The 288,358-nt window shown below is 25.8% G+C and overlaps 6 protein-coding genes, 1 long non-coding RNA gene and 3 pseudogenes across 17 annotated transcripts; 6 read left to right on the top strand and 4 right to left on the bottom strand.

Moving 5' to 3' along the window:
• The first annotated feature begins 7,074 nt into the window (after positions 1 to 7,074).
• LOC113558491 (UDP-glucuronosyltransferase 1-7-like) lies at positions 7,075 to 13,076 on the top strand. Of its 2 annotated transcripts, none has more exons than XM_026963971.1 (6): positions 7,075 to 7,367; positions 9,381 to 9,661; positions 10,063 to 10,661; positions 10,759 to 10,981; positions 11,038 to 11,257; positions 12,750 to 13,076. In XM_026963971.1, the coding sequence occupies exons 2-6, from the start codon at positions 9,421 to 9,423 to the stop codon at positions 13,024 to 13,026; spliced, it is 1,560 nt and encodes a 519-aa protein (XP_026819772.1). In that variant the 5' UTR covers positions 7,075 to 7,367; positions 9,381 to 9,420; the 3' UTR covers positions 13,027 to 13,076. The 2 variants fall into 2 exon arrangements, with proteins under 2 accessions (XP_026819772.1, XP_026819764.1); XM_026963963.1 differs by lacking the exon at positions 7,075 to 7,367 and adding an exon at positions 8,368 to 8,595.
• Positions 13,077 to 23,772: 10,696 nt separating this feature from the next.
• Positions 23,773 to 36,987, top strand: LOC113558472 (UDP-glucuronosyltransferase 2B7-like). 3 transcript variants are annotated; one of them, XM_026963951.1, is made up of 7 exons: positions 23,773 to 23,802; positions 32,986 to 33,307; positions 33,693 to 34,031; positions 34,104 to 34,291; positions 34,364 to 34,586; positions 34,659 to 34,878; positions 36,679 to 36,987. In XM_026963951.1, exons 2-7 carry the CDS (start codon positions 33,067 to 33,069, stop codon positions 36,956 to 36,958), a joined length of 1,491 nt encoding a protein of 496 aa, XP_026819752.1. In that variant the 5' UTR covers positions 23,773 to 23,802; positions 32,986 to 33,066; the 3' UTR covers positions 36,959 to 36,987. The 3 variants fall into 3 exon arrangements, with proteins under 3 accessions (XP_026819752.1, XP_026819736.1, XP_026819744.1); XM_026963935.1 differs by having other exon boundaries at positions 23,774 to 23,802; positions 33,693 to 34,291; positions 36,679 to 36,986; XM_026963943.1 differs by lacking the exon at positions 23,773 to 23,802 and having other exon boundaries at positions 32,968 to 33,307; positions 33,693 to 34,291; positions 36,679 to 36,986.
• LOC113549083 lies at positions 24,672 to 27,879 on the bottom strand (annotated as a pseudogene).
• Positions 36,988 to 44,941: 7,954 nt separating the features above from the next.
• LOC113549074 lies at positions 44,942 to 46,264 on the top strand (annotated as a pseudogene).
• A 433-nt stretch (positions 46,265 to 46,697) lies between these two features.
• LOC113549066 lies at positions 46,698 to 47,636 on the top strand (annotated as a pseudogene).
• A 4,806-nt stretch (positions 47,637 to 52,442) lies between these two features.
• LOC113560383 (nose resistant to fluoxetine protein 6-like) lies at positions 52,443 to 63,242 on the bottom strand. Its single transcript, XM_026966220.1, has 14 exons — positions 63,097 to 63,242; positions 59,899 to 60,984; positions 57,135 to 57,373; positions 56,426 to 56,643; positions 56,261 to 56,358; positions 55,984 to 56,165; positions 55,752 to 55,909; positions 55,485 to 55,653; positions 55,218 to 55,411; positions 54,463 to 54,604; positions 54,102 to 54,291; positions 53,894 to 54,039; positions 53,613 to 53,730; positions 52,443 to 52,836 (listed from the first exon to the last, which is right to left on the bottom strand). The coding sequence occupies exons 2-14, from the start codon at positions 60,650 to 60,652 to the stop codon at positions 52,763 to 52,765; spliced, it is 2,682 nt and encodes an 893-aa protein (XP_026822021.1). The 5' UTR covers positions 60,653 to 60,984; positions 63,097 to 63,242; the 3' UTR covers positions 52,443 to 52,762.
• Positions 63,243 to 66,805: 3,563 nt separating this feature from the next.
• LOC113548074 (nose resistant to fluoxetine protein 6-like) lies at positions 66,806 to 90,055 on the bottom strand. Of its 3 annotated transcripts, none has more exons than XM_026948738.1 (14): positions 89,806 to 90,055; positions 83,235 to 83,585; positions 77,708 to 77,925; positions 77,412 to 77,623; positions 76,840 to 76,934; positions 76,554 to 76,735; positions 76,320 to 76,477; positions 75,202 to 75,370; positions 71,045 to 71,238; positions 70,502 to 70,643; positions 70,237 to 70,426; positions 67,752 to 67,894; positions 67,547 to 67,664; positions 66,806 to 67,468 (listed from the first exon to the last, which is right to left on the bottom strand). In XM_026948738.1, exons 2-14 carry the CDS (start codon positions 83,572 to 83,574, stop codon positions 67,437 to 67,439), a joined length of 2,193 nt encoding a protein of 730 aa, XP_026804539.1. In that variant the 5' UTR covers positions 83,575 to 83,585; positions 89,806 to 90,055; the 3' UTR covers positions 66,806 to 67,436. The 3 variants fall into 3 exon arrangements, with proteins under 3 accessions (XP_026804539.1, XP_026804541.1, XP_026804540.1); XM_026948740.1 differs by having other exon boundaries at positions 89,937 to 90,014; XM_026948739.1 differs by lacking the exon at positions 89,806 to 90,055 and adding an exon at positions 85,222 to 85,532.
• An 8,951-nt stretch (positions 90,056 to 99,006) lies between these two features.
• LOC113549056 lies at positions 99,007 to 99,537 on the top strand. The gene is made up of 2 exons (XM_026950207.1): positions 99,007 to 99,262; positions 99,323 to 99,537. Exons 1-2 carry the CDS (start codon positions 99,160 to 99,162, stop codon positions 99,535 to 99,537), a joined length of 318 nt encoding a protein of 105 aa, XP_026806008.1. The 5' UTR covers positions 99,007 to 99,159.
• Positions 99,538 to 135,952: 36,415 nt separating this feature from the next.
• LOC113561294 lies at positions 135,953 to 287,645 on the top strand. Of its 6 annotated transcripts, XM_026967629.1 has the most exons (9): positions 135,953 to 136,148; positions 175,771 to 175,881; positions 197,408 to 197,537; positions 223,721 to 223,893; positions 257,587 to 257,882; positions 275,253 to 275,354; positions 281,926 to 282,034; positions 283,667 to 283,951; positions 287,428 to 287,645. In XM_026967629.1, exons 4-9 carry the CDS (start codon positions 223,773 to 223,775, stop codon positions 287,541 to 287,543), a joined length of 1,029 nt encoding a protein of 342 aa, XP_026823430.1. In that variant the 5' UTR covers positions 135,953 to 136,148; positions 175,771 to 175,881; positions 197,408 to 197,537; positions 223,721 to 223,772; the 3' UTR covers positions 287,544 to 287,645. The 6 variants fall into 6 exon arrangements, with proteins under 6 accessions (XP_026823430.1, XP_026823432.1, XP_026823431.1 ...); XM_026967631.1 differs by lacking the exon at positions 175,771 to 175,881; XM_026967630.1 differs by lacking the exon at positions 197,408 to 197,537.
• On the bottom strand, positions 257,760 to 266,378 carry LOC113561298. Its single transcript, XR_003406154.1, has 3 exons — positions 266,108 to 266,378; positions 258,513 to 258,578; positions 257,760 to 257,889 (listed from the first exon to the last, which is right to left on the bottom strand). It is a non-coding gene; the product is annotated as an uncharacterized LOC113561298 (long non-coding RNA).
• Positions 287,646 to 288,358: the final 713 nt, after the last annotated feature.

Below are 288,358 nucleotides of genomic sequence, written 5' to 3'. Positions count from 1 at the left end.
AACACGGTATATCTATATATGTATAAGATTACCAAAATAGCCTATTAGTATATATCTTAATTATAGTTATTACGCATGTAAAAACATTTAAAATAAAGAGTTTATTGATTTTAACATTAGCAAAAAAAACTTAAAAACCAAATTTTCCGAAATTGTCTTGCAGAAAAGATAATACGTTCGCAATCGCGTTTCATTCTCACGAGACTGCACCTTTAATTATCACAATATACGTACCTAACTCGTATTATGTATGGAAAGTTTGAAATTCCACCGTCATATTAATAACCGCAGTGATGTGAATGCACATGATGGCATATGCGATGACATGGGAGTGGTGCTGCAATCGTTATATGGATTCGATTTAATTCAATCAACGATCGATTTAATATAATTTATTATTATTATATTATTATCACCGGTGTTATAGCTGATCGTCGCTCGCACCGCCACGACTATACAAAATATTACGTGTGGAGTTTATAAAGTTTTTCGATTCGCGTTGTACTTATACGTACATGTATTTCGGCGAGACGATGAGTGAGACGAGCGTGACGGAAGTGGTCGGAAAAGTGCGGTAAGGGATCGCATATCCATATGTATACGTCGACGATGGGCGATATCGGGCAAAGAAGTGACGTATCGTGGGGAAGGTTTTCGGCCGAGAGAGGTGTGCTTTTCGATGAATGGGAGAGGGCCTACCGCGCGTGTTGTGACTCTGAGCAATTAAACACCATCGTCAACACCACGCATGGCTTTCCGGGTGGCTGTGAAACTTCCGCTAATAACACAATGGATATAATATAATGCGCATAACGCGGGGAGTTCACCTATATAGTATACTTTATAGCGACTACATGGAGTAGCGTTTGGGAAGGGAAACCGTGTAAGTTATGATATGACGCGTGCTCGTGAAATCGCGACGCCACAGAAAATGTTTGACTTTGAAACTTCATTAGACGTGACTTTTAATATATATATACGCTTCAGTCTAACCTGCTAACGCGTGCTGTTTGCATAATTTCGTAGAAGTCCAAACATCATTTGCATTTTTATTGAAGCGACTAGAGTCACCCACAAGATTGACATAAAAAAAAAAATCAATCTGTACTCCTATGTTGAATTTATGTAACATAACGATTAGATTAGCAGGATAGACTTTTTGAGGAGTTCTTTTTTGATGAATAAGAACATTATATTATTTTAAAAATAGTAAATATGACATTTTGTTTTTTTGTTTATCTAACTGTTTAAGTATTATTGACCAATAAAATTAATTAATTAAAAATACATTACTATAATATTATATTACATATAGATACATATTGTGTATATTATATACATTGTTTAATAATTGTTTTGAATTACAATTGTAGAGTCTATACTATAGGCCCTATAGGTTAGATGTAAATAGAGATATGTCTACTGACACGTCTTTATTTCATGAAATATATATTTAAAATTTTGTTTTAGAGTAGTTACAAAAATTAAAGTATAGCATATTGGTTAGGTTATTAATTTTTAATGATTTTTTTCGGATTGCACAAATAATATTTTTCCCACTCTTCTGAAATTTAGTAAGGAATTAAACTGAAAAAAATATCGCCCATGATACAACAAAGTAACAATTACATGATACAACAACCTACACAATTATTTTTCTCATTGCACAAAATGTGTCTCACTGCGCACTAAAAAAAAGCTTGACTTGAAAAATATAAAGTTATAGTTTTATTCTACATTTTTATGACATACAATTTACTAATTTCAGTATTTAATCTAAAAATAGTGAATAATGTTCAAAATGTATTTTACATTCACAGTCTACACTCTATTTTCAAGTTTCAGTATACTATTTTTTAATTAATAATCACTGAACAGTGAACATTGAACATCTGTAATTTCTAATTTCTTATGAAACAAATACCACTTTATTCACGTGACAGGTGTGAAGTATATAGTTTATATAGTAGTACACGAATTTCATAGTAGTGAAAATACCACAAACCCAGACTTGTGTTTAAGACCACAGTACGTACTTGACATATTTTGTGTAGGTACCTATACCTTCTTCAAAATCGATTATTTTCTAGTGAAAATTATCTTTGATTGTGTCGTGAGTAGTAAGGAAGAAAAATACCATAACATATTTTGTCTTTGATTTGATGCAATCCTTTATCAGAGAACCATTCAATTATTCAGAGAATAAGATTCAATTTTATCGAGTTTCGAGAATAATAATAGCCAAAAGTCATCACCGAAAATCATTACTCTATGTATTGACAGTTTAAATACGAATTTAAGTTAGCAAGTTTTGTTCGATCAATAATTTGAATAATTTGATTAGTATACATTATCGTAACTTTCAATACTATCATATTAAAAACAGAATAGGAAATGACAAAGTAAGTTGATTGTTTTATTATCTTATACTAATAAGTAATAGCTAATAAATAGCAATTAATATCACAAATTCACAATGAAATAAATGTCTAATAATGATATTGTCATTATAAAGTTTGATTTATTATTGTTGTCAGCGTATCCATATTCTATCATAATATAGGTATAATAGTTTGGATAACATTCCTCGAAAAATACACCAATTTTAATTGTAGGCACACAATGTGAATCTAAAAATAAAATCTAAAAAGTAATTCTTCGCAGGTAGTAGGTAATAGAGAAAATATCACACCAGGCAACCAACAACGGGTTAGTTCACCTAACATTCATCCTAAATATTAATAAATAATAACTGACAATATGAATTATTTTAAATTGAATAATGTTCGTCAATATTACGTTTGTTCTTAGTGCTATTAATAAAATTAATTTAGCTGTGTTAGATTAGGACAACAATCAAATAAATTTAGATAGTATAATATTATACACGGATATTTTTATTTTTCGTTGATAATATAAAATTCAAAAAATTATACCATTCAACATTCATTACAGCTTATATTACAAATAAGCTTTGTACTAATTTGTAATATAGACATTTTTCAAAAATACTTTTATAAAAATGATTTATTAAGAATACATATTTGTAGAAAATACACTTAAAGCTGTTAAAACCTCAACCGACCTTAATTCACTTAGATAATAAGCACTGGTAATGAATAATTAAAGTATTCAGTATTATGGAAGATACATTATATTCAATTTTAAATATAGGAATATTTGTAATTTAGTTTATTTTTAACTTTTACATAAAATTAAAATTAAATTGAATATTTTCGTAGTTTTCAATATATTGTTTATATAAAACACACCTGTTTTTAACGGATCAAAATAAATAATTCAATTCTATTTAAAACTCAAATATTAGTTTCAAGATCCTACTAAACTTTTGATCAAAAACCATTTGGGTTTTTTTTATAGACCTTGGAACTGAACTATTTATTTTGAATGCTGTGCAAAAATTCAGTCGTATTGGCCTGAAAACATTTTCGTTAAGGTGAGTAGAAACTCATAAACAGAATCGACTTTTTAGTTTTTTGTTAACAAAACCAAAACTCTATTTCATTTGACCAATAACTCGTTTCGTTTTTAAGAATGACTTTTATCTCGCTTTTTTATCTTTAAATTTCCATAGGTATAGTTCAATTTTATTTTTATCAGTTTTAACTTTTAGATACCTATTGTAAGACATCATAAAAAAGCCAAACTTTGATATTGAATTTATTTATAATACATATACCTACTATATTGTATATTATTTTTCTTTACACATCAATATAATAACACAGATTATATTTAAATTAATAAATTAACATTTAAATTTATATATATATCTGTGTGTGTGTAAATTTATAATAGAAAAAAGGATAAATTGGGTATAGGTGTACTCGTATGGCTGGTACTTTAAAAACGTATTTTTAGAAAATAATGATTAAATATTAAAATGCTGCAACAGTCATATTTACACACTTGTTTCGAACAATAATGATTTTGGTTATTTTGTTGTTTACTTTTGTATTTTTAATCGTTCTATGGACTTTTAGCATTATAAAAAAACTAATTAATAACTATTTAATGAATAGAAAAATCATAGGTACGCTTATAGTTTGTATCCATTTGATAAAAATGTAATTCGAGGAATTAATATTCAAATCTAATAAATTGTAATATTCTTATCAATTTAAGCTATAGGTACATGTGATTAGTTAGAAAATATAATATTAATATGTACATGGTTTTCAGAAACATGGTTATTTATCAGTAATTATTAACGTGTGATTGAAATTTTCTCAACCTTTTAAGTTCGATTGACAAAATTATAAAAATATTTGAATGTTCTAAATCATAATTTGTTGTGTCTTGTATAATTAATATTTTATTATACCAATAGAATTAAAAAATCCATTATGAATATAATGTTAAACGTTTACGTGTGGAATTTTTAAACAAGGTCATTACATATGTAATAGTTAGGTATATAAATATTATTATATATGATGTATTATGTAAACTATGTACGGCCTGAAAAGTCAGATAATCTATTAATATTTTCTTCTGCTTTCTTAGTTTCTTGTATACACCATCATAATATAAAACACAGTGTATAAATACTTAACCTATAAATACCTTAACTACTTAAGAACATAATAGTTTAAATACGCAATAGAAATAGTAATTTAATTCTTAGATATTTGTATGAATTATTTCAAGATTTTATAAACACGCAAACAAACATTAAATAAAATTTTATTTGATTTAACTTAATATACTATATATTACCTTTAATTGTGTTACTTTATCTTATGGTAATAAACTTCAAAAAAATAAATTTAGAAATAGTTATTGGCGTAAACAAATATAATAAGAAACTATTGAATATTCATAATTATATTGATAAAAAAAATTATTATTATATTTACTATAATAGGAACAAGACAATGCAAAATGAATTTACAATGTCATAATGTGTAATTACTCTATTTTTAAATGAAAATAATTTCTAATTAAAAATGGTAAACAATTTAAATTTACAACTATGTTATAATAGTTCTCATGAGATGTAAGAAAAAAAAACTAAAATTAAAAATACATTATTAAAGTTTGATTTATTGTTCTCTGATTACAGTTTCAATAAAATGTCTTTTACTATTTAAAGTTTTTGTTGCATTGATATTAATATCAACAGTCAAAAATCTGGTGAGAGATAGAAAATTGTATTAATTCAAAAACTATACTTACGTATATCCTTACGATAAATATTTTTTGAATTTTAAAAAAAAAATTAAAACATTGAATGTGTTATTTTTGGTTCAAACATTCAATTTTTTCAAAATTTCAATTTAAGTTATTACAAAAAAAAAAATGTTATAATGATGTATTTTTGATATTCTTTAATTAATTTAAAGAAGTAATTATGAAGAAGGTTGTATTAAATGTTCATGCATTTTAACTTGCAAGTTATAATTGTATTGTGCATAAATCGAAAAAAACAAAAATTCAAATTGTCTATTGTAGAACGGTATTGATATTAAAATAAATTGTCCAATATCGATATTTAAATAAGTATATCGATGTTGATATGAATACATTAACATTTTTTATTTTAAATTTAAATTTTGATAGAAAATACATTTTACGATTTAATACCCGGGGTGGCCAACATGAATATGTACGCGATCCACATTATATCAAGAGCCAAATTATCTAATCTGTACTTTTATACCACAAAATTAATGAAGTTAGCTAAAATCTAATAAACATATCAAATTACGAAATATGAAATTATAAAATAATAATAATAATATTAAAAATCTTTTTTTTACATAAATGTATGCAAAAAAAATTAAAATTTTGGTTTTTGTAAATAAGACCGCGAGCCACATATGTCGATGAAGAGAGCCGCAATTTGGCCACCCCTGTAATATACCATCAAACAACACATTAGTTTCAGATTAATAATTTGACAGATTATGTATATCATTGTAACAATAGTTTTACAGTTTATTCTTGTTTTTAAATTGCTGTAGTTTTTTTATGTAATTATATATAAAAAAAGATTGTTATGATTTTAAAGAGTGTAAATAAATACTTTTATCAATTTATTTTTGATATTACGATATTGATATACATAGATAATAAAAAATATCGTTGTAGAATGTTTTTAATTAATAAATAGCACAAAAATAGGTGAAATACTTCAAAAATGATACCATATTATCTAGAAAATTTTATATAAACATTTGACAACAATTTAAAATCTCTATAGTAATTCATTTTTGAATTACTACTAGAAAACATTGTGAAAACAATGAACACTGGTTTTACGTGGATATTACCGTTTTTCCGTTTTTTTTCTTTTCACTTTCTCCGATTATGCTGAAAAATACTATAGGAACTATTTATCTCCCAAAGTACATTATTGATCCAATTTTCTACCAGTAACCACTCGCTAATCTGAAGATTGAAAACCCATGGAAATCGCTGCTTATTTAATAATTATAAATCACTATAGTAAATGATAATAATAATAATTATTATTATTTACTGTTATAACTATTGTCACCGGTAAAGGTCAATGCTCTTTAAACATTTAAAGTTAAATTGTCTCCTACCATAATAGCATAGAACAATATAGAAGCGACACTCAACCAGCTCGGTTTACTGTATCCCTACGGTATGAAGTATTGGACTCTAAAAGCTAAAACCGTATCCGTAATCTGACTAGAAGTTGGTAATGTGTATCCCTATTTGTTACGATATTATAAAAACGGAAACAAATTATTTATTATGTTTATTATTATTATACTATTATTTATTATGTATTTTAATAAATCTTAGTAAAATGAATAAGTGCTACTGTTATATAGTTATTTGACAATAAACCAGTGTCAAAAAATTATAACAAAATATATTTCTTTGTGATAATATTGATATTATTTATTAAATGATAACGTATGTCACGTCCGCTGGAGACCGTGTTCAAGGCCAGAGACACCCGATTTGGCCAATATCAGACAGTGTCTATAGCCTGATAATAGTCACCTGTTACCAATTTTACATTGATATAATAAAAACATATACACACTGATCACACACACACACAGTTTGCTTCCATCTGGTTTTGTCGGTAGTTGTTATATTCCTTTATTTTAACACTCGTTAATATTGAAAATATAAGTTCGTTAATGATACATTTGTTAACAATGAACATAATATTATGTTTTTTTTTACCGAAGTATAAAGTGCGACTCGATTTTTAATGGCTTGATTTTTTATTAAAAAGGTATTGGGGGGCACAATACAAAAAAAAAAAAATTGAAATGATGACACAATGTGTGCTTTAAATAATTACATAATCTCACTATTCTAAAGAAAATTTGATTTCCTTTTTTTCCAAAGTACCTATTGTAAGTATTCTTTAGGGTTAGATTTATTATAGTTATTTTTAGGGTTTTTACAACATTTTTTCTAATTTTTTATACTTTATATTATATTATACTAGTTAGGTTAGATTGAATAATACAAGTTAATTAGTGTAACCTTGCGTTAGGGTAAATATATTATATAATATAATGTATAATAATTTAATATTTTTAATTTTTTCGGTTCCTTTTTGTATTTAATGGCTTTAGACAATTTAAAACATAATTTATTTTGATTTATTAAATCAATATAATATTATGAAACTACTAAATTTTAAACAATTATGTATCTATTAGATTTTATTAGATAACTGTTATTAGATGATTAAAATGATTAGATGTAATTTAAATGAATCTCAAGGTAATCATATTTGCTGTTGTACACGTCTTGTATTCTTAAAATATTTAAGCTATACTGTATTATACGAGTATAATATATACCGTCTACGTTTAACTAAAAATGTATACTTCAACATTAAATACCATCATTTGTATACAATTTTTTATTAAATAATATTTCATTATATTTATTCTACTTATAATATCTGTTATTGCTTGATATTAAATTAAAAATATATAACTATTTATTTAAATTTAATAATGTTATTTTTTTATCTTATTCAATCAACATGAAACAAAATAATTTACTATTGAATACCTACTACAAGTAGGTAAAATACATTAATAATATTTTATTCGTTTTATATGCATGGAATTAAGTTTCAGAATATAGTTAATTAGTATCCATGTAATGTAAATAAATAATTTGAATTAATTTTATACATTTTAGCCAATACGGGTTTTACAAAAGCAAACTAATTGCGTTAAATTGAAACTTTTTTTTTTACATTTGGTAATGCTTATCGTTGATACACGCGTATGTACTTAACGGGATTGTAGATTTTTAACCTTGAATACAGTATCATGACTATATAGATATACTAGTGTATATCATCACATAGAACTATTCAGAAGTGTTCATTATACGATCAGTAACTATAGTTCCATAACCAAGTGATTTAGTGTGTGTGCGCGAGCGTGTTTTTTTAGTTCTTTTTGTTAACATTTAATATAATATATGACTAACTAACAAAATACTGCAATAGTTTGTATGTTTTAAAAGCGTGTGTGGTATAATATCTAGTATGGTTGAAGTGTACTAAATATAAACCTAATATAATAGTGTGTACAAAAAATATATAGAATCGTAAAAGTAATTTTCTATTTATATACCTATATTCTATAATATTACAAAAAATAATTATACATAAGCATTATTAGATGTCGCAATATCAATTTTTATTTTATGTTAGTATATACTAATAACACGAGAACATTTTATTTCTAGTTATTATTATCTGAGAATAATACTGTTATTCTAGTTTTCAAACTACTATTCATTAGAGCGTTAGTGGTTAAATATGATTACTTAAATTACTTCAAAAAATGTTCAGAAAAATATGTTCTTTTAAAAATATGAAATACAAAATAAAGTTTGCCGTTAAAATAAGTAAATTTAATGTAGGTACAATATTAATTTATTTAGAGAATATAATTATAATCCCAATAAATTTTATAAATTGAAAATATTACCAAAATTGAAATGTATTAAAGCATTTTTAAATCATTAAGGTTTTTGATAAAAAAAAAAAAAAAAATACAGATTTGTTGATTGTACAAAACGGTTATTAGATATTAATATTATTCATTAAAAATAATAGTTTTAATTCAATGGTAACAATGATTCATTAATGCATTCAAATTTATAATTTTTCTAATAAACTATCATCTTACGCTGAAAAGAGTAAAATTAGCTCGCGTGTAAACATCCTGTAAACATAAAATATTTTCCTTACTTTTGTTATTGACAAATAGTATTGTTAGACATTGTATTTTAAAATAGGTACTAGTAGCTAATATTCCTTGTGGGGTACCATCTAGGTATATACTAATAACATTAATAAATGTACATATTACATGTGGTTATAATGCTTTCAGGTTGCACATGAAAACTAAGAACATAAAATAAAATACAATTATGAAATACATTACGATATTGGCAATTTTATTAAATTTTTATGTTAACGCGATTAAAAGCTCGAATATACTTGTTTTTGTGCCATCGCCATGGAAAAGTCACATCGTTTCTTTCCAACCATTATTTTTGGAATTAGCAAATCGTGGCCATAATGTTACAGTAGTATCAAAGTTTATAGTTAAAGATCCACCACCGACATATACACAATTGATTCCTTCTTACGTTTTTGATATTGACGGAAGTAAGTTAAATTTATTTTCTAGGATGTCTATTATTATTATGATTTATTGGCTGTTAAATTTTAAAATATCATTGATAAATATTTAAAAATATAAAATATAATTAATATATTTAATATATTAATAATTAATATAATTAATATTAATAAATAATATAAAACATAACTCCGTCAACATTTTTAAATTTTTCAAAAAAATAGATTTAGATAAAAAACTGTAAATATTACAAATTTTTCATTGTACCCCTACAATAATAAGACAATGTCTCCTTTTATATTGTAAAACTATAACTTTTTGTAATTATAGGCTAATAATCTTTGTAATTGAAGCCTTTTAGTTAATAAAATATATTTATATATATAATTAAATTATGGTTTTACATGTTTATATAATTGATTTTTAGGGTCAGATTTCTTAATGCGTGAACGGAGTATAGATTACTCGTTTATCGAAGACCCAATAACACGTAGCACGATACTTGTTGACACAACATTTATGTTTATATCAGATCCAGAAGTACAGAAATTTATTAAGTATGATCAATCAAATTTTGATTTAGTCATTATTGAATCATTCTTTCAAGAGTGTACTGTAGCATTGGGACATAAATACCGAGCGCCAATAATTTCAATCGTACCAGTACCTCCTTGGACAAGTGTATCTCAATGGGCAAAAAATCCTTCAGATTTTTCATACATTAAGGACTTTATGCTCGATGGTGGAAAGTCCCTGACTTTCTGGGAACGATTCACTAATAGCTATATTGGGTTTTACTCTTTATTTGTCGAACTCATTACATATCTTCCAAAATTGGAAAATATGATGGATACCTATTTCCAATACCCGGGATACGAAAACAGACCTACGATGGCGGAGATGCTAAAAAACATATCGCTTAGTCTAATTGACTCTGATGTAACAATTTTTAGTCCTCGACCCTATGTTCCGAATTTTATTGAAGTACCAGGTATCCACGTTCAACCGTTTAAGAAAATGCATAAGGTATTGATTCATATTTTATTTTAGTATAATTATTTTTTGACTACCTATCAATTGTTATTTATAGTTTTATACAACATACGGTATTTTACGTATATAGAGACTACAAGAATTTATGGAAAAAGCTAACACGGGTGTTGTTTATTTCAATTTTGGCACTATATTGAATGTGACAAGTATACCTAAACAGTCTTTGCGCAGTTTGATCAATGTATTGGGTCGATTAGAACAGAAGATTGTATTTAAATGGATTAATAATGACACTCAACAATTTCCAAACAACTTTTATGTCAACTCTTGGCTCCCACAAAGAGAAATCCTAAGTAACACTTTATTTGAGAATAATAATCATTTATGTTTTGAATTTCCATTATTATAGATCATCCAAATTGTAAAGTATTTATTACTCATGGAGGAGTCCACAGTATTATCGAAACGGTAGATGCTGGGGTTCCAATTATTGGATTTCCTGTTTTTGGAGATCAGTTTCAAAATGTAAAAATCAGCCAAGAAAATGGGATTGGTATTATGAGTAATATTTTTACAATAACTGAAGAGATATTTGAAAAAGATATTAAGCATATAATCAATGATAAGAAGTGAGTAATTGTGAATACAACTCAAATTAATTATTAAATATAATATTTGTTTTTTAATTAAACTAAGTTAAACTTAAAACGTATCAATTAACATAAATCATTTAAAAAAAAAAATGAAAAATAATGTTTTTAGATTAATTATGTTGGCGCCGCAAAATAGCGGCATAATCATATTATTTAGTGGAATAGGTGGTAACTGAGCTTGATGGACGTTCGTAGCTGCGAATGAAGCATTGACGGCTGTTGAATTATGAGGCCTTTTCAAGCTAGTTAGTTCTTGAATCTGAGATCTGATCGCAAAGTAATCTTGTTCAAAATTATCCCTTTCTAGCTCAGTATCCTCTTCCTCCCCAACAAGCAACTTTATCTGTAATTGTATTTCATCAAATTTTCGGTTGATTTGTGGTAGCTTCTCTTGCCTGAATTCAAGTAACGATACGGCCTGCTACGTTGGATCAAACTTGGATACAAACGTACGAACACGTGTGAGAGAGGCCTTTATTACACCCCTTTTTCTCTTTAAATTTGTCAGAGCCTTCTGCTCACTATCATCCAGCACCATATTGCTTGGAATAATAAATAATTGTATGCTCACGCCTAATAGGGAGTAAACTAATGAAGCCTTTCAATATTAAAAAATATGTATTTATATAGGTGTGTATATAACTTATAATTGCATAAATATTAATTGCCACTCCTAAAATAATTTAAGCAATATAACATAGAAACAGCTTGAATAATATATAAAAATTACGGTTCAGTGATGCAACACTAAATATATACAATATTATACTAATTTAGACTTGAAGAACTGCGGAACATACAATAACCTATATATTAATATATACGATTCGCAATAATAAAAATAATAATAATAATACACAATATACTACGATAGCCGTAACAGAATAATTTTACTATCAAATCAAATGTTTGCTAAATAAAATAAAATAATAAGAGTTTACAATAATAGCAAGTGACTGAAGTTCAGAAAATTATTATTATATGCCAAATAAGCCACACACAAATATTAATACTTCAATGCTTATAATAATTATAATCGTTCCATTACTCTAAGATAATACGATATAACTTATATTAAAATATTATGCATAATCACGTCGAGGTCACCAAATGTTGGGGCTGGGAACGGACAATAATAGGCCTTCTATTAAAATTAATAATTATATGTATGTATATAATATATAATATATACATATATATATAGCTGAGTTCCTGGGTTGTATAATAATACAAATAACTAAATAATGACTTGCTAAATAACATATATACAAAGTATAAATAAATAAATAAATTAATATTTTAACTATTACAATAGAATAATACTCGTGTTTTAAAATATTTAACTGGATAATACTACAGGTATAATATTAAAAAGCGTGGGTGTTTTATTTATAAATATATTATGACGTCTACTTTAAAAACATCAAATGTATTGTAAAATTGTTATTATTGTGGAATGTTATTAAAGATTTTCGGAAAATGTTAAAAGAATGTCTTCCATTTTTCGTGATCGGCCCATGTCAGCTCTCGATACAGCGGTATACTGGGTGGAATACGTAATCAGACATAAAGGTGCTCATCATTTACGTTCTGCAGCAGTTGATTTAACGTGGTACCAATATTATTTATTAGACGTTATTGTATTTCTTATTATAATCGTATTATTTTTTATATGTATTTTATATTTTATAACTAAACGAATTATGCGATTACTGTTTAATTTGTTCAAACAGAAAACTGATTAACATTTTGTGAAATTTTAAGATATACTTGTTTTACATTTCTACGTATAATATTATATTGTTATTTGCTTTCAATGTTAAAGATGTCATAAAATATAATAGTCACAACTTATATGGGTATACCTAACGAAATATTTTTGAGAACCAAATATATTTAATTCTATTCGATAAATTCAACAAATCTATGACTTTTTGTTGTTGTCTGTGAGACTTCGTAGTAAAAAAGTTTTACTACTAAATTGTTTATCGTGCATGCGATCCACAGTCACTTGGAAAAAGTGCATCACCATACAGGTAAAGAGAAATAGCTAGATTTCTGTTATAATTCTTATAATTTTTTTTTATTTATTAATTGTTATTATTACTAAAATATTTTTATTTTGTGCGTTATACATGTATATTAAATCGTTATTATTATTAATAATATTTTTCGGCGTGGGATTGTACAGTTGTACACCCATACAAAAAATATGAGATATATAAGTCAAAATCGTATTTCAAAAATATTCAAATTAAGATGATTGAGCATAATATCATTGATTATAAATACTATAGATCGCTCACGTCAATACAAAATACGCTGCGCGGAAATTATTTCCTATAGAGCACGTTAAGGTATTTTGTCTGCAATAAAATTAAATAATTAAATATTATCGCTGACCACCGTCGTACGTAATCGTATTTCTGTATTTATAAATAACTTATTTATACATCAATATTAAGAAAATGTTTTGTATTTTTATTTCTTTGATTGGAATCAGTAGATTTGAGTACACGGTACGAGTGTACGACGTACATAGATTAATATTTTTAGTATTATATTCATTAATAATTTTTAAAATGTCAGATGATAAATGTGCTTTTTATAATTGTAAAATGAATAGAAGGAATTCTAAAAATGTAATTTTCCATGCTATTCCGAAAAATACTGAACTTCCTAAAAAATGGATTTTAAACTCTGGTAGGAATAAATTAATATTAATTACAACATTTTGTATTTATTCTTCGTATAATTTTGTTTTTCAATATTTTATTTCATATTATAAAGGAAATATTAAGCTAGAAACATTAAGTCCAAAAAAGCTGAGAAAACGGTATATTTGTTCTCATCATTTTGATGCATCTATGTATATGAACTCCAATGCCTCAAATTGTAGACTTACACAAAACGCTGTGCCTACAATGTATTCAATTAGTAATTACTTTAAATAAATTACTCAGCTATAATATATATACCGCAGTACTAGGGCTGGATTTGACGGAAGGTTTTAAGGGCACTTGTCGAGGACAGCAGATGTTTGAGGGGCATCCAGATGCCAAAATACTAGTAAAAAAATTTAAAACATTTTGACCCTCTGTTTAGGAAATTTGTATAAAAATATATCACTTTCAAAAATATAATATATTGATTTGTATTTATATAATTTGGGGTTCAAAATTAATACGTCAAGATATGTCACTTGAGTACAGTGCCGCAACTAGCGGGGGGCGGGGGTTCTCAGCATAATCAAGGGGCCCCAAAATGTACAGAAGTCTTAAGTGTAAACTTGATAGTAGGCAGTAAATAAAAAAAATAATGTAACTAAAATTATTAATGATTTTGCTAATCAAAAGGCTGTAAGAAAAAAATTGTTGTAAGTAAATGTTATTTTGTAAAACATATTTTTAATTTTAACTACATAGATATGTCGTGTTGTAGTAAAGTGAGAAATCAGACTATGCGCGCAATACATGCGTTTACCTTTTCTTTATTAATTAAGACTCGTTATTTGTATATATTGCGCACACAACCACACACCTCAAGTTACTACCTTCTTATATGTATATATATCCACCTTCGTCGATATATATGTATATATAAGGATTTAATTATATGGTAAATTGACTTACCTTAATTTGATTGGAGACCCGCTTGATATTAGATGGACGAAGGAAGAAGAAATGGACTTGATATTGAAATACTTTGGATTTATTTTTAATCAACAACACAACTTATATATTTGAAATATTTATTATTTAAAACGTAAAATATAATTTATTAAGTATGACTGCCACCAAGGGCGAACGCGGAGAGAGTGAAGCTCTAGGGATCTGGCCGGTGGTCAAAGGGTATCATCCGAGCACAGATTATAACGGTTCTTGTAAAAAAGGAGTAAGGACATAACTATAAAAGACCACTGATGTTTATTATAATATAAAAATCTGTGTGACCGTATTATACAATGTTATAATATAATATATTATATTGAGGGACATAATGATGACACTCTTCTTGTATTAGCTAGCTGTGAAGAGTGGCTATCATTACAGTGTGTATAATATTTTTATTATTTTATGAATATTACTTCATTTACTCATATGTCCATACATTTTATAGTTATGTAAGTCTCATAAATTTAAAAAAAAAAATTACGATTTATGTTTTTTTACCGTTCAAAAAGTTGAGCGACCACTTTATTTGTATGTTATTGTACTTTTTTATCAAGGTATTAGATTATAATACAAATCAGGATTTTTATAATGACCGATAAAATGTTTTTTATTTATTATACTTTATTAATAATGTCTAGTTTCTACTTAAACAAAGAATATTGTGTTTGATATAAATTAAAAAATGATTAAATAAGTAAAAGATTATTGATAAAAATTCAAGTACATACCTAATACAATGATATTTATGTAGATTTTCATAATTTAAATCTTAGTTACCAATTAAATATTAATTAATTTATGTATTTAAATAAGGTATAGATACTTAATTTGTATCAAGATTTCACCCAATGACCCAACACTAATAATATAGCGCAGAATTATTCTTTAAATGGTTCTTAAATTTGATTTAAGCATTGATTTTATATTATAAAATTATTGAAACCAATGATTTAACTGATTTAAGAAAAAGCAATACACATGTAGATAAAACACACACGTGGATTATCCATCATTTTTTTTGTAACTTCTTAGATATTGGGTATTTTAAATTGTGTTACTGCTTGGGCATCTGAAAGACTACATCCGGCACTATAGACCATAGTACTAGGTGCAAGAATGGTTATTTTTAAAATTGTAATTGTTTCATTACTAAAACTATAGAACCAGAAACTTCTAATAACGCATCTTCAACTAAGACTTCGGCTAAACGAATGTCACCTGTTTGTAAACAAACAGTATTCATCGAGGAAAATATAACTGAAGGTAGCATTAATTGTAACAAAACCTATGATACTACACCAGTAAAAAAGGCAAAAAAAGGTAAATTAGTTTTTAATGAAATCCGTTTTAATTATTCGATTGAACTTAACTCCAAAAATGATAGCCAACCATACTTAAGTGCAGGCTGTAAAAGAAGTTTTAAATTTTTCTTACTATAATTATAAAAGTAGTCAAGCGTAAGTCAATTAAAAATGTTGTTTTTGTATGGTTATTTACTTATTCAATTTTAATGTTAATTTTGTTATATCAATGTTTGTATTTAAAAAAAGTATTTTAAGTAAACCTAATTTTCATAAACATTTTTTGTATATTTATTAAAAAAAGTTCTACTTTTCAATAACTGATTTTCAAAAATACCCCCCAAAACTTTTTCTGCGTACATCCCTGTTAATTATTATTAATTAGAATAATATATTTATATCATTAAATATATAGGTTTAAGTGTATACATTTTTCGTTATCTATCATTTTATAAAATTTATTTATGAATACAAAATATAAATTGATTAAAATATGAATATTTTTCAATTATAATAAAAACAATAAATAAACATCATTACAGAATCTTATTTGATATTTCCATTAAAAATTTAAAAAATATTTTTGGTGGGTGTATCTCTATCACCACAGTCATTCAAGGTAGTTACACCAGTACGTAAATATAATGGGTGCCAACCATCGAGTAGTACCATTGTTCAGCCCATGTTTGAAAACAGTCCTTGGAATGGTATAACAGGTAATAAATTAAACATAATAATTAAGTTGTACAAAAAAAATTTTGGATATTGGCTTGTTGCCTACTGCTTTAGTATGTGATCAAGGTACTCAAAATAGAAAATTTTTTTCTTTGCTTGGTGGTACAGAAAACTACCCAAAAACTGAAATCCACGGTCAAACACTATTTTTAATATATGATATACCTTATTTATTTAAAAGTATCAGGAATAACTTATTAAACGGAAATATAAAAATTAATGAAAAGACTATTGTATTTCAAGATATTGTAAAAATGTATGACATAGATCAAGAAGTGCCACAGCCCGAGCTATGTGTAAAATTATACCGGCCCGTTTAATTAAATGTCTTGCAAGCTTGCACTACAAATTTTTAGCAACAGTATTGCGTCCGCTATAAAAACGTGTATCCATACAAAAGAAATAAAATTTCAAACCGCCCTTGACACTGCTGATTTTTTGCTGGAATTAAATAATACATTTGATTCGTGTAACAGTTAACAGCTGAATGACAAAAACCCTAATCAAAGGCCGATGAGTGTTCAAAATCGACAAATATTTGAAAATATTAATAAAACAATTTCAACATTCAAACTAGCAAAAAAGATTTGTCACAAAAATAATGTAATATCAGTACCACCCTGTTTTACAGGAATGATATTGTCTTTAACTGCTTTAATACAACTATTCGAAAAAGAAAATATATATTTGAATTATCGGACAGAAAAACATTTTTTTTTATTCACTGGAAGATTAAACCAAGACCCACTTGAAAATATGTTTTCAATAGTAAGACAAAAAAATGGATATAATAAAAATCTGACTGCTTGATTTTTTCGGACCTGTTTTGCCAGCATCTGTTCATTTACATTAATGAAAACATCAGAAAAATGTAACTGTGAAAATGATGATGATAAAAGTTTAACTGTTGACTTATTGTCTGATATTAAAATTGAAAAAAAAATAAATGATCAATTAACAGACAAAAATGAAGATACTCCAATTTTTGAATCACTGAGTGATTGTTCGAACTCTTCATCAAGTTTTTCTATTTTAATTAATAAACTACTACCTGTATCTTTGGAGGAATGCTCTATACTTTACTTTGCTGGTTACTTAGCTAAACACTGTATTGACAACGTTAAATGTCAAACTTGTGAATTATCAATCATTGAGCAAGACATTTTAAATGACCTTAATCAATTATTGATAACCTTTAAAACTTTTGGAAATATAAGTAACCCAAATACTCAAGGCCTGAAGAAACCATCTAATTATCTTGTTTTTCTTTGTAAAATTGGACTTAATACTTTCGCCAGAGTGTTTAATGACATTAAAAGTGAAAAACGGTTACTATATCAGATGTTGCAGATTAAATTGAAAGATATTAATACAAATTTAGAATTTGAACAATCGGAATGTAAAGATCACTACATATTTATGCTTAAATTGCTTCTTGTCACTAGAATATGCAAAAAATGTAAATATTTAAGTAATGATGAAAAAACCTATAAGCAAACTAATAAAATTCCAGCAAAATTAAGAATTTTAACCAATAAGTAAAATTATATGATTTTGTTTATTATATCATTATATAAATATAATATCGTATATTGTTTATTATAATGTGTAACTTTTTAGTTTTAGTATTTATTTTGCGTCTCAATACAAAAAAAATGTACCTAATATTTGGTAATTCATAGGAAAATTAATTTAATGTAAAAAGTGTATAAAATAAAAAAAAAAAAAAGCTTATGTTGTTTTTAATATTGTATTGTATTTAAAATAATGAAATTGGTATATTGGTAGTGTACCAATAAGAATTTCAGTAATAATATTTCAGAAATAACAGTATTTATTTACTATTTGATCATAATTCAAATAGTACTTAATTTATTGCTCTTATTTTTGTACAACGGACTTAATTAACCGATTTTGAAAGAGGATAAGTTCGATTGAAACTCAATTTATCTACGCCAAAGAATTTTAGCCCTCCCAAAAATATACTGTTATTACGTCCATAGTTATCAGTTATCACTGTTAGCAATTGACGATGATTATATATTTTTTTTAAATATTGTTGGATTCGATGGTTGACGAATATGTGCGAATACTGCGAATGTGCGACGGCGGTCGACGTCAATGACAAAGCGGTTACGATACTAGCGCTCGGAGAGAAATCTGCCAGAACTAGGCAGGTAACGATAGCGCTGCATAGCGGCATCCGTCACTTGACGCGCAGCGTATTTTGTATTGCAATGAGCGATCTATAGCATTTATAATTGATGATAATATGTATATCTTAAAATTTCTTATGTAGTGAGTAAAAAGATTTATGACTATAACTGAGTACTAAAGATATTATTATTTGATTTTAAACTACGCATAGTTAATCTCAAAAAAGTTGATTTTAGAAAATGTTCATCAATTGATAAAGTCAACATAAGATTAATCAGTTTGATGGACCAACTGTTGGTTAAAAAAAAAAACAATTTGAAAAGTTGATGATATTTTTTTTGTAATTATTTTAAACTACAATAATCAGTAGCATATACTATTTAATTATTAAAATTATGATCGGTTGACGGTGTGTGTCAATTTAATATGTATTTAATTGAGATTATTGTCTAAATTGCTTTCTTTATGTTATCTGTATTTACTTTATATATCTGTACTCTTTGCCCTAAAGGGCGTTATTATTTATTGTACATTTTCCTCTTAACAATAAAATTATTATTATTATTATTTATTTATGGGGAGCCGTAAAATCTCGGAAAGTATTCCAACGAACTGTATATATTCGGAAAAAAAAAGTATAGTCCCGGACCGTATAAATCCGGAATAAAATATTTTTCGGACCGTATTCTCCCGGAATCCAAATTCTACGTGACACTAACGCTACCAAGCAGTGTAATATTAAATCACTGCAAAAATAAAGCTTTCTAACGGGTTTCAAATATACAATATAAGATATTAGTTATAAATAGGGTTGGAAATGTAATGCCCTATAAATTCTTAAAAAATGATTTGACGTCGTAAAACTTCTAATTAATGCACTAAAAAATGCAAGGTAATTGTTTTTATTTTAATGAATTTAATATGAATTTTAAATAATATTTGATTAAATAAATTAAATTGAAATAAAAGTGATTAAAATAATTTTTCCATAGACTAAACTTCAAATTGTTTCAAATTTCTTTTAATCTGAAAAAACAATTAGGTATTTCCTTTAATTTTTTTAAACTATTTTTTACCTACTTTATTGTTTGTTATACAAAAAATATATATACATTTATATAAAACTCGCATTGGCGTTAAAATCTTAAAATAAAATGTTAAGTTTTAATTTTGGACTCAAAAACTCCAATAATGCCCTAAAAATGAAGAAAATAACGTTCAAAAATTGTCAAAAAATGCAAAATAAATGTTCTTATTCTCATTCAAAAGTACACGTTACGGATTTGTGATCAGGCGAGCATCGTACTGCAACCTCGGGAAAAAAATGTAAAGTGCATCGAAATCCCAGCCGTGGTTGTGAATAATATATTTATATTTGTTATACACGATCTAATGTACCTACCTATTTTGTAATATTATTAAAATATCGCATTCTACATAAATCAATACATATATAACATATATGTATTATTGTTTATTTTCATTATAATAATAATTAATCCCTATTCATGTGCATAGCGTACTTGCCTGCAGATGTTTGACACTTTTGTACATACAGGATGATTCTTTCATCAAATAACACTCATTATTTCAAAAAGTATGAATGTTTTTGAAAAAAAATTTTTTACATAGTTTCAAGTTGTTAAAAAACAACGTTTTTATTGAAAAATCATATTTTTAAATATTTTTTATCCTTATAATTTTTTAAGTTTTTACTTTTTTGAATAACAGCATAGATTTTTACTTTCATATTCCAAAGCAGAATAATTTTCTGAATATTTTGATACATGAAAATCGAATTTAGAGTGAATAGTTTATGAGTTATACTTATTTAAAGTTTAGACAAGCGGAGTAGTAGATAAACATTTTGCGGGGTAACCCCGTACCACTCCACTCCGCGCAATGTTATTGTCACTTCTACGTTTTTCAAAGACTGCCAGTAAATGTAACACAAGGCAAAAGAACCAAAATTATTGTTGAAAAACCAAGGAAAGCTATACTATACTATACCATACTACTTTAAGTAGTATAAAAGATAAATCAGGTTAGAAATATTCAAATATGGTTGGGTGTATTGTAATATTATGTACTAATTAAAGTATAAATAATATTTAGTTATCAAACTTATACTTGTATTTTTTGTAGAACATTTATTTTGTACACATTAAATATATCATGCTATATTTATAATATAAAATGTATTTTATTGATAATATTTCAATAAATTATAATAAAAATATTTTATTCCAAAAATCATTTTAATTTTTGCATAAAATGGTGCGTATAATTTGAGGCAATTAATTATGTGTTTATATTAGATAGGTACCTAATCATTTAAAATTAATATTTTAATGATTTTTATTCACTTTTATTTATGCAAATACTTTTTATAACCATAAAGTAATAGGTACATAGATATAATCAATCAACTCGCCGCAAAAACAACCACAGAAAACCCCCTAAAAAAAAAACCAGAAATCGAACGGATAAAAATCCCAAAAAATAAATACACCCCGTAAAAAAACTAAAATATAACTCAATAAATTGCATTTTTATTACCCAACCATTGGTAACAATTTTGATATTTTCATTTGTTGAACAAAATATATTATATCTTATTTATGTATATTGTTGGGTACTTAGTACTTAAAAATAAAAAACTAAGTAAACTGTACTTTGATTAAACTAGTCAAAATATTTATCAGTGTTTCGGTGATAAAAATGCATTTTATTGAAAAGTATATTATTAGTTTTTTTTCCAGGTTGTATTTATTTTCTAAATATCCTATATTATACCTTTATCCATTGAAATAGGTATTTCAATACTTCAAAATAAGTAGTACTCCTTTAGTGGACATTTAGTAGTTTAGGTAGCAAGTTCTTAAACTAGTTAAACTTTATAGTAAATCCTAAGTTCAAAATTTGTTTTTTTAATTTTTTTATACCTACATGGCTTCATTATTGTATACAGATTATGGAAATTATAATAACAAATACAGGTTGTGATATGGTATGTTACAATGATTATATCTTATATGTACATTGCAAAGCATGTTGGTAAATCTGAAAGAACCTTGAAAATGTTCAAAGAAGTCTGCTATGAAATGTATAGGAGTCATTTCAAGTTTTTGCGGAAGAAATTTTTAAGTTGGACCGTATACTAGACCAGTTAGTATTACAATATTTTTAATTTTTTAAAACTCTAAGTTATTAAACGAATAATAATACAAAAAATAATACGATCCCATTTTTACAAAATTAGATCGATTCAAAATATTTGGCAACATTGAAATTTGAAAATACTTACTGACATTCGGATAACTGATTACCAACAATACCAACGCACACTTAGTTCGCCCTAGGTAGTTAAACTAGTATTATAAAATATAAATACATATTATATAGGTAATACTCTATGATTAAGACTGAATAGTGAGTAGGTAACTCTAACTATTTGCATTTTATCGTATTTCTATTGTTTTGTTGTTCTCGGTAGCTTAACCTTTACATATCTTTAAACATGGGTTGTGCTGTCTATCATAAAAGTGTGTCTCAACGACGTTTGTGTCGTTTGAAACTGTATTTATGTACTTGGGTGTATATTTAATAATACATGTAAATGTATGTGAATAGGATAGGTTAAGTGAATTGGTGAGTTAATAACATTTAATATTTATTATCGAACGATTTTGTTAAGTGTAACCACAGAACCGTTAGAGCCTCAAAAATGACAAAAATAATATGATTAAGAACATCGTTTCGTATTCTGTATAATATCTAAAAATCTCAATTCGTGCCTCGTGGGCAACACTTGGTAACCACGAACTTAGATATTATTAATTCGTTTGTGCTGGCAAAGTGGAAAAATATTATGTTAAGTGTAATGAACACATTCTTTTTTTTTAATGATCGTGAGCGTGACGTTGCTCAATAAACGTTTTAAACAGCAAATACTGAAAATAAGTATGTAATATACAGTGGCGGTTTTGAGAGTGAGGCAGCGCTTCACCCTTCACCTAAAGTTTTGTGGTAAATAATACTCGAAATGTGAACTTCTTGGTAGGTACTCTAATAGCACATATTTCGTTTTTATTTATAATATTCATAATAATATATTTATATTATTTTAATTTTTAACGTATTTATGATTTTATTGAGAAAAAATTCTTCTTCGATTGAAATGAGTTATTAATGTTATTATTGTACCTTTATCATTCTGGGCTTATTATCAAAAAAATATCGATAAACCGATAAGAAATGCACGAAATGATTAGTATATAAACGAACGCCGGTATTTCTAATGACGTCAAAGGCACGGTTTAGGTTTAGACTCATAGAGTTACTCGTATATAAGATTTCTAAAAATTAACATAACCTACTGTTTAAGATTTTTTAACTTTTGAAACTCTAACTTCATAATATGTCATCATCATGTGAACATGACCACTGTGATATTTTTATCAAACAGTAAACTTTGAAAATTGGATATTTAAATTGATATTGAATAGTAAAGTAATCGTCTAAATTATTGTCGCTTATAAAATTTATCGTATTGTTATTGTGTAATGTATCTGTATTGAATTTTTACCATAATTTAGAACAAGGAAAACATAATAAAAATTACTCTGAAGTTATAGAAATACTAAGGTCCAGGGTATGTATTTTATATTGTTATATTTTTAATTTAAAATTTTATTTATAATACTTTATTATAGTTATACATATAGAATAGGTACTAATTTTAAATATTTTACATTTCACACAATTTAATAATAGACTATTGGTTAATTAAATAGTTTGTAATGATTTATCTGTATTAACCTATAAAGTTAATTTTTATAAGTAAAATTTTATCTTTGTTAATATTTTTTATTAACTTATATTTAATCTATAGATGCATACAAAGTTTCTTTAATGTCTTTATAATAATGGTATCATTTCATAAAGGTTCATTCAGAAATATCAACTGTTGTGTAAATATCAGTTTTTTTGAAACAGTTTTGGTCAATAATAGAGTAGAAAATATCTAGTTTATTCACAATCTTAGAGTTCAGCTTGATGTGTTCATATAAATGTTGAACATATTATTCTAACACTTATATGAAACTTGTGGTTTATTTAGATGAATGAACCATTTTGAAGTTACCTTTATGTCACTATTTTGGGATAATTTATTTCAACAATTTAATGTGGTTAGTAAATATCTACAATCAGTCAATGTTGATGTATTATGTATGTACAGTGTGTGATCAATAATCAATATGAAGCATTGATAAAATATGTTATAAATCATCATTCTGATGATATGCTATAACATTATGAATAACTAACAATGAACAACATTATGAAAATTGTTGATATGTATATAAACTACTACAATGCCATTAAAAATAAAATATGTTGAAAAGGGGAACTATGAATGTTGTATAAGCTAAAGAAAATGGAATGTTAGAGATTAAATAAACATCTAGGTCCTGTATTTAAAGTAAATATAAAAAGTTCAACAAAAAAATCAAAAACAATTTAAGAAAAAAAAATACGCTGAAAAGACACCTGATCAGTACGGCACATAGGACAAATAATGTTGTCTCCTGTTGATAACTGAATCATACAGTTGTGACATACCCAAGCATGTCCACAAGGAAGAATGATGTATTTTGTTTTTTTTTGTGTCCCAATGTTGCCTGAATACACACCATACATAAAGATTAACTTCTGCAGTTTGTGGATTATTAACATTTAAAGGCAATTGTGCTACTTCCTTCTCCTGTGTTGTACTGGCATAGGTAGTTTTCCATTGGTTGATGTGGCATTGGATGTGGTATATTGATTTGCGGCTCATCTAAATTTGGTTCCTCTGCATCTGCATTTTCATTATTACGATTATTAAGTTCCCAATTTCTTTGTTTCTGTTCATATGCAGCGCTTACATAAGAACAGCGTTGGAAGAATTGCCAAATAGATATTAAGCCCAAATCTAACTGCTCAGAAGCAGCTTTTATTTTTCAAGAATTAACTTAAAACTTTACTCTTAAATGCCTAGTTGGATTCAAATTATTGTGCAGTTGACTCACAATAATATGATAATTAGTATTTAGTTTAGTTAAATGATCTGAAATAAATGAAACAAATCATTATAATTTATATAATAAATTTCAACAAAATAATTATGAAATTACAATAAGATCATTGTATTGTTTATTAATTTACCTAAAAAAATTCATAAGCTCGTGTGGTTGGTAACAAATTTGAGTCTTAAAGAATTGTGAAAGCTCTCAATATTGTTGTTGGTTCTTCTTGGTAATCCATATACAGAAATAATTTGTGGTCCAACATTTCTTAACCAGTACCTATGTCATAAAATACATTATACTATAAATTATTGTATTTTTGATTTCTAGTGCACAAAATACCTACCTTTAGTAATATTGAAATAGTCGTTCCAAATGAACTCCATGGTTTTGAGCGGGCAATAGAGAAGACACATTAATAGTTTTAACGCTTTTAGAGCATTATCATTATTATTGATATGATTTAAACAATTTAATTTCATCATTTTTCTCCATACAGCCTTTAAAAATTTAAACAAATTTAAATTAAGTACCTAATCTAACTTAGTGAAGTAAAATCATAAAAGAGTACTTCTATGTTATTGTTAAAATATACAATTAATTAAATCCACTCAAACTTCAATTTAAACAGTTATAAATGTTTATGAAAAATGTGTAGGTATTTGTACCTAACATAACTCTTACTTGGTTATAATGAAACCAGCAACCAACAGATTGAGCACATCTCTTAAAATACTTTCATAATCAGTTATGATTATATTTGGCCTTAATGTGGGTAGTAAATTATTTTTTATAAATTGAAATACACATTCATATAATAGTAATATATACAACTTTATATGTCTTACATAATTTTGAATCATGCAATGCAAAACCAATAATTGATATCCCATATTAGCTGGAACTACTTTAAAGGTAGCATTTGCATGGATCTCATTTACATCATTCAGTAACATAGTATGGATAAGTTGTGTGCAAGCAAATATGATGTTTGTTTTATCATCATTGTCTTGTACACAACATTTAAAAAAACTAGCCTCACAACAAATCTTTCCAGTCACCCTTCATCAAACAGCGTGGCTAGTTCCCTTAAAATATTTGGTAGTCTAGGCAATGATTTTCTTCTAGCCAAACGCATAAGCGACTACAGTTGACCAGGGGTATAACGATGCAGCTACCAAATGCCTATATATTATATTTATTATTACACAATGACTAATTTATTATACATGTGATAGTTACCTTCTTGATTCCTCGTCATAAATGTTTTTTAAAAATATATTTCCTGTCGATGACCTGTGTTTTAATATATTTTTAAAATTGTTGATGAGGATGGTATTATTTGCATCCCTCTCGTCACCGCCATGTGGCTTAATTAAAATAATGCTGCCATCTCTAAGTTTTTTAATGGACCCCATACATAAATGTGATGAATTACATTTAAAGTATCTTTAAAAAAAAAGTTTTGTTAAGTTGGTCTTGTATTTATGAAATTTTTTGTTATTTATAATATTATAATAGTATATAAGAAGAAATTAATTACTAAATAAATTTCTTAACATATTTTTTATTAATAAAATGATGATGAATGATGGTGTATCAGTATTATTATTTTTATTGTAATTAAAATTGTTATACTGTATGATTTTCATCTAATTATTTAATTTTAATTGTAATTATTATTATTAAAATAAATATTATTTTTATTTTTATGTCAGAGAAACAATGAAAAATGTATCGAAATCAATGTAATCATAAAATTACTATTTAATAAATATTCATAAAACTACCTATATATTTTAAATAGTCCAAATTTATTGTAGGTGACAAAAGCCCCCACCATAAAAAAAAACTATGAACTCTCTTTGCTATATAGTAAGTGATGAAAAGATTTTGTCATTGAATCTAATTGTGATGAATGTACTAAATATGAATTCAATGATAAATGTTAACGATAAAAAAACAATTCTGAACAGAGACTATTTGTCAGCCTAAGATATTTTATTTTATTTCTTTTACAGTGTGGGTTATTAAGTTTTTATTATTAACAGGTACTGAATTTTGATGTGTTTTATAAAAATTCTAACTTCAAATGCTTATAAGTAAACAAAAAAATATGTATAAATTAAGAAAAAAAATTGAATTACTGTAATGTAATATTATATGTGGAACCTTGTATTACATTTTTAAGTATTTTGTCTCAGCAAAAAAATTCTACTAGCATTCATAAAAAAATACTAAAATAAATTTAAAATTTAAACTGTCTCAATTATCTACCATGTATAGATAATGGTAATAAATTTTAAATATTTACTGTAATTCATTTTTGAGTACGACATTTGTCTCTTTTTGCTTATTATTATTTTCTACCATTATATAGGTGTTAATTTAATTTTTTTTCTACATTTGAATAAAATTAAACGATTATTTTTTAGAAAACTATTCTGTGTTTAATTTGGTGAATAACTGAATTACTATTATTCAATTATTTATTATCTTATAAAAAATCTTAAATTTTTAAGTATTTTGGAGGAATTTTTTTGATTGCTATAGCATTTAAATACCGACTAATATTAATAATTATTTATTCTATTTTTAAATACTTACGAGATTCCATTTTTACATCCGTTGCTTCTGTACATAAAACCATCGTGTTCCATTGTCGAAAAAAAATTATTAATTAAAAATTAAAAATATATGTATTGTGTTTGTAACGAATAATTTGGTCATGAAAATTATAACTGAACGGTTTTTTTCACGTCGTAACTTCAAAAGTTTAAATGAACAGTATACTATGGGTCCAAGGGACAGCTCATTTTAAATTAATTTTATAATTCTGACTGTAACTACATTTTTTAACTATTGTAATTTACTTAATAATTTAATTAAATCGTTGTAACCGGTTCTTTTCTAAGAAAGTCTTAGTTTTTCGCTACCCATTTTTCTCAGAAAAACTATTATATGGTTAGTACATGCTTGAGAACATGTAGACATCGGTCATCGGCGCTCTGCTTTATTTTTATAAATATACATAGGTACATACGACAACAACGTATTGTATAAACCTTCCCTAATCGACGAACATACATTATATTAAAATTAATATAGACTTATAAATTTAATGAAAATAAAAATACCATTGCTTACTTTGTTATTTTCAACGCGTTATAGCATGGTGTAAACATATACCTAGATGTATATAATTGTAGAATCTATAGATATATTTTCTTATGATTCATAAATAATATCTTTAATTAATAACTTAGGTAATATAACAATATTTATTAGACGATAATATGCATTATATATAGGTATAGGTAATAGATACCAATATGTTAATATTAAACTAATATTAATAAAAGCAGCTTCGTCTCTGCATTTCATGAAAAATTGAAATAATATAATATTAATAATGATGTATATATATATGTATATAATATTATTAGGTATATTAATAATATTTTAAACCAGACATAAAGCTAAGCCGGCTAAAGCCACACATAGCGAATTGTACCGTCTAACGGGTGTTGACCAGTTGCTTTCACATAGAGCCGTTTCGAAGCGTGGTATGTGGGTGGACTACTCTCCTAGGTTTTTATGTTCAGAGTAGTCGGCAAAATCATAATATCCAACAAATCTAAAATAGTAGGATAAAAGTAGTTTAAATTTCGTAATAATTTAAAATTACAATAATTTTTCAAATAATTATACATTTTTTTTTATACGTAATCCGACTGTAAAAACTGAATATAGTCAATCCATCATTAATTGCTGTAATTTTTTTTGGAACTCTTATAGTCGTATCTGCTCGCAATAACAGCGATATTTCTGTACATATTGTTAATTTTTATATAATTTATCAAAAACACGTATCTAGCAATACGATTTTTATGTTATTTTGTGAATTATGAAGATATTAAAAAAAAATTATTTTTACTCTAAACAGTTTAAACACATTATATCACATATTTCAAACGCAATAAACCAATAAGTAGGAAAAAATTTCCTAAGGTCCTATAGATTAAAAAAATGTAGTAGGAAAATTGATAAATCTAGCCTCCCTCCCATTAATTGTCTTTCGGGATAGCCCTGCGGCCTTACATATTATATAGGAAGGTATACATGATTATAATACAGATCCGTGAGAATAGAGGAGGTAAATAAGTACATAATAATCATATGATTATACTATATATAGTATATAAAAATAATAAAAATTGTACTAATAATGATAGTTCACCAGGTATAAATAAAGTATTTTATACCAGAGCGCGTAGTTTTAGATGTATCTAAGTATAATTATAATTATAAAGTTTCTTTTTATTCTGTTATAAGATATTAAATGTTGATCGCATACGGTAGTATGATCAGTAGGTAATAAATCTTCTCAATAAATGAGAAATTATTGAATATTTTACAATAGTTTCAGCAAATGCTAACAATTTAAATAGTAAAACACAAACAGGTAAACAATGTTAACATATATTCATGAGCAAGGCTGGATTTAGTGGATTTTGGAAATTTGACCAATTTACCAAAAAAGAAATTAATGAAAATATTATACTTATATAAAATTTACCTATACCTAAAATAAATTTATTCATGGAATTTTGGATATTCACAATTTAATAATTTTTCTAATTGATCAAATTTGTAAAGGTTTATTTCCAGCGTTTTCATTATAAAGCGGATAGTATAGATACCTATTTACAGTATCTGAGCAGATACAGTAAACTTTTGCTATAGCGAATGTAAATGTTTCGATTTGTTCGTATGTTGGACTAAATTCAAATTAGCTTGAAACTATTTTACTTGATTGTTTTCCAAAGATCTACTACTTAAATTATACATACATCTTATATTATACATCTGTACTTGAAAAATAAATGTAGGTATAAGGTAGGAATTTACCTTTTTTTCCATCGGCATTAGTAGATATTATTTTATCTTTAAAATTTAAAACAGCATCAATAATGACTGATGCTGGAAGAGCTGGTTTTTGACCAGCCATTTAGAATTGTAATAAAATCTATAAGCACTCAAAAATAAAAAAATAATTACAAGTTTTTATTATAAAGTATTCGTTTAAATAAGCACTGGTAATGCTTAAATATTCAATAACAGATTCACTCATAACATGTGGCACAGGTACAACAATATCCGGTTCTTCCGAATAAAATGGTAAAATCGTTAACAATAATGTAAACGAAGTAACATATTATAATTTATATAAATAGCAAATGTATAGGTACAGAACTATTACATCTACACATTATTATACCCACTAACCGTAATTGAAAAATGCATGCTTGTCAGCTAAATATCGTAATAAACGTTTAAAATTAGAACAAAAATCCAAAACAAATTAAAATCCAGGACTGCACTTGCGCTGCAACACATAGTGAATTGTACAAGTATATCTATATATATGGTTACAAAATAAATATTAATATCATCATGAGTATAATATTGGTAATTACAATAAACTGTAGGATTTAAATATATAATAATAATACAATAATTTACGCAAGATGTACAGTTCCATTTTAAAATAAAAATATGAATATTACAAATTATCAAGTATACGATAAAAACACATGTTAAAAAAAATCATATTATAACTAGTTATAAATATCTAAAAAATAAAAATAGTGAATATTTAGATATCATATTATATTCTATAGATGTACGGCTCAGTCCAGTCCTACAATTTTTTTTAAAGCCCGGTTGGTCCAGTCCAAAATATATTTATTTAAAAATATTAAAATATTCGTGATCGTGATTATTCCAACATTTTGGTTTTAAATAATAATTACATGTCATACAAAAAAAAAAACAAAAAAATGCCCAGGCGAAATGTAAAGAATTTTTAAATAGCCCTATTCAACAAAGTTATACCAAAAAAAAAGCCCGATCCGGCCCTTTTTATTATTTTAAGGCCCGCCCGGTCCAGTTTCAGACAAGCCGAGTTTTCGGAGGACCGGGTCGGGCAGAAACGATACCAAAATAAACCGAAATATTATCAAACTATGTAAAACTGTATTTTTACTATTTAGAAAGATGCTACAATTTATAAATCATTTTACAAAAAAATTGATAACTAAATACATTTGTAATTATATGCATATTTCCATTTTTTATATTTTGTTTTTCGATTAGGTGGTTTAGGGGGGTTAGAATTACGTTACCCTAGCCCAAAAATGGATTTTTCTCGTAGAACGAGTTGCGTACAAATTTCAAAAATGGTCGTACAAATTCATACTAATTACGTACTAATTATACATAGTGAAATATTAATTATTTTTAGAAGTGGGTGGGTGGGTGTAACGTGCGTCGTTTGGCTGCCCCTGGAGTACGCCTATGCGTGTATTCTGTTAGTTTAGTCGTAGGTAGCGTGTTTTGTGATTATTTTATTACGGTACAGCCAAGTTAGTTACTCCCACCTGTGCAACTCGACTATACACGGATCTAGGCGCCTTTCGGTTTAATCAAACTGCCGATAACATTGTCTTTATCAATTTTCAAACACCCATATAATGTTATCAAAAAGTAAGAATAAAAAATGTATAACTATAATGCAGAAAAAGGGAGTTATAGGGTTTTAACTTGTTTGTTGGCAACTTTCCAGCCTCCTCATTAAACGCAACTATGTACGCGACGAATTTGTTAATTTATAAATTTTGAAACAGCCATTAATATCATACGAGACAACAGAATTTATTTGTTATTTCTTAGTAGAAATGTTAAGTATTTTGATTTATTTGTATTCGATTATGGTATAAACTGGAAAAAAAGCATTTAAATTATATAAAGAAATGTATTTCAAGGTCGTACATATTTTAGATAGTTTCGTGATTCTGACCTACTATTCTGTGACTCATTTTTAAGTTTGTAACAGTCTTCGCGCTACTGTTGTTTTGAAAACATCATTTTTCTCTTTTACACGTAAATATTTACAAGTTTTTATGATTCAATTTTAAATTTATTGAAGTATTTTGAATGGTAGCTTCTTAATAAGAGTTATAATATGTTGCTTTTAATGAAATCAATTAGATTTTAGTTTAAAATAGTGATTTATACTACTGTTTTTATAGCAATCAAATTTACATTTAATTTGATTGAAATATTAAAATTAACAGGTGATATTTTCTAAAAAGATTAGACTACTTTGAGTAAGTGATTATTTATTTATTTATTGACGAAAGATACAAATACATTTTCTAGATAATTAAATATAGGTACATAATTTAATTATTATTTTCAATCGTTTTCATTATTGTATATAATATAAATCGTTATTTTTTAGAAAGAAAAAAGAGGAAGACTACCTAATGATTACCTGGCATATAGATAGATACTATTTTTAGTCTATTGTAAAATTTTGAATTAAGATGAAGTATAGTCACTTGTTATTTTAATATTTGAAAAAAATCTAAAATATTTTGACGTTATGTTTGTTTTTATAATCATTTAACATTCTATATTCATATAGTATGTCGTAATATAAGTTTTAATAAACTATCGTTATAGTAAAAAATATTTTGGATTGTTTAAAAATTGCATTAATTTATCATCTTTATCAATTAAATAAATACCTATCCAATTAGAAACGATTTATATATTAGTCTACCACATATTGAGTTGATATGGTTTAAAAAGATGAGTGTTAAATATATGCGAACAAAAATTATATCACAATACCATTTTGTGTATAGTATAATAATATAAAACATTTTTAAATTATTATTCATTTTATTTCACTATAGGCACATTATAATAACATAAAATATGTTATTTAATTACTAAGTTCAGATTAGCAAAACATAATTTGGAAGCATAAAATAAAAATGAAATTTATTTCGATATTAGTATTTATAGCAATTAATTGTACTCCTGAAATAAAATCTTCAAATATATTGATTTTTGTACCTTCACCTTGGAAGAGTCATATTGTGTCATTTGAACCATTGTTTTTGGAATTGGCACACCGAGGTCACAATGTAACGGTGGTATCAAAATTTGCTGTGAAAAATCCACCGCTTAATTATACACAAATTGTTCCAAAATATAAGATGGATTTTGGATCAGGTAATTAAATAAAAATTAAAACTACTGAAACAAATGTATTTAAAATATAATAATAATACGATATTAGTAAATAGAATAATTATAATTTAGTTTATGAAATATAAAAGATGATATTATGTTTATTTTCAATAAACAATATAGTAACGTTACCGTCGTTACCACTATTGTTCTTTATTTATAATATTATCTTTTATATCATCTATTTTCTTGTATTAAATTATTTAATTGCTGTACATTGATAGCTGATAAGCTGATACACAATCACACCAATTAATACAGCCTTATCCAGTTATCCCTATCACTTTTCAGTAATCACTAATAACATAGTTATTTTATTAATGTAATTAATAGCTTTTAATTTTTATATTTTTATATTTTTTTTTAGTATCGGACATTGTAATGCAAGACAGAAACAAATATTTATTTTTTTTCGATGAAATATATATGCGAAATGTAATTGGTATTAATATAACCAAAAATTATGTATCCGATCCAGTGGTACAAAAGTTTATTAAAGAAGATCAAACCAAGTTTGATTTGGTGATTATAGAATCGTTTTTCCAAGATTGTACCGTAGCGATGGGCCATAAATACGGTGCCCCCGTAATTAGTATCATTCCGGTAGCGCCTTTTTTTACCGTCTCTCGCCATGCTGCCAATCCTTCAGATTTTTCTTATATTAAAGATTTTAAGTTGAACGCTGGCAAATCACTTGACTTCCAAAGTAGATCACTTAATACTTTATTTGGCTTATACAGTTTGTTTATTGAACCAATCACGTATATCCCACTATTAGAACAAATAATGGATACGTATTTTCAATATCCTGGATATGAAAACAGACCAACGATGACAGAGATGCTCGAAAATATATCACTCAGCTTAATCGATTCTGATGTAGCAATTCTTAGTCCACGACCTTACGTTCCAAATTTCATCGAAATTCCTGGTATTCACATACAACCTACAAAAAAAATGTGTGAGGTACTATATTTGATTCGAGTGTTAGTAAAACAAATAAACATTTTATAAAATGTTTTATTTTGTGTGTTGCAGACACTACAGAACTTCATGAATACAGCTACAGCTGGAGTTGTGTACTTAAATTTTGGCACTATATTAGATGTGGCTAGACTACCGAAACCTTCACTAGAAGTTTTGGTAAATGTTTTGGGACGACTGGAACAAAAAGTTTTGTTCAAATGGACTAATAACGATACTCAAGGATTCCCAAATAATTTTTATGTCGACTCTTGGTTTCCACAGTTAAACATTCTGAGTAATAATTTATATAATATTTTAAATCGTTAAGATATTTTTAATTGTCCAGATACCTATTACTAACTTTAAGGGCATCCAAATTGCAAACTTTTTATTACACACGGAGGAGTTCATGGCATAATGGAAACAATAGATGCTGGAATTCCTTTTATCGGATTTCCCATTTTCGGGGATCAATTCCAAAATTTAAAAATTAGCCAAGAAAATGGCTTTGGGATTATTAGCAATATTCATACATTGAGTGAAGAAACTTTTGAAAGAGACGTTAAGCTAATATTGACTGATACGAGGCAAGTATGCTATGTTCATTGTTCTCACTATACAAACGTAAATAATTAGTGTGCGAAATATAATAGTATCGAGTATAATATTATTAGTTATTTTGTGTGGAGTGGACAAGTTAAAATAATTAACTTGAGATAGTTGCATTGGCGATGTTACGCTAAGTTATACATTAGTAATTAATACTACATAATGGAGAAAATTATTAATTTAACTCGATTAAAATATATAGGATTATTTAGATTAATTTTATATTAGTTTGCAAATTACAAAAAAAGTATTAATTTTAATATTTTAATAATAATTAAAAATTTTGTAAGAAATGTATCATTTATTTATAATGCACTTGTTATCTAATTCTTCTAATCAACTTGATTGCTAATAATTATCTAGAAAATTATTTTATAAAATTATTTACAAGACAACTATTGAAAAATGTTTTATTATATTTTTAAGCTTTTAGTCCATTTAGGTACTTATATAGAATAAATAATTTAAAAAAATTTAAAAATTTAAATGTTTATAAATAGCTTAAAATTAGTGTAACTGTGTATCCATTTTGGAAATTGCACTATTAAATAAAATGATATCTATTTTTGCCGATTTTATATAATTTTTTTAAAAAATGAAAAATTTTACAAACTTCAAATACAATTAAAATTAGTGAGAAAAAATATTTTAAAATTCTGTTCCAAGAATATTTAGCACAACTTCTCGTGATTATTTTGATACCAAAACCATGTTTCTACGATCAACGAGGCCTGAGAACTATTGGAAGTACGAAAGCATGTTTAGCGGTCGATTTTTTTCGACTGTGACGGTCTCTTAAGTATTATTGAATTAGCATCACTATGGAAATTGAATCCTATTGTCGTTATTTTTAATGAAGAAACCTTAATCAATTTTTTTAAGGTTATAAGCTATTCCTTATAAACGAAATGTGGGTCGACAAATTGTTGATTAATAATGGTTTTAATATAGGTTATCAAATAATTATACATTCCTATAGAGCTTAGTTTTTGGCGAATTGACTTGGTATTTGGTATATTTTTTCAACATGATTTAAACTATTTTTTTAACTTTTTTGATATCTAAGATCAATTTGGAATTTTTATTATAATTGATCAAGTCATTTTTTTGTGTATAAACTAAAATTGTTTGTTTGATAAATTCATTTTTATATATGTAGATTATAAAAAAATCTCCTTATGTATTCTGTAATAAATGACAATTCTATAAAAATACAAAAAAATATTAGATTTTTGTGTGCCCAAAAGAAATTTATTTGTGAGCCGCCTTATAGCAGCCTACAGGGATGCAAAAACGAAGCTATAAATAGTATAAACACTTCACGAGTCTCAATGAATATGTTTGCAAAATGTGGTGGCAATCGGTTCAATGGTTTCCATTTTTTAAACCTATATTATAAATTATAATATATTATATTTTTTAATATTGTGCGCTGGATAATTTTGTTTTATTATTTATACATATTAGACCGTATTTCATAGCATATGTTTTATATATTAAAATAATATAATTTTAAAATTTCTTGTAAATTTTTTAATCAAATACATAAATGATCTATTGTTGGTTTGGTCGGGGGATTGATGTCCCTTATTCCCCTTATATCAGGGATACGGGTGATCGAAACTCTCAACTTTTTCAGTAATTACAGCACAACATGAAAGTTGTTGTAATTTTTTTTTTTTTGTCGTGATAAGAAAAGAAAACCGATTTGGTAAAAAACTGTCGTTGAGTAAAAATTCCTGTTTTTCTAAAATCGATTTATTTTTAAATTACTTTAGGTTTACAGAAAATGCAAAACGGATGTCCACGATATTTCATGATAGACCGATGTCAGCACTTGATACGGCGGTTTATTGGGTGGAATACGTTATTAGGCATAAAGGAGCTCATCATTTACGTTCTACGGCTGTGAAATTAACATGGTACCAATATTTATTATTAGACGTTATTCTATTTTTTATTATAATTGCATTATTATTAATTTATATTTGTTATTTTATAACTAAATGTATTATGCGGTCAATACTTAAATTGTTCATTAAACAGAAAACAGATTAATATTTAGCAAAATTATACTCGTTTAAATATAGTTTCTCATTTTATTTTCTCATTTACTTAGGTTATCTATAAACAATAAAAGTTTTTTGTTTGATTTTAGTTTCTATATATTTATAATAAACAATTATTATTTAACAACTGTTACATTATTTACAAATAAGTTACTTAAGTAAAAAAAAAAAAACTATTTTCCTAAAGTTATAAACTATAAATTACTTATTAAACGCTTATTGTAACTATATAAAAGTTATAAGGTGATATTAAAAAAAAAGTAAGATAGTTTTATTATTTTTTATTATTGTATTTTGACTGTCTAAAAATATCCGATAACTTATTATGACGTGTTTTGTACATTTTAAGTTTTAAAAAAAATATATAGAATTTATTTTTAAGCACTTTTTTCTTAATTATGTATTTATTACTAAAATAATTGCACTCTGTTATAAATTATAATGTAATATAATGTAATATTATGATTTTATTAATAACATTTCTTTCTTCGACCGTTTTAATGTTGCTATTTAGATTGTTGTGCTGTAGTTTTATAAAGAAATATGAGTAAGCTTAGTTCTAGTTAAATTTTGACATTTTTTTTTTAGTAAGCCAAATTATACTGAAAAATATTTTTTGAACACAGTGTTTTTGTTTCCAGTTATAATGAAATATTTTAATGTTACTAAATACCCAGTTTCATTTGTTATTTTTTAAATTAATTAATTGAATATTCAATTCCACATTGGTAATACTCTGCAATACTCGAAATATAGTCCTATAACCAATATATAAAAATAAAATTCTTTTACATTTGTTTTAAGCTTACCCTACATTATAGATATTTATTATAAATTACGGAAAAAAATATTTGAGTTTTCTTGGTTTTTATGTTATAGTAGAAAATATTGAATGATACTAATAAAAGAACCAATTTTATTATTGGCAACCAAGGCATATTTAAATATTTATAAAAAATCCTTTAGCTTTATTCATTTATTGTCATTATCTTTAAATAAATAAAATAATTAATAATAAATCAGAGAATTTACATTAAAAAATAAATAACTATATATACTTCCTAACTGATAAATAAATAAATATTGACATTGGTAACTACGTTCAGGAATATTGTAAGAACGGGCGGATGGTTGGAAATGACGGTGATATATAAAAATAGTTATAAACTTTTTATATAGACCTAAAACAATAAATTATTGGATAATGGCACTTAAAAAATAATTTATTATTTATAACAATAATAATAAAATCCAATTCAATAACTGAATTTTAGTTTTAAGTCTGACAAAAAAAAAAATAATTACATGCATTTCATTAAAGAAAAATATGAATATTTTTTTAATTTTATATTATAATTATATTGCTGTAAGCATTAACTAATTTTAAGATTTTTTAAATTTAGTTAGAGTAGTAACAGTGAAACCCTCTTAACGTACACCTCTAAATAGTACTTACAGAAAGAGGACATTTTTCGGAAATAGTAATGGGGACGAAAGCATGTTCACTACTTATCAATAGATAATTCTGTAAATAACGGACACTTTTATAACTATATTTTGATAATTTTTACCTAAGTATATTTTATTGCAATATGCATTTTACACATTATTATACTATTATAAATTTATCTCATCCGTCGTTTGAAATAGCTATTTCATTCGGTAACTAATTTCGTTTTAAATAATTTTACATTTAATAGTATATTCATCACACATAATAAATAAGATACTACTAATATAAATTAATGGAGTATTCGGAAAAGGGAACATGTCCAATATTTTGAAATTTTTAAATGTTTACACAAATACGTTATTTGTATCTGAACACACTATATTTGCTGTGAAAACGAAACATCCACATGTTCCTACATAGTAACAGTATATTATTTTTATTTCATTTATTTAGAAATGGGAACATCTACTGGAAACTTATATAAGTTTTTTGTTTCTCCCGTAAAATTTGAATTTCTGGGAGATATTCCTTTTTCCAAATAACTCATTCAAATATACATATTATGTGTTTTATTCTTTCGATATATTTTGATATTGTTTTTCTTTTCATTTACCTTCGTTCCTCCAAATAGCGGACAAAAATATGTCAGCAACTGAGAGGGGGCTGGTATTTACAATAATTTTTAAATTACGTACGATTTTAATAAAATAAGTTCTTATTTATGCATAATATGCATATAAATGTGTAGTAAATAAAATGTAAGGTATATCTATGACGAGACTTGATAAACTCAACTCAGTGGTAGTTTTGATTGTGAGGCAAGTGAATATTTTGTAATAAATAATACTCAAAAAGTGAACTTCTTGGCTCACCAACAGCAAATATTTCACTAATAACGTTTATCATTTTATCGTATTTATGATTTTATTTGAGAAAAAATTCTTCATTATTTCACTTTAATATGAATTATCATTTATTATGTTATACATAATTCCGTGTTTATTACCAACAATAGGTAACGATAAATCTATAAGAAATGCATGAAGTTATTAGTAAGTAAACGAACACCGGTATTTCAGCAAACGACAATGCTCCGATGACGTCTGAGAAGCACCGTTTAACGTCACCTTTGATTTTGTACATGAATATTACACTTACATGGGTATGTACGCGATTATAAATAAGTAGAAATAAGTATGCGCAATATAATCATAATGAGACCTGTTTTTCATCGTTTCTGTGTACTAAAAATAAATGTGACCACCGTTGCGGCATGTTCAATAACAAACCACGTAAGTCGTAATTGTCATTTATATGTACATATTAAAATTATTTTTATGTTTTTTAAATTCTGTTTTTGATTAAAAAATTTATGAAATCGTTTTCATTTTTGATAATTTATTATTTCTTTTAGTCAGTATATACTGATAATATTTTAATTATTTAATGATTTGAGGCGAGTAGAGGTACTCAGAATTCGGTTTCTGAACCCTTATCCTGAATTTTTAATGAATTTAATTGAATGTAGGCAAATGAACAATTTGTGATACGTTCTGTTTAATGTTGCACTAGTTATAAGATTTTATATAGAAAGAGCTGACACGGAAGTTGTGTACTTCAATTTCGGTACTGTACTACCGTGTAATGGTGCACGTGACTAGCTTACTAAAAAAGTTTTGAATATGTATCAAGCCAATTGAAATAGTTGTTCGTGTTCAAATGGATTAACAGCGACACACAGTTAACTTTAAACAAGTATTGTGGTACATTTTTTCGCTTTTTCTCGGTTTTCACATGTTAAAGCGCAACATTGTGAGTATAAAATTGGTCGAAATATTATTAAATACGTTTTGTCAAGTTACTTATTAATAGTTTTCAGATCGGTATTAATTTATTTTACATATTAGAAACATTCAAACTATGCGATCTGTTTTATAACTTGAGAGTCGTGGTCCATGGCGATATTAATTTTATTTATACATTATTGTTTTAGAAATACTTTTAAAACGAATATAGCTAAAAACTAAGATTTCATAGCATACGATTGATAACAAGTACATAATTTCAATGTTGTAATATATGTTTCAACGTTATCATAATATATTACATTCTAAAATGTCTAATAGTTTAAAAATAAAACAAACGACTAGTCCCTTTATAATAACGGATGATTATTATTATGATATTGGTTATTACATATTATTATACACTAAATAATGATTAAACGCGTAACGTGTTCCTGTATTATCGAAGATTATTCTTTAAATAAAATTACAAGCTTACAGAAGAATCTCACATATTATTATGAAATTATTGTGACTATGAAGAAAAAATGACTTGCTACGAGTATAAAGGGTTGAATGGTTATTTCAATAGTTAACGTAGGGGATGATTTGTTTAAAAAAATAAAAAAAAATAGATACACGCGTCTTGCCAAAATGTATGCAGAATGTACAAGTAAATATACGCGTAAAATGATATTCAGTGATCTATGAATGGCACAACTATCATAGCCATATGATGCAATCCGGATATACGAGACGAAGGCATAGAAATTCTGATATGGTAGATAATAATGATAATATAATAATATTATGTAATGAAATGTTGATGAAGATTATTTAGTTAAGCAGTCACATACGCCTACATAATTATGTTACACGAATGATTTTATGTTCGATTTAGAATAAGATACTTTGAAGTTCGATGTATAATGATTAATGGAAAATAATCGATTGAACAAATAAAATATCGATCATCTAGTAGCAATTACCCACATATTATTATTATTAAACTACCAACTACCGGTGCAGTATTTGTTATTGTATAACAACCCATTGATTAACGCTCGGTTTTACAATAAATTGTATTTAATAGGACGCCATAATAAAATATTGTAACTTTAAAATATTCATAACTCTCTTTAAAATAATAATAATATCAATAAAATCATATGTCATTGTCTAGATAATATTCTTACCTTTAAATTTGATAAGAGGTAAATTTACTCTAATATTAAAGTTAATATTACAAAATGTATTCTGCTGAACGAAAATTTGTTATGATGTACGTTAGTAAGACATAGACAACATATGCGGGTATGGCGTTCTCTAAATGTATTTTGACAGTATTCTTTTCAATTGCATTATTTTGAACTCATTAAAACATAATAAATAATTAATTGTTAGTCATAGTTTTTAAAATGAAACATTTTTAACATTATTAAATTATTAATTTCAAGCGTAGTAATTTTTAAAATGTATTACTTTTGCGGTTAATCGATTATCGTTTAAAATTTGATTTTAATATATATAATATGTACATTATATTTGTACTTTGTGTATAAAAAAATAACTAATGATTTGAAAAATTTATTAGATATTTATCTTTGTAAATCAGTCACTTAACTTGTTTTATATTTTCAATCTTGAAAATGTACTACGAAATATAATTTGAGTGTTTTTTTTTTTTTATTTTGTTTTAGCCAAAGTATCTAAACCAATATTATTATAGTTGATGTACCTTGAATATTTATTTAGTTAAAATATATTGCTGAAGGTTGTCATAAATAGGGAAAAAATATTATACCTAGGGTTTGCATGTTGATTTCTGTGCTTATGGTTTTAGCTTTAGCTTTTAGGAAAGACACAAATCATTCAATCGTTATTCGTTTCACAATCACATTCACATCAATTTTTTACTGCATATTTTTCCATATTTCAATAAGTTTATAGAACTTATTATTATATTTCAAATATATTTTAATTTTAATATTATCATATGCATCGCATTCTGTAGAACGGAGTGATTAATGTTTTACAATAAAGTGTGTTTAAAAATAAAAAATGATAACAATTTGTGTGTATTTCACCTTTGGAATACTTGTAAACAATTATTTAAAAAAGTAATTCTAAATATAAAATAAGAGTTGAATATTAAAATGAAAAGTATTTAATTAATTATTTTTTAAACATATTTTTTACTTAGTATTTTAATAAATAATTAAAAACTATTAAACATTCGAATTTTATTGTTTTTCGTAATTCAAAAACCGAAAAGCAATAAACGTAGTTACTTCAAATTTTCACCAAATGTTTATATTTTTCATTTACTGTATTACGATATAATTTTAATTAGATATTTTATCTTTTTGAGAAATTTATAAACATTTAAAACTTTCAAAACAGTTTTTTTCCATGAATGTCAATAGGTTTTTGCTATGATAAAAACCTTGAAAATTTAATACAAGGTTACTTGTAAGTTGAAAAAAAATCTACACTTTTTTATTTCGCGAATATGTTTAACTTACTTTACTACTTTAAATTTTAAGTTATGTAATAAATAGTAAATAATAGAAAAATAAATAACGAGTGTTTACGGCGTATTTTTTGGGTATAAATCGTTTGTTAAAATTAATAATCAAAATATTGTGTGATTTTTGGCTACAACATATTTAAATTTTTTTTTTTTTTTTAATATATTTGACTTTATTTGAAGAATTGCGATCTATACATAGTACAACAAGTAATAATAATAAATTTACAGACAATTAACGGGAATTAGCACATGAGGAGGGAATCACACATTTGTGACACCTCTTACATTTATAAGTTTTAGCTTAAGTTATCAAATCACGGCACCATTTTCTATTGAGGCGTCTGGTTGGGTTACCTGGAAGTGTCAGTGAAGCTAGCTCATTGATTAATTGGTTAGGAATAACTTGAAGTTTGGCGTGGAAGCGTTTGTAGTAGATAGCAGCTGTATCGTCGATGGAAGGTAATTTGAGGTCGGAGTTTAGGGTTTCATTCGAAACGAACCATGGTGCACCAGTGATTAAACGAAGAGTGATGTTTTGGAAAGTTTGTATAGTTCTCTTGTTCGAGTTCTTAGCGGAACCCCAGATTACTATACAGTATGTTCATATTGGTTGAAGAAGAGTTTTATAGAGAATGATTTTGATGGGTAAGGTAAGGTTTGAACGAAGCAGTGGTCTTAGCAGGTGAAGTCCGGAGTTAAGTTTTTTCGCTTGTCTTTAAGATGGGGAGACCAGGTAAGGCGTCTGTCGAATGTAAGACCAAGATATTTTACCTCTGTCGAGTGAGGAATAGTGATGTTGTTGATTGTTACGGTTGGGCAGTTTGAATATTTTAAGTTATCACCTACTTATGCTTGGTAACATTTGGATTTGTGCAATTTAATTTATTTTAGTTTTACTATTATACATTTCTAACATTTCACGATGTTTTATATTATACAACAATTTTGTTACTAATGATTTACGTCAATTCGTCATTGTATGAATTTACGTAATTAATTTGTAAAGTACCTTTAGTAGCTGTAATTCATTACCATTAAAATAATTTCAGCAATAATTTATTTTTCAAGTACCATTATTTACATTAGTTAGTTTACATTTTATTGCTTTTCGGCACAATTTGTGAGATCCATATGAAAAATTATTTCAGTCAACGATACGTGAATTAGTTACTATGTATTTATAATATATTTTAAAGCACACTACTCCATTACAGTACAAACCAAAAATGGTGAATGGTGATAATGGAATGGTACGCCTTAATATTTTCCTTTAAATCGGGAATGTAATTTCATCAAAGAAAAATGTTACAAATTGATCTCACTTTTAATAATTTTAAGTGTTTGAGAGTGAATTAGGTACTTATGTAATTCTGGTAATAGTATGTTATAAATAAAACTGCAAAAAATGTGAAGTCTAATGTTACAAATTATAGAAATGTGTACTTTATTTTTTAGTGCTTACAATAATGTTTGGAATTGAGCAGACCATATTTTTTGGAAAAATCTAATTTTTATGATTAACTAATAAACGATTAAAAAATAATAATTACTATTAAATATTAGTGTATAGGATTGTAATGCTAAATTTAGTTAATTTTATTTTTAAAATATTTAATAATATTTACTTATACGAATTAAAAACAATTATGGTATGTTATGTAGCCGAAAATCATGAACGATTATTTTATAAATTATAATTTAATTTTTTATTAAATAATTATTGTAATAATCATGTAATAATATATCAAAGTAATTGTAAATATTTTCATACGGTTATTGTCATAACGTTATTAAAAGCATACACAAATAATTTTAATTTATTACATATATTCTTAAGTATAGTCATAAATGTTTTGATAAATATATTTAATCATATACATATTAATAATACAATATGAATTTATTATTTTTCTATGAAAACTTATCTAAATCTTAATAAAAACATTTAAAAATAACATAATTCAGACAAGAACATAAGTTGATATTAAACATTTCTATACACTATACACAATATATGCATATAGAAATCGATATTTAAGAAATATAAAATACGAATTTTTTTCTTTTATTTTTCCTATTTACTTTTTTTAATAGTAAAATATTTATTTGATTTCAGTTCCATCCGCTTCAAATCGCAATAGTCTTAAGCGCGGACATCATGTAGAAAATTCAAACGAAGCAGTAAATGCTGAAAAAATACGCATGAGCATCATTAATACCCGTGGTTTTGTTAAGATAGGTACATCGCTCTCAAATAAAATCAACTGGTATTACATGAAAAATACAGATAATTTGACAAACTACAGCAGTTATCTAGAAACATCAAAAAGAGACTTAATACAATTACTCAAATCGCTATCAACTAAACATTCAATTACATATAATCTAAAATTGGAAACTATATACAATAGACCACATGTCGACAATTCAGCAGAGAATAGGGCATTTAAGACCTCGGCCAAAGAAATTTTCATGGATACAGATATCAAAGCCAAGATTGATATAGATTTTGCTAATCTAATGTCCGAGGAAGACGTTTATACTTCGAAAGGAAGTGGATTTACTTTACAATCAATAGATGGCTTGTTGTTAGGCGTATATAAATATACACCTATGAGTGGCTCGTCATACATTCCATTACCAAATGATATAAAAAATAAAAAAGCAGTAATTAACCCACAAAACATAGACCAACAGTGTTTCAAGTGGGTTATATTAGCAAAACACGTTACGGGTTTAAATAAGCAACGAATAGAAAATAATTATTATGAACACGAAGAAAAATACAATTTTTCCGATTTAACGTTCCCAATACCCGTCGCAGAAATAAAAATATTTGAAAAAAATAACTAGAACGTATCTGTTAACGTATACAATTTAAAAAAAGAAAAGAAAAGTGAAAAACATATTATTTTTCCACTTAAAGTTGTGGATGAAGAAGAAAAAGATCAATTCGATATCTTACTAATTACCAACGGAGATAAAAACCACTACAGATATATATCAAATTTCTCACGACTTGTCCGTGCACAAAAAACATCACATGGCGGTCATATAATTTTTGGCAAACGGTGCTTCACATCATTTGACAATCAGCCCCGGAAAAATACGCTAAGCGGACAAAAATCACTAGAACAACACAAAATGATATGTGAAACACACAAACCTATCCTACCTTAGATGCCTGCGCCCGGTACAATATTAGAGTTCGATGGCTGGAAAAATACTCAATGACACCCTATAGTTATATATGCTGATTTTGAGGTACTTCTTGTTAAATGTAAAGAAAGAAAAGGCGAAAAAACAACAGTTTTTCAAAAACATGAACCGATGAGCTACGGGTTTGTCGTAAAGGCTACAGAAAACGTTCCGATTGATCTGCTAGAAATGTTAAATTTACCACAAGAACCCATTATTTTCCGTGGTAATGAGTCTCGTAAAGATGTAGCCAAAAGATTCGTGAATGAAGTGACAGAGATTGCAAGAAGAGCTCAAGATTTGCTTAAACAAATAAACCCATCATAATGACCAAGGAAGAGCAAACAGCACATATGATAACAAATACATCTAATTTATGTAATTGTAATTTTCCCGACATAAACAATAAAGTGGCAGATCACTGTCACTTATCGGAAAATTCGGGCAAACATTGTGTAATACCTGCAACCTTAAGCTTCAAACACCGAATTTCATACCATGTTTTCTACACAATTTATGAAATTATGACGCACATTTTATTGTAACCGAGTTGGGTTACGATTCCAAAACTATTTCGGTTATCCTGAATAGTGAAGAAAAATTCATTTCATTTTCAAAACACGTGACCAATAACTTTTCAATAAGATTTATAGACTCATGCCGTTTTATGGCATCGAAACTATTAACACTTGCAGACAATTTAATAACACTCGGGTTCAAAAAGTTCCGAGAGACAGCAAAACACTTTTTTACCAAAGATATGCAGTTCGTTACTCGTAAAGGTGTATACTCTTACGAATATACTGATAGTTGGAACAAGCTGGAAGAAACGAATTTACCAGAAAAAAGCGATTCTTATAGTACAATAACAGAATCAAGTATAGACTATAATGAATACAAGCACGCCAAGACTATATGGAGTCATTTTAAATGCGAAAGTCTCAGAGAATATAGCGACCTTTATCTTAAAATCGATGTTCTATTATTGGCCGATGTATTTGAAAACTTCAGAGACATGTGCATTTTAACATATAATTTGGACTCTGTTTTCTATTATATACCGCTCCAGGATTCAGTTTCGACTGCATGTTGAAATACACTAACGTCAAACTAGAACTACTCTCTGACTTTGACATGCACTTATTTTTTGAAAACTTAATCCGTGGCGACCTCATACAAGCTAGTATGAGGTACGCTAAAGCCAATAATGAAAAGACTCCATATATATATGACACGACTAAGCCAAAATCGTGTGTGTATATGTGTATGTGTATGTGATTGTGTTTATGATTGCATGTGTGTGATAACGCATTAATGCATATATGTATATGTGACATGTGTTCATGTATGTGTGTGTGTATGTGTGTCTGACTTGTGTTAGAGATTTATATAATATTAGGTAAATGTGTGTATGGGTTAAGTTAAATAGATGGATGTGTGTCGTATGGTGGTGGCGGATCCTAATGTCTACTAATATGTATATTTAATACTATGAGACACTTTTAAGAATAGACCTAACTGGTTGCAATGGTGGATGTGTGTACGTGGTAATGCTTTAATAATTTAGGAATAATATATTATATAATAATTGGAATTGTATTTTTAACAATAATCATTATTCTTGTTGCTGATTTGTTTAGGCGGAGAAGGGACTGGTGGTGAGTCCGGCGACGGCGATTCGGTGTCGGCTGAGGACTAGGGTGTAGAGGCGGGGAGATGAGGATGTAGGTCAGAATATATTATATTATAGTCGTACGTGATTGTTGTCACTAGAAACTCTGAGAACAAAAAAAAAAATTTTGAAATAATATTTATTTGATAACATTATGTGATAGATAACGCTGGGTTTGGCGGCGGCGAGTCATTTGACGAGTTAATGTGTGTTGCAGATTGCCTATATTATTTAATTAATACACATTTCGAAGGTGTTTGGGAGGTGGATGTGTAGTTGTTGCCTAAACAGCATTTGCTATCTTTAGTTTGGGTGGAGGCGGTTCTTGAACTCTCTATTTCTTCCTACTCATATCTATAAATATAAGCAAAAAAGGGGGAACTTAGGGGAGAGATTTCCCCTCCCTATATCTCCCCGGAAATACGCCACTAGCTTACAATAATAATTAATAGTATAAACACATTTAGGGAAGTGTAAATGAAAATAATATACACCTATGTATATTGTACGTGTAACATAAGTCACAAATTTATTTATTAATAATATCTTATTCATTTTTCATAAAATTAATTTTTAAAGTATCGTTTTATCAATTATAAATACCGCTACAACCTTTTACACTGAATCAATATATTATAACTAGAGCGCGGATTTCTATGCAATTGCATATTTTTTCCTTTCAACATTTTTGGATTTTTGTCAGTTATTTCCACGAATCATCATAATTTGAAGCTAATGGTGAAATTTTTTTTTGCATATTTAAAGATTACTGCATATTTTTGCATATTTTGGCAAAATTTAAAATTTATTGCATATTGAAGCAAAAATTTAAAAAAATATATAAAATAATATTTTGTCAAGTAGAAAAATTAAAATTAAATTTCATAGTCACTATTATTTAGTTTATTATTTAATTTATATATATATATTTATTTATAAGATAAATAATCGACAATTACTACGTAAACTTCAAATATGCCCCAATAACTTTGGTTGACGTCAAATGTTGGTTCTCAGTCTTTAAAAATAAATTAATCAATAAACGACACAGCTTCACAGAAGAAAAGCTTGAAATGCATATGATTATTTATTTTAATAATAAATAAAATTTTAAAAATAAATTAAGTTCAGAAAATTCCCTAAATTTTTTTTTATTAAGTTTTTAAGTAGTTAATTATTATAAGTTTTATTGTAAATTTTAAATAAATAAAAAATTCTTGTATATTTTTTACATATTTTTATAATTTTGACTACATAGTTTTTGCATATTTTCATAATTTTTACTACATATTATATGGCATATTTCGATACTTTTAAGTGCATAAAAATCCACGCTCTAGTTATAACTTATAAAAACAGTAATATTATTGATCATATAAGTTTGATAACGAATTCAATAAGCAATAAATAAAGACATCAATAAAAATTAATTATAGAAAATGTTTTTACGCGTGTATAAACTTTTACTAGGTAGTTGAGAAGTTAATTTCTACTTATCGACTTGGTATATATTTTTCTTCTTCGCCCTTTCCCCCAACTAGTTCAGGTCAGCCATATTGTTGTATATAAAAAAATAGTAGACCCATTTTGTACATATTTTTTATAATTTTTATTTTTAGTGATAATATTAGCAGATAGTGATAGTGCTTTAAAATACCATTTATATATTACTATTTATTAATTTAAAATAAGAAATAGCTCGCTATTCGATACGCGCTTATAGAACACGTATACAATTTTGTCATTCTAATGAGTGTAAAATATATTATCCACTGTTTGTAAGTAATATGTAGGATGATGATGGTTTTCCTTGCTTGCACGATACCGGAAATAGTGAAAATAAAATAAAAACGGTTGACTGAAAATGGAAATTCATGGCAAAAACTTTGTATAGGTACATGTGTAGTAGTAAATATGAGTATTTTAAATTTCAATATGTTTGAAACATCTATTAGTATATGATAGTAAATAATAATATTTTATAATAGGTGAAACGTTACAGTTCTTACTGCTAATTTCAAAGGCTTAGTCACGCTAGTAATATTAATAAATATACGTCTGTATTTAAGCAACTATGTATAATTATAAAAATTACTAATTATGGATAATATTAAAACATATTATACTTACATAATCATATTAAACACCTATAATAGACTTTCTTCTTAAACTGTTACAAAAACGATTGAAATATATGTAAAACTCAATTTTATTATTAATTTTCCCAATTTTCTAATCACTTTTTATTTCTCATCGGTAATGTATAATAATAATATTTCGTTTTACTATCATTGTGTGGATTTTGATTAACAAGTGACCACGAGATCAATGAAAAGTTCTATTATCTACATATTGTGTGTTCCTACTATAATAAAATATAGAATAGTTATAGTAATCTGTACTATATATTATGTGTATATATAATTCGTATACACACCCTTATGAAATTAATTTTGATTTTACAAATTAACGAAAATTCCATATTTTATTTTTGATTTTAAAAATACAGTATTTAATAGCTTAAATATCTATTTCATTTTGCATAAGATTACTTTCTATTAAATGATTATCTTAAAAATATTGTACCTAATAAATAAATATTCTATACAGTATTAATAATGATTATATACGAAATGAATTTTTTATTTCGCTAAACTGAGTTCATTTTTTAATTAAAAAAAATTAAATCTGATTTACTGCATTATTAGGTGGTGGTATACTCGTATTTATATTCATGTTATCATCGACACATATTTCAAAAGTAAATAAACATAATTTAAGTATATTATTATTCAACAATTTTATATAATATTAGTTTCTTTTTTTTTATTTCGATTTAAATCGATATGTAGGAACTAGGTTTTTATTAAAGCTACATTGAAATTGATACATTCTTTGATTCAGATAGAATATTATCGTATTAAGCTTAATACAATTTATTCAATTCATTTAACTGTGAACAGATATATCATTTATCATGTTTGAATGCTTATTTTTTATAATATAGTATGAAATATCTGAATTGAGTTCCGAAATATTATAAAATAATAATACTAAGATTTGAAAAATGACACAAAGAGTATATCTATAATAGAATTTAGTCGTAATGTTATGATACATTTATATAGGTATTAAAAATATACTTTTTTAAATAAAATTATAAATAAAATATAGAATTTTATTGAATAAATATGTCCCTTATGTCATGCTTTCGCTCTTTCGAGAAAATAATTATTTTAAACATTTATAGTTCTCAAAAAATTTTTTTTTTTATTTTTCTTTTTTTTTGTCAATCTCTTTGCCATCATTTTATTCAAAGTAATTTTAAATCTCATAAAATATATAGACACATTTTAAATATTTTTTCTTACATAACTTTAAAATCAATACATTAAGTTAATGATTAAATAATCAATGTACTTATTTAATAATATCACTAATATTAGTAAATAAAACAATAAGTACAATGTTTATAACTCAACACTATTAAACTTTTCAAAATTTACGTTTGTATCAAAATCGATTTTAATGAATATTTCGTAATTATAAAAATAAAAATTCTATATAATAATATTTTGTTAATTGTTTATTTTATTAGTATTATTATATATTTTTTAGATATTTTGAGTTAATGTTCAATAATCTTTAATTATTTTTATGAAAATTAAAAAAATTTATTAAACTGGACACTTTGTAAGTCTTGTTATTATTTATTTTTAACTATTTATACTAGACAAGTAATTTTAATAAAAAAATTCTTCTAGCAAATGTTATCACTTTATATATGTTTAAAACGTCTCAACGATATTAACTTACTATGTTTTTATTGATCGTTATAATAAAATTACAAGTACCAACTTACTGTTATTGTTATGTTTTAAATATTTTCACAATATTGTTTTAACATTTTTTTTTTTAGTAGTACAATCTACTAGTTTTAGGTTTTTGAAATTTATTTTAATATTAATATTTAATGCTTTAATTGATAAGTTTTAAAACATTAAATTTGTATTTAAAGCAGTTGATAATTTAATGCAAAATTATAATAAATAAAAATAATAAATTTAAATTTATGGCGATTAGCTCAGTCATATTGATCAATTTCATTATTATAGTTGTATCGTTATTTAATTTTATATGTTTTTGTTCACTGGAAAGGTGTTTATATATTAAAATATCAGATAAATTTTTCTAGTAAAATTAATATTTTATACTTAAGCAGCCTTCTAAGAAATATAATGGCAATAGTTGAGACAAGCAAAGTAGAAACCTTATTTTTATCAGTACCTAAAATATATTCCTTCAATGTGTAAGTGTATAACAATATTAATAAATTATATAGGTAGGTAATTAAATTTATTGTTTAGTATAATTTAAGGAAACCATATTACTAGTCAAATAATCAGGATGATTTACTCTTTTTTCCTTCAATAATGCAGTTATTCAAAATATAATATTTGAAATTTTTAAATCTACCATTAAATATATAGTATTATGGAGATACAAACTTCTGGTTCTAAATAAAAACCCCCTTTTTACTGTAAATTATTTAGTGGTCTATTTTCATTTAAATGTCGAATGTGCCTAATTCAAATTTCTTTTTTCGATTTTTAAGATGCTTATAGGTACTAAGGATAAAAGTTCTTAAAAATAGTTTAAATAATATAAATTAGATTTAATATTGGTTCTAGTGTTTATTATAATTGGACTATTTTTGCAAATTATAAATGTTAAAAGATTAATATTGATTATTTAAGTTGTTAATTAGTCACAATAACCATGTCTTCCAAACACAATATCATAAACAAGGGGCCAGCAGGCTCGGTGAATCAATATACATATTTATCAAAAATTGATTTATTCTACCAAATATAACTTAATAGTACCTCTGTTCAAAGTTCAATTAGAAGTATATTCGACAGTTTAACATTGTTATACAATATTATTGTAGTGTTGACTAGATACAAACATTACACATAATTATAATAATTGATACTTCTCTCAAATATTTATAAATTATATTGAATTGTATCAATTCTAATAAATATAGGTATGATAATTATTTTATAATTTACTACAACTAAATATTTAAAATGAACCATATTTTCATTCAAGAAATAATTTACTAATATAAGTTAATAGATAAATTAAAATTATGCTTGTGCCTCGTAGTTTTCAGGATTGTTTTTATTAATTGATTGTTGTGGTTTCGGCTTTGAAAACGCATCTAGAACAATAATAAAATAACATTATTAAGTAATCATATTCTAAAGATAGGTGAAAATATTAAAATTCTAAGATCGGGGAGTTGTTTTGCGTTTAGTTGGTTTCGATGCCTCTATTGTTTAGTATATTTTATAATATTAACAATAACAATTTATTTTTTTATATTATAAAGCGGTTGGTTCAACAAATGTTTGCTAAAAAAATGTCATTTATTAATTTTTATTAAATAAAATATATTGTTCTAATATGATTCAGTGTATCAATTTAATATAACAATAATAATATAATGTCATAGTACAAATTCGTCTAAATATTTTATAAATTGTATTGTGTATAAAATATAATATATACATTAAGTCAAAAAGTTGCCAAGATAATTATTTTTTAAATTATAACAAAATAATTAAATTCGTTGTAAATACTTATCTAAAATTAATAGGGTAATATTGTTCTGATCTGGTGTAATATTTAAAAATATAATATATTTATATATATAATGCTAAGTTAGAAAGTATAAATAAAAACACCTTTATTAACTATAATTAATATTTATTATTAGTTTGTAAATATTAATGAAATATTTTTTCAATTGATATGTACAATTTTATCTAAATGCAATACTTATATAATTATTAAAATATTATTAAAACAGTACCTACCTAAATATGCCTACCATATTTATTATCTATTTTTGATTTGAGCTGACTAACAAAAAAGACCATGTATGCCATAATATGGTGAAGACCTTAAATTTATTAAATTGTAATATTTTCTTACCTCCAACAAATATTTTCATTACATTTTTCTGGAATCTATCAAATGGTGATTCAATCATAACATTAATGGCAAACGCGTACATGAAGGCCACTGTAGCGTCTCCACAAAATCTCCAAAACTGTAGTAAAACCGAATAAATTAATTTCATTGGAATAAGATTAGTATCTATGTAAAGCATTTAAATATCATTTTTAAAAAAACGAAAAACTAAAAAATGATAAAACACATTCCATTATATGTCTTTTTAGAAGGAAAAAAATTGTTAATTTTATAGTACTTACTATTAGTGTTAAGTTTTGGTATGTTGGTGTCTCGATGGCCCCAATCGTTTGGAGTTGAATTATTTCCTGGTACATGTAGACGCAAAAAACTAATTTTCCAAGAACGTGGAAAACTCTGTGGCCTAAAAAGCCGCTGATACAGACCCCTTTTCATACAGATAACAAAAAATTAAAATAATGTCAGGTTTTTAAAATTTAATTAAAATACCAAATCCGGAGAGTCCGTGACCTATTATTCCATAAGATATAAGAATAGACCACACAAGTCGACCGACTGTAAAGTATATCGCGTGTTCGTAATTTACATATTTGTGTTTTAATGTAAAGAATGTTCCAGAACTCAAATATATAATATTTCCAATCATAAGAACAACTGGAGCCCAGAAAATACGACTTTTCTGTAAATTTATAAATATTAATGTATAATAATAGTTAGAGTAACGTGTTGTAATATAATATTTATTTCAGCAATTATATTTTATTAAACGACAATATATTAATATTTATTTATTTAGTTTTTTTAAATAATATTGATTTTGCGTATTACTAAGAGTTAAACTCTATATTACCAATGACAACTTATAATCAGCTTCCTTCAACCTCATGTACAGGTATCCTGCTAAGAGTCCAACAAAGTAAGTCATTGACCTCATATGGCTTTTTATATACACTTCCGTATAAAATCTTTCTTTGCTGAGATCTTTAAGATTTCTGTAATTCAGACATTTTGTATAATATTTAATTTGATTTATAAATTTAATTTGAATAAAATATTAAAATCTTTACAAATACTGATTGGTTTAAAATAATTGAAATTGAAATCTCTTACTTCTCACTTCAATAAAATAGCTTAAAATAAATATGTCAGTAGAAAATCTTTTACAAATATGTATCAATTAATATAATATGACATTGTATAGATAATTCTTCAAGATATTAAGGCTCATATTTTGAGTTGTATGATATTAAAAAAATATAAATTAATAATTTCTATGAATTATGATAATATATGAAATTTTTCACCTATAAATATTAGCAATAACAACTGTGAAAATATTTTTCAAATCAAAATTTATAGAATTTGTATACAGATTATTTTTTATTATACATTAGAAAACAAATAAGTCTGTTTATGAAATACATTATATTGTCGTAAATTTGGATTAATAAAATTAATTTCCAATTGTAGATTTTAGGTTATATTGATGATGATGCTACACTAGTCGATAGTAATAAGTGTATGATGTTTATACAAGAAACCGAGCAGGTAATTGATTTAAATATAATATAAGATCAGACCATTTTGATTAATATAAATACTTACTGGGGAGTAATATCAGCCGTTCCTCGTTGATTCTCAGTTATTATTATATAAGCAGGAATTACTGTCGATAAAGCCAAACACGTTCCAAGTATCACCAGTCCTTGCTTCCTCCACTTCCAAATCACATAGGTCAGTAGTGTGCCAACTATGAAGAAGTGCATATCACAAGCCAAATACCATGCGGGGATAATACACTATAAACATTAGACTTTTAGATCATATTTATGACAAATAGTGTAAATAAAATAAAATAATAAAATAGCTTACCAATTCGTCCGTGTGCACGTAATTGTTTATAAAAAGTACGTTTGTCCACCAATTGGTTTGACATCTTTCCGATTCCCTGTACACGATCATCCTCCATAAAGGACCACTGTTAAGATACGGAAGTACGAAAATATATGTGACAATAAGTGTTCCGTACACTGGGAATATTCTGAAATCAAAATACTCGTACACTAATAGCATTGATTATATAATCAATGCTAATAGTAATGACACTCGAAAAGTTAAATAATTAAAAGTATCACGTACCTCAACCATCTGTAAATCATAATGGGTATGAAGTTTAAATGTTTTTTTTCTGTAAGTTGTTTTGTAATTAGATAGAACGTGAGGAATCCACTAATTACAAAGAATGTTTCTAAAAATATGGTACATTTAAAGTAGCCCAACCAGAAATTGTGAATCATCTAAACAAAAAACATTTGATATAAATAATTATGGCTTTATCAATGCTTCGTAATACACATTTAATTGAATTTACCCAATGAGTAAAATTAGGATTTGACTGTGGGTTTCCGAGCTCAATAAACCATCTGTGACCGATGATGACCTGTAGAATCGCACATACTTTAAATCCATTTAAAATTGAAAACTCCTCGGTTTCCGACGGTTTCATAAGTCTTTCAATGTTTGAGATAAGTGAAAACGGTTTCATGAGTTTTTCTAATAAAATAGTGAGACATAACGATAGAGTAAAATAAAAATAATATTTAAATAAAAAAAAAAAAATCTTATTACAAAAATTGACTTAAACTTACTCATTGGTCCGTGTTCAGATTTTGGTCGGTATTGCAGATAAATAAAATCGTATAAAGTGCCTACGATTACAAGCAGTCCGATCATCACGTACATTGCACTACAAAAAAATAAAAATCGACATCACATGGCACTGAATAATATAAAAGTATTACTTTTAAACGCACCAGACAAAGAAGAAACCCGCAGTGAATTTATATACATTTTCTTTGGAAGTGTGCAACAATGGGTCGATGGTTACATTGCCTTCCAATCCATGACGGTTCAGCTCTGGTATTAATACGTTGCTCACGATCTTTTGAACGTCCTCCGATTGACAAGTATCTGGTAAACACACGGCCCATTGAAACTTGTGCCTTTGTACATAAGCCTCTTGTACGTTGTGCTAAATAAATAAAACCATTTGAAGGAAAAAATTTTAAGTTAAGTTTGAAAATATTTAGCACGACAAACAACTCGAAGTTGATTATAACTAAACAGTATCAGCCAAACGACAAAAAAATATAGCCATTTATATACCTCGAATTTAAATGAATTTATATTATAATATGAAATTGTTGGGTGATGATTGGTAATCGATAATAATGAACGTAGAAAAAGCTTTTGGAAAAAATGGTCAAAGACAAATAGGTCACAACAATTTATTAGTCCGACAAAAATATGGACAAAAAAAAAATATAATGTTTTTCAAATAAATTATTGAAATACTATATATTCTATTAGTGTTGATCAATATTTTCGTTTGTATTAATATGATTTAATACTTGAAGAATGCAGTCATGTGAGCGATATATTCATCGACAATTTATATTGTATATACGATAAAATCATACCTATTCATAAATATAAAACACTTTATACAACTGTAAATTTTACCTTCAATATTTCCCATGTCGTCTTATCTTGATCAAACGGATCGTAATCTTTCAAGTGATCGTTGTCATAAAATCCTGGATATAATTGATAACTCGGTCGAAAATCAATGTCTACCAATGTGTATCCTCCGGATATACCGAGATTTTTAGATTGTGATTCTAAACATTGGTCGAAATTACCGAAACTGAATGTGTTTGCATCTACAAGCCCTTCGGGACCTTTTGATGTGGCATCTAACACTATATAAAAATGCAATAAACGATAACATAAATATTTACATGTAGTCATATACAATATGCTATACACAATTTATGTGTTTAATAAAAACTAGTTGATTTTAAAAATTAATAATTAAAATAATAAAATATGTATTCTAATATATGTGAATCAATTATTTATTTAAGGGATTTTGTGTATTTTCAAAAAATTTAAATATTTAGGTATTTTTCTATTGCATATGTTTTGATGTGTCATTATGTGAGTTATATCGGGGTTAAATTGATTAAAGTGTACCAAATATGTTTTTTAAAACATATGAGCCTCAAAAATTTCAAATTAAATATGTATAAGTTGTCCCACTATATTATAAACGATAATTTTATGTTATAATAATAATAATAACTTAAAATTAAAAAAGATTACTTTTTTAAATCCTGAACGTATTGATTTTACAATAGTGTTTTTTATTTTTGTTCTATTATCACTTTCTGAAAAAATAAACATGATTCGATTTTAAACTATGATAGTGGTAAAGAATATCTGATTGAGGGGAGGGATTTAGGGATTTTTAACTATTTTTAGCTTTAATAAATATTTTGAAAAATGTCGTCAGAATTTTAATTATTAATAGTAATAAAAATGTACGAATAAAGTTATACGTTTTTACAACATAAAAACAAAATTAATTTTGTAAAATATTAGTTTTGTGTAAAAATTATCGTTTTTTTCTAGATTTTTTATTTTTTTTATTTTCTGTTTATTCAGAAGTTTATTTTACTTTTGACTTCTAAACTACCAACTAGATTCAATTCGTTATCAGAAATCTAAAGTTAAAAAATCGAAGTATTTTTACTGCCCAAAAGGCGATGACTAACAGAAAAAAAACATCATTGTTATAAAATCAATACATTCGTCGCCCTGCTGAGATTCTAAAAACGTATTGTTTCAATAAGTTAAAATTGTAACTTTTTTTATTTTATTGCTTTTGAGAGTTAAGATTTCAGTACATACATTAAAATATTTAAACGCTATTGTGTACTTAATAATAGTATAATTAAACGGGAGTATTGAAATTCAATCAAAAATAAGTCGTACAACGTGATAGTCTTACACATTCTCTCATACGTTATAATTAGTTTGTTCGATATTCAATAACGTATACCAAACAATACAAATTTCATGAAAAGCGTTCTTTTTAAATTTAATTTATGATTTTATCAATTTAAAAACTGTAATAAAATTCAACCGAATAAATTATAAATAAAAAACAAAATATAGCGTAGGCAGATTCTTATTATTAGATACTAACGAATAATATGCTTTGTTTTCATTAAATGTTAATATAAAAATAAAATAAATTATTCGTGATATAATAACAATATTATGTTATTATTAATTTTTTTTTTACCATTTATTTGTGAACTAATTTATTAAATAATCCGGAAATTTAATACAAGGAAAACAGCACTTGGTGCTTTTACACAAATATATTTAATAAATCATTGAAACCGGTCAGATGACAGTGGTTTATTTCGGAGTGACCTAAACTTCTAACCAATGTATGCAAAAGATTATTGCACTGAAAAATATGCATATTTAACGAGGACATCCACTTAGATATTTTGTTATTATCAATGTTTATAAATAGATAAAAATGTATATACGACTATAATTTGTCTAACTAAATTATTAACGATAAAAATATTTCCTTAAAAAATTAAAAATGCTAGTTAAAAATTGTAACAAATTTAATTTGACTAATTGTTTTAACTTCTAATGATAGTATAGCAGCTGCAGCTTGTAATTAATTTGATGTGTAAAATGCGCAATATTATTACTGTTTTAAGTTTGAAACTGATAAAACTACAAAAGAGAAACATACATTGTCTTATAATTTTGTATTGATGTATTAAAATTATAACTTATATAGATTTATTAAATTAATTTTAAATTATATTTATTTACAAAAAAATAGTTGTGAGGTATGTAATGAAGGTGTATGGTTATCAAAAAATAAAAAAAATAAAATAAAAAATAATAATAATAATAATGATAATAATTAATTTATAAAATACTTAAACCAGAAACTACAATATTACATCTGTAATAAGTGCAATACAAATTATGGAACTACATATTACGTGCTACACATGATTTATAAAAAAGTTTACATTTTGGAGAGGGGAGGAGTCACAAGTTACTGCCCTTAAATTTATGTTGTAAAATAAACAAAATATTTAGTGTTAGTAATTCAATTTAATACATTAAATCTTTTGACTGAGGTTCTGAAAATGTGTTTAAAGACATCTTTATTATTTATTAATTATTGATATTTTTATTTTAAATAGTATTCTGTTGTAATATACAATACAATTTTTTTTTTTTTTAAAGAAAAATTGAGATTTTAAATAAATCTATGAATAAGCATTTGCATATTCTTAATATTTCCGTGTTTATTTATTAGCTATTTCAATATATTATACATTTTAATCAACAAATATTTGAATTATTTTGAATAATTATATGTTTAAATAAAGCCACTTACTTTTAAATGCCCACAACGTTAAGTTTTGCAAGTGCATATTGTACAGCATCATGTCTTGTGCACATTTTAAGTTTGTTTGAGGAGCTAACCAAGGAGGACCATATAGGATGTTTGAAATGATTTGACCCAATAAAATCGGTTTTTCAGTTGATATTTCGATAGTGTTATTTTGTTGGGGAAGTGCTAAGCTTCTGGATTTGGCGACTTGTATCTTCTGTATCCATGGATTGCCAGTAACTTTGTTAGCTTTAGATGAAGTCTCGGCTGGCTGTGTAGTTGTTGTGGTTGTGGTTGATTCACTTTTCATGTCGTAAGAAACGTTCAAATCTGGTTTATTGGTGTTCGTCGGATCATTTACATCATACAAAACTTCTGTTTGAGTTAGTTGATCAGATTTAGTTGGGTTTAACGGGTCGTCTGACTGAGAAGGTAATTTTCGAATAGTCAGTTCATCGTCTACCTTCACGGAAACTTCTGCTGTGGGCAGTTTTTCAATTATCGGCTCTTCTCCCAGAACAAATGAAACCTCTGGTTGTGAATCGGTTTTTTTCACTTCGATTTGGTCGAACACGGACGGTAACGTAGTGAATATCATATCATCCGACGAAACTGTTGCCGATAAATCGACATTTATGTTTGGCCCTGCAGAAAGCGTTAACTCCGCTGCCGAAATATTTTCCGTAGAACATGACAGCTGCAGAACCAAAATTATTATACAAGCCGCGGACGGAAACGATGAGACGGAGAAATGCATATTTGATTGATCCCGAGCGTATTTACATCGAATTTATGAAACTATAGTGTATAACACTTGGTCCGACGTTTAACCTTATTGATATACGTGATGTATTAAATGTTGAGATTTGCACGGACCGCAGGACAGGTTTGTGAAGCTGTCACGACTGGTTCGCGTAGTCAACTGCGACTGGTTCGCGTTGCGTAAATACTGCGCATAGGCAAACGGAAATACAAAACAAGTCTAAAGAACACGATAGCCCATTAAACGTGTTTTATTGGTCCAAGTTGTGTTTGTAACTTTTGCTCTCATCCAAACAGGATTATTTTCAAGTTCACGATTCGCATATCCTGGAAAATAATGCATGACATTGATGTTTGTATATTATTACGAAAATAATAATATTGTACAAATCATTACAATATGGGTAAATATGAACTTATTTTCCTTTATGAAATTAGTAAGATTTAATTGATTTAATAATTGATGCGCATAAGATAAATCAAATCGTTGTCATTAAATGAATTCATTTATTTTTAGTAAATATATTATTATTCTGTCATTAGTTATAAGATGATTCAACGGTTTAATAAAAATTAAATTAACAAGTAAAATCATAGTTTAGTTATCTACGATTCTCGAGTATTAATCAGATTTGTGAAAATACAATTGTCTATTATATTATGCATATTGTTTACTTATAATATGATTCACCATTATAATATCATTGGTCCTATATGACGAAAAAAAACAACAAAATATTTTTAAATTATCCAGAGAAAAACACGCTTAATAATATAAATTTATAAAATATAATTTAAAGCAAATGATTTATTCTTAAATATACGTAGCTCAAATAAAAATAAGTTTTTTAGATTTGAAGGTAGCGTTTTAATATTTTGTACAAAACCTAGTGCTTATGCCCTCACGGGAAGGGGAATCGGAAGTAAATATACTCACCGAGTTTTTTAAAAACCTGTTTTTAATAAAAAAAAAAAAAATAATAATAATAATAATAACAAATAAAGTATATAAAAAAGAGAATATGGTAAAGTAGGGGTTGGTAATATTAAGTTTATCCTTAAATCTACTGAATTATTAGTTTGCGGTGTAATAAATATTAAATAGTATTGTATTATAAATTGTAATTTTTAATACTAAATTATAAATATTTGTTGAATTAAATTGAATACATAGGTATAATATTATGATTTATTGAAAAATAAAAAATAATTATTTTTAGCCTATATACATTATTTTACACAATAGAGTGTAAAATATTAATTTAAAATATTATCTTTGTGATAATTATAATAAATAGTTTTTAAGAACTGTTATGTTAAATGTTTTACAACTTAAGTTTTAATAATTAATACAGTTTATGGCCACATAGATCATCTTTTAGATTACCACAATGGTAATGAATCCTTTCATAACTTATACATAACATATGCAGTACTTATTAGATATAATTAGGTTAAAAGTTTGAAATTCTTTTATAACGTTAAAATCAACTTACAATATAAATATGGGTTAAATTGTTACGCACATTTTTGGTAGGTAATATTTTAATTATCAATTATTATCTTAAGTTGCTATAGACTTATTTCGAAAATTTTCAATCAGAAATACACTAAATTAGGTGCCTGTTTAATAATAACCATTGTTTTTGATCAGGAAATTACATTTTTCAAACGATGGTTATCAAAAATGTTATTCGTTTATGGTGAATGATAATATAAGAAACTATATAAATATCGTAAAAATACAATAAAATATTGCAATAAAAACTTCTAGATTGGAATTCATTGTTGTGTCACGAATATACTATGTTATAGACAATATTCATAAATATATGATATGTATTAGAATAGAATTATCAATCATATTTATGAATAAAAAGTATAGTAAAATGTACAATAATAAACAGTCGGACATAATATAGAGACCAGGTGTTCGACACTCGTCACGCGTCCCTCATATAAATCACCGCATCCGAAAAACGATTATGAACGAACATCAATTTATTAAGTTCTTATTGGATATACCTTCAATTTTTAGTGATCATAAAAATAATTCATGAGTTAAATATTTTAAAATCGAATGAATTTAATATAGTAATGATCGCATGATATTATGATTTATGAATAACCATATTTGTATTACAATATTTTTTTATTCTTACTTAAAAATATAAGAGCTATTAGCTTTAATTTATTATATAATTTAATGATGATATTGATACAAAATTTATATTTCCAATTTTATTCATTAAAGATATCTGAATCGTTCAATCGTTGATATTATATATTATGTTTATAAATTATATTAATTGTTCGCATTTATTAATACTATTAATTTAATTTTAACTGTTGCAGGCTATTATTTTATAACGTACTATGCATAAACGATTTAAAAAAAATATTATTGTATTGATATAAAATAAAAACTAATTTACATACCTTTAAATGTTCTATGGAATGTTAAAGTACCAGCTTTAGGGAATACTATAAATTAATTATAAATTAATAAGGAAATGTTATTGTATTGTGTTATAACGTTATGGTTATATTTAAAATAAAATTATAGAGACATGCTGTTTCACGGATCGTTCTCCGTGTTTATAACTGTATAGATTAATAAGTAATACGCGATTTGCTTTTTAAGATGCTGCAGGTCACCAAAACTAACAATTCATAATTACATTTTAGTAACTATATCAGTGCCTCAGGTGAGGGTAATATGATAGAACGTGATTGAAGGTTAAATTAACAAAAAACAGTGAACATTCGATTTTTTTGAAATATAAAAGTAACAAATTTAAGCATAAATTATGTATTTATACATTTTTTATAAACAAAATACTGTCAAAAGATAAGTTGAATCCAAGGCATATATTAGGATAAGCTGTATCAAAGGTTGTATCTAACCTGAGTTGTTATGATAATATTATTATAACTTATAAAGTACTCGAAACATAGACGCCATGTACATGGGTGCCCGGGGGCTAAGACGCCCATTGAAATTATTTTGGGGAGCTGGGCACCCATTAGAATATTGGATATTTATAACGTGTATTTATATTCAAGTTTCAATCATTTTCAAAGAATATCTTTAAGTTTTCAAGGAGCACAATTAAAAATTGAAAACATAATCATATCTTTTTTTGTTTAATTTATTATTATTTATAAAGAAGCTATAAACTTAATATACATTTATTTTGTTGTATGATTATTAATTAATATAATATTTTATAATTAATGATAGAATTGCATTTTTCAGTGTACAGCATGGTTAATATTATTATATTGTATAATTTATATATGTATATACTAATAAAATAGTTAAGTCGTAAAATTATAACACTAATAGACGCAATTTGGAGAGCCAAAATTAAAATATTAGGAAATTGAATTGTAACTAGCCCCCATAGCGATTCCGTGCATTTTTTTAAATTTTACAGGGAATTGTTATTAACCAGGAGCTAAGCCCCATCCCCACATTGTGCATTTATGTCTATGATACCAAGACTGGGCAAGGCACCCATTAAGTTTTTTTAAACTTGGCGCCTATGACTTGAAATAAAGTTTTTTATAACTTATAAATACTGCTACTTATATTATTTTTTATTTAAAAATTAATAGACAGAAATAGGTTTCGTTTGATAAATAATCATTGATTTACTTAAAAAATATTTTGTATTGCATTATAGTATTACTTAATTTTTGAATGATATTTTTTCTCACATATCGTATTGTTTTGATATTAATTTTCTTTTAACAAATAATTATAACTCCCTAATAGAATCTTTTCGAATAAATGTACGTATGCATTTATCCCTTAATTTTTATTTAATTTATTTAAAATATAGTAAACTATGTAAAAAAATTGTTTATGTACATATTTTTATTTTCATAATGCTAATGGAATCAATATTATTTTCTACGAGAAATACGTAGCTTAGGGGTACCATTAAATTTTTAAAATTAATTTATTACAGGTATAAAGATTAAAATTTACTATTTTATAATCAATAGAATTGACACACGCCTTTATCTTAGAATTTAAAATGTCTTAATAGAAGAGCTGTGGTGACTGTTATCCAGCCAATATCATAATCACATTTTAAATTATATTTAATTTGGAGCAAATTTATTCTGTTTACTTTATTTTTTTCAATTTTCTACAAACTAAAATTGATTTTCTAAAATCATCCATTTCACAGAATTATAAAATTCTTTGAGTGCCTAGTTAACGTTTTTCTGGCACCATTATAAGAACATTTTAAGGATTTCAATTAGGACCAAAACTAGGTAGTTTTAAAAGAGTACATATCACAAAAAAACTTTTTTTAGTTTTTAATTACAATCAATTCTAAGTAATATAATGGTACTGTTAGTGCAGTGTGCGTTTTAAATTCATAAGATACGATAGTACCACCATAACCGTCTACTTATTCTATACAAGCAAACGTTGATTCCCTAAAATAATTATTTAACTGCAATCTTTAAATTAAATTGTTCATGTCCTTTATTATTAATTTTATATGGGTATTCTTGAGTCAATGATGAAGTTTTGGCCACTCAAATTGATGAATAATTATAAAAATAATTGCAAACAATTGAAAATTAATATTACATAATTATAAAACGAATATGCAAATTTGTAAACGCTTCTTCAGCCATAAGGGCAGAATTAATATCGGAATCCAAATTCATGTTGCATCCCATGTTCGTCTGTTCAATAAATTTCCAAATTTTTAGATCAAGTTGTAAACAGTTATAGATTTGATTTTAAGACTTATTACATATAAATTATAAATAATTATAGTAATAAATACAATGTTTCCGGAAAAGTTAAATCTATCTACCATAATAATACTTAAATAAAAATAAACATTTTAATAGTAATATCAAAAAAAAAAAAAAACATACATAAGTACATTATATACTTAACGTGTTTACAATGTGACCATAATAATATATCTAAACATTCTAAACATACACACCATACGTGACGCAAGTAAACAATGCACACAAACATTGGTCGCACGTTCACCCGCCGCGGATAATCCAACAGTAGAATAGTGTGAGGTTAGCTATAACTCTTGTCACACAGCCTAAGAAACATAATAGACGATTTTACCCCTCAGGCGCTCCAAAAGATGTTTCCCATCAAAAATCTAGTAAAACTTATATGTGTATTTTCCTCTTTGAAAACCATATTATTATATAAATATAGTGGCGTATTTAGGAGTTTGTCTTGGAAGTGAAAATATGTATTTATCCAGAAATCACTAATACGACGGGGACTGCTCCGTAATTACCACGTAAATTTCTCTCTAACTTCGGTAACTTACATTAAAATTCGCGTAAATTTGTTTCCGAAATTAAATTAACATGTTAACTAAGAGATTAAATGTTTTGCTAAAACGAAATTCAACGTATATTATAAAATATATACATGTGGAATTTAAAAATTTATTTTTTTATTAAACTGAATGATTCACTAAGCATACTCACTCCATTTTTTTTTTAATAATGTATTTAATTAAATTTTGATTTTTGGAATTTTTAAATACACTCTAAATTTTTTAAATATTTGTATTTTTTAGTACTACTAATTGTGTGTTATACGATAGTACAAATTTTTATTTTTTAAATGAGACAATTCCCCTACCTTTTTCCATTGTACATTATTTAGTGAATACATATATATATATATATATATTTAATGTTGGTGTACTTGCCAAATTTAAAATTTAAACAAGTAGTTTCTTAGTTATTAAAATGTTAATACTAATAAGGATAATAGGATAATATACATGTTTGATATCTCCTAGTATTTTATTGTTCTTACTAGTTGTTATTGGTTTATTGTTATCTGAAAGAAAATTAATTATTCCACCCTCACATGATCGATTGATTAGCTTAGGCTAGAGAGAATAGCTATTATAATTATGGAACCCATAATTGTGCATATATGGTTCTATAATATATATATATCTATCTATCTATATTATTTATTATATATTAATAATAGCTCATGTTTATTTTCTCAAAATCAACATTGGGCATTATATAAACATTAATTAGGTATAATTGTTATTGAAATCATCCATCGTAAAAATATTTGTATACTTTAAGTACTACTACAAACAGTGTATTTTGTTCTATATTATAACAGTTGTCATGTATATGAACTTATATTATTGTTATTTTCTTTGAAATACAATATGGTAAAATAAGTCATGAATAGTGGATTCATTCTCCCTGCAAATATGTCACTGTATTATGTATTGAGACTTAAATAACTTACTTGCAACAAAAAATAAAAATAAAATGTAATATTAAATAATTATATAATTTATAATATACATATTTTAACTTGTAATAATTATATTTCTTGTAGTTGACTGCACAGTGAAGAATTAGCTAGTACTACAATACACGGTACAATACAATGTCTACTTATTTGATTTTTTTCTGATTACAATAAAGTAAAAGGTCTATAATATTGCGAAGTAAATTAATTCAACGAATGTAAATCTTCAATGTTAATTAAATAAAATTAATTTGTATATTTGTTTTCCATTAAAACAAACACGCGCTGACTTGTTATTCTAGCATCATATCTAATATGTATAAATAAAATAGATACATTATAATATATTACACATTTTAAATATTCACTATGGTTTTACAGTATAATATTAAAGAGGCATTTAGCTTAATGTTTTTGAGCTTATCTTAAATACGAAGGAGCTACATTTGGTATTTGGACGTTACTCCCATTGTCCACATTATGATTCAGTCGAATCCGATTCTTTCTCGGCTAAAAAATTTCAAATATAAATATTATTGAAAGTGAGCTACATAAAATATTAATAATATGAAAAATAAACATTTGTACCTTTAAGAAATACATTCATAAGTTCCTTAAATATTTTCCTGCACGGTGCTTCCACAATTAGATTAAAAAATATAGAGTACGATAGAGCTGTTATTAAATCGGCGTTGATTTCCCAATACTTATTAGAAAGACAAAATCATAAATTAATTGGTGTTTACTGTTCAGCAATAAATTTTCGAGTATAAACAATATATTTTAAAATTACCAATGTCCAAAAGTTTCCATATTGTGGTTGACGGATTTGACCAATACTTTGCAACTGAACAATAAAATGTGTCAGATACAGAACGTACGATAACCTTGATATGACAGTGAAAAGTTTGCACTCAATAAAACTGCTGATAAAACCTATTGGAAAATAATTTTGTTTTGATCAGTTGTGATGTGTATTGTTCAGGTGTGAATAAATATATTAGTTATTTTTTAATATCAATTTACGATTTATCATAACTGAAGTAAATAAAATGAATTTTTTTCGTTTATTTAATAAAATTTCTTTAAACAACTATCATAGCTAAAAAACTCATGGTAAATACTTATTTCTCTTGCTGCTATGTACGAGTATAAAGTATATTATAATAAGCGAGATAGAAGGTGTCAAGTATGTGATAAAAATAAGTATATAACGATGAAAATAGTAATAAAATTAATGCTGTTTATGCAATTCACGATCGATTAACATAATTAATATAAACCAAATACTTACTAACAATTAATAATTAATATTAATCATGTTCATTAATTATTTTATAATAATTTTATAATAATTCATGCATTATATCATGTCAAATATGACTGATAAGTCATAAGATGACTGATGAGGTATTGATAAAGTTAATATAATTTTATGTTCTCGTACTTAATTGTAAGACTTACTGTACAAGTAGCCAGTAGGTCTTACAATTATGATTTGTATTTTTACTACAAAATTTATCATGAGATTAGAGATACTTATGAAATCTTATCTATTAGTATTATCTTACTTGATTATTCAATATTCATTATAACAGATAAATATTAATTATTTTTCACGAATAATACAATATATATATATATATATATATATTGTATTGCCGACTTATGTATTTATAATAATACAAATATAAAATAAAATTTCAATTATTTTATTCAAAACTCAAAATATAATTTACTATAATAATAATGTATTTTAAAATTTATACGTATCTGATATTATGTTAAAAAAAAAAATACGTAGGACATAATAAATTAATAATATATTGTACGGTACTTAATAATTAATAATTCCTACCCAAATAAACCTAAATAAATAACCGTGTGCCCGAGGAACATTTGTTTTTTTATGGGATACAATGACTTCTTTAATGAATGGTTTGAATATAATATATGTATTTGTAACGAGAAAGGTGGAATGTTCATTTTGTATTTATCTACGACTTCAGGTTAAAATTTAAATCAATACGACGTGACAGCTGAACTCAAAATCTAGAAAAGTTAAATAGGTATAATTCTAAAAAAAAATATGTGTTTTCGGATTAGCGTCAAGCGGCTGACCGCTAAAATAAAGTGTTACCACCCTAAGTTGAAGAATCAGCAAGTCCGTGGGATACTAAGGATTTTTTTTTATTGAGAATGATAATAATAAATAAAATAATAATAATTAATAAAGGGTAAAGAAAAAAAAAACAAATGACGCTATTGTGTTATCGGTATCACTTGATCGTATAAATCTGTACAGTAGTATCCAGTAATAATAATTATAGCTGTCGGCATGACACAACGAGACGTTTACATATTATACAACGTTAAAGCCTGCAGAAACACGAAGCATACTATACGTACTTATCACCGCCGACAGGTACGTCTTGTCATCACATGATGGGAATTGATGCACACAATAATAATATTATTATACGAATTGGGAAATAATAACAAACAGGAACAAGCTTTAATCATATCGATAGAATTGAAATCGGTTACCTATACCTAATGAGCGTTTTATTAACTCGTGGAAAACAGTCATCTCAACATACATTGCCCGGCAGGCGGACACGGCCGCAGAACATAATATAATCGCTGAACTAGTGACCACTCTATGGTGATGTTTAAGAAAACGAAATAATTAAAAAAAAACAAACAATAGCAACAACGAAAATTTTTGTGTTGAATCGTGACATACGCTTCAAACGAAGACAGAGACTATTTAACGGGGTTATGCGTAGATTACGGCCGGTAGATTTTCAGTTGCATAACAAAAATAATTATTTAATACAAATTCGCAAATATGAAACAAACTGAGACAGATATATAAATGATTATCAGATTCATAATATTGGACACATACATAATTCTAAAAATAACGGAAACCAAAATATTGGTCTTCTGTCACGTTGCAATATTATTTAAATATTTTATGAATACGCCTATTTTTGTGTTTTTTGGTAGTTTTATGCAATCGAATTTAATAGTTTTGGTAAATTGATATTTTTTAATTGTATGCATATATTTTTTGACATAATCAAAAATATTAGATGTATACGTTTAGGTAGATGCCTATGAATAAGACGTATTTTAAGTGTTCGTAGTTCCATAAATGTGTAATCGTGTAGGCGCAACAAATGTATTTTATTTTTTTGAACTACTATAAGCTCTTTGTACAATATCCTTAGTTTTTTAAAACGTTAAATCTGATTATATTTATTTATATTTACCAAAATTAGATAAAGAGCTGACGACAAGTAAGTACGATATGGTCAACGAATATACGATTCTCTGGAACGTGAAGTATATTATGTGATTCCATGGATTGTACGTAAGGCCTGGCAAATATAAGTAGCCGGTAACAATGTAACAGGCAATATGCAACAATAAGCATGTCATAAATCCTATTATTCTACTTTCCTAAAAAAAAAGAAAAATTTATTATGCACGTAAACCGAATTAATTAAGACAATGCTATTTTTCTTTATTACTTACTAATGAAAATTTTAATTTAGATTGTTTAATACGCAAGTATATAAAAGCGGCTGCCAGACCAACGAGGTATGTAGTAATCCTGTAATGACTCTTTATGTAAACTTTTTGGAAATGTTCAGTTGTCCTGAGACTTTTAATATTACTAAAATAATTATAATTTAAATAATTATTTTTAATTTTAAACAACCACGTCTATTAAAAATATAATGACAATGCTTTTATTAAAAATTTAAGAATATTATGTTGATCGCCGCAACGTATACTGGAATCGGAAACGAAAGAATACAACGAAATTATTGTCGAGAAACATCGTTTTAACGTATGGAAGTATTTTTTATTTTAATGATTAGTTTTTTTCAGATTAAAATATCTAATTTGCTTAATATTTCTAACTGAAAGAATTTCATAAAAAGTAATGAATTTATACATTTTTTTTTATATAAAATGATTATTACAACATCAAATGCACAAGTTATTAGCTTATATTTAATAATACTAATAGTAATATTTACACAATTTTTCAAGTGAAATTGACATATTTACCCATGGAAGTATGGCATTACTCCCCATTGTTTATTATCATAAATTGATTTTGCAGGTATATAAATAGATATAGCAAAGAGAATGCCATAAATAACAATACCGGCTTTATTCCATCTCCATATAATATAGGTCAAGAAAATTCCAACTATGAAAAAATGCATGTCACATGCCAAGTACCACGCGTGTACCATACACTGAAAATGATATCATTAAATTATTAAAATACACATATCTGTATAGTGCAGACAAAATAACAAAATATAATATATACTTAGAGGAACACGAGTTTAAATATATTAAAGTTACAGTCATTAATTTGTATGTACGCGTAAAACAAATGTGATAATAATACGTCTGTGTAATATGTTCTAAATACTTTATTACTCCTATAAAATTATTTACAATTATGCAAAAACATAATTTTATTTAGTATTAATAATTAATAATTATTATTTTATGATTTAGCTAATGCCGAGTATAGTTGAATACGTATACTTCGAATAAATTGCAGTGTATCGTCTACATCTTGAATAAGTTGACGGTTTCAAGGACAATACGTGTGCATGTAAGATAATATGATATACAATAAATAGGTATATAACACACTGTTGTAGAAACCACTCCAGACGAACTTGAAAAACTAGGTAGCATTTATATATGAAGGGCATTGTTAGATCGAAATGTACACCTACAGTTTCCATTTTTAAACTGTTGAATGCAGAATTCAGTATACGCAATGTGTTGTCAATTCATTTATTATAAATAATTTGTAACAGAAGAAAAAGACCTAAGTATTATATTATTAGGTTAACATCATGTATAGAACTATACCATAGGGTTGAATTAATACTGAATATCGTATCAATTTTTTGGATAATAAAATATTATTTTATTATCATTTAAACATCTTATTTGATACGTACCTATTATTGTATAATATGCAGATATGATTTAACGAAAGCGAATTTAAATATGACAACTGTCTCATAGTGTATTATAACCAAACATATAACGCTAATATATATATATATATCATGTATATCTATAATATTGCACAATATAATGAAAAATATTTAATCAAATTATCAACATAGTACCAATATAATATATTATAAAAGAGACTATATATTTCTGTTATTATTTCTGAATATTTAAAAATCACAGTATCATATATTATGTATTTCAAATTTAAATTTATAATAAAAATAACATGCGAAACTTTTCTTTGTCAGTCGTCGGACTTTAAAAGTCATGAATAGTAAGTAAATAACTTCCGGTGTTTGGTCATCAGTGTATACCGATAAATAATTGTAAATTTACAATATTCATAGAAGCCATTAGGTACGGAGATGACTGGCGACAAAAACTAGTTTTACTTGTTTACAATCTACCATGAAATTCAAATTACAATCATGATTTCGTTTATTAAACAAGGTTTTAATGTTTTGGAATCAAACATGCGTAGTATGTATGATAACCCTTTGGTTCGTAAAAATGACAGGGGCTTTAATTTAATCTTCGACAATAATAAATAAAACATGAAATTAAGTTCACTACATGATGATACCGCAGAAGACGTAGAAAAAATAATTTTCAAATATACATCAAATTATTAAATGTATAAAAAGCAACGAGTATTAAATTCACTACAGACAAGGTTGACATGTATCAAAATAAACCAAAAATGTCTTCATTGTAATTTTAGTAATTTAATGACACGTCTTTATGTAAATTGTACATTATGAAACAAAAAATAAAAATTTGATAGATTATTGATCCGTATAAAACTATAATCTAATCAGAGGTGTAATTTACGGACTGAAAAGGTGTGCATTTGCATTCGATAAAATATAGTTGTTCATTATATTTTACACATTTATTATTGTAAGTGATTAATGGTTTTGTAACACAAGCAATATAATTTTGGTGGTAGGAAATATTTTTATTAAACGTGATAATTTTTTCGAATTTTATTTTATTTTTTTTGTTATGTTTAAACTCATAAATATATTTATTGAAAATTTTAAGTAATTTAATGTAAACCTTCTTAAATATTATACTAGTTATAATTGTATCTGTAGATACTCATTTTTATTTGCGTATTATAGGAAAAAAAGATAAATTATTACAATTTTATAATGTTTAATAATATTTTTTATTTTTTAAATCTGAGTGTACATAAATATTTTGCGTGGATCTAATTACGGTTTGTTATTGATATACTGTTGATGCATTTCACGCAATATTATTCCGAAATTATTTGGAAACAAATTCGGCTACAAATATTATTTCGATCAAGAAAAGTGCATACATTAGACAAAAATATAGTTCCTGTGTTACTTACATATTAAATTTTAGTACATATACAGTATATGAGTGTACTTGGATAAATGCTTCAATATTAATTGGTTTAGTTTTCATGACGTTGTGTGAAAACTCAGATTTCAGCCAATATAACAAAACCTATTCTAACTCCTTAGAAGACTTATTTGTTTATATAAATATTTTTTTACTTTAAACCAGCAGACGTCATTGGCGGGTAATTCAGCTAGTATCTCACTGCTAATGGTAACATCTGGATAATGTTAACATTAGATGGATAATAAAATATAGTGAATTTATCTAACTGACACCCCCGACAGTGAATTTTGGATACCAGCAATGGATTTAATTTGTACTATGTCAGTGCTGAAATATCCTCAATTTTTATCGTTTAAACATCATTCGGTCTTAAAATACAATGTTTTTTATTGAAGTTGCCAACGAAATGATTTATTTTATAATGAGATTTGTTTTAATTTATATCGATGTTTGAGTTGGTTTGGGGTTTCAAAAAATGTGTGGCTACCTCCAATTGTTTACAGAGGTGTTTTAGTGGGGTGTAATGAGGCTGTTATGTAACTTCATCTCAAAATTTATGAAAATGAACTGTTCGTTAGTATTTCAATACTGATTAACTATACTTCTTTTTTCAACGTTAGTACTTGTAGTCTAAATGATAATAATTTCGAAGTTACCCTGGAATTTTAATATGGGTAGAAAAGAGTTTCCAACATCCCTCCATTAAAATGTTTATTCCAAATTCTTTATTTCATCTACTTCAAACAGTTTAATAATTATAATATAAATATTCTTAATTATTCAGATTTGTTGTACTATGTAGGAGTATCTTTTGGAGATAACCATTTTTTTCTACTGTAATTTTAGGGGATATATTTTTTTTTTATTCAAACAAGTAATTTATCAATTGTTAAAATGGTTTTATTTTATACTAAGTATAAAAATCAATAAATATGATTTTACAGAAATATTTAAATATAATAATGGATCTAAAATGTATTATTATTGTATACTATTTTTACAAATGGTAATATTATATGTTGAAAGATTAGTATAAATTACTAAAATATGTAAGTCACTATAACAAATTAATGCATGTCATAGCATGTCAATCTTCCAAACTCATTAATATGGACCTATGAACAAGTTTGGTAAAACACACTGTTCATGTTTTTTGATTTTCGTAAAAATTTTACAAAAATGTATGATAAATTGTAATATTAAGAGGACGCCATACCCGCATATGTTGTCTCTGTCTAATACACGTAACATAGTTTAAAACTGTTTTGCGTGGGACAATTTTACTCTCTGGATATTTGTATCAAAATTACCAAAATTTTAAATCGCATTGAGAAGAACTTTACCTGTGTTGTAGCGTTTTAATTTTTTTTATAATGGTAACTAATAATTTTTAATAATTAAATGAAAAAAACATAAAGTTCTCAAACCGATAATTTTAATTGCATTCATGTTATCAAAAAAAAAAAAATTAAATGCTACGACACAGGTAAAGTTTTTCTCAATGTGATTTAAAATTTTGGTAATTTTGATATAAATATCGAGGGAGTAAAATTGTCCCGCGCAAAATCGTTTTTAACTATGTTAGCGTGTTTAAGACAGAGACAACACATGCGGGTATAGCGTCTTCTTAACCATTTATAACTACACGTGTATCATACCAACCATGATGGATTCACTATAGTTTTATTTAAATAAAATATATTCATATCGTAACTCGTAAACAATACGTATAATTTAAATATATGATAAAAATTAGATAGGAAATTACTTTACAAATAAAAAAATAAAATATTTACCATTTCGTTTGAATGTACATAGTTGTTTATAAACAATAGATTGGTCCACCAGTTTTTCCGGCAAAACTCGGCTTCGGGGTAAACAATAAGTTTCCACAGTGGGCCATCACCCATATAAGGTAAAATAAATGCAAATATTGCAATAACAGTAATATACATTGGGAAAATTCTAAAAATTAAATAAATATACATTTTATTGTATTCTTATTTCTGTAAATATTAAATATATATATTATAAATATAACAATAACATTTTAAATGATAAACAACTTCGTTAAAATCAAACAAGCGTATTGTCTATTGATTCGTAAAATAAAGTTAAACTATTGTAAAAGTTATTGTTTTAAAAATTATCGAAGAACAACCACGTACATTTATAATATTTTAATGCAGGTATATATTACTAATTTAGTCAGACGATTTTGTTAACGTAATCGTTTGAATAATTATTGTTTATTTTTAACATTTAATGATTTATATACTTTTGCGATTCATGCGCTATTAGATCAAAATTATAATTATTAGAATAAATTATGTTTTGAGATTCTCTACAGTCATTTTGATGTTTGTCTTAATGTATGGTATACATATAACCATAGGCAATATAAATAATTATTAAAAAAAAATTCTGTAAATGATTCAAGAAGTTAAGTTTGAATCGAAATTTCAGTACCTACAAATAGTTGGTCTGTGTATTTGAATTGCCTTACAATTTTATTAATCAAAATAATATATACATGTTAAATATTTTGTAAATGTATGTATTACAAAATGAATATTAAAAACGAAATATGTTCAAATTTGACTTAAGGCTTCTAATTGTTCTAAATAGTAGGTAACTATTGATATAATATTGGCTATTAATTTATCATTATGATATAATATTGTGGAAATTATTGAAACCTTATTTTGAACAACATTGGAAATTAACAAATGTGCATTTTATTTTCTGTAGAAATTCTGCTTTTGTTAAATTTCTAAAAAAATATCATATGCAATATACTGGATCTTAAGCTAAAAGCTATTTAAAATTATAAATAAAATTTTATTACAATTTTAGCAAATAACAGTGAATGTAAAATTAAATTTAAAAAAAAAAGGTAAATTTTATTCAATACCTGATTATTCGGTAAATCATTAAGAATATAAACTTTAATGGTTTTCTATTCCTTAAACGCTCTTCGATCACGACGTATGTAAAAAATCCACTTATTACAAAAAATATCTCAACTGCTACCGGAGACTTGAGGAACGACCACCAAAAATCGGTAAAAATCTTTAAAATAAAAACATAGTAAAATGCTAAAATCGTTTGAAATCAATAATAAGAAAAAAAATATTGTTTCTCATACGTGTTCCGAGTATTCTGGATCAGAGGATGGGATTCCTAAGTTTAGCGCTACTCTATGACCGATTATTACGGAGATTATTCCCAAAGTTTTAAGCCCATTGGTTACAGCAAAGTCTTTGGTTTTTGGATCTTCCGTTAAGTTTCTCATATTTGTTATCACCGAGAACGAATTTAAGCACTTACCTAAAACACCAAAGACGTCAATGTAACGATGATAATTGTTATTACATTAACAGTGATTATACAATATTTATACATATTTTAGCTATTCACGTTTCTAAACTTACTGGTAAAAGAACATTTTCCGGGTTTCGAGTGATCTGTAAATATATCGTACAACGTCCCGGCGATCATCAACGCACAGCCCACGATAAATATTCCACTATGACACATGAAACAATGTCAGCCGTTAGTGACCGGTAACAATAATATCTTCAGTCAAATTAACTTCGAAAAAATATCTCAAATACGTAATACTGTTGTATATTAATGATTACGTACAAAATATTTACTACGACCCTCGTAGTAACTTACTATGATATGACGTTTTTGTGGTAAGGATATTACCAAAAGCTTATGAAGACGAATTATATCGATATAAGTATTTATAATATATGAATTATGTATGTTTGTTTTTTTTAAATATATTATATATTTTTTTTTCTAAAACTAATATTCTCGTGGGATATTTCATATTGGAAATTTTATATTTATCGTATCCGTGACTCGTGAGATATCCATCGAGAGTTAATTCAACTGCGGAAACGTATAGACGTTATTATACTATTATTAGCCAATTGTCATGATCGACAGCGCCGCTTATTATACAATTTAGATAATAATGCAGTATTATACTCACTAGATGATCAAAACTGCATTGGTATACTTTAACGTCGTGTTCTTAGAGGTGTACATCAACGGAGACACTGCGACTTTCACGCTGATATTGTGCGCCTGGAAAGCCGGCGCCAACGCGCGATCGACGGATAATCTTATGTCTTCGTTGGTACACGAGTCTGGAAAACACAACCCCCATAATAGGTTTTCCGGTCCTACTTCCAACGGATCCCTCTGAAATTGGTTTAAATTTTAAAATATAATTCCCGACGTCGCCGTTCATTCATCATTGATAACATCACTATCGAAATATCATACTTTCGATCGTTCCCGATCCGCTTTGATTATGTCGAATTGGTCAAGAGGTCCGGGAGGTTCTTCGTCTGCAGCTAAGTGGAAACGTACGTTGGCTATGGCGTACGCTCCGTTAATCCCAAGACGTTTTGATGACACGCGCATGCACTGGTCAAAGTATCCCAATTCGTTGACGTCGCCGGATAAAATTGATCCAGGATATTTAGACGAAGACGTGTACACTATACAAATTCAAAGTGATTACGGTTATTTTTCTTATATTCGATAGTGGTATATGTATATTATTTTTATGATTTCTATTATAAAAAAAAATATACATAGTAATTAAAACGTTTATGCGTACTATCGATATACTTAAGGAGATTCGATACTGTGATTTTCTGTTTTTGTTTAACGCATGCGCGACATAGGATTTTAGACGGATCCTTTGCCAATCATACCAATTGATCCAATGAAGTGATAAGAATTCTAAAAACAGATTTGAATATGTCGTCTAGTCTACTTTAAATTGACTTTCCCAGATTTTTGACTTTTTGATTTTAACTTCTTCAAAAAATGAAATACGCAATTTTTAATTACTCTTTTTTAACACAATTTTTTTTAGGAATTTAGGGAAAAGTATCAAAGCTGTGAGAAAGTCGATTTCATATACACTTGACGACAAATTTAAATCTGTTTTCAGGATTCTTATCGCTAAATCAATTGGTATGTTTGGCAAAAAACATGTCTAAAATACTATACCACGCGTGTGTTAGATAAAGACAGAAAATCACGGGATGGAATCCCCTTAATAAAAAGCGTATTATAAAATACATATCTAACGTATACTTTAATTCAATTTTTTGACTTATTATTATATTATTATAATATTGTTTCTAATAATAAATTTAGAACTATGTATTTTAATTTAGGTTGGATTAATACCTAACTTACTGTCGTAACTAATATTTAACTTTGCTTGGCGGCAATATTCGATTGAGATCATTATATCATGTTATATGAACACATTAAGACTTGAGGAATATATTTTATTGTGACGGCTGTTAAAGTTAAATTATCTTTACGTAATCAAAAATGTTACAAATATTACAAGATATATATGTGTAGTTAATATTACCATTAAATAGTGGACACCGTAATAATTAGACGTAATTGTGACTAAACAATTCTGATATGATAATTATTTTCACAATAGGTACCTTACGAAATAAATATGTATTATGCATACAGTTATTTGCGAAGGAATAATATTTTATATTTCTGAATAATACTAAAACTTATATCGATTATATCTTGCTATAAATATTATCTCGCTTAACTTAATCTCGAATCTATCTTTGATATTCCAAAGTAAATATAAATGTTTTGATTGCAGAACATATTATCGACCATTGAATCTTTGAATGAAATAAAAATATTGTAAAATGTAAAAAAAATATAAATTTAAAATATGGTTTTACCGATACTCAACATATATCTAAGTTTTATTTTTGTTCTTCGTTAAAGATTAAATGTTACTCGTGTTGTTTACAGTAATAATTCCTTTTCAAATTGCGACTGTATAAAATATATTAATTTAGAAATATATATTATGCGAGAACAACTTTAGATACCATTTGAAAAACAAAATAGTATGTTATGAAATTTTGTATAAAATAGAATACATGCATTGAATATTCTTATAATATTGTAGATAGGTAATAATATCGATGATTAATATGTTATTAACCAAGTAAATATTTTTATAAAATAATTATTCCTTGCACATTTATAAATACCAATACTTTATGTATTCAAATATGAAATAATAAATCATATATTGTAATAAACATATTAGGTATTTCATAATACAACGTATAATTTACGTTTGACGGAAAGTGCTGAAGTTTTTAAATTAGATGACATATTATAGTATAGTTAGTATTACGCGCATAATATGTCCATTGCTGCAATATTTTTCTTTTTGGGGAGCTAGTGTGATTTTACTTAAATAATTTACTCGATGTATCATAAACATATTAAAACGATATTTACGACTTCTGAGGTTTGATGAAAAGAACGCTTAGCGTTCAAAATATCTGTATATACGTATATAAACGAATATCTCAATGAATTTTTTTAACTTCATAAGTAAATTTAATTTAACTAATTCGCCTTTAAATTATCATAAATAGTTTTGTTTTTATTACACGCGTATAGTTTGCGAAATGTATTTCTATTATGATATACCTATACACGTTTACAGGAAAATTTTTATAATAACCATTTTAGAATGGTGGGAGAAACGAAAACTCCATTTTCCACCGCTTATAAAATTAGTATATTTTTGTTTACATAATACTTATCATTGCATCCAAGAATCACCTATCGCGACAATTAATGAATACAATAATTAATTGATGTTTTACTCGGATATTCGCCGTAAATATATTTGTATAGATAACACATATAGCTTTAAATTGAACATTTAATTTAATAACAATATACATCAGTGATTAGTTAAAGCAATAATTATTTAACGGTTTTCCCACAAGAAAAATAAATAATTTACGGTTATGTATAAATTATTACGTGGTTACATTTTAAATTCCTGCAAAAGTACAAAAAATAAAATAGTTAACTGTTTTTATAAGTTTTAATTAACATCTAAAAATGTGTGTTAAATTTTTATTTTAGGTTGATTATTATTGTATTACAAAGTAATTTTTAGTTAAAATTCTAAAATAATTCAAGTACTTAATACTTCATATTACTGTAACGACTGTGACTACAGACGTTACACTACTTCAAGAATATTAAAAAAAAAATTATGTATAGAAAATAAAAATAATAAAAACATCGAATTTCAAAGTGTATGTAATCCATTAGTTATTAATCAAATAATTGACCAACATTTGAAGTGTAACTCAGTGTCAATCTACCTCGTTCTAAAAAGCTTAAATACTTATAAATTATAAATTAATTCTATTTTTTTAATGTAAATTTATGTATAAAATAAACAGTAATACAACCAAACAAATCTAATCTAATCTACCCATTCACCATCACCATTGAGATAAAAATTAGTCTCTATCGTCTTTATGGTAAATTCGTAGTTAAATATAGTTGTTAACTTTGATTCATAAAACATATTTAGCAAAGTCCTTAATTTTCGATAAACTTTCAAAATATGCGAAAAAATCTTCAAATATGCTCGTATAATCAAAAATATGTACTTTAAACTTTAAGTACTTGATTACAAACGTTGTGAAATATACTGTGTACGTACTAAGCATATGGTAATGTTAAATAGAAAAAAAATGTATGAAAATCCTTGCTTTACTTATGATTAATTCATTATTCCTTCTAAATTTGATTTTTGTATATTGAAATTATCAACAACAACAAATATATCGTAATATAGAATAAAAAAAGTTTGATATAATTAAAAAAAGTTAATAGCATAAACAACTACAATAAAAAAATTATATAATATAATGATTTTCAAAAAACAAATTTATAGTGTTTTCAAACTATGTCAAAAGAAATATTTCCATAAACACTAATGTTTTTTTTTTTTTTTTAGAAAATGAGTTATTCCCTTATTATAATTATATTAAATATTATGAATATTAATAGGTTATAAACAAGTATAGATAAAAGCTTAAAATAATATGTTACTTAACCGTTTCTTAAATATAAAAATATTATTTTTTTAAACCGATACAATTTTTTCTCCGTTAAGTACTTTTAAAAGGTTTTTATATTAAATAAAATTTAGATAAAATAGGTAACAAGGTCGCTTTGATGTATAGTAGGTTTCGAGTATACATCGTTATTGATTATAGAAACTTAAGGTGTTTTAATGGAAATGTTGAATTTGAATTCATCGATAAATCATAGTCTCAAAAACGATTCTGACCGAAAACTGTAAGTAGAACTTTTTTTAAATATACATATTATTTTTATAATATCATTAATAAAATAGTAATTTGAACTAATATTTTTGATGGAACGATTTCATATACTACAGTGATTGCTAGATAGTTTAGACGCGTAGTCGCAAATATTTTTATGTATTAAATCATATATAATCTTTATTTATTTACAAATGCAAATAGACTTAATATGTCAATATTGATGTAGTATGGTACGTGATGTTAATAGATTCTTTAGTATTAATAGCTTAAAATTATTCTAAATATTTCGAAAATGTCAATATGCATAGTGCATAATACAATAATTGTAATGGTGAAAATTTTCAAGTCTCTAGTATTCAATTTTTGAATTTTTTGAATTAAAATAGAATAACATAAATTTTTCGAAAATAAATCTTTATTTTACCTATGAAGTTTTGATTTCGTCAAAATATGGTAAGGTTAGATTTTACGCTTATAAAAAAACAAAAATAGTGACTGTATTTTAAATATTTTAAATAGTTATAAATTATTGTTAAATTTGTAATATAAACATACATTGTATTTTAATACAAATTTAATACAAATACTGATTACGATTAAAATGTTTGACTATTTCTTAAACATATAATCTTGAGAAATCGCGGTTTTACCGGTTAAATGAATTGTACTCTATATGACGTGATGTTTTAATCTTTTTTTTTTTTTTGTTCAGCATATTGTCACTTAGTTATAAGTTTTGTAAATCTAATACTGCATTTTATTTTGTAAATGGCCTAGGTCCATAGTAAATAAATAAATATTATGTATTTTATAAAAGCTAAATTTTCATTAGATTACATTACAGGTACGTACTACATAATTTACTATATTATATTAAATATTACTTCCTGATTAAACATTTTCAATAATAATAATCAGAAAGTGACTGTTTGACAACAAAATCAACCTGTAGATATGTCATGTATATATTAATCTAAACACTTTATGAATTTTATTAAGAAAGTTAGTATGGAGTCTTGGAGAGCTTATAAATTTATAGTATTTTTCGATTTACACTAACTCAAATCATTGTATCTCAATACCCATTATTTTTAGGTAGATGGGAGTAAACGAAGACAAATACAATGAGTCATATAACACTGTATTATATAATAAATGAAAACTAGTGTGGTTTTAAAATCTAAAAACAAATAAAAATCCAATTACTTATATAACTACGTCTAAAAATATATACCTTTTGTTAAATTAAATATCCTTAAAGTTATACAGCATGTCCTGCAAGGATTTATCCATTGCGATATCTCCTGAATATGCAATATGCTGAACAAAAAAAAAAAAAAAGATTAAAACATCACGTCATACAGAGTACAATTCATTTAACCAGTAAAACCACAATTCTCAAGATTATATGTTTAAGAAATAGTCAAACATTTTAATCGTAATCAGTATTTATTAATGAATATTTAATAAATAAAATTAGTGTACCTAATGATTAAACAGTTATTTTTTGTTTTTATAAAATATTTTATATTATTATATTATTATATAATTAATCCGAATAAACAAATACATTAGTAATACTATATTATTTAGTAATATTATACGTCTAACAGAAAATGTAATTTACTTACTTTTAACAGCCCATAGTGTTTGGTTATTTAAATCATTCACGAAATGTCGACCATCTTTAGTACAATTTTCATTGGCATTAGAAAAAGGTAAAAAGTTGTTCATACTATTCGCAATAATATCTCCAAACAATGTTTTGGTATTAATTTTGTTCTCATTATCTATAATTGGTGTGATGTTTTTTGTATTTAGTGTATCATCGTGTAGTTTCTGAACTACATCATTTCCTAGATGACGCGTTGTTTTAGACTCACTAGCGTTGTGACTCTGAGCATGAGATACACTTTTGTTTGTTATTACAACTGTAGCAGTTAATGCTATCCAAATGTATTCAAGCCACATTGTTCTTAAATCTATTAAAAAAAAATCTATAATTTAAACACATAATACAAAATAATATGATAATATATTGTAAGGATATAATATTATTATAAGGCCGAATATTTGAGTGCAAATAAGTATACAAGACAGATATAGGGTTTCATCATAGTCTTGTAAATATTAATAATATTGCGTATGCTTATTATACGTACTATTATTGGTGTAATTTTTTTTTTTAAATTTTGAGAAATTTGATAACGGGAATTCATTTCATTATATAGCCAATTATTTTTTTTTATTCATCTCAAAACAAATATACTTATATTAAGTAATCGTATTTAACATTCGGACAGAATGTTAGGTATGATCCGTAGTGCAGAACTCAAATACAATTTTGAACTACCGTGTTTAGCAAACACTTCATGAATTATTTAAAATTCTATCACTGTTAATAACAAACGAGAATTTACGATTTTACGTGAGTATACTAAAAACAGTTCGAAAATATTCAAAATTTTAGTACCTACATGTCTATTTAACATATTTTTTTTATTTAATACAACAATTTAGAATAGTTTTGTAAATATTGTATTGAGCTATAAACGGAACAGCCGTACCTACTTATGCAATGAGATAACAAAATAACGCAGTATCATAAAATTATGATAATTGATATTTTTTGATTTAAAGCACAATGTAATTTATACAAAACATAGGTTTACAATTTATTACACGATATATTTTAACAATTTAGTGTAGTGAATGTGGTAAATATGGAAAAATCGTATAGCATCTACATATTATAACCAAATCATCCATGTCTAATAAATAATAATGAAAACATGTTTATACATCCAATAAATTTATGGAGGATTACTTCTGTATATAGTTTTAATAAAAAATATGTTGGTGTAAAATTATGTACAAATACTATAAAGTAATACACTCGTATATATAGTACTGCGTAATACTAAAATATTTTATTAATAATATCAAAATAAGTTTTCGAAATGTGCAATAATTTAGATGTGATGATGTTAAACTATAACATAACATTTTTTGATACTATTATTGTTTACTTACTATCAAAACTGATAGTGTTAAATACTATATTATAGCATGTAGTGTAGTGTAAAAATTACCGGTCAATAATTTTAACATAATGATTTTACGATACATCATTATGATCACAATGTCAAACATAATATTTTTAATATTGTAATATTGTGTCAACATAAACGGTACAGTATAAAACACCATAACAACACATACATATTATCTTTAGACAATACACGATTAATAATTGATACACGAACTCAATATCACATTATATAGCTGACTAGAATAATATATGTGTTATGAAGAAGTCATTTAAAATTGTAATTATTGAAAAATCTACAGTACACGTATTTGATTTTCAAGGTCTCGGGATAATTGTAGTACCTATGTCACAAATGGACTGATGGCGTTAAAGAGTGGAGATTAATACTCATCAGTTAAGTCACAAATCCTGATTGATGAATATAACATTAAAATAAGTAACGGATAGCAGGATATTTGACTATTACAATTATAATTTGATAATAGGAAGTTAATAAGGAAAATAATAATTGGCGAGTAACTTAAAATGTGGGTAGTAAGCATGACAATAGTTCATAAGTGGCATACATGATGTAGTGATCGCTGTGAAGGACACTGACCACGTACTAATTATTATTTAAACGACGTAGCACGGTTCTTGGTTGAATTTGAGTTGGTAGTGAGAAAGGTATGTAGTTATAAATTACAACACTTGACGTTTTAATTGAAATAAAATAGTTACTTTATTACATTAAACAACAAAATCATAAATAAATGAAATAAAAACAAAGTTAAAATAGCTTACTGCTATGCATAATTATAAGGGGAAATGATCGTAAACTCACGGTGTTGTGGCTGTGACAAAGTCCACGACGAGCAATAGTCTTACACCGGAGTTCACTACCTTCTAGAACAACGATTACCTTCTGACTAATTCTAGGTCCTCTACTCGTATTTATATGAGCTCTCAAAGATGTACAGAGGACTAGTATTATTAATACCTATGATCAGGTTTGATTTGGAGTGGGGTGATGCTATTAAAATAATTTACATATTTATGAACATATAACATGTTGTTTCCGCTGAATGCGGAATATAACATGTTACATACGTAACTTGTTGTTAAATTATTTTAAGTAATTGATACCACTGGAATTTTATAGTAAATTTTACGGAGAATCCAAAGACATTGTAAAAAAAAATATCTGATAAATATCCAATTCTATAAAATAACGTGTGGTTATCAATTTAATTGGTTTCCAAAATGTTATCATCAGTGGCGAGTTACCATACAGGCAATATAATCAGGTGATTGGAGCGGCAAATTTGCCGTACTTTAAACAAAAAAATGGATTTATAAAATTATATTATAATTTATGAATATTAGTTATTACTCATTAGGTTATTAGCTTACTGAATAGTGAATACTAAATACTGAAATGGTTTCGGTGGATCAATTCGAATTTTTATTATTAACAAAACTATGTTTTTCCCGGGAACGGTTTATTTTAATACAATCATAGCTATACATTATAGCGATAGCTAATACGGCGATACGACGTTGTTTTTGTCAATAATAACATGTCTGGATGTTACTTAGGATTAAAAACAAGGATACAAAACCTAAATCCATTAGCAATTTATGTACCATATGGAGGATATAGTCTAAACCTTGTTGGATTGTCCGCTGTTGATTCTATCAAAGAGGCGGCATTTTTTTTTGATTATTTAGAAGTTATCTATGATTTTTTTGCAAAATCTACTTATCGGTGGCAATTGATGAAACAGAAATTAAAACCAAATCAGAAGGTAGTGAAAAGAGCTACTGGAACTAGGTGATCTAGTCGTTATTATGCATGTTCTTCTTTCAAAAATAGTTGGAAAGAATTTATGGAAACATTGAATGATATAGAAAATAATAATTCTGAAAAACCCATAAATCGTAGAAAAGCTGCAGGTTTAAAAAACAACTTAAGTACATTTGAGTCGGTCTTTATGGCCGTATTTTGGACTTCTTTGTTAGAACGATTCAATAAAACAAGCACATTTTTACAATCAACATCAGCTAACTCAAACCATGTTGTTGATTTATACAAATCTTTAATTGCTTATGTGAGTGAAATAAGAACTGATGAAATGTTCTAAGTATTCATTGATAAAGCAAAAAAAATTAGAAATGAAGAATATGAATTGGACAAAAAACTTTGTCCTACGCGATCTCTATTATGCGATGAACTAGACAAATGTAGTACTAGAGCAAATAAAGTGGTTTTTGGTGATTAAGACAAATTAAAAACCGTTTATTTTGCTGTATTGGATCAACTCAGAAAACAACTAGAAATGAGACATTCTGAGTATGTAAATATTTACTATAAATTCAAATTTTTGATCAACATAGACAACAAGTCGATTGATACTGATAATATTGTCCAAGGAGCCGAAAAACTACAACAATTTTATGAAACAGACATTGATGAAAACACATTTACACAAGAATGCACACATTTCAAAACTTATATGCAAAATGCAACAGAAAGAAAACAACAAAACCAAAGTTTGTTTACATATTTTAGAAATCAGAATTTAGAAAAACTATTTCCGAATGTTAGCATAGCTTTAAGAATATACTCCTGTATGGCAGTTACTGACTGTTCGACAAAAAGGTCGTTTTCGTGTCTCAAAAGAACTAAAACATATATAAGATCTACTATTGGCGAAAATCGGTTAAATAATTTGGCTCTCCTGTGCATTGAATCAGAATTAGTGTCGGCAATTGACTTTCAAGATCTAATCAATACACTCGCTAACCTCAAAAGCCGAACGAAAAAAATTTAATATTTGACTATTGTATTCAATTTAAAATAATAAAGAATAATTTAACTAACAATGTATTTCTATATGTATTTTGTTTTTTAAAAAAAAAAGTTGAAAATGAAACGGCGGCAAATGTCCTGCTTGTAGGCGGCAAATTGCTTAATCCGCCACTGGTTATCATATAAACTGGCGTCCGCGACCAACTTACTAACCTAACCTAACCGATTCATTTTGTGCTCGAGTGCTTCTCATTCTCGTATCAAATGTACTTATAGTATATTATATTGGTTAAAAACATAATAATTTAATTAATTATTTAAAAAAATAAACGTGTATTGGTGTTAACTAGTTTTGTCATATTTTGAATTGGCTTCAATTTGTTTATTTATTATTATATCATGTAATAAATGTACCTATTATTTAAAAAAAATACAGTATTTAACTGATTTATGTAAATAATTAATATAATTAGGGATTTAAATCACTTATTATTTAGACTATTATAAGCTATCGAGTTATATCATAACTCTTAAATACATTGATTACGTTTGTCATTTTATTCAACAGGCTATTATTTATTCACATGTAACAAAGCAGATTGTAGGTACCTAAGGTGTTTTTTTGTTATATCGATTTAAATATCATAACTTTTTTTTATATGTGGTTCAGCCATAATAAAATTAACTAAATCATCAAATTCTCTTCAAGTTTAAAAAAATAATTATTCAAATCGTACTTTTATTAAACAAATTATAATAATTTTATGATGACGTGGGATATTTAAGAGGCAGTTCTGGTAGCGAAAAATCGACCGTAAAAACATGCTTTCGTACTTCCCGTTTTCCTCAACTCTCGATAGTCGTAGTAACATGATTTATACACCAAAATAAACTTGAGAAGTTCCTCTAGACGTTCTCGTTTCAGATTTTTGAATTTTTTTTTCAAACCGGAGATATTGGCATTTGAAATTTTCAACATTTTTAAAATTTTTAAAAAATATAGCGGCAGCGTTCGAGAACAATGTTCATACCACCACCCCGCGTGCGACTGCAGCCGTACCGCACTGTAGATTAGGTTAGGTTCTCGAATGCTGCCGCTATACTTCGCAGAGCAGCACACGACGACTGTAAATTTATGAGTTTTTTAACCAAAAATATGTTTTTGTACTTCCCATTTTCCTCAGCTCTCGTTAGTCGTAGAAACATGATTTATACACCAAAATAAATTTGAGAAGTTCCTCCAGAGGACTGTGTTCCATTTTTTTTATATCTTTTTTTTCTTTTTTATATGATTTGTTAATTTAATTGATGGTTTTTTTAAATAAGAACTATGTTGTAAAATAGCTTTTATAGTTTAAGTATTTCCATATATATTTAGAGAACAGAAACTTCAATCAATAATAAAATTAGTTTGTGAACAAGCGCTTATCATATTCAAATTTAAATTTACGCAAGTGATATAAATACAAAATAGCTTTGACGCGAAACGTTCTAAACGGCGGTCTGTGAAATAATAATGTGCCGCTCCCGAGACTATTGCGCGTAGCCCCGCTTTGGGGAAAGTGAGCGTGGTTACGGGTGACCGCCGCGGCGGCGATATGAAATTCAACGCCATCTCTTGAGCGTTGTATACGTTTCACTTTTACCAGAACGGCCTCTTAAAACACAATGTGATAATACGAAGTTTGTTAGATATTAATTTATGGCGAATATATGGACTTTGATAGTATGTTATTTTTATTATTAGTTTTAAATAATTTATCATAAAGTAATTTTTATTATTTAATATTAAATTAAATTAAATGTTCTATATTTTCATATTTTTTCACGTTTATCTTACTATTTACTGTTATAAATATTTTTTGAGATTTCTTATGTCCGGAAATAAAATGGTCCGTATTGAATTAAAACTTAAATATATTTAAAAAAAATTATTTCAAACAATTTACTTTTTGATACATTTTGATTATAAAAATGATTTAGTTTAATTAATTTATAAGAATATTATGCATTGATATGGAAATTAACAAAACATAACTATATAAATAAAATAGTAATATGTGTTCATTAGATAATATGATAATAAGAATTAGTTTTATTTAAGATGTTATTTTGACTTTTTTTATGTAAATATATAATATAATGAAAGAAAAAATATGTTCTATATTTTATAAAATGTATCATATTGTCTCAAAATACTGGATTTAAGTATAATACTGCTACTAATAAAAAATGAGTACATACGTAATATTTACAATTTACTTATTTAATAATAATCGCATTTTATTAATAAAAACTAAATATTACAATTAGGTACAAATAAAAATATAATATTAATGATAATTTTGTATAGACTTACAATTAATTTCGTTTGAATTTTATTTATAAAATTAATCCAATTTGATTATCGTTGAACTCAAATATTTTTTACTTCTTTTCGGGTTTAAGTTATTATTATACAAGTTATAATTTATCCAACGATCGAAATACCTTAATAACTTCATAAGTAAACCAAACTGTTTATTTAATTTAACGTCACGTTTTTAAATAAAAATCAATTGAACTGTGCATTATTATATATACATCATAAAAAGTCGATGTGCATAATAGCCATCGTGTCACTACTAAACGTAGGTGCTTGTACAGCTATATAAATTCTCGTAAGAACTGTTTATTCAGAACCCCTCCCTAAAATAATAAACGTAACCATATCATGTATTAAGACTTCAATACAACGAACACAAAATATAATATTATTTTCGATTTTAATGTAAAAAATGGGCGTATTTACCAGGTTAGGTTGCGATAGTTTATGACTAATGTCAATGAGTAGTGAAAATGTTTAAAGCAATTAATAAATACGATGATGTACTTAATATGTGTAATATATTAGGTAAAATCCACTAATATTGTACATATGCCTTTGTGTATGAAATAATGAGGTATAGATAAACAACTGATTTCATATATTTTAAAGTATTATAAATAAATGTTTAATTATTGATGTATTTCGCATTATTTAATGTAAAACGTAATGGTAATTTATAATTGTATAATTTTTCAAGTATACGATTTTGCTAAACTGTTTGTAAAAAATTCTTTTTGTTGGTTAATCTTTTATTATGATTTAGATTGTCATATCTATATATTAATATAACTAACACGTCATACTATCTATCAAGTGATAAGAACATATTTTATTTGTGCACAGATAAAGAAAATATATAATAGCTGTAATGGAATTATAGCAAAAGAATTCAATGTACAGGAATTGGGTGGACCATTAGGAAAAATACCTTAAAATATAAAAGGAATCATTTCACGAGGAAAAAGGAATTTTTATTTCTATATTAATATTAAATATTAATTGAATAATATATATATGTTTATTAAATTTTATGTGAAACGATGAAAAAATTATTCAAATTTCAACTATGAGGTAAGTTTCAGACAAAAAATTGGATTTAGTTTGTATTTTAAAAAGTTCAAAATTAGAGAAAAAAAAATGTCCAATACCTACTTTTCAAAATAATAGGAAAAATATAAAGAAAATAAGGAAAAATGGGGATTTATATTCAAAACCTTTTATCGTTATAATACCGCAAACTTCTGAGTAGTGGACACACTTGGATTACTGAAATTTCGTGCGCTATTTGGAGATGTCCGTTAAGGGAGGTTTTATTGTAACTAAATACTAATAATATAATAAATTCAACGTTCTGAGAAAAATTAAATCAACCTATCTACTAATAGTAAAATTAATTACTTTAATAGCTTTAACAAAAAACATGTCATAAAATATACTTTGTGCAATAGGCAGACAAGCCATCTCCATTCAAAATCATTTTTCATATACCATGATATATTATTAAACTCAAATTTAATAAACCTATTACAGTGACCCATTCGACACTTTTTGTACAGTAGACCCTTTTTTTTTTATTTAACACATTCTTCATCAATAATAAATAGGAATTAAGATGGCACTTTGAATTTGTCAATTTGTCAACATTTTATTTTCTCTAACCATAAAAAAGTCAATGTTGTTCGATTTTTATTAACGTAATTGTGTAATAAATTTCTTATTATGATGAAATTAGGAACCTTAGATTAAAGTTATCTAATTGTAATATATTTCATGTTATAAAATTAAAAATAATAACTCAAACGGGTCAAACCTAGGAATCTTGAACGAACTTATTTCCTTCCTAAAAAAAACCGGACTGGTACAATTCTAATGTATAAAATTAATATTTTACAATGTTGTACCTAAATAATATATTATAAATATATTTAAAAAAGAAATAAGTTTAAACTAATGGCCAAAGATCAAGAATGAAAAAATTGAAATATTTCCAAATTTAAAATATTTGCCAAAGCTATTATAATGTTGTATTTCAAAATTTAAATTAACTCTTTATAAAAAAATGTTAAGTATTATCATGTGTACTTATTGCATATAAATCTCTATACTATATTATGTTTATTTTCATAGATATTACATTATACATTTTTTTTAATGTCATATTTATTCAATTTCAATGATTGATTAAAAATAATAAAATTGTTATATTTCAAATAAAAATTAAATATTTGTATATACAATTATTTTTTTAGTTATAAAAACTATAGATGGGTTTATTACAGATAAATAAAATTGTACTCAATATATTTTGATTTAAATGGTACTTAAAGTTTAATAAAAAAAAAAAAACTGAAAATCAACTATTATAGTGATACTACTAAAACGTTTTAACTTTTTTAATTTACAGTAAGTATTATATTATCTACAAAACAGTAAATTAAATAATTAGTGTCTAGTGAGCAATGTCAAGTCTTAAGATTATTATTTTCCAAATTAAACAAAAACAAACAAAACAATCGATATTGTTGAAAATAGGTGTACTGTAAATTTAAAAATTTTCCTAGATTTTAAGTTTTTGTATATATATATTTTTTTGAATTTCTGAAATCCTAAATACCATCTTTGTTCAATATTTTCAATCAATTAACCACATAAAACTTTAGGACTTCTTCTTGTACCCAGCAGAAGAGTATACTATTATAAAACCAATACATTTCTGAGTCCTTTCAGAATTTAAAACAAAATGTGCAATTTTGCATTTATATTTGTATTTTAATTTATTGTATGGATAAAGTTGTAGACTGTATTAGTGATATTGATTTAAATTTGTAAATATAAAGTATAATTTTGTTTTTAGTTTTATAAAATATGTATATAACCTGTATTTACATTTTACAATTAAGTTATAATATATACATAGTGTAAAATGTAAAACAGTAAGAAAAGTTAATTTTATAATTCAATCCATAGTGATTAGAAAAATAAGTTATAAACACCCTCAGAGTCCCAATTATCCATTAATATAATTTTTATCAAATATAATACGTGATTAATAATAGCTTAAAATTAAACTAAAATATATTTATAAAATTCCATATTTTCTAACTTTATACCAGAAACAGCTTCCAATTAAAAAATCTGAGTATTGTCACTGCTTCCGAATTTTACGTCATATACACTACAACGCAATTAAAACAACACATTCTTTCGTGCAAACGATGTATTAATATGTATAATATTTTATTTATAAACTATACATTTTGTATTAATTATATATTAATATTATGTGTAATATATTATTTATAATACATAGGTACATATTGTGGAATTAATGTTAATATGTATAATATGTAGGGATGGTAGTTTCATAAAAGTTATAGAATAGTAATAATAATATTAGAATTTTATTATAATAGTTCAAGGTTTAATTTTAAACAGGTCATATATGCCTAATTGTTTCGTATTAACATCAGTAAAAATGAATGCATAAAAACGGCTCGGTGATATTCCCATCAAATTTGATGAGGGTACCTATACTCAGTATAATTTTAACAATTTCAATGAAAACGCTTAGGGAGTTACAAATAGAGGTTTTCCATATTCCATTACCTATATTAAGGGGCGATACCCGTTTCCACCAAAAGTGTATCTTTCCCTTTTCCACCAATATCGATGTTTCTACCAAATAAGATATTGACCACGTTTTCACCAAAACAATTTGTATACTACGCTTATATTAAAAGCTATAACACGTTTTATTTTATCACATACACAGTTGTAATGCACAATTTAAACTGTGTTACCTTTCCACTTGTTCATAAAATATTGTCCCGTTAAATATTATCTTAGTTAATCGACATAAAAAGTTTAGTACGATAGCGGTTTAACACATGCGTACAATATACATTAATTATATGTTATATATACGTTTTACATCGATCCGAAAAACTCACGAAAAGTATATTCTACAATTAAAAAAAAACATATTAAATAAACTTATTATTGTATTGAAGGTTTTAATATAAGCATAGGATACAAATTGTTTTGGTAAAAACGTGGTTAAGTTAGGTACACCTCATTTGGGAGAAACGGATACTAGTGGAAAATGGAAAGGTACACTTTTGGTGAAAAACGGGTATTGGTGGGAAAAGAAAAAAAGGTACACTTTTGACGGAAACGTGTTACGCCCATATTGAGTTACAGAATTTTGCAAACAAATTTTTTTTTTATTATTTTCATTTATTATGAAAATAAATGTTTAAGAAATATAATAAATATATTAATTTAAAAATAATATTATGTTTATTATTGTACAATTGTCATTTGTACTACCCTTATACATTCATCGATAAATATTTATTATATAAAGACACTGTTTTATATTTATAATTAATATTCCATAATCCATTAAATAGATAATAATCTATGAATCTTAATTATTTATGAATCAAAAGTTCTATGAGTATTGACGTTATTTTCTAAAATAATAACAATAATTTTGTTTAGTCTTCAGTATAATATCGATGTCACGATAACACACTGGCCATGAATTTTTATAATAATTATTAGCGAGATAATTGCAAATTAATCATATAATATTATGTTTTCGCCATCGACTTGATTCAATGATGAATAACTACATCGCCGTAGTATACAGTTTTTGATTTTCCCCGACTGAAAATAATTTCAGCAAAAAAAAATGATAATGTTATTCGGTTTTCAGTAAAGATATAAATCGCTCATTGTAAATACGACAGCTATAGTTTTCCGCAATTTTATTGAAAAATGAAAAATATTTAAATTTGAGAGTATTTCTATGATTTTCAAAAACATGTTGAGAGCACCTATACGGCTTACATGGAGTATAGTTAGTATACCTATGGGAATATTACTGAATATAATATAATATTGTAAAAAAAAAGAATATTACTATTTTGTTGATATATGCGTTTTACGGTAGCCATATTGAACGTATATGTTTGTATTAAAGAGGATGGTTTAAATTTTAAGGACTATTATTATATAGTCATTGGGAATTTTAGAGCTTGGCTTAAGGGATGAATATAAGCTCTTGACCTTATAAGACCTATTATAATTAAAAACAATACATATATTATATATAATATGTTAGTTCGTATACTGTGAAAAAAAATTGATAAATGTATAAGTTATATCAGTTTCTACACATGTCATTATATGTTAGGATATTCATGATACGAACTCATACAATTATTTTAAACAATTATTACAAATGTATTATTATCAATGTAAAAGTTATTATTCTTATGAATGTTGAATGATTAATAACTTAAAAAAAAATCATATTATATTTTATGTATTAAAATGTTTTCATATTTATATAAAGATCTTAAAAAAAAAAAAAAATTAAGTGTTCAAAAATAATATAATTTTATGATTATTTATTAGAAACATTTTCCAACGTGTAGGAAATAACATGTGTATTTTTTTTTACTATTTAAGAATTCACTCATCTTATATTTAGATTTGTATAGAAAATAACATCTAATTTGAAGGAATTAACGTATGTAATTTTTTGTGGGATACCTACTCTAGTGTAAGAACTTACTATTTCCAGTTTTAAAGCCCTATGCGTCGTGATAGGTGCTACTGTGCTAGTTGATTCTATCAATAGTAAATTCTTATTATCCCAAAATGTATTATGATTATATTGAGATTAAAATTTAAGAATAACGAGTTGATAGTAGTTTCACTATCAAAGATTAATGGAGTATATAAATAAAATAAAATAATATAATAATATTTTAAATATTCAAAACAAATAGAAACGTATCTATACAGTGTTTATTATTTTTAGTATAATATATGTGATCTGTGTTAAAAGATCCTTGGCTTGTATCTATAGATTATTTGGTTTTATCACAGAATATAATAATATTCTGTGGTTATATATTTCCCTCATATATTTGATTTAAAAAGTTTTTTATTTAAATGTACCGAAGATAATCTGACTTGATGGAAGTTGTTGTAATATTCTATTAAGTTCTCTGCAAAAGTATTTAATTGGCCATATTAAAAAAAAAGTTACACCTAGTCGATAAACAATTGTAATAATTAACTATTAATTAAATACAATCATGTATAAATGCATAATTATGTTATCGAATAACATATAATTGCACCTATTGCAGTAACGTCATCATAATGCTCATCGTATATTACTCGTTTTTTATGCGCCAATAAAATAAAAATGTTTTACGTATTTAAATATACTTAAATATAGTTTCATATTAAAACAGGGACTTCTTTCCCGAAAAATAAAATAAAAATAGATTTTAATAGACACCCACTTAACTGATTTCAAGTCGTAACTGATTTATTCTATCTAGAAATTATATATACCTATTTTATCTGCCCGCAATAAAATCTATTTTTTTTTATTCTGAATACAGCATGTGATTGTAATTTATTAGTTTTACAACCATGTATTTTTTTTTTTTGTTAATTTCTTAACACATACTTCACAAATCATAAGTCCAAATTTAGATGGTATTTTGAATTCATAAGCTTTCTATTTTCCGTAATCGTAACTATACATACCTACCAGTTTGAAACATCGTCATTGTTGGGCTTTTATTACAACACTCGTCTGATGTATTTATTATTAGATAGTTTAGGTATTATTATTATAATTATTATTTATGAGATATTAATCTATGAACATTAATAATTTTATAAATATTTATTACTTTGTAGAATTTAAAAGAATTGACGAATAAATGGCCATTTAATGGTAAAAATACCATTATGCCATTTACATGTTAGTGATTTTGTATGACGCGATCTACGTATACACTTTTGACGGATTATTAAACATGTATGAATCATAATGATATTGCACAATTACAGTAAGTATGTTAGTGTATGGTTTTTATTTTTAAACTAATTTAAGTATAACTATTTGGTCGAAAAATTGGAAAAAATGAAAGAATGTTAACAATAATAGTTTTCAAACATATTAATTTTAGGACGTGTCTATATAAAAGTGAAAGTAATATACTAATGTCATAGCCACTACAATTATTTTAGTCGTATTTCTTTATTACTGTTGTTGTTATTCTATTTACCTTTAAAGATTCATTCTCATTATTAATGTACAACATTACTTTATGATAATTCATATATTTTATAAATATGTAGGTCGTTAATCTAGTTTAAAGCAGGAAAAAAACTAATAATGAAATAAAACTAATATTTATCTATAATTATTATAATATTATATATTACCGTTTTCACTTGTGAATACGGATGTCACAGTAGGTAATTTGAAATTATTGAACGTTTTATTAATACTAGTTAAATAAATTGTATGCTTTTATTTTTGTAAAAAAAAAATACTTCAGATTTAAGTTGAACGTTAATGCATTATTTCATGTTATAAAATGTTTGTCGACTACTTTCGTAAAATAATATCAGCTCTGCTTAGTACAGTTTTTAGAATGTGATGATAGTGGCTTTGAAATTGTTTACAATAACCTAACTATTAATATGACCTCTTAAATTGTCCACTTAAAACCATAACTAAGTCATAACCAACGTGTACCTATAAAAGTAGGTCTCAATCTTTTTTTTTTTGTTGTTACAGACGCCATTGGGTATTTTCTAAAGATACCCTATTTTACCACAAGAAAATTATAAAATCGTATTTTCTTTTACCGTAAATTAATAGCTGAGTAATAATATTGTATTTTTACGATAGTTATTGAAACCAGTATCAAAATTTAGGGAGCGGGTTACCAGTTCGAATATGGTCTGTTCGAACGTCATGTGTTCGATCATAAACTGATCGAATGGTTATATGTTGGAAATGTTTTGTGTGCGAAAGATTGAGTGTTCGAACATTTTAAATAACATGTTATAAGGTTTTATCGGTTTTATTATTAAAGATATCAATAATATTCACCGGTATCCCCCATAATCGATTTAATAATTGCTGGTTATCGTAAAATCACTCGACACAGTGAGACCATAGCAGCGTAGTTGATTGCGTAGTTATTTCAATTTATTTAATGTGTTCACTTTTAAAGTTGCTAATTCATTTTAGTTTTATAATTTATTGTAACAAATTAATTTTATATATTTAATATGAGTGTTGAAAGTATTCAAATTATACCTAGTATTCATGGGAGTATAGTTTTAAGTTTAAATAATTTTATATTTATAAAAAATAAAAATATAGTTAGAAAAACCGATTTGAAAAATGTGTTTTATTGGACGTGCAAACTTAAGTGTGGTGCGAAAATTAAAACTATCGAGTCTCGCGATGGCAAAAATACAATTGAAGAGCACTGCTCAATACCTGAACATTGTCAGGGTCCAGGTCCCGTATCTATTGAAATCAAAAAAATAAAAGAAAAAATTAAAATTATTGCACGTAATTCCAATCAAGAAAAAGCTATTCAAATTTACCAAATAGCAATTGCTGGCACTTCAAAAAAAAATATCTACCTCGGTAAGCAAAGAATCAGTTAAACAAATCATTAAACGACAAAGAAAACTTATTTTAGAATATAAAGAACCACAATTTCTCGAAAGAAATTAATCCACCTATATCACTATGTAATACACTATGTGACGATACATTTTTGGTAAAAAAACCACAGATATTTTACTATTTACAACAATTGAAAATTGTAAGATTCTACAAGAATCAAACTGCTGGTTGGGTGATAGTACGTTTAAAGTTTGCCCAAAAATCTTTTATTAAGTATATGTATTACATGCTTTGATTAAAAAAGGTACACATAAAATATTTGTCCCTCGAGTGTTTGCTTTAATGACCGGAAAAGTCAAGAATTATATACTCCATGTTCTCTTTAATTAATGAGTACTGTATAGAAAATAATATAAATGTAACAACGATACAAATTTAGAAATTGTGACCGATTTTGAAAAGGCAGCTATTAATTGTATAAATAAAACATTTCCATTCGCAATCCATTCAACTTGCTTTTTTCACTTTTCTCAAAATATTTATCGAAAAATTCAAGAATTTATCCTTTCGTCAAAATATACAAACGATGTTGAATTTAAATTTACTTGCCAGACATTTACCAGCTATGGAATTTCTTCCTGTTAATATGGTATGTATGAGTAGTAACTAAATATTGTTTATATGTTGTAGATTATTTTATTTTAATCTTTTGGTTCGGTACAAGAAAGTTGGATACTTTTAAAATCACTTTTTAGAGATACTGATGAAGAAAAAAAATTGTTAAAATATTTTGAAGAAACATATACCATAGGAAAAAGTGGAATGCGTTTGAGAAGAAAACCCAAAAGAGACAATTACAACTCACCACTCCAGAAATGTGGTCAGTGTCAGAACGATTAATCCAAGATTTACCTAGAACTAAAATTACGGCAGAGTCATGGCACAGAAAAATAAATAGAATAATATCGCCTCACCCTGGTACAAATATTTAGTAACTTATTTAAATGCATGCAATTTCCTAATTGTTTTTGTTTTTAGGTTTACATAAATTCATACAACAATTACAAAAAGTTCAAAATGAAACTGAAATAACAGTAGAGATGTTAGATTGTGGACGACCAACGAAAAAGACAAAAAAAGTTAATATTGAATCGAATTTAAGATTGAAATCAATTCATGCACGTTTTATTTCAAACGAAAATTACGATAAACTAGAGTATTTACGTGAAATCGCTCATAATTTAAATCTATAAATAGGTATCTAACATTTAATTTTTATGAATGACAAAATATTTAATTTTTAATTTTTTTATAATTAAAGTTAAATTTAGAAATACTTAATATTTAGTTTTTAAGATTGACTAAAATACAAATGTTTTTTTATATTTTAATTTTTTTTTTTCTATTTCCAACACTCGATCTTTCGTACACAAAACATTTCTAACATAACCATTCGATCAGTTTATAATCGAACACATGACGTTCGAACAGACCGTATTCGAACTGGTAACCCTCACCCCAAAATTTAAATGTTATATCGAATAATAAAAAAAAAATTAGTTTATAATACTTACTGATGATATTAACGCGTATTAAACAATTTTTGTAATTTTAACACCTACGGAAAACATGGCGTATAAATAAGTGATTATTATACTCATTAATTTTGTGGTACTTCTAATCTAACCCACACATGCGATTTTTTTTCTTTTATTTTCCAGTGCTTAATAATCTAACTATACCTCTGACGCTAGTTTTTTTTTTTATGTGTTTGTGCATTATATACAGGAATAACATCGATTCAAACATTCTGCAAGACAACACGACATCGGTAAGTAAAAAAATCACGTATGCCGACCATAACTCACGTGTAGTTAATGGCAGTCAGTCATCGGCCACGTAGCGGAAAATATTATGAGACCCGACAGCAGTATTAGTGCATAAAGTACATAACATTTTAAATTTTGTTCGTATCATTATGTTTCTTACGTCGTCACAGTGACTAGAGAGTATTAAAAATCCTGTTACATCGTGCACAGCTATTAAATGAATACAGAAGTGGCCGTCGTTTTTTACAATCACGGAATATTCTCATATTTTGCGCAAAGTTATCGATTACGGTGAGGCAGAGAACCGAGCTCGACTGATATTCCCAGAAAATACATCTTGCGTAATATTATTGTAAACAACGAGTCGAATTTTGATATAAATTTGATAGCAGCTGATGATGTATATTTGGGTAAATGTTTCACGTTTCAGTGTTTGTATAGCGAAATGTACTATAGTGTTGTGATATAGTCTGTCGCTATCATCAAAGATTTAGTTTTTAGTAAAATATTATAATGATTACTTTTTAGACGTAGAAAATTGTGTAAAATCATCAATCAAATTATTAATACACAATATTATTGTCTAAAGAAAATGAATGATTTTAATTTATTTTTTTTTTTTTTTTGTAGAAAAAGTCATAATAAAAACTAATATTATATAAAAATAATATAACCTATATATTATTATCTATTAATATACAAATACTAATAAGCAGGGCTCGGGACTTAATGTGCTTAAAATCTTAAAAATATGCGCATACATATGCACCAAAAAGTATTAAAATATGCGCTTTAATATGCATTTATTTTTAATTAAAAAATACATATATTGTACATATTACTAAAGTTTTATATTTTATACATATTATATTATTAAAAAAAAAAATGTCAAATTGTTGAATTGGAGGTCTTAGGATTTTTTAACACTCAGCATATTCTATATCTAGCAATTACAATTTTTATGTATTAAAAGATAATCATTTTATAATTCTAATTATGTACTTACCTGCGTTAAGTAAGTAAAAATAATATTGTCTCCAGAGTTAAAAATAAAATGGGTTCCCCGTAATCGCCTTATCGGTATTATTGCCGACAAAATCATGTAGATAAAATAGATTAATTAACTAAAAATATGATTTAAAAGTAAATAATCAAAAATTATTTTAAAATAAGCAATAAAAATCAATAAATCTTAAAAATATGCATTTGTAGAAAAAAATTCCAAAATATGCAAATATATGCACAATAAACTTTTAAACTCCAAACACTACAACACAAATTTGTACCGGATCAGATTTATTCTATTTACCTCCCGAACAAATATGCAAATGCATAAAGTCCCGAGCCCTGCTAATAAGCATAATATAATATAAAACACAAATTTTCGTTGCTATTATTAATACTAAACGATCTTAAACTTGCTATTATCTCATGTGGAAATGACGATTTGAACGTTATCGTTTTTCATATTCATTCAGCCAGAAATACAATTTAATTGCATGTATAGGTTTTAAAATTTCAGTGTTGTTCACAACAATAAACATTACTTAATTGCTGTATTGCCAAATTATTGCATTCCGTTAGTAAATAGTTTCAGATTCTGGGCAGAGCGATGAATATTATTGATTTTATCATGATGTATTTTTTTCTGTATGAGTACGCGATAACTTGTTGATAAAACGCTTCGATCAAAAATAGTGTGATTTTGGGTATAAAATTAGATTTGTACGTTAGAAAGGTCATACTTAAATATTCCCAGTTTACGCAAATCCAATTTTCGAAAAAAACGATTTTGTTTTTTTTTTATGTAACTTAAAAACAAAAAGCCATATATTATACTTGCAATTTTCACCAAATGTTTATATTATCGTTTTTTTTTTTAAATATTTGTCATTTTTGAGCTATTTATAAGCATAAGAAATTTTCATAGTTTTTGTTTTTATAAATGTTGATTTAAAATTAGTTTCTGGGTATAAATATTTGAAAATTTAATACGAAAATCTTCATAAATTGTTAGTTGCTCTAGTAAACAATATTAAAAATCAATAGTTAAATTCATAAAAATCGTGAAAATTAGTAAATTATTTAGAAGATTTGTTTAATACACGATTTTCTATGAGTTTTTCAATCGATGTATAAAAAGAACATTCTACTGGAAAGTAAAATTTATTTTTAATAAAAATTTGAAGTGCGACATTGGATATTCAACGTAAAATAATTAATTTTCCTCAAATAATTTTTATTTTTTGTTGTAATTCAAAAAAAAATTATAGTAGACACTTGAAATTTTCATCATAAGTTCAAATTATAATTTGCATTGTATGATAATATTTTAAACATGTTTTAACTCATTTTGAGATATTTATAGATATAACAATTTTTAATTTTTTTATATAATGCCAATAAATAACCATTTTTTTTTTGTTAAAATTCTTAAAAATTTAATACAGGACGCCTACAAAAAATATTCTTATATCTATGTAAAAATATTAAAATTACATAAGCCTTCATTTTTTTTGGAATTAAGTAAAAATTTTGACGAATTCGTCAAAATTGCAAAAAATTATCAACTATTTTGCATTTAAATCACCTATGATAGTGTCCCACTCGATACCTAATGTATAGCAGATCGGTACTCGCTTACTTACCTTCTTTTTTAATAAAGGTTATTTTAATAGCTAATATTTAATACTTTTTTTTATTTATGTACAACTTTAATACGATAAGTACATTTGATTAAAAGAGAAAAACATAACATAATAATCAAATAATTACAGAATATATGTAATTTTAACGTTATAGTTATAGTTGTCTAAATTTGAGTTGAAGTATCGTTTTTTTTTCTATTAATACTTGATGATATTATACGATAAGTCAATTATATACGCTGGCGGCTGCAATCAGAAATGTATCTGTCGGGAGTGGGGGCGAAGACTTATAAAAATTGTGGATGTCAAAAAAAAAAAAATTAGGTTTTATGTAATAGCGTAATTATTTAAAAGCACAAATTACAAAAAGTGGATCATATTCTTCAATGTTACTCTGTGACCTATGTTGAACTATATCTACTTTGTATACGACAAACTACTCGAGTTTGGTTTGTTTGAGGAAGAGTGATGAATTAACAAACATTTTATTTCTATTTCAAGTTAAATACAAAGCAATTACACGTCTGTTTTAACTAAATGATTAAAACTGGGATCATATTTTATTTGTTACTTTGTATTTAAAAGAATTTAAATCATTTTTACAGACTGATTAAAAAACAATAATTAATTAATTTAAATTACATAGTAGATAGGTGCACACATTATTTTAATTTAACGTATTATTTTCCAGATTAAGAAAGATGTTATTCAACTATTTAAGTTATCAAGTTAATTATAAAATTAATATTTTTAACTCAACATTACATTATTAATTAGTTAATGTCAATCTTTGATAATTTTTATTAAAACATATTGAATATTATAAAGTATATACCTATGTATACCTCTGCTACTACTATAGGTCTTTTATTAACAATATAATATAATATAAACATGAACTTTTCGAGTGAATAGAATTTATAATTTTATGTTCAATTTATTGATCTTGGTGAATATATAACAAAGTATTATAATGTGCGAAATATTATTTTGAATATTTTTGCATATTTAACAGGTGAATCCTTATAAATTCGTGATTTCGTTAATTTTCAGTGTGCATGATTTTTTTCTCTTTTTAATAATATTTTTGAAATTTCTTGATTTTTGATCGATATAATTATAAATATATTAAACAATTCTTTATTTTGATTGTAATTTGATGATTCAAATGACTATGGTAGCCAGATTTCTTGTTTTATACAGGAAAATAGCATTTTAAAAATCTGTCTCTGTGTCTTTTATTTTAAAATGATTTTCTATTTTCATACTCAAAAGATATGTAAAAAAAAATTACAACTGCAATATTAGACGTCAAAGACGTCAATCAATATATACCAGCTGTTATAATATTATTATATAAATACTAAAAAAGGTCTTTTTTTTTTTTTGAAGTTACACATTTATTTTAACACAATAATATTGTTTAATGATCTTTTTTAATTAAAGAATGATATGTTATTTTATTAAGAATACAAATTTTATTTTGGTAAATATATATATGTATATATAATTAAACGTAACTGTTTTAGATAAATCGTAATACTATTATTATATAAATAATAATTGTATTATACAGTTTTTTTTGTATAATTTATTTTAAGTGTGTATCTTAAGGTATTTTAATATTTTTTATAGCCTTAATAATATAATTTTGTTTTACTTTATTTTTATGCTATATGCCAACTATATAATATAGAATGAAACTAAAATAAAATGTATCAATTATTTCAAATTTACTCTCATAAATCATAATTGAAATTTAATACACATTCGTATGTAAGAAATTTTCAACTAGTTGAAGAAGTAAATCAATAAAGTGAACAACCTTTATTTAGTAAGCTACCGTGGTCACTATTGCCGTCTATTTATCGAAATCCGTGACGTTGCACCCCAACAACTGGTTTTGCCTGTCGTAGGTCTGGCTTGCAACGGCGGTAATATACAGTGAAAATAACTTACTGTCGTGGTATATATATTAATTTTAATAAACAAAACAAGAGCTATAAAAGTGTTGTTTTGTTATTTGATTTCAATCCAAAAATCGGAACATCTAAGTCCAAATTATGTTAATTTAAATAAATAAATTTTTTAATCATCTATGATGTCAGTTACTTATAAAAAAATTGTTCGCACCATCTCCTAGGGCCACCAAGTTTCACACTAGCCACTGTGGCACTATATATTATAATGAATTATGTTTGATATATTCTCATAAATGATACGATTACATACATACACAATTAACATATATTTATATATTATAACTCGTATATTTATATATTGTATTAGTAATTGCATTGAATTATAAACTAATGACTATAGTGTTATATTGGTATGGAACTTCATTCGTTGTTTTGTAGTTGTAGTAACGGTGTAGAATTAGAAACTTGTTCCAGAAATAGCATATAGAGATGGAATGATTTGAGAACAAATTCATTGTCAGATATAACTAGCTGTGTAGTTCTCATACAAATATGAGTATGTTTATTTAGGCTGAGTTTGTACTTGGTACGAATTACAAATTTATTTAGTTTTGACCGTGATCACAAAATGCTACGGTAGTATCTACCCCTATGGTTTAATTTGCAGTAAACAATTCGCATATTGTTACAGTTCAGTACTGGGTTTGTCTTAAAACATAAAACAAATACAGAATAAAATTTTGAATTAAACACGTTTCCCATCCGGACGAAAGTTGTTATTAAGATTTATTGCAGTGGTTGCAGGTTTTAACTTTTTATTTTATCAAAGTAAAGTGATAAATAAATTATCGTCAAAATAATTTTTTTGTCACAAACGCGGTTGCTTGTTTTAAACTACGTGTACTTTAAAACGTACGTTTATTTATTTTTAAATTAGTTCGTTAAAATGCATTATTATTTGTTAAATATAATTGTATTATTTCGGAAGTCTTATAAATATTATAAGTTTTATAGCATAATATTTTATAATATATTATTAAATTATGCCTGTATTGATAACTTACTGTACAGTCAGTTAATTAGTAAATTATGAGTGCATACCTCATATATCGATGCCTATAAGTGTTGTATTACAATTAGATAATATTAGGCCACTAGGAGGTAGTAAAGTACGCTGTTATTGTATTCCTATTTATCATAAATATTATCAGATTTTCCATTTTTGTGTAAAACATTACATAGGACAAAATATCATACGTGTATAATATTGTTATTTGGGAATTTAATTTATAATTTAATATGCTGACGTGGATAGTTATGATGATGATAAAAACATATGCCTATTACCTATACTGTACTTACATTATACCTATTCTGATATTGTCAATTATTTATATCATATAATTTTATTAGACTAAACATTTTACTTGTACACTGCCAACTTTGGAAATAAATAGTTATTAATACATGTTGTAGAACGAGTTTTGTTATAATATAATATATTATCACGAATTCCTGTTTGATGAAATTAAACGATTTAATCTTAGGAATTGAATAAGTACTGTTGTAATTTAAAGTTAAAATTTATAAACATATTATACCAGAAAACTAATACGTTACAATAAAGTGTAAGCATAATAGTTTATTAGGCATATTATAAAATACCTATCCTATTATTACGCTGTGCACTAAATCGTTGAAAATATATAAAATGAAGTAAATAGAGAATGCTACGGCCATGATACTTTTAAGACATTCTACACAAATGTGTTAGGAACATCAATTTCCAACCCAGTGCATGCAACGAATACGAACAAACTTTGGCAATTAAAGTATTTGTAAAGTGTTTATAGATCACTGTGTTTTAAGTACAAACTATAGGGGAAATTGTAATTTGGGGTTTTCGTCCCAAAGTATATGATTATTTTGTTGAGAGGAATTTCAGGTATAGTCATTTATTGTAAAATGATCTAATTAAATGTATAATCGGAGTGAATTCTTAACAAGTTCTTAACTTGAACTACGCTACAAACTCTAAGCTGATGATATTTAATTTTGTTTAAAGTTAGACATCGATATTTAATGACGATGAAAAATATTCTAAACCTATTCCGATTTCATTAACGAATATAGGTGACTTGACGTATACGATAACTAACTTAACGGATTTTAAACGTATTACGTGTGCTGTAATCATTGCAAGAAATGATTGAGATATTACCGTATTTTGGTTGTTTTTCTCACGGCAAAAATATTATTCTGTTAAAATTAAACACAACTAAACAATTGTAACTTACGTATAATAAAACCACGCTTTTTACGATTTTTTTTATAATGTAATTTTGTTTCATTATTTCACTTTAACTTTTTATTGGCTCAATATCAACTCAAATAGCTTGCATTTTCACTCGGAAAAACTAGATCTAATTTACTGCCAGAGACCACATGAAGAACATTTCTGAGCATGAAGCCATGAAATTACTATATGCCAAATTCGGTGTTAATCGGGCGAAAATTTCAAAACTGCGAAAACTGTTTGTTTGATTTTGTGTTTGACTATTATTTGACTCCTTATAGCCAAATAATTCATCACATAAGAGTTCGGAAAAAGCTTATAATAATTTTGTTTATTTTTTTTAAATCATTTATTTTTTTGAAAACTGAGAAATGAGAACTATCAACATTTCCAGTACTACCGCAACACCCATGGAGGTATTTTGCACCAAAATGTATTGAACCGGTAACGTAATAAAAAAAATGTTCAGATTTACGATTTTCGATATTTAACAGTGCATATCAGTGCCAAAATAGTAACCAATAATAGTCATATAGTTTACACAAAATAACATTCGTCTACTAAAATAACGTTATTTAAGCTTTATTAAGGTGACGGCTTGAACTTGGAACGATTCCGTTAGCAATGTTTTGTTGTCGATTCGGACACAGTACTAGACGCTTTAAGTTGTTTTTGTATTATCGGCACCGCTTCGTCATCAGATATAATGTTAGAAGTTTTGGTGTCGACTCTGAGCGCTAGACGTGGTAGCCGGGGAACTATTTTTCAGGGATCACGAGATTTTTACATTTCCGTGTAACAAAATATTTTTTAGAACCATAACCAAATTAGAAACAGATTTATGTAATTTTATTTCGCAAAAATGTATTTAAATCATGAGTATTTTTGTTTCTTATAACTAATGAGGCTTTGTAATATGAAATTATAAATTCTTCTACAAAGCTATATTTATTTATCACTGAAAAATCCAATAATATTTTCACATTGCATTTTATTTTTTTAGGTATAAAGTAGGAATAAGTCATACCAACAACAAACTTTAAACTTTTATTTGATTTAAATTTTGTTATATGGTAAATGTTGAACAGTGAACATTTTATGTCGACATTTATAAGACCAAAAATATATAAAGTGAGACTATCATAATATTTTGTGTTTATATAGCTATTTTAAACTTAATTCAGGTGAGTGAATTATGAAAGCAGACACATTTTGCATAATTGTCTTCGATTTTTTTTTTTAACATATATTTTATGACTTCACTCGCTTTTTGAGTTATTTCTAAGTTAAAATTGTGTAAATCAAAAAATGTCCGTTACGGTTAATGGTTATATATTTACATGTAAGTATGATGGGCAGGTGATAACTGCACTGTAAGAAAAATATGTTATATATACCACTTTATTAAGCCAATGAGCTAAAGTTTTACCTTTGTTACATTTTCTACTTTAATGTAATAATAATTAATCTTTATTTATTGTAAATAAATTTTAGTATAGCGAAACTATACTCTAAAATAATGTAATATTACGAGGAATACAATAATTGAATAACTTCAGTATTCTGGTATGTTTCAATTATATTTTAAGGTTCATATTTCTGTTAAATATACATATTTCAGTACCTATTTAAAACTTTTAAAGTAATAATTATAGTAGAAATGTATCACTGATACAACATGATAAAACATACACTGTATAATATACAACACTGTGTAGGTATTCAACTTTGTAACCTGTAAGGTCTAAGGTATGTGAAGAGGAAACACTAATAATTATCTTGAAAAGTATAAACATTTCTAAGAAAACGTTAAAATTATAGATTTTAATTCAGTATATTATTAAAATGTTTAATGACTCCATACATTTTTAGTTTTAAATGATATAACCGAATATTACCTTGAGAAAATTTCGCAAACAGATTTAATTTTTGGGGGAGTCCCTAAATATATTTTCATTAAATGTTTTTTCATATGTAATAAAAATAATATTTATATTATTATTTATATATATTATTGTATTATTAATAACTTTTTGTTATTACGTATAGATTAATAAAATAAAAAATAATTTACAAGTAGGTACAACGTTGAATGCTGAGTCTTTATATACCGTTATTAAAACTCTTATTGTATATTAAATATTAATGAATGTATAAATTCATCTATTAAGTGCTTATGAGTGAGATATTTGGGTTTTTTTTTTGCAATATTTTCTAATTTTGGTGTAATATTTTAAATCAGTTTAGTAATTTAAAAAAAAAAATAAAGTATTTTTTAATTTAACAAAACAATTATCACATTAAAACATTAATTGGGTTGATGTGAAATAAATATTGAGTTGTATGAATTAGGTATAGATTTATTTTAATAATATATTATTATAACATACACCAACACCGTCCATTGAGAGAGCACACCGTAAACCTACAAAAATAGTATTTCTATCGGTTCCATTAATCCTATACCTACTATGATAGTTGAACTGGTTTCGATGAAAAAGTGAGCATGGAGATGCACTGCATTGGCGTGTTCCCTTTCTGGATAGACTGTATGGTATATAATATTATTGTTTTGTTATATGAACATATTTAATTTGCCCGAAGAAACTATCTTTAAAAGTTTAAAGTAATTTTAATAATTTCAAATGTCTACTTTAGTAAATAAGTTAAACGAATTTTTGAGTTACAAGTACAACACATTAAATTTAACAAAAAATCGTTTGATGAGAAATCGTAAGTTATTCTACGCGTGAATATTCAATTTTGCTATCATTTAAATTTCAGCAGCTCATAAAATATGATTATGAAATTATGACAAATCTTGGGATTTTTTACCTACTATAAAATAATCGACAAAAAAATAAACGGTTAAACGAAAAAACTGACATAGTGAAATTAATATACTGCAGTCATCGCTCTGCTCAGAACCAAAATATGTTTGTAATATAAAATATATACATTTATCGCGCGTAATGAATGATGTTATATTTGTCGCAATCAATACCCTATCGATTTAGTGCGAAATGTACAAATGTAATAATTTGTTTTCGAAGACTACGTCTCGCCCTGCTCATCTTTATACGTATATATATATATATAGTGTTCGTCGGCAGAGATCATTGTTTTGAAAATCCGCAGTACCGTTTCACCTTAAATCTCATCAATCAATTGTATGGCGTGTTACTTTTTTGTTCATAGCTGAGCACAGACTATACGCACAGGCGTGTATGTCAAAGAATATTGATTCGTAAGACTATAATGGATAGTAGTATGGTAGTGGGGCCTGTCACTAATTCGGCCGCCGGCAAGGTTTTCGCAAAACGCGCACTTCCCTGTCAGAAACAGAACCTCGTGTTGTCCACGTTCTATATACTATTAAGGGGCAGAGAACGCGGGCTTTGCCGGAGCAACGGGACGTTATATAGTCTGAAGACAATGGTTATCTCCTGGTTATCTCCTCAATCACGACGAACAATGTATTATATGGCTGTACAGCCGTGCGAAATGACGTTTGTTTTCTAATGAAGTAAAAATAAACAATATAACGCACACTCCGTGACAGCATTGATGAACTTGCGAGGTACGAGTGGTGTGCGTGTGTGTATACAAGTGCTTCGATATTGACGTGTACAGCGTTTGATTGGCAAATGGTTTTTAATTATTTTAAAATCGACTATGAGAGTATACCGGCCATTTAACGGTACGGAGACGATTCTGGTTTTGAAAATAATTGGCTTTATCTCCACGTCTGTGGTCCGTTCGAACACACGTATACCTATTACACGTGAATATAAAATAATTAATATTTTAAAGTTATGTGTACACAAATCATTAAACATTTCATACTGCACAGCATAGAGTTTATTTATTTTGAAATTAAATATACCTCGCTATAATCCACGATTGCTGTTTTATTCGATTCGATTGACTATTATCAATATATATTGTACATACCATCTTGTTAAACCGATATTATTGCTAAGAAATATGCAATTAATAGTTATTGTTTATAAGTCTTATCAGGCTCATAGATCACGTCATGAAAAAATATTCTTGATTTTACTTTTTCAAATGTGTACACACAACGGCTTAATTAATTTAACCTAAATTTAAAAAAGAAGCCTGCATTTATTTTATTTTAAATGATAAAACAAAAATTATCTTCGAATCCGCCAACTGTATAATCGTAACTATTTGCAATAGGCAAATCATACGTAATTTGAAATTCCCAATGATCATTTGCGTGTATTATCTTAGCGTGTGTAAGTACAATATAGTCGTACTGTCAAGGTCAATACTCCAGTTAAAATAATACTAATTTTGATAAACCGTGCATTATTATACTTCCATTTAGACATGCGGGCACCTATATGTTGAAGATAAATTATTGATAAAATATTTAATAACACTTGCCTAATAAAACAATTATGTGATGTAAAACGTGTTATAAATCGTTATTTCATAATTAAAACTACATTATTTTAATATGTTATTTATTAATTAACAAAATATTTCTTTTATTTTATCCGTTACCTACATTGTTTTATGACTGAAAACAACGAAATTCTTAAAATAATTTGACTACCGATTCTGATTTATTTCATATCGCTCTTTCCAGGCGCAAACATTTAAAACCAATTAGGAATCTTTGCGATTTGATTATGTTACGGTTATTTTTTCCTGTAATAATTGTACGATGTACAGACGCTATTAAAGACCATATTTATACTCAACTATCCAGTAATGATAGTTTTGTTCGACGACTTATTGGAGTATGTTTTCTACCTACAAACCATCATAGTTGTAGTTATAATATAGGTAGTATAAATAACTAATCGATATAATTAATTATACAAAAGTTAGTACTGAGTGAAAAAAAGCGTGTGATAATCTTATAAATATAATGTTTTTAAATTTAATTAATAATATTCATTAATTTTATCAAAAACGAGCTCTTTATTTGTCTACTTCAAAGTAGATCGGTATTTATAAAATACTATTAAACCGCATTACAAAAGAAAAAAATAACTTAATTTCAGTACTTAATACAATATGCATAATGCGTAATATCTATAGGTACTCAATTCTTAACCTCTGTTTTTGCCAAGTCTTATCGTTACATCGTGTCTATGATAGTTGGTGCCTGCATTTTAATGCAAATATTTTATAAGTTATGATTTATTCATACATTTTAAATTAAATATGAATTTTACAATAAGAAATAAAACTATTTCTATAATTATTATGTATTTTATTCTCGGTTTCATGATAATAAATTGCATTTATATTATTATAATATATTTATATAATAAAATATGCACTAATATTACCTTAAGAACTATAATACATATTGTATACTTTAAACAAAATAAATATTTGCTTGGATGTATTTTAATAGCCTATACAAAATACCGTGCGATCATAATTTATTATTTGTAATAGTTATTAAATACCGTACAACTGGACCCATTGTATTGGTATTTATAAAATATGCATTCGCCAATTTGCCACGAAAAAAAAAAATAAAAATAAAAATAACCTTTATTATATTTTTATTATACTCCTTATTTATCAATTATTTACGTTTATAAAGTTTAGAATGTTTAAATACTTTCAAAAATAATAGCAAATAAATAATAATACTTTAATTATTAAATTAACTCTAATTCTACATTCGCATATACAAGTATGTATAATTTTAAATTTGTTGTTTACTTAAACGAGCGTGAATGTATATAATAATATATGATAATATTTATTTATTTTAGTTGCATAAACTATTTTATAGTTGAATAACTGCATTGTAATTGTTACTCAGACATAAAAATAAAAATAAATACATAAACTGAAACTAATATAAAGCTAATAAGTGTAAAAAGCATACTAATTAGTAATTTAATAGTTTATACTTACTCTTGCATCCATAACGAAACATTAAAATAAACCTATAATATGTGGCCTCTACCAGAAACCACCTAGGTAAGAAATGTTGTATTATTTCTTCAAAATTCAATAATCTCCAACAGGCATCCAAAATCTCGAGGGAAAATAAGCCAATTAGTAAAATGCATCAAGTCGACTATGCTAGGTTTGTTCTATCACGAATCCTAACAGGTAAGTGGTTACATATTATTATTTAAGGTTCTTCACGAAAAAAAAATATATTTCAAGTATAAATATAATTTATTATTATATGTAGGTAATTATAATTACATAATATGTTGAGTTCAATTGATGTAGAGATTGAATGGAGATGAACATTTTATTTTCGAAAATAACGAACGATTGAAATAAGATTTAGAATTTTCCTGTGATATTAATATAGAATTTTTGAAAAAGTTTGAAAATAGAAATATAGTATATACGTGTTATATTCTATTAATCTTTTGCTTTTTATCGGATAATGTACCGAAGACACAAAAAAAAAATTTAATCGCTTTAATTTTAAGTTTATTAATCTTAAGTTTGAATAAAATGGTATTTTCGGAGGCAATTTACATTCGGATGTATTTTTTTTATCATATTGGAACTTTATATGACCATCATGCGTCGGAGCGTCGCTAATAAGTAATTTTTACATGCTAATCGTATATCTATTTTAGGAATTTACATTCAGCAGACTAGATAACTATTTTATAAAATATACCTTTATTGTAAATTTTTGATAAAAATGAATGGATTTTCAACTAAATGATGATAAATTATAACTATATTAACTGAGGAATTAGGTAGTAAGTACATATTTACTATTTAGTTGAGGTATGACAAACAACTAATAATTACTAAAATAATTGGGTATGTCGTTATAAAGTGTGTATAATTTATCTAAATAACGTAAGCAATCAATTTAATAGTTTTATAGTTTATCCTTGGTTTTAAATGCAAAATGTAGTCTACATAATAGCTATTAGATGTCATTTTCAAGGATGCGTTTGTAAAATCTAATGAATGTAAAAATGATATTCAAATTTTGTATTCCTTCTGTGTTAAACTATCCTTGTCTAAACATGTATTTTTTTACCAGGCTCACCACTAGTCGGCTTGGAAAACAAGGGTAATGGGAGAGGTTTGCCTCGAGTCAACTATAAGACCAATCAGTATCATGAGAAGGGATAGCTCCACAGTACATTGGACTGGTTTGTCGACTCGAAAGCTGTGCCTACTGAGATTGAAGAGCCTACCTCGGTTGTAACGTAATGGCTATGGAACCAGAGCTAGACGGTAAGAAAAAATCACTGTATCTAATAATGGAGTATATCTCATAGGCATAGCCTACATGAACCGAAAGGTACTGGCCCCGGTGCTGATGGTCCATTCGACAACCTGGTTAACCAACAAATTCTCTATTATAATAGCTCATAGCATGACCTCAGGGTTTAAACAAAATCTATAGCTGTAGCTGTAAAAAAAAAAGTCCGAGAGTACTCACGTCTCAAATATTTATTGCAAATATAATTAAATTCACTTATTTCAACTATAGATACATCAAAATCTGTTACCACGTATTTTTCCAAACTACCAGTCAACAATTTAAAGAACTGTGTGGCTGTTATAATATTAAATCACACAAATCATCGAATATAAATAATTAGTTTAATATTATAAATGATCAGGCAACGAAAAAAACCATCAAAGTATCAGTAATTGATATTTTAAGTGGTTTTAAAAATGTATCAATGGGGTATCAATAGGTATTATGTATTTTTTTATTTATTTTTTATCAACGATCATTGATTGATAAATTAAATCTAGTGTATTGTTACTAATGAATATTAATCTGTTTAGGGATAAAAATGATACTCTAAAACTGTAATTGCCATCACTGGTATTAACGTGACAGATTTTTTAAATCGTCAATTGTATTTTTAATTCGTCTAACTAGTAAATTACTAAAATAATTTCAATATAATAATTACTATAAATTCATGAAAAATAAATTCTCACGAAATACAACAATTTTAAAAACCATTAATGGTATGAAAAATTATCAAAAACTCATATTTGCACTATTTAACATATAATTTCAAAATAAGTTTATAATTTTACCGTTATATTACTTATAATATATTAATAGACAATAATATATTTTCACTCGTGTACAGTCGTATTTAAGGGCTATTATTTTTCTACTTAAATATATTTGATAATTCTAATTCTAATATTAATATATAGGAGCTTTATCATTTACCCCTGACCTCTCGAGGACTTTATGAAATAAACATTCGCTTCACATGGGTTTCGGCGATACCTAACATTTTCTAACCATGTTATACATCCTATATAAATACTTTTGTTGTTTGTAAGTGTTTCGTTAGTTCCTTTTTCAAGTTCAAATTGTATATATCTACTGTTGTTGTAGTAACAATGTAAAATCAACATAACATCATAATATTATAAACGTGACAAGAATTAATTTATTGAATTGAGAGATAATATTTAGATAATAAAATATAATAGTTTAGAACTCTAACATTATAAATTGTGGATTTTTAAATTATTACTACGGATAATTACAAGAAATATTATGTAATAATTTTTAATTTTAACGTGGTAATTTTGTTAATTTTTTTTTAATTGGAGTTAGATTACACGAAAAATGGGAATTTAAATTGATGAAAATGTGTGTTTTTACAAAATTATTCTCAGCTTATTATTTTTGACTTGAATTTAATATTCTTTAGTTTAATAAATATTCATTCTAAATAAACAATTCTTATCAAACTTAAAAAACTATTTAGTTATAAACATAGTTTTTTAGTTGTAACTATATAATACGTGTAAAAAAAAAAAAATTGATAACCAAATGTTAATTTTATTATTTATAGCCAATGTGAGCTAAAAAGGATAAAACATAGATCACGTTTGAAAATTTATCTAAAATTTATTAAAAGAGTCTGATAATGATGAAAGTTATTACGATCTTATTATCTCGTAGGAATATCAAAGTTTATAATCATATTTTAATAGTTGTATGTAATACTGAAGTAAGTTCGGTGAACATTATGTGTTGCAAAAGTTGTATAGCTACACTGACTCATAATCGACCACTACATCAAAATTACACGTATAGTTTCTAAAATTATTATTTTTATAATATTACAGTTGTTTTCTCAATACTTTTATATATTATTTTCAAGCTAAATTTGGAACGAATTCGATATGAAAAATAACTGTGATAGTAAAACTCTGCTTTGTAGTAGGCTTTAAAATATATACCTCGTTGTCGTGTAAGTTATTTTAATAAATGTATTTAAGTTTAAATTTTATGATAAATCATTCTATACAAACAATTATTTTAAGCATAGATGGCGTATCAAATTCTTCTATTAGGGATATCTTATAATTTGATTATGTTAATATCGTTAGTTAATTTTACCACTATTTATTTGATACGAAATTTCGAGAAGATCATTTTGATATATTCTATTATAATAACTAGATGTCATACAGCTAGGGCTACACCCCAATCCTCCTATTACCTTAATCATCAAATAAATTTCTGTATGTGCAACTCATTGATGGCGGTCGGTGGATTGAGCATATGGAATTAGAAGGTGTATTAAGCATAATTTTTCGGACCTAGTTGGTTAATCCACGAATAGTGGATTGAGTACAAGGTCTGTGTAAGTCTATTTGAGAGCAAAACGGTTTGGATGAAATGTCATTTGCGGTTAAATGTGACATTTAGGATTTAGATAAAGAATATATCTGTGGTAGATTTCGTACAATACTCCAGTGCTTATATGGTGTTTTTTTTTTTTATAAGATTATACATTTTTTTTTAAAAGTCAAAAAGCCAATCATGTAATTCAACGTTTAATTATCAATCGTTTTCAGTAAAAATCGATGTCTTTTATTGCAATTTACCTAAAATTTATCGGATATAGTGCAAGTATAGTTCGGTTCTATATAGATATAGTTTGGTTCAGGTGTAATTCGTTTATATTCGTTTAATACTATTTTATATCTTTTTTAATCAATTTTCTTAAATCTATAAAAATATACACATAACGGTCATAATGGTGTACATAATAAATAACTATACTACTCAAACATATATTTTATAAAATAATTAAGCCGTACTTTCGATATACATATATACAGGGAGATTCTTTTATCAAAAAACACTCATTATTTCAAAAAGTATTAATATTTTTGAAAATATTTTTTTATATAGTTTTAAATTGTTAAAAAAACAACGTTTTTATTAAAAATTTATATTATTAAATATTTTTTATCCTTATATTTTTAAGTTTTTTACTTTTTTGAATGACAACATAGATTTTTAATTTCATATTCCAAAGCAGAATAATTTTTTAAGTATTTTGATACATAAAAATCGAATTTAGGTCGAGTAGTTTATGAGTTATACGTATTTAAAGTTTTGTTGCGTGGAATGGAGTGGTACGGGGTTACCCCGCAAAATGTTTGTCCACTACTCTACTTGTCTAAACTTTAAATAAGTATAACTCATAAACTACTCACCCTAAATTCGAATTTTATATATCAAAATACTCAGAAAATTATTCTGCTGTGGAATATGAAATTAAAACACTACGTTATCATTCAAAAAAGTATAAAACTTAAAAAATTATAAGAATAAAAAATATTTAAAAATATAAATTTTTAATAATAACATTGTTTTTTAACAATTTGAAATTATGTAAAAAAATATTTTCAAAAACATTAATACTTTGAAATAATGAGTGTTATTTGATAAAAGAATCATTTTGTTTATATATACACTTTATATTCTATTTCGAATCACTTAATTATTAATACCATAATTATTATTATTTTATTATAAAATTATGTTCTAACTCGTTTAAATCGTACGTTTATAAAGCTAAATTTAATATGTTATGTAATAAGAAACAGATAAAAAATATGATTGAATGTAGTTAAATAGCCTATCTATTACTCCGTGTAATTTTTATTTTATTTATTAGGTAATAAATATATTTATATTTTCTTTTTTTCTTTAATAGTAATTATTAATTAAATACCGAAAAAACACGCCTATTTAATTGAATATACCTAAGATTGTGTTCTTAAGTATAAGCATTTTATTTATATTTTAATACTTTTTAAAAAATACGTTCTTATGTAAATACTAATAGTACCATTCGTTCAAATAGTATTACATTATTTTAGACGTAAAATTATAAAATTAGATATAGTAAAATATTTTTTTAGTAGCAATGACTTTGTTGTAATACTATCAATAATAAATAATTAATTAATTAGAAACAAAATATTTAATTTTTATTTATTAATTGAAAATATAAACGTATTTGTTTTATATTGCACAATAAAAAATTAAACAATAACGATCAAGCAGAGTATAATTAGTGTTCACGTATTGTTTTTTTAAATTACAAATAAGATATGAAAAAACCCTATGGACACAAAGTTTTATGGTTATTTTTTTAAAACATACCTATTTCTTTAATTCTACTTTTTAATTTTTGCAATAGATTTTTAAACTGTAAAAAAATATTTACAAAAGTCAAAAATATTTCAGTAAATACAATTAAATTTGATTGGTATACAAATTTGGGAATGTGGTTTTTAATAAGTTTCAACTATGTTTTTTTTCATAGTAAAATATTTCTTAACATTTATTAGTTAAATATATGATGATGTTTCAATTTTCAAGTAATTTTGCTAAAAATAAGTGATAACACAAGGAGTGTCTATATAATATAACGATTCAGTAGATATTTCTATAAGTAAATTAGTGTAGCTTAAAAACTATAATCATATATAATAATTTAACAAATTTATGAGTATAAAATAAGACGCCTGGTCTTCATAATTATTTTATATCCCATAAAATATTTATTAATTATTCGGGTGATGTTCGAAATTAATAGACTTTAAGTTTTAATTAGAGGTTAATTAAAATAAATCTTAGTTTATTTATAAGTTACACGAAACATTTTAAAAACTAGATTATAATAATATATATTTTCTACATTATATAAACTTGTATTCATTTTTCGTCAAAACTTTAATAAAAATTAGTATTTAAATTATATTATTTTGATACTAGATAGTATAGATTTGTAAATAACGACATTTAAGTTATTGACAATATTATTAAATACCTTATGTTTGTATAGATTCTTTAAATCTAATGAAAAAAATAATATAATCTTTCATTTTTATAAAGGCAACAAAATACAGCCGTATAATCTAATAAATCTATATTAGAAGATTTAAAAATAATTTAGATGATGATATTTATGTTGGATCCCAAAGGATTAAAAACAACTTTTCAACATCTCTTCTTGATAATATGTTTAAATAGGTATTTAAATGTATATACTGGATTTTCATTCTTTTTGACCACGTGGCACACTTCATTTCCTAAAAAATTTTCGCGGCACACCAATTCATATAATATGTGAGCATAGTTTATATATATATCTATATATACATATAAATACATACTAATAAAACTCAACAGATTTTTCGCGGCACACTTCAAGAGCGCTCACGGCACACCAGTGTGCCGGGGTACATCGGTTAAAAACCACTGGATTATACATTGGATTTTTTAATGAATTATTGCTTTATACGGTTATTTACCTCTTATCAATACTAAATGCATTTTAAAACAACTACAACATTTTTTTCAAGATAATAATATTTTTAAAAAAATGAATAAAAATTATTTTCAATACATTAGAAACATTGTGCTTAATATTTTGAAGCATACAATTTAATTTAATCTTTTATGTATTATATCCATAATATGACATATTAAAATTAAAAAAAAAAACATCTTAGAATTTATATTCCTTTATACTATTTTCTAATGTTTATATAGTATAATATAGTCATTACAAAATAAAAGATCATTTTTGGTTCAAAAAACACATTATAATATTATATTTAATGTTATCAGATTTATAAATAGTTGTATGATTGAAATTTAAAAATGTATGGACGTTAAATTATGAATACGTCAACAATATGAAGTATTCAAAAATAAAAGTTGTAAAAATTAGATTTTTTATGCGTAGAATACAAAATTGAAGTATCTATAAAAAGCTTATTTATTTTTTTTATTATTTATGAAGAATTTAAATATAATTCAACTTCAAGAGTTATCTTCTAAGAAATAGATTTTTTTAAGATTTCTACATAAAATATAACCTCAAAAATATCTTATAAAATTAAAATCTTTTATATAGTTTATACATTAAAATTTAAAAAAAATCAAGGATAAAAGATTTTTATAGTTGTAGTTAAATGAGTGATTTATATTTGTAACGTAGGTATTTTAATATATATTATATAATATCATATGGTACATGATGTTTCATCAAATATTCAATAAATTGAATTAAAAAGATCTTGCAGATATTCAAAATCTGATATGGTCTTTAAATTGATTATAGAATTTGGAATTTCAATACATTTAATTAATTATTAAATGAAAAATCGAATCAGCCTGTATTGATTAATGTTGCTCTTAATTATTGTATTGTTTATTGTATATATTTTTTTAACAATAATATTTTTTTTCCGATTATGTTCTCTCTAAAATGTTGATATAGTATTTGGAATAGAATTTTCTGACATAGTCAAAGTCGAATTTAAAAATATATTCATATATATCCATGTTAGACACATTTCGTATATTCGTCGGTATTCACTTATTATAACTCATATCATTATAATATGCAATGTTATGGACATAAATTATTATAACGTAACATATCATTAAGAAAATACTAACAATAATATAAATATAATTTAACATAAACTATTTATAGAAATAATGTTAATAATAAATTAAGCCATTATTCACTCCAAATTATACACTAATCGTGATATCCAATGATGTATAATTGAATATTTCAAGTTAAACACAGATATTACAGATATTACAGTGACTTACTCAAATATTCAATGAAAAAGTTAATACGAATCCAATAATTATACAGCACAGTGTTCCTGGGTTTTTCTATTAATGTGAAACAAAAAAAGAATGCTAAAAAATTTGGTGTATATATACAAGGTGATTTTTTTATCAAACAACACTCATTATTTCAAAAAGTATTGATTTTTTCAATTTTTTTTCTTCAAAATTTTTGGTTTTATGCTGTTCTAAAACTATGTAAAATTTTATTTTTTTCACTCTTATATTTAATACTGAAAACACTATCGAGTTTTGATTTTCAAATGGCAACCTATATTTAAAATGACATAAAATAGTAGGGATATTTTTTTTATGAATTCTAACGTTCAAATTATTATTTTTCGTTAATTCGTTAGCGAGATGTAGCTTTTGAAAGTTGAGCGATTTTTTGAACAATATAATCCTTACATATTATATCATAATTCGATCAATTATACAGCAGCATTCTATTTATAGAATAAAATATTTAAATAATTCAATCTACAACCATCGCCGTAACTAGGGGGGCTTAACCCCCCTGTATTTGTATTTAGCCCCCTTATAAGGTTTTATTTTTTAGCCTAAATAATCCTTCAAATTATTTTAACTTTGGATTTCTAGGACTCAAGCCACTGTAACTATTAAATCTTAGTTACACCCATCTCTACAACCGTGGTCCAGGCAAACTTAGTTTTAAATATTATCGTTATATTTGTTCTGTATTTCTTTAGTGATATTAATTTATATAATTTGTTAAAGTATAATTCTGTGTGATAAAGTAAAAACAATAAAATACTTTTAACAGTTAACATTATAAGTATTAAAGTAATGAAAGATATTAATAATCTTCAAAACGACATAGAATATGTCTTGAAAGAAATTTAATTACAAGATAATTAATACAATGAATTATAATATCGTAATATTATAATGAATTTGATCAATGCGGCAAATGCATTTTGGTCATTGTTTACTGTGCTCATTCTACGTCTAGTTTGCGTGAAACTTCCTAAATCATGCAGATTTTTATACACATATTTCAATATGGAAAGAAAGAAAATGCTGGACAAGAGTGATCTGGATACCAATTTTTATATAACCTATACAATATACATATATTTTAATATAACATTTTATGTATAAGACGATGTTTTCAAAGATTATGGTTCTTATGATATATGTAGAAATATTGTTCAACATAATTTATGTATGTTTTATATACATATATAAAGATTAAAAATAATAATTTATATAAACCTTGATGCTGCTCCACAATTTTTTTTGTACTCAAGACCAAAGCATATTGTTTTTTTGGAATTAGTTAGGATTCATGTAGGTAGATTTCAGTTAATTTTTGGAATAAGGTATATTTATAAATTCAATGATTGGGCAACACAACACATGATTAGTTAAGTACATATAATTAATATTTGTTAAACACATTTATGCTTTAAGCAATAACACCTTATTTTAAGTCATAAGGGCCCGATTTTTTATATAATGTATATTTTTTACACTTAAATAATTCTGATAAAATATAATATGATTAACATTTTCTAATACATAGATTATATTTGTATAGCTAATATAATCTTATTACATTTTTTAGTAAAATTTAATATAAGTTTAAAATCTTATTGATAATTACAATACCTATTGGATATGCTTAATATATTATAAACATTAAATAAAATAGTTTTAACTTAGTTTAGTTATACATTTATAAATTTATAATTCCCTTTATTAATGACATTTCAATTTTTTCATAGTAAATACATCTTTAAATACTTAATATATTTTTTTAAATATTTATACACATTAATATAATATTTACAAACAATATATACATTTTTAATGCATAAAAATGTTTATATTCTACAATTAATTGTTTGCATTTAAAACCGGGCCTTAGACACAAATGAATCCCTACCTAATTTTATTTATATTATTAATGACCACTTTAAAATGTTAATATCATTCATAAGTCTAGGATTATGAAAAATCTATTCCAAATTTGATGATACAGTTTAATCAAAATGTTCGTTAAGCAGTTATGCAAAATATGAGTAATGATAAAAATGTGTTCAAGAAATTCAGAACAAATTCTTCATTAACCTCAGACTTAGAACAATAGTAACGTTTAAAAGTGGCACTAATAATATATAAATTTAATAATAATAACTAATAACTTATAAATAATTACCAATAAATAGGAAACAACATCAACCATTTACAAAAAAAAATGTCAATATTTTGCATATTACTAAGTAATAAATATAATTTTAAAAATATATTTATTATTAAAATTGGGTACACGTATATATAAACAAGTACTTAGTGATAATCATAATATACATGTGATAAGTTCTTTTTTTTATTTTAAATATTAATTTAATTTAGGTACTCTATTTATATGTATTATAATTGTTTTTTTTTTAATTATTATTATTAAAAAATGCATAATAGTTACCTATCATTTAAGTTTTAATGATTAATGTTGCTGCCTCATATTTAATTTAACTACATATGAAGTATTAAAATTACAGTAAATTAGCACTTACAATATTTTTTTATCATTCACAATTTTTGTTTATCATTTTTAATTTTCTTAACATGTTATTTATTAGTAGGTTACAGTTTTACTCAGGAACATAGTTGGGCATGCTTGTTTATTTCACACTTCTTTGAAATTAACTAGATTATCTAAAAAATATCAGTAAAAACCTAATAATTTGCCTGTAAAATAGAGTAATATTACAAGTAAAAAATATTTATACACACCTATAATTGACGCTATTCCATGTTAAAACATTAAAATCCAATATAGTATTTAAGCTGTATTTTTTTTAGTTTGAAAACTAAACTATTATTCTCAATTTTTCTTAATTCAATTGTGTATAATTTGTATATTCTTCAAATCATCTGTCCATTGAATATTCTTAGAATGTTAGTATGCAACAAATATTCTGGATTAATTGGAGCCAATATCTGTATAGTTACAATGCAACTTGATTTTAAAACAAGCTATGCATTATCAACTTATGAATAATGCATAATAGATCTATAATATTGCCAATCAATATACATTTGAACAAAAATTGTATAGAATTGATAAAACTGAAATTAAATTTTTTTTTAATACATTATTATTATTTATTATTATAATTTTTACAGCTTTTTACAAAATTAGTAAAACTTACCAATAAATTATTCCAAGTTCCTGATAGGTCGTCAAGTTGTTTTCACATGCGTAATACCAATTTAAATGAAACTTAGGCTTAAATAAGTAATTAAACAAAATACGTCATAAAAAAACTACTTATGATTACCCATTATAATTATTATAATTTTTACTCATTTAACAATTTTAACATTATATTAGAGATAAATGTTTCAATATTTAATTATATTATGAATGTTGGCGTATGACGTGTTTACTCTATACGTTAGTAATGAAAGTAATAAAATAATTGAATTTTTAATCACAGTAAAGACGATTTAAATTAAACTAAATGTCAAATGAATTTTATATTTTTTAGTTTAAAAGTTATAGGACAATATTTGGTATATTAGCATAGGGTATAGCACTAATAAGTAAACATTTGTATTATCTATTTTTATTGGGAATACCCAACGATTTGGTTCGATGACTGATGAGAGTTTATCTGTGATTAAAGTATTGTCATTTGTCACGTGTAGTGGTTTAGGAGATATTTTTATATTATGATATTGTTATCATAATGAAACCACGATATTAAAAATTTAAGATGATAAGTTCTGTTTCATCCACGATTATAAAGAAGTTCTTTATAATCGTGTTTTCATCTGATTTATTATTAAGACGGACTAAGATATAATGGAATGGTAACGACATGGTCAGTGGGGGTCAGGGAACGGACACCAAAAAGTTCCATTGATAATAACACTAGTGACCCAATGTTTTCAGCGCTACCGGTGGTTTAATTTGGCGTCCAATTTAAATAATAGCGCCAATAGAGGAATAGATAAATATTTAGAAATATTTATTTATTTATTATTAAAACATTTTTTAAAATGAAAAATCGTAAGTGCAGTGTTAAAGGATGCTCTAGTTTTAAAAGAAACACTACTATTTCTTTTTTTAAGCCACCAATAGCCAATTATTCAGCTTGGAAATCAGCAGTAAGTAATGCTAATTGTGAGGAAACAGTTGTAAAATTTGTATGTGCTGAACATTTTCGACCTGATGATATATTAACTAGCTATTTGGTACCACATGATGTTCCCAATGTAAGTATTGCTTTCTTATGTACTTACTTACTTTTATTTAATTTTGTTAATAAATAATTAAGTATATTAACATGTTATGATTTTATTGCTATTAAATATTCAAATTTATTTGTTTAATATCCAGATATCCTCCAATTACTTAGAGTAAGTCTCCTGGGCCCACTGCTCCCCTATAATATTTATTATTTTTAATTTACAACAACTAAAATGATGATTGAACTTAATAGTAAATATTTAGTCAACAGATGGCGTTGTAAACTCTGTAAATCCATTGCGACCCCCTCAGATGCCTCTTGTACATACATTCGCAGCCATGATAAAAGTCTCGTTTCCAGTCCATTTTATCTTAGTCCGTGATTATATTAATCATAATTTGTGATATTATGAATAATATAGTGGCATACATAGACATAATATAGATGGTCTGCGCGTTTAGCCCTTATCATGTCAGTAATAATAAATTTATGTAGAAGGTAAACAATCACGGAATAATGTTTATCTCTACATAGGTATATTTACATTTTACAAATCTTATCTTTTTTTTTAAATCCCAATAATATATGTTTTTTCCATGATATTTTACCTTCTCCGTTCATATTATTATGGCTGCATTTATTGATGGTGGTGGGTAGGAACGCGCAGTCCATCTATATTATGTCTATGGTGGCATAGTCTACAATAGTCCATAGTTCGTATTCCATATTCGTATAGATAGTAAGAGGTACAAATTAAACTAAAAAGATATTAGTACCTTTGGTCGAACGATAACGATTTATAATTTGAACTACTGGTCTTTGTAAATAATAATTGTGTTCTAATCAATGTCTCACAGCCGTACTAATCTTTGGGACTAACACCTGAAAACTTCAAACCACCTAACTTTGAGCAGCTATAACTCGCGAACGGTTAAATGAAAAATAATAATTTGAACATTAGAATTCATAAAAAAAAATATCCCTACTATTTTATAACATTTTAAGTATAGGTAGCCATTTGAAAATCAACAGTTGATAGTGATTTCACTATTAAATATAAAGGTGTAACAAATTAAAATATTATATAGTTTTAGAAAAGTATGAAACTAAATATTTTGAAAAAAAAAAATTGAAAAAAATCAATACTTTTTGAAATAATGAGTGTTTGATAAAAGAACCACCCTGTATATATATATATACATATTAAAAGTAAAACCATTTGATAAACATTAAAAGTTTTAATTTTAACGGTGACCTCAAATACCTTTTGTAGAGTTTTTATGGCGTTTAATGATTCAGTGCTCTACTGGGACTAAAACGATTTTAACGGTGTGTTAAACTTTACCTTATCTATCACAGTTTAATTTGCGATGTAAAATTTCATTACTTTTAATCAATAAATAATTATAATTAATACGTTAGAAATAGATGAAAATAAACTAAATACTGTTCATAGTATTATTATACTACCCTATTCCAAAGAATATGTAATTCTAGTAACACATTTAAAATTAAAATATACGTTAAGAGTTTGCGTTTTTTAAATGTTTAGTGCATTTATTTTTTCCAAAATTGGAATCCTAACCTAAAAATTAACAAATGTAATTAATAAGTACTAACCTAGTTTACAATAACCATATACTTTTAACATGACTTTAATTGTGAAATCTTTAAAATAAGTAAACGTTTATATTATAGTACAACAACAAACTGTTTGTATAAAAACTATTAACGTAGGGTACTTTGTAATAACCGTTTTATTTATTTATTATTCTTTAATTATTACAGTTCTCTATTATTTTCGGGAACTCGGTATTATATTTTTAAATTACTATTTGGTTATATTAAAATACGTTACCCTTTATTCTAAAAATTGTAAATGAAGTATTATGAAAACACTTAAATTACCCTACTATAAATTAACAATTCCATTCCGGACAAGATCGGAGTAACTGTATTTTCACTGAGTATGTGCTTACCGAATTATTAAGCTCATGAAAACATTCAAAGTAAGTACTTATTTAATTAATTTCATTTCTAAAAATATAAAGTATATTATTCTATGTATTTTGCATATTTAAATATTTTATGAACAGACCAGAAGTTATTTGGTGCTTCAAAGTTTGATCGTAATGATAATATATGTGATAACGTACAGATTTTTGCTTAAATTTCGATTATTTTTTTATAAAGTGAACTTGTTATGTCTCTGTAAATAATTATAAAAATATTATTGTTGCCAATAGACCAAATTATTTCACCTTCTTTCTAAATTATATTTTTATGAATATATAGGCAATATTTGTATTAAGTTTTGATAATATTCCTTAGAATGGTTACAAATATTTTTTTTTCAATAAAAACAAGTCAATAATAATCCATAATCAAAAAATGTTTATTTAATAATTAAATTGAAAAAATGAATTTCAACCGTATGGTTTATTTTAATACTGGTTGGTATACAATGTTTTTACTGTTTTTAGTTATTGTATTTGAAGTAAATACAGATTTACATGTTCATCATTTCTTAAACATGCTATATATAATTTTCAATGACAAAAACATGGTGTATCAAGAAAACCCCTGTACTCTTTAACGATTGTTCTTGGGATTTATTAATGGTAAATTCAAAGATAAGTTTCGCTGGAAATTGCAGTCTTTCAAATGTATTTATTAATTAATTAGTTTTCAAATAGTGTATCAATTGGTTTAAAAGGTATTCGTGGAACATAAATATTTTCACATCTTTCAAATTCAGTTAATATTTACTATGGAATTTATTTTTTATTATTAAAAGATTTTTACACAATTGAGTTCTATTAAGTAAATTAGGTAGATTAAGATTTCGTAATATCATTGAATGTATTTCATTGCAACTCCCGAAAAACATGACTCAACATTAATATGTGCTTTTATTATTTTCGAAATAAGTAGATAATAGTATACAATTCTATAAATATTTACTTTTTATATTTACCATTAGTTTTTGTGTTGATAGTAATCTAAAAACTTCCATTTCTTATATATATTTTATTCTTCTGTATAAAGGATATTCATTTGTATCCGATTTTGTGCCATCAAATAAAATTTTAAGATAATTAAATGACGAATCACTAAATGTTAATCACAAGAGAATATAAATGTGCAAAGTGACTAATCCTTACATAATTATTTTACAATGATAGATGTCAAGAAAGCACTAACAGTTGACAGAGAATGGTACCTCGTCCGGCCTGAATTTATTTATGTTTATTGAAGTTATACCTTCTCTCTTACTAAAGTGGTGAAAGATGTGTCTAGCGACTCTAGGAGTTATCCGTTTAAATATGCTTGAATAATTGATAGGAGTGTATTTTTAAATTCTGAATGGAGCGAAAATTTATTGGCTTACAATTATTTGTAGTATGGTTTTTTTTTGTAAGTCATCACCTTTAAGAACAGTAAAAATGCTTCAGTCTTCAACTTTAGTATTTTTTTGATAGCGAAATTTGTTTAATTAGTACTTGCAGTAAAGTGGATCAAAAGTAATAATTTTCCAGTTGTTTTAAAAATAATCGGGAAAAACAAAATAATGAAAAACGATAATTATTAGATTTAAAAACCAGTTTTTGACAAAATTATCCGAGTTTTTTGTTTTAATTCAATAATAAATAATTCTAGATACTTAAAAAATGTATTAAAATAATTTATTATGAAATGAATTACTTTATAATTATTATAGTTTGGTATTTAGGGAGCTGGATTTTTAACTTTTCTGAGATGCTAACTTGTTGGTCATAAACGACAAATGAGTAAATTGTTTATTTACATCGAAATTCAATACCATATTATAATGTAATCCCATTATATAGGTTTATGATATAATCAATATATCAATGAATGATTAGGTATAATTATATAATAAATAATAAAATATAAATATTTGAATATATCTGATATTGATTGATAATGGCGTGAACACAAGTTTTGATAATATATAATTTAATTGGGTATAAGAGCTTTGAAGTGATTTTTTAAGAGTGTAATTTACCTTTATGTTTAGGGTCATTGATTACAAGGTACAGAAGTATTATGTAAAGACATGAATCGACGACTGCGAAGAAAGTATAGGACATAGAGATAATCAGATGAAAAAATATCGAAATGTATACTAAGGATATTATGACGGTTTTATTAGATATACAAAAATTTAAGAATGCCGGGAACTAGAGGAGAACTGTTCAGCATAGAGAAAAATAGAAAGCAGTGAAGCTGGAATACGCGTGGTCATAATATGCAGAGCCCCCACAAGGAGCTCAGCTATTTCAAAGGTCCGTGGGCCCGTTGAAATTTATTTGCAATTCTTATAAAGTATTATAAAGGGCCTGGATAAACATTTAGTACAGGGGCCCAATATTGCACGGGGGGCCCTGATAATATGTATAATTTTATAATATTGTTTAGTTCAAATCATAAATACAATAATCCATAAATTTGTGTGATAGCATCGTTAAAGAATAAACAGGATGAAAAATTCAAAAATATTTCAAAATTTTAATAGTTATATACTTATACAAGGTACATTCAATAAGATACACGTACACTGTAATACACATTTGTATTAGATTGATGTAAAACTAATAAAATTTTATTATGAAATATTTAGTTGCATGCAATACGTTTTTTCTAATAAATTATTTGATCATAATATAAAATTATAACTTAGTGTATACATTTAAGAAATGTTGATATTATTTGAGTCAGATCTTTTTAAAATAAACTATTGGTGAAAATTATTTCTACACAGGCATATTTCAAATATGAAAAGAGTTATTGTATAAATTTCAATTAAAACAATAAATTCTAGGTTTCAAAAAAGGTAATCGAATAATAAAATAATAAGACATTGACGTAGGAAATTTGGTTCAATATATATTTGTTGTAATATATTACAAGTATGATGAAATAAGAAAAAAAGATTAAAGAGAATTGGATATAAAATAATTCAGATAAAAAGGTCTGTACATAATATAAATTTTTTACAATATAAAAGGCAGAAAAAGATAAGATAGAATGTATAAAAAGCTTTAACTTCAAAATGGTAAAAAAATGTCAATTACCTATATAAAGTATTGAAGGTTTCAGAGAAATCGGGTATCAGTAAAATCAATTAAATTAATGACTAATAAATATATTTTATTTATTTTAAAGTAACAATTTGTATAAAATTAAACACAATCAAATTTGTTGAATTTGATTTTTCTCGCAGTACTTATTAATTATTCTAAGTCTGAGTGTAGAACATAAAAACGTGGATAGATAATTATTTATCATATATTATTAGCTAAGATGCAGAAAATACGATAAAATAAATCTATCAAATAGTATGCAGCAGGTTTAAGCATTATACATTTTGACTGTATAAAATAATAATTGAAATTTCGTTGGATAATAAATTTCTTTTAAATCAACAAAGATATTGTATATTATATCGAGTATTGAAAAATTAATAACTGTGTATATACCTACGTGGTTTTGTCAGCCCATCGTAAAGACTGAAGACGTGATTCATCAGTGTTATTTCAGTGCTCAGTCATCCACGTAAATAGGAATTTACATACTTATCTGAAGAACCACTTGGTCAACGCTATATTGATATATTACAAAAGCTATACAAACACATTGTCTTCTTAAGCAATTATTATTCTACCATATATTATATTAAAAATATAACCATAAATTTAAAGCGAAACCCTAAGAAATGTCATCATTGTTTGATAATTCATTAAATAACAATATAAATTTTGTATACCATTTATTATTGTTTAAAATATATAGCTGTACAAACAATTTGTTTTTATCACTCAAGTATTGTAAATTACGTATATAACACGCAGTTTTGTTAAAAACTCAATAGATATTTAAGTTGTATTGCCACATATTATAGAGCGCAATTATTAAAAATAATAACTGTGAAAGTTGCAATTTATTAAAAAAAACCTATTAATAAAAAAGTTAAATTTGTAAACATTAATTTATAGTTCAAGGGATAAATTAAATGCACCAAACTTTCTCTAATTGGCGAAAAATCAAAAATCGCACTAATAAATTGATGTGCTTAAATTGTAATCCAATGGTTAATCTTTCAAATCATTGTACACGAAAAACGATTTTATACTGAGTACTCTAAGTCTGTCTAAAGATAATTCATTATATAAGTAGATTGATATTACTGTGGTATAAATATTACTATAAGTAATTTATTTGTACATTGGTAATGCCATTAGCTATGTAATATTTCGAAGGCAATTGAACTAAATTCTGTCAATAACATAGTAATTGTCAGTTGTTTAACTGACTATAAACCAATACCGATAAACTGTAGAATGATGCGAATAAGTTTATGGTTAGGTTAGGTTAGATATAAACAACTTAAAATACTTTTAATATTTGGATAATTTCATTTTTTTTTTTATTGAAAATTCATCTAAATTTCCGTGTAAATAGTTTGATGAAAGTCAAAATATTTTGAAAATGATTTAATTTATAGAAAATATTATTATAAATATTTTATGAAAATATCTAGTTTTTGTGCTTATTTATAATTTTGACCTGATATGCTAAAATGAAAAATATTTTGTTTACAAAAAATGTATTTTTAGCATAAATATACCTATTTTCCATGAAAAACCCTGAAAATATTCTTTTAAAGTTGATATTCTAAATACTAGTATAGATAATAATTTCTACATAGACTACTTACCATCTTAATGATTTTTACTGTTCTAAAAATTGATGATAAGATAGTGAATACACAAAAAACACACTTCATTGAATAAAATAATTATTATCATTGCTCCACTTAGAATTTAAGAATATGTAAATATTCCATTAAAACAATGAAAATTTGAAGTAATTTACATGATAATTAAATGAAAGATGTATACTATGTGGGTGGGATTCGCCATTAGTTGTTGTTTTTGAACTTAAATATGAAATATTTATTAATAAAATTATTGTTATTAAAACAAGAAACTGGTACTATCTATATAATTTTATTGATGTGCCAACTTATAATAATGATGTTTGAACCTTTTGAATAGATATATATATATAATAATGCATATTATTATGCAAGTACAAAGTTTCTGTTCATATCAAAATTCCATCATGAGAATTTGGTTTTACTAAAATTAGAAATAAATAAATAAACCTATAACATACATAATATAACTTGTAAGAATTACTATAATATTTGTATTACTCATATTCTTTTCGCAAGAGAATAATTTAATGAAATATTTCAAACAATCTTTATTTTTAATTTCGCATTAAAAGCTAGACAGATTGCACAGGTGCATTCATATTTCACCACTTATAGTTTTCTGGTTGCAGTTACATCAGTAGTTTATAACGTAGGTAGGAATGTCTTTCTTAGAAGAATTATTTACAATATTATTATTAAAAATTAGGTAAATATAAATGTTAATCCGATCAATAGTTTCAAAGTCATTACGTTTAAAATTTTTAATTCCAGTCTAATATATATAAATATTATAACGGATAGAACCATTATTCGATAATAAAATATTTCATTTAGACTTATAAATTACATATTATAAAAATCAGAAATTTAGCATTATTGTTGGTTGTGCTAATTTTCGTGTTTATAATAATTTACTAAAATTATAATAATCGTTATAAATAAATCGTATATGCTCAATTTATAAATTAATTTTCCTACAATAAATAAAGATAAAATAATATATTTTTAAGTTAAATAGTTTAGATGAAATATCAATAGCTTAACTTACTCTTTGGTGAAATGAACAACTAACATTTAGTAATTATATTTTACGAGCAGAAAGTTTTCCTTTTTTTCCAAATATTTTAAATTATTTTATAGTAAGATTAGTTTTCGAATAAAATATCGGAACTTTGGCATATCAATAATATAAAATAAACTATAATGATCAATATCATATGATAGCACTAGAAGAAATGATTTGAATTAAAAAAATTATTGCATTTTATCTTATGAATACAAATATTAGTAAAATATTCTAATGCAAAATGCAATATTACCATAAACTGTATTCTTAACTCATAATGGTATTCATATAAAAGTTATTTTAATCATAAAAAAGGTCGAATACAATTTAAATAGCAAACAAATCTATCTGAAAACACAAAGTATATAATAAAACTTTTTAAAAATTCGATCTTATTATTCGTTTTTAAAATAATAAAACTAATTTTATTGACATAATTCACAGATACTACAAAACATAATAATATTCTAATATTCTTACAAATTATAACATAAATAGGTAATAAGATTCCAAAAATTAAATTATTGATTAATAAAAAAAACAAAAATAACTATATTTTACTTTTCATCTACCTACATTAATGCATATATTATATTTAGGTAGGTAGGCATATTAAGTAATTATTTGTATACATGTTTTTGAAAATATTATTTTTTTAGGTATATAATTTCCAACCGGAAATAAACAATGAAAATGTATCTTTTTTTAAATATTTTCAAAATATTTTATTTTATTTTGACTGAAAGTTGAATTAAATTTTTTTTACAAAAATATTAATGAACTTTGAAGTAATGAGTGTTTTTTGATTAAAGAATCACTTTGTTGAATTTGGAAAATATATTACGAACAATTTTAAAAATGATTCGACTAGATTTGATAGACCGTGTACGATGAATATCATCGTCTACTTTTTCAGTCACATTTCACAATTTTATCTCTTGTTGTAAATGAAATACATTTGGTAATTTATCTATATAGTAGTTCAAACCATATATTTTGATACCGGGTTTTACTGAAAACTTAAAAATATTTTTTCTTGTAGAGTTTTGGGTCGATGATATATATATACATTACAGAAAACCCCAGGCAAGTAGGTAATCGATCTGTTGTATATTATATGTCAAAAGTACCACGTTATTGAGAAGGTCACTGTAACGGATTTGTTAAATTTGAATTCGATGATAAATCAATGTATACAATTTAAAACGATCCTTAGCAGAGACGGACGGTCATCATATATTATGTCTACAAAATAATTCTTAATATAAAAAAAAAAAAATACTGAAAATGTAACATCAAAAGATGGATTTTATTTTATTTGGATTAAATAAAATAAAGACATAAGCTCAAAAAAATGTTTTATTTATTATTAAAAAAACATAAACGCTTATCTAAAAAAATGAAACTTTATATTGTATTTTCGATATTTGATAATTTAAAAGCAATCTTATATCATGTTATAAGTTTATTTTATTAAAAATTAGAAATTTTTATCTTGATTCTAATAAAAACCAAAAATTATAGTAAATTTCAAATGTTTATAAAAATCATAAAAATAGCTAACCTTTGCTATATTTTTAAATTGCATATTTAAACAAACTTTGTTGTAAATTTCAAATTTTCTCAATTATTTGATTTTGAGTAATAATCATAAAAGAAAAACAATTTTGTTGATAACTGATTATACATACAATTTTTTAAGCATATATTCTTTTTTATTTTTTAAAGTACTAACAATTTTAAACATAATATAGATAATATTTTTTATTATAATATTGTGTATTTTTTACATCATTTCTACAAAAGAAAGATATGTCAAGCTTTATATAATTCATTTCATATTTATTTTTATTTTTTATGGTATTAAATTATACTTGTTTTAAATACTATGAGTATTTTAAGTATATTATATTTAAGTTATTCTAGCATCTGCTCAGAAAGCTACCGTAAACAAACTTATGTTAATGATTTTGAGAAATTTTACGATATTAGAAAACCATATTAGCAGAAATGTCTGTAGTTCCCACCAAATAAGAAAATATTATGTTGAATCCATTTTGTTATATTTATCAATTATACAAAACCATATTATTAATAACCTAATAATATCTAAAATAATTAATAATACTCAAACATAAAGTGTTTAATAAATTAATAAAAATCGATCGATCTTACAATGTATTTACTATTTATAGATACTTGAAAGCATTCTAAAAATTCTTTTTCTTACTGTTTTGCAGTCCCTTTTTTTTGTTAATTTTGCTACTATACACTTAACCATTTTGTTTTTAGCATATCTAGACAAACATCTTTTAAGGGTTGTAACTATTAAACATAAACTTTTTTGTCTATTTTTCATTTTCAACTACACACGAAAATAGGGACTGCTGTTTTGAGTCCGTGATCTTAATTTTTTAAAACTATAAATAGTTTTTTTAATATATAAATTACTATTTATCGAATGCTTTTTCTATTGGCTTAGTATAAAGATGTACAATTTATTTTTCTAAAATAATATTGCTACAAATATAACAATATTTTATTTTCACGAGTTAGTATATAAAATAAAACAATTTGAAAATATAAAGACATATTACAGTGTTATACCAGATTATCTATTGTTAGACATATCTTATATGTATATATTCCACACAAAGTATTAATGTACTTTGGATAATGAAATGTATTCATTTTTCTTATATTCTGTAGCTGACAGAACAGAAATAAAGAAACATTTTACGGAGTTACCTGTATTGATTTATTATATTTTTTTCGAGTTCTTGACATTTGCGGTAAAATATGATTTCCGATGTGCGTTAATCTAGTCAGTCGAATGTTACAGTTGTCACAGTCGGCTCTAAAATGTTGGATAAAACATTCACGTCCTTCATTGGCGACCACGAAATCCCCCCCGACCGTGGCGGAACGCGTCACATGTGCCGCCGAAGGGTGGCAATACGATCCGCCAGTAGTTGGTGTTGCCATCATAATCAGTCGTTGTTCGGACTCCGTTACGGTTACTTGGATTTCGATACGGTTGCGAATGAATTCTTCGAGTGAGTCGCATATTTACGCGTGTACAATTCGCAAAATGTATTGGTGCCATTCTTAAATACACTTTCGTAAATACAACAATAATAACGTGATATTTAAGTGAAATAATTTGGATTATCGTCGAATTTGTGCCACAATAAAATCACGGGTATGTAAACTCGATAGTACGTTTTAAGATATTATGTATAGCAATGACGTTAGCTACAGCTAAAAGTCGTTTGCTTAAAACAAAACAAAATACAATATCATATGATTATTATAAATCCCTTAGAAATAATAAAAATAATATAGTATTGACTTTATTATTATTTTTAATGCCAAAGTACAATGTTTTGTGTATGAATATTGTTATGTCTTCAAATTAACAATGAAAAGATACAAATCGTGTTTCAATAATTGTTGAAAATGAAATACAAACTATAATAGTTTAAAAGTATAATTTTCTTTAGTAAGTTATACTTTTATCGACCTTGTTGTACATTATGTTTAAATATTGAATAATAATACTGAATTTGCAATGTATATTTAAATTATTTTATGTCACGAGATATCTAAGAATGAAGTCAGAATTTAGTAATATTAAATTGGATATGGCTTACTATAATATAAAATAACAAGATGTTTTTTATTATTATTTTTATTTTATTTATTATTATTTTTTAACTTGTTTTATTATTATATTATTTTCTTCTGTAATTGTCCTATTAATATGTGTACCGAAATATTACAATGTTTTCTTTGAATGATTTGTTAGAAGTTTCTGGACAAATATTGAATTATTAGTAAACTATTTATTGAAAGTTATAAAGATACTTTCAACAAACTTCATTAAACATTCTATTTTTTTTTTTTGTGAAATTATTGTGCCAATTTATTTGTTATAATAATATTATAACTTATATAATATAAAAATAATTATATCAATTTATTATTTGTATAATAAATTATTATTGAAAATTAACTTAATTTTGAAACAGCAGAAGTCAAACGGTGATTTAAATATAATATTAAGGATACCATATAAATTACTCGTTTAATAAGTAATTTTAAATGTTTAAACACTTTTAGAACTACTTATTGTAGTACTTATTTACTACTAATTTATTTTTGATTAACATTAATACGATCATTCTTAAGAAAATTTCTTAAAATTAATCTAAACTGTGAAATTTAATATTAAATTGATATTTGAAACATATTGTATTCATTTAAAATATAATATAAGCTTTAATGAAATATATTCAAACAAAACCAAATTTAAATTAAATTGATTATTTATATTGCTTGATATAATACCTAACCTAACCAAATATAATGTTCAAAAGACATCATTTTTGATATTCTTACCATCGTAAATCGATATTTAATTTAATATTCATATTCAACTAACAAAATTTCATATAATTTTATAAAGAATGGAAGAAAATAGTTTTTTTATTATTTTTTTTCTAAATAATTATTAAATTTAACTTTCTTCTGGTATACATAATTATATTTTATCCAAAAGCAATACAACTATTTTATTTTTTCACTTAAAATCATAATTATGACTTATGTTTGTATTTCTATGTATGGATTACAAGTGATTATGTTTTGTTTATTTCTCTGTAATCGATGATTAAATGTGATTATTATACTTTGTTTTTTTTGTTTGAGTTGTATTAACACATTAAAAAAAAAAAAAAGAATTAATAAAAAATTGCTTTTTGGTCTTAGTTATTATTTATATATATTTAAGAAACTTAATTCTCGGATAGCATTTATTTAACCTATTTTCATTATATATACAAAATGAACAAAAATAGAAAATTAATTTAATTTTAAACGTTAAACTAAATAGCTTTGTACATTTTTTTTTACAAAATTCTGTTTTTTTTTTTTACTTTATTTGTTAAAAAAAAAAATCCACCAAACAAATATTTTTATAGCAAGCATGCTGATTAACTTAACAAGTATAAAAATATGTATGATCTTGGTAAATTAGTAAATCGAATATTTGTTATTGTAGTATTTCAATAGCCTTATAGTCTAATATAATCGAATAAATATAGTAAATACAATACACCGAGTATTATGTCTTTTTCGATACAAATCCAAGTAGCTTATCGGAAAACAACAAAATATCTGAAAACATTTACATACCATTAAGGAAATTCTATGTACTGTTTTTTTTTTTAAATAAACATATTTATTTTTTGTCTATCCTACCAATAAGACTAGTAGTATGATAACTTAAAACATAATATTTGAATTTGTTGTTTTAATATAATTTTTTTTTTTCATCCATCATTATACCTCTACAGTTTTTAATTTAACTTACCCTCTTAAATTCGATTTTAACTTTTAATTTTAAATGATAATATTGAAGAGTGTTTTTAAGCAGTGACCAAAGATAGAATCTAAAAATAAAATTATAACAAACTCAATCAATCTCAAGTAGACTTATTGGAAATGTAAATATTTTTCCATTCTTATCGCATAACCTACCTGTACCGGCGAACGATATGTATAATACATGAGTACATGTTAATAACAAAAAAAATTATTCGTTGATCGCAGATTGATCATTGGTATCATATATAGGTATATTCCAGTATACGCGAGTGCTCCTTAATGCTTATGTAGTTACACACACTCTTTTATAATGATAATTTGTACACACACATTTACACAACTAGCACGCACGACCATAAAAACAATTTATTTATATTAAATTTCTTAAAAACGGTCGGTAATTGAATAACCATAATTAAATATTTCTTTATCGTGGAAAGAAATCACTAATTTATTGCACTTTGGTTGTATTGGTACTAGATATTAAAACGGTTCTTAGCAATCTTGTAGGTACGATAAAAGTTTTATAGCATATATCAAAGGTATATATAAGATTACAAACAAGTTGAATAATTTGTCTACACATCACAGACAACAAGTAATAATTATCTAAAACTGTAGTTAAATTAATCACACTCATATATTTTACAAATTGCTTGAATGTTTAATACAGATTTATATAGTGTTTGTTTCAGTTCCCTGGAATTGGACAATATATTTTAAACTAGGAAACTTAATTATTATTTTCAAAATTAAATTACAAAAATTGTAATTTTTTTCCAATAGCGTTTTCTTAACAATTATCTACCAACATATGAAACAATAAAAATAACAAAATCTATCGCTATTAATTATTATAACTTACATATAATTTACTACAATTTTAAATAGTTGTTATTAACATGCTATTTACATAATCTGTATAAATTTAAAACAATTTATTTCTTGTATCTATTATATTATAATATTAATTAATGTTATTTACTTCTTTTAAGAGTTTTAATTAAGTTTTTAAAAACCGTTCGTTAATTTCTTCGCACAATATTATTAGGTAATTATAATAGGTATGAAATAATTTTTCAATCAAGAAATCTGACAGATATGATTTTAAAAATATGTGAAAATTATACTTTTAACCTTTATAAATAACTATTAATCGTTACTATAAATTTAAAAACAAAAATATTTCACCCCGTTGCGTGCTTCTGTGATAGATATAATCCTCATATTATAAACATTTTGGTAAATTTATTTCTATACTTAATATATATTTTTTCTTAAAAATGATACAACTACCTCACATTATGTACGATAAAAACCATAAACGTATTTTTATGGTAATTTTTTTTTTAACAACGTAACGTCTTGTATGAGGTCCCATCTGAATTTTTTTTTAAATATTCATAAAGAGATGATTCCTTTTAAAACATAAAATCTCCACAAAAATATAAAAAGAAAAAATAGTTGATTGAGTTTGTTAGAACTTAGACGAATAAAATAAAAACAATACTATACACAGGTATATTACTAATAAATTAAAGTATTATTTATATAGCCATTAATTGTATAATTTATTTAATACTAATGAATCATTAATAATTATCAGTGTAATAATTTGATTTCAAATTATTTTGTAAGTTCTCACCTATACATAAATAATGTTTTTTTAAATTTTTATGTACTACATATAATGCTAATTTACTAAATTTTGTATAGCATTTTTTTTTTTTAAAAATACCTGAAAATATAGAATTTACAATGAAAAACAAGGAACATGTTTTATCGCTTTAATAGTAGTTAAAAATAAAAATTTGACATCGTAATTGAATCTTATCAATGTTACTAAAAGTATGGTCTGTAAAAATCTAATTTTAAACATCCAGAAAAAGATAAACGTTTCAAAGTTTTTTTTATACAGGTCAAGTTAAATTATTAATAGGTATAACATAAATAATCTGAAAATATATAGGTATAGTATAAACAATTGAGTAACAATGTGCTATAAAAGTTAAGATCCAAAACTTGTATTACGTTATCCTATTGTATTTGCTTTAATAAACGTATTCAAAATATATTTATTTACAATGACATAAAAATAACTACTCTTTACTGCTATGTAGTAGGTTCTGAGTGCACCTCTTCAGTTAGTATGGATGTTTTAAATATGAATTCAAAGACAAACCATTACAAATGTACGGAAAGCGATTTCGATCCAAGAAGTGTGTCAGCCACTTTTTTAAAGGATATTTTATAATTTATTTATACTATAATTAGTAACTTATTGTTTGTCACGCCTGCGTGAAAAGTTAAATTTTTGATGCTAGTTGAAGCGTTGGGAAATGACCTTTTTCCGTTCGGCGGACACGAAATGTCCGGCAGGCGGAAAGTTACTGTCCAAATCAGATTAATATATACAATGTATTAATACGTTTTATTGAATACAAGGTGATTCACCAAGCACGCTAACCTTGTTTTTTTTTTGCTTCAATAATGCAGAAATTTCAAATTTGATTATTTTAAATTGTAATTATTATACTAAAAGACCATATTACTTAACATTTTTTAAAAAAAATGTGTAGTACTTGATACGTGTTTCTTGGCAATACAAGCATCTGTTTTTCTAACGAAAATCCACTTTTTAAATGTAAATTTTTAATGAATAATTTTTTTGAAAATTTTGATGTACCTTTTTTAAAACTAGTTTCTAAATTAATAAAAAAATTTAAATTCAGGATAAAAGCCCTAAAAAAATGTTTTTACCGAAATTAAAATATAATATGTAACTGTGTATTTAATATAGATTATACTTTTATCGTTTCTACAAATTATAAATGTTGATACATTGATATTAATTACTCAAATATTCAAATCAACATGGCCTTTATAATATTTTATAGACCTATTATTCTTACTACACAAAGTTAAATAATTCAAAATCTACTCATTTGAATTTTGATTGTGATACGTCAAAATTTTCAAAAAGTTAAATAATTTACAGAAAAAATAAGGGAACTTTTATTTGAAAAATATAAGTTAATAAAAAAATCACAAAAATTTTAAAATAATATGATTTTCAAATATATTAAAAATGCTGATTTTGAATAACTTTATTATTGACGAAATACAGCTAAATACTATCTTGTGTGTAGGTGGGGTTTTACTACGAAACATTTACTGTTTGACTAGAGATACCCGCGAGCACAGCGTGAACAGTTCATTATGGATTACAGTAATGTCGTTGGAGGCGGTTTCGGAGGCGGCGGAGGCGTGACAAAAATATAGTTGTGTGGATCACGCGGCAAGGCAATTTCTGGGCGAAACGCAGCAGGCGCCTGCGACTGAAATAGCTCACTTGCCACACAATATTATATTATTTCAATTAGGTAATACGGTAGGTGGAATCGCCTCATTGTTTTCCAACACTCCGCGTGTATTATACGATAATAATTATAATAATATTATATTATCAAACATTATTGTTATTAACTCATAAGTCAATATCGCGTACCCTATTACGTTGCAGTGAATAAGCCCCTTTAATATAAAACAAGACATGAGTTAGGAAAACTCACTCTGCTAACGCGCCGATGCCTAAATCCCACTGTTTCTAAACGTATTTCAATATGTGACGAGATAAATAAATTATAATTTCATATACAATTAAAAAAAAAAAAAAATAGTCACTTTTTTGTTTTGATACCTATTTTTATTAATAGTGCGAATCTATATTAAATACTTATATTGCGGGATAGTGTGAATTTCCTACGATTACAACAGTAATACATTTCTTTATTTGTTCATTTGCAGTGTTAAAATATTTATTTTATATTGATAAGACTCTAGTTAAATGTATTTCAAATATTTTGTTTTAATTTATGAATATTTACATAAAATGATGTATTAGCAACTACAGACAATTTATAATTATCTTCTTATTGACAATCGTAATTAAATATATTAATACAAACAATCGTTACTATATAATATAGTAGTATTATAGACAACAAATACATCTAACGGACGAATGGACACAACAGGGATATAAGGAGCTCTAAACTTGTATTTAAAAATCTTAAAGATTATAGACTTAATACTTTAGAAATTCCAGTGCGTGTAAAAAAATATATATATAACCACCCACATTATTATTTTAGAAAGATTCAAATCTCTTGGAAAAATATGTATTGAATTACAATTTAGTACTTAAAATCGTTATTATTATTATTTTGTTTTTTTGAATGACTAGATTTCCTTAAAATTAAAACCCCAAAATTGTAAAAAACATAAATTGTACTTTTGTATTTTTGATATTTTTATAACACTGAAGCAAAATGTATGAGAAATTAGTATATTTTTAAACATCTGCTGTTGGAAATTATATGAATACTTAGTAAAAATAAATATAATTTACTTATATATACTTAATTTTACTATTTTTTAAAATAGAATATTGTATATTTTTGATACATTTTAATGGTTGTATGAAAAACTTATGCAGTACTTATATTACATTTAATATTAATTATTTAAAAAAAATGTTATAAACATAAACCTAACAAAAGTAGAAATTTAAAATAAATTATAAATACCTTAAAAAAAGTTGAAATATTTTAAAAATGATATTATTTTTTTTCCTGTTTAGAACCGACGACGCCGCGGGATCCGTTTTTGCTATGAAAAAGCAACACCGCCCTCATATCTAGAAAATGTTAACATAAATATAAATATTAAATTAAAATACAATATCTACGGTAATTATTTTTATAATTTTAACTTAAGAAATACCAGTACAATACACACACGCACACGCACGCACACACACATACACACACGCTATTAAACGAATGTATTCATCGATTTGCTAAGAATATATTAAGTTTATACAAATATTAACAGAATATAAAAAAATTCAATAAAATAGTCTCTTAAAAACTTATACAAAAATACCGTTATTTTCAATTGAAATTTTTAAAATATTTACATGTTTTACGGCTATATTGACATGTGATGGAAAAAAAACTAATATTAATAAATACATTTTACAAAATTTGTTTTAGACATTTATTTGGGAAATTTGCATTTTCATAATTATTATATTAATTTATCTGAAATTAAAGCCATTATTCGACATGATAATAATATCATTCTGTCAAATAATATCTAATATTGACTTTGAACATTTTACTATTTTAGAAATTATAGTATTTAATAAATTCTCTGTCAACGTTAATTTGGGTTTCAATGAAGTCCCATAAACACAGAGAACTCAGAGAAGTTGTGGTTTATAATAATCAAAAGTTCAACAGTTGTGTGTGTATTCTATAGCTTGTAATACAATGTAATATTATCTACTATTTAAACTGCGTCTTAGCTTATAGGCACATAGGTATGTGCTTTGGGGCTTATAGGTCATAACCATTACATTATTAAGTGATTACAACGTAAATCATGGTTCGTGTAATTGATGCCGGTACGGATTCTCGTAATAAATTTGGACGTGCTATGTGGCAGCTCAGTCCGCAACCGAAAAACAAGGTCATATTTTAATATTAATCGTTTGTGTAAGGGTGTATGGAGAAGCAGAAAGTCATTGTTAAATGCCAATACACCATTTAAATTTTGAAAGAATTATCGGAGCCCGAGAGTACTTTAATATACGAGTACAGATATATACACGTTGTACCTGGCGTAATTCCTTCGACTGTGCTGCACATTATACATTATGACATGTTAGATCGATAAGCAACCGTCGTTTGTATGCTGTTTTTGAGTGGCATACAATAGTAAACATAACCATAATATAATAATATAATTATCTGCACATAAAAATGTATATGGAAAACAAATCGAATAATATTAATAATAATTATTATTATAATAATATGATATTATAATCTCGATCCACGAATCATAAAAAAAAAATAATAATAATGCTACAAAAAACAAATTCAAGTGATGAAGAGGATGGTACTCGTGTGTGTGTGTTTATATATATATATAGCACGCGAAAATACATTGTGCTCTCGTGGTCTTGTTACTTTTACGACCTACGCTCTTGTGTGAATTTCATTGTATTCGCATAAGCTTTTTCTCTTACACTTCTATCGCATTGTGTGTTGTTTGAGAAAAGGTTTTAAATATGTACGCTATCATATACGATTATATTATATATAGTTATATACCAATGATGACCGTTTGGGGTATACTATACATGTATTATCGATCGACAAGTTAACACGGCGTGCGAAGCTTAAATATTGTTAATATAATAAATAAATGTCGAAGATTAAAAATGTTTCCATGCTGTCACGATATTCTGATGATTTTTTTATTTTTATAATTTATAATATATTAATAGCAAAACCATAAATAGCTTTGAGCTTTGGTTTAAAACTAATTAATTTAATCGTTATTGATATGACTTACAAATAATAGTTTTCTTAAAATGCATAATTTTTATCCTATCCAATTTTAAATATTTATTTTGTAAAATGAATCAAGTCATTAAACCTATGACAAAATGTTGTTCATATTATTATTATTATATTTTATAATTGACATTCGGCTCTAGGGATTTAATATTCCCAGTAAAGAATTATGTAAAACAGTTTACGCTCAGATTATCCTTTTTTTTTACGAGCAAAATATACAAAAATAATATTAACTATCATGCACGTGCCGCCAAATTTAGTCGATTTATTAACCAATATCTCCATAGCGTTACAATAATGATTGATTGACGGATAACTTTTCATGACACATTTGTACATGTTAATGTTCAATAGTGAATTATATTATTAACTACTTTATACGCCTAGTAGACTGTTATTTTTTTACAAGATAGGTACCTGTACAATGATTAAATAATATTGATCATCTAAGTTCAAGTTATTTTAGATTGAATTCGTTATTTATAATTAGGTGATAATTCTTAATGTATTTTAATAAATTTAGAATTATTTAGGAAACATTATCTATAGATTCTGTTACATATAACATATTATAATATTATTTTTATTTAAAAACTAGAACATTTTCTTTAAACTATATTATATTGAGCAATAATTTGTTCATATTTTTGTATCACGGTAATTACTATAATATATATATTAACTGTTAAATATAATTATTTTTATTTATCATAATATAATTTCAGTAAACTTGAAATTTGTTTCATAATAATCGCAAACAATTGATATTTGTTTAAGTAGCTTTACATTATTTTTAAATGAGAATACCCACAAATATTGCAGTTTGCAAATAGATTGGATTTTACATTGTACATTAATTTTAGGAGTTTAATCAGACTGCATGGTTTTTGGTGGCCTAAACATCCTAAAATCAATGGTCTATTGAATACAGTAATCAGAAATTGTTGCACATTCTCAGGTATAACATGCTGGGTTGAAACATTGAACTAAATCAAAATAACTATTATCATCAAATAATTTAAACTATTTATGGAACCATGTTTTACACATTTTATATGATTATGAATCGAAAGTTTTGTATAATTTAAAGTAAAATAAATTAATATTATTTGTATATTTATATATATACTTAAAGAGGTGAAACAAAAGTTATTTAATTTACCAGTGTGATAACTAAATTATTAAAATAACTATACGATTATAAGTTTTGATGTCTATTAATTAAAAACTAATTATTTACTAAATCACACATACAGAAATTTGTTTCAATATCCTAAAATGACTAATTAGAATATTTTCACAAAAAATAACTTAATATCCCATATTATATGGATTATATCCAATCGAGAATAGATCATAAACAATGATAAAATAAATTATAATTTATTTTATATAGTTGATTTACTTATATAATTTATAATCTTCTCACTTAAGCCACAGACTTATGACGACTAAGAGAATAGGTAAGTTCTACTTAATTGTCGAAAACTACGTTTTATTAATTATCAATTTTTTTTAATTGTTATATATTAGTTAGGTAGAAAATTATGCAAATTATGTATGACCATGTTAGATAGCCAATTCGACTTTTTTTTTATTTTAAGTCAAAGAAACAACATTTATCTTATCGATGTATCATACATTAGTTGGACATAATAAATGAATTGGAATAATCAAACAGCTATATTATAATATATACTGATTTAAAATTAACCACCTATTTGAATAATATGAACAGTAATATTAAATACAAATTTTTTATTTATATTATTTTAAGAATTCGAACAATTTTTTTTTACGTTTACCAATATTTTTTTGTATCTAGATTTATTAAAATATTTGACCTTTTATTCGTGTTTTCAGCGATAATAATAAAATTAAAATATATTATATTATATTATTAGTTATTTTTTTAATAATTGCTCGCCCTACTGAATGACATATGAATTAATTAAAATTTCTCGTAAAAAATGCAATGAATTTAATAGTTTCAATATTCAGCAATTTATTTATTTTTTCCGGGGGGATTAAGCCAGTAAAAGCCTACTGTCCTAGAATTGTATAAGGCAACATTTTGATTAATTCATAAGATTCTAATAATATCTATGAAAGTTTTTTCTTTTTTGTTCAAAGTTTGTATTTATTAGAATTTAGAACTTTAATATTCAAGGTCTATACTTCTTTTTTTATACTTCTGTTAGTCGTATAAGCACTAGCCAGTAGCCACAGTTAACACTTACACAAGTACTAATTCAAATTATTGCAAATATTTAAACCTAATATATTATATAAAACTAAGTATAAACAAATGTCCATATAACTACAATTATAATTTACTATGTTATCTTACTGTCATTAAATAATTTAATAATCAAAATGCATCATTAATCATTATCATTCATCAATAAACTGAAATAGTATTGATCTATTTGATCTTACTACACTCGGATAGCTATATTTAATAATCACATAAGCACCATAATAATTTTAAAAAAATACTGTATTATACATGTATAATACACGTAATATAAAAATGAAAAATAAAATACGGTTTTTTTACATCACTGAATATACGTATACAATTCCACAAAATTAAATTGTTGTTTTAAATTCCAATATTTTACTCATTTATACTGACGACATTCTATAATAATCGACAATTTTCGAATAAATGTGTTTGGGTAATTTAAAACAATACACTACTGTATCATAAAATTAAAACCAATTTTATTGAAACAATACAACATGTATAGCAATTAGTATATTATAAACATAACAAACACAATATATGAATTAAATTTTTTAAGTATGAATAAAAATGTTTATATTATTAATAGTAGTTTATTAAATAAGATTGTTTGAAAATACCGAGGACATCTTCAAAATTACCATTTCTAATACTTCCTTTCCAAAATATCAAATGGCTAATATACCTATGGACGGTTTGTTGTAACTATTATAAGCTTATTGATTATAAATATAAACTATATTTTACTATATTATTCAATATGCTATATATAATATATAAATATCGGTTTTTATTAACGCGAAATTATTATTATATTCGATTTTATAATATTAAAAGTTATAAATATCAATGTCATGTTACATTATCGAAAATCGAAGATAAATATTCCACTGGTAAATAAACAAACGGAAAACACCAATGGTATTTGGAATCAGGTGAGTAGTCGCCGCCACCATTGTATACACTTTAATATCTATACTATTGTATTTGTCATTTACACACACACACACATATATATATATATATATGTATATGTTATATATGGCAACTATAGCGATACAATTATACGTACCCGTCGATAAAATACATAACAATAATAGCCCACTATTTGCCAAAATTGCATTGGACTATATGATTATGTAGGTATGCTGAACAAAACCAATAAACCACATTTAGTGTGGAATATAATGTAAGGAAATATACGAGTAATATAGGCAATTGAGAAAGGTAAAATATTTTATTTACTAGTTGTTATTGTCGGAGTTATTTGTATAAATTCTATTGGTTAATGCTTGTCCACTTTAGGTGGATTTCAGTGACTAATAATGATTCACAGAAAATGTTATGTGATTGTGCCAGGAAGTTACCAAACTTTAATTCTGTAAAAATAAAAGTAAAACTACCATCAAATGTTCCTTGGAGTGTCACTATTCAAACGAATTAGGTTTTGAACTAGAGCATTTATGCTTACATTATAAACTTTTTATACTCGATTTTTATAAAATCACAAAACTTTTTTACAGCGTACACTATAGTGGTAATGTAACGAATAGGATCTAAAAAATAATAATTGTTACGGAAAAAACCTCGAGTACCTACTCTCTATTGGTATGTTTCCTCGACCCATTCGCCGGGATTATTTTTTATTTTTATGTGTCTTGTGGTCATTTTGTACACGAACGAATCCCTGTCTGAACTGATGACAATAGGTCATAGGGCGTGTGACACAACCGCGGTTAATTGATGATATAATGCGTCCTTTATACAGCGCATTATATTCGAGTGTTTTATTAATAGTCGGGCGTGTACCCAAACAATACCTGAGCCTGTACGTTCGGAAAATTTGACATCTATTGGCGGCCGGGTGTGGTGGCTAATTAAATTTGATAAAAATAATAAATAAAACGTTTCTTTAAACCATTTATCACGAGCTCCGAACATGGTTGGAGAGATTAAAGAGGGGATGAATGACACAATACACTCATAATAATTTAAAATCAAAATTAGACTTGATCGCAAATCCACAAATTGGATATTGAACACCGAATATCTTAACTTCAGTAATATTTTTAACTTAGTTTCAGTATTCTGTGATCACACTACAATAAACAATGTTTTCGTACTAAAACGGCACAGATCATAATAAAAATAATGATAATAAAAAAAAAACCCAAATCTATGTCTTATTTTGTTTGCCTAATATAATTATTAATAAATAGGTTACCTATGGTGAGTAAATGTCCATAAAAATAAAGTAAAATAACTCCTATTAAAATATAATATATAGCAATAAAAAATTGATTTTTATTTTAGTTTTTAGTGATTATTAGAAGAAAAAAAATGACTAACTTTAAAGTGCTCTGAATAGTCGTTGTATAATACAATAATTTAATAATATTATACTCTTTTGTTCGTTATATAACTACGGAGTACTGTAAATAACTCATACAATTATCATTATCACATGTTGTAAAAAAAAGTCCAAGCAATAGTTATACCCGTAAACAATACAACTTGACATTAGGTTTGGCGGACTGTATAAAATAATATAAATACTTACAGAATTAAATTATTGTCATTTATCATTTCGTGATGGCGTTTAAATTACCAGAAACATTGTTCAAAATATGAAATTGAAAATGTTTTTCTGACTCAAAATCTAGACAGTATATATATATTTAACCCATTGATATAGTAAAAGCCGGTCAAGTACGCATTTTAACAGAAATATATAGTTTTGAAATTTGAACGAGTAAATTGATTACGACAGCTGTCAACTTTTGGCTTTTATTTTTATTAAGTGAACATGTCTCCGTGTTAACCGAATAAATGTAAATGTTGTATATTTTTTGTCAAAGTAAATATTGATCAGAATATCATAACAGGACATCGATAATTAAATAAAAAGCTAAATGTATTAGCGTGTTTTAAGCTTTATAAAAATAAAAAAACTTAAGTGCATTGCAATTAGATATAAAAATGATTGTGTTATCAAAATAAGTCTGTATAATAACGAAATTTAAAAACAATTAAAACAAAAACTAGAGAACTCACTTTGTTCTATAATAGGGAGTAGACTAATGTAATGTACTTTATCATGGCATTAAATAGAAAAGTTCTGAGTAGAGTTTTGATGGATAAATTACTATATTGATGTTATTTATGTACTAAGCGTATATGTATACAACATTTGATCGTATTATTGCAAGCGCGAGAATACAAATTATTTAATGTTAACTTAAGTGTATTATAGAATAATTTATTGAAACATGTAATGGCATAATAGTTTAATACATACACATATATAGCTAGCAGTGTTCAAATTTGATAAAATAATGTTCTCAGCGTATTTTCATTATTTATTAATTAAAATATAAAATATTCAACTTGTTCAATATTATCTAAGGAACTATACGTATCTCAGCAGATAACAACTATACAGATTTAACATAAGAATTGCGGTAAAATAAAAATAAAATTATTTTGAATCATTATTGGTTTTTGATTGAATATCTTTTTTGAAAAATGCGTCTTTGTAATCTATTAATGACATATTTTAAGTTCAAAGCACGTATTTTACAACAATATTTTACTAAAAAGTATATTATCATATAGATGTCCCGTGTATGTTGTCTTTAGTATAAAATCGGTTTAGTTAAAAATAAATCTCGAAGAACAACACCGATAGACAAACACGCGTCATTACGGTCGGGTCCAGAGTACTCGTCAGACCGTAAAATACGACGAAAATCTATATTTTATATATACATATACCAAGATAGATACATTTTATTATATATACACGAATACTATCACCGCTCACTACTCGCCCATCGTTGCGTATCTATATCGTTTGCCATCCTGCAAGGACCACCGGTATATCGACCATCTACCGCTGCCGCTGCCGTACCTTTCGCGAGTCCGTTATTTCAGCCAACATTATATTATCCTGCTGGGTCGCGGCGGTTGTTCTATCTAACGATTACTATATTTTGCCCCGTGGCCCAGTGCACTACGGCCCAAGACACAAGAACTCCTCGTAATGCATAAGTGAGGGTACCTACCTATATCTTTTCTCGAGGACCCCTTTCGGTAGTGCCTATTGGGATTAAACGACAACAACAACAACGACAAGGGTACAATTCGAGTACTTATATAGTCTACCCGCAGATAAATATATCCTGCATTTATCCGACAGAATTACAGGATGTAGCAGAAAAAACTCGAAACATGTAATAACTAACTTTTGTTCTAATATATATTATTTCATTGGTTTTCCTTTTTTATATATGATTATTACAAATTATATAAAAATAAATTATGAATACACATTATATATTCGTACCAAACGTCATTATACACTTAGTTAGGTACAATTGTCAGTGGTTTCTGTTATACACTTAAACGTATACCCTCTATATTCAGTTATTATACTATCCGTGTATTTCGGCTCACAGATGACCTGGATAACGATACACACTATTATACATACACAATATATCATTATGAAACGTCATCGAGGGAATCGCCAATGCTGTTCACGCAAAGTGACTATACACAATAAAATAAATATATTGTTCAAAATCGTAATGGTTGCCTGTAGCATTTATAGCTCATACCGATCTCTTTGACGGTTCATATGAATATTTCAATTGGAAAAAAAACAATCCTTTAAAAGAGTACGCTATCATATCCTTGAATTTTAGTGTAAAAACACACACAGGGAGAACAGTAATAATTACTCCTAGTTGTATAGTGCTTAATATAAAAACAAAAAAAATACCACACAAGTTACATTTCATATTTTAGAGATAATGAAATTTTCCTTTTTATTACACCATAATAATATATATATATATCTGTGTACAAAAAGTGGAACATGAATTTTTCTACCACACAGAACACACCGTAAAACAAGTATAAGAAAAATGGATGTAATTTTCTCTAAAATAGTATGGATTCTTATGAATTTGCAATCGTTTTTTTTTTCCATCTCAAATAAAAGTCCTATAGAAGCAGTAATATTATAATCTTTTAGTTATTTCGTAAGCTCTCAAAAACCAACAACGACGATGTAATGAGATCCGTTATACATTTTTTGAATTATTCCTCAAATATATTTTATTTTTAAATTTAAATTTTCTTTGAATATTATATTATAATATAATCTATATTGTTAAAAGCTCTAGTGAAAAGTTAGTGAAACGTCCACTCAAAAATATATATTTTAATACGAAGTATTCATAGTGTTAATATTCGTCGAAACAATACTACAACACTCATAATATAAACACAAAAATATGGGCATTGCATTTCGATATATTATTAGAAAATATATCTAATATTTTCAATATTTTCATGAGTAGATCGTTTAATTGTATTTAAAATTAAAATGTTATGTTGAAGAATAAAAAAAATCATTTTTAAATTGCACGTTGGTTTTCTTTCAAGTAACACAAGTGTTTTATATTTAATATAATTTAAAAATAAAACCTGATAATATTGGTAACTTATAGTGCTGTAAAATGTTATGTATTGATAGTAAAGTGTATATTTTCAAAAGTTTTAAAAGTAAATTAAGTTTTATCAAATCTAAAGATAAAAATTGTGAATTCTCCACGAGTTCATGTTGTAAATTACATTTAGTTTTCGAGTAATATCTTATATGCCGTGTATTATAATATATATATGATTTTTTTTTAAACAAGATCTATTGATAAGACTTTCTGTGTAAAAAATAGACTAAATTTTTGACACATTATTCTTACCCGTCTGTATATAAACTGAATAATGCTCTCATATACTTATTTTTTGTTTACATGTTTTTTATTACATAAAACCCTTTTTCTTGGCATTAATTTGCGTTTACTCGTTGATAGTACACCCGTGTCATACCACTACTTGCTTTACATAATACAATAATTCATAATACGTGCAAACAAAAATTTTATTATCGTGCAATATATAAAAAAAATGATATATATATATATATTTATTATACATCGTACAATATCTTAAGAGATATTTGTACTTAATTGTTTATTTATTTATTTACTAAAATGCAACTATACAAAACATAATATTTACATTTATATTTATATTTACATTAACAAGTTAATACCTACTCTCATGCCGTACAAGTGTTTTGAAAAAAACTAAAAATCATTGAAAAATAAATTGAACATTTTATATTTTTTATCCTATTTATTTATTAGTTAAAATTGAAATAAATAGATTTACTATTCAACGTAATAATATACATATATCTACTACCATATATTAATTTTTATTATTTAAAGCCTAAGTATATTTTATCTATTTTTCTTAATTTTAGATATTTGTTATTTTATACTCATTGTATAAATTGATCAATTAGTATTTATTTTATTAAGAGTACAAGACATAATTACTTTGTAATGTTGTATATATGTTTAATGTATTATTTTGATATATTATGTATTATATCAACTCATGTTGACTAGTTAAAAGATGGCATACTATTATTGTATTAGTGAACCTATTTTATGTTTATGATGAAAATTACGGTACCGATTATATCAATAAAAAAAAAATTGAGAAAACTTAAATAAAATATAGTTTTATATCACTATTGATATGATTGAATGGTGCCTTCTTTATAATATAGCTTAAGTCCACTTTTCACGTTCAATAGGCATTTTATTTTATGATAAAGTTCACGTCCACCTTTTACGTAAAATGTCAACTATATTCTTACAGAAATGTCCACTGGATTGACCTTTTCTGCGAATATTAAGAAAATAAAATATCGTGCAAATTAGGTATAATGTCTTATTCTGTTTATTATAATAATATAATATATAGCAGCGACATAAAGCTGGTATTCGTTGACCTTCAATGTAATACTTGTTATAAATGTATTCCATAATTTAATATGAATGGCAAAATGTATACTCTATGTACAAAATACAATTTACTCAAATATTAGATTTTATAATTTTTTATGTGGTATAAATCATTGTTTTAACGCGTCATGTATTCAATACACTATGGCAATAAAAAAAAAAAATTGAAGTTTATGTTAGGGTTCACATGACTTTTTATCTCCATTCTTCAGACTCTATAATCTATCATATCATATCACTATGTTATACGTTGTAACACTTTCTTTTATTTCGTTCGTCATACAAGTTAATTACGTTTCGTGTTTAGTTGATTTTAAATCCAACAGAAAATCTACATGTTTACTATAAATAAAAACTAAAATATACATAATAGTATAACAAAATATAAACATGAGACAAAAAAAACAACTAATCGTAATAATAAAAAAATTATTGATTAGTAACTACGTTTATCTTTGTATAATATGTATTAATAAAGCTATTAAGTTATATTTTCGATTATGGAAAGTTAAAATTATTTGTTTTTGTGAAATTGCAGATGAGTAATTTTCATAAATTTTCCATCTATTATCAGACCATGGGGTGTGGTAATAGTTTATATGATTCTAATTTAATTTATTTACTTAATCGTTAACAAAAAACTATTTGTTGATATAGTATCGTACATATTTTATTTATTAAATAAATACGTATTAATAAACGAAAAAATTTTAATAAAAAAAGATACAAAAGAAATAATATTATATATATATATGTATAGTATTAAAAATAAAAATTAAATTAAATCAAATTAATTAATTATGATTTGTATAAATTTATTTATTTAACAAATTTTAGTTTTTCATTATAATCCATTTCTATTTTTATTAAGTAGAGTTTGAGCAGACAGATAAATACCGTATTGATATTACAAAATAAATAAACAACACACTTATAGTCATATTATAACATACTTTATTTCGATTAAATTTTAAAATTAAAGAAAAAAAATTGTTTTCATGTTCCTCGAACAACTTAGATGGTGAATGTAATTAAAACATATGATATGTAACTTTTTTTAAGCATTTAAATGTCAAATAAAATTCTGTAGCTTAGATAAAATACGATTAAAGTAATGTGTTTAAAAGACAGCAAAGGTGTAGGTATTTACAGTGATGATAAATAGTGAAACAGATGCAGTATAGGATACTCTGAATAAAATATTGAAAAATAGCTATGAATAATAATTTTGTAGGTTAGTATGATTATAAAAGTATTTATAAAGCTCAAACAGGGAATGAAGCAAATATTTCTTTCAGTTGAACCTAACATGTTCCCGGATTTGTCGACCATTTCATAATATGAAAAAAAAAAAGTAATAATAAAACATTATAAATTTCATATATTTTAAACTCTTTGCACAGTATCTAAAACGAAAAATGTGTAAAAAGTCAATTTTTAAATGATAAAAAAATCAATCTTTTTTATGTAAATATTTTCTATGGAATATATAGGTATTTAAAAACATATGAATAGCGATAAAATGTATATTTCTACACGTCATAAAAAAATATATTTGTATATTATACGATTTTCACATTTTCACATGGATTCCGTTGAATTAAAGTTTGTATACCGATAAAATTATTATCAAATGTGTGCATATATCGTTATATTATATGAATCATCAATGATTGAATACAGATAAAGATAAATTAGTTTTTCTGTGTCAATACTGTTATTATAACTGTTTGCATAAATAATTGAATTATATTATTAAATATTTTTATAATTGTGAAGGATTGAATTCTATAGCTAGCGAACGTTTAGTGTGAATTTATTATATTGTTCTATTACGATTAAACCTTTAACGTTTGTTTGATTATATTATGTTTGTCATACTCAGTGTATGACAGTTAATTTATACTTATATTCAATTATTTTTTGTGAGTACTTATACAAATATCAATGTAACTATTTATTTGTTTAGTATATAGTAGTGATGGGTCGAACCATGATTTTTTAAATCGAACCGAACTTGAACTGAACTTTAAATTATTTTTTCGAACTCGAACCGAACCGAACCTTCATATTTTCTACCGAACAGAACCGAACCGAACATAGAACCATTTTAAGTCGAACTCGAACTCGAACTTAATACTTTTTATCATTATTATTATAAATGGTATATAAAGTGCCCGTTACAGCTTATAACTTTCTATCGCTAATAGTCTAATTATTTATAAATAATGATTATTAGTTTTTATTTTTTTTAAATAAGTTGTGAAAAATTGTACAAATATTTGGTCTTTGAACTAGAAATATTGTGGCCAGTAAGTCTGGTTTGAAAAATATTTTCAAGTTCAATTTTCAAACAGTAAAAGATGTTTGATAGTTTGGTTCGAATTTTTTCATGCCGAGTTCGAATTTCTAGTTCACATTTATCACAACGATTATCGTTATTAAATTTTCGGAATATTAGAACAAAATAAAAAAACAAACTAAAATTACAAATTTTTTTCAAAAATAATTTTTCAAAATAAATAATAAATACATATTTTACAATTGTTTATGAATGTATAATTTTTATAATATTTTTGTATGTAATATTTACCTATTATATTTTTATAGTTTTTTTTATCAGGATTATTAAATGTATTCAATAATAAGTATGTAATATGTGTTAAAGTATTAAAATTAAAGCAAAATATGCAGCAAAATAAAATTTATAAATACGTAATTAATTTTTTTTTTCCACTTCGCCTATAAGATTCATTCGGTTATAAGACTCGCTTTCTACTGGTCCCTAGTGAGTCTTATAAGCGGCGTCTACTGCATATGTATACTCAAATGATTTCGATATAATTTGATTTTATTGTCTCGAAAATACTTTTTATACGATTTGTTTTGTATTACACTCTTTACAGTCATGCGGTTTTCCATGATAATTATAACTACTTTAGAAAAAAAAATACATTACAAACGCATTATAGTAATTGTATCAATGTTTCCAAAAGTACTTAAAATTAAACAAAATACGTCAAATTTAAAGATTATGTAGGTATACACTTATTTTCGGGATAAAGTACGAGTATTATAATTTATTAAAATATTGAAAAATACAATGATATAATATAATATTATCTGGTTTTAAAGCGTGTGATTTATTTTTAAAATAAAACTTGTGGACGATTTGTAACTCATTATGTTTTTATAATGCTACATTTATTTTAAAAGTTTCTCTTTTTTTTGAACAAATATTGGGCTTAAGTTTTTAAGAATAATAATACTTATTAAAGAAAGAATAAACAATATTATTTATTTATCAGTGTAGTATAGTAGGTTTAAAGCATACTATACTAATTGTAATTCCCTTGTGTACATTTATCTAATGTATTGCTCTTATCCTAATTTATTTCGTCGTTTCATTAAGGTACATTTTTGTTAAAAAATAAAAATCACCGTTTTCATTTTTTAAATACGTATTGGGTTTCAAGTCATTTTTAATGTATTTTAAATTTTAATTGAATATTTGGGTGTATTTAGCAGCTGTTTTAATTCTCACGGTAGTCCGATATTATACATATTAAGTTAAAGTAGTAACGTTTATCAATAAAACTTATTAAAGTCTTAGATGATTCATGAGGTGTATCGATAACGTATATTTTTTTTTTGACCGATTTATTATGTGGGTTACTATAAACAATATTTTTTTTTTTTTACAGATATAGTGTTTTTATAGTTTATACACACTAATAAAATTATTTACATAGTACATTCATCAAATATCTGGATAGTAAATATTTAAGTTTAATACATTTGTATTTTATAACAATTTATACATCTATTTACAATGGATTTTAAGGAACCAAAATAAAATAGGTCATACCCAATAACCAAACTTAAAAATACGCCGATTTTCAATTAATCTAAATTAATTCATATGTTCATAAGCAGTGACTAAGAATAATTGTAATAGTTTTACATAATATACATATTATATATTATTATACATCTTAGTTAAAATTACAGAACAAAATTATATAATATTATGAATGCATAGAATGTAGACAATTATTATTGAAATAGAAACTTAATTTTTCAAGTTTTTAAAGTCAGTAGTACCTAATTCAACACTAAATAACTATTGTGTGTATGTATTGTATTCTATCTGGTATAGAACAATAAAAAATATGACAATTGGCTGAATCATAAATCATTCACGTTTTCTTAAGTTCAAAATAAATCCTAAATTTAAACACGAAAATAATATACTATTGAAATGCATATATCAATATAACATAATAATATGATTAATCCAATTAATTTTTGTTCGCATCCTAGTTATTCGATTAAGTGTATTACATTATTTACATTATTACTTGGATATTATTAGTAGAGAAGATATTCGTTAGTTTAAGGTCTTCTCGTGCCGATAAATCTCGACTCAGACAAAATCATGACAGAACTTTCGCTTATAATAATTAATGTATTGATTATTATAGTTGTTCTTACTTTTATGTGTTATTTTATCGAAAGATTTGCAAATTACTGCCCTTTCTATGATAATTATCCTTTTCGTGGTCTCAGTAACGGCCATGCTGTGAGACGTACAATATACGAGAAGTTGATAATAAACTATGTTAGAGCATACGTCGTTTATTGTTCGTATCTAATGTTTTGGGCGGTCGGCCACGGGCACGGCACGACTATACAACAGCGAAGGTGGTGTTTGGTTTTTGCTTAGCCAATCGCACAGTAAACTTAAAACTGATCGTGTATTCTATTACGAGTTCGCACAACTAACCGACGGCCGACTAGTTAAGGGTGTGCGTACAACAAATTAGTCGGCGTTAAGTGTTAAACCAATTAACCCAACTCTGCAGACGGATGGAGGCGGCGGTGGCGGTAACAAGTTAACGTAATTCCGTTGATGCATTTAGTCCGATTAACCCGGGGAATTGCACAGGAAATATTCTTGGACCGTCATTGCACGGAAACCAATTTTGAAATTCGTTTTAAATATTTAGAACAACCGATGAACTCATTGGTTTTGGGTCACAGAATTTAATTATATGCAGACATACTTTCATATCATGTCAAGTGAAAATGCGTAATAATCGCACTAATGCATTCGACGTTGAAAGACGTTTGTGTCGACTGGCTGTGTTTGTATTATACGAGTCAAACAATATTGTGTAAACAAACGAATGCATTTTTTATTTGATTGTCGAAATTTGAAGCACATATTGGAGGAAAAAAAAACGTGTAGTTGGTTAATTAAATCTTTTTCACAATCAGCCACATACGAACAATAATTCTACTTTTCATTTTAATATGCGTTAATAATTTATACTGAAAACGTTTACTCCTATATTGATTTTTTTAAATCTTAAAAATACGTTGGCACAAGACATTCAAGTATTTATAATATCGGTATCTATATCTGTACCCTTATAATAAACATAACTATAATTTTTTCGATTGAATGATGTACTTACCGTTTAGTGCATTGATACCTGTTAATTATTGTATTATGGCATGTCGTTTATATTATGTTTAGATGACGTAACCTAACCGTATTAAACCGTAATCTTTGTTAATATGTATGTTTTATTAAATTTAATGAAAGTGTTAAATGTAATATTAATGATTCGCAATTTTTAATAAGACTCAAAAACTATGTATAAACTGCTATAGTAATTATGTGCACATAGCAGGCTTTTCAAAAATTATTATTAAGTACTTACTATCAAACTTTAATTCGTAACATGTTAACAAGATCGTAATTCTGATAGTAAATTCTACTTGACATGTATCATGCCGAAGTACCTCGGCAATAAATTGAACTTATTTTTACACGATACACTTACAGATAAGCTTATATTTAATCGTTAAAGTTATGCTTGAAATACGGTTTCCATAATTGCAGTAAATGTGTAATACAAATGTTTTACAGTGACAATAGAGTAAATGGTTAAACCACTATTAGGATAGTCATTATACATGTGAAATAAAATACTATTTAGAAAATTATTATGCGGTCGTTAATTTCATAAATTGAGGTAAAAATATATATATATATATGTTCGGACAAAGCCTACACTTTTCTGTTTGTTGAACACGACTAAGGTTTTAATAACTCTCTTCCGAAATTATTCAATGGGTAATTAATTTTTATTTTAGTTGAATACTTAAATATAATTTATGTAAATAAATACTTTTTTGTTTACTTTCTAATTATCTATAAAACTCAATTTAGTTAATGAATCCAATTTTCATGAAAATATTTGCAAACAAATATGTTTATAATCTATGTTTTGAAAAATCGGTTAACATCAAAAGAGTGGTTAGTTTATATAGTAATATAATATCACTTACTCAGAAATCTTTTAAGTTTATTTTATTTTTAAGAATAATTTAGTAAAATAAAAACAAATTTTATTTACGAAGAAAACCTTTAATTTCATCGAATTAACAATAAGTATTTTGTTTCATAAAAAGAAGCCTTAACGGCAGTATTTTTCGATAAAATATTCCGGTAAGTTGATAATTGTTATGCGATACATATTATTATACTGTCGTAATACATTTCTCGAAATAAATATTCAGAAAGGAAACGTTTTGAAAATAATAATTACAAAACGCTTTAAGAGTTCAAAATCTTTTTTCCATTTCTTGCTGTAAGGTATTATTTTGTTTTCCGAATAATTTCACCAAGTTGGAAAATGAAATACTAAAATATGCACAAAAGCATAATACTGCGTGGATTATAGTAGCTGCTGGGCATTTCTATATGGTTATATACATTTTACAAATTTAATGTACACGGCGGCGTATACGTCTTAATTTAATCACGTACGTCTAACGAAAACCACTCATTTTAATTAATTATATAAAACTTAACAATATATTATACTGATATCATTTTTTTTAATCAGCCGTGTGTGTGAACATCAATACTTGCATATTCCAGAACATAACAATAATATTATTTAATTACTGCGGTCGGTCAGCCAATGTACGGGACAGTTACAGTCCAACGGAGACGGTAATTCGCTTATGATCTATGTAAACGTTTAGCCCGCCCAACAGAAACTATACAGATTTTTTAATTACATTTTTCCGCAACACACCTATGCAATTAAATTTATTACGTATATAAATATTATCATTTATACATACATAACATATTTGTTAGCGTCTATTCTGGAATGTTCGGCGGAGCACCTATCGGGTGTTCGGGATTACCGATTCGATAACGATCTGGTGTTTCCGTCGAATGTTCTGGAATCGACGAAAATGTTATAAATATGACAGTCACGAATATATCGCGAGTCAGTCGACCGGTTGATCTTACGCGGGACCTTGTCGTCCCAGCGCGTAATATATTTTTTGTGTAAGGAAAGAACGTTGTAAATATATAATTTACAATGTATTTCATTTAATTTGTTTTTTTTTTTTATGTTAAGTATTCCAATAAATTATGTATATAAATCGCTCCTAAGTCTGCCAACATATTAATATATTATATTGTGTTATAGCATTATTAAACACGCTGTCGACCCGTAAATATTAATACCCTATATGAACAACAACAGTTACGAAAAAAGAACAAAGAAATAAAACAAATACAAAGTGTTGTATTAGATAAACCGTTCGGCGTTTAACAATAAGTAAATATTATACCCTCTGCATTACAGTAATTTATTTTATTCTTAAGCATAACAATATATTTGTTTTGCCTATACTATACGCCGTGTAACATATTTTAATAAACAAATATTATAAAAAAAAATAATACTGCATATAACTAAATATATCCTACAGAAAGCAGTGTTTCGCCGACCGGTAATTGATGATTTTCCCTTTTACGTCGCTCATATTATATTATCTTCATTGTAGACGAATTTGTGTTCTTATTATATATTTAAATTTATGCATAATCAATGATAATTAATCGTGCCTCCTGTACACCATGATGGTTAGTTATTATCGGAAATAAGTTTTTTATTACGTAAATTTGTTTTATTAGTTGTTTTTATAATGTTAAATTAATCACAAAATAAATGGTATGAATTAATTACGTCTTTACTATAAATAGTATAACAGTGTGTATACACTACTTTTCCAGATAGAAATTGTAAGACCGTTATGCAAAATATAAATTTAAAATAATAATTTTTTTACTCAATTAGGATGTACAATCTTTATTTTTTCTGATCTAAAATAAGTAGTTAACATTTAAAATACAGATAATTGGTGAATGGATAGTGAGTTTTCTTATATTTACACAAAAAATTTAATTAGGTAAGTACATTTAACAATAGGGAAACTAGAGTTTTTAATTTAATTATATATTATAATATTTTATTGTACATTAAAAATTAAAACCAATTGATACTTACAAATACTTACAATTTGAGCATGACATTTCGTCATAGCCAAAGATCAAAATGCTCTATGATGCATGACTGATTTCTTTTTTTTTTAATGTAACTAAATTTCTTATACATTTTAAATTTTAACCTAAAATTTACAAATACTTATAAATTGTACTCAATTTTAGTGCAGTCTAAAAATGGATATAACAATACGGAAATAACGGGCACATTAGCCACAGTAGAAACTTTTGTAAATAACTTAAAAGAGCTGAACTAAAAATGTGTGATGTATGCTAAAAAATAGTTATAAATAAATTATTAGTTATTAAAAAACTTGAATTTAAAATCATTGTTTTATTAAATTTTAATACTTGTCTTTTACATACACTGTACAGACCATCTAGGAAGTTTACAATATTATTTAAATTGATACTCATTTATCAAGGTATACAATTTCAGGAACATAATGCAGTAGGTATACTATGTAATACAAAGGACGTTTCTTATTGTAAATTATTAATTTTATTTGCAACTCACGTAGGAAACTCATTTTTTTTAACTATCTTCAAGTATTATCAGTCATACTCTGAGCACAATATTTTATGACAAAGTTTATTTTTTACATTTATTACATAACCATTACACGGAATTTTCCTTATTATTTTTTTCTTGCATAAACGTTTTTAAACATAAACATTTGAAACTCATTAAAAATAAATTAATTTTATTTACTTAATATGTTAAGAATTAATAATTGGTGTTTTAAATTGAAATAAAATCGATATTAAGTATTAAAATCGTGTTTAATAAAAATATTTACAAAAATATTGAATTTGAAGGTGTTAAATATAACATTTTATGAACGAAATTTTTTTGATGATATTTAGCACATATGGATATGGATTACTACAATATTTTTATTATTTTAAAATATAAAATTTGCAAAATCTTTATTTTTGTAGTCCACATCAAATTTATCCGCCATTATATTTTGTATAGTTATTATTACATACATAGTTTTTAATCGCATTAATTTATATTAAAGGGCTATAGTATGGTGCAGTGAAAAGAGACCAACTAATACATCATAATGATGTTTGGTACTTATCGCAATAGTAACTCCTTTATCTCAAATAAAAGCAGTTATGTAATTGGTTATGCATTATAGTATGGTTAGGTTATAATATAAAACTATAGATTTTAAAAAGTTATTTTGAGTGAAATTTTGTTGAACCATACGGACAGAAATTATTATTTTAAAAATGTCGGTATGGTTTCCATAATATTCCTAGAACAATGGTTCACAGTCAAAACAACTTTAACTAAAATAGATAATGTATGTGTATTTAGCGTGTATTAAGTTCTAAAAAACGTGTATAGAATAAAAATGAATAGAATATTATAATTATTTTTTATAATAATATACCTATTCGAGTAGAATATTTTTTGTTGAACATATCGTAAATATTTGTATTAATTACAAAAAAATACCATTTTATAAAAAATATAATAATAAAAAAATACCAATACTTGAAGACCTCTTCAGAAATGTACAATAGACATTAGTCGCATAATTGAATAGTCATCAGTGCTATCATTTATGAACATGATGCGATGTTCATCCCATTATTTTTTTTTTTTTATTCGAATCAGTTTGGAATATTCACTGTACGTCAAATAATAATAATAATAATAAATCATATAATTAAAGTCAAATTAAATAAATTTAAAATTAATACTCTATGGATGTGGTAGCTCAGATAAAAATGCAATTATTTTGTTAATAAAACAATTTTATTATACGGGAAAATAGCTTTTTTTTACTGCGTATAATAATCATTGTCAATATACCAGTATCATAAAATTTTTATTTTGAGTAATAATAATACTGTGACAGTTTATCGATAAAATCCATTTATTCGATTAACCGGCCTCCACTGAACTTTTCCTCACACACTGAAAATAAAAAAAAATAGTTCTATAATCAATGCTATTATGGGTTAACGATACAAACCTTTTCTTTCCAGTGTTCTAAAACAGGCTTCTGTTAGTATTTTGCGAAAACAGAATTTTTATTTACTTATTACCAAATAAATTACAGTTAAAATTATACACCGACACATGGGAAACCAGTGTATGGTTCACTGGTTGAAAATTGATGACTATTGGCTTAGAGAAACTATTGAGGAGGTGATATATAAAATAAACTTAATCAAAACTCGATTTCTACATAAAAATTATGTAAACAGAAAATAAAAAATACACCGTTAATAACATAGTTTATTATGGTTCATTTTGCTTGATATTATATTAATCGTCACAAAATACGAATATTTTTGTATACTAATTTTTATGACCAATGTTAAGCTTTTGACATGCCGAAGACTTTATGCTTCTAAAGGCTAAAAGACGCGTGGCATTAGTTTAATTGTTTTGTGCGGTCACATGGCGTCCGCTTGCACAACGCTGTCTGTACATGTATATTAAACACACTTTTCAGCGAACAATGATATTATAATTGTCAGTTGTCACTAATTCCGTTCATCCGACCATCTCCGAAAGACCCTCCTTTTCCGAATACGTGACTAAACGGCACATATTATTATAATAAATTATAATTATTATTATACTTGAACCCTTTGTATAATACTCACACCGTAAAGTTGACGGGAAAATTAATTATTCATCGACGAGTATGGCCAGTATGGGATATAATATATACCTATTGACTACTGTTATATCCACCGCACACATTGTGAAAGACCGGCGGTGTGTGCGGCTGTGGAACGTGTTTTTATTAGTCATAAATTAGGACATCAATAATAGTAATAATAACAATATCTGGATCCAACAATATGATGGTATGATAATGTTATTACCGACCGCGTAATTATTACTACTTTATCGATTTTTTGATTAACCCAATATTGTTACGAATCATTGATCATCGTGTACCGGAGATCTTTTTCCCGCCGATGATGGCCCATCGTGTATTGCACTTGATTTATGCATACTTTAATATTCAAATGAAACCAAAGCTATTTTGGGCCCGTGTTAATTTTAAAATCGTTTAGACTTAAATATACATTTTCTATGTATTATGTCACTATATTAAGATGTCCCACAATAGTCATAATATTTTATTCATACAATTATGAAGGTTAGGCAACTGGTCCCTTACTATGATAGTAACAATGTTCTATTTTAATAACGACTATTTGGATATTTTATTTTAGTCACAAAAAGGTTCATATGTGCGTGTTAATAAAATATTAATGTCACTATTTTTGAAATATATTATTATTTTTATTTCTAAACATAAATTAATCAATAACTTATAATTCAGTTCTAAAAATAAAAAAACCTGAGATATTAATATTATATTTTTTAATATTTTCTAACATTGTTGTGTAATATATATATATCTTTTACGTACAACGTAAAAAAAAACCCTCTTCTCTAAATCGTTTAAACGCAACGCCACGTACTTTTTTTTCAATTAATGTATTTTTCAACAGCTCCCCTACCCTTATCCATACCTGGATTTTTTTTATCACCTCCCTTAAATATATATGATTTAATTTTACGCTCGTTAAAACTGTGAACAAACAGTTTGACTCTAGGGTTACCAAATCGACATATTTTGATTTTACAGCGTTTATAAAAATAATATGTAATAATATACAAAATAATATCAAAAGTAAAAAAAAATATACCATTACTTTAAATAATTGGATAAGGATGTAATTAAAGCAATCTGCAAAAATCATCGTATACGTCTTGATGTATTTAAATTAAATATAATATTCACAGGCCCATATGGTTTGAAAATTTAAAATTTTAATTACTTTAACGTATAACAAAGAATACTTCGACGTAGAAACTTGTAAAATTCCACTATCACTTAATATAGTGGTCGCAATGGTCGAGTTTTATACTCAACGCAATATTCCAAATATTTAGAACGATTTTGTACTACGAGCATTTGCAGTGCTCGTATTTAGAAGCATTTAAATGTTTTTCTCGTTGTTGAGCTTCGAGTATTCTGGTTTAATTGGCAATCTTTATCGGTATTTATGTAACGTACGATCGTGTTGACATCGCCACGCAAGCACCGCACTGTGCCAACCAGAACTATTCACTAAGCACGCCCATTGTCTGTGATTAGATCTCACGCGTGACGTTAACCGGTGTCGTCTATTATCGGTGTTTTATACGGTGTAGCGTAGATATATGCGCTGTCACGTGATTGGAACGCCGCCCCATCTCACTATTCATTTTTATTATTATTATATTAGCGCACAAGTGCATAACTCTTATTATTTGATTAGTAATAAAAACACGGTTTGTATCGGTAATCAAATATTTCGCGTGTTTTTTTACATCATAGGCAAACCTTTGATTTCGTTACTCGCCGAACAAAATATATTCAGCAGCGACCGTTTAGCATCGTTATCGCCGATATTGAGTGCCTTCTAACGTTCGAGATGTAATTAAGAAATACGTATTCGATTGAACAAGTTTGTACACAGCGGTGTGCTTTATTGCAACCAGATATTCGGTCGGTCAAACGGCGCTGCCTATTATTTCTACATTATTCCACCACGCGCAACCGTTGGGAGGGCTGAAGCCCTTCCGTACAAATCCCGACATCGACGTGTAACCTTTATGACAGCGCTTTAGCAATCGATCGGTCTCAATACTGACAGTGTTCGCGGTAACTCGTGTATCGATAATAGAACAATGGCCAGGTTAGACCCTAAACGGTACGCAACCTATAGAATAATGGTAATATTAGGTATATAGGTATATATTAGTTTAAAGCAAAAGAAATAATGCGAACGGCGGCGTGGCTTACGTATTATTATTATATAGATTTACCTTCCTGACCTAACACGTGGTTAAGTTATTATCTTCGAACATTAAAGTTTTTAAAAAAAGAATTTTAGAATATAGTAAGTTAGAAGGTTAGAGGCACTTGAAAACTTAAAAAATCATAATTTGGATAAACTAACATTGTATTATTTCGCAAGATGAAGGAGAAGGAATTCTTTCTGAATCGTCTTGCATACTAAGTGATCAGGGTTCAAGACAATAATAATATAATGAATTATAATTTATTTGCTTGAATAATTCTATGACTATCTTATTTTCATGTACTTACTTATATTAGAAGTTTATCTTGAAGTACCTGAGGTCTTAAATGTAATTTCATGGTATTGATGTCCAGATGTTTGAAATGAACATTATTTCAAATCTATCAAAAAAAAAAATGCTAGAAATAATGAATGTATGCGATTGGTGAATTAAAATATAATACACGCGATAAAAATGTAAATTGTACTTTTTCTGATTAAAGTATGCAAATCGGTATTCCTTGTACATGAACTCGTTTATAAAAAGTATTTAGTATGTGAAAAATAATAGTAAAAAACTTTTCATAGATACTCAAATTCAAAATTAGTCAAACAATTTTACCTCTTGGAATTATTAATAAGTTGTTTTTTGATAATTTCTTTCTTTAAATTTATTTTTAATGTACCTACATTACCTATATTACCAATATTTTATGAATGTAAACATTTAGAAATTAAATATATGTTTATACTTTATTATTCAATTATTTGAAACATTTTTCATATAAGATATTATTACGATTATAATATTATTTAGTAAATGCATTCCTATTAATATATTATTATATCTATTAATTTAAAAATTAAATTTCATTTTTAAATTTTAGCCTTTATAGTTTAGTTACCTATTTACGAAAGAAAAAAATACTTTTTAAATTATTATTATTATTATTCATAAATTTCATACTATAAGTTTTTAAAATTAAATTTTAAATAAATATAAATACATGTATTACACCTACAGAAATCAAACGAATAATTTAAAAATAATACGAGAAAAATTAATTGATATACAACTTTTTGTATCTAAAATAGTAATACAATAATTTATTTAGATAGGAATAAATTCTTTCTCAAACGGCCGTGATTGCGAAGTATCTAACCAAATAAAAATATAAATAACCGAATACCAAGATCGTGAAAATTAAAAAAAAAAAACATTACATTTCCTAGAATATCCACACAAAATTCTGAAACCTCAAACAAATCAAATTAAAAAAGTTCTTATTTGTCTATAGGTATACAACTACACTAAAAAACCTTAACACACAGACATTATAAAGTATAGAACAAAAAAAAGTATTCCTAAAATAATTTCGTTTAAAACATAACTTTTATATGGGTTTTGTTAAATTAATCGTAATTTTAAACAGTTTCCGTAAAAATAAATAAATGTGTTTGAAAAATAATATAAATAATTAAAAAACAAATAAAAACTAAAAATAATTCTTGACGTTGGAATTTCTAAACGTTGATAATAATAAAAAAAAAATAATAGATTTAAATAACTATTTATACACAGAGAAATGTATTGCTCGTTAAGATATTAATATATTTTATTTTAAAAAGTTTCTTTTTATATTGAAATTCCAGTACAATACAATTTTTTGTTGATGAAATTTGTATACAGTGATAAAATCTATATAATATAATTCTAAATTCAATAATACCCAATAGTCTGATAAAATAATCTGATATAAATATATCTATTATAATACATTCATAACACTTAATAATATTATTTAATAATAAACAAACATTATATTATGTTTTATTTATAATACAAACAATGTAACGAAGTACAGCATATTATTATGTTGTGCTTCATTGAAACTGAGTTTAAATATAAATAAGTGAATTGGTGTACAAAAAAAAATTAAGTTAACATGAGAGGAGTAAAAACGTATAAATAATTTATTCTTTCAACTCACTACATTTTTGTGTCAGATATCGTCACATCAAAAATGTAAATGGTAGAATGAGTTTTTAAATGTTATGAAATGTTATGAAATACCAAATAAATATAAAATGTATACACTATAGATACTATATCATTAATCATAATTTCATAATATACGTAATATGTTCATTGTTCATCAAAGTAATCAGTATTTTTTCAAGTTATGTTAGTGCATTGTTGTTATATTATTTTACACAAGGTTTTAACAATTTTTTTCGTTCCTATAACGTTTGTAATTTAAAATATATTTTAAATGTATAAGTTCAATTTATAAAATGAACACTGTATAATATTAAGTAGGTATATCGAAAAGTTATTTTTATTAAATATGGATTTATGTATATATTATATTATTATACTACAAAGAAAATTTAAAAAAATAAATACATTTTTCTGCCTATAAAATTAAGCAGAATATTATTCTATTGATAACAGTCAATATTTCCTACTGAAGTAAAATATCATAAAGTTCTCTTTTGTTTAGAACACGTTTTTAAAATACATTTTATAATATATTTGATTAAAAAACGGTTTTATTTTCTAAGTATCTATTCAACCATTATGTAACATTGTATTTTACCACATGAATACATACCTATATAAATTATAAATTGAAACATTTTAAATATTTACTGATATCGAGCATAAAATCTAATAATATCATCAAACAACACCATTTTTCTAGATTCTGTATGTTATGAGTATTGTAAATGGTAATCACAACGTTAAAAATCAATTGATTAAATGGAGTTTTGGCCATCATTAAAGCGTTTACCAATGAAAATCACTGTTAAATACTCACAACAGAATAAATATAATCGTGTGTTCTAGTGATAATGTATGATGTATATATTGTTTAAGTTGCTGTAACCCACACAAATGAATGGCATATTATTATACCCGATTACAGTGGGTCCGCGAGGACATTCTGTAACAAAATAATAGGCCAGTTTGTTGTTTTATGTCTGTAAATCACGGTTTAATCAAATAACGAACGAGCATTATTATTGCTACTGTATACCTACCAATTGTTCGTGTCAGGAATAAAACTAACGAAAACCTAGTAGGACGATTTAATGTACTCTTACCACGGAATGTGATTGTTTAACTCAATATTTACGGAAACAGAAAAAAAATAATTTCTTACCAGTTTTAAGTTATATAATTGTATTGGTGTAAAATAAATGATAATAATATGTTCGATGCGTATACCGCATTTTGTATTAAAAAAAATAAAATTGATATACAAAGACACTATTTTTAGTATATTGAAATAAATCCGATGAAACAAAAATAATGGTAACTTTAATCGTTTCAAGAAAGTATAAAATACCTTATAAAAACATACTTGAAAATTACAATAAAATTGGTGAATCATTTATTTTGTTAACTCCAAAACGATTCACTAGTTCTTTGACAAAATATTATATTAAATTGTAATCGGAAAGTCGGAAGATCATGTTGGAAAGAACATTTTTCAAGTAAAATTATTTTTTTATGTTTGTTACTTACATTTTGTGACAAAAAACATAAAAGTTGAAAACAAACTATATAAATTAGATTTTGACACAGGTCATATAGAATACATGTCTTGGTTTATTATAAATTTAGTCTTCGTCTTAAATTTTTTTTTTTTTTTAGAAGTTTCCCAGATCTTGAGTGCCATCCAATACTCAATGTATTCTTTAGACATTTTAGTGAACGCCAATTCTACTCAGACATAAAACGACAATACTTATTTCATTGTCCTACAATACATTATTTAGTTATTTTTTTTGTAAAAACTGAAAAAATCAATTGAAATGGTTGATTATTTTTTACCAAATGTCAATAATTCTATCATTTGGTTTGTTTGTTAAAATGTACAGAAACTGAACGTTTAAAATTGAGTAGCATTTTCCCGTATAATATAATCTAAAATACACATTAATAGATATTTTAGATTCTGAAGTGATGAAAGTATTGAATTTACAATGATGTGTGTTTTTTTATCACTTTTTGGGTAGTATAGTAAAAATGTATCAATCTTGATCTTTAAGAGAAACTATAAAAAAAAAAACCTTAGATATTTGAAAACACTAAATTTTTATACACACATTTTTTTATGTATAATACAATTTAAAATAAAAATATTTTTTGGGAAAAATATGGTTTTAGTTTTTTTTATTAATATTTAAAAATATTATTTGCAGGTAATAGAAACTTTTAACGTATATTATACCATTTTATGAACACAATTGGATTTTCAAATACAATGTTTTCGACAAAAATTAATCCAATCCACCGAATTACTACTTAATAGTAAAATCGATTACTTTATTACTTTAAAAGCAACATAAATACGTATAATATCATAAAATATACTTGGTAATATAAGCTGACAGAGCGTTTGTTTTCGCATATTTTTTCGTAATTATTATGCAATAATATTTTATCATTTAATTTCAATTTAAACTATATACCTCAGTGACTTACTCCTCAATGATAGGGCACACTTTTAGTTCACTGTACAGCAAAAGGGTTTACTACTTTACTAATTTTTTTAATGTAGATACTATATGTATGAGTTTTACTAAATATAATCATACTTTTTTAATAAAAACTTTCTATAAAATATTTTTTTATCTGTTTAACTTGAATTTAATAAATGGCAGTTGATAGCTTGATGATTCGATGTTCAAAAAATGACGGAGCTAATTTAAAATTCAATTAAAATATTCTATAAATGTAGTCATCAGTTTTGGTATAAGATAATGAAAAAGAAAACCATTATCTTCAAGAAAACGAAAAAGAAAACCATTATCTTCAAGAAAACGAAAATAATTTTGTGCAATCACGTAGAAAAGAATCTTGCTATTACATAGGTAAGGTTTTCATCTACTCTCTTGAGTGAAAATTAATGATCATAAATATAGCCGTAAACTCCAAAGACTAAATGTTATTTTTCAGACTTTTCTCTGGGTCAATTGGTTTTGAGTTAAAAATGTCATGATGACTCAATATTTTAAAGTAGTATTGAGACATGTATCCATGATGTCTTGTAAATTTATAATTTAAAAATATATTACACATTTAATAAATACTTAATTTATTTTCCGTTATATTGTCAATGCATGATTATCAATTATAATCTTGATAAGTATTTCAAGTTTTAATTGATATTAAAATGAATGTATGTATTTGATACATACATACCTTAATATATCATATACTAATGTGTTGAGAATTAAATACAAATAATAAAATGCCAAAGTATTCTACATTTTTGGATTTTTTTTTTTTTTTATTGAATATTACATCACGTGAATATAAACAGTATGTCATAATATTCTTTTAGTAATTAGTTATAACTTAAGTCATTAATATGGATATTAATTCAGGTAAACAATATACTTTTTTATTTTGTACATATCAAAAAATGTAAAAGCTTACAAAGAATATTACTGCTAACGACCTCGGTAAATTGTCAAAAAAAAAAAAAAAACACAACGGAAAATCAATGTAATTGCAATAATATGTATTTTATATATTTATTTACGACTACAAGGTGAACCGTTTTTGTATATTCCTGTGAATTCTATGTTTAAATTATACATTTCGAACCTCGGCGTGTAGTAGATATTATATTAATAAATTTTTATTAAAATCATAAAAAAAAAGTTATATCTACTAAGATACTAAATGTTATTGTTTAGCAATCATCACATTTTGCTTTCTACAAATTAAATTATTTGTTTTTGTATATTAAATTTTCATGGATATAACCTAGTGCCTAATCTACATAATCAAGTTTTTGAAGTAGATTATGTATTGTCATGGCTGTGCCGTGGACATTAACATCACAACATTAAATCAATAAAAACTATAATATTATGAGCTGTTTTAAATATTTAGAAGCATATTTCACTGACGTTTTTTGGCATTAGTTAGGATTCATGTAGATTTCAGTTAATTTTGGAACAAGACATATTTATAAAATCAATGATTAAGCAATACATTACGAGTTAAGTATACAATATAACCTACACCATAAACATTTTAATAATGTTATTATTATTATATAATATGTATTATACAATATATAATCAATGATATTAAAATGATTTTCAACAAAAAAAAAAAAAAAAAAAATAGAAAAAATATGTATATTATACACTATATGCATATACCTACTATAATGCTATCTATATAGTATTTGAATAGGTACAAAAGTTTGTCATCAATTTAGAAATTTGTTGCATAGATTGAAAAATATAAATTTAAATGAAAAGTAAATAAAAAAATAATTGATATAATAATTGTATTTATTTACCAACTATAGTTTAACAATTAATAAGAGAAAAACAAAATTTACATGACAGTAGTTGGTCTCTTCCAAGCCAATGGCTGTGCGGAAGTGACAGTTTTATAACAATATTATATAATTAACTTATTATTATTGAAGAATATTATTACTCACTTGGAGTATTTTAGCATGGTAGATTTTTTTGGAGAGATTTTGTCAGTTTTACGCAAGATTTATATTGAGTTTTTAAAACACTCTTTTCGCTCAAATCCGTGATCAGAAAAATACATTAGTTTAATACCTAGGTATATTATACGCTTAAAACATTTCATTGCTTAAAAAAATGTATTGGTGTTCCACACTTGGTAACTATGCACAATTAGTTTTTAATTATTTTGTTTGAGATGTAACTTTCTAGATTAATTTTTTTATCTAATTTGATAAATGGAAATTATCATGATATCATATTTTCTTAGAGTTTATTAAATTGCTTATGAAAACTTTATGTACTTATTTGAATGAGAAAAATTATCGCTGAACAATTAGCAGGAAATGGAGAATATTAAATTATTAGAAAACAGTATATTTGTTACATTTTTATTTTCATCGGCTTAGATTTTTTTCCAGGGTTTTAAAAACAAAATTCCTGAAATTTTGTTTCCGATAGCAATATTTTAAAGGGTATTGGTTTGAAATTACTACCAAAAATAAATATTATCTATTTTTATTGAGAATATAATATAAAAGTATTCTTATAAATAACGTTAAAAAAAATAAAAATAGAAATCTATAAATAATAATAATTCATATTTATTTTATACAGTACTAAAGAAAATATAGTAATGATTTTTGTTTATTAAAATATATAAATATATTACTCTACTTATAATTCACAGTTTTTTAAGTGATAATATATTGATGATATAAAAATAATTGATAATATGAGATTTTTAAAATCGATATTGTGCTCAATTTTGTGAAATGATATGAAAATTAATTAAACATTAATATCATACACTGTACACTAATATATTATAATATAACCAATAAAATGCGGACCATTCCATCTGACAATGAATAAGTGAGAGTAAAAAAATTACTTGAAAATGAAATATTATATAAAACCATCACTGACGTACAAACGTTCTACTATTCGTATGTAGATAGAACAAAATTGAAAAAACCAGTGGTAACTAAAACACAGCAGTATTCCGATATCGTAAAAAAAAAAATTGAAAACAAAATAACTTCAAGAATTTATATAATTTTAACAGTCATTCAAACCATAGTAAATGTATAATAGGCATTACTGGTACTAGTCATTCTTAGTTTACTTTCATTTATGAATTATAAATTATTTCATCAATACATATCATAAATAATTCTCGAACTATAATATATCAACGGCCTTGTTCCTCTTGAACTACATAATAAATAATGATACATTTGAATATACATATATTATATTATTAGATAGGTACTAAACATGCTTTTCATTTCGATGTTTGAATGCATTTTATTAGTTCTAAATATATATTTAGACCTATTCCCACGGGACGCAAACACTAAAACATTATGTTTCCGTCTTCAACATGAAACTATACGCTTTAAAATGCATAGACCTATTAGACCTACATAAAAACATTTATAAAGATAGAATAATAATTAAATAATATTAATTATAGAAATAAATTAAATTTAATACCATTATCACGCTCAAATCATTAGGTATGTATGATAAATATTGTAGTTTCAAACATAAATTTTACCATTTATAAGTTTGCCAAGTAATTTTATACTATGTAACAACATCTTATAATGGTTATTAGTAATTACTTTAAATTTCTTTTCAATTAATTACAATTTTATTCCTACATCAATATAAATATTTTATTCTTAGTTCATTTTTGGGTTAACGCATAGAATTTATAATTTATAGTTTATTTATTTTTATAAAATAAAGACTGATGTATATTTATTTATTTCGTTAGCAAATGAAATTTCTTCAGTTTCATATTCATCGATAAATTGATTAGGTATACATTATTTATTTAGATGATATAAGTAACAATAAATAATTATAAATTTGCATGGTTTGATATGATATAACGATTAATAATATACTAAATAAACTATATCATTATTTTTTACATATTATAAAATACATTTTATGATAATATGTTATTTCAGTATCGGCCAATGTCCATTTTCTGAGGGTAAAATATCTCAAAATGGATGTACTTATACAAATTAATTATAATATTTATATTTTTTCTAAGCTTTTTGATATGGTTAATTCGTATTGGTAATTACTACATTATTTATTTATTTTTTATTTTTATGTTTCAGTTTCAAAGCAGTAATAACCAAAGACATTTAAACAATATTGACGTATATTCTGATATTCGTATTCATATTCACTTCATAAGACTATTACCATTTACTAATAAAAAATGAGAGGTATGTGTATGTCAAGAATAATTATTTAGATTTACACATTATATTACCCGCAATACTATTATTACTTTACTCCCTTAAAGCCTCAGCCATTGTTACTAGATAAAAAGTGACATGTCGCCAATATGTCGCTACGTGTCCCTTGTACACTGGCGGTTTTTATTATTATATAACGTTATTTGGGCAAAAAAAAAAATAGTAAAAAAAAACAAGAGGTGCGAGAAAAAAAAGTAGCTAACGATCATGTCACTGCCTGCACAACCCATAAACCGGAACAAAAAATAAAAATTATTATTACTACGTCATTTTTGTCAACAGCAACGTATTTATCATGGCACGACCTTTTTAAAAAAACATAATACCTTTACCACATTTATTTATACGGTTTGTATCTACGTATACTTGCCGTGTATACGTATTATATATTAATATATTATAAATGGGAATACTTTAATGCATGTGCACTATGCGAGAGTGTCTGCACTGTCTGCAGTATCATTTTTATAATGTCGACAGCTATTGCATCGGTCTAAGAAGGAAGTGTTAACGCAAACATTACACTATTATCTCGGCTGCTTTGATGGTTCTACGATAAAATATTCCACTTTTAATTGATGTTTGGATTGGCTCTTGGGTTGAAAAATGAAAGTAAAACTAATTTACTTATATTGAAAAAAAAGGAACTTACGTACATTTTAAATCTAGGATAACTCGCCTCCAGACTGACTACCATTAGATCGGTATCGTTGCTTGTCGGATCGTGGTAACTAGATTTCGGTTATATTTGTAGTCTAAAGATAAGTGCACTTAACATCATAAATGAGTGTGTAGTACACCATTAACACCTACATTTTTTTTTCTGAAATAAATTACACACTTAATGTTGTACCTACATTAAGAATGCTTATATGAACGACTACCTATAACAATATTCATTTTATTCGTATGCGTATTTATTATCACACGTTAGTACATAAAATTATACGATTTTATGTGATAATAAATAAACTTTAATTTTCAAATCAATATTTATCATCACTGAATATTCTAATGAATTTTATTGTTTAGTTATTTAATATAATCTTAGTCTAAGGACATACAATCTAAATAAATATTCGTCTTTTAAACCACAACAACTCGAGCGACTCGAGGTCTCAAAAACGATGTTTCTATAACATAACAATTGTCTAGACATTTGTATTTTAAGTTGAATGCACATGATCGTTTTTTGTTTTCATTGATGGCACTTCTTATGTACTCTTTATCTCTCTCTCTCTCTCTCTCTGTTTATATATATAAACTGTTATATTAAATATAACTTAACACACGACGGTTCTACAATATTTGCTATCCAATCGGATGCAATGACACGTAATTTCATCGTGTAAAAGCCATTTATATATACGAACATATAATAATCAAATCAATAGAAACATATAGGTATTTACTTGTCATCATAACGTCGGTAATTATTCCATGGTCCAAATATTCCGAGATATAATATAATATAATATAATTATACAGCACATAGCGTTCGCAATTTTATAGAATATTATATATTTACGAATTTGATTTTTTTTTTTTTTTTTATGACAATATGAGCATGAAATACGAAGCTTATAAAATATAATATCAGGTCAATACAACACTGTTTTATAATGATTTTTCTCGGCAAAACAGGCTTTTTAGAATTATGATATTAAATATAGTATGTAGAAGATGTTATATAAATGCTTCAATTAGTAAACTAGTGACTGGCATAACATTACAAACATGTATTTATATTTTACTGATTGTATATTTTATATCTAACCTTCCAGAAATCTGTTATCACAAACTCCCTAAAAAAAAAGTTTTATTAGCATCTAGGTATATAGATTTAACATATTTATTCATAAAATACCTATTTAAGTAATAGGTTTAAACAATTTTATCCAAAATGATATAATATGTATTTTACATACCATGGAAACTTTAAGTAGGTACATTTAAAAATAATGAATGTTTGGTATTAATTTAAATTACTTGTTGAGGTATTCTGTGTAATATATTTTTATGTTAAATTGTTAATAATAGATTTTTAAATAAATTAAAATCGATAACATTATAAAATGGTATTATTATTATAATTGCCATCCGGCAAAAAAAGCAAGAGACATAAGTACTTGAAACTTGACTTGGACAGTGTGTGCAAATACAGATGTAAATGGTAACCATTTTTATTTTAAACTTGTAGACTTGGACTTACTTAACGTGGATTGAATATTTCACATCAAGTCAAAAAAGTGATCAATTTCTAGAACTAAAAACTAAATATCTACTTGTAATTTGCAAGCACTAACATATAAAATAGTAATAAATTAGTTTTCCACACTTATCTACGATGAGTAGCGTTGTCCAGGAAAACCTTACACTTATAATACTTATATTTAGTGAGGTCGATAAATTAAATTATTTTCAAAATATTTTCCAAAATTTAAATTGTAACTCTTGAAACATTTACTATAATATTTACCTATACGTAAAAAACTTGTCTCAGTGTTTTTACCATACGCTTTACTTTCACTGTTTTTCTCTTTAGATTTTTTTTTAAATAAGTACCCCTGGAAAAACATCAATTTAAAAAAAAAGCTTTTGGTAAGAGAGCTTTTGGTTCAAATACATGTTAAATCGTACATAAACATTAATATAAATTTAAAATCAGTGTTTACTAATATAAATCTCGGTTTAAAAATCAAAACTAAACAAACTGATATTTTGAAAGAATATATTTAAAAAATATTATCATAAAATAATTATCAAAATATTATTATATTCCATTTAAAAAATGGAATATTTGTATGAAAATTAACATTAAAAAAAAATGTGAATGTGGAATAAAACGTATTGGCCGAATGTATACTTTTTAAACTGAACTTTTCTATATTATCAATATTGATGTATACTAATTTACCAAAAAATTGAGGAAAATCAATACAATCAATATTATATTGATTATTGAATTGTCAATATTTTGTTGGTTTGTTAGAAGAAATTTATTTAAAATATATTATATAAATGTACGTTTTTTGGTTATTTTTAGAAAAGTAATGTATTTTATTAAAAATAGTGATTCACTGATAGCTTCAATCTGCATTATTGTAATCATTTGTAATCATTTTTGTATTAGCTACTCAAAATATTTGTATCAACGTAGAATTCAAAATTTTTTCTATAACCATTGAGTTAAAATTATACAAAACAACTATTCATTATTAATACAGTGTTCTAAAAGTTATTTTTACAGCTACCCACACTAATTATAATTTCGCTATTTTTTTTCATCGTTTGAATTTTAAATAATTTAAAGACAAATTATTAATACAAATTATTCACTGTTATCGGGAGGTTTAGGCCATAGTATTTTAAAGTTTTACTATCGTGTTTTATTTTTTATTAGTTAATTTATTTATAATAGTAAATATTGCTATAGTGATTTGGCAACAGTGATCTTTACTATTAAACATAGTTTTTGAAATTATAAAAATCCAATTTTACCGAATAATATTATTGATCACCATGTAAAATTGCACTTGTTTTATAGTTCCTTATTTTTTTTTTTTTTTTTAAATAAATATACAAATTAAATTAGTGTAATAATGTTATTGAATTTAAAACATTATGTGTCTAGATAAATGTCTGTTTGATGATCATTAAAAAAACTGTTTGACGTAACATCGTACTTATATTAATATCTGTTATAAAAAGCTCATTAGTAGATGATATCGATGTAGTGTAGATAAACTCACAGTTTGTCTTTAATTACTTGCATCTCAAGGACATTAATGAAATATGTTTTCATCTATATATTATTTAAAATGAACATTAATTTTATATAATATATGAATGAAAAAACATTTCAACCATTTTTAATAAAATGTATAACAACTATTTTTTTTTATACTAGGTTTGTAAGTTCGTATTTCAACTCATATAAGTCACTGTAGTGTGACTCTCATATACATTTTGTTTCAATTCATGAAAATGGAATATTATTGTTTTTAAATAGATATGTCAATGGTTACAGATAATAAAATAGTTATTAATTATTTTGAATGGATGGATATAACTGTGTATAGGTATTGTATTATATTATTCTGTCATTTAGGTTAATAGATATTCTATATAAATATATATAGAATATATATATATATATATATTGTATATTTCAATTAATCAAAAATCGTATATTATAAATATATAAAATACATATACCATGCATTTTGTTGAAAGCATTAATACTAAATAATATTATTTTAGTTTATATAGTTTTATAAATAATTAAATAAAAAAGAAAAATGAAATAACAAAATACAGCTCCTCCCAAAAAGAATTATTTAAAAAAAGGGATTACGAAGGAAATGCATTTTTAATTTAAGTATTTAAGGATGTAGAGATTAACTGATTATAAAAGAGAGAAGAGAAAAAAATTAAAAGTCTGCTAAACATTATATGAGTATACACGACATATCACAATTAAAAAAATAATAATAATTTTTTTTTCTATATTATAAAAAAAAATAGGTACCTAACTATGAATGTAAAATGTTCTTACGCAATGAATTCAATTATGATAATAACAGTAGGTAATTATAGCATTATAGTATTAATGTTTAACGAGAAATCAAAAAAAAAAAAAATTATACAGTGGACATTTAGAAAAGTGATACCTACCTAAAATAATATTTTTTTGTTATTTTTACATTTTAATAAATAATTTAACAATTTTCGTAACTTGTTATAAAAATAAAATAATATCATAAATTTAGAAATCATATGGATATCAACTCCGAATACCTACAACTGAAAATGGTCATATTGTTTGTGTAAATTATCACACGAATAATATAATATAAACATAACTCTACATTGAAAATTAATGATAAGCATATTAATATCTCTAATGTAAAGGGGCAATGAAAAATTATATTCATATTTATAACGCCTCAAATCAGTTATTAAAGTACATAAAATCAAACTATCAAATAAATATAAACAATTAAGTATCAAATATATATCGTTTTAATTATAAATAAGTTACAATAAAGTAAAATTTGTTTAAAAATATGTTCATCAGAATAATATAATAATGTACTTATAAAAGCTGTAACAATAACTATATAAATTGGTACCTATACGTTAATTTCGATTTCAGACTTACGAAAACTAAATTATCTACTTCGTAAGGTGGAATATACTTTATTGTTATGTTTTAATTGTAATTGGATTAATCAAACCTTTAATAATTCTATTAAGTATCTCCAATAAATATTTCAAAATTTAAATTGTAAATAATTATTGAATTATTTCCCAATTAATATTTGTAACTGTTCTTTTATTCGAGCATAAATATTTATATCATGTTTAAATATTAAATTTAAATACACAAATTTATAATTAATAAAAATAATTTATTATTCATTATATCGCACAATACCCACGTTAGAGTTTAAAAATTTAAAATACTGATGTCTGATAACAATAACAAAAAAGATAAAATATTTCCTCGATTATTGAGTTTGTTATCATCTTTTATATATATACATTATGGTCTTCTATAAGTAAAATGTTATTAAATAGCTGAATAATGTTGGTCGCTGTCATGGCGCTTTTAACAAAAGGATACTCAAACTCAATATGTATGCTCTATAGCCAACAATAATAATATTTATATTTCAGTAATAATAATAATTTGCATGATAAATATTATTACTATGGTATGTTTTTGATGCTTAACTATCAATGGCTTCATTTAGAATTTTAGTGCAATGTATTATTATTTATTTTAACCCAACAATACACTGTTATACGAAGATATTGTTAGTTTCGATTTAATGATAAAAATATATGTTTAAGTTATAACTAAATAATTAAGAAATAATATTAGAGTATAATTTTCTTATTGAAAAATAAACGTACAAATATGATAAGCATTTTCGGATTGGCCATTTAAAGTAAATATTTTTGTTTGAATAAATAGTTTTCTTTTTCTTTAGTAAACATCGAAAATCAACAATATATATCTACCTAGTAATACCTACCTACATTATTCCTTTAAAAGAATATGGTGTATTATAATATTAATGTGTATATACTTTATTATATTTGCATAATATACAGTATTGAATAATATAACTTTATCAAAGTATTTAAAAAATTTAAACAAAAACAAAGAGTAATTAAAAGTAAATTCGTATTTATATTATAATATGTGACAAAAGTATAACGGATAAAAACATAAGTATATGCATAATATAGCTAAAAAATGTTTTTATTGAATTGACTCAAAGTTAATTTTGAAAAATCCCTATAACCGTTAAATTTTAACTTTGAAGTACCTATATTGTTTATGATATTACAATAATCATTAAAAATTAAACACTATTAATATTACATCTGCTGAAGTAATAATAATAAAACTTTTATGTCTTAGGTACTTTTAATGTACTTATTTTTCTTTGTTTGTCTATACAATATGACGTTTATTAAAAGAAAAAATTTACAATTTATAATTTTTTTTTAATTTTTAAAGTTAAATTAGTATGATGTTAATCGTTAATAACTACAAATAATTAATTTTAAAAACTTTTCACAAATATACCTCAAACACATATTCATAAATTGAAAAAAAATAATATGGTTATATTAAATAATGGATTTCAACTATGAAGATGTATATAAATTTTATAAAATTAATTTTTTCCAATATTTTTGCCTATAGGTATACTCGTATTTTTAGGTTTATTCGGAGTTGGTATTTGTATAATATTGTCAAATCATTTTATTTATATTATATACTAATTGCCCTTAAGGGCATTATTTGTTTTATTTAATAATAAATTAAAAGCTATTACTATTATCATGACCCATTTATGAATATTAATGTCACGTTTACGTTATGACCAATTAAAATTTTTAATAAAAACCTACCCGATGTATTATCACTATATTTGACTGCTTAAATACCATAATAAATAAATTAATTAAATCACTCTGTGTCAATTGCATTATAGATACAAACAATATTAATATAATTTAAACTCATCTTATAAAATATTTATTGCTTTTAAATACATTAATTTATATTGCCGATATATAGACAGCCATAATATTGTGATATACTTACAGAAAATTTAACGGTGGGAAGCAACTCTGTGCGTCAATCTAAAGTTTTATGAATAAAAAAAAAGTCTTGAATTTTTTCGTACGCGAATCAAAAATCGATTATAAATTTAAATATTATTGGAATATCGTGAAGAGCATGTTAGCTCTTTGATAACAGTCCATAACGCTGGTTCTACAGTTTTTTTAGTAAGTGTTTGCGTAACTAATTAAAACTGAAATTATTTGTATTTACCGGCACCGTTAATACAAAAAAAACATCCGGTTAATTCCATCTATTCGGAACGAATAAAATATAATAATATGTTTTTTCATTCGACGCTCATGAAGTCTTGTCAAAATTACACGTACGCTGGACCGCGCGCGGCTGACGGATGACCGAAGACCACCCGCGTGAACCGATCGTCTGCGTCGGGGGTGGGTCGATGTGACATATCACGCCAAGTGTAAAGAGCGATAAAACGTTTAGTACGCGAACGACACCTACAGTGTTAAGGGCGGATGTGTATGTATGTGCACGTGATAGGTGGCCCGAAATTAATGCATCACTACAGCAGTATAATAGCCAAGAAAGCGGCGTATAGTATATACGACACATATAATACATCCACACCGCCCGTCCGGAGACTCACTTGTCGACTAATTGACTCCGCGAGCGCTTTTAACGACAAATCCCATCTCGTCCACCCTTCGGGAGGTCGGCGAGAGAGCGATAAAACGTTTGCCATTGTTGGCTGGTCTGCAAGCTGTTGGATGTGACGATATCTCCTGCACCCTACGCGTAATACGCATGTGTAACGAACGACCCCGTCATCTTAGTAGATTAATGAACAAATTGCAAATTTCACAGGCACAGCTATAAATAATACTGCAATAACAGCAGCAGCAGTGTATATTATATACGATGTAGAAGTACACCTGTAGTATATATATATATATATTTTATTACCGCGATCACCGTTATTATTTTAAGAAAAAGTTAATTTTTTAAACAGGTTTTTGTTTTGGAAATTCACATGATATATTCTAATGTAAATCTAAATTGTTATCACTTTTATTTTTATAATTGATTTTTTTACAGTTACCCTGCTATGATTTTGGTTTTAAAATGAAAAATTTATATTTTTAATATTATAAGCTACAGAATAAAAATGTTATTAAAAAAATTAATGGATAATGTTTAGATAAGCATTTGTAGATTAGACGAGTGCAGTTGATGTGCATTTAAATATCATCACTAGTCAATAATATTATCTTACAGTTTGGTTTATATTAACTATAAACTTAAAATATATACTTTCTATAATTTATAATTAATAATATATTAAAAAATATTGGTTATACATTATAATATAAGAAACTATTACAACGAGTGTGCATGTAATATTCCACGTGTATGGAAAATCGGATGAATTATAATATATTTTGTAAAATTATGAACTTTATTAAAACGATAGCGATATTATTATATATCACGTTATTATTTACTATGAATTTAAACGACAGACGTATACTAATTATTACGATCAAATAAATATTCAAATTAATTGCATGTATTATACATCATATAATATATTATAACATGATAATTATCATAGAAAAAATATTATATACATTGTCTAATATGCGTTTCGATTTAATACGACGTTTGTATCTACGAACGGAGTTACACGTGTGAAACATTTCTGCAGTTGAAACGTGTATGATCGTAAAGCTGTAATGTATATTATTAGGATTAGTAAATAATTGTTTAGCTTTGATCTTTGGAGATTCTTATTGAATAATAACGGATTAATTATAATATTTAATAACAATCGTAACAGTATTGTAATTAGCGTGAATATAATATACAAAGAAACCGTTGCAACCGACAAATAATAATCTGTTTGAAAATTTGGAATTGCACCACCTACGTCGGGACGTTGTCTACCGCACGCTCAACAGTTCCTTCGTATGCGCATTTAACACAAAATATGAAAATCGTATTCAAATAGAATATTATTCCGTGCATTATTTCACCGGCATTATGTTTCTCGAATGTAAAACTTTTCAGACGCGTTAATTGTTTCTCTTGATACACGGTAATAAAAAGGTTGATTTTAAAAAAAGTACAATACACAATACGTGCAAATTGAAAAGTCGCAGGTTTTAAATAGTATGTGTATAATCAAAATTATTAACTGTCGATGATTCGGTAATATTTAACTACGTCATCATAATTATCTGTTATTTGGAGTTTAAATTTATATATTAACACGCCGTATATTAGGTAAATTAATTATACACATTATTCATTTACAATTGTATTCACTGTGAACGTGACCAACATATTATTGTAATATTATTTCGCCTTTATCAAAATGTCGTATATTCATTTACAACCTAAAATATATAACATTTTTCGTGGGAAAAGAACAGGAAAATGAAATAAAAACGAGGTAAAGTAAACAACGCTTGAGAATATGAAAAGAATAACTTTATATTCAAGTAGATATATTCCCAGTATTCCTTAATTTAATACATTTATAGATCATATAAATACTGTTTTTACACAAACAGATAAAAATAACTCGATAAAACGATGTCTGACGGTTTTAATGCCATTTAAACGACATGCAAGATAATATATTATACTATTGTAAATGTGTAACTGAGAAAACCAACATTGACCGGTTTCATCTTTAAAACTGTAAATAAAATATTATCATACTATATTATAATAATATTTCCACTAGTTTTCTTACAAAAATTAGAGAAAAATCAAGTATCAAATTTATCGATACAAAGTATCCAGGGTTGGAAAAAAATATTTATTTTTTAATAATTCAAAACAAACGTTTTCTTAATTCAACCCATTTTTTTTTATTTTCAACGTTTATTGTAAGTGTTTTTTTTTGGTAATGTTTAATTATTTAGACATTTTTTTTCTCAATTTATATAACAATGTTTTATTTCAAGCGTGGTATATAGGTAAATTATAAAGATTTTTAATTTGTATATTATCTACAACACGGTTGTTTAATATACCGTGATCTACAAACAAAATGTATATTCCATCGAAAAAAATACAGTATAATTTTAAGTTAACTTTTAAATTTAATACAAGAATTTTTAAGTTTTTTTATCAAGTTTAAATTTTACAGTCTCAAAATTGATTTAAAAAAGTTACGTAATTAAGATTATTAGGGGGTGGCCGGTCGCAATGAGCGACACTTTTTTTTTACAGTAAAGTGAAATAAATACATTAATCGAGCCTCATTATCTATTTTCTTTCCAAATCCTATGAATAATTAAAGTAAATTCTTGTAGTTCTTTTAATTCTTTACGAGATATCAACATTTTACGCATTAAAATACTCATATTAAGTATATAATATATCAATGCTAGAAAACTAGATATAAAAAAGAAATCCTTAATATTTACATTCAAACGAATGCGTTGTTCAAGATATAATATGATTATCGTTTATCGCGATATTTAGAGACCAAGTTTGACGACCTTTGTACGCAATAAGCTCGGCAAGCTCAACCGTCGTCCCCCCCTCTCTTGACTGTACGACAACCGTGGATATCCACCTACGCGCGAAGTACTATCTGTTCTTCCGCGACCGTCATACGAGACGTCGCCTTTGTCGCGTGTGCGTATTTTTTCATTGTGGGCCATTTTGTGCCATTTTGTGCAATTTTGCGTCATTCGGCGTCGTTAACGTATGTTCTGTTGAAAACATTTGCGGACTTTTTAATTATTATTCGATATCTTGTCGCGCGGGATATCGCCGCTGTTGTGCGTGGTGCGTGGGCGCATTTACTCGTTTTTGGCCGTGTGAGCCGTTGATGTTTGATACCGCGTATTAATTAATTGCAAGGTCGTTACGTCGTCTACGCTATTATTATTGGGTCGTTGTGTGGGACGTCATCATTACTTTTCGTTTTGTCCCTTGTCGAATTACAAATCCGTGAAGTACGTAAAAAATATCACACAAATTTGTGTGTCAATGACCTGTCACCTAAAATAGAGTGACATCAGGTCCAATAATTAAGCGTAGCCAGTCTAGTGGTCACGCTGCGAGGGACTCAGCCGTCGGCGGAGATTAGCAGCTTGGTATCGTTATTGTGTTTTCATATACTATCCGTGATAACAGTGATATCGATCACGTCCAATATTATTGTTTCTTACTAAATTGTCAATTATTATAATATTTTACTATTTCTTTTATTTGGATGCCCGTATTTTATTTTTATTATTATTATTATTCATATTGTGTTTGTGTATTTTATACGACGAGTATTATAATATATATACTCGTAGCACGACGGTGCATATAAATTAATTGGTTTGTTCATTATCATATTGGTCACCCGCTCCTTGTACGATAGTTTATTATATACTCTGGGTTTTCTTAGCTTGCCATCCTAAGCCAACCGCCTTACGCAGGAGCCTGGTGGTACATGCGTTGTCACCTAAATTTAGGAAAATGTTTCACATCACCAATTTTATGTATGAAATCAAGTCCGGAATTCCATGTTTAGCAGATTGTAGACAAGTGGTAATAATTGTAATAAATATAATTTTATCATTCAATAAAGAAATGAAGCCTAGTTTATTTAAAATATCATTCTGAAGTTCTAAGGAAATAAGAAATAAGAAGGGTAAAATAACATTAACACTTTCCAACCGTAGCTATTTCGTATGGCACACATTTCGAGAAAATGTGTACAACATTGTATGATAATATTAGATACCTATTCGATATAAAATAAAGAGATTTAAAATAACGATGATACAACGGTCATTTTCCAACTTATTAAACATATAATATCATCGCAAAATATCATAAAATCCTAATGTTGGCTATTTCTTAAAAATAATATAATTTCATAAATTGTTAAATGACCGTTGTTTCATCGCGGCGTCCATTAATTTTCTAAGTATTTATTATGAAATTTATGAAACCTTCGTTATTGATAATAATGAATAATAATAATAATTATTTCTTTGTGTATAGTTGAGTGTATTTTGTTTTGAAACGATTCAATTAAAAAAAATCACTAAAACGCGCGTCAGTTAACACAATAGGCGTTTTAAAACATATTAAGTATACATTTATAGCCTCTCCATTAGTTAGTGAAAGTTATTAATACCCCTTAAAAGAATCACAAAAAACATTTTACTCCTTTTGTGCGTATATTTTATGTATCTAAATCATTCAATTTATTGTACAACACTCCAAAGTCGATTTAATACATTTATTATTTTCACGCTGGGTAATTAAATGCTTAGTTAGGAATACTTAGTGTACTCGAATGTATAACCCTTACCTGGCATACTTACCAATAGGCATCGTAATTGTATTAATAAATCTATACGACTATTAATATAAAATGTAATTCAGTTCGTGTTCACTGCTCGACCGTGCAACACGTCTGTTTCGCATAGTGTCGCATTTATAGTTATCGATAGAAGTAACTACTAGTTTGTTCAGCGTACAAGTAATATGTTTATTATTATTGCATTAATTACACCAATTAAATAGTATCCCAAACCTAAAGGTTGATAAGTCTATGTTATCTATCGATATGAACAATACCAACAGTCCATCCCAACATACTCGTAATAATCAAACATTTGCAGAGATAACTTCAAATACTACCTTACCTAAAATGAACCAAGCAATTGTTTTTAATTCGATCAATAACATGAAACAAATAGAATATGTTACCGCAATCAGTAAAATTATACCCGCTGAGAATATACAATTTTTTATCGTGTATTTTCAATAACCGATTTTGCGTCTTTTTCAACAGCCAAATCGTTATGGAAAGTTTACTTAAAATTCAGTCATCAATTCATGTAGAAGGAATAGAATTCCTATTTGTAGACTGATTAACACTTTTAAGAGAATTGTTCTATCAAATGTCTACCCAACTATTCCTAATCAACTCATATTAAACGCTCTCCATGAACTAGGAATTAAAACCACGTCTCAAATCTTACACATGAAAGCTGGTTTCGCAACAGAGCTATTTTCACACATTTTAAGTTTCAGAAGAAAAAATTAATATTAACCAAGATAGCGCCAAGATGGCCAAACTTCCTAGTTCAATCACTGTAACCATAGAGAACACTACGTTCAGAATATTTATAACCGATGATACCGTAACCTGTTTCCAATGCCACCAAACTGAACACTTCTCAAACCAATGTAAAAATATACCCGATCCAATTAATGTTATCAATGAATCCGTGACTGAAATGGAAACCCTTATAGACTTATCACTAGCCAACAATTCAGATAAAAACATACCTGTCTCGTTACCTATTTTTAATACTCAAAATACTCATACCACCTAGGATAGCTATATTTCATTATTAGACCAATCAGCTGAGAATAACTATATTACTTATCAAGAAAAATCCAAAAACCTTCATTAGTCGATAAACTTAAAATGGTAGCTAACCATAAAACCAAAGTACCGCTTCCTCAGTTAGCTAAACGTCCAGCTCCGTCAACTACATCTACGTCTCGGTCTTCGTCACCTAAATCAGTGCATTTATCCAGCCCACCATCAACTATGAAGCCCTCAGATAAACTCGACGGTCTAATTCAACCATTTAAAAACAAAAAGAAATGTGAACAAAAAACCAAAATTAAAAACTGTTTCTAGTTCCAATGATACAGTACAGTCAAATATCGATGAATATTTGGATTCCACTCAAGATTTGTTTGACACCCACTTGGATTTTTCTTTAACCTTTGACCAATTCAAAGAGTTCTTCGAAAGTGAAAAATGTTGCTTTGATCTTGAAAAGTTATGTATCAAATACAATAGTAGTCCAGATAATATTTTGGAAATTATTTTAAATTTACCCAAATGTAACAGTTAAAAGCGCTAAAAATCGTTTAACTAGTTTATCTAATGCACTAAAAAATTTTTATCCCTCAATGACAGTCAGAATAATAATTTTGACTGTGATGATGACGAAACCTTCTAATCAAACTATCAACTCTTATCTAAATAATTACCATACTATACAAACCAACTCCAACCAACAATGAACAATAAAAGCCTTCAAATCATCCAATAGAATCCTAATGGATTCTATTCCAAAATTGACGAAATAAAACTAATAACTAACAGATTTTCTCCAGTAGCTCTGTGTATACAAGAAACTAACTTTACTAACAATAAATCAGGGTCTTTAAAAAATTATACAACCTTTTTCCAAAACAGAACTAGCCCTATTAGGGCTGGTGGAGGAGTGGCAACTTTTATTGATACTCAATATCCTTCTGAAGAAATCACCCTTATCTCAAATCTAGAAGCAGTTGCCGTAAGAATTTCTTTTAAATATAAACTAACGATTTACAATATGTATATACCAAACCCGTAGATCCTCAGCTCTACAGATATTCAAAACATTATAGACCAACTACTTACTCCTTTTATAATTTTGGGCGACTTTAATAGCCATAATATCATGTGGGGCTGCAACGACACAGATCAAAAGGGTACAATTATAGAAAAAATACTTGATAACAACAACATAAATATTCTCAACAATGGTCAAGCAACACGAATAAGTGCCAGTACCGGAAACCTCTCAGCAATTGATCTATCTCTTGCTTCATCAACCATTACACTTCACTTAGAAATGCAACACTATACCAGAACTTTCAAGTAGCGATCATTTCCCAATCAAATTAACACTAAACTATATCAACCCTGACGAAGAACACACTCGTAGTCTTAAATGGAAACTGAAAAATGCCAACTGGAACACCTACCAAAAAGACATAGAAAAAAATCTAATAAATTATTCCTTCTCTTTCTCAAACAATAGTAATGTGGAGGATAATTTGGAGAAACTCAATAATTTAATTTATAGCACGGCTTCGAACATTTTCGAACAATGTAGTTATTCTGGGAAAAGGCCACCAGTACCGTGGTGGAATAAAACTATCAAACATGCCATAAGGAACAAAAAACAACCTTCAATAAATTTAAACGTACAAAGGATATCAACGATTTCATCGAATTTAAAAAGAATAAAACGTTAGTCCGGTATTAAATAAAAAACGAAAAAATAAATCTTGAAGAAAATTCACGCCAGTCCTTAACAGCAAAGAGTCAACAACAATATATGAAAAAAAATTAAGATCATTAAAGGTATTACCATGGCCCCAATAAAAACCATTCGATCAGAAAATTCCATACTAACAGAACCTCATGAAATAGCTCAAAAAATTGGCTAATATTTGTATTTTAACAGTAGAGACTCTTCATTAACTCCGAACTTTTTAAGTTATAAACAAGATAAAAAAAAAGAAGTTGACAAACCCACAATCTAACGTTAGCCAAGGCAATATTTTAAATGAATCAATTACCTTTCTTGAAATAGAATTATGTCTTCGTGGTAATAAAAGCAAAAGTTGTGTTTCCGATAAAATTCTGTTTATATTTTTACAAAACCTCCCTCCTAGTGGCAAGTTATTTCTACTACATCTCCAAGTAAAAATTAGAAATCAAATATCAAATACATTTATGTTAAAGAACGGAGTGCCGCAAGGTTCTCCCTTCAACATTTTTTCTATTTCAAACAGCAATTAATAATCTTCCTAATATCATCAAAAATCCTGTAAAATCAATCATTTTTGCGGACGGCACCCACATATATATACGAGGAACGCAAATTTATGTAATGACCGGAATTCTTCAAAAATGCCTGAATGACCTTTTTAAATGGTGCTTTAAAGCCGGTTTCATTTTTTCACCTCAAAAGACAAAATGCATTTTATTTTCAAACAAAAATAAACTAACTAAACCAAAACTCTTCCTCGGTTCAAGTTCTTTACCTTTTGTAGAAAACATTTCAATACTAGGTCTCATTTTCGACAAGAAGTTATCATGGAAACCTCATATTATGTCACTCAAAAAAAAATTCATACAAAAGCCTAAATGTTATTAAATCTTTAAGTCAGTACGAATGGGGTGCTGAAGGTACTATATTATTTAAAGTATATAGATCACTTGTAAGATCCAAACTTGACTATGGTTCAATTTGTTATGGAAACTCAGACTCGAAGATTTTAAAAACTTTAGTTACAATTCATAATGCAGGAATGAGATTCTCAACTGGAGCATTCAAAAGCAGCCCGACAGTCAGTTTATTATCTTTGACGAGAGAACCCTCACTTCAGTTCCGATGAACTAAATTATCACTTAATTATATAGCTTGCATCATATCTACACCTGATAATTCAACTATTTACTTTTTAAACGAAAAACGTTTCTCTACTTTAAACGAATACAATTTTAAACTAAGAAAACCATTAGGGCTAAGGCTACAGAAAGAGATGAAGGATATTAATATTGTATATAATGAAATATGTCAACGCGAAAACAGCCAGATACCCACCTGGCATCAACCAAATTACCTAGTTGATACTAGTTTAACAGAACACTCAAAAAAAGAAACACCAAATACTATTTATAATAATCTATTTAATGAACTTATACACAATTCGAATGTCATAACTCAGGTCTACACTGATGCATCGAAAACGGAAATAGGAATAAGACTAGCAGTAGTTCATCTTGATGAAACTAAACTGTTCAAACTTAACAATAAAAGTAGTATTTATACAGCCGAATACCTAGCACTACTTAAAAGAGTCCAATTAGCTCTGGCAATTAATCATACAAAAGTAGATATATGTGCTGACTCACTCAGTGCCTTAACTAACCTGAAATCCAAAATACTGACTGAGCCATTAGCTCTGGCAATTAGTAACCTTCTTTCCAAATCAAACAAAGAAATTAGTTTCATATGGACTCCAGGTCATTGTAACATAAAGGGGAACAAGAAGGCAAACAAAGCTGCCAGAAATGCAATCAATAGTCCCGATAGTGAAATAATTCATATGTCCTCTCTCATAGACATAAAAAGAAATATAAATGAATATTGCTCCAATTTGTGGAACTCACAATGGTACACGACTAAGGAAAACAAGTTAAGGGAAATCAAGTATTCCATTGAACTCTGGCCCAAATACACTGATTTAAACAGGAAAAATGAGGTAATTCTTAATTGACTTCGGATTGGCCACACATGGACACCTCATTGCAAAAGAAGATCCACCCCTATGTCCAACATGCAATACAAACTTATGAACCAAAAACATCCACTGCCCAAACTTCAACGAAGCTAGGAAAGACATGCATTGTGCAGTGAAAATTACAATTAATTATGTAAATAAAAAAATAATAATCCTTAGTCTTATAAACATATTATAATAAAATATTTTTGAAAACGTTATAAGTCAATTAATCTTTCTGCCTACAAATTATATATTTTGTGTTTATTTCTGCTGGAAAATAAAAGAATAAATTAGTTGATAATTAAATTTAATATATACCTGTAACTTGACTGTTGCTAGTTTTGTACAACATATACAGAATGATTCATTAAGTATGCTCACGCAGCAGTGCCGCTAGTATTTTGGGTCCCAGGGTGACGTTTTATGGTCCCAATTTGTTTATACTATTCAAACTCGTGTATAAATGAAGTGGATTTTCACGCCATATTATATTATATTATATTGGGATTTAATAAATTGATGCAAGTAGATTACGCCCATTTTAGATTCTAACCGAGCTTCATTAATGTATTGATCTTACAACGATCGTCGTTTATTATTTTGTATGTGTTTGTCAGTATCTTTTTGAGCATTAAAAATGTTTCAAACTTCAACTTTAAGATAGCTTTTGAAAAACGACAAGTGTTTATTAATAATTGAAGAAAAAATTAATTTTTATACGCAAAATTAGTTTTATTATTTTAATGTATCTCAAAAACGAATAGCCATAAATATTTAAAATTGTATAATTTTTAAAAGACTTAGACTGTTTTTAAGCTATTTATAGACATTGTAATTTTTTGTTTTTCTATAAATATTGAAAAAAAAATGAATTTAGTCAAAAAGCTTAAAAATGTAATATAAGGATATAAGTTGTTTACAATGAAAAAAAAAAGTTAAACGTAATTTATACGAACGTCTATCATTTGAATTTTAATAAAATTGTAAAAATACAAATTATTTTGTGTTTTAAAATTTAAAGTATTTTAGATTTTATTATATCTTTATTTTATTTATTCATATATTATGTCAATTTTAATATGCAAAACTCAGTATATTGCACACTGTACCTATACGATGTATAATTAGTTTGTACTTCATAACTATAATATAAAAAGCATGCTTTGAGACGAAGAAAAAAATGTATTACTTAAATCCTTTGATTAAAAACGTAGTAGGTAATACTAGTATCCGAACAAACTTATGCAAAAGAAGGTAATTATAACAATATTAGTTGTTAAAAATAATATTATCATATCTCTTATTTTATTTTTAATGTGATTCGAAATCTGTTTCAAAAAATTAAACTACCACGATTGATGGACGCTTTCACACCTACCATTACATTTACATATCAATTTCTTAGAGTGTTTCATCCTTACAGAGATAAACAACATCAATAGTTGGTTATTAACTACCATCTAGACCAGTCAGTTAGATCCAAGAGTTGACGGATTAATAATCTTTAATATATGCCAAGTTTTGAGAGAAACAAAGACGTCCTTTTGTTCGAGTATATGCGGTGCCCAAACACAAATGTTTATTATAACCCATTCGTTATAGTAAACACTCAGTAGTCAGTTCTCGAATGACCCTCGCGACTGAAATGTGTACTTAATTTCTCGTACCTACTCAAAATGATAAAATTGCGATATTTTCATTTATCTCGAGATTTTTTTACTTATATTTTTTTTTTCTATTATTTCTTCTTTCGTAAAAGTATTCATTTACAATGGCCAGTGTTTAAATACAATTATTCAGATTGCTTTGGTGGATTAACTTTCAATGGACGAAACACGTACTATATAATGATAAATACATTGAGGTATGTATGTACAGAGATGTACAGCGATATATATATATATTGAGAGTCAACCAATGCTTATATACTGTATGGAAGGATTTAATGTTTTTTTTTCTAAGAACTGAATGTATTCATTTTATGTAGGTACTTTGTTGCTCGTATACCTACTTCATAATAGTGCAAAAATCAAATGTTGTAATATATTATTAAGATATAAAACAGTAAATAAACGTCATATAAATATAATTATATTTTTATTATTTAGGAAATATTTGAAATAAAATAAAATAATAAGTAGGTAAATTCAATAAATTATATGAAATATCATATCTGTATTTATATTTTTAACATCAATTGTTTCTTTATTTTCCTATTAGATTTATAATAGAAACTTTTATGCCACAATAATACTTATAATTTCATAATAAGAAACAACAGTAACATGTGCTAATTTAATTAGCAAAAAACATTATTTATTAAGATTTATATTAAATAATTTAGCATACATATATTAGGTAAGTTTAAAGCCATTTTTTAAAACATTCAAAAGTTTCACTCGACAAAAGGTGAAGATGACATTTAGACATTTATGAAAATTAAAATTAATTTTGAGGTGCTTCAAATATTGTGAGCAAAAAATACAAAAAAAAATCAGTTGACATTTTAAGAAATTATGTATTAAACTCAGTAGGTATACAAGAAACAATCTTTTATGATACAACGTATTATTGATTATTATTAGAAAATAATGTATATAATTGTTCTGAAATATAAATAGGTAGGACTCATATTATATTGTTTATAATATCATATGCAACAATAGACTGTTATTTTAGTTGACTAAATACAAACCGAAATAATTATAATTTAAATTAAATATCTAAGATCTTTTTTTACGGTTTAAAAATGTAAGTTAAAGAAGCTTGACATTATAATTGTATGTCATTTTCACTTTATGGGTGTATTCGTTAGCATATTATTTTTTGACAAATTGATTTTGGCACTTTACCAAAATGACAAAATAATGAAGTTTTGGTTTGGCCAAATCCCCAGTCAAAAATATCGTGACTAATATTAAAATGAATTGCCTGTTTGAAATTGTTTTAATGTAAATAAGGTAAAAGTTTTAGACTTGGTAATATTAAAGAGGCGTGGGACAAAAAATAAAACAGATCTCAGATTTTCTCAACTCTAAAAATTAATACGCCATTTCGCTTTACATAATTTAGACTTTGTCAAGAACATCCTTTTGATGTTCCTTAAAAAATGAAATATACTGCTTATTTTGAGATTGGTGTATTATTATTATACTAATTTGATATAATGAGGAGACAATTCAGTAAAATAATACACAATTTAAATTTTATCAATATAATTTCAAATTTAAGAATCTTACACTTAAAATAATTAGGTAAATTAAAGTAAATAATAAAATTATTTATCAATTCATGTTTTTTTTTTTTTTTAATACAATTGGATAAATTATATTATTAAACTAATTTATTGTTAGTAACGATTTAACAATTAACCTGGTAAGAAATTTTCAAATAGTTATTTAATTATATAAATGAGGATGTACGTAACAATAATTTTAATTACTTTAAATCCATCAAAATTTGATTGAAAAATATCAATAGTCAATAAATAGCAGAAAATATTCTCGATATTTATATTTAGTTAATATTATAACTTGAATAATATATTATTAAAAATATACTTTTGAATTTACAATGTAATAAATATTTACTTAGATATAACACTTTATTAATATTATTGAAAAATACATTTCTAGATAATACAGTTTGTTTTTCCTAATTAGTTTTTCACAAGAAAAAAATGTGATTTAATGGATTTTCCATAAAATTGAAGAAGGATAAAATTAATTTTTTATTGAGCATAATAATAATAATAATTAAAATATTATTATATTATGAGTATGATACTCAAATCTAAATCTAAAGTGTAAAAATGAATTATGAAGATTTTTAATAATTTATAAAAAAAATTATATAAACACAAAAAGAGAAGTGATTAAATTCAAGGTATTAAAATATGATATTTATTCTTTTTTTAATAAAGTAATATTTAAAATACTTGCTTTAGAATAATAAAAAAATACGAATGGTAATTGTTTAACAGATTATGTATATTATTATCAAATAATAAAATATTATCCAATGATAGAAACGGCAACGAGTTTTTTTACGATTATTCATAATATTTTTTTAGTTCAGTAGGTCTCTTAAATATTTTTCTTTTAGTTGATGGATAGGATTAAAATCTGTGTATTTGATGTAATTCGTGATACTGGAGAGTTTGTTCGAGCTTATAGTCTTGACCGTTTTAAATAAACTGCAGTGTACAGTGTTTCATCGTTTATATTGTTTAGCGACTAATTGATTAATAAATTTGATTTTTTTATTTAGGATTGATCGTGAAATGGAATACAAACCGTATTGCATTAATTATCATGCCTAGAGTGATCGATTGAAATGATTGTATGATACTTACGAAATTGAATTTGCAGAGCCCGAAATTTCTATCTCATATGTTCAAGTAAATCTTAACGAGATTTTTATATTATGATTTTAGTGTGCATTTATAGCTTTGATTTTAAAATTAATCGAACTAAATGTAGTCAATGGCAGGAAATTTTCTTTTTTTTTATTTTAAGTTAGGATCAGCATATTACTCTAGTGCAATAACAAGATATTTGAATTCCGAAGAGATTGGGATTAGGATTCCTTGAAAATGAAGAAATAGAGGGTCAGATATTTGCAACTTGAACGGTAGAAAATCTACAGATTTGTCAGGGCTTATTTTGATTCTCTACTTAGATTACAAGACAAGTGCTCAATTAAATTTAAATTAATTTGTGGTAAGCTAAATATTTGAGTTGGATCATTTTCGAAAAAAATATTATGGATATAATTTGCGCAAATGGCTATAATGGTATTAAGGCCTTTGTCGTCGTCTTAGATACATAAGCCATACAAATATTGAATAATTCTAAAGTATAAATGGGTCACACATTTTAAATTATTTCGAAAAAGAATAAATTTGAATATATAAACTTTAAAAATCCAATTTATACATCATATTTCGATTCACAACATATATTTCATTAACAATATTAAAAATATAAATATTTAATTTTTATATGCTGTCATATGCCCACTATGGATATTGAATTATTTATTCTTTTAAAAATATTAGCGGATGATACATCACAGTTTTAACATGAAATAGTTTATACTGTTTTAAGACTTTGCAATTATTAAATATTATTATTATGAATCTAAATTTTTACTTTAAATTTTACTTTATATAATTTATATCTTAAGAGTTCCAAAAAAAAATCCCCGTTTCTTCAATTTGTAACATGGTATTATATTTATGTTTAATATCACAAGAGTAAATACTAAAAATTGAATCTTTTTCAGATTATTTGTTTCATTTCGAATAAGTCAACATTAAAATGGTTAATATAAATTATTCGTATAAATGCTATAAGAGATTTTTAAAATAGAAAACTCCAACCATCTGTATAGGAGCTAATTTAGTTATTACACTTATAATTTATAAAGTTATTTTATAGAGCTATTAAATGAAAAAGGTAATTTAAATACTACTCCAAACACATGAATGGCACTAAGAATGATTACACTATACTTAATTAAGTGTAAACAATGTTCAACTAATAATACTAATAACATACCTATATGTTTTATTTGTTAGTGCTAGTTCTTAATTTATTATTTTACATCAATGTAATGGGCTTCTAATAACAATTCGTCATTACCATTATTTATTGTAACGATTAAAATGATTATATATGTAGCCATATATCTGAGTATATTATTATCTAATTAATTATATTATATTATAATACATATATTATTTCATTATATTATTAGTTTATTCCAAGACAAAAATTATTGAATATTTTTAAGTTGACTAGTTATAGTTATATGAATTATGTCTATTAAAAAAAGAAAGTAAATAAGTCTAGATGTTTGACTCACAAGAAAAATTATACAGACATCATTATTTTAGTAATATTTTTATCATAAAAATATAAAAATATTATAATATGTTCATTTACGAAAAAACGTTTGATGGTAAACGATTATTTTACAAGTAAATATAAAATATCATGATTATTTGAACTTCAAAAGCGCATAAAATTTAATTTAACTATCCGGTTAGGAATTTTTTTATTTTAATGTAGGTAGAAAACCTTATGAAGAAACTTGTATTAAGTTTTAAAATCTTAGATATAAAAAGAAAATTTTTTAGAAATTTATAACTATAAAATACTTAAACAATTTTTTCGAGATTTTATGAATTTTTTTAAAATTCTAAATTGAATCACGTATAAAAAAAATATTGTAACTGTATTTTTAATTTTTTAATATTTTTAAATAACATATGAACAATTTATTAGAAACTTTATATTAAATTGTCAAAAATTTTTATACAGTGAATATTTTTTCATCAAATTTTATAAAAAAAAAAAATGGAAAAGAAAATTTCAAATGCCTTAAAATAACTTAAAAGAAGTCAAAATATTTTGAAAATAATTTTATACATAAAAAATTATCATTGCACACACTTTTTAAACAAAGATGTAGTCGTATAATGTTATGCCTATAAAAATCTTATTACTTTCTAGTAAGAAATTATTTTTGTATTATCACTTAAAAAGCATATAAATATTTATGATAATATTATATTTTCAAATAAAAAAACAAATAACTATTTTACCAACTAATTATTATTTTATTAAGTCATTAAATTTATTTTTCCTCTCCGACCTATTATTGTAGATTTGTAATGGTTATTTGTTTATTAGTAAAGTTTTAATAATATAATTTTACAATCATAATTTCCATTTAACGTTTTAAGAAGCTAGACAAATATAATATAAGCATTGACGACAAATTAGTATACTAATTACTTTAATAGTGTAATGCAAATAAATTGTAATAAATTCTAGAAGTTTGCAGTTTTCATACAAATGATGTAATATATTATTTAAATTATTAACAATTAGAAACTTACAAAATTAACTGTATTGTGCAGTAAATATATTTTATTCCAATTAAAAAATATTTGAAAAAGTAAAATTATTAAAATTTTAATAGGTTTCTTATAGTTTTGCTTTAAACTACAAACTGTACAAACTCAACACTATTACACTAATATAAATTAAAATACGTAAAGTAATTTAAGTGATAGTAATAGTAAAATATTCGTAATGATGATCAATATTTCAAATATTATGTTTTATATTGTTAAATTTAACCATTTCAGATATTAAACAAGTTTTGTTTTGGTTTAATAATAGTGAACTTATAACTATGTAATAAGTAATAACTTTACGTATATATAACACTGCATTAATAATAATTAAAATGATTTATGAATAATTTAAAATTGTTTATTTTTATTTTTTACGAGGATTGTACATGGTCCTTTCAAGTCATTTACAATATATTATATACATTAATTACAGTCTAAATCACATTTTTAACTCGATAATAATTACGGAAAAAAATACATGTGTTTTTAATGTTCTATGGAAATCAACTATAAATTAGTACTTGGATATTTATATATTATAACAAAATTATCTTTATTTGTTGTCCATAAACCATATGGACATTATAGATTGTACGTAACTCACAAAAAAGTCTTCGAAAAAATAAAAATAAAAGACAAAGCGTGTAATTTTTTTTTATATTATATTAGTGGCTAATTTTATTAATATTTTATTATTTTGAACATATAAAATAATGTTTTTGAATTTGAAAGTAACTGGTACGTAAATTTTAAATCGACGGAGTAGCTTATTACAAACAGAGTAGAAACTCTACTATAAGTCTATAACTAACCTATATACTTACAATTATTCTAAATATGTAATTTGTTATATAAAATGGTTAGATGTTTTATATTTAATAAAATAAAATGTGTTTATTTGAATATGAAGTTATACATTGAATTTAAAACTTAAAATAAAATACATACAGATGATAATACATTTATGAATTTAAAGATAGTAAAATGTTAGTTTTGTTTATAAAATGTATAAAAATGATTTGAAAATCCAGTCACCGTACAAAAAAAATTGAATACTATAACTTACATATTTTATTACATTTTTATGTATAATATTTGTATTAATTGTATATTCTACATTATGCATTACTAGCATTGTGCTTATTGCATGCTAATTAATTGATAAAATTATATATTAAAAATACAAAAATACACGATATTCGAAATAGTATGGTATTTAACTAATTGTGAACTGTGAAGTACGTGGACTCACGGAGAGTAGACTTATTATCTTAATTTCGTTTAGAAGAATATTTATATATTTTAAATTAGGTTGTTATTGATTATTTATTTGAATTAAGTAGATATTAGAAAAAGAACATATGAAAATATCATATTATTATATAGAATAAAAAAAAAAATATGCACCAATGACCAAGCTAAAATATATTATTAAAATATACTTAATATTATAGATGTAGTATTATGGGTATAATTTTTAAAGTTGGACCTAAATAATGAAGAAATCACAAATTAGATATTTTCTCGTAAAATAAAACCACTAAACCAGGGTTGGTTAACATGGACAATATGCTCGCAAGTCACACGGATACATACAATAAACACAATAATACCAAGGACCGAAATGTTTATTAATACATTTTTTTATAGTTTTATAAATGTTTATTATAAATATATTCCAAAATAATTAATAGTACATTTTTATTTTATAAAAAGACACGAGTTGCATTTGACTATGACGAGAACCGCAAGTTGGTAAATTCTGGTTTACATTTATTAAAAACTTGATGTCTTACACTGACATATTAGCTAAATTTATTATTAAAATTGAATACGCATTTAAAATTTACTTGCCTATGATGTATTATATTATTAATGAAAATCAATGAATCAATATAGTTTTAAATATTTTAATAGGATCTGAATTTTTTAAATAAAAGTGAATAGTAAAAAATTTATAAGACATTCATAAAATAAAAAAAATCGCACTAACGTTTTGAAAAAAGAGTATATCAATAATTACTATTCATATTTTTCTTATATTAATTTATCAATAAATTAACACAAATATTAAGTTATATTCGACGTTCTTTTTAGATCATTTACTGAGGCCCTCGGGGTTTAGTATAATTGAAATGACCCTATAGGTTTCATTAGATTGAAAAAGACCCAAGACTTAAGTTATATGCAATAGTATGCAAGTTAATACTTAGTTCTGGATAATTTATTATTAATAAATATACATTTATTATTGGAATAGGTTTGCAAATAAATTTCTCAAGCATTGATATTATTTGTTAATAAAATTGTTTTATATTTGTTTAAGAATATTTATATTACTTTTATCGCATGATATTATATTATTATTGTTTGCATTTTCAATTCCAAGAAAAACAAATTGTTTAAAGAATATGATTTTTTTATACAACTCATTTGACAAATGCATATATTTAAAGACAGTGAAAATGATTTAAAATGTATGCAAGGTAAAATGTACATTATAATTATTGTGTTATCTTATTAAGTAAGTTGATTATTATGAGGAATTCTCATTATTTTCTTAATAAATTACTATAATGTTACGAAAATTGGAAAACGGGTATAATAAGTCGATAGATAACGAATTTGTTACATGTCCAAAGAAGCTAATAAATATGCAAAGCACTGAACTTTAGTTATAAATGGTCATTTATTTTAATACGCAGTTACAAATTTGTTACTAATGTTTAACACAAGTTTAAGTCGTATATCGTATCTACATTATGTATTTAATCGATTTGATTAATTAAATAATATAATATTTACCTGTGAATTCATAAAGAAAATTTTTAGGTGTACGTATTTGCTTTAATGGTATTTGTTTGATGTTTATGAAAATGATAATCGTTTGAACCGTTTTGGAATCAATTGACATTCGAATATTCAATGGTAGAAAGATTTGTATCGTCTGTTGTGATATGACCAATTTTTCATGTCAGTATAATTTGTTATACCAGGAGATTCACGAATATCATTAATATTTTCGTCATTTCGTGGATATTTTAATACATCTGAGATGTACAATGCGAAGCATAAAACATTGTCTGGAAATAAAAAAAAAGAAAAACTCGCGGGCTTAATAAATTTAAATAAAATGCAATAAAATATTGCGTTTCATGCGGAAAAAAATATTTAAAAAAAATTTAAAATATAAAACAAAAAAAGCTCTTTTAAGTTTTAATGGTTTTATACTATTCCATTATATAATTTTAACACATATTTTTTTTTAATTATTATAAGTTTGAGAATAGGATATTCAAAATGTATTCTATGTAAATTAACCTAAACCTGCTAAAATTGTTGTTAGTTTTAACGTAAATATAAACTTTCATACTAACAATATTATATTGATTTATTACAACAATTCATATTGATAATAACTAATAGAGCCCGCATATATTCTCTCCGTCTTACAAACGTAACACATGATAAATTTGCGTACAGTAGAACTAATTAAATTTTGTGTTAGAACTTTAATACTAGAGTAAATTTACCTAGGATCAAACTTAATGTTTAAAAATATTATTTATGGTATCTCTTTGATACTTTATGATATTTAAATTTGCAAACGAGTTATGAGAATTTTTATATTTTTATATTTTACATACTCATGACCTGCTTAAAAAATAAAATATCGCTATTTTGAAATATTTTGAATATAAAATATAACTTAAAATATATTTATATAACTAAAAATGTAATATTATTTAAAAAATATCTATGTATTTAGTGAGTAGTCATTATAATTTATTTTAAAATATATAGATTATATTATAATAATATGTGTAATGACTATTTGATATGTTTTTAAAATTATTTTTATTTTAGAAAATACAGTTAGTATTATAACATCAATTTATTATGATAGAAGATAGTTTAAATTCTTGGAATCCTTTATATAAATTTGATACTTAATTCTAAATAGTATAACAATTTGCCGTATTCACAAAGTTATACAAACATATTAAGCTAAAATCAGACAATTGAGAAAATAAATGGGTTTTAATATGATAATATATACAACAAGAAGGTTTTTCGATACTATATAAAATGTCAATATTGTTTTAATGATTGTTCTCATTAATAAATCATAAATATTATATAGGTTGCTAAAAAGTAAATTTATATATATTTTCTTGAAAATTCAAAAACAATTATATGATAAATGTATTCCGCGTAGATGTAATGTACTAATATTTTCAGTCATATGTAAATGAATCATAGATAAAAAAAAATGTATTTTATGTATAATTATATATTAGTAACTTAAATATTATTCATAAAAAAAATAAAATAATACGATATCTCAATTTATATGAATCTAATCAATTTTGAAATAACTTTTAAATTTAATAATTTTTTTTCTACAGATTATACATCATTCATATTATGTAAACATATTATATATTGTATTTATATCTGTATATTTAATGTATTTTCGTATTCCGTATCACAAATTTATGGTTTACTCATTTTAAATGAAAGTTGATGTGTTTTATATTTTATCAAATATAACTTGTAATCAAATTGATGTAAATAAAACTTTAAAAGAAAATCTTAATGTTGTCTAGAAATGGGAAGTTGAGATTTTTCGTTTAAACTTTAAAATATTATCAAATCCACATCGCCACAGGGGAAAGAGACTACTGTCTAAGTTTGTTATATAATTTTACTTAGTTAAAAATATTCATTTAAAATGTCAAAACTATTCGCTTATAACTAACTGCAAATAATATTTCAAAATGTATTTTATAATATTAAATAAATACATGGCATAATAGTTATTTTCTTTATAGTTCATTCATCATAAATTTTGTTTTATTGATATTAATGTAAATATTAAATGCTTAATGTAGTTCCACTTCAAGAAATAGTAATAAAATACCTACTTTTTTTCACTATATCTCGGTATAACATATTAATATGAAAAAATATATTTATTAATTTTGTATTAATATTCTTTCGTACGTTACGGAAGATGAGGTTGTCAATCAGTGGTGTGATGGGACATTTAATTGTACATTTTATTATACTATATAGTTCGCTATTGCAATTACTTCGTTAATCAATAAAATATTATTATTATAAACAAATAATATAAATTACTTTACACTATTGTAATTTATAAAATTCATATTTAATGTATTAAACAATATAGTGAAATGCTCGATAATATTAATATAACCATAAACTTCTATACCTAAACATGACCGGTAATTTAATGAAATGTTGACAAATATTATAGACTGATTTTGTAGTTAATAATAATTATTATTAATTATTATATTATTGCTTTTCAAATTTATATTTATATTTATATTTATAAATATATTATATTTTTTTTTATTATAGTAATATTCAGTATTTAATGAATACTTTAAAAAAAGGAAGGTACTTAAAAATAATAATAATTTATATCATGTTTTAAAAGGATAATTCAAAATTAATTGATTTTATGTATACTTTATAAAATAAATATCACATACAAATATACAACATTATTTAGTGAGTACAATACTTAGTACAAGAAATAATTATATTTTATTTTTAATATTTTGTATTTTATAAAAATATATTATAATTTTTTTTTCATATTCATGGCGTATTTGTTGTGTGTAGGTTTAATTGTAGGTACCTATTATAGTATAGTATACTTAACACCACAAAATAACTTAGTTGCCTAATTGTGCTCAATTAATAAATGGTTGGGATTATTTATCTCACCTGAACTACTGTAGGATATAATGTACAGTATACAATGTGCTCCTGAGTCTTGATGGCTCTATAAATCTTTTATCGTACTATGGTATTCTGTGACCTGTGCTATAAGGGTATGTACCATCTATCTATTAAACGCTAAATGATTAAGCAAATGCTTTAGTTATTGAACTCTTCATGCATAGTGAAATTCACTACTAATTTATTAAATCATTCAAATACTAAATATTGATTTAAGTTGATTTAAAATCTATAGAATGTCATAAAATGATAATAAATAATAATAATGTGTTTGCATTGAATAATTCGTACATAATAAAGCCATTTAATTGTATATTTTAAACGTATGTTTTTATTTTTTTAAATGTTACTATAGTTTATTTTGAATTAATATATACACTTTTAAGTTATAAATGTGAACGAAATTTAAATCAGTCTAATTATACATTTGTATAGTTTAAGTTATAATTAACGCGATAAAACCCACGTAATAATAGATAATAATATGGAAAATATTATACACAGATAGATATTATATTATGATATATGCCCATATTATATACAGAAAAAATCTAAATATCTGCTTCAAATATAAAACTTTATATTTAAATATAATTTTTATATTACACATAGATATATATTACATTGAACATATCGACTATAGAATATTCCTTTAGCCTTATTCATAATATATAAAAATAACATTTACATAAAAGGATAGCCTCTTACAATAATTATATATGTATACATATACTAAAAGACTGTGAAGACCCTAAAAATTGAATAGATTTTTTCCCCAAATGGTCAAAAAATATCAAAGGATTACTGCACATTATTATACATTATTATGTTAAGTATATTCTATTGTTGTTTCTAAAATGTTCTGCAAGTCTTAGATATTTTATTAGAAGATTATTCTACATAATAAACCATCGGTAAGATTCAAAATAAAACAAATTAGCGATCAAAAACAAAAAGTTAAAATATTAATTATTTTATAAAATAAAATAGATTTTTTGATATTTGTTATATGATGAACCTATATCATAATAATACATATTTTTAATAAGTCGATACTAAACCCACATTTGAATTATATTATAATCTATGAAATCTATTTACATAAATTATTGTTTGAATTCCATTAAATCCACATCCAAGATAATATTTTAAACAATTTAAATATACATTTTTCAATTTATTGATACGATATCGTATTTAAATTTGATACCTAATCTATAACAGAAACTTAATATAGATGTTTTAGTTGTGCATTATAAGTTAGGTAGATATGAAATTTAAAAAAAAAACTAATTATTTTTTCCTATATTTAGTATTCATTATTAAGATTCATAATATTATAAAATATAATATGCTATTTCCGTGGTCTTTTAAGAACTATATAATATTATGATTAATAATAATTACTAAAAATTAATGTATAATAGCCATTAGACTAAATATTTTAAACATCGTGGGAATCGTGTTATTCAATTAATAATAATTTTGTCTATGGATTTTTTATGACAATTAGCCTGGTTACTTACGTATTCTGGGTTTTGATATTTTGTACAATAAAATAAGTAATTTTTTTTAAATGTGCTATACGCAAAATAAATGTTTAGTTTTAATAAAGACATTTACATGTTAAGTTTTATTATGATATATGTTTTATTTAATTATGTTGTCTATATTAAGTAGGTAAGTACTGTAGACAGCTAGGTCAGTTTTAGTAAGCCTCGGGCTTTGTTCATTTTAGATGTCTCTTCTTTAGTATGTCGTTTTGAGTGGGGTACTTAGGAAGGCACTATTATTTTGTTCTGCATTTTTTTTTTTTTTTTTTTTTGCTATTATGTAATGTGGATATAGTTGTGCTAATTGAAAATGTATCAAAATGAAATTTAATACTCCTGTAAATAATAGTTTTGTAAAAAATTGTCGGTATTTATAACCTAATAAATATTTAAATATCCTTGTTATATCTATCTAGACTAATACATTTTATTATTTACATTATAATATACTTGATTAGTACCATGAAATTATACATTTACTAGCTAAAATAAGTTGTTTAATACTAAGAAAATATGATGTTTATAATATACATCATATTTTGTGTGCCAAATTCGTGAAATCAGTGATTTCACGAAATTAACAGAAATTCAACTTCCGATTTAATGAAATCAATAACGGCAATTCCGAGTACACAAAATCTGAAATTTGGCCATCAACTTTAAGGAGTCAGCAAATTCGATTGTTGATTTCATGAATTAGGCAGAAATTTTATTTATACTTTATTCGATGATGCAGTATTTCTACACATATAATAAGTACCTACAGAATACCAATAATTTAAAAATATCAAGAAAATAAAATACAAAACTAACCAAGGAATGTTTTATCATTACTTTTAATATAAATTAATAAAAATAAAAAATGTGTAGACTGCGTCACGTACTCGTTGGGGAATCATAATGAAAACTTTTTCAGGTTTTATTTTGATTTATGTAGCTAATACAATTTTTGTTCCTAAGTCAAAAAGCTTGAAAATGAACAAAGATTTTTCATAAATTGTACTTTATAACTAATTTTAAAATATCAAAAATGCATATTAAACATAATTTCTTTTTATAAGCGTTGACGTTAAAAATTTAACAACATTACTTCATTGGATATTCAAATTTAAACTAAGAATTTTAGTTATGTTGTTATGATTCAAAAAAAATGTAGTTATATATCTTGTAATATTCTACTATTATTATTTTATATACAATAAGATGAAAATATTATGTTATATATTATTTAGATTTTGGATTAATTAATATTGTAAGTAATTTGTACACACAATTCTATGGAATCTATACCAGTACTCGATACTGACTCATATAAGATAAAACTTATTATCTAAGTTTAATTTAATGATACAATGCAATAAAATTATTTGATTATTGTATTTATGTATATTTCGTGTAAAATCGTGAATGCAACACTACATTTCCTTAATTATTTTTAAGAAGAAGGCCTTACTGATCTACGCAATTAGTATTATAATGCTCTTTAAAGTGGCAATTTCATGTATTCAAGTGTTGATATTTTGATTTCATGAAATGAATAATTTCTCTGCAGTACCGCAAATTTGACGTAACATGCATGTCTATATCGTAAATATTGTATGGTAAGTAATATGGAGGACTTTCATAGGTATTATATTATAATACTAAATACTAACTATAAACAATTTCAATCTGTTGTAATAAATAGTTAGGTATACACTATACATCTTTTGATATCCTACCAGAAAATAAAAACAGCACTCAATGCTAATTCTAACTTTACTATGCTTCAAATCTGAAATCACCAATGTAAGAACTATATAAAGGTAATTCCCTGTTCATCTATCTTATTTATTTATCTTGAAAAGGATAGCCGCTGTATCGTGATATTTTTGAAAAAATATTAATTCTACTCACTTGAATAAGAACAAAAAAAAAACCACACAAAATGTGGAAAATAGTCGTACGTAATAAATTGTCGAGATTATGCCCCTATGCATAGAAATTTCTCTCTCAATTTAAAATAAATTAACTCCACTATTCATGGAAAATATACGAGTACCTATGTATAATATTGCATTCCACAAAGTTTCGTCGTTGAGTGTTTTTTTTCGAGATAATCATGACACAATAATCACATATGTAGCTTATCGGTTTTTGTGCAAACGATATTATATAGATTGAATATTTTTAATAAAGAAAAGAAAAATATGTTTTTTTGGTCAAACTTAATCATTGCGTGTTATGTCCCTTGGATTCCTGAAAATATTAATAATAATTAATCATTAATCCATGAAACTAATAATTAATCTCTCAGAAACTAAATGATTTATAATTTAACGTTGACATATCCAGACATCGAAAGTAGGGAGGGCACATTTTGGCAAACATTGATATAACATTATTATTTTAACGAACAATATATAATCGATCATATTTTAAAACGGTTAAGCTATGTAGAATGTATCCCCACAAAATAAGGAACGGACGAAGAAAATTGGCACACAATCAGTCGTAGGCATCATACGCATATTACTATATAGTATTATTATGTAGTTAGTGTTATTATTATTGTTATTATTATTATTATTATATTCTAATCATATCGTACATTCGTACGCGGAGACGAAGTTTTCTCGTGAATGCCCTCTATACGCGACGTTATCTCCCCACAGACTTAATTCAAACTACTTTAATCGCCAATCCAATTAATAATACAAGTTTCCGCAACTATATATATACGCGCGTGTGTGTGTGTGTGTGTTTATGTATGCGAATGCATTTACGGTGACGACGGTATTCAAAACATTTATAATAACTTGTAAAACGCGGGAATTATTGTAATATGTTATTATATATGTATTGTTACACATAAATGTTATATTACTTTGGCACAGAGTCTCGATAACGCGATGGCGTATTATATAATATTATTAATACTATTAATACGCACATGGGCCGCACAAACGAATGCACGCGTATTTACACTATAATAACACTCTCGTTATATGTATTATTACAGTCGGAAATTCGCGGTGCAACTCTTATACATTTTAACAGCCAAAAGTTTCCCAAAGGGGTAACTTTTAATAAATTCTGAGTAAAACAATAACATCGTTATCGACGACGACGACGATGACACAGTGTATATGGGTAGTTATATATGTAAAATGTATACCGAGTGTAAGTATAATAATGATAATGCCGAAAATATATTATACGCATGATAACGTTTTAAAATGTCATTAAAATAATATTCGTTCAGTAATCCACATCCACGCACGCCGGATTTATTCCAGGCGTAAATCTGCGATGCGTGTGGGTATGATCAAAGTTTTTACACTCAAATAAAATATTTTTAATTGGGCGGGAACTAATAAATAATGATTATCTCGCTTGACCAATCACGTTTCCAGTCTCGAGTGAATCAAAACCGGACAAAATTCCAAGGAGCTCGTCTACGATCATTGACAGTCCTCAGAAAGCTTATATTACATACTACGAGCGTTTCTGATGTCTCGGGCGTATACGTTTACGGGTTTTAATAGTATTGCATGTTTAATAAACGGAGAAAATGCCTCACGAGAAATCTTTAATAAATAATTTTATTGTATTACACAAATGAATAGTTTTATCCTATGGTATCCGACTCTGGTCTGATCAGTCGAGAGAAGGTTATACCCGCATGGCGTGTGTTGTCTCCGCCTGACTAACGCATGGAAAATTCAACGGTAAAGAAGAATTTATTTTACTTTGTCCTGAGTATGATAATAAATTTAATTATTATCGAATTTATAAATGAAAATATATTATTATCTAGGGCCCCTAGAAATGTTATTTTTATATTTAAATCTAAAGAAAGTTATGAGCGTTTTAAAATTTACAAAAAATATTTAATGTGGGTAAAGTGTACTCTTAAGCGCTATAAGTTCCAATTGTTAATACGACATACTGACAAAATACTATTATTTTGTGACGCTCTCTGTTTTTCATCATGAACAATTAGTTCCATTTCTAAACAATACAATCAATCTATTTTGAATGTTACCATACATTGTATGATATATTTAAATTGCTTTAAGCATAATATAAAATATAACTAAATGCGTGAATTGCATATAACTCAATATAAATTGAAAATTGTTGTTAACGAAAAACAGAATTTACTTCAATCATTTCTCAAATGGTTTATACCATATTATTAAAAATAAGTAAACTGTTTACCGAGAAGATTTTATTGCTGCAAAACTAACCCAAACCCAACCATTTTTGTATTAAACAAGGTAACTTTAGAAATTTTTAGTCATGCAAACTAAATAAAGTTAATAATTATCATATTTTGTACCACGCTGAAAATAAATTAGAAAGTATATCTTTAAATTATAGGAAATTTAATAAGATATCAGAATTGTGCACTTATAATTTATCTTAGTTGATGAATATTCAAATATGAATACTAGGTACTTATTGGAATATTTTATTGATAATTGGTTTTTCAATAATGTTGAGTTAAAATATGATAATGAAATTGTGTTTTTACCATTGTCCACGAATATTTTCAAAATACATCAAATAAAATACAGTGCATAGGTAACTATCAAATATATGTTCAAGATACAACTTCGATTATTAACATAATATAAAAGTACTAACCAGTTTTAAATTTTAAAATACTTTAAGATGGGAAAAACTTCAGTAAACTATAATTTGTAAATTTTCACAAAATGTAAACTAAGATCCAATAACATATGTATACGACCTTTAGAGTGCGCTCATAAAATATAGTTAAAACTTTTGGTTCGCTGTAGTACGAATACAACATGTTTTTCGTTTGGTAACTGGTCTTTTATTCATTCCACGTCTCAGATTCATTGAGTTTGTTACGGTGTTTGAATAGAAAGAAAAAAGTGGAAAAAACAGAAAACTTACCAATCAAGAACTTATTGTAACCTGCAAAATGCAATGTTTAAATTTGGAATGGTTAAAATTGTTCATAATTGTACTTACAATTACCAGGAAAATTAAATTTGTTTTTATTTTTGGTTTCTTCTTTTTTTTCTATTATTATTATTATTATTGTTATTATTATAAACAGTAATACAGACAGATAATACAGTTTAAAGAGAGTATAATGGATAACGTAAAGAACAATTCACAACGTTTCCGACGTCGTAGCTTAGACACTGCAGCTGTCGTAATGATATGGCACAAAGCCAACGTTATGAAAAACTGAAGGGTTCCCGGACACTGAACGTACAAATGGTAAAAAAAAAAAACTAAGTTACTAGAATTAAAAGATTTTTTACTTTTATTTTGGTACTTGGCCACAAGAATATTACTAAGTGTGAATAATGCATTAATAGTTTTGTTTATCTAAATTATTTAATACGATGTTTATAAATATAACACAATTATTATTTTAATTGGCAGATATCTGCAGTATATTAGAACGAAACAAAATTGTAAATACATTTGATTTTTATTTAATTATATATTATAATATGAGAGTTTTGCACGAACACATACCGATTTTTTTTTAACAGTTGACAGTAACGTGACATATTTTAAATTATATACGTCATGCCCAATTCATAAAAAGTACGAATCCACTTCAAAAAAATTACCATTAATTTTAAAGTTAATTTCACAGCAAATAAATTAATGTATTATAAACACCGGCGGAACCAGCGAGTGTGAAGGGTACACGGTGGCACTACCTAAACAAAAATAAAGTCTTTTACATATGACGTTTTTAGATTCTGAACGAAGCGAGTCAGGGGAGGTGGTTAATATTTTCAGAAATAATTACATTCCCTAAACATGAAGGTTAACTTCGCCTATGGAATAGTTTAAACGTTTTCAATTTGCAAAAGGATTTTTTTATTAATATTATAAATTATTTTATGTAATAATTATAAATAATATGTATAACATTAAATAATACAAATTCTTATTAATTACTAATTAGTATATAACATTAAAAATCAGTAGTGATTCCACACTTGATGTGTATTCATATAAGTCGCTCTAGGTTATTCTTTGAAAATACATACTAAAACTTGCGATGTGTGTAAATAACAGAGATAATATTGGATATTTTATAATACACCTTGAGTTTCCTCTTATCTTATCTTTTTCCCAAAAATTAAAATAATATCAATTTATTCAAAATCGAAATTAATATTATAACGGACTATCATTGGTCATATATAACAAATTTCTATATTATACTTTAATACTGAGCCAATTAAAATTATCAAACAAAACTATAAACAAAAATTAAATATTATAAATAATAGTTATTATTATTAATAAATATTTATTGGAATTTAAATAATTGTAAGTTGTTTACCTATTAATTGGAAAATATGGCAACTAACCGTAATATCATCTACTTTTTATCAATATTTTTTATAAAATGCAAATGAGCTATTTTAAAACAAACTACGAGTATATATTGTATATTGTATATAGTATATAGTATATACAATAAAAAAAAAAAATAACATAGTGTTAATAATTTTTACGCAAACCCATTTAACTCCAGAGTAAATGAAATAAAATACAATTATTTAATAGTGGTTGGTGAACGATATTTTCTCACTTAAGTATTCAGTTCCTTATTTATATTATTTCTTTTATACCTGCACAAACTTTCTCAAAAAGTATTATGTACCATTTGTATACATTATAAACATTTTAAAGAATATGGAAAAATGAAATATTTATAATTTATTATGAAGATAATATAATATAATACTAAAATAAAATCGATACGGTTTTTGAATTTCTTAAATATTATTTGTTTTGAACTACTTAAAATTTACTATGAACATTCTTATAAAATGTGTTTTATATGTCATGTGTATCATTTGTGTTTATATATTTATATAGGGTGATTCCCCAAGCATGTTCAACCCTCTTTTTTTGTCGATGATGCAGTTATCTAAAATCTAATTTTTGAAATTTTGAAAAATAGATAAAGACCATTTACACATATATATATATATTTACCCTTTTATACTATAAATAGTTTAATAGATTATTTTTTCAAACAGCTTGATGCATCAAAATCAAAATTTAAACGGGTAGTTTTTGAGTTATAATATGTCCATGAGAGCTATGCACATTTTAATAAGTGTCAAAATATAATCAATACTAAATCCAATATTATATATTTTTCAGAATTTTTTATATTTTTAAGGACTATTGTCTTTAGTATAAACGTTTCATAACTGACAAATAATTATTCATTAGAATATTGAATTAGATATATAAAAATTGTATAATAATTATTTTACAGGACATTTCTTATGTAGTAAAAATAACTTCAATAATGCTATAGTATGATTTTTAATATTTATAAAAACTCTAAAAATCAGAATATTTGAATAAATAAACTATTAAAAAAAAAAATGAAATGTGATCACGCTTTTTGAATTATTCTATAAATATATTTATTAACGGTTAGATAAAAAAAATAATTAAAACAAAAAGTTTTAGTAGATAAAAATACCTTAAAGCATATTATTAGGGAAAAAATGTACAAAATGATCTTGTTATTGCTGAATGATATTTTAATATTTTTTTTGATAACTTTTTACGAATTAAGACTTTGAAAATTTAATAGCACACTTGATAATAAAAACAGCATTTGTTTTTCAGTGTTAGTAATAATATTAGATATTAACTTAAAATAAGATATGACTCTGTCAATCAAAAAAATAATTTTACAAAAACTATTAACAACTTAGTAAACACGCCATTGTGTAAACGCCATACACCATGTATTTACAAACCACGGAAAATATTTGTCTAAAAAAAATATCAGATTAGACATAAATTGAAAAGTTTGATATATGCACCAATGTAGTATAACATGGCTTGTAATAATATATTATCTATTACCGTGTTTGACGTGTTTTTACATAGTTACAGGTAACTTTTTTTTTGTACAGAAAATTACAACAGATTTTCTATAATGGTCATCAGATGATACATTGCTTATATAAACGACACGCGAAGAATTGCGTGACTGCTTATACAATACCTACTATACATAAACATAAAGTGTAAAATATAAACTTATTTATAGGGCACGGTATGTGTATGTGCCATGTGGTAACATGATTAGGTACCTATACAATATTTTACTGTGAATGTTATAGTTCAATGGCAAACATAAATTAACCACCTTTGGGGAAATGTGTCGTCGGTGTAGAATTTACAGACTGCCCGCTTATAGTAGGCAATTAATAAACATATATCACATTTTAAATATTGATTCTGAAGAAATAAATTATATTTCGTCAAAACTGTAACAATTAAAATGTGATAAACATTGCTATATTTTAATGCATATTTTATTTTATTAATTGGTTTAAGTTTTTTTTATACAAAAAATGTAAATCACGACCTAACGATAAAGCAAAGAAGTATGTAAATTGTACACGTTTGCATATAATTATGGAATAATTTAGGATTTGTAATGCAAATCTATGTATATTATTTTGAATTAAGTACTGTTAAAACTAAACATTTTGTTTAAAATATTATTTAGTTTGTCTTAAGTGCAGTAGCGCAACCGAAAGGGTGGACAAGGTTAGTTAGACCGTAATACCATATAAAAATAGAAACAAAAGTATGGATAAGAAAAAAAAAATTCTGAATGCTTTATCTTTCATAATCATTTTATGTCATACAATACTTTGTAACTTCCGTTGTGTTATGAAATTTTTATTAGATATATTTAATTTGAAATGTGTTTAGGTTTGCTATGGACCCACCCGGCTCTCACAAACCATTAAACAAATCCCGGTTGCTTCGGGGCATATTATAATTATCTTTTTTACCTAGTATAATGAAAAATTATATTTTATGCTTACGTTTTGACCTCAGTAATTGATGACTAAGCCGAACATTTTGCGGTACACAACAAATGCTACTTAAAAAGAATTATAATAGACAAACCAATACATACAATGTGCGATTTGCATAGACCTTTTACTCATCGTTGTATAAGGTGTATGGCGATTTGTTATAAACGATATTCTATGTGCAGTCATATCATATAATATGGTATGGAAAACCGGATTGGTTTTTTTTTTGTCGGATAACCATTATATTGTGAAATAATCTTAGTTTACAGCTAGTGACATAAAATGTAGTAATTAAGCTTTCTATTTAGACAAAAAAAAACTAAAACTAAAACTGATGAATTATCTGGTTCGTAATCTTTATCTAATGGTTTTTTCAGACAAAAACTTACTGGACTTCATGGGGCACATTAATGTTATACGATACATTTCGCGTACATCTTGCAGTAATTTCACACAACATTAGTCCTCGTCGTTAGGCATAGCGTAAGAACAGTTTTAATTAAAAATCAAGTTTTCCCCGAAAAATTCCCTACGTGTTAAAAATTATATTGGCTTAATAGTGTTAGATTAATAAACAAAACAAATCCTTGTACATACTAATATAATTAAGTCTGTTTGTGTACATTTACAAGCTCTTTGAGTCTATAAATAATTCAATCGTCTATATTATTTATTAAATAATGCGCTACATCTATGGCCATTGGATATTAAATTTATTACATGTATATGAAACGTTATATTATTAACTTTACTTTTCTATATTAGTGATTATAAAGTATATAAAAATTCATTATTTTTTGTAATAGTTGTAAGATCTGGACAATATATTGAATATCTTGGCTTTTCATTTATCCTTGTCGTAAGAACTATTTATTTTAATTTGTATACAAATGTTTAATTTATGTAGAATATTAAATTACAATATATTTATTTCTACACATTATGTGTAAGTATAACAGTTAACTTAAAATAAAGAGTCGAAATTGTTCAATATTTTTTTAATATCTTATACAAAAATTGTTATCTATAATTGTTCGAAATGGATATAGGTAAACGTTGAGTTTGTAGATTGAGATAATTATGGAGATTGTAATGACACAAATTGTATTATTGAATCACTACAAATTAGGAATTTAGTATTTGAATTTTGAACTGTAGCACAGGTTATTATAATTTACATATCTTGAAAGTTTATCAATAATTGAATAATTTACATCAAATAATATGCCATTTATGAAAGATACTGGAGAAATCGTAACTATCTATAGAATATATTCATAATCTTAAATATTGATGAAACTTGAATTTATATCATAAGATTCAACTACGGGCTATTATAGTCTGAAGTTCATAAAATAAATTTAACTTGATACAAAGGACAACAATTTAACATAATATTAAACATGGAATAAAAAAAAAATATAATATTCACAAAGAACTTGTTAAATAAAAACACTGACATTATATTGTATTAATTATATTATTTTGAGGTTTTAGATTAAATATTTTTTTGTTTGGTTTATCAATATTAATAAGCGTTACAAAAAAAAATATATAATAATAACTATTTGATTAATTAAATATTTGAATTTTTTGTTTATTTGTTGCATTGAAGGGCTATTAAAAATAGTTAAATGAGAAATATACTTTTTTGATCACACCTATATCACATAGTAATGATACTACATCCGCAACCTGAATTTATTACACAATTATTTTAATTTAAAAATACATACGATGAAGTGCTCTAGAGAATGCATAATACTATATTTAGAGTAACAAATTTTAAAACTATCCAACTTTATTTTTGGGAAATAATTCTAATTTTATTGTTCTGAATTCGGATGAAGTGGACGAAAAAACCATTACTGTTTCAAGTGTATTCACTACTATACTTTATTGGTTCAATATACATTAGGCGGACACGTTTAAAATCAAATTGTTTCCAGAATGGTCTCTTGAGAATTTTAATGGCCGAGGGAAGACTATTTTTGTGTTTCATATGTCTACCAGGAATTTATATGTTATCTTATGTAAAGCTGTAAAGACAATAATTATTAGAGAAAGCATTTTAATATATTATTATATTTAAACATATTTTTTTTTGTTTGTTCAATGCTCGTTATGATGACTTTTAAAAGAATAATAATTGCAGGTCACGTAATCATGAACCATGTATTATTTTTTTTTATGATAAACAAGGTCCATATAATATTTTTCAATAGAATACACATAGATTATTATTATTTTATACAAATAATAATAATTCATTTAGAATAATGATTGTTCTATTTAAATATAATATATTTAAAATTATTAATTATTATTATCATCATTAAATATAATTATAAATAAAAATATTTAATTTTTTTTTGTATTGATATTATTTTTTTAAACTTTTATAATGCTAATCTTAATAAATTTGTGTCTTGGCCAAACATAAGGTAGGTAATTATATAATTTATTATTAGGGTATTAATTTACAAAAAAAAGTAGGTGCCTACTACTTTATTATATTCTGAACTGGGTTTAAGATCGTGTGTAACCATTATGCGAGCAATAGCTTATTATTATATGTATACATATATATATACTGTACCGAATAAAAAATTTACTAATTTCTCTTACATATATTTCTCTTATATTGAATACACATCAGTTTATTAAAAAAATAAGATCAATATTATATATATATAATATATAATATATATATATTATATATATATATATATAATATAATAATATATATATATATAATAATATAATATAATATAATATATATATAATATATATATATATTATTATATTATTATATTATTTATATTATCTTAATAGCAGTTTATCTAAATATGTACACTTTGGAAGTTTTACCTAAAATGTATTCACATTTATTTACTTCTTGTACAATTGACTTAAATATCACTTAAAACAGTATTTTTAACTTCTTAACTTTACTGTTGATTATATTTGCAAAGTACTTAAGATAGAACCTAAATATTTTAAAAATAGTTACATTTAATGGTTGATATTATGATTCTACTTTTAATATTTTATAGATAGTTATTTTCATCCACCAAAAAATTATTTTATAGTTAAAGTTTTTTTTTTAAAAATAAATAAACAAACTATAATATATTCCAGAACATGTTCGATAACATTAAAATTAACTTTTTAGAAATTTTAATGAACATACTTATAATATATTATTTTTTTAAATACCTGTCGTATATTATATTTCAAACAGCGTTTATTTTTTTAACTGATAATACAATATAATACGTTCTCAATAGAAAATATATTTTTATTGTCAAATATTTTCGAATCATTAGTCTCCGATAAGATGTAATAGCTTGTGACTAAAATGTAGTTTGTCTGAGAACTTGTTAAATTCCAACACATACACATATTGCCTAATAATTGTGTTTGTACTGGTTTCCTTGGAATAAAATCAAATAATATCGATATGTGTATTATACTGAGTTTGAATCTAATGAATTGATACATTTGCCTTTATCATATTTTATAATATTATTTACCGTGTCGTTTTTAAAATAATATTAACTACGGAATTGCATATTATTATATTTTTTAAATTTTACAATTATTTAATTTATACGTTTATTTTCGATTAATAATAATTCCGTCAAAAACCAATGTCACACGTCGGCAGTACATATAGTTAATAATTAATATCAAGGGATAAACACTGAGATCAGAGTGCCCTAATATTTCGACGCACGCGCGCGTGGTGGTTTTGCGGTCGAAAACACGGCTCTTTTTAGATGATGCTTACATTACTCGGAAACGGTCTTGACATTTTTGGAATTCTCAACCACAGAATAGTTTTGACGTTTAAGGATAAGTGCCCGGCAAAAAATTAACTGAAAATTGTATATATATCCAACGGTGAATGATTAATGTAAAATACGTCGGCTATACATGAAATATTAATAATAATAGTAATAACAAAGACACAACGACAACGGGGTGTCGGGGTTGCATAGTTTATCTTGTCATTTCACCAGTTCAATATTATTGTGTATTCAGATTCATTTAATTATTAAAATATTATATAGTGCGTTAACCGGCGTTGTTTGTGTGGAAACATAACAATGAACTCTGTCAGTATAAATGCAGACCGGAAATCGTGGGAAAACTGAACAGAAATAAAATTGACTCTTGAAATATGAGGGACACAGGTATCTGTACATTTCTGTACTGTTTTCCCAGAAAACGAATACCTATCTATGTTAAATTTATTTCGCACAATAAGGGAATGGTTATTGTTGTCTGATTTCAACGTGAGAGAAAAACAATCAAACAACTGACAAATTGACAAATACTCTTAATCAACATAATATTATATTATTATACTGATAGCTGTGTATTGTGTTATACTATAAGACTACAATAATATATTATAACTTGGAAATCGGTTAGTTATAGATTATGAATTTCAATGGAAATATATAAATCTAATAATAACATTATTTAAATTTTAAACCAGTAAAACTGTTGTATTATATTTATTATATTCGCCTATCTATTTATCTTGGTAAATTATACGAGTAGTTATTATAGTTATATAATACTGTTTTCGAATAAAATCAAAGAAAATGAAACCATTTTAATTTCATATTATTTTTTGAGTGATGATGACATTCTTTTGGATTTCAATAGCCTGTATAGTTCCATACAATATTCAATATCTATAATTTATGTTGTATACTTATGTTCATTGTTCCTGTAACATGATAATAATTATTCATTTGAATCATTTGTAATTATATATAAACATTATTAACTATTATATGTTCTACCATTGAACCGTGGAAAAATGAACGCAATTCATTAATTCACAGAAATCAGTACATTTCAAGTATATTTAATATTTACATTTTAGATTCTGAGTAGAGAGTAGAATACATTTATTTTATTATAGAATAATAATATGATATATTATCATTGTCTACAGATGGTATAATTTTAAAAATAATGATATTTAATAATAATAAGAAATTTGAAAATGTAATTCAAGAATTATCATAAGTTGTTATTAAAACTATTTAAAAATATTAACGAAGTAAGGACATATAGTTCAAATTTCGACAAAATTAGATGTTCAAACGAAGAATAGGTATAAATATTGGTTATTTTTTTTTGTAATTTAATTTAAAAATATTATTCATAGGTACTTGAAATTTAAATATTTTGTATTATATTTTATACATTATGTCATTTTTAAATGTAATTATTTAGGAAAATAATAATTTAATTTACCACAAATAAACCGTTAAATAATATAAATAATAAATATATTATAAAATATAGTAAACTTGGTAATTAATATATACTGTCTGTCTTTAATAGGAATCATTTTTTGTATTCAATGATTTGTCATTGAATTCAAATTCAATACACATTACAAAGACTTTCTATTTAATGACCAGGTAAATTCGGTACTTATCGGAACACTGTTCAGCAAATTAGTTATCTTCTTTCTTTCTTTTTTTATAGTAAAAATATCCAAAATTACAGTAAAAAAAAAAAAATATAAAAAAAACCTATTTTGTTTGATTTTAACTTACTTATATGTTTCAATTAATACAATATTATTATGTACCTTACAAATGCCAATAATTGTATTGTATTATATATTTTTGTAAAATACTACAAAAATATAAAATGGCCCGTTGTATTTTGTATTATATTATACACGAGTCCTAAAACTTTGACAACCATTATTTTATCATAAATAATAAATTGTGAGTGTTTTTTCTTTTTCTTTTAGAAACGTATATAATATGCCTACATCTAGTACTACAGTCTTTCTCAGATTTCGACTGAAATCTAAAACGTACTTGAATAACAAAACTATGACCGATTCCAATTGGATTTATTATTGTTAAGTCTACTCAAACTGTGATAATATGATGCTTATGATTTATTTGACGTCACGACAAAAGTGAAAATAAGTTGAATATATTTATATATATTACACCTGGGTATCATTTCTTTGACTAAAGTATATGACGTGCTTACATACTTATTATACTCGTAGACATACTTACTATCTTGACGACAAAATAAAAACTCAATTTCTATTTCAAGACGTATTGAAGTAATATGACATGATTTGAATATGTTGGTGTTGGAAACTGATCTCATGCTTGGCATTATTTTAAAGCTATAATCTATATAACATGTATATCTCACTAGTATAGTTTCTGCCATTCAGAATAAAACATTGATTAATTAATACTAATTTATATGCATTATAATATGTACTAAAATTATGCATTATGCATTTATGCACTATCAGCGATTACAAATTATTTTAAATACTTCCTAGATCTGATTATACCAAAAACTTTGTTGTATTTGGGTCTCTATGTTTATATTAAATTAATATAATTATATCACCTAACTTTACACTTAAACAAAATATTGTATTTCTGTTAAATTATTCTTATAAAGAATATTCATACTTGAACTATTCAACTACTTGCTCAAAATTAAAATATCAACTATTAAATTAATTTTTCTTAATTAAACTTACTATATAAACTGAGGTTTGGTCATTAAAATCTTTTATCGATCTCTATATATATCAAATCGATTTAATATTATCAGTTGAATGACTTAAGGTTTCATTAATAAAACCCAATAGTCTCGTCAAAAAATATTAAACGGAAATATGTCATTTTATTCATATGCTATTATTTATATCGAATATTAACAACACTATTGATTTTATTTTTATTGATTCAGTTGAATTATAAACACAAATATATTATGTACACATATTTAAATGTGATGCGTAAACCATTAATAAATAGATTCATTCTTCATTTATAATTGTCACTATGTAATCATGTTATATTTAAAAAAATATATAATCATCGTAAACAATTTAAATGTTATAATAAATTATCATTGATATTGTGAACTAATTCGTATAAATAGATATATAGAAGCATTAAAGCTCCTACTCAAACCGAGTTCAAACACATTATAATATTCATAGTTTTTTCGTGTTTATTTTACAAAAATAATAATAATAATTACATTATTTTTTCTATTATAATAGGTATTTATTTAGAATAATATTAGATTTCTATGAAAATTGTTTGTGATTTTAAGCCAACTGCGATCTATAATGAATAGCTTTTCTACGTACCTACTCATAACGAAATCTGTTTTATGTACATTTACTATCCAACAGCGCTTTTGCGCAATTAACATTTTTATTTTTTTGTTAACGCAACGTTTTTTAGTTTGTACGCAGAAACCGTACGTTACAATACTAATAAATATTCATGAAGAAATAAATTAACATATCATTATACGTTATGATAACTCGCTGCCGCCTCTTCCTAGACCGTCGAGCGAGTGTGTGCTATAATTATTGTACGCGCGTATGGTTTTGTACGATTTAACCGAACGCCGAAATTTCTTTTTGCAGGTGAACTCCATCGGTAACCGTCCGAATGAACTGCTGTATCTGACGCGTGGTAATGGTGTATTGGCGCAAGCCCCTGCGGCTAACGATGGACAAGCGTGACGCGAAGACGCGGCTGGTGTGTGCGCTGCTGTTCGTGTTCGTGTGTTGCGGCGAACAAATCACTGCCGATTTCGGTAAGTAAACTTTTACGAAAGTTTCGAGGGGGGGGGGGGGGTGACGACTTCGATAGTTTAGCAGCCGCACGGACGGGTGCGCCGCCGGTGCGAAAACCATATAGTCTAGAAGTTTTCCCCGTCCAATACATCAACGCCGATGCACTTCGATATTACAATATTATTATTATAGTCAATAAAGGCGGCACGCTGTACACCTGACGCAGATTCGCCGGCGCTCCGGTGGCAATGGAAACACACGAGTATAAGACGACGGGTGGGCAAAAGTAAATAATGACGATCGTAATACGATATTGTCATAGCGAATTGGCCCGCCTTACTCTTATTATATTATGACGTATTGTATATTAGTAAACTTTGAAACGATTCCGAACACGCGTCGTTGTTTTAACCAAATTATTATGTTAAGAGGACGCCTAGCCCGCACGCGTTGTCTCCGTCTTACACTGCAGACGTAGGTACGACACAATATAGGAAATTCGTGTTCGGCAGAACCGATGTCGTGTTGTTATCTTTAACGTTATGGCGAATTTACATATTATAGGTAATCGAATTTAAAAGTAAGAATGTTATGTTACCTAGGGCGTCTTGTAAGCTTTTAATCCTAGCTATGAGCATTTGAAAGTCGTATTATATTATAACATGGTTATAACTTAATTTAAAACTAAAATATCGGTTAACGTCTACGAGGTTCCCCATAGATAATTATCACTCTGAGTTTAGGAAGAACCTTTAAGTGCGAGATAACAAGTCAAATTGCTCAACATATATTATTATTATGTTCGAGATGATAAAATGTAAATGTATTTTGAACTTTCAAAATACAAATTATTCAACCGCCGCAATCAACCCATAACATTATATTGGCATAAATAAAAGTTAAAATATAATATCCATGATCTCAGGCGAGTTTTTTCTGTAGTTATCCAATGAAATAATTATAAGGACGTTAAAATTAATTAATTTTTAATTAGCATATGTATATCGTATTTCGTTTCTTGTATTATTTTTATTTAAATTTTTTTTTTAATCGGATGTAATGTTACTTTGAAACCAAGTCAGTATTTAATTAACGGATACAAATAAGGGTTGTTCCACGGACTGATAACATAAAAAATGTCTTTATAGATGCTTTTTTTTGTTATTTTATATAAAAAAATATATTGAAATTTAGAATATGTAGTAACATAATAATAGCAATTCATATAATTCCTGGGAAATAAAAGCGTATTTTCAAAAATAAGTATAAAATAACGTATTAAAAGGGAATAATAAAATAAGCGTCTTTTAGCCAGCAGCTTATAATTGTCGGAAATTTCCTTATGAACGTTTTTGAAAAAAAAAAAAATATGTACATTTCTATAATATTTATTAAAATTATAATCAGTCCCTATTTTTGTAGTTGCAAATGAAAAATAGATGAAAAAAGTTTATATTTAATAGATACAACTCTTTAAATATATTTGTCTGGATATGTTAAAAAAAAAAAAATGGTAAAGTGTATAGTAGCTAAATTAACAGAAAATTAGGGACTGATTATAATATCACTTTATGTCATTTATTTTTATTTTTAAAATTCAAGAAATTGAAAATGTTCTGAATTGAAAATGTCGAGGTCGCGTTTTTAAAATAATTGCAGAAATGTCTGCAATTTATTATTACTATTTACTATAGTGCCGATAGTGCTGACCAATATCGTTATCTGATTTTCTTTTTTTATACATATGACAAAATGTTTTATTGTTATTCTTTACGTGTGACTACACATCTTGATTAGCGTTATAAAATTATATATAATTGAACGGTTCAGGGCTTTTACGACACGATCATATTATTGAAAGCCAGTGTTAAATCGACTGGTATTAGTGGTGTGGATGACCGACCAATCAGAATGCGTTATAATAATTATGGTAATGGTTAATACTGGTTATTATCCGAAACGACGAATCGAAACACGTTGTCACTGTATTCACGCTATTCATAATATTGTAATGTACGATTTGGTCTTAATATCCACGCTGTCATGTGTATTTTCGTAATTTTGTGAGATTTGTTAATCATTACAATCGTAATAAAAGCGAATATTAGACGACCGAATACTATTTGACTGATTTCAGTACAAAATATATTTTTAAAATAAATGTGTAATCACACACCACACATTGTAAGTATTACTTTTTTTTTTTTTTATCATTTTCAACTGTTAATCGTGACAATGTTTAAAACATCTAAATATATAGGCACATAAAATACATATCAGAATTAACATCTAAAATATATATGCATTTAAAGCAAAAATAAAAACTTTGTATCTTTTTTTTAAAAAAAAAAAAGTGTAAAAATAAATAACATCAGTGAAATTCTTTGTTATTTTTATGTGATAACATTTTATTTAACTAAACCGTATAAATGTGTTTTGAAACTTAAATAGGAAAAATGTGTATTTATTTATCCTCGAAAAAGCTGTCATGAACTTTTTTTTCATCATCGTTTTCCACATATCTGAAAGTGAATGACAATCATGAAAATCATACACGAGTAGGAATCTTATAATAATTGCATCAATGCTCGTTTCTGTTTTCTTTTCTTTTTTCCAATTTCCTCCGTCATCCTTATTTTGAAGGAATACTACGTTTTCCAAAAAAATACTTAATGATAATTCTGTTATTTAAACATTCCGTTTATAACGATGAGATGAAGATGTAGTTTTAAAATCAATATAAGTACGAAAGTGAATACGTACTGCTATACAAGGTGATTCTCTTGTCAGTAAACAGTCTTATTCTTAATTTGGGCGAGGGTTTGAGACTCGTATAATCTAATAAAATATAAATATTGATAAACTTATTATAACCATTGTTTCAAAATCCGATTTCTTTACATGAATATTTATAGACAAAATATTCTACTTCAAGATATGAAACTAAAAAATAATGTTTTCATTGAAAAGCTAAAAACTTAAAAAAAAATGTAAGGATAAAATGAAAATGAAAATGCATTTAAAAATTGTTTTGATGTTGTTGTCATAACTTAAAATTATGAAAAAAATATAAAGCTATACAAAAAATACATTATATTACCGATAAAACAGATTGTTGCCAATAAAAAAATCACCTTATAATTTATACGAAATATTACATAAACATTTAGTTCCCTAGCAGTTCTATGATGTACACGAGTGAAAATATAATTTAATTTTTCATTTAAACTTCAATAGCGAATATCGCGTATACGCTGGAGGTGTACTAAATAAGTTATCGTGTAAGAGTCCGAGAATCAAAGAAAGTCATTGCGATAAGTGTTGGTAATCCACACAGTGATGCTTGCAAGCGTATGAACGAAATGTACATATTTACACGAAATAACATACAACGAAATCGTCTTTATGCGTAATACGCATGACTAGGCGAGTTACATACGGTTTGAGAGGGAAAATGTTGTTCCGGTGAGGAAATGAACAAAACAGTTGGATGGTGTGCAATATTACTTCGATTTCAAACACTCGCGCACACACACACACACACACACATGTACACGCACACACACACACACACACGCGCGCGCCCCGCGCGCACGCACGCACGCATACTATAATAGGTTACGCTTAGCTGTCAGTACGCCGACTTTTGACAATAATTTTGGTATTTCCGGAGCATGGCGATATGATATTAATTTCCATAATTGAACAAACGTGATCTCCTGTAAACCGATGGTATAATCATATATTGGTCTGGAAGAGTTATTTTTATTTTCTTTCTTCCAATAAATAATGGATCGATTTCTACAGTTTTTTTTCGGTTTGAATACAACAGCATATTATGTATACCTATACTATCTAACTTAGAATTGCTTACGAACACGACGAACATGTATAATATACCTATATTGTTGGCTTGTTGTCACATTGTTATAATAATATGAAAACTATTTAGTCTTATGCAATACTATGAACAAATAACAGTTTTGAATTAAGCATGCATCTATATTTTATCATATATGCCATTATTACCACATGCATAGACATTTTAACTAAAGGTAACCATGTATAATAATTGAAGTAGGCATGTACAATACAACATTCGTATTTCAAATATTTAAATTCACCGTAATTTCATATCACCAGGTATTCTTGTAAAATCGTTTAAAAATATTTTATCTCTAGAGTCCTGGAAATTATCAACCTTTATTTATGAACAAAAATGTAAAAACTCCAAATGAGTTTGCATTAAAATAATTGTGCCGAGTGTTTTGTCTCGCGTACTACTCGTGAGAAAAGCATAGTACCTATGCGCTTTTTGATATCAAAACGAATTCTCAGGGATGTCACGAGCCTTGTGCGCACAACAGTGTAATGACAATTTGTAATTAAGAATTGTATGTTTTTTATGTAAAACACTGATATATACGAAGTTAGTGTCTAGCACGAAAATAATTATTGATTTTATAACAACAATTTTCGGAAAAATATTTTAAGTTATATTTATTACATACAAATTTAGCTCCTAAACAAGGTTTTTTTATGTATTAAATTTGACGTATCTATAGAAACTTATTTGTGTACTATGTGACTATGAAAATACATTTTTTATTTTTTTTCAACGATGACATTTATTTTATAGTTCATACAATTTGTAAGAAAACTTACAATGAGAGAATAACGAATAACAAAACACATTGATAATAGATAAAAGAACCCTTTTTGTATAATTTACGTGTAATTAAATGTACAAAAAATATTTATACAGTATAAAAAACTGTATTTAGTGTAAAATATTTTTTCAAGATAAACATGAAAAAATATTAAATAATATAAACTTTTCATTTCACTGAATGCGTTAATATTTTACAAATATACATTAATGATTGTAAAAACATGGTTATTTGTATGGAAATATAATATGTATTTATTCCAACTAACATTAAATTAATCAAAATATTTGTTTTTGAAAAATTGAATGTGGAAAATTATCGTCAAATAATATTGTTTTATTAGTAAGTAGTAACCATAGAATATATGGATGGACTATACAACATCCGGTCTTTTAATTAGGAATAATTTACATTAAATAGTAGAGCTTTTGTATTAATCAATGTTAACTTAATGTCCATGATTTATTATTTACTCAGTATATTAACTGACTATACATTTTTTATTAAGTCACGCGGAATTTTGGCCCATTAATTTTTCGAAAATGAACATATCTATTTTTATCTATATTTACCTAAATTTGACCTTGTCTGCAGGATGTTTATTTATGTTAAATATGATTTGATAAATTAAGAATTAATTAATTTATGACTAATGAAAAAAAGCGAAAATAAATTCAAACTCAGATATTCTTATTATAGCTGATACACGGCTTTTATTATAGTATTATCTATCATAAATTAAAATGCTTCTATTCAACTGTTATAACATTTATTACTCATAAAATTTGTTTCTGCAAAAATAAATATAAAAGTCATCTGTAACCAATGTTATTTTTAAACAGCTCATTTTTCTTAATATATCTTAAAGAAGCTTTCATCTAGAAGAAATCTAGACATAAATAAAAGCTTATTTCTAAAAAATGTATTGTTAAATCTTTACAATTTTATATGATGCGTAAAAAAAATATTTATATTGTAATAATTGATTTGAGATAAAAATAAATATTGTTTTGTGTTGTAGATTTGTTGTTTAATATGAGTGATAAATAGTCATATAATAACCTACGGGGACGGCCTCCTTTACTATCATAAATCTATGTCCACTGACATAAATTATATTTTAAATTTATATATACAGAGTAATTTTTTTATCATGAATCTTTTTTCAAAAACTTTTAACATTTTTAACCTATTTGTAAGAAATAAAAAAAAAATGTGAAGTTTTTTAAATTTTAAATTCTTTCTTTTTTTTCATTGGATAACACGCATATTTAATTTCATATTCCAAAGCAAATAGTTATTCGAAGTATTTCTATACGTTAAAATGTCAGATGAGTAGTTTATGAGTTACAGATATTTGAAATATAAATATAAATTATGATGAGTAGAGAATTGGTCCAATATTTTGAGGGATATCCGGGGTACCATACCTCTGTGTCAGACTTTTATTTCATTTGTCTCCGATTCGAGCCCTTCTATGAGATTTGACAAATTTAAGTATACACATTTTAAAAATGACATATATTTAATTTTTTACATTTTCTTTTGTATTTTTCCTATGCAACATGTAGAACTTGCTGTAATAAATGTATTATTTTTTCCTTTCTTCCTATTTTTTTTTTTTTTAATATTTTTAACACCAATTTTAGTAAAATACAATCAACAGATTTTTGGATATTATACGTCGTTGCCTTTTGTGTTATCTCCTATCCTCTGGGCGTATAATATACTCACAAAACAACTTTTTCTTTTCCATAAGGAACCACTGCGATTTGATTTCGGTGTAAAGAATTTATTAATTCCGGTCACAGATCTGTGAACATTAAAAAAATAAAATAAATAAACCAATTTTCTCATGCATTATATTGTTAATGTGGACATTATTTTTTTTTAATATTATCGTTTATATACGCGAATTTGAAGGGAGATAATTTCTTTTTTTATTTAATATATATATATATATTTATACATAAAGGGATCAGCATGCCTGTGGAATTAGATAATGCATGTATCATGGCCTGCGCATTATGTACGATTTAACCATGAAAGCTGGTTTATGGTGGAATAACAAAATTTGTCTGTATTTCGCAGCCATGTATTATCATTCATCGCACGTTTCGTGCTTGGATACAAGTATTCCTATAGCTATTTTCTATACATTAAAATAAAAAAAAAAACAAAGCATGTAGTCTCACAGTGCGGTGGTGTATTTTAAAACAACAAATTATATAATAAACACTTGTGAGCTGTATTGTATATGACTTGTCAGAACAAAAATAAAAGTACTCTTTTTACGATTTGAAATAAAATAATTATTTATTTTAGAGTGGATTCGGCACCAGCCATTTTTGATTTGAGTCTATTTTATCGATACAACTGTGTGATAAAAAAAAAATCTGAAAACGTATTTGAATGTTCAATGAAGTTAACTTCAGATCGATTATGTGCCATGCCACTTTCAAATGACTACCCTTATCTCGACTTAAAATTTGAATTTCAAATTTAAATGTTGAGGACCAACGACGGTTGCACATAATTTAAGAAAAAATTTTAAATATGGTGCGACCGATCACAAGTCTACTCTATAAAGAATTTAAAAATGTCTTCACATTTACAAGTATTATTAAATCGCTGATTTTGTTAGCATAATATGGATCATAAGTAGATGCTTTTTAGTGAAAAATAACACACGTGGACCACGTCAAATTGATGACAGGAGCATACACTCTGCAATATATATTTTACATTATACATTCACACACAGTAATAATCATTTACTGTGCACACATTCACATTACTCACGTGTACGCACTTAGAAAATGTCCTATAGGTACCTTCAACTAAATTTGCCTAATACCTTAGAAACCTCCAGTGCCTATACCGAATACTTTTAATGAATCGTATAGGATGAAAGTACAACGGTTAATTATTTAAACTGTTTAATTGCTGCAGTGAGCAACTAAATATTTGATTTACGTCAGTCCTTCTGTATAATAGTATGTACATAATTACACCTAATGTATCTATGCACGCCAAAAACATATAAACCTATCCAGTTTTTTTTTAAATGTGAGACGATTCGGTATCGAATATTTTACAATCAATAGGTATTGAGATTATAATAAATGTATTCTAATTTTACATAGACCAGTACATGTTTAATCGTTAATAATAATATTATTATCAATTATTTGCATGCTTATAATTCACGAAACAAGAAAACAAACGTTAATTATTGTTTATATTTCCGTCAATCTAGAACATTTATTGTCCTCTAACAATAAACAAATACAATAGTATTGGATAAACCTGAAAATAATAACATTTTTTGAATAATAGTGTACAACTGACTGAAAAATAAAATCCTTCAAGCTGCACGCAGTTCTTGTTTAACAATAATATAATAACGGTATTATTGGCTTTTCATAAATTGAATTGATATTGTATTTTTTCAACTATTATAATATTCCTTTTGACCTTATGACATTATAAATAAAACGTCGATTTTTTCGGGAAAATAAAAACTTTGCATACGCAAAAAGAGAACATTAGTTTCTTCAAAAGTTCAAACTATAATATTCACCATTGCACCAGTTTAATCATGCATTAGCAAAACATCGACTTCGGTGTAAGTAGTGTACGTATATCATGGCAATTATGGTCGTATAATATAAATTCATTATGGCTGCTTACCGCAGACTTAATAATAATTGCGGTGGTGTTAATTTTCTTCGAAGTGTGCGTTTGAGGCATTCCCTTTGTGTCTTACAAATGTTCATAAACAACAATTTGATTAATTCATTGTCAATAATATACACTGGCCGACTTCATTGTTTAGTGATTCAACTACGGTCCCGCAAAAAAAAAAAAAAAATATGCAATATTCGCTTTAGTTCATTTTTTCCCCCAAAAGTTGAAATTGCGTTATCTTTGAGTAGACAATAATTTATTACTTAAGTTTTTTTGAAACCCTATTACGCAGTAAAATCGTCATTAATCGAATTTTAAGTTTAATACTTAGACTAACTATAACGGTTCGTTTTAATACAACAACAAACATTCTCATGTGATGCATCACATAATAGTAAATAATCACAGTTGTATTAGTATTAAAACTATTAAATTATTATTTCTAAGATAGATGTATCATTAGGTATTCGTTTTGGCAAAGCAGTTTTCAGTATGTTAAATATTTCAGTGAGTATTCCTTTAGGTGGAATTCTATTTAATTTATTCTACACGCTGGTCGCCGATTACGTTGATTACATGGCTATATTCTGCATAGGTCTCGACCACATTATCGTTTTTAAATATGTTTAAAATCACATTTCCTTCGTGGAAAACTGATGCACAAAATTAAGGCTAAAAATAAATCAATTTAAATCGATCCATGAATCCCACACTTACCCTCACCCATGATGCTCTGTACTGCTGTCTCTGTTTATGCATTCAAAGTACAATCTCACAAACACTGAAATACCATCATATAAAACCTTAGCTATTCGATTTAAATATATCTAATTCGCCAACTCAAAACACAATAAACACACTTACATCAACACTAAACTACTCAATGCTTATCAATACATTTTTGATTAAATCAGTCTGGAAATTTGGTGTCTAACTATAGAAAAATGCAAACAAATCAAACCCATAAAAAATTCAAATGTTTCAAAATATTGTGCTTAGAAAATTATGATATACTCCCCTCTCCTTTACGTTTTAAACACCACTATAAATTCTTAAAATTTAAATATACCAATTAATTTATTTTATAATTAAAATCTGCGAAAATATTATGTTATCATAAATGTAAATTTGTAGTATTAATACGCTCAATTGTTTTATTAAATTTTAAAATTGAACTATCGAATAATAAAAAAAATAAATAGTGGAACTAGCCGTCAGCGGCGTGATCCAATTAATATCCTAGAAATACGCCTCTGTAGGATTTTAGATAGAGAAACTAGGCGTTATTATATTATAATTTATTTTTGAAATGTATAAGTCATTAGGAAATTGTCTATTAAAAACATGCTTATAGCTTTATAATCAGAAAAATAATACCATTAAAATAATTTGTAGTCACGATAAGCTTTGAAAATGTGTTATAAGAACTTTAAATTAAATTCAATATTAAAATTGAAAACAATTTTACTTTGGTGTGGATATAATATCATCGGTATAGATATGGTTGTCTGACACTACCAATTAAACATGATTTATTGATAACTATAAATTTTACTAGATAAAGTAAGATATGAGCATATTTTATAATATTTTACCTAATTATTTCGCTTAAAAACTCAAAAATACCAAATTTTTGATTTTTTTTCTTATAAGCTTCTGAAACACGGATTATCAGATTTATATGAAATATATTAGTACAATATTTAAAGTTTTATTTATGGTTTATGAACAATTTAATATTAAACAATAATTTGAACAATTTCGTCTGATTTAAAAAAAGTTATAATTTTTCGATCTGCGATGATTCTAGTTTAAAAACGATTTACCTTCACTAGTCCTTCAGATACTCTTGATCAGCTCGTTCTGTTATCTTTATATAGTATGTATATCTAAGTGATGCCTGTGACCAATTCTTAAACGGTAAACAACTATTTTCAACAATGATTTTGTCTTAGATAGATCATTAGTGTACAACATATTTTATTACAAATAAACTATATCTATACATTTATACTAATATATATCAATATTATACAATCTCTAATATTCTTATTTCATATTAATATATTAAATTACTTAAGTAGGTACCTATTAATATGTTTTTCTACTAATGTAATCACCTCAAACAAGTTTGGATCAGTAGTTTTGTGTCTTGAATAATATCAGAATTTCTATTATGCGTAGGACGTAGGTAGGTATATAATATAACATTCTGTACATGTTATTTCTTTTTGTATCTTTATAAGTTTATTTTTTTATCTAGTTTATGGTCATGTATCTGTCGGTGTCACAAAAACATTCAATATTTCGACTAATGATTGACCAATCGTTTTATTTCATTGGAGTATATCGTGTTATTTGTTATTATCCATAGAATATATTTTTTTTCATTCAGTATAACTACACTTCCAAACGGCTTCCGAACACTTCCAAATCGATCGCAATCTTAAGTGTTTACCTATAATAAATCACCTCAAGCTTCATGATTTACATTGCAACTAGTTTTATAGCATAAACGACAGCCGTGCCAAAAGAAACCACAGTATTGATATATTATTGTGCCTTTACCTTTATCCTGTAACCATACATCTTTCCCCTCCAAATTGTAATTTCTTCTCCGTTTAACTGCTGTACATTTTTATGTATACTTTACACGGCAAACCTTTTGACGTACTACATTTACTTCTTATCCATTTTAACAATAGCGATCGTAAATGCATTTCAATTTCGACAACAACAGCTACCGCGCCCATCAGATATCACTATATCAGCGTAAAAGGTTCAGTATTAGCGGTAGGTCTGTAAAAACAATTTCGTCGATTTCCAAAGCCCTCTTGTCCTGCCCACACACAATACATAGGTATAAAATATAAAGTATAAAATATTATATAGTAACACAACTTACTATAATACACGATACGCCTAAACACTGCACGTAATTATATGTTACTAAACTAGGCATAATAGGTATATACTTATAAATACGCTATAGCCGCCGTAGAATCTTTTCAAATTCATATAATAATTCACTATCGCGAAACCCTAAGGTATTTCAATAGATTTTTTCAACGCGGTATTTATATTACGTATGTATTTTAATCACTACGAGTGAATGTAGGCAAATCATTCGTCAATAATGTGTTTTTAAATAAATGCGAGAGTTTTTAACTGGTTGGATACATTTGAAATAAAATGCGTAGTTGCCTTAATTAAAGTATGCCAAACTACATTGTGTTTCATTTGTATTTAACATGGCTTTTATGGATTGTTTGCATAATGTGTTTAATGTATATTAGACAATGTTTATGTTTATTATATAGATGCACGAATGAAACTTAATAAAATGTGTATCGAATTCTCCGTCTTAATGGTCAATACGCGTAATCTATCAGTTTACCTAATAATTATTACCACTATTCATAAACTACTTTGTTAAATCACCAACTCGTCTTAATAAATTTATTTGCAAAGTTATATGATGATGTTAAGTAATGAATTCAGAGAAACGAAATTTAACTTATCAAAAGTACTTTACTGGTTAATGAAAAAGCATAGTTTTAACAAAATAAATGCTTAATTTAATGGACATGATCAATACAAAATAAATTGTAATTTTAATGAAATAAAATACATTTAAGTTAATTAAGATTTCTAATAAAGAAATAGACAAGATACAAAGATCAATAGTAAAATCTTTGTTATTTTTTCATAAAGTTGTAATAATATTTTGAATTATTATAATACATTTAAGATACAAACAAAACAAGTAATTATAAACACAACTATATTTCGCACATTATCTATATAATTAATCGTGATGTTTTTTATATTATTTACTTAGTGTTTACATAGTTTTAATTTAAACGTATTTGATAGCAATTTTATAAATATAATAATATAATTTTTATATTTTTATAAGCTGCTTTATACCTTGTTTTATTTATAGAAAAGGCGGATTCCAATGGTTTCGTAAATAGTATTTCAATAACAATAGTACAGAAAATAAAATAATTGAATGACACTGCAATAATATACAAAATATATAACAGTCAATATTTTTTTATAACTGAAGATGAAACAATCTCTATGATATGATAATAAGCTTTTCCCGGAAGTTGTTCCTGTGAAATGTGTGTGGATTTGTAACACACTTTACGTACATATGAAATTTATTTTCGAGTTGCCTTTATAACTTTATATGTGAGGAATACAGGAGAGGAAAATAAAATAGCCCAGACATTTCAAGTTTGTCTTAGAAACATTATGCAGCCCCTTTGATATTTCAAACATGAATATTGGATGAACCGAAGAAATATATAAGCTGTGAGTATGTCCCCTAAATCTAACATCTAACAGAACTAGGTTTTAAAAATGGGTGTAGTATATAATATGTTATATTTACGTGAAAGTTGTAAAATGTCATACTGACAATAAATTGAAAAATAATCGAAGGAAGACGATATATTTTTAGTGTAGAACTATTTTATAATATATACTTTAGATGATGGTTCATAAAAATATTCGATAACATTATCGATATTTTATAAATTACAATGTTAAAATAACAAACGGTTAATGTGTTATTATCTTATTATTAGTTTATGAGTTTTAAATGCTTATTTAAATAGTTTATTTTAAATTTAAATTTAATATTCGGTTACTAATACTATTTTTGTTTAAACTATAATGACCTGAATTCATTAAACAAAAATAAATAAATAATAAGGAAATATGTGAATGTGATAGTATTTTGTGACACTTATATATTAGATAGGTTGATCACTCGTTTTTTGGATAAAAAAACTATTGAACATTTTAAACTGTAGCTTTCAAAATTGGAGAAGAAAAGAATATTTTGTATTTTATTTTAGAGAATTTCTATGCGTAAGCAATGTCTACCAATAACAAACTAAAAATATTGAAACAATACTAATTTAAACACGATTTTAACCAAATTTCGTTAAAAATACTTTTTTTTTTTAATGCAATTGTTTGCTATTTATATTTTATTTAATAATAGTAGAAACTACGAGGTGAATTAAATGGATTTTTAATCAGTAACTTAATGTATCCGTACATCTGATTTGGATTTTAAATCATACGCATTTGGAAATTTAGAAGTAGGTACACGCTGTATGTATGCTGTATAGTAAATTTCATATACTTGTGTAAGATGATATTAAGAAAAAATGTTTTTAAAACTAAAAAAGTTTTTAGAAGTACATATGTTGTAAGAATAAAAATAATAATAAAAAATAATTTATTACTTTAAATTTACCGAATAAAATACCATTATAAGTTATAACTTATAAGTGAACTACTGCAATATTTCACATTTTTATGAATTATTATTTATGTCATAATATTTTAACGTATTTATTATGTAATAAATAATTTCAGTGAGTTAACTTAAAAATCAAAATACCGTAATAATATATATTAAAAAAAGTTGGGGTGGTACTTAGTGATTAAATGCGACCACTGAAGCACATATCTCCTGCGTTCAATGTGAGCTAACAGTAAAGGTATAAAATATGTGCCAAGTACAGCGAATGCTCGAGATTTGTAAGAAGTGACTTTATGATATGTCACTAGCTAGTTTATGCTTGTCGATTGCTATTACTAATATTTAGTCAATGTATTATTATTTGTTGTCCGTCAACTCACACCCGTCTTTGTCCAATATCCGTATTATCTTATCACATATCGTCACCGTCTTTGGCTACTGCATCTTTGTGACTTGTTCGTTGCAGCAAACTGTGAAATTTATTTTGTTATTTTATTACTATAGAAAAATACAAAAGATTTCTATTTTTTCTATTTATAGGTTTTATTTATTATTATTATAATAGTTAATTTGATGTATTATGTGTCATATTTTTATATGTTACGATGGAATTTTCCAATCATAATATAAATTTAATATTTAGAAATTGTATGAACCATTTACGATCACAATATACAAATTAAAAATAAATACCTAATTAATAAGATCAATAACGCTTCTTTTTTATGTAAATGAGGAAATTCTGATTTTCTTTATTTTACAGATTTTTTTTCTCAATCAATGTTATTGCATAGTTTTTTTTTTTTAATTCTCTGACTTCCCTTAAAAATGTTTATATTTCTTTAAATAATACATTTATTAAACGGAATCGGAAATCATGATGTTAGCATTTTAATATTTGTCTTACTTTAGTCACCACAACGAAATTATGTGATTTATTAGTTTGTTAAAAAATGATTTAACTCAAACTAACTTAACCTACGGCGGTAAATATTATCAGAAAGCAATTAGTCAATTTTAAGTTTGATTAGAATTGACAGGGTACGGTACTTTGTAGAAAACATTGTTTTTTCTTTGTACTTCACTACTAAATCCATTACAAACTATTGAACTTAGTTCCGAGCTATCAATTCTTGCATAAAATTACTTTTAAATAAAGAAACATTATTATAATAATATAGTGAATACCAACTGAGCTATGGACTAAAGCTATTCAACTCTTTTTTCAGAATTGTATTCATTATTATTATTATTATTATTATTCTATCTTATTTTGTTTATTTTCTCTTCATATATATAATGTGTTTATATCAATACATATATTAAATTTCTATATCAAATACTGTAAATAGTGTATTTTGATTGTACACGCTATTTTTCATTATTTTTTATTTTATTTGAAGTACATAAATCTCCATACTATGTTGTATATTTGTGGCGATTTAATTTTATTTAGAATGTAATATATTCATTTGTATAGTTATTGTAGATATAATGATTACATATAAAAGATATTTATTTGACACTGACAATACCGTTATCGAGAGATGAAACCAGCTCTGCGTCGTCTATTATACTGATACTGATAGCGTATTAATCTATAAATAGTTATTTTCATTTCCCAAATTGAAATTCAAACTCAACAGATTTCAGCCACCTATAAATGTAATATTAAAAATAGTTTATATTAAACTTCGATTCATTTGAACTTTTAGTTAATGAGTGTCTTCTTTAATCATCGTGGGATTATATACATGTTCCCTACAAGAATGATGTGTATAGAAAATTCTTTAACTATTGAACTTTATAAAACAATACTTTACGTATCACTCGTGTTTGGAAAACTTTTAATAGTTTATTTCAAGATTGAACCATCTGTTAGTTATATGCACATTGTACATATATATATTTCTTACAAATCATACAATCAACTAAAAGCACAAAATGAAATGCACCCATTTCCCCATTATTTAATTATTTATACCTTGTTTGTATAATGATAAAATCTATACATTTGTGTACAAATAAAATACAAAAACGAAATGAGTTTTACGTTAAAATCATCATGATTTTCATATTTGAAAATAAGTATGATTTCAATCATTTTCATGGATTTTAATCGTAAAATTTGTTTTAATAGATTCAATTTAAAGTCAAAATAGATAAAGAAAGAAAACCACGTAATAGTAAACAAAGTTGTCCTAATTTTGAATACTATTTGCATAACTTTATCATAATATTTGTTAATAATACTATATAACGGTTATAATGAGTTAAATATATTGGCTAGTAATACTTGACTATCACTGTGAAATTTATATTATTTTGACCTTGACTGTTATTTTTCTATTACATATTAGCGTATTTTTGTACTTGATTTTTATGTTTTGTGATAGGTGTCATATCTTTTATCAATTTCATTAAAAAAAATTGTATTTTGTCTCATGACGTAACCTTCATGAAATATAGGTTGTTTCATTTATGCGATATGATAGTTGTTAATAAGTTGACAGTTATGGACATAAATTTAAATAGTTATGATATTTTATAATCAAAGTATATCACAATATTATTTTTTAAAGTTAACTCATAATCATTGTACAGTGTACACTCATAATATATGGGTACTGAATTTAATATATAAATTATCAAAAAGCATAACATTTATTATACACAATTATTTTTCAAACAAGAACTCACCGGGTGGTAGACGAAAACCGGACAAAATTCGCGCAATGTCCGTCCCAATCCCAACAGATTCAGCGCCGTCGGTTGTGGTACTAATGTGTTGTTCCGCCACTGATAAAGTTGCACATCGTGTTCATCTTAAAAACAATATATTGTATTTACCTGCCAATTTTTATATGTGTACTGTATATACTTAAACACCTGATAACCAGGGCTCAAAAGTTTAATGTAAACTCAAGAACAAAAAAATAAGTGGAAAAAAAAGTACTAAAAATTGATGAATATGCAAAGAAGTTTTAGATTTTTTTAATAATACAGACTTTAAAAATATATATATTTTTTAAAAAAAATATGATATTGATGAACTATAGGTATTTGGTCAGTTCTGAAACGTAAATACGACAAATTCGATAATAATTACAGTGCGTCTAAACAAACATTTTAATTATAATCAAATTGTTGGAAATGAATAGAATGAACTGTTCAATGTCATCGGAAAAACCAATCGACAATGTACCTACTAATAGAAAATTAAAATACGTGTTTTCGTTCACAACGAGGTTTGGTTAAATATTTGTATAATTTATTAGATTTTTATCGTTTGTTTACTTTATCATAAAAGAATATGCGTAAAAACAACACTTAAAGCCTTAAATTAATAAAATATCACTAGAAACCGTAAATACGCATAAATTAGCAAAATAATATATAATTTCTAATATATACGGCACCAGGAAAGTGTAATACCAAATAATATGTATCTTACTTTTGACGTCCAATGACTGACCAGAATAAATATGCATTTGCTAGAACTCCCGAGTCCTACTGATAACGTATACATTTATAATATATAGTATTATATGCCATTACGCCAAAGATAATTTACATTTATCGAGTTATTCTGTAGATGTACTAGCGCAATTGACGATGTATTTTACCGTTAGGGTTACTGGGTTACTGGTTTCATCTACAAGTCTTGCTAATAATTAATGGATCTTCTTTTGTCATCCGAAAATTGTATGTTTTTCTTGTGCGTTCAATTCAGTATTGTTTTTCCTCTTTTTCTTAATTCGGGATTTCATTCTTGTATTATGTTTTTGATTTTATTTCGCTTAGATTTCATTTTTATTTTTGCCAGTGTACTTACGATCTAACTTTAATTTGGATTAAATATGTTTTTGTATTTATATAAAGTTTTCTGTAAATATAAAGTATCTATTAATTAAGTTGCCCGTTCGGGTCTCTTAGTCATTTTCTTCTGTCTTTTGATTCCCTTCTATTACCTCACTATTGTCAAGTATTCCCTTATAATCATTATGTTTATTTCTACGTTTCGTGTTCGTATTGTTTTTCCTTTAATGCGTTTTGTAATACCTGTAGTGTTTGTTGTATTTTCTAAGCTTTCAGTGTACTCAAAATACAGTGCGCGGATAGTGTATTTTTTTTTCTTTTTTCTTTCCTTAGAGCCATTTATGTATTCTACTCTAATGAGAATTTCTATGTTCACTGTCTAAATGGAAGTTTATATACCTGGTAATTTTGGTTTTGTGGATAATTGCGATACTTGCATGCCTTTCTGACTCGTTGACACCTGTATAGAATGTATTATTATTTATCGTGTTTGAAGGATTTATTGTTGGTGATGGTGTTTAATTTCTATTTCCTAGGTTGAATTTTGTTAGCTTAGTGTTCATGTAAAATTTGGCGTTCTATGATTGGAAATTGCTTGTTTGTACTTTTATTATTGAGTTTAATTTGATATTTTATTCTGTACGTGTTTCACAAATTTATCAGTTTTGTATTCTATTTGCTGGATTGTCTTTATTTTTAATAGTTTTTGAAATGTATACCTAGTAAACGTTAATTTCTCTTAGTTTAAGAACAGCTTTTATTGATAAGTTTCGTATAAATTTAAATGGTGATTTATCGCAATGATCTAGTTTTAAATCTTATGTTGAAGTTGATTTCAGTTTCTAATATTTTTTGAGGCGAAGATTTAGCTATTTCGATAATTATATAAATTATTACGTTTTCTGGTTTTTATTTAATGATATGGCAGTTAGAGTATTTTTATAAAATATATTTGTTCGTCTCTTGTATATTTTATGAGACTTTTAATTTCCATTGTATTTAATTGTTTTATTATAGGATATTTTAGGCATTTAATGTGTTTTACCCAGTTAAATTTATTATTGAAATAAATTCCAAGTATTTTGATTGTTTGTTTAGAATTGTATTGCCATTTAAAATTTAACTTTATTTTTATTTGTGTTTGGCAAAAGGGAGTGTTGTACAGATTTTTTTATTTTGGCTTCTACAGTTCGATCACAAATATTTTAATTGGTGACAAAGAGAATAGCGTTCACTAGTTGCTTCATAGTTTAAGTTATTATGTAGTTTATAGCTAATAAATCGTAATCGAACTTGATAATTTTGGCGTGTGATATTCAATTTTTTTTTTTATAGATTTTTGATAGTGGTTTTACCAGTATAACAGAAATAAATGGATATATTTAATGTAGCACAACATGTTTTAATTAGTCATTATTTTATATATAATTTGTATTATTCTGTGTATGGTGTCTCCATACCAAGTGATACATTTGTGCAATATAAATTCTTGTAATTTCTAGGTATTGTTTTATATCACGTATGTTTAATTTATTTTGGGTTTAATGGTTATGAGGTTACCAATTTTCTTAGCGAACTTAATACTTCTAATTTATCAGTTATAGTAATTTAAAGTTTGGTAATATAATATAATATATATATCATAGTTTTGGCCATTAAGAGTTTTGACTTTTTTCAGATTTTTATAGAAATGTTTATTTGTCAACAGTAGATGTGTAATTAAATGATTTAGGTCCTTTTTTGCCATCTCTAATACAATATTATTGTTTTATCGGGGGTTCTTTTGGTTTGTTATTTGTTTTGGTTACGCCTATAATTTTTTTACAGTGTCTATTACATGCATTGTATACGTTTATGATGTTTTTATTTTATATTTTGTTGCTGATTAATTATTCGTGGTGTTGTTGTTCTTCAAATTGTTCTACTGTATATAAAATCCGATTTAGAATTACAAGAGTTCATTATTGGTTTTTATTTTGTTATTTATATTATATAACATTGAAGCACTTTAAATGTATGCCCAAAAAAAACAAACAAATTGTTTTAACCAGTTTATATACATACCGTGATAATTATGCCACATATGTATATTCTCACTTGGAAACTAAATTTTTAATAACAATTTATATTTATACGTATATTTAATATATATATTATATATGTTGCGTAAATTCTACTTTATTCTTATTGCAAATTATTCTGTAATTAGTAGATAGAATAGGTAAATATTTTTAAAATAAAGTTAATAAATTTAATGGATATTATGTTACAGTTGCAGTATAATACAACCGATAAATATTTTTATATTGGTATATAAAAATATAAGTTTAAATACGACGTATTAAATAATGTATTTATTATACGTATATACCAAAAATCTGAAATGTTTCATAAATGGTTAAATAAAAGTTAGAATTAATTTGTCGATCGATTCGATTTGATCTTTTAGTTTTTACATAATATGTACTAAAACTATACAAAATAATAAGTAGGGGTGTTTGACTTAACTACCAACCAACATTAAAAGGCGCAATAAAATATGGTGATGGACGCATTACTTAATAATTACGAGTGACAACCTTTGATGTCTTATACATAGTAGGTAGGTCGTAGGTATCAAATAACCATTTCATTAATAACATATATTACTAAGAACTGTAAATTATATTGAGTTGTACACTATAATAAATAAATAATAGTTTAATACGTGAAAAATTAATATCACGATAAGATAAATTGCAAGCCATTATATAGCATTGGTATGACATCACTGAAGAGGTAAGGATAAGTCAGCCTCATTGAGTCAGAATTCAATTGTGTATGCCATTATTACTTCCTTTTAGTCTCAAAACGGTGTGAACCTACACCCCAAATAATCTAATGGTTTTCTGTTGGTTATTACTTAGTTGCTACTAAATATAATAACGCTTATCTATGTAATTGATTCGTCAATTGTCACTTAAAACGTTATTAAGTATTTCTCAAAATAGATTTATGTTTACTCCTATCGCTGTAAAATCTAAATTTCAATACGATTCCCCGTAAGTCCGTAAACTTTGTTAGTCGTATTGTTTCACTTATTAATGCGTTATGAATAAATAACATAAAGTATTAATAGTATTAGTGAATTCTAATATAATGTTTAAAGAATAGATTAGATTTGGCGAAAAAAGAAAGTCCAAATAATTTATAATATTATAATATTGTTGTGTGTTTGGTAAAATACAAATGACTCGTACGATTTCAACCCAAATAGATGTTATATTGCGTAATGAATCTCGCCTTTTATTTTAACTTGTTTTAAATATAATATGAAAATATATACGCCGTAATTTATTTAAAATTAACATCGAAATACCATAAAATGGTAGGTTAAATAACAGAATCTAGAATAACATTTTTTTTGTGATCAATATAAGCAATAGGGATCAGCCGCATAAAGGGTCATCGCATTTCTACTGTTCTGTAGCCGTTACTGGTTATTTATACCTTTTACATTATTCTCTATTTCGACTATGTGTAATCGCTTTGGCATTTTTACCATTAACCCTAAGTATTTATCTATTTTACAGACAACCAATTATTATGTAACTAATCTTACTCTCTTTACACATCTTATATCTTTAATTTTGTTGTTCTATATTATTTTCGCGGAGATAGACATAACTGGTATTCAATTATTTGATATGAAATGTAAGAAACTTTAAGGCGCTACTTTCGGTATTTGCACACAAAGTGGTTTTATGTCAGTATTCTTTTGAAGTCAATGGCAATATTAAACGAAAAAAAGTATATATTCTGTTCTACTGTCGCCTATGTGCTTTATTGTATCCTTATTATGTGTTATTTGTCTTAAACATTTAACCAAAAAACGATCTATATCATTTAAGGAACGGAATAGATTTAATAAAATAAAATTACCTTTTTTTTTATTAAAAATTATAAGGCTATAATATTCTGGTAAATTATGTTTATTTAAACATTTTTAAAACTACATAATAAAAAATTAAATTACCTTTGTCTTTGAATACTTGTATTACTTATTGTATACTATTCATTTCTTAGATAAAAAATATAAGATATACTTAATTTCTTCATTTAGGATTAATTTACTGATTTTTTTTATTAATTTGAAACATATATCCGTAGATACTTGAAAATTTCACTAACGTTTTTTTTTTAATATTATTATTGTATATACATGGTATTATTATGGAAAAAATAATTTGGACTATTTATAGAAATTTCAAATTTTTAAAATTAGTTCAAAATATTGAAAATTGAATACGTTTTTCAAAAATTGTTATCCTGGATTATATATTTGTAAATTATTATTTCCATTTTTAAATTGTTTATAATTTCAAGTCATATTTATGACTTAATATCGAATTATCTGATATGAATTCACATTATTACTTATTAAATTGGGAATTCAGTCGGAACGTTAATGAATTTAAAAAGGTTTTTACTTTTTATCCATATGCTATGGTGGCCCCGTTGTCCGACTACTAAAGTGTACTACAATTTGAATAATATATCACTATAGGGCATATAACGTGGTTGAAGCGGTGACATCGTTAAGACCCTTTCGATAATTTATAGCCATTGGCTAGTGGTGTGACTTTACCAAGGGGTGGCGCTGTTAGTGGAATCCAATTTTCAAAACGGAAAATATCGGAGAATATATTATTATTTTCTTTTCGAGTACCGGCATTTATTTTCGATTTCTCAAACCTTCAACGTACTGAAACTAACCCATAAGCCTATTAGCCAAAATCCCAATAAATATAATGGTCCTCGAATACGACTGAGGGTGGAGATGTGATAAAGAAAAATCTCGTCGTCGTGGACTAGCGAAAACCGTTGGTTTGCGGTTCTATTTCCGGCTGGAGCGCGCATACCGGAAACGTAGAAGACTTTTTGATTACAATCGTAAATTTGATGTCTACCAGAAAACCCTACTATCTCCAGTGGCGGTAGATTGTTATTACTGCCGTTTTTTTTTCCGGTGTCGTTGTTTTAATCCTTCGGGATACGTTTTTCGTGAACAGGACTAGTGAAATACTTTGTTTTGAAAGTATTGTTTCCCCATTGTTCACTCCAAAACCAAAACTTCTCTGTAAGTGCAAAAAAACTTTTCGTCGATTGTGCAAAACTTTATGATTTCTTTACTATGTTTTACTCTCAGTAAGCAATATATAGCGATTGTAATAGAACCACGTCCTGCCTGTCTACCAGCTGACCACCAATAATGCGAACGGTTTAAATCGATTATGAAGGAATGGTATTTTCGTAAATCGGACATTACGACAAAAGTACGTGTGTTAAAATGAACAATAATGCCATATACGGGAGACTCACTTCGCATTTAAACCATGTGACTCTTTTACAGTCTCCATTACTATAGTGCTTACATTGCTCGGTTGTGTTAAAATGCAACAGCTGGTTGATTGCGTAAGTGAATGTTTTATTATTTATTGCGAAAACATGTTTAATCTAAATTTTAATTATATGGTCATTACTGGAAAACAAATTGTATTGCTTTTTAGAGTCCAACAAGTATAAAACAAAAATATAAGTGATACATTATATCATAGAAAATCAATGCTCGTTTGATAATAATAATTAATTTAAATTTAATAATGTTATTTTATAATCAAATAGTAAATACAACTAATAATATTGTAGTCCAAATTGTTAAAAAACTGAGAATGGATAAATTACTATTAAATTTGATTTGAAAATTATTTTATATTAACACAATGTATAACATATTAGATTTTGTAGTTATCGACTAATTAAGTTTATAATATTGTACGTTATTTTTTAAATTATGTTTTTCTTGTTTGCCGTTAGTTATTTTATTTATTCATCAAAGAATATAATGATATATAGGTTAATTATTAATATACAATATTGTTATAAGCCTTATCATTTTTAATATGATAACTTATAATACAGTCATACCTGGGGAACAACGAGACTAAAATATTGTCAAATGTTACTAGCATTTATAAGTGTAGGATTGCAATACAGCAACCAAAAAGGAAATACCAAGTAACAATAGTTAAACTTAAATCCAACACTCATTATTGTGTATAGTCACCCTTCGCCCTCATCCAGGTATAAGACAATAAAAATAACCCGAAGATAGTACAGTTATACAAAGTTTTATAAAAGTTTAAGAAACAGTTCAGAGACGATTTGACACAGTATGAAAATAATATTGATAGACACTCACAGACAGGTCGGAACACCACTCACTGGTTTAAAAGCGCACACTTCATGTTGTCTGTCAATAAATTTATATTGTGGTTTAGAGTGATAGTGTAATATAATATATGTATACAACAATATTCGCCGTTTTGTTCTTACTTGTTGATTAGTTCGATCGATTGACAGCCAACATTATATCGAAGGGATCAAAAGTTATATATTCTCAGTACTAACAAACTAAAAACAAATAACGAAAGAAGTAAATTTTTACCACAAATCTAGTCACACCGTCCCTAAGGTATTAACTAAAACTTGTAATATCACAATATTTATTAAATTATAATGTATGCATATTCGATGTTTTTTACAAAAATTAGCTCAATCATCAAATTGCCAATACAAAAAAAAAATTCTCTGATAGTAATACATCGTATCAGTTCAAAATTGTTTTTCCTATGCGTTTATGATTTATCATTGAATTAAAATCGAGTACATCACTACCTAACCTACTCAATGTCAAGGTACGCTAAAAACCTAATATTATACGCGCGCGTAATTTGAAATTTTCGTTTTTTTTTTCTTATTTACAATGATTTTTATAAATATCATAAGAATCTACATCATACGGTCATTAGAAATATTAATATTGTGGTAATATATAAGCGATATACCAAAAAAAAAAACAAATGATAATTATTCGGTTAGTATTAATACAATTGCATAAGCTCCTTTGACCGAATTCAATATGTTTGGTGTATGTAGTCTTCGTGGTAATTATTATAGTAAGTTTCCTTTTCCGGACGACTTTTGGAGGTGATTCACGGAGTCGGCAGTAATATCGGCGATGACCTGCGCTATTGTAAATGGTCTGATTGCCATTATTCGGTATCGTTTAGGTAGCGGTATGATTCCCGTTTGTTGTCATTGACACGGATGCGAGCCTGTCCAGTGGTCAGCGACACGGAGTCGTGGGCGGAATGTATTCTATTATATTATTGTCGACGGCACAGCATATAATATATAGTGTTAACCTCAAGACGCCTCCTCGGATCAGATATTATACAAATTATTCACTGGTGCGGTGTTTAAATATAATAATGGTCTTCCGACAGCGATGATGACGACGACAATAGGAATAACAATGATAATATGATAATTATTATAAACGCCGACGCTGCCGTATTGCAATAACTGAATAGTGTATATAATAAGCGCACAACCCGACCACATCGGTCGATGGATTATGATAATATTACTAGATGATTTTTTAAATTTTTTAAATTTTTTTTATTTCAAAATGTCGATTTTACTGCATAATAATTTATCGTCGTCGTTAGGACGACACCATTAAAACGATATACATATAATATAATATGCTCCTCCGCTGCCCTGTGCATATTATTAGGCCACCGACGTTCATAAAACGCATGCGTCCAATAATAATAATAATAATAATAATAAAATTATAATAATAGCACGGCGATGTTATATTATTCACGCATGCGGTCGACCGACCGACCGACCGACGACAGATATACGCACAGACAGACTACCTCCCCTTCTGACAAGATGAAATATGTTATATAACTATAATAATATATGTCCATCGAAACGACTACCATATAATATAGCCTATATAGTGGTTTACTGGACGGGAGGCCGGTGCAGGGGACGCGGAAGTTGGTTTCTGCAAATGTGTAGCTATATATATATATATATTATTTAGGATATCGACGGGGCGCGGGCAAGTGCGTGATATTATAAATGTGTATCATAATAATATACGGACGCGAAGGGACAGCGTTCTCTTTATACGGCTAATCTTTCAACGCGACTAGAACACAATATATGTGTGTGGTAAAGACGGAGTGTGCGCGAGTGTGTGCGCGCGCGTGTGTGTTGGAGTGAGATTAGGGGTAGATTAATATTAATAATAATATGCTCGTTTGCATAATATTATTATGTCTAACCTATTTGAAGCGTCCCATTCCGTGTTGGAAAGAGGGTAAACGCGATGGGGGCAGCGTGCAAGGAACGGATACTATATGTATACGAACGACGACACATGTGTTGTAGGACTTTGTGGTCGTGACATGGATTCGATTCGCTTTGAATGATTTCCTTTTAATAAATAACGATGCTAAATCCACTTCTACGCGCATATTATGTACGCCAGTGTGTGTATATCATGCGCGTTTTCAAAGACGTAGAGAGTCTAAATAATTTCTCCAGTGACGTTAGATTATGTGCTACAAATTTCAATATTTACACGTCAGCATCGCTAAGCACGCATTCAGCGATCTATAGGGTTCGGAGTCCAAATTGTACAGAACATCGATTCAATAAGCACCGAAAGATTGGGAATGAACGTCGGTCGGGTCGGTTGAACTCTTCTCTCTGAGCATTGTGAACCGTTAAGTATCTATTTATCAAGACCGATGTATTGGACATAATAAGAAAAAAATAGAGTAACGATGTTTTAGTATATTATCATATAAAATAAAAACATATTTAGGTAAATATATTTTTTTAACAGTTCTATAAAATGTGTGAAATAACCAGCATATTTTTTCCAAAAATACAAAGTGTGATTATCATTCAAAAATACCAATATTCAAATGTACAGTTTATTTCAAAATTTATAAATCAGAAATAATAAATGATGACGATTTATTAAAATAAAACACTGAATATAGTGTCTATAGTGTTATAAAATAACAAACAAAATCAAAATCAATTTTATTTTAAATTGTGGACGCTAAAATAATTTTATGGGTTTAATATATAAATATATAGATTTGTAACTTTTAATAAAATATAAAAAGCGCTATTTGAAATATAATGGTTGTTAAATTTCCAAGCCATCGATACTTTTAAATGACACTTAGGGTTAACTGGCCCAAAAAGGTTTGTCTAAAAAATATATATATAAATGCATCGTTGTAAAACCAATAGCTCTTATGCTCCGTTGAAAATTTAAAATGAGATTTTGTAACATTTGATGTGTTCCCGATTTACTTCCACGTAGCATTTATATTAGGTTTCTTTATCATTTGATACTTTTTATTTGGTGTGTAAATGATGGCTGTCACTCTCTCAAGTAAAAAAAATTAAATTAAAATTTTCCATTTTTACTTAATATAAGCATTTCTTATAAAATATTAATAATAACTTTATTTGTATTAACGAATAATAATAGGTAGGTTCTTAATTTTATCTTAGTTGATAAATGTATTCAAAATTGCATCGTTAAACACATTATATTATATAATTTTCATATTTTTTTGATATTTTATGGAGTTCTACTACCCTTGTATAATACAATATATTATTATAGTGAAGTTTTAAAATATTAAATAAGGGGTGATTATACATATTATAACGGTTGAAAAGTTTATTAATTGTCAATAATTGACTTGGAATTTTAAGAGTGGAAGATAATTAATCAAATAAACTTTTTTTTATCCATATTATTTTTGTATTAATAAAGGTATTTAATTTTTAAGATGGTTTGAAAAAAATATATAATACAGCTTTAAGTCAAAACGTTTGATTACTACATCTATACCTTAATTACAAATTATATTATTTTTACTAACAAATTAAGTTTTTATGTGGTAGTGTATTAATAGCTGGTATGTTATAGCTAATTACATAAAACATAATTCTTATCGTGTTAAAAATGCATTGATTTAAAAGTTATTAACAACCAAATCTAGATGATTAAAGTCCCACAATTTGTTGTTTTGTTGAACACATAATCTTTATTATGTAATAGAATATCTCTGACTTAAAATAATATCAATGACAGAAATATGCTCATATTATTTTTGTATTAAATTTAATAATTGTATATGAGCTAACAAATTCCTTTTCTAATTGTTTTTAATAAGTTTTAAGTAATTAATCAAAAAATACCATTGTACTTATTTTATACGATTGACAAAAAGTTAACGGGGAAAAAAGGAATTCATTTAAAGCTATACGACTTTGAAACTATTTATTTATTTAACCAATAATATATTATAAAACAGTTGCCTTTAGTAACCTTTTCATTTTTCTTTTTTTTATAGACTTAAAATTTCAGTTTGAAGAGTTGAAGTTTTGAGCAGGTTTTCTAGAATTGTATAAATTTTTAGTATGAATAAAAGGTGTTAGTTGTTTCCGTCGTGACCTAAGTTTAAGACGACTAAATATATGGTATCTATACCGTGTATGATATGATATAATTCCTGTGAAAGAGAACACATTTAATAAGTAGTTCATACAATATGATGAACTTCAATAGAATAAAAATACATATTGAAACAAATATAAAAGTTTCTTGTAAATTTCTTATTTATACAATTTAAAGATGCTTAATAGTCTTTTATTATATGATAATGTTATAAAGATAATAAGTGGAAACGATGTGTCCTTATATATGTCTGAGGATATTTGGCTACAAATTTATATTACCATTATACCAATACGTTCAATGTTCCACTCAAATCTAAAATAATAATGATAGAGAAAGTATATTCAAAAAATATTAATAGAGAAAATAAATCATAATAACGAGGACATATTTTAATCCAACATTAACAATAAATTATTTATTAAATGTATGCAACCGAAAAAATATTTATGCAATAAATAAGACGTACAAATATATAAATCTGAAAATTGTATCTATTAAAATTAAGTGAAACAGATATTGGTTTTTGACAAAATGTATATTTATTATTCAAAAACACTTAAATTATGTAAACTCTTTTTTATCGTAGGCATGACGTATTTACATGTAGTCATTTTATACTTGAAAATTTGATGTGGATAATATACTTAAGTCGTTCTAAGGGAAACAAAGACGTTATTGATTTTTAGGTAATTTAAATATAATATTATAATTTATAACCCTTTGTAATTTGTAGTAATAATTAAGTGAAGGTAACAACGGGCAACTGGTATACGATTATTTGCCGTGCTGCATACAAATACCTAGTTGCATAAAAATAATTTATTTAATGTTACATTAAAATATAATGGCCCAATCGTGGGCGATGGGCTACTTCATTTTTAATTTTTAAAAGATCATTACCTCATAATTGATTCATTAAATGTTTAGTAATTATTTAAGCAACCTAGCATTAGACGGTATTCCGTTTAAAACCAATATACAATCATAACTGGCTATTATTTACTCGTCTATTGACTATACATTGTAAATGTTAATTGAGTTATTATAAAATAAAAATCACTATAGGTACTTAAGTACCTAAATTCAATATAGACAAAGTGTAAACAACTACTTATATGGTACATAATTAATTTGGAAATGTAATTATATGGTATAATTTTGAACGGAAATTAATTTTACACCTCCCGACCTCCTTACAAAATATTACACATATCTTTATATTTAGATAAACTATAAACTTTATAATCTATGTTCTTGATAAATCATGTAAAACATACATAATGTTAGCTATTTTCTCATAACCATTAACTCAATGTTTATCCTTGAAATTTTCCAATGATTGCATATTATAATATTATGTACTTAATGAAGTTATTAGCATTTCTTATCGAATAACTTATAATTTTCATCAAGTGAAGAAAATTCACTTTAATTCATGTATTATGTTGTAATGGTTGTATATGTACACTTCTATACAATTTTAATTATTCGATAAAATACATTGTTTCTAGTTCTAAAATCAGAAAAATGGACAATAACTTTAAGCTTATTAAGGTTTTGTTAGTGTTGTGTAAACGGGTCCTATATAATTTTCTTTTATTGCGTAGATAATATTGAAAGCTGAGTCGTAATAATAAAATATCTTAAGGAATGAAACACCCACGTATTAGTTGTCGTTCTTTTGAATTTAAGATCGAATAATTTCAATTTAAAACTGGTGTAATATGATATCTGGGTTCAGCAGTATCGTGTAGTACTCGTTCGAATAGTAATAAGACGAGAATAAAGAAACATTAATTGCAAAATTTGTTTTTAGATTGTCACTTTGTCACCGAATTGATTTTGTTGTTGCATTGGTTATGATAATAACAAACAAAAACCGACCCCGAGATTCTCTACTCGCAAGTGATTTGCATATAAATGGACCGGCGAATAAAAGGGGTGTTTTCGCAGGCACTACCACCACACTGCCCCAAATTTCGGGGGCTGTGTTCAAGAAGAGACGCTAGTTGATAAATAGCAAACCACTGTCGTTGACATAATTCAGGATTCGGTGAGCTTATACCGTCTTTTCCTTCTGCTACTTTGTGTCCTTTCATTTTTTTTCCAAATGGCAACAGAGATGGAAAAATAGTCGTCTCCTTTGGGTATGTATTTGTGTCTCCACGTTTATTTATTTCTCTCTCTCTCTCTCTCTCGCCCTCCTCTTCCTATCTCTCTCTTTCCGTTTCTTTCTCACTCTATTATTCTCTTACTCTCTCTTACTCCTGTAACGTGCACGCTGACGCGCTTCTTCGGACCGAGAAATGGAATCTGACCCTCAGTGTATTCGACGCGGAGAAGGGCACTCGTATTTTATTAGATTAGATCACGGTCGTACCTTCGGAGACCGCTACCGCATTAACACCTTTTACCTAGAGGATTTATTTTCTCCATTCACGACCTAGAATTATTTATTTGCAACCTCTTATCCGTATGGTTCTTTCTCACTCTATTTTTTCTGATAGCTTAAAAAACGCTTAATATATAAATTGAACAAAAAGAACCCCTCGAGAATATAATATAACATGTTATGTATATATATAAAAGTTGTATATTAAAGTCTAAATAAAATATAAATAATCCAAATAGTTGATAATACACAAATTGCACGCGCCAAAAAGTAACAATAAATAATCATAACTTGCAGATTTTAAGTTTATATTATTATTTTTCTTTTAGTTTCTTTGGTTTAAATGGTTTAATGATACAATTTCCAATGCCTTGCATGGCTGCATATTATAATTATAATAATATAGTTTTGGTAGTTTTTGGTAGTTGTCTACCACGTTTAGGGTATTAGATCACATCTATGCTGAGAGATACTCTACCTCGATTTTCATACTGTAAAATTGATAAAATAAACAAAACCAATTTAATCATTTAAATACAAACATTATCATTGGTATCAAATAATACGACCAATGCAAAAGTAATTTGCGAAATTCAATATTGATAAATTTTATAATAATTATTTTGGTTGGTGAAAACTTGTTTTCAATTTAATCAGTTAAATTAACATTATTCGATATTAACAAATTAATATACTTATAAATGTTAAATATACATTATATATTTGATACAAATCAATCGAATAGTTGAAATTAAATAATGATACGTGTAATATAATGTTTACTAGTCAGATTTATTCTGTCTGATATTAGTGTAAATAATAAAACATAACAATATTTAAAAAGAATCATATTTTATGTGATATTTGTTGTTATTATATTTTCTTTAATACAATATTATAATCAAATTGATTAGCTCTTGTTATTATATTGTACTTTATTATACATATCTTTTTTTCGTTGCAATAATAATCGCTAATGTCCATGGCGATTCATTTTTTTCATTATCCATCTCGTTGGAGTTGATTACATACTTCCTACTTACCCATACAAAAACTGCCACGTGTTAAGAGTAAATAATAAACTGTGGACAATGAAAAATAAATAAATAAACCACATCCCATAAGTTTTTGAAATGTCGGCGATAACTCTGATAGCTTCGTCGCTGTATTATACATATAGAAAGAGTTACTGTACCTTTGGGCCCGGGGACACCTCTGGGGTGTTTTATAATGTTTCGTATTACAATCCACCGACAAACGTCTATCTAACTAGTTTTCTATTCTGTTAATGATACCTTGAGGTACATTGGTATACACATACGCCATTATATTTATTATTATTATTATGTCTCGTACTTGTCGTACCAAAACACGATTCTCTAACGGATGCCACTAGTTGTATATTTAAATGTAAAACTGTAGTTGTATTTTGAGATAAATTAAAATTCAGACAAAAGACGAACATTGTTCCGAAAGTTATTTTATACTTCGACAAACAAATTGAAATCGCAATATTACAGTCGACAATAGACGCCGGAAAAATATCTTACACGCACATCGATTCTGAATAATATACTCATGACGTACGTTTCTGAGCTTATACTTTGTCGTATCTAATGGTATTACGCTGTGTACAGCACGGCGCAAACAAATCTGCGAATCGGCGGAAACCTCAATCATCATTAGTTTCGTCCCAATCGTAAAACCAACTTTATCACCCGTGACTGCAATGGTGGTAGCAGTAGAAGTAGCTATTAAAGTATAGTGTAATAGTAGCGCGCAGTCCCTTTTTTGTGTAATTTGTGTAATTTTCATGTGCGATTTTATGTGTGTACGTGTGTAAAAGTGCATATTACATGTATTGAATCAAATATGTATATTTATAAGTACCTATTAAACATTCAAAACACAATTTCGTAATATGTATCAACCCAAAGTATTTTTTTTTTATTTTAAATAATATATTGTATACACTATTTGTTGTTCAAAAGTATTTCGAAAAAATAAACAGCTTTTTGAATACAATATTGAAATTTGTCATCCATCTTTATTTAAATTATTAAAGCTGAATATTTTTACAAGTGATTAAAAAAATATTTTAATTAAAATCTTAGTATATCATTTAAATCGCACATTAAGTTAAAGTTTAAAAAAAACAAAATATAAGATAAAAAATACATTTTTCTGAAGGTATAGTTTGATATAAAAACAATTTATTGCAAATCATTCAAATTGTTAACGAGTATTATTTAATTATTTTAATTATGTATAAATTAATCACATTAATCAATAGTCAGATGCAGTTCCTTCGGCACATAAATATAATAACCAGAAAAGGACTTATAGCCATACTGCATGCCTCGATCTGACTTACTAAGTAATACAAAAACTGTTAGATCGATCTTCTAAAATTTTGCAAGAATAATTTTGTAACCGTAAAATTTTATCAATACTTGTCATTTATATAATTTTTTTTCTTACGAATAACACAAACGCAACATTTTGATTATTTGATTTAATATACAGCGTAACAATACAATGCACAAAATAGATTATTATTATTTTTTTTAATTTTACTTCTAATTAAAGATACTTTTTACGTAGTTATCTGTATTTCACAATACGATAAATTACAGGAAAGTAATATTAAAATAAGCTTTATATGCAAATAATTTAAATTCTAAATTTTATTTTACTAGTGTGAAAGTTTTTACATAATTTATGAAATATGCTTCGTTAAGGTATATTTAATGCATTTTTACAATTACATTCATGATTAAATTGGTTAAAATTAAAATATTTTAAATTATCATTAACTATCATCAACTGATTAAGAATATAAAAATATTTGTCAGGCTTCGAAATATGTTAAGTTTCAATGTAACAAAAATAGTTTTGGAAATTCCAATTACCTTAGCAGTTGAAATGTAAATACGAGTATATAAAAAAAAATATTTTTTTTTCAGATATTTATGAATAATTTTTTAATAAATGATAAATAACATATAATTTATGAAAAAAAATTAAAATATTTTCTGTTAATTTATATTTAAATAATAAAAATTGTTTACTTTAATAAGATATGATAATAAAATTAAGACGTTTTGAGACGTTCAAAATGTATTTATTTTAAATGTTGTTTTAATTGCTTATCATATAATACTAATATACCTATTTGGGGTGCATCATACGAATAGAAGAATAGAATCAAACATTTAATAATTTAAAATGTCATACATTTTGGACATTGATAATAAAAATTATGTATATATATATATATATATGTATGTGTGTGTGTGTGTCGATAAAATATGGCAACTGCATTTGCACAATTTCCTTCGTGGTGAAAAAATATATATTTATATAATATAAAATATATATATTTGTGTGTGCATTGGCAACACATAAAACTAGTGTTTTGCGTTTTAATCAGACTGACGAATCCTTTTGCCTTTTCAGACGTCGGCGGTGGCGGAGTACAAGCTGACAACGATGACGTTAGAAGCGGTTCGCGCGAGGCGGTAGTTGACTCCGCTGCAGCGGCGGACAGCAGCAGGAAGCAGAGAGTGCACCACCACAAACGCCATTTGTCGAGATCTTCATCGGCGGTCGACTATGCCCCGGGGAACGCACTGATTAACGAGCTCGGAAATCCGGACAACATGTTCGTCACCGAAAACGGCACCGTTGTCACGTCACAGATCGGCGGCACCGCAATTCTCCCATGCGCCACCGTAAAACCAGGAACGGCCACGGTGAGTGCTATAATTAATATTCTCATGCGATATAACAAACAATATACAGACTAATGACAATGTATACAATAATTGTTATTATAACACGACGATAATATATATGTAAAAGAAAAGTGTTTATTGCGGTCCGAAAAGTCCGCGTAAAATATTTATATGGCCTAACGTGTATATTATAATCGAATCGTCGGAGAGAAGTTTATGACGGTCTTTCTATATCTGACAAAAAGCATAAAACGCACGTTAACTGACCGGAAGAACAGGTCACGGACGTAAATACAGTACTACACTGCTGTATTTATTTCCGAAAAGGTCTTTTGGATTTTCCGCATGTTTCCGTTCCAATATGGATTGGTATACCACTGTAACGTATCTATTGTTATTGATCTTTGAAAAAAGAAAATAACATCTTCGCATTTTGATGACATATAAGGTCTAATGTTAATATTATAATTTGCACATATTATTATCCAACTGAGATATGTTTCAAGAGTCTAGAGAATGCGTAGGAAAAGTTATTTCAGTTTTTTTAATAAGAGTTACAACAGTATAATATTATAGACGAGTAGAATAAAAAATGTTTATACATTTGCAGGACTTAAAATAAAATATTTAACTAAAATAAATACTTACCCGAAATTATAAGAACTAAATGTGTACGTTTCTAAATTTGACCAAGAGTTGCTGCAAGTCGAGAACCTGAAATGTTCATTTTTTATTAAGATTTTAAATAAAATATGTCAATTAGAAATTTACTATAAGTATTTGCATCAGATGATTACTTGTTAGTAACTTTAATAATTAGAAAATCTCTATAGTAGTTACTCTCCGATAGTTACAGAAAATATCTGAAATTTATATCTTTATTTACATTAACATTTTGAATAAATATTTAATTTTTTTTTATTTATGTCAGTTATAGTTTTTCTTTTTCTGGAGCATTAATGCGATTATTAATCAATTTTATTTATAAAGTATTATTCGTATTCTGAATTAAATATTTATTTTTTCTTAGATACTTAAAAAAAAAAAAATATTCAATCTATTTTCACAGAAAAAATGCGAATACATCATATTATACGCTTTATAGAAAACAAATATACCTACAACGTACAAAAAATACTGTATTACACATTATTATTAAATAAGGTAGTTTTATTATTATTACTAATAATATTTGTAATATTATTATTCATTTTACTCATTTAGTTATATTATGTTATGTATCTAAGGTCCCACTCAATATCGTTGTATGCGATGTTTGTATTCGTTTTTGCATTATAGTTTTATTAATATAAAACTTATTCCCTTTGTACTCAATTGGAATCTTAATGTATTGTGGTAAATTGAATATTATGTTATGAATCATAACTTATGATGATTAATTTCATGAGCACTGCTAAGACTTCAATGAGTAACTATCGGTTTTAATCAAAGATATCTGTTGTAATTGGTTAAGGTATATTTCAATTATTCAAAGTATAGAAATGTTTGAAATGGAAAATAGGTAGGTAGCTTGTGTTATTAGTAGAATATGTTTCTCCTACGCTTTATGATCAATGTAAATTATAATAATATATTGAAGCTAATAATGATGTCTAGAAACAATCTTATAAATAAATTATAATAAATGATGAATAGAAAGTTGTAAAGGGCAAAGGGGCAAAAACTATCTTTCAAATCACTGAGCAATATATTTATTCTTTAGATTTATTAAAATATATAATCTTGATACTCAAAATTGTTTGTTCTTAAAAAATATTCCATTATTATATTTTACATAATTCGATTTATATCGGTTTAATGTGTAGTGTTATACGTTCATGTCTACTAGTGATTTAATATGATATGATAATCAAGCACTGTTTACGTATAGTGTATAGATTTCTATGTTTTCTGTTGTTGATGGATAGAAATTCGATTCTAATTAGGAATTATTATAATATTTAATAGATTAAGAGTTTTTAATGACTACAGTAAAAACTTTACTCATATTAAACTCATGTAGTTGGACATTAGCTACTTAATTCAATATTCGTACAGTGAACTTCTTTAGCACGACCATGTATAATACCTGTCAAGGACTGACTGTGATTTTCAAACTGTCTTCCTGTTGAGAATTTTCTATGAATATTAATACATTTGAAATTTCTGTGAAACCAGTTAAGTACCAATTGTCAAAATTAAGTATTCGGATATCCAGGCACTAATTACTCCATCTAAATGTGTGTTGAGTTTTGTTTTAGACTTTAGTAAATATTAAATTAGTACTAGTTAACGTAACATACTTATTTAGTTATTCTTTAATTATTCTAGGTATAACAGTACTTACTTTAATCTAAACCAATTAAATAAAGACATATATATTACAATATATAACAACAATAATGACCGTATACCTACCAATAATTTAATTAATTCATTGTAATACAAATAATAATAGTATTAAATAGCTATATAATAAATAATAAACATTAAATTTGAACTATTTATTATGTACTTCTTCTATGAGTTCCTATCCGTTCCGGATGTTGATAAAATTTTAATCCAGATTTACTTTACCAACAGGTTATTAGTGAATCTTACAACATTTTAACGAAATGTCGTTAAGTTCTGTATTTTATCAACATTTCTTTTTCTCAATACTTTGTACAGTAAATTATTGTGTACCTTGTAATTTATTAGATTACTGTAATGAATGTGTTAAATTGGAGTTCTATGTTACATCGTTACACGAAAAGAAAAAAAATTGATTTTAAGCGAAAGTGAATCTATTTTTTAGAGTGGTAAATTAGTGTTATATTCAAATCGTAAACTTGATTAACTTCTACTAAATACAATTTATCATATCAAATTGTAGAAAGATGACATTTTGAAAATGTGTGTTTGAGAATACACACTTAAAAAAAACCTTATGTTACATAATAGTGGTTATTTCAAAGAAATGTCCTAAAATAAATGTTCAGATTGCATAAAAAAAATCATTATTTGTTGTTATAACATCAGACTTTCCATAAATTCATAACTTAAAATATAACAGGAATAACATGACATTGAAGCAACAATTAAATGATTGATATAAAATGGAACAATAAAAAAGTACCTAAAATTAAAAAATTAAAAATTAATAATCAATAATATTTGCAAACTAATAAATTAATAATCCCAAATTGATACGAACAAACTTTTAAAAACAATTATTGCTTTTAATTTTAAATATAAAATACAAAATTAATTTATAAAATGTATTATTATTTATTATACTTAAATGATTTATTTCTTATTATTATTTATTTTATTACTGTTTAGTATATTATTTTTTAATAAATGTAGAGAAAACAAATGATAATATCTTTTTTCTTCTAACATACGTACTGTTATTTAAATTTTTTAAAAGTATGTTATGTTTAATGTAATTTTGTTCTAATTAATACATATAATTTTATATAAGTTAGGTATGTATCGAAAATGTTTGTCTAACACAACATTACATTATCCGTTTAAAATTTGACCTTTATTAAAATTTCACCAATACTATAATGGGTGAAAAAGTTTTTTTACAATGATTTCATGCACCACTGCGTATGGTAAACGAATATTTAGTTATTGTTATTAATATTGAAATGTGTATATCAATAACTGTGGAAAATATTTCCTCGTAGAACATTTAAAAAAATAATAATACGTATTTACCAACCTTTCAAGAGGCTATTCAATTCTAATAATTAATATTTACAGTTATAACAATTATATTTAAGAGGCAGTTGTTTTTCAACATGATAAATCACATTTGCAAGATGATTACATTATAAAAAAAAATATTTCAAACTTCAGAATAACAAAAGGTCGGGTCAATAGCAATACAGAAAAAATAAAATTGATTAAGTTTGTTTGTTTTTAATACAATATATACATTATCGCTTATTGATATTTTATAATGCTTTGGTATTGATTTGTATAATTTTTAATTTATTAATAGGTTCTCATATTGAAATTTGTATTCATATCTTAACAAAATAAAAGTGGCATTTTTGTATTGAGTTTCTACAAATGTCTTTAATGTTCAGGACACGTGATAGAGTATGAGAATGAATAGGTATGGTGTTTACTTAATCCAATGAACGGTTGGTCTCTTAGGAATTTCAAAGCTCATTGTTCAGTTGTACCACGTAAAAAGTAAAAAAATAAAATAAATAAAAAAACAAAAAAATAGTTAAATGTCGAAGTGTTTACAAAAACCCAGTTTGGTTAGCTATAAGAAAATGGCATTTAAGCGCATATTATACGCATCGAAAATATCAATTGGCTCGTGTGAATTGTAAGATATATCGATTTAAAACCCTTTTCACTGCCACTAGCTGAAGATTTATCACTTTTAAAAAAAATTAAGAACAAAAAAATAAATAAAAATATCGCCTTTGTTTCTATATAAATGGTAAAAAAAACAAGACTTGATTTTAATATAATTTTACACAAAATTACCAATAAAAATAATACATGGTGAAAGTTAAAAAACTAAAAATTTATATTTTTTTATTTCATATTTTTTCAATATTTTCACATTACCTCGAGTTATGAAAACTTGGTATACATACTCAGAATATAATATATTTTATAACATTTTTGGAGCAGACATTTATTTTATGATGAGAATTACAATATTATTATTTTAATCTATATTGATGCGATATACATATTTATATAATTTCCAAAAATGCGTTGTTATGCCATTCGATTACGAAAATATTTAACTTATCGTTTAATTTGGTTTTACGAGAAGTATATCGTTACGGTTTCATGGAATCGTACGTGTTAATTTTACGCTATAAGTTGTATTTTATATATGAACAAAACGTGGTTTCCAAATTTTTATTTCTCTGATCACAATTGTATTAAATTTAACTTCCGTGCGTTTTTAAAATATATTTTCCGCGCTACACGTCTTGGAGATTTATATAAAAGAAACACACAATAAGCATTTTAACCAAACGTCAACCCGTATTTTAGGTATTATTATTATTTTCCGACTGCCGAGTATCAAATATATATATGTATTTAAAAGTATACTTGTCAGACTTATCGCTACCCAATGCAGCGGGCGCGTGGTTATACGTGTTAAAACTCAACTTAGCCGAAGACTTAGTGGGTCAGGATGGATGATACGGCGGGGACGAAGGGCGGCGTCGATTTAGCGGGTGGTGAGTCGTAGTAACCGTAGTCACAACTCCGGTATAACGCCGCGCCGTGCTATACATACCGTACTGCTACACACCTCGCCTCGGTTAATTCACTTTTTACCCTGCGCTATAAGAAACGAAGAAAGTTTTTAAAAGCGCGTGTTCGGAATGTGCAATAAACATTTTCGGGGTACAACGCAAACACACGGCACCACGGCCTCGTCTCGGTCTTAACCCTTCGCGGCCGTTCTCCCGTCGGTTTTGACCCTTTTACCAAAACCTACCCCTCGCACCGCCCCCCCCCCCAACCACCACCCGTCGCCGCCGCGACTCGGGATTCATTGTCGGCCGCGGAAACTGTGCAACGACGCTGCTGCTTTACACACACACACACACACACACACACACCGGGCGCGAGCATTTTATACGCGCCGGGCACGAAGCGCGGGGAAGGTCAGCGCCGGAACGTTTCGCGTCGTGAGTTTTAATTACGGATTCCGCGTGCGAGGGAATAAATTCCCGGGAACGCGCATGTTTTCGGGGGTTTAACGACTGATCTGACGGCGCGCTGATAAACCGTCAGTTTTTGTATTGGATCCAATTAATAACCGTTTCCCGAGCGATTTGCCGCAGTCATAAACGGCACGTTATATTCAAACGGAACGATCAAACCACGCGCAGACACCTATATCATTATGATTACTTTTTTGGCGTATAAATACGTATTTCCACAGTCAGTATACTCAGTTCCGAATTTCGTTTTTAGACTTATCAATTTTAAATTCGTAATCGAAAGCCAATAGACTAGCGCCAAGTGTAATTGTTGACTTTCTATAACACGTTTGAATCATTTTGCGCCTTGTAAAAAACCGATTTTCTCTGGACGTCTCCAACGGATAGGTAATATTTAAGTAAGTTTAATATTAAGTCAAATCAAGTCCACTGCTAATTGATGTATAGGTTTTTGTTTTTAAGTTTCTAACCGGTGGTTAAGTATCAGTCTTAAAGTCGCATATAAAACTATTTAGACGATCTCCAGGAACACAACGATGAATTCTAGCTTATTTTCGTATAAGTAATTGCCATCTTCGTGGTAGTGTGTTTTGTGAATCCGTTACACACCCGTGACGTAAGGAGAATATAATTGATTTTAGTGGAAATATAAACATTTCTAACAATAACTCCTACTTATAACACATTCATAAATAATGTATATTAAGCACAATTTTATTTAGTATAAACGTTCAAACATTAAAAATATCAATCTAATTTAATTTTAACACTGTACTTTAACCAAGACTCGTGTATAACAAATGTGGTATCCAAACATAATGCTTCGTAGTATTTACTATTGAAGTAGTTATATGACTAATGTACTACTAATGTTACTACTAATTTAGTTAACCACGTTAAAATATGAAGATAACGATACACCCACACGTGTCTGTCATAAACAAACATATCTACGTAGAGTAAATTTGCGAAAAAGCAAAAACATTTTTGTGTTCTTATCTTTAATATTAAAATTAATTAACTTATAATTAAACTTAAAGGTAAGATAAATATAATATAGGTCGTTGGACGTTTTTAATATTTTAAATTTAATGTAGGTTTTAGTCGAATAAAATATTCAAATTTTAAAATAACTATAGCTAATTTTAAAATGCTAACATTATTAAAAACTTACGACATATTCTGTATACGATTTTAGTTTTGAGCGAAATTACGAATGTAATGATTTTACAATGATGACTTTTTTCTGTTTTTCATAGATGATAATATCTCTGGTACATTTAAAAAGTTTCAATTTAAAGTTAAGATATAATTTTTGGCTGCAAAATGAATTTAGTTGTGGGGGGAGAGAGTTCAAAAGTAAAAATTATCTAGTACTTTTCTTAATAATTGGTAATGACGAAAATTAAAATTAAGGAAAAACGGGTAGTCTTACTCTAAATCAATTTCTGACAATAAAAGTTTCATTATTTTTTTACCGTGCAAAAACAAAAAACTGTTGGAACTCGACATTTTCACCTGTCTATTTATATTTATCAATTACAATAAAATACAATATTCCCTAATAAACAATATATTAAGTAATTTATGCTGTAACTAAAAAATCTAAAAATTATTGACTCAATAATCAATAACAATAAGATAATACGATTATTGTATAAATAATATTAATTATTGTTATAGACTTATATTTATAGTAATAATAATAAATGCAAGGTTTTTGTCAAAAATTGAATCAACTCACCACAATGCTAATAGTAAAATAAATTACTTTAATAGAAATACAAAAAAATAACATATCACGTAATGTACTTAGTGATATAGGCTGACAGGCTGTCTCCGCTTAGAATCGTTTTTCGTATATTATAATAATATATCATTAAACACAATATTTTAACACATCTATTACAATGACACACTCGGCATCTACCATATATCTGTAAAGTACTCCCTTTTCCAATTTTTTAACTATAATTATTATGATGAAGCTAAATATAACTCCAAAATAGTTGCACTAAACTCAAATTTAATATGTTGTACGTTTGTAAGACAGAGAAAACGCATGTGAGTGTGACGTCACCTCAATACATATTTTAACTAAAATGACATTTGGCCTTTGCCTGTAAGAAAAATAAATTCCTTATCAAGAGACACGAATACATAAGCTTAAATTGATCGGGCTTAATTCAGATCACGACTTTTAATTAAACAGGCGATAATAGTAGGTGCTATGTTGAATGTTTAAATAATAAATGTAACTAATATTATACAGTTATTGATTACGCGATAAAATATATTATACGGGTGTTATAAAAAAAAAAAATACAATACACTCGCATTCTGCAAACTTAATTCCCTTGGAAGGCTTTAACAATAACATTCTTCACAGGTTTATTTTTACAATTCAACCGTAGTTTATGCGGAGTACCTATTGGGTTCACAATAATTCGTGGATATATGTATGTGTGTTGGTTTGATTCGTTTGTTTTGACAAACTAAAATGCTCAACAGTTATTGAATATCTATTAAGTACTATACCTCAATGTTAAGGTTGTTCCATATTAACTTTGATTGTGATCTTATTTCAGCGAGTGGAGTAGAAATCCTATTGCGGGTTTTGCAAATATGAGATTTTCAAGGACACTTATGATATCTATCTTGCTCCGTCTTCAACTTATTGCAATAAAAAATACACCACGAGTATTTCCATTCCCCGAAACGTTCAGTTCTGTACACAAATTATTACCACAATACCGAACTGATACCGTAACAATAAAGGCTTAATGGAATTTTTAAATAAAAATCATGATATTACAATACTAAAATATACATAATACAGTGCGTTATTAAAAACAAATTAAACACATAATAGTAACTCTACACGACTACAACACTCAACGATCGTATCAAATAATGCGTCAACGTGATAGGTCTGAAAATGTCTAAAAATATACACACATATTATTACATACCTTTGTCAGTGCGTGTTAATTTGTTTTTTTTTTTTTATCGCAGATTAAGCTCACTTTAAATAAAAAAAAATATCTCTCCCCGTTTGAACGAACATTTTAATGTATACAAATATATGAAAAGTTACTTAGTGGTGGCTGATATAGGGTTTTTATTAGGTACTTACCCAAAAATTATCTGTATTATTAACAAAACACGTTGCGTAGGTATAGAATGTTCATTCAACGGTTAAAACACATTTTCTTTATACAACACAACAGTGTTAAATCGTGTCTAAATTTTATAGTATACACCTTCACTATCTAATATAACCGTACATTTTATGACGACGTGCAATATTGTAGGCCATAATAATATTGCATGGTAATAACTTTGGTATTTAAAATACGCGAATTTATCTTTATTGTTCTCCTAACACGTACGATTTATCGATGACACGCCTGGAAAATTTCTAGCATGAACGTTTCGCTATGAATAAGTTATGGCATTCAGTGACGCAATTATCGGGAGTGTAGGATGTGCAATTTACAGGGGCCCCCGGTTTTGAGGGCCCCTAAATTTAAAAAAAATACATTTACGATATTCCTATATACAATAACCTATAATACAAACACATATTATAATATTTGTTTTAATATAATAAATAATCATGTCTTTACTCTTTTGAACTAGAGAATAATTCAAATTACGAACACCTATGTGAAAAAGCAATTAAGTGTATCGTAATACAGTGTAGGTACGAAATGCCGGTATAGTTAGAGTATACACTATAATTGAAAATTTGAAAATTCTTTTATTATTATACATAATAATTATGTTGGTGCGTGCACTGTGTAGTGTGTAAATCATCACTTGTGACAATATTATTTATATGTTTGACAATAATAAGACAAAAAACTATCTATCTATAGAATTTTTATATTACTATCTATTAATAATGAATTGGATACAAACAAAATCATTATTGTCATTTTTGCTGCCGTAAAAACAAGAAGAGTTAATTTTTATGTTTGATTTTATTAAAAAAAAATTTAACTGATTACCCAAAATTAATTATATTAATTAATAAATACTATGATATGTGAGAAAACAATATTTTTTAAAGACATAATAAGGTATGACTGTTTTTCATTTTTATTATTAGGTAAGGGCCCCAGTCTGGAAATTTTCACATAGGCCCCTTTTTATCAAGTTGCGTCACTGATGACATTTATAGCATGTTGTGTCAAGTTTCATAAACGCTAATAACATCCACAGCTATATGGTGAACAGTGGTTCAAACTTTATTTCTTGCACAATATTGTTGGTTCGAATATAATTTCAACCATGTTCGCAACGAACAATTCGAATGACTCTGCTGGTCTGCTGTACATCTAATATTGTAAAGTTATTATTTTTATTATTTCAAACGCGCATTTATTAGTTTTTGCTTAGAAAATATAAATAAATATTTTTTTCCTTCACTCGTTTTCGAACGTTGAATATAACATTTTAGAACTCGATCACACTAAGTATACTTATTAGACGGCTTTTCGCGATATATCCTCTCGTATCCGATCTTTCTATCTAACTTTTGAACATTTCATTTTAGTTTTTCCCGTATACGCTCCTGAACTTCATTGTATTCGCACTCATCTCATAAACTTGTTTTATAGGAGTTTTTTTTTTGTTTTTACGTATTTATACATATTTTCATAACATATCAAATCTTCTTGATTCGTTTTATTCATTTTACCAATAAAAAATTCCTCGACGAAACTACCTCATATACACGCATCTAACTATTTCAGAGCTTTGTAACGATGCTATCGTGTACCCTTTCCACGGAAATCAAAAAGGTGCATGCACATATTGTATTATTATATATATAGGTATACAAAACTCAGCATAATATATACCAGTATGAGGTACTAATAAAAATGTATTATGTCTCTGTTGAAATAAAATCGTGCCTTCGGTAATGACTATTCGGAACATTGAGTGATTTTCGCATACTTTATCTTCAAATAAACATTTCTACATCATTCGGCACTTTCGTGTGTCAATCGTTCGCAAAAAAAATATATAATATACACACACATATATATATATATATTATATGTTTGGGAAATTCGTATGAGCTAAAACTACAATAAAGTATTAAAATTATATTTTTATGACACGACATTTTAATACATAGGCAGGGATATAAAGGTTGTAGGAAATATATTCGTTGTTTTCATATAATAAAAAAAAATAATACATTTTTTATATTGTTATAGGCGTTTCAACAACGACAATATTTTTAAAAAAAAAACCAATATGAGTTAGAAAGTTACTACTATACTTTATTTAATGATTCGACAAAAAGAACTTTAAACTTAAACATCGTAAAATAGGAAAAAACAAAGGTTTTTTTTGTATGCTCTTTTAGTAATTCTCAGACTTTTTTGAGACACCCATGGACACCCGCTTTGAGTCAACCTAACTCTTAGGCAAACGACGGAATTTTCGGAACAAACGAGAACAAACGGACAACAATTGAAAGCCCGGGGTTTGATTGGTAAATTCAAAGGTGAGAGTTCCGGGGAAATATACCTCAATTTCTAATAAGTATAGCTATGTAACAACTATACAGTATAGATTTACAAAATAAGCATTCCTTGAACGGATGAACCTATACTTGTAAATTGTAATATTATAAATACATTAAATATTTATAATAACAGACCTCAGAAGTACAGAAATATATTTAATAAAAACATCTGTTCACTTTATTATATAATATAAAATCGTTACATTCCTAATAAATAATAATTCCGGAGCTTTCTTAAACGAATTTATTTAGTTTCATGCATAAATTGTAGTATTCATTTATTCGTTTAAACTTAAATAAGGAATTGAAATGAAAAATTTAAATTTTTAAAATATATATTATGTATAATAGATAAAAATAAATACAATGCGTAAAATGTGTAAAATGCAGCGTGTCAATCTAGTTTGATATATGAATAAAATAAAAAGACGACAGTAGAATGAATTGAACGTAAGTGTATTAGATTATTTTTTATTTTATTTGGTGTATAAATTTAAAATTATTGAATGTCCAGATAATGGGGCAAAATATGTTTTCAAACTAAATTATTCTTAGAAAATAACTATATCTGTCGATTTCACTCTTAAGCGACCAGCAGAATGTTACTAAAAATAAGAACACATAACTGACCCATACACTCACTAAATCTCTTATTTTCTTCATCTTCACTTCTATTGTTCGAGGATAGAATGAAAAAGTAAGTACTCGAGATACTCAAAGAATAGAAAACTCAGTCCGTGGTAGAAAACTAAGAGTTCTTGACGTATATTTGGTTAGAGCTTAAAATAAATTACGTTATCCCAAGGATCATGCAAGTGTAGAAAATGTTCTTATTTTTTTTCCTCTCTAGCGGTATAGTGTAAGTTTGGCCAAGTTTAATTTTAGGTAGTGTTTATAAAACGTCATTCTGAGCAAGGTATCAACAGGGAGGAAAATATAATTTAACGTTAATATATAAGTTCAAAGTCACAGTTGTTGGAGTGTGTAAAGCAAAAATTAAAAAAAAAATGAGAAAATAACTATTAAAAAAGTTTTATTTTTCATCAGCCTATTGCACTTTCTTTTAGTTTTTAATACTATATGTATATTGTATACTTGTTAATAATCAACAGAAGAATAAAAATAATATAATTATTACCCTTATCATATTTCGTTAAAATAATTGGTAAAATAATCAGATATTTGATTGTATCCAATTTTCATAAATTTAATATGATAGTTTAATTGTATCTAAATTAAAAATTGTTTACTATACTATAGTAATATTTTTATGCAGCATCATTATAGATAATATTAAATAGATATTCATAAAAAAAAGTATTAGTTTTAGAAACCCAGAGCAATTTGCATTGCGTATTTTATTATTTCACAACGGAATTTTAAAATATTTAAACTGATTCAAATTTTAAGATAATATTTAAACAATGATCCAATAATATATGTACCATTTTAGTACGTCATATTGTCTTAAAAGTCAATAACGACTATATAATTTGATTTAAAATTGTATAATAAATTATGCAATGTTTAAGAAATTGTTTATTAATATTAATATATATAGATTGAAAAAATATCTTTAGGAATGGAGACCGACACATCGTCTATGCTCAGAATCGTTTATTTTTCAAAGGTCCGCCAATTGCGTTCAAAACATTTAAGGTCGATAGACCAGTTACGTACAATATTTTTCATGGTTGATAGACCAATTGTAAGTAATAGTCGTTTGTTATTTTTAATTGGAAAAATTTTAAAAAAGTATTTATTATATTCAGTTAAATAATTAAATTGTTTGTTACTTTACTTAAATGAAATGAAAAAAAATAACAATGAACACTTATTATAAATATAATAAAAATAAATGGTGCATTTAAAAGTATCTATTCCCACCGTGTAATATTACCCCATATTATACCAAATATTAATGTTCAGTATAAAGAACCTATTAGGCCAATAAATATGTTTTTAGCTAGTGATCATAAAAAATTGAACTCGATTATAGATTTTACTCAAATCATACTTAATTATGTAGGTTATAATGACATTTTATAAAAGTTTTGATACTGTTATAAATATTTGATGCAAGTTTGCTATTAATATTTTAAATTCAAGATCATCAGTTTTGATGTAAGTTTTAAATTTTAAATTATTTTAACATATAAATGCACGTATCATGTATGATAAATTCAATGTTGATGAAATTCTAAAACATGTTTCTCATGCATGGAGGTAAAACTAAATGGTAAGCGAAATATTCGTTTACTGACCGTAAAATATAAGGAATGTAATTGGTATATTGACCGTAAAATATAAAGATCGCAGTACACTCCTAAAACAAAAATTTTATTTTAGATAAAACTATACAATAAAGAGACTTCTATAGTTTTTTTTTATTCGAACTTGTAGAAATAGTTTGTCCTCTATTTATAGAAATAATATAGTGCAATACTTCTATATTTGTATACTTTTCTTTTAGAATAAAAGAACAATTCACGGACTTATAAGTGTAATATTTATTTTGTGTTCCAGTTCGAAATGTTTTTTTTTTCCAAACAATCAAGCTGGAACTTAGACCAACACCAATTTATTTGATATTGATGTAATTCAACTTTAATTGTATAAAATTACTCCTGTCAAAACTGCTGAATTCTTTAGTTGTTTCCGAACGTATGTGTTCGTAAATAATTACAAAACACACTAAACGTAATAAACTAAAATGTACTAACTGTAATGACGTTAATTGTAGAAATCATTGATCAATAGTGGTAAGTATGAAAAGAGATGTTTAAAAATACCCAAAGAAAGTATTGCCACTAATCGTGTAGTTAAAAACTGCAGAAACTTTGAAATGAAACGCAAACAAAAAAAAATATAATAAATAACAGAGAAATACACGTTTGCTTCACTCAAAATCTAAAAAAAAAAGTCCATCGGATATATAGTGGCTAGTAGATTTGTATTTACGGTATCTTATATACACACCAACGGTGGCATCTGGGGGGGGGGCACGAGGGTGTGCAACTGCACCCAAGACAATTTTTCTAGGGGGACAAAAGTATCGTTTTGCACCTACAGACAACAGTCAAAAATATTATACTAATTTTAAAAAAAGAATACAGATTTACATATGGAATTTTTTTATTACTTTTGTAATAGCAGCAGTTAAATATTTGGTAGTGTGGCGAAACACCCCCCTCAGGTTTGCGAATCACCATAAACGTTTGCACCCACACGAGTTTCTACCAAATGGACACAATGATACAGACGGTACACAACAGGCCGTGAAATTAATAAACGTTATACGCTAAAGCGTATATTATAAAACGTACGATTAAAGTGTCTATTTATGGCGCCGTTAATATGGGGCGTACGACCTTAAACCCGTTGCCATCACCTGACGAACGGCATAATCGTCGCACGAAATCGGATGCGATCGAATCGACGGAAAACATCACACTCTGTCCTCTAACGACACTCGGCGGTGTTGCTGTTCGGCAAACTCCTATATAATATTACGAGTTCGTGCTTCGCCTATGGCCGTATAAGTTCTCAGCGTCCGTTTCGCGAGCGCGCCGACGTAGCATCTCGCGGTACGTGCGGGGAAAGACACCGAGACGTGCGCGACTGGTCGTCGGCGCTGTACCATTACGAATGGGCGGTGTGTATATAGGAGGAATGAAACAATAACAATGTGAGCAACAACAACAACAACAACAACAACAACAACAACGAACGACGACATCGACAAATACAACCGAATACCGATGGTGAGCGCAGACTTACTATCCGCCTTTGTAGAGCGTTTGCAGGCGGACGACGACGGTGGACGATTCCCGCGACCGTTCGAGTTCAGCCTCCCCCGACTACCATTGCCGCCGCCATTCTCTCTGCCCACCCCTCTCACTATTTGTCTAACTCTAAGATCTCTCCGTCTGTAATTCTCTGCGTCTGCACACTCCGCGGACCGAGTATAGCGAGTTCGTTGGTGCGAGCGTGTGTACGTTTATAAATTCCATCCCCGGGCATGTTGTGCAGTAACTGTTATTAAATTTGCATACCGTTCAAAAACACATATAGACGATCGGTGGGGGGGGGGGGTGAAGGGGTCGGGGAGAAAAAACAAATGTTGACCTAAAATTAAGATCGTGTTCGTTTTGGGTATAATATTGCGGTGGTGTAAACGGTTGCCAAAAACCGTATACACGAGTGGACTCCGAGGACTCGTCGACTACGGTTCTCGTGTATCTTTTATAACAATATTATCGCAACGCATAGTAATGCACGAGCACAGCAGCGTGCGCAATCGTCTGCAACTCCTCGTCGACGTATTCCGCTGATCGACAAATCCGTCCACTGCTTACTAACGTGTATAATATGATATTATGGTACGGAAGCTTAATTGTCTCTGTAGTCCATAATCGACAACGATTACAATCCAACTGTGATCTAAACAGCTACAAAAACCCATAATTTTATTTTATTTACAATTTACTTCTGTTACGAAAACAATAGGTGTTTATGGAAAAAAAATAAATAAATAAATAACAAGGTTTATAAATATTACATTTAAATAAAAAGACTACACGTCGTACAATTTTGTTTTTTTAAAAACATGTTTTGCTAAAAAAATATTGACCGATTTTCAATGGTTTCTGATATGACTAAAATAATACTTAAGCTTAGATTGTTTTTGAATACAGTATACACAAAACGATTATTTAGACAATCAACCTACATTATATTGAATACAGTACAGACCTATTATGTTATGTTATTATTATTTTTTTACTTCGCGAATATATTATACAACTTATTTTTATTCTAAAACTCTTTAATTTTTTTTTTTTTTATCACGTACATGATGTAAACTTGGTATCTATATTACTACAATATTTAATTTAATATAAAAATTTGTATCATAATATATTCAACTATATTGCTTACTAAAATGTATGGCTTATACTGTCTATATTTAATTTACAATACCTATTTGCAAGTAGAAACCGTTTAAAAAAATATGTCAATTGAAAAATATAAATATGCTGTTAGCTACAATTATTTTCGTTTCTACTGGACGATATAATTTAATTATATTATATTATAATTGTTTAATGTATAAAATAGTTATTTTCCATAATATATTATATTCGATAGAGATTGCATGGTTTTAATTAAAAAATCGTAAATAGACGATTTTAAGTCTTATTTAATGAATAATACTAAATCATCTTTCAAGTTCCGAAAATTCCAAGTCAAAATTCATAAAAAAAAAAAAGTGTTTTGTATTTTTTAATGCATTATATTACCTTGTAAGACCGAAAGTTAATAGTTTCTCTAATAGTAATAATATAAGAGTTATATCATAAAATATTATCGAGTATGTTATGCAAGTACCTTAAATTTTAAAAAGGCATTTTTGAATAAATCTTATATTTTTGTTGAAATAATAAGTGTTTACATCATGGAAATCCTTGTATTTATAATAAAACTGAATCAGTTTTATAGATAAAATTACACTAATATTTTGTTTAGTAGTTTCGTTAAATATACTAATAATAATAGTAATAATATTATTATTATTATAATACAAACAACATAAATGGTGAGCAAAAATTAAATAAAAAGTTTTTGCTATTGAAACAACAGAGTTTTTCAATCGCATACGTCAAACTAAAAAATAACAGTAATATATCAAATATATTCAATGACATGGTCGTGTTTTATGTTTTAAAAAAAATGTACAATATATGTCAATAAAATACAATAATAATACGAAATATAGTGAATAAAATATTCATGCTGTAATTCCGTTATATGGTTTATGTGTGACAAACATTAAACCTAACCACGCTGTCCGATATTTTACCTACGATAAGTAAATATTTTAGTTGTGATGAGTTTGTATATAATATGATATCACTACTAAGTACTAAATCGAATCGAGGGGTCATAATACCAACTGCCGAATACGAAATGTTTGAGCATCATTATTATAAAAGTACAGAAGTATAATAACTGCAAAGTGACATTAGTGCAAAATACTATTGTAAATACACATTATTGTATTTAATTAAAAATAATGAAAAATGATAAAATACATTACACATATATTATACGGTGTTTTCATTTGTTTGCTCACAGGTGTCTTGGGTCAGACGGATAGACTATACAATTTTAACAATAGGGACGAGAAGTTATAGCAGCGACAAAAGGTTTTACGTTGACCACACCAGACATTTAAAGGTAAGCCATTTATAATTGTAATTTTAGTTTAGCAAAGCTTACAATATATTATTCACGAAGTTAAATAAAAAATGATTATATAAAATATTATTCTCGAATTACTGGTAAGACAAAATACAATTATAAGATTTATTTCCTAAATGATATTATATACTATATAAATATATAATATTATATTATATTACAATATACGAAACTGTATACGGTGAAGTGAAAATGAACCTTTATAACTCAATGACTAAAACTAACACAATAATTCAGTATAAAATGTCGGAGCCACGCGTTGTTAATATCGTTAGGTATATTAGTGAATAAATTATTTCACATGCATAAATACACGTCCGTGACTTTACAGGTGCTTGGTTTTTTCCGTCATTTTGGAACAAACATCAGTATAAATTGTGAACAATTCTTCGGTACAATTAAAGATAAAGCACTTTTACAATCAACACCCCCGAACTGCAGTAAATATGTCAATACACGTAGAGAACTAAACGCGCCCACCCCACTTTGGCTCTTTGACAATAGAACTAAAGCCAAATGAGGGAGAAAAAAGGATTAAACGAATCAGTCTAAGTAATCAGTAAAAATAATGACAATAGCCCCATTAGAGACTTTAATAAAGTGCAAACTCTACCTTTTAGAAAAAAAAAAGAAAACTTTAACTTAATAGTCGAATAGTTTTGTATATCGTAAATTATAGGCATATCTATCATACTCAGTAATGACAACTAAATGATAATAATATTATTTTTTATAATGGAAAAAAAAATTCTAATATACATATTTAAAGTATAAAATAGTATTACAGTTACACGATTATTTAAAATACGATAGATTAAGATGTATACAAAATATATACAGCATAATGAATAATACATAATATACGCTATAAAATTCGTTCGGGTTGGTTTAACTATAAAAAGTTTTTTTTTTTTTATAACATATGAAAATGTTATTTATTAAATTTTATATATATATATATAAGTATTATATTGTTGATTCTTAATTGATTTTAGTAAATGTTATTTTTATTTCATGTAAAAAAATTATAATTTGAATTTAACTAAATGGTAATCGGTGCACAATATTTTTAGTTAACCTGTCTTTCAAATATTAGATGAGCAAAATAACATACATATTTGGTTGATATATCGATATATAAAATACCTTTTCACTTTTTATTATCATTTTCATTTTTTAATTGTTATAATTGTTTTATTTTTATACGTGATTCACTGTAGACTCATATATTTGATTATGTGGTTCGGTAATACAGCGCACCCGCAGGTAAAGTCCCCCGTTACCAGATCTAAATATTTATAGTATATTAGTTTATACAGACATCTTAATAATGGCACACAGTTTATGTATATCATAGAAATTTAATAGAACTTTCAAGTTAATAAACAATTTAAGGTGAAAATAGATCGCTTAGAGTCAATTTGTGGTGACCTTTGAATGGTGTCATTTCGAATTTCAATATAGTTTAAAACTTTCCTATTAAAAAAAAAAAAAACAACATATAACTATATAAAATACATGTAAGTAACATAACATATAAAAAATAAATCGTACCTATTAATACACTTTTATGTCTCTAATAATACATTTAGGTATTCACAACTTGTGTGTATATGTGTTTTAAGTTCAAATTTAGAAGAAATCGGATATTTGAACGAAAAATAATATTTTTAGTTAATATCCTAAAAATATAATGTTATTTAAAAAAAAAAACGTAAAGTGTTCTGCTGGTGTTAAGTGCACTTTGTAATTTAATCCATTACGGATGTATTAAATCTGAATACAATAATACGTTTTATATGAGATGAAAAACGATTCCGAACAGAGATGTATGGTTAAACTTTTTGTTTGCCATAAACCAAGCTTATCAAACAATTTTGACAAAGTTCGCATTTTCTAATTATTTTAAGAAATAGGTACTGAGCAATTTCTCCCTTTGACCAACTAAAGTACAAACTATATATAAATCAATTCGCTCTGAAATTAATGATAATAAAATTAAATGGATTATTCAGTATACTTAAAATGTAGTATGTGGTGTATGTTTTAAGAGACAACATCTGCGGAAATAATTTATTTTTGTATGAAAATTTTAATTTTAAACCTAGAACATAAGACAATAAATTTAAAATATAAATAAATCGATTATTAGATTCATTAATTTTTAAAATAACTGTAAATCTTTCAATATAGACTAGTTAATATATTTTGAGTTAAGCAATTTTTTTTTTAGATTCAAAACGGAACTATGATATTTGTTTTATTTAATTTTATTATTATGTTTTAATTGTTCGAAAACGCTTTTATTAATAAAAAAATTATTATGATCATTAACTTTGCTGGAGGTTTCAGGTAAAAATATAATTAGTACTTTTAGGAAATAAAAGTTGAAAATATTGAGCACTTTTTAAAATGATTGGGAAAAAAACAAAAAAAAAAAAAATTCATGAACATTTGTTAAAATAATATTTCGGTAACTTTGGTTACCAACAAGTTAGCCCGTCATCGCTCAATCAGTTTTCAGCGTATAAAATGATTTATCATTGAATTAAACTTTATAACTTTCATTATAGTCCCTAATCAATGACGAAATACGCTCGGAACTTTATAGCGGTTACTTACTTACATCGCTTTTTATATGTAATATCTAATTGATATTAACAGTAATTAATATTTTAAACATACAATTTAAAGACTTAAAATAAAATTAAAAGCAACTCACTTTTGGTTAATGCTATATTCAAGTAAAAAAAAAAAAAAATAAACTATATTTTAGCTTGACATCTGAGAAAAACAAACTACTCCCGTATCGATATAATTTAAAATCAATTAATTGTATCTAAAACTATTCTTAAGCAATAGTTATAAATTGAATAACTGTTATTGACTACTTGCTAATTACTGTTCTGCATTAGAATAGTCAATAGTTGTTACATAAATTAATTTGTTTCATTAAAAAATTTTCATCGGAATTTAAATAAAAGTAAAATAAAAGTAAACGTTAATGTTAATTTCATGGTAAACCTCATTGTTGCGGTTTTATTACTTTAATACTACAATACACTATACTCAATTTATCATAATTTTTAAATTTAATTTAATTGGCTCGAATAAATTATAGGCTAAATAATAAGGGTGATCGAGTGACTGTTTCAAAACTTTAAAAATATATTAACCTGTTGAAAAACTGCAGTTAATGATTGGACAAAATCCAGACTTTAATACTTTTATATTATAATGTTAGTATAGTGGAAAACTATTAAAAAAAATGAGCAAAAAACAAAAAAGTCTAATATCAATATACCATTAACGTTAAGATCAATAATAAGCAATAAACGTATGATGTCCAACGTAAAATAACGTTAATAAAATAAAGTTTATGTTTTTTATGCTATACCTATGACATTTATCGTCAATGAAAATTTCAGTTTTTGTACATTTCTTTTAAGGTTATAGATATAAACAGTTTAAAGTTTGCCATCTTATGTTAACAATTTTCAAAATCATTGTATTGTATATTTTTTATATAAATATTAAATGTTTTATTAAGTACCTACTTTATTTATGTAATTAAACTAATTATCATATTTATGTTCAATCTCATAGAAGCTTACAATTTTATTTATTTTTTTTAACATTAAGCTTAAAACGAAAAATTAAAATCACGTTTAAAAATATAATAAAGTTATACGGAAAATTCAAATAACGCTTGAAAGTGCAACATCATTGATCGTTAAAATCGTATACTTAACGTTTAAATACCGAAGAACATAAAAATATTATGATAATTTTTTTATTTAACACTGCGCAGAACTACCATCGACAAATTATTGTTCTTAATTTATTTAATTTTTACAGTATTCATAAACGCTTTAGTATTATTAGGAAATTAATAAAATACATATTATTAAATTATTTTAGTATTGATTTCTATGCAGATTTATTAAATATGACATGACAAATTTAATTCAAAATAATTTAAAATAATATAAGAATATAAGAAACAATACCGAATATAATTAATAGTTATTATTTAGATAAACGCGTCAGCTATATAATAAAATGCCAACGTTTTAAATTAATAATAACAATTTATTATAACTATATTTCTTATTAAACGTATTTGGTATTTTTTTTAAACGGCGTTTTGTGTATGTAAAATAGGTTTATTGTTGAATTTTTTCCCCCATTATAATTAATTAATATTCAAGATTATAATCTGTATTTTTATAGTCCTCTATTCAAAAAAATTCTAAATAGCCAATTTATTTTTAGTTATTTAATTTATAATATGCACACACAATATATATTAATATTTTAAGACTGAATTTATAATTTTTGCTTGTTAAAAGTACTAACTATAAAATACATTTTAAACAATTAAAATCATGAAAATCATATTATATTGAGTATATAAACTGTAAAGTCAATTTATAACATAATATATTGTTTCAGTAGATTATTGTACATAATTTTATTTTCAATTAAAAAACTAAAATTAATTATTATTATTATTAATCATTATTATACGTAAATTTATTCATATTTTCCGATTTTCATATGGTTGACGTAATACAATAATAAATTCAGCTGAAATTGTTTGAATGAATGTTGTTTGCTATTGGAATACATCGTATATATAAGATAATAAATTATAATATTATACCCCTTTATATACGTCCATTATAATAAATATATTTTTTAGTATTAAAACAATATATTACTTTTACTTTTATTTTCTATACAGGGTGGCAAAAAGGTGGTTTGTATATAGTATTCGTTTTAAGTCCATCTTCCAAAACATAGTACTTGATTATTTATTTTTAATCGTTTGCAACAATCGATCTTATAAAATTAATCAATTAGTGATCAAAACAAATAAAATATATCGAGACAAAGTTTAATGTTCTCGATCACTTCTTATACATTTCATATACATGAATATTTTAATAGTTTAATAGCTTAGCATATCGTGTTTAATTACAGTACTATACGTCTATACATTAAAAAGAGAAATTAAAAATCATTAATTTATATCATATAATTATTACAATTATATATAATATTGTGTCAACGTTTGATATTGTCTGTATTAACAATTGTCATGTCACAACACTGTGAATTAATTTTTGGATTACATCTAATGTTGGGTTGTGCTATGGATTTTAAATGTATATTTAATTATAACATTTTACAATAATATTATAGTGAATTTCATTGTATTTCAATCGTAATAATATGATTATTTTAATGTCAATAATAGCGAATCTAAGATGAGTTAAAGGCATTTTCATATTATATAATTATAAATGACTACGTGTATCATGACTTACGTTGTAAATATAATTTATATTTGTATAATTAGAAGTATTTATATTTTGCATTTCGATGTTCATTTTATTCTTGTATAGTATTGTAAGAAATATATTCAATATATTTAAAAGCGTAATTATTAATGGTTTTATAAGATGATTATAAAATTAATACGCTTATTCAATTCTATAACATAAAACAAAAAATTGGAATGAACATTTTTTGGACAATAACTAGACAATACATATCGAAACTTAAAAAATTAAAATGTAAATGCCCATAACAATATTTTATAATATACTTTTACTGCTTTAAAATATGTTTCCGGAGGAATACAAACAATATTTTAAAATCAATTGGTTCATCAACCTCTAAAACCCCCCAAAAAAACGTTTTGCAATAAAAATATTATTTTATTTAAATTTATAGTAAGTTATTCATTTTATATTTTTGACAAAAATTAATTTAATTTATTTCGAACACGAACATTAAACATAAATAATAATTATAATAATATTATTAGTCTATAGTTTATATCTACAATTTTAAAACTAGCATCTATTTTTTAATAACAAAATAATTTTTTTAATTATTGCATTTTACATCTAAATATAACTTATATTTCAATATTTGAGTATATAAGTGAAAAATTGATATAATTATTGCTACGAGAATTAAAACTAAGTAATAAAATATTAAATCGCACCTATATCCTCGTAATATTAATTATTGTATTAATCGTCGTAAGCCGGTAGTAATCGGTATCATATAATGAATACTAATATTTCATTATTTATGACTGAAATATGCTAAATTTTCTTCTACCTCTCAGTATTGAATTTTGTAACGTCTTATAACTCATCGAAACTAATTACGAAATGTTCATCCCATTAATATTAATGCAATGTTAAGTCAATATATGCTTGTGTTATGAATATTTAATTATTTGAATAAAAAATATTTTGAGCAATTGTCGCGGAACAATCCATATAATATATTATATTATACGCTAGTTGTTTTCAACTTGGACTATCGTATTTGTTGTTAACACTACGCTAACGCATCCAAACTTTCAAAATATATATTATTTGTTAATCATTAGTAATTTAAATATATGTGAATCTAAAAGAGCTCAGTATTTAAGTTTTTTTTTATTAAAAAATTGTGTTATATCTTTTTAAATATTTTGTATAAATACGTTTATAGATAAACATGATTTGTTTCAATTTTTCAGACATGGAATCTAGAAATAACACCAGTGGAAGCATCAGATGCGGGTTTATACGAATGTCGTATAGCCACACATCCAACAACCAGCAATTTTGTACATTTAAAAGTCACAGGTTAGTAAATTATAATTATAATTTTTGTGTATAAGCAGCAAGTTACTGACGAGGGATATTTGATGTTTTTAAAATAATTTATCGTATAACGGTATATTTGATATAAAATAGCTTTTATAATTATAAAATTAAAATCAAAAATTATTCAAAACATTTAATTGAAATAAAAACATTGTTATATTTAGAAGTCAGTCATTTTGAGCAATCCTGGCCTAATTTTACCGATTGTTTTTATGTCTGAGCCATCTATTTCATATATTTAAAATGACTACTACAAAAAAACTTGGACGACTTTTCGTGAGTTTTTCGTTGACGTTGATGGATAATATGAAATTCTCGGAAGATCGTGCGAAAAGCTGACACGCCTTCAAATTTTAAGACGAGAGCAAAATATACATACAATGTTATTTATTGTATCATTTTATATACCTAGTATTATGGTTGTTCACTCCACATTTTACTTAAATACACATAAACTGCACATATTGATCCAAATGTCGTGATATTTGATAATGCATAAATTGATTCATAGTTTAATTTAGAACTATATTGTGCACTGTTACGAATAAAACTATTCAAGCGTTCTCTCATTCAGTTTTTACGATAAAATTCCTGTTCATAATCCATTATTTTATGTTCAAACATTTTGTGAGTTGACGTTACTTTAGCTGTAAATATCAATTTCTAAGTAGATGATAAGTTCGAAAATAACACGAGTATCGAGTTCAAAAACAAATATATAAAACTTACACGCAGTTAGTGTCTTAGTTCATAGGTTAGGTATTAACACATTATGTATATTTATTTATATATACATAAACTAATGGTTCATCGAAAACGAAAGTAAAAATTATTTAAACAAAAAATATAAAAATGTTAAAAATAGAATGAAAATAATACGACATGCACATTTATTTTGTAATTAACAATTTGATTGTACCAGAATCGAGAAATTTTGAATTAAAAACTATCCGAATAATCATAATATATTAACTTAAATAATTATATAAATATAATACGTACTTTAAATACTACATGTATTTTACATTGTATATTATGGTTCAAATATATGTTGTGTGTTATATGATTCTCAACATATTTCGAGATTATTTATTTATTTATAGCCAGAAACTCTTATAAAAACTCGATAAAAAGTATATGATACTCAGCCTGGGTTCTTAAGACTACTGAGTACATACATGATATTCAAGTCGTTCGTAGTCACATCAGTGTAGGACAGTCAACTCTTTAAGGACTATAAGCCTCACTACACAAAGTTTAATTGCTCGGAAACTTCTGGTTTGAATTAAGATTTAGATACGTCAAATTTTTCAAAAAATCATCAATTTAGTAATTTACAATTAAAAAGGGTGGTATAAGTTTGAAAAATCAAATTCTTTGTGGTAAACAAAATTTAAGTACCCATTTAAGAATATGATTTTTAGTTTGAATACATATATATATGCGTTATTAACAGATAAAAAAAGTGAATAAGCTCGGTAAAACACTCTGCATTTTAAGAGCACCGGGTTGTTTTTTTAACATCTACAGTCCCCCCCCCCAAAAAAAAATGGCATTTTACGCTACAAAACCGTTTTTAATTTTTTTTTTTTTTTAATGACGTCCTGTTAGAGGCCAGAGCGGAAATCCTCGGCTCACCGGACCTGTATATTATGAGCGGCAGCAGCTTAAGACTGGTGTGCCGGCTACAAGGTTCAACGCAAGCCCCACTGTTCGTGTTCTGGTACCATTCCGATAGGATGATCAATTTTGACACGGATCGGGGCCTGGTCGTGCACATCAATAGCACGGAAAGCGACCTGATTATGCCGTACACAAATACGTCGGACAGCGGCAATTACACATGTCAACCACAAAACATATCGCCGGCCACGATTCACGTGCACGTGCTTCAATGTTAGTATATATAATAATATTATAAAATACTATGTAAACGAAATAATAACAACTATAGCGCGTGTGAAGCCCGCGTGTTGGGCGTGGACATCAGCGGGTGTGTATTTTATGTGAATATGGGTGGATATACCCTCTCACTTTTGCAAGTTGAGTTTTGGGTTTTATTTTTTTATATACGAAAAATCGATATAAATTAGACTATAATTAAAAATTAATATCACTGATAAAAACAAAAAAAAAAAAAATCTCAAAAAAATTTGTGTATGGCCTGGAGAGGAGCTGCAACACTCCGTATCAAGTGTTATTAAAAAGTTGTAAGCAACCCCTCCCTCCTCCCCATCGTGGGTCGGTTGAGGTTCAAATACGCTACTGCAGAGAATTACAACGATATACATATATACAACGATAACTTTGTGTGTATTATGCTTAACGGGCATTCGTATTAACGTCTACAGACATTTTTTGTAAATTCCCCGACGAAATACCATACTTATAAAACGATATACAAATAATGATCATACTTTGGATATCATTTATTATTTTTAATTCGTTGTATTTGATGCGCCAGTATTTGATAGTGTAATAATTGCAATGTATGACAAATATTTAATTCTATGAAAAAATAGCAATACTAAATACAGCGATTAAGTTTACTAAAATATATACCATTAAAATTAATTTTTCAGCTTCGCCGTTTTTTTATTTCTAGGAACCTAGTAATTGTTTTCCCTACAATTTATTTTTAGTTTTCACATTTAATTTTGAATTTTTTCGAATAAATGTTTAATCATAAAAACTACAAGTTAATTTAGTAAACGTCATAACAAATACAACATTAAATTAAAAAGAAATTTTAACGAAACGTTGCTTGTAAAATACACAAATACTACTTTTACTTTAGCTACTAATGTTTTAATCACTATTAGACAATATATTTATTAGGTTTATTGACTTTTCTTAATTTTCAATAGTAATTTATACTTAAATGTCAGTTATCGAAATAAATCTTAAATACATTTTTGTATTTCCATGATGTTATTAAGCTTAGATCATCTAAGTTATTATTTTATTAAGATTGTTGTATTATCGCCTTATTTGTGTTCTCTGTTATGAATCAACAATTTAGCCATAGCTAGCTTATTTTTTCGATACAAAGTGATCACAAAAAGTTAAAAATAATTAAATTTCTTTGGAACTAAGCAAAAAGCACATTGTATTTGGTATTTATTTTTTTCAATAAATAATAATATATACAACTGTTTGTATTATTTATCTTAGAATATATTGGTTTATTTTCGTATTTCCGTTTTTTACATTCAGTACATGTTTTAGCGTAATGAAAAAGACTAAACAAATAAATAAATATACATATATAACTATTCAGATATTTTTAGTAAGAATTTTTTGGCGCGGAAATATTCAGTTGATCCACCGGATCAGCTGCGTTCAATTTTCAGCTCGACCGAATAGCGATAACTAGCAACTCAGATTACACGGTTTATCTATTACTATTTTTCAAAATCCTCGCCAAGTAATCTCGTTGTGCAATTTAATTTAAGTAGAAATAATGATGTCTGAATTTAAGCATCTATCACGTAATTTGTTTTTTAAGACACCTTATTTCTAGAGAAAAACAAATTGTAGGCATGCATGTAGAAACTTAATAATGGAATAAGCATAATAATATTTTTTACTGAATACACCTAATAGATTTATTCAAAATAATGATTTATACAACAATTTAATGTCTTAAGAGTTATGTGTATTATGAATTATATATAATATATTTTAACTAAAAATACTTTTAGTTATTTCTGTTCATAACGCGACTCAAATTTTGCCTCTAAATAAATTATTTCTTGATATGTATCGAATAATAATTAAATAAAAAATATAGTAAAAATGTATTTAATTAAACTATAAAAAGCAAATATAATGAATTTAATAACAAAATAAAACTAAATCAATTAAAAATTGCGCTGATTTTACCCGTATCCGTGAAATGATATTAATTTTCAATTAGTTTTTTTTTTTTTAATATATAATATGACTAGCAAAAAGTAAACAATAACCTAAATGGATAGCAAGTCGAATAATGTCGAAAACTACTGGTTTATTAAATAGATATTACTGTGCATTTTGGAAATACAAATATTTATTCCTGTATTTATTATATTTAAGTTATCTCATTTTAAAACTGTATTTTATTTGTATTCGAATTTAATTTCAAGCTGTTTACACGTTTTTTTTGAATTTGAATTTATAATATTAATTTACCATCTGTATAATTTCATTATAAAATAAATATGTAATATGAAACAGTAAGACGTACCTACACTATTTGTCTAATACAATTTAATTTATACGCGAATACTGTATTTCATAATAAACCACGGCAGATTGGTATTAGTTTGATTTTGGGCAATTTTGATGTTATTAAATGTATACGAATCTGGTCATTAAACGGCTATTATATCAACATTTATGTGAATCAGGCATCACTAACGTGTATCAAACAATTAAAATAATTTTAATAATGCGTAGTAATGTGTAAATTAATAATGAAATAGTTGGTATAGTTTTTATCGAGTAGTTCACTTTGTGTGCTATACTAAATTAATGTCAAAATGTTGTCACACTCAATACAAACTGTATGGAGAGGTATACCTAATATCAAAACATTAAACTTTATAATTATAACATACAGTCTGATAATTTATTCAAACACTGTATTTGCATACACAATTATTACGCTGTAATCAATTAATTGTATTAAGTGAAGTGTTATGCGACATATAAAACTTAAGTGTAACAAATAATACAAAAATCTGCGTATACGAAATTTAAAGCTTATATTATGAAAAACAATTATACTCAGAACTTCAAGAAAATATATCAGTCACTCTCGCATTGATTTTATTGATATATTTTTCAAAATGTTAGGTACATATCATTATTTCTTGGTATAGAAAAACCATTCTTTGAAATAGTACTTAGGTTAATTATTTTTCCAATATTTAAAATCGTTATAATTGTAAAATTTCATAGAGATAAAGACTAAAGATTTGTCGTTGAAACATATTTTATGTAAAATAATGTATTACGTATAAAATCTATAGCAAATTACAAGGTCGTAAAAATAATGAATTTTATTCGTTCGCTAATGAAATTTTACTGTCGTTTGCTGGCAGAAAAACAATAATTATATGCTAAGCGAGAAAAAAAACGTTAGTTTATAACATAATGGAGCGATTTAGTGACCAAATTGCATGTTGGGCTAAAATTAAGTTTAAACGAATTAAGAGAGGTGTCGAACAGTATATTATAATATATGACGTTTATACGTAAATGCTGTTTGACGCTCTTATTCGGTATTATAATATATAATAACAAAATGCAATATTTTCGAATTTTAATGTGTATAATATTATATTTTAATGTTATACACTTTTCCATTTTGTTTTATGTTTTCTTAGCTGAAGTACCGGCGGCCATGCAACACGGGGTCCGTAGCTCGACTTCGGGGTCATTCGCCATCTCCAACTGTGCTATGTTTACAATAATCTATATGCTTTTGCAAATGTTAAGCTAAAATGGACTGGAATTTAGTAGGGTCTTAACTACTATTATATACGATATATTATATATTATAATTTTCCATCATATTAATAATAATTATATATCTTGTCTTCAATGTAAATAATACAATGGTTACGATTTATTATATTATAATGACTTCGCTATCATAATATATACTAATCGATGTGTAAGAATATACAAATATAGAAAAAAAAAAGGAAATAATTATTATTATCAGTTTTTTTTTTGTGTAAGTTTAATAACATTATATTTTGTCAAGGCCAGTGTGAATTTTAGCTTTTAAGTTTTGTTGAACTTATTTTTTTCGTGTTGTTGAATGTAAAGAAATGTAAAAAATATTTATGTTTATAGAAGTTTTGTGAACGACTATTCGTTTCGATAAATTCCGAAGAAATTTTTACTAAATATTAATAAAGCAAAGAAAAAATAATTTTTCTTTTTATTAACCAATATGTGTAATATATTATTTAATACTGTTTATATGTCACTTATGCGTTTGGTACGTAATCATATCACATTTTTATTTAAATATTGTCACACGAATAACAGCCAATAACTATGGTGAGTTACTTGAAAAAATGAAACAACAATTTTAAATATTTATTCAACTATTTTTAAATTTAAAAACACTTTAAATTTATATTTCAATTTATGAAATTCTATAAATAAAAAATATATTTTTATTTATTGACCGTACTCCATAATATTTTAAATTAAAAATATTAATTAATATATCATAATATAAAAAAATTAAAATATTTTTAGAATTTCAAATAAGCAGTATTAATGATCAGACAATATTATATT

Source organism: Rhopalosiphum maidis, chromosome 4, assembly GCF_003676215.2.
Source record: "Rhopalosiphum maidis isolate BTI-1 chromosome 4, ASM367621v3, whole genome shotgun sequence".
Classification (NCBI taxonomy): Eukaryota; Metazoa; Arthropoda; class Insecta; order Hemiptera; family Aphididae; genus Rhopalosiphum; species Rhopalosiphum maidis.
Note: the sequence above shows the minus strand (reverse complement) of the source record. Positions and strands in the feature narration are given on the sequence as shown.

Bases quoted from the DNA above. Each gene is read 5' to 3' on its own strand.
- LOC113548074 (XM_026948738.1), bottom strand. From the start codon at position 83,574: ATGTGGCTTGAATACATTTGGATAGCATTAACTGCTACAGTTGTAATA. The intron at 76,736-76,839 runs GTAAGTTTAGAA...TTGGTGTTTTAG, and splicing joins CGGAAAATGTTCTTTTACCA to GTAAGTGCTTAAATTCGTTC. The intron at 70,427-70,501 runs GTAAGTAATAAA...CTTTTTTTTTAG, and splicing joins CTAAATTAAAATTTTCATTA to GAAAGTAGAATAATAGGATT.
- LOC113561294 (XM_026967633.1), top strand. From the start codon at position 223,773: ATGGTGTATTGGCGCAAGCCCCTGCGGCTAACGATGGACAAGCGTGAC. The intron at 275,355-281,925 runs GTAAGCCATTTA...TCAATTTTTCAG, and splicing joins ACCACACCAGACATTTAAAG to ACATGGAATCTAGAAATAAC. The intron at 283,952-287,427 runs GTTAGTATATAT...ATGTTTTCTTAG, and splicing joins TCACGTGCACGTGCTTCAAT to CTGAAGTACCGGCGGCCATG.
- LOC113560383 (XM_026966220.1), bottom strand. From the start codon at position 60,652: ATGCATTTCTCCGTCTCATCGTTTCCGTCCGCGGCTTGTATAATAATT. The intron at 54,605-55,217 runs GTAAGTATTTAT...TCTGAATTACAG, and splicing joins ACGGCTGATATTACTCCCCA to AAATCTTAAAGATCTCAGCA. The intron at 53,731-53,893 runs GTAAGTACTATA...GTTTTACTACAG, and splicing joins ACCAAAACTTAACACTAATA to TTTTGGAGATTTTGTGGAGA.
- LOC113549056 (XM_026950207.1), top strand. From the start codon at position 99,160: ATGTGGTCAGTGTCAGAACGATTAATCCAAGATTTACCTAGAACTAAA. The intron at 99,263-99,322 runs GTACAAATATTT...TTTTGTTTTTAG, and splicing joins AATAATATCGCCTCACCCTG to GTTTACATAAATTCATACAA.
- LOC113558491 (XM_026963971.1), top strand. From the start codon at position 9,421: ATGAAATACATTACGATATTGGCAATTTTATTAAATTTTTATGTTAAC. The intron at 9,662-10,062 runs GTAAGTTAAATT...ATTGATTTTTAG, and splicing joins CGTTTTTGATATTGACGGAA to GGTCAGATTTCTTAATGCGT. The intron at 11,258-12,749 runs GTGAGTAATTGT...ATGTTATTAAAG, and splicing joins CATATAATCAATGATAAGAA to ATTTTCGGAAAATGTTAAAA.
- LOC113558472 (XM_026963935.1), top strand. From the start codon at position 33,067: ATGAAATTTATTTCGATATTAGTATTTATAGCAATTAATTGTACTCCT. The intron at 34,292-34,363 runs GTACTATATTTG...TGTGTGTTGCAG, and splicing joins CTACAAAAAAAATGTGTGAG to ACACTACAGAACTTCATGAA. The intron at 34,587-34,658 runs GTAATAATTTAT...ACTAACTTTAAG, and splicing joins TCCACAGTTAAACATTCTGA to GGCATCCAAATTGCAAACTT.